We start from the raw sequence: 268,752 nt of genomic DNA, 5'->3' as shown, positions 1-268,752 counted from the left end.
CCTATGCTGTCTAATTCAGGAATAATTCAGGTTGCAGTTGAAAACTGGAAAGACCAACCAGCGACAATCGTATTCTCTCTGGTTGTAAACAATAGAATCGCGTCGGAGGTAGTGCGCATTTTTTCATATAATGATGAGCTATCATGCGCACTGCTTCCGACGTCGTGGATTAGCACTGAACAAGAGAAAAAACGATTGTCGCTGGTTGAATTTTCCAGTTTTCGACTGTAACGATAATACATCAAATCCTCAAAAACCGCTTTGAGTTGGTTGCTTGCAGAAAGTATAAGGCAATTGTAGCAGCACGGAATAAAATTGTGTATTGAAATGGTGTAGGGATAGAAAAAGGATTTCATGATAATGAAATACAGGCTAGATCTAAGAGTAGTACACATTATTATTCTGATGAACCATTTGTAAATTGTTTAAAAAATGAACTTCACAGACAACCTTGGAGCAAACTAAACAGCACCCCGAGAAAATCCGAAAAAATTTCTTTTTTTGGGATCTGAAAAAATCATCGAACTAGAAAAAGGTACATCGAGATGCATGGAAATCGTAACTCTCCACCTAACCATCAAAAACTAGTTCAGGCAGATTCCCGATGTGGTCAACTGCATCCGGGTGCTTTTCTTCTTTATTCCACGCGAAAAGATCAAGGCACGTGCAATCAACCATCACGGATTTGAACCAAATTTGGAGGAATTATTCATCTAGGACCAATATATAAACCAAATGACTATATTGTGTTTAATCTCGAAAATGATCCGAGCGCATTATTTACTACTGTACAATAGTTCTCTTCAAATAGTTAATTTCACGAACAATGTAGAAGCGACCGAAAATTAAAGTCGCAAGGATAGAATATGCTTCGTAATGCCCGTTTCAAATATACTAGAATATAAAAATCGGAAATAAACTTCGAGCGTAAAAATAGAATATGCATAGTAAAACCCGTTTCAAATATATTAGAATTTTAAAATCGGAAATAAACTTCAAGCGTAAAAATCAGACGGAGATTCTTCAGCATAAGAATCGCTTAAAAATGTTCACCCGCAAAACTCGGTAAGAATGAGCCTCCAGTATAAAAACCGGTTAAAAATAGATGAATCGTTAGCTGGAACATCCGTATTTCGTGATGTTCAAGATTAAAAGTCGGCTAACAAAAACTATTTTGTAAGAATCGGACATATTTTCTTCCGGTTTTAATACTGAAAGTTTTTTCATCCGACGCTTGGAGAGGAAAGTCCCAGTCCGATTTTTAATGCTTGAAGTTTATATCCGATTTTTATATTCTAATATATTTGAAGCGGGTTTTATGAAGCATGTTTTGTCCTTGTGACTTTTATTTTTGGTTGCTCAATTCTACAAAAGTTTCTAGCTTGCTATGCTTCAATATTTTTCTTATAAAATAAGATATAATCAATTTTACGAATTATACACACATGAACAAACACTAACATAAACGGTTTTCTGGGGTAGCCTGGTTTCTAACGGGCTGCGGCAACTTAATCGCCATCTATTTTTTTTTATTTTGATATTGAAAATGTCTTACTGCACTATCTGTGGCAGGGTGTCATTCTAAAATCTAAACTCAAACGATGTCACGTTTTTGCGTCACTATGTGAACTTGTCACTTGTGAACGCTAACAACTTTGTTATTTATAAACGGATTTCCGTCTTTTTAGTACCGAACAATTCGGAATTAACTGAAATTATGTTTTATTGCTATATTGTTTTTTTTTATTTCAATAGCACACTATTGAAAAACAAGCAAAAATGAATAGATCTCGGAAAACGTGAAAACTCCCACACATCAGTCAATCTATCCCGGGCAGAGCCGACAATAAGGAGCACCTAAGCAACTCAATCAGCTACGAGAGGCTATATATAGAGATACCGCGTGTTCGTTTGTATCAGTCCTTGCTCGATTTTCGCACGAGTAGGACATGGACAATAATGGCCGGACGATGCGATAAGTTCGAGTCGTGTGTACATGATGATTTGCAAAGTGCGTGGGTAGGGTGGCCTTGGTTTTGAACACTGCATGGTACGACGTGTTTGTATGCCGCTTGTGAGTTTGCGTTGTGAATGGGACAAAGGGGACAAATTAATTTATTTTTATGATTGTGTGCGTGTTCGGTTAATGAGACGCCAAATGCTTCTGGTTATTGGTATGTAGGTTATAGTAGGTAGGGTTATGAGCCTATTGGCACACACGTTTTTTATTTCGGATATACCTGATGTGTTTTGGCGCTAAGGCGTCTAGTATGTTTATGTATGTTTAAAGCACGTTCTGAAAAAGCGGGAATAATTAAACATAAAAGCTTGGGATTTAGAATTCTTGGAAACTGGCTCATTTATCTTTATATGATAAATATTGATCAAAACACTAAATATTTCTTAATTTCAGAATTCTGCGAATGTACATATCGAACGGAAGCGCGAAAGCACTTCGTACGCATGCTATAGCAAATCACGCGCAACTTGGAAAAAACGATAACTCCAGTGACGATGGTGGTGAACAAGAGGACTGAAAAGAAAACCCAGCACTGCTATTGGTGCACAATTATACCACTTGTAATAAGTAGCGGGTTCTGTAGGTGTTGATATTTTTAACAAGTAATTACTCCCGCCGATGCATTTACTCAGAAGAAAGTGTGTCTGAACCAGTGCCAAAGTTTGGTTGCTTGTCGGAAGTGTATTTATGCCTAGGTATTTATTGTTTCATTTATTGATTTAATCGTGATTGTGAAATACTATCTATTATTTGAAAATAAATGGAAATATTCGTAGAAACAATCATGATGAAACGCCTCCTGCATTTTCATCCAAAGACCAATCACTAGCTTTTGGTGGTGTGTGTTGTCTTGACTGTACGTCAATACAGTTGGACACGGACAAACTTCTTATTGTATAGGGGAGAGTGGGGATACATGAACCACTTTTTTTATTCAGTTCGTTTATTTAATGGGCACAAATGCGTTAGCTTGGCGGCGCCAAATTCTTTTTTTTACATTTTGAATATCGCAAAACTAAAAGGTTACAATGCACAAATATTTTTTAATATTGAGAGGAACATTTTTTACAACTACTTTAAACTAAAAATACGATTCGATATACAAAATTGAACAATATTATTTTTTACAAAAAATACATTTTACAGATATCTTAAGACTACGAATGTGGATTAATATAAAAGAAGGAGAACAAACTTTTATAAGAAATTTCACAGCTATTTTAAAACTAAGAATACATTAGATTACAAGATGGGAAACGAAAAAAAAAATGAAAAGGTTCAAGGCTATTTTAAAACTAGGAATATAATACAAATTGGTTTTTGTAACAGCAGCAGGAGTTGTATCAGGAACAGGGGGAGTAGGCGAGCACGATGACGGGGAAAAAACTTGAAACTTTCAGGCAAAGAGAAGAACAGTGCCATGAGTTAAAGCCTCAGGCTGGAAGATGATAGATGCCTAGGATCGGGTTGACGGCGGAGAATCCTTCAAGAGTGATCAGACCATTGACCTGCTCTCGCTTTGACTTCATTTTTGCAGGCGTGGTAAAGGTGACGGCGGTCACATAGTGGCACTCTGGTGCTCCAAAAGAAAGGACAGAAAACTTCTAGAAACGAGAAATAAAGGATATGAGCTAGATTAGGATATTTGTCGATTTAATAAAAAGGTAGATGAGAGACATATAGGGAAAATCGCTAATTGCCAGGATATCACGAACTGGAACATCGGGTGGTCTACCTCGGGCCCGGAGGGAATCCTTTAACTGCGATCTGGCGCCACAATACCCAGCGCACGCCCAGACAACGTGATCGATGTCGTTATATCCTTCATTACAAGCGCACCGACTCTCTGTGAGCCCAATACGCCGCAAATGCGCATCCAATGTGTAGTGGTTGGATATAAGCCGGGACATTACACGTATGAAATCCCGATCCACATCCGAACTCCACCATCGAAAACGGAGTTTCGTTCGCGGTATCGTGAGGAGATGCGGCGCGGTAAGTTTTCTGTGCCGGGACAGATCTTCTTGGTGAAAGCGAATATCCAGCGGCTTGAATATTCCACGTTCTCGTTTGTACTGTTTCGGTTACGCATACGTCGAGCCGTACCCAAAGAGTGCTCATCGCTGTTTCTCTCGTTAGCTCGTCGACAAACCAGCGCTAATAACTGAGTTTTTTGGCTTTCATTGGACTCTTCATTCGCTTTTCTAACGACGCGTACTGTTGATAGCTACCGGGTAACCCGTCTTCGCAGAAGGCCTTATATGCAGTGGAATTCTTCGCGTACAGCTCTGAGCACTCTTTATCCCACCACAGGGTAGGATACCGTCCATGGGTATTCGCGCTGGGTACTGGTTTAGTCTGAGCTTGATTCGCACTGTCGAGAATCAAGCCAGCCAAAAACCTGTACTCTTCCTCCGGAGGAAGCTCTTGAGTGGATTCGATTTTAACGGATATCGCAGTCGCGTAACTCTTCCAATCAATGTTCCGTGTGAGGTCATACGAGACACTGATTGTTTCCGATGGTCTTGAACCGTTAGCAATTGAAATTACGATAAGCAAATGATCGCTACCGTGGGGATCAGGGATCACCTTCCACATGCAATCTAACTGTAGCGATGTCGAGCATAGCGATAAATCCAACGCGCTCGCGCATGCTGGTGGTGTAAGAATCCGCGTCATTTCTTCCGTGTTTAAGATGGTCATGTTGAAATTGTCGCAAAGATCTTGGATTAATGTTGATCTATTATCATCGTGAAGACAACCCCATACCGTACCGTGCGAGTTAAAGTCTCGTAGAACTATCCGCGGTGCCGGTAAGAATTCCGTGATATTACAAAGCGCTCGATGCCCTACCGAGGCTCTAGGAGGAATGTAGATGGAAGCAATGCAAAGGTCTTTGCCTTTGATTAGAACTTGGCAACCGGCCCAACCGCTAGCAATTGCTGCAGTTGATGACCCGCGGTACAAACAGGCGAACAGGCGAACCTTAACAAGAAGGATGTAGTTGCGAAGAAAGGACCCGGCGAATGTCACCCGAAGCGAGCCTGATAGAGAGTAGGTAGTCTTACCTCCCTCGGTGTTTGCGGTATACAATTGTTTGCATTCCAGCAGAGCCGTAGCAACCTAAGGGGCAAGAGGGGGCTTTGCCCCCCCCATACGTTATGCGCCGAGCGAAATTATAGATTAATCAAATAAAAGCAAGAGGACTATTTGTATATTGTATACTGTGTTAATTAGTATCGACCCGAAATTTCATCGCCGCAAATGGCCGCGCTTCATGAAACACCGCGCCTAGACGATCTGTCATAATATAGCAAATTGCACAATGAAGGGCCGAATGAGAACACAGTGAGTGTTTTAAAACGTCGTTTTCGTGCTCAAAATTAATAGCGTCTAAACCCTTTAATTTTAGAAGTATAGATTGCTCGGAGAAGTTGTTGCCCTTATGATTGCGCATCTCCAGAAGTATATCGTTTAGTTAATTAACCTAAAAGTAATATAATGGAACGTTATTTCGGAGCTTAAGCCAGATGTCGGTGTGGCGAATCCCGGGGAGCTGCCGGAATCCGATATACTGATATGATTCGCCTCGAATCGTGTTCCAAATCATCTCACCTTCGTCGATCTCGCAGTCTCCAGTCCTGACCAATCGCCCTGATAGTAGCGGAGCAGATCGGCATTTCTCTAGGCCAAACGCTATGCTGATGTCGCCACTAATTCTTTCGGCTAGTTTGATGACTACACACAGTCGTTCTGTCGAGTCAGCATAGATCTTGATGTCGTCCACGTAGAAAGTATGGGACGTCTCTTCCGGTGAGCTTTCTCTATACCTTATCTGATAGTCATTGAGGTGTCCTACTGTGCGGGATAAAAGAATCGTCTTGGAAGGTACTCCTCAAGCAGCAGTTTTGTCGTTCCTCTCTCCATCACCTGCCGTAGGAACCTTAGACTACAGGATCAGCTTTATACATCTTTAATACCTTGATGAGAAGCGAGTGCGATATGGAGTTGTATGTCTTCTTGTAATCGGTATACTAATGTTCCGTTGGTTACACACTACTTCTCCAACAACATCGCAGACCTCTTCTCCATTCTCGATTGGCTAAATTTTCTGGACCCCGAAGATGTTGATACGGCAGTTCAAACATTTTCCAACGTTTTGGGTTATGTTATTGACAGGCACGTCCCGAAATTCATCATCAACAAATTGGCCATCCTTGGCAAACGAGCACGATGCGACGGCTGAAGTCCATTAAGAGAGCTGCTCTGCGGAGGTTGACCAAGTATCGCACAATTCCACTTAGAAACTATTACGTCAGTCTCAATCATGCTTATAAACGAGCTAGCCAGGATTGTTTCTTTCGATATCAGCAAAACATTCAGTGTATTCTCAAGTTGCACCCAAAACGTTTCTGGAAATATATGAGTGAGCAGCGCAAAGAATCCGGACTGCCGTCGTCTATGACTTTCAACGGCCGCACAGCTATCACATCCCAAGATATGTGCAGAATTTTTTTCGGAGAAATTCGCGAATGTGTTCACATGTGAGGCCTTAACAGTTGATCAAATTGAACTCGCTGTTAGTCAAGTTCCGGTTGTGAGCCAAACTCTAAGCGCTATTGATGTCAATGAAACGATGATTACCAGAGCTTGTTCTCGGTTAAAATCGTCTTTCAATCCGGGACCCGATGGTTTCCCTTCAGTACTTTAAAAAGGCACATCGACGTTTTAGCACTTCCCCTTCTTCGCATCTTTAGAGCATCTATTGCCATTAGGCAATCCATGAGGCATTTCTGATCAGATGATTATTTCTTCTGACGTAACTCGGGTGGGTGCGATGTCTGACAAAATCGCCGATTTGATCCAACATCAAACGAATCGGGCTAACGAAGTATGGTCGTCGGACGGGTTTTTCTGTTCGCTTGAGCAAACTTGTTGACAAAACCACTCGCTGAATTGTCAATCAACGTCGTGGTGGATTGCCTAATTGGCATCTTTCCATCCTGCTGGAAGTCCGTGAACATGTTCCCAGTCCATAAAAAGGGTAATAAGCGAGACGTCAATAATTACCGGGGAATTACTTCATTGAGTGCTGTCTCGAAGTTGTTCGAGAGTTGATGATTATGGAACCTCTTCAGGCTCACTGCAAGCAGTACCTAAGTGACGATCAACATGGTTTCATGTCTGGCCGTTCGACAACGACTAACCTGCTTTGCCTAACATCATACATAACAGAGAGTATAGAACGTCGCACTCAAACCGATGTTATCTATACAGACCTATCTGCCGCTTTTGACAAAGTGAACTATGAAATAACAATCGCTAAAATGGAGAGATTTGGAATTAACGGTAGTCTGTTGCAGTTGTTTCGATCCTACATTTCAGGTCGAGAAATAGTGGTTGTCATTGGAGATTGTCAGGCACCCACATTTATTTCTACGTCAGGAGTACCCCAGGGAAGTTACTTGGGACCGCTGATGTTTCTGCTTTACTTCAACGACGTTCATCTAGTTCTGAAGATTACACGCCTGTCCTTCGCAGACGATCTCAAGATGTTTCTTCTAATCAGCTCTACTGAAAATTGCAGATTACTCCATCCACAGTATGAAACCTTCGCTGACTGGTGTAACACGAACTGTATGTGTGTAAATCCAAAAAAGTTCTAGGTGACATCGTTCTCACGAAAAAAAGACCCGGTTTGTTTTAACTACTGCCTACCTGATACTGAAATTGAACGCGTTAGTCAGGTGAAGGATCTAGGAGTGTCTAGGAGACTCGCAACTTGCGTTTAAACAGCACGTCTCCTATACAGTTAGCAAAGCATATCGAATGCTGGGATGCATCTTCAGGATAGCAAAAAATTTTACTGACATGTATTGGTTCAAAGCGCTGTACTGCTCTTTGTCGTGGTCAATCCTGAAGTACTGCTGCGAAGTTTGGATCCCAAACTATAACAACGGTATTGAGAGAATTGAGTCCGTGCAACGACGCTTTTTACGTTTGCGCTTCGTAGTTTGCCGTAGAGAGATCCCGTCCGTCTGCCAAGTTACGAAAGCCGGAGCCAGTTGATTAGTTTGGAACCCCTGCTTGTTCGATGGAATACAGCAAGGGCTTTGTTTGATGCTGATACTTTGTGAGGTCATCTGGATTGCTCAGCCACCTTGGAACAAATTAACATAAATGTTGCACCTCGAACAACGCGTAACAACCTCATGCTCCGATTGCCATTTCGACGCACTAATTATGCACGGGGCCATTACGGGCATACAAAGGATCGTCAACCGAGTCGCATAAGCTTTCGACTTTAATTTGTCTCGCCCAACGCCAATGATTTTACCTAGCCTTCAACGGACCCGTTAATTTCGGCTGATTCCTTCATTGTTGATTTCTTCACTGTATTGTTATTATTTTTATCAAAGTTTGTAACGATTTGACTGTTAGCAATAAGTTTAGCATTAAGACATCATTGTGGCTTTGAATTGCCTGTTGGTATATATATATATGATAAATACAAATACAAATACAAACAATGATTGCATGGAGGATAACTTGATCTTTTCAGTCTTGTGTATTTTTTTACATCCCTTCTGCTCCTCTGGTACTTCTGGTGCTATTCTTCTCATAGTGGGCTGTATGTAGTGATGAAGGTGCTCATGATCTTGTGCAGACTTGTTAGACAGGTAATTGGTATGTCCTTGGGGATGAGAATTGTGGCACCACGGGTGATGAAATCCGGCGATAAACGGGGTTCGCGTAACGCCCAATTTCTAAGATACTGTGTACCCTCGCATACATCATTGGTTTCGACAGAGACAGCTGAAATCTCGTCGATTTCTTCGCCTGGTCATTTCTCTACGCGCCTAAGCCACTGTTGTCCTTCGCGATATTGTACGAGGACCTCCCAAATACTGATTCAAAGCTATAACATCGCTGATATCAGGTAGACTTTCGCTGAAATTGGGCTTCTTGTGGCTGATTTGGTCATAGAAGTGTAACGCCTTAGCCGATTCGATAAAACAGTCCATTACTGAATTAGTGTGTTGTGTTTTTTCCTCAGCTGGCGAGCTCCCAGCATGCGAAGCTCAGTATGTGAAATGATAGCGGCAGAGTTGTTCGAGATCCGACTCTCCAATCTTCGCTACCTTGTAGGTAGTTACTTTTCCCGGTAATATTGAGACGGGTTGCCTCTAGATGTAAGTCGGTATCGTAAACATCTTACGGTTGCCAATGTAGTAAGTTCTGCACAAATTCCAGGTGAATTGGGAGCACGTTACCATTCATGACCTGAAGTTCACAGGTCAACTTAAAAGAATACTTCAGCTTCGGGATCCTGGGGCGTGACATTGGATCCGTGTCGCGACATTGCGCAATTACTTCATCCACATTAAACACCAAATCGTGTTGAGTACTGTGGTTCTAAATATTAAAAATATTTTTTCTTCCAGTCCCTTGCTTTAAATATACGTTAAGTTTAATAAAAAAATTTGCCCCCTCACGCAAAACAGGATTGCTACGGCTCCAGTGAGGGGTCCTTAAAGCTGCCAACCCCGTGCTCCAACAGTTCTTCACATTTCAGGCCCGGTTCGGACACCACCCCATCGATTTCTACGGCCATAGCAGGCACGTACGCCTTAAATTCCCGCTTAAAGCGCTCACAGCAAGCAATGTAAACAAAAGAAACGCGCTATCAAAATTATATGCATTTTTGTTAAAGATGTCAAATGGCTCAAGTATCCCCACGGGTGGGGATTAGAGTGGGACACGGTTATATGAAAAAAAAAATTTGCTTCGAGTAACTTTTTGTGTCGCATTTAGCTCCCAGAAGAACTCTGCAAATTTTAAGCTCGATCGGTGAAACTATATTTTTGCACACGCGGTTTGAAGTTTATATAGGATTTCGTATGGGGAAATTATCTTTTGCAAAATAATTCTTTTAATAGTCGCCCGTTGCCTGCTAAAAATATACAGATACCTGATTTTTATAGGAAATTTTTCAAGGAAACAATGTCTAGAAGACTGCGGAACGATCTGATTTTATGTACAAAAGAAGCCTCCATTTATCCCTCAAAACTCTAGTGAAGTAGCCAATTTTTTTTCTCAAGCGTTAAATCGTTTTGTGGTCTTCGAGACTTTGTTTCTTTGTTAAATTTTCCATAAAAGCAACAAAACGATTTATTTTTAGTAAGCAATGGGCGACTCCTGGAGGAATTATTCTGTGAAAGTTAATTTTTCCATACAAAATCCCATGTAAACTTGAAACAACGGGCGTAAAATATAGTTTCACTGATCGAGCTAAGAATTTGCACAGTTGTTCTAGGACCCAAATGGAACCTCAAAAGTTGCTCGGAGTAGGAATCTAATTTTTGTCCCACCCTAGTGGGGATACTTGAACCACTCCATGGAGAACCATTATCCAAACCATCACAAAAACACGTCGAACCATACGAAAAAAGTTCGTTCATTCTGCCTTTTGCGCAAAAAAATAATTTCATTTGTATGTTTGTAGTATATAATCCATATAATAAATTATTTGTTTTTGTTTTTAATATTTTTGTGTCCTTTCCTTTCTCCCTATCGTGTTTTTTGTTGATCAATTTCATTTATGGCGAGTCAGTAGTGATACTACTTCTTCCTCACCCTTCCCTAATTTCTAGATTTACGTGGTTTAGCCTTTGGGAATCTGCGCAAGTTTCATGTAATTGACCTGGTAGAAACCTACACTTTCAGCCTGGCGATGGAACATTGTAGGTATATTCAGTGAGATCTCAGACTGATTTGATTCGTAGCCTTTAAAAGGAGTTTATACACTGCTCAACCCGAATCTTATTTTTAAACAATGAAAAAGATAAGCAGTAAATTCTGTCTCTTGATGTCCAAAATCAGCTTCCAACTACGTTTCTGGTCTTTTTTAAGTTTATAACGTAACGACTTAAAGTAGGGAACGAGATATTGTGTATTTTACTCTATTTTCTCAAGATTGTAAATCAGCACAGACTTCATAGTTACACTCATAGTCAAGCCTGTTTGCGTTTGGCGTGTATAGTTGCACATTATTTTGACAACCCTTTACAGAAATTTACAAAAATACGAACCTAAAAGTGGTTCATGTATCCCCGCAAAAAGTGGTTCATGTATCTCCACTCCACATGCCATAAGCAAATTTGAATTACAGTAATATTTCGATTATATCACGGTCGTTCTGTATTTTTAAATTACATTTAAGCATTAACCCATGTATTTCTATAAACAAAAAGTCATAAAAGTTAAAGTTAGTCAAAAAGAATTAATCATAGTAGGGTAATGAGCCTATTTTTGCCATGTTTCTATTACCACACCACCTATTTGAAGCCATTGGTTAGAGCAGCGTCTGCCATCTTTGTTCAACGCATTGGGTCAAATGGTATGGCATCAGCGGATAATTTTTCTCCACACAACTTCACTTTACGTATCCCGTACCTTTTTTTAAAATTGTTGAACTACCCAAAACTAAACTTGAAGGAACCTGGCACGTTGAAGTTTTTGGCAAATATCTTGACTATTAAAAAAATTTATTCGAAGAGACTACGATTCAGTTCTCGTTGTTTCAATATCCATAGAAATAATCCTATCTCCAATTGTTGATATTGTCCTTCCAAAAGAAAAGTATTCACATCAATTCAAGAGAAAATGCATATCTCGGCATACCTACCATATCTTGCGTATTTTATTTATCTCATTATTTTGTTAGATTTTCCTGCGGATAACTACCAAGCGAATAAAAAAGAAGTCGATTTTTTTATCCGGTACACCAGGCGCCCGCTTTAAGACACGGCAAATGAGTTACAAAGATTGTAAAACAAAAATTGGAAACGATCGAAAGATATTACGACAATCCTAGTGATTACAACAACGGTTTTGGTAAAACATGATTTCGAGATTATTCACGTTTAAAGTTTTACGACCTCCCCCCCCCCTCCCGGCCCACGTAAAGGAATAAGATGAACAGTGCTATAACTTTGCTTTCACTGCTTAGACCTCTACAAAAATTTTAGATACTTTCTTAAGAATTTATACTTTAAGATAAAAGAATAAAAAGTTCGACTTTTTGACCGACTTCATCATATATAAACCCTTAACGAAATAGTCCGAAACCCACTAATAGGCTCATTACCCTACATGTAAATAAGCAAATTAATAGTAAACAAATATTAAAAGTGCCAGGACACAACATGTGGCTTAACTGGATCCAAATTTAGTGTTCCTTTTCTGTTTTTCAAAAGCTATAATCGAGACAAACCCGTGATATAATCGAGGGTGATATAAACGAGTATTGATATAAACGCATAGTGATATAATCGAAACATTACTGTAATATAAAGCTGGCAGGAAATATTTACCGTTGAAAATTTCTTGATATAAATAACATATTTTGCACCTACTTACAATAACGAAAAGCTTTATGATGTTTAGTCTCACAGAAGGGACACCACAAACTTTCTTCAAAAACCTGTTTTAATCCACCTAACGGTGCAATTGTGCCTTTCTCATTTCTTCAAACTGTGACCATTACCATTACCATTTCTTCAAATTATGACCATGACCGATTATGTTAAATATAATTGTGGAAATGTCTATTACATTCTTAACCCTAGAACGTTGCACTTGCGTTTTCCACCCTAGAATGTTGCACTGGGGTATAGATGTATCCCACGCGTTTGATCGCATTTTTCACATGTAAAAATGCAAACAAAAGAAATGTATAATACACCACTTTCTTCGTTTTTAAATTTCGAAAACAGCTGTGTAAGTGAAAGTAAGGAATTTATTGAATCAATGATACATAAATTGGTTTGAAAAAATCGCTTACTATAATTTTGCGAATTTCGAACCGATTTGAAAAAAAACAAATGATTCTAAATGTTCAAAGAATGATCTTGAGACGGTAAAAAATGGAATTTCGATATTTTTGAAAAAGTGCAATTATTTTGAAGAGTGAAAGTTTAAAAATCGTGTTTTTGAAAATACCACGAAATGGGGTGGAAATTGAAATGAAAAAAATATTTCTGACCAGTAATACATTGGTAACACGCAACATTACTGTTACTGCAGTTACTGTGCGCAAATTATACTTGCATACCATTGCTTTGAAAAACTATGAAATATAAACAATAAAACAATAAAAATCAGCAAAAATGAGAACAATTTTTTGATCCGCTTCAAAATGAAATCAAATAAATGATTAAAAACGATCACATAATTCTAGTTGTTATTTACGCAATAAAACAACCAGTATTTAAACTGGTATTGTCACGAATCACATTTCCACTGACAGCACGAAATCTGACGGCAACCGTACACTGGGGTACAAATGTACCCCATGCCAACTTTGACACCTGCTTCCACAAAGGCTATAAGCAAACCACCTTTTTCTACTCTTACTAGGAACTCTAAATTGAATTATGGTGAGGGTCCCAGGTCGGTAAATGCCGAATTCTCGTTTTCACACGGCTCCAAAGTACCCCAGTGCAACGTTCTAGGGTTAATACACTTTGCACCTACACACGGACCTGATGTCCTCCTTACTTCCCTAGCTACGCTCCTGTAAAATCCATAAATCCTATGTCAGTCGAAAGAAAATTAGGTTGACGATTTTCAGAGTGGTTGCATAACCTTTCTATATGAGAAAAGCAAAGGTAAAAATTTGCCAAAATACAAAAAAGTCAATCTTGGTCGACTTTTTTTTCGACATTTCATCAAATTTCGACGTTTCATGCATTTTAAAGACATTTGGCATCAAAAATATAAATTCGATTTTTAAATTTTCTTATTCAGTTCCTACTTCTGTGAACTCAGGAACCGTCGTAGATGCATATCAAAAAATATGAATTTTATCGTTGACGTAATTGCAAGCATGATACATTTTAACAAACCGTAATTTACGAAATGACGAAATATAACCGTGCTCCGTTTAATTTCACATGAAACATATACATTACATGCGTAATGACATAAAATTACACTTACCGCCATTCAGAACAAACGCTATATGTGGAGTAAAATTACGTGATTTACGAAATACAACGTCATGTAAAATTAAAATCAAACTTAAAAGTAAGTCATTTTTGATGCTCGTATATGCCGGGGTCAGGATTCGTAAATTTACACGATTTTTTCTAGGTGTTTGGCTAATGTCAAAGCGACTTTGGGGTGTTATTAGTGATTTAGATTGTTATAGTGGTATCAGTTTATATGTGTGGTCGCACTCTTATAATTGTGACTTCAAGAAGCATCACTCCTAAGACCCAACGAAATCGTAAGCTTTTTTTGTCGTTTTATCAGTGAGAGAATCGAAGCCCCGAAAACATTCGATCATTTGTATTTCAAATTACAAGTTAATTGATACTAGAGAACAGTAACTAGCCGGGCCTCTGAGATCCCTTGTCTTTTTGTGGGTTAAAGCCGTAATTCCGGAAACAGATTGAAATCGACATAAAATTCAATAGCAGCCAAAAAATTTTCGACATACCACAATATCTAGTCGTTTCATGCATTTTGGAGATATTTGGCATCGAAAGTACGATGCTTCGATTTCTGAAACTTCATGTAGCTCCCTTAAGAAAAAAAATTGTTCCGGCTTATGTGGGAATTTCATATGTGACCGGAGGGTTCGGTGTATATTTCCGAAACCATATAAACGAACCGTACGAAATTTTCATTTGGGTCTAAGTTGTGAAGATCGTCCCAACCATCCCCGATAAACTGATGTGAGTTTGTTAATTTTTATAGGTGGCGATTTTTCCGGGGCACTTCCGGAACTGTCTATGATGGTCAATGCGGTCGACGAGACTTTGGTTGGCCGTCAGTGACCTAGAACGGCTAATGCAAGTTGTTTGACACAAAGATATATTCATTTTAGCGAAATTTTTACCTTTTTGCCTTCATCGAGGTATCATTTTGAGTCGGAATTTTCTATGTGACCGCATGCCACAACCCGCAATACCGGAACCGTAAGTCGGATCAGAATTAAATTTTATAGCAGTTTACGGGGTAGTAAAAGCTTTCATTTACGTTTGGTTTAATCGGTCTAGCCATCTCCGAAAAACCGATGTTGTGGTCACATTTTTTAAATAAATCTCACCTTTATACATTAATCGCAGTATCCGTTGAAATCGGGATTTTCTGTGTGATCGTACTCATCATCCTGTAATTCAGAAACTAGAAGTCCAATCCATACAAAACGTTGGCAACGTTGTACCTTTCATTTAAGACTAAGTGTGATAATCGGTTCAGAAAATTCCGAGAAACCGATGTGGACAAATTCTAACAAGATTTTCTATGTAACCGTACTCCTCAACTCGTAACTCCGGAACCGGAAATCAGAATTCTGGGGCACTTCCGGAGCCGTCTATGGTAATCAATATAGTCAATGAGACTTCGGTTGGCCGTCAGTGACCTACAACTGCAAATGCAAATTATTTGACATACATTTTAGTGACATTTTTACCTTTTGGCATTCATCGTGGCATCGGTTTGAATTGGAATTTTCTATGTGACCCCACGTCACAACCCGTAACTTCGGAACCGGAATTTTGATTGGGATGAAATTTGGCATCCATTTACGAGTATGCAACACCTTTCATTTCAGACTAAGTTTAGTCAAAAATGTCAAGCCAGCCCCGATAAAACGATGTCACTGTTGTTCTGAATTTAGTTGTTTCCGCCGGGGCTTCCAGAACCGATGATTGGGGACAATGTGACCAAAGAGACTTTGAATGGCTGTTAGTGACCAAGTACTACAGATCCAACCAGATGTTGTCATATTTTGGAAAAATTTTCACCTTTTACATTCATCGCAGCAATCTGTTAAAACCGGGATTTGCTGCATGATCGTACTCCTCATCCTGTAATTCAGGAACCGGAAGTCGGATCCATTTAAAATTCAATTGCAGCCGATGGGAACGTTGTATCTTTCATTTGAAACTAAGTTTGTGCAAATCGGTCCAGCCATCTCTGAGGAAAATGAGTGACATTTTTGATACATACGCACATACACACACATACAGACTTTCCGATCTCGACGCACTGAGTCGAATGGTATAGCGGACTCGGCCCTCCGGGCCTCTGTTAAAAAGTCTATGTTCGGAGCGATTGCATAACCTTTCTTAAAAATTTGCCAAAATCCAAAAAAGCCAATTTTCGTCAAATTTTTTTTTTCGAATTTGCTTCAAATATCGGTGTTTCATGCATAGACTGGCAAATCCAAGTAATTTTGCACCTATTTTAAATTAAAAAGTTTTGCATTTTGATTTGATATCAGTGGTACCAGTTTATATGGGAAATTGCTGTAATATATCCGAAATATTTTGACGCTATTATTTTTACGACATATTTTGGACTAGTTATTTTATACTTCTAAGTAAAACTTCACAAACTAACCATTTCAAATACATAAAATGCAAGATCCAAATAGAGACAAAATTATTAGATCATTTAAATTTGTACTCTTAAATCCAATTTAAAAGCGCATCATTTCTCCCGATTTCTGTTGGAAATCGTGGAATTATGAATCGTTTTCGATATCAATTTTTCAACTGTGAATTTTGACTAATTTAAAGGAATTAGAGATGAACTAATTATGCTGGGACTTAAACACAACCTACAGAATATATTTATCTTCATCAAACTAAACGAATTTGGAGGTTACAAATGTATGAAAGCGTCCAAAATAAGGAGGGGTCCAAATTAGGAAGATTATTCTATCATTCGTTCATCATCATCGTATTTCTATCTTCTTTGATTGCTGTGTAAATTCAATGTGAATTTTTCTGCAGTCAATTTTATTGGACTCTTTCTCAAAAAGTATGCTACATAACTTTTTTTCGCGTACTTCCATTCAAATTTACTATAATTTTCTTTATGAACGTGTCCACTGGAAAACAGACAGAGAAAGAATGACCGGAACGGTGAGAATGAAGAAACGGTAAAAATGCACCTTTATTGGAAACACTGAGAAAAGATATGTCCTCAAGCAGGAATCGAACCTGCGATCTCCCAGTCTCTAGTTGGGCGCGTTAGCCTCCAATACTGCAGCGGTGATCACAAAAACTGTTGGGAACATGTGGTGGCATCATCACAGTTCCTCGATGGCGGAGTGGTTATATATATATATATATATATATATATATATATATATATATATATATATATATATATATATATATATATATATATATATATATATATATATATATATATATATATATATATATATATATATATATATATATATATATATATAATTTTCTACCAAATTAAGTCCTAATATTTTTCAGTTAAGGCTATTTTGTAGGGTTTTTGAAGCTTTTTTTTGCCAAATACCACATAGTTTGACTCCCGTTCACTGCAATTGAAGTTTTTGCCATTGGCTTATAGGGAAAATATTAGAGGAAAATACATTAAATGCTAGAACTTTCGAACTAGCCTTAGGAAAATTACACTTCATACATTTTTAAAGGGAGCAATCTTAGTTTTTGAATGAGAATACATCTGTTTCTTGAAGAATGCGGAAGTTAGCTACAAATCATAAATTTTTTGCAGTTTTTCTAATGTTCAATAATTCTGTACCGGTTGAGACCGGACACCTGATTAGATGTAATGTATAGAGCAATTTTTTCGTCAAATATGGCGTCGTTCTTATTGATGAAATACAATATGTTTTTATTTCACTGTATTGAAATATTTGCACTACTATATACTGGTATTTCGACTTTAAATTTTTTGGTGAAATTCCTTTAAGAATGAAAGGTGGTTTTACTACGTAAATGCGAAAATCATCCATTTCATTTTCATATGTCAAAAACCTGTTTTAATCCACCTAGAGGTGCAATTGTGCCTTTCTCATTTCTCCAAACTATGATTTAATAGCTAGTTCGTACAATATAACATTATGTAAATGTCTTTCATTCTTATTACACTTGGTAAGTATATATAAGAGCACCTTTTTGCATTCATCGCGGTATCGGTTTGAATCGGAGTTTTCTATGTGATCGCACTCCACAACCCGTAACTCCGGAGCCGGAAGTCGGATGGAGATGGAATTTAATATCAGTTTCCGGGGACGCAACACCTTTCATTTGAGACTAAGTTGATCAAATCGGTATAAACATTTTCGAGAAATCAATATAACCGTTATTCTGAGTTTGGATGCTTCCGGATCCGTCGATGGTGGTCAGTGTGGCCAAAGAGACTTTGAATGACTGTTGGTGACCTATATCTACAAATTCAACAGTTGTGTTTACATTTTACATGGAAAAAAACACCTTTTTACATTCATCGCAGAATTCGTTAGAATCGGGATTTGCTGCGTGATCGTACATATCACCCTGTAATTCAGGAACCAGAACTCGGATCCACAGAAAATTCAACAGCAGTTGATGGACCTTTCATTTAAAATCAAGTTTGTCAAAATCAATTCAGAAAATTCCGAGAAACCGATGTGGACAAATCAACAAATTTTGTTTTGTAACCATACTCTTCAACTCGTAATCCGGAACAAGATGTCGGTTGAAAATGAAATTCAATAGCAACCTATGGGAATATTATACCTTTCATTTGAATCTTAGTTTGTAAAAATCGGTTCAGCCATCTCCGAGAAACCGATGTGGACATTTTGTTAATAAATCCGCACATACACACACATACATACATGCGTACATACAAACACACATACATACATACATACATACATACATACATACATACATACATACATACATACATACATACATACATACATACATACATACATACATACATACACACATACATACATACACACATACATACATACACACATACATACATACACACATACATACACACAGATATTTTTCGATCTCGGCGAAATGAGTCGAATGTTATATGAGACTCGGCCCTACGGGCCTCGGTTAGAAAATCGGTTTTTTGGAGCAATTGCATAACCTTTCTATATGAGAAAGGCAAAAGAATAATATTCAATTAGCTTAATCAGCATGAGTCCAATGTTATCTTCATGTGATTATATTTTGAAATGTTGGTGGACTGGGTTTGAAAGTGGATGGAATGGGGGGTTAGTAGAGTGGGAATGGAGGATGCGTCAGAAATCCTTCATCTTATTTCGGTATACGGGGTGGATGAAGGAAATGCGGGCGTGAGGGTGGTCCAAGGGGATGAAGGAGGGAGGTGTAAGGGCAAGGCGGGGGGAGGGGCGGCGACACAATACTCAATTGCATATTTTGCCTTCCATTTGAGACTTGGTTTGAGAAAATCGGTTCAGTCATCACCGAAGAACCGATGTGACTTTAATTGTGGAATATGCCCGGAATTCCGGACTTCCGGAATCGTCGATAATGGACAATATATTCAAAGAATGTTTAATTGGCAATCAGTGATCTAGATCTGCAATTAGAAGTAATTTGGTGACCATTTCAATAGTTTTTAGAATCTGAGGTATTACGATTGTACTGATTTATATGGGAAATTCCAGTGTATCCTTACTAACACCCCTGTAACTCCGGAAGCAAGAGTCAGAACCGAATGAAATTCAGCAGCAGTCAACGGTATTACTGTATCATTCATTTGAAATCAAGTTTGTAAAAAGCGATAGAGAATTCGTTGGGGAATGGGTGTGATATTAGCTTAGGAACTTGGCGGTTTCCCCGGGGGCGTCATGAACCGTCATAGGTGGCCAATGTGGTCAAAGCTGCTTTGGTTCATCATTAGTGATCCAGACCCGCAAACTAGAGTAATGTTGCATCAATTTTAATATGTTTTACATCATTTGCACTTCATGGTGGTACCAGTTTATATGGGAATTTGCTGTGTGACCGCACTCTTCAACCCGTAACTCCGGAACCGGAAGTCGGATCAACTAAAAATTCAATAGCAGCTTATGGGAGCGTTATATCTTTCAGATGAAACTAAGCTTGCGGAAATCGGCTCAGCCATCTCTGAGAAAATTGTGTGAGTTTAAATGACACACACACACATACACACACAGACATTTGCCGATCTCGACGAATTGAATCGAATGGTGTATGACACTCGGCCCTCCGGGCCTCTGTTAAAAAGTCGACTTTTACAGTGATTGCATAGCCTTTCTTTATATGAGAAAGGCAAAACATTGAAAATATGAAAATTTAAAAAAAAAATGCAACTTCATTTCTTATTACATTTTTATTCCACTTTTTTCAATTAATTGAAGGGTTGCTAAAATAAAAGTTTTCCTATTACTGCAGTAGAACGTTTTTGAATGTATTATGTTTGCCTTAAAATGAACGGAATTTTATTAATAGAAAATGCAAAAGTTGATTTTTTCGTAAACATTACATTCTTAGGAGTCTCTGAAAGTTAAATTTCGTGTGAATAAGAATAACATTTTATTATATATTGTTACACAAATGAACAATTTTTCAACACTATTTTTAAAAATATAAAAGTTTTACCGCATTTACCACATTACCGCGCGGTGCGGTGCGGTAAATAAAGTGCGGTTGCGGTAAGCGGTGCGGTTTTATTATTTTTTTGCGGTTGCGGTGCGGACAATCCATTTACCGCCCACATCCGCACCGCGACGAACCCAACCCCTGGGTAGGAACTATGATACACAACGCCGTCTTCAGTCAATTGTAATTGTTTATTGAAGGCTTTAACCGGGTGGTTATTCGGTCTACAGTGAAATATTTTAAGGGTTTCAGCGTAAAAATATTAACGCTATTTTTGCGATTTTTTTTTTTTTTGAAGTTTGGGTGAAGCGAATTGATCGAAACACTCGGTGACTAAGCTTTTTGTGGAACGTCTCTGAAAAGAAACACGATTCGCAGTGTTAACTGCAAATTAAATACTTCTTAACCGAGTTATTTCAAACTTGGAATACACATTCTATGTAAAAAATACCTAACCCATACGTTCAGATTTTGGGATATGTTTTCAATTAAGAATGTTTTCTACTCATAAAATAGCGGATTTTTTCTTGTTTATTTGACACGGCTCAATGCGTTAGCATAACTGAGCCGTGGGTCTTTTGAGATTTTTACAACGTGCAAAAATTGAAATTAACTTTCAACTATCCATAGGGTCTTGTTGACGCAGATTGCTGCTGCGTGTTGAGATCCTCTTCCTTGGTGGTGTAAAATGAGGTGCCTTGTCTGCCGCACCTTGAGGGTCATTCGGTCCGTCTTCTCTCATGTTTTCGTTCACGTCCATATCGTCATCGATACTGCATTCATGATGCTCACGGTCGGATATTCTTATTTGTTTCTTGTACTACTGGGTCGCTGTTGTAAATCCTTCTTCATCGGTCTTTGATTCTTTATTGGTGGTGTTGGTTGATGGTTTGGAGACATTTGATGTAATTGTTGTTATCTTCTGGAGCGTGGCGTCGAATTTCTTCTTTGTGGTGGTGGATCGGGCTTTCAGATTTGACTGGTGGGACCTATCTTGTGAATGGAAGAATGAATAGCGGATATTTTCCGGAACAGCTGACTCTCCATACCCAAATTTCAAGATAAGGCCATTCTCAACGGTACACACAAACAAATACCCAACGAAACAGCTATCATCCTCAGCCTGGGCCCGAAATTTGCATTACCGTATCAACACGTCCAACAAATACCACTGTTCCACCTTATTGCCGATATTGAAGCAGTCCTCCAGACAAATCCCAACGAACTTATCCAGAATAATAACCGATGTACGATCGTCAATAACATGCAAAACCATATTCACCGTCTACAACAGTCCACGAGCAACAATCCACTGGATCGTTTTTGCAATTCAGCTACCAAAATAACACGCAAATTTTTTAAAGAGAATCCAGACATAGCAGTTCTATAATCATACAAAGGTAACAAAACAGTACTAATGATCACTGCGGACTACCAAACCAGAATGTTCTCACTACTCAACGATACTCACACATATCTCAAGATAGACCGTGACCCAACCCTAAAATTCCAAAAACAGAACAACAGTTTAATTCAAAGGCTCAAACAACTAAAACTCGTTGACCCCAAAACTGCAAGTCAACTAACAACGTACAAAGCATCTTGTCCAAGAATTTATAGCCAACCCAAAGCACACAAGCCAGGATTACCTCTCCGACCAGTCGTACTACCTCTCAAAGTTCATTGAACAAATTCTCAAAAGCTCCATATCAACAACATACAACATAAAGGACTCGTTTACATTCTGCGAATACATAAATACAATAACTCTTCTACCGGATTATGTATACATAAGTACAATAACTCTTCTACCGGATTATGTGTTCGACGTTGTATCACTATTTACATGTATACATAAATCATTGATAACACACAATATCATATACAACTGGAACAATATCAAACAACACACGAATATCAACCTTGACATCCTATTGGCAATTGTAGAATTCTGCATAGATTCCAGTTACTTCAAATTCGACGACAAATACTACCGACAAATCTTTGGAACAGCTATGGGAAACCCTCTATCACCCGTTCTAGCCGACCTCGTTCTAGAAGGACTATTAGACACTACCATTACAAAACTAAGTTTCAAACCACCAATTCTCAAAAAATATGTAGACGATTTCATAATGGCTATACCTCTCAACAAACTCAAACAAGTGCACGATATCTTCAATAACTATGACAAACATATACAGTTCACCTATGAATTGGAAGAAAATCGCAGATTACCATATCTCGATATGGTATTAGCACGCACGGAAAACCAAGAGATACGCACTGAGTGGTATTCCAAACCCATAGCAAGTGGACGTTTTCTTAACTTCCACTCATACCATTCATACCAGCAAAAAATCAACGTGGCAGAAAACTTTAGGGACCATTCATAAATTACGTAACGCTTTTAGGGGGGGGAGGGGGTACGACAAGTTGTGACAAGTTGTGACATAGGGGGGAGGGGGTGTTAACTAGATCGTTACGTAACATGTTTTCATCGAAGAAAAAAAAATTTTTTCTTGGAATTTGCTACGTAACAGGGGAGGGGGGGATGGAAAAATTTGTGACAATTTGTTACATAGGGGGAGGGGGGGGTCAATTTTGGGCAATTTTTGCGTTACGTAATTTATGAATGGTCCCTTATCAGCAGAGTGGAAAAACTATCTACCAATCTCAACAGACCGGAGCAAATCCAAATCATGGACAAATATCTAAAACAAAACGGCTACCCAAAGTCGCTGCGAAACAGATTGATTCACAATAACAAAACACGCGTAATACCAACTAGAGCTTCCATTTCCCACCGGTTTCCAGCTTCCCGGGACTCGGGAAATAAATAATATATTTTCCGGGATCCCGGGAATACAGAAGAAAAATAAAAAGGTGAATGATTTTCTTGAAAACAAAAGAATAAATCGAAAAGTTTTCAAACCCGTTTAATTGCATGTATATCTGTCCTAAAGACAGTTGTCAGAAAATAGCGATTGGTGGCCTACACATCATTCAATCATTCGATAACTCGTCAATAAGTTTACGCAACATCAACTTCTTTTGATGATTTTTCTTGGCTATACTACCCATGATCGCATAGTTGTCCCGTTTTCTATGGGATTTCCTATCTTTATGGGACTGTTATGCGATCATGGGCAGTATATGTATAACCTAAATTTTGGTAATTACGATTACAATTGGGACTAAACGTAGCTGCTGTAGATTCTGTCCAAAATTGGATTTCGTTGTTCTGATACGATGGAATGTAATCAATTTAATGCAAAGCATCTTATTTAGTAATTTGGAAAGAAAAAATCGAGCTGCTTCAGTTATTTCCGATGAGAGCCTCTCTTTGTTTACTTTCTCTTTCGATTATTACGGCGTCATCTTAAAACTTTTCAATATTGTTTCAGGATATATCGGAAAACTCTGATTTCGACTAGCTTATTCTGCTAAGAGTTGAGTAACAAACGTATAAACTGCCGAGTTATTAGCGAAAGAGAAAGTAAACAAAGAGAAACTGTCATTTGCACTTAGGACCATTTGATATGTTTGGCTAGATAATGGACGAACTGTACATGTACGAAGCCCACCATCGATTTCTTGTTACGGAGAGTATATGGATTGTTTGATCTTATCCCTTCAAAAATCCTTTCTGCATCTTTGAAAGCGACATTCAAAGAGTGATGTTGGACAGATACATTGTTATGTATTTCTTTTCATACATTCAAAAATTTACAGATATTACACCTACGGTATAACAAATTAGACGAAATATGCATTCGATGAACCGACCAAATATTTCTGCAGACGTTCTAGAAACATTCCTTATTTCAAATAGCGTTTGCGTTACGCATGATATCACTAAAAACCATCCCAAATTTGGTAACATACACTCATCGATTTTTTAAGAAAGTACCGCGCGTCACTAACGCTACAATCTCCATCCACTACTCCCAATGTTTGCCGGTAAAAATATTTCCTACAGAATTCCTTTCGCAGTACCTTAGCCTTTTGGAATAAATTAAAAATCTTTTTTAATGGGAAAACACAATATCCCGGGAATCGGGAATCCCGGAAAATCCAAAAATCGCGGCATTCCCGGGAAATCATTTCCCGGTATGGAAGCTCTAATACCAACCAAGAGATACGCACTGAGTGGTATTCCAAACCCATAGCAAGTGGACGTTTACTTAACTTCCACTCATACCATTCATACCAGCAAAAAATCAACGTGGCAAAAAACTTTATCAGCAGAGTGGAAAAACTATCTACCAATCTCAACAGAACGGAGCAAATCCAAATCATGGACAAATATCTAAAACAAAACGACTACCCAAAGTCGTTGCGAAACAGATTGATTCACAATAACAAAACACGCGTAATACCTACCACACAACTTTCCAATCCTGATGAAAACCTGAAACATACTTACCGGTCACTTCCAAACATACCGTCATTGACGCATAAAATAGCAAAAACCCTGAAAAGGGACTACCCGGATGTCTCACTAGCTTTTCGCAACATCAAAACAGTAGCAATATTGGAAATGTGTCATATCATCAACAAGCAACAAACTGTAAACAAACGCACAGATACCGACGGGCTTAGTTGTATATATGCAGGAATTCTACAAAAACTACATAATAGAAACTATAAAACTGACAACACTTACACTACCAATACTATCATACGCACGATTATAGCAAACACTCACCAACCGTCAAGTTCAGTACAGTTACCAGATCGAATATAGCGCTTTTTCCCTCGTTCTCTACCCGCGAAACAGAATCGTTTCAAACGCAGAAAAATTTCAAAAAATACAGTAGGTGCATGAATATGCGAACAATAGCAGTGAGTAGATATACTTTAGCAAATTAAACACAGAATTTTTTTTTTCAATTCTTGACCAAAATAGCCATTTGATGACGCGTATACATTAGGACAGTTCATGTTTTACCACAACATTACACTTTACAAGAAAACACAAAGTTTTTGTAAGTCAAAAAAACAATTTGAAAAAATTTATTTATGTACTTCAGTAACTAGCAAGAGCTATACATTTTTAGAATCCTTGATAAAGGTGGAATGAATCCATTGAAACGTTAGAAGTAAAAGCAATATTGTTGTTTTCGCTAATTTATGACTGATTAGCCGAAAAACTCCTCATAATAGAAGCACAGACTAACAGACATAACACTATGAGGGAATTCCCTCAAAAAACATCGATCCGACAATTTTCCCAGAACACTAGCTCCACCTTTTATTCACAGTCCCAAATACTCATTTACTGGTGCGTTACCCCTCAGGTTTGGGAACAATTTTTCACTAGTTCATATGCTTGTTCATATGTCAGTGGTGCCATAATTTCAAATGTGGCCACAGTCCCAACTATAAACATATTTAAAATGACCGTTAAAGCGGGCGAAGCTTTGTTTTTGAGTGTTATGTCTGTTGGTCTGTGATAGAAGCTCGACAGTCAAGAAGACATTCATAATGATACACACGGCACCAAGACGAAGCGTCGATTTCTACGATAGCATTGGGAACACTTATGGTACTGAGGTACAAACGCTATTTAAAACCCTAGTTAATGCGACGTGCAAATTGGGAAGTACACAGAGTCGAAAAAGTTTTCTTATACGTTGTCGAAAACGAGGCATTTTCCCGTCGCATATTAGCAATACGTTCCGATGTATCTTTCAGTTACTGGAGTCAAACAGTCCCTATCTGAATGAGCTTAACAGATGTGTCAACAAATTCAAGAAAACGTTACTAAACATTGAAATCAAACAAACATACTTCACACTCCGTTCCATAGAACATGAAAATCAATCTACGAAACACCAAATAACAGCTGCCGTTCCGGAAAATATCCGCAATTCATTCTTCCAATCACAAGATAGGTTCCACCAGTCAAATCTGAAAGCCCGATCTACCACCACTAAGAAAAAATTCGACGCCATGCTCCAAAAGATAACTGCTGACACTCCCATACCCAAATTTCAAGGTAAGGCCATTCTCAACGGTACACACAAACAAATACCCAACGAAACAGCTATCATCCTCAGCCTGGGCCCGAAATTTGCATTACCGTATCAACACGTCCAAGAAATACCACTGTTCCACCTTATTGCCGATATTGAAGCAGTCCTCCAGACAAATCCCAACGAACGTGTCCAGAATAATAACCTATGTACGATCGTCAATAACATGCAAAACCATATTCACCATCTACAACATTCCACGAGCAACAATCCACTAGAGCGTTCTTGCAATTCAGCTACCAAAATAACACGCAAATTTTTGAAAGAGAATCCAGACATAGCAGTTCTACAATCAGACAAAGGTAACAAAACAGTACTACTAATGACCACTGCGGACTACCAAACCAGAATGTTCTCACTACTCAACGATACTCACACATATCTCAAGATAGACCGTGATCCAACCCTAAAATTCCAAAAACAGAACAACAGTTTAATTCAAAGGCTCAAACAACTAAAACTCGTTGACCGCAAAACTGCAAGTCAACTAACAACGTACAAAGCATCTTGTCCAAGAATTTATGGCCAACCCAAAGCACACAAGCCAGGATTACCTCTCCGACCAGTCGTTCCCGATATGACCGCCCCGTCGTACTACCTCTCAAAGTTCATTGGACAAATTCTCAAAAGCTCCATATGAACAACATATAACATAAAGGACTCGTTCACATTCTGCGAATACATAAATACAATAACTCTTCCACCGGATTATGTTTTAGTGTCTTTCGACGTTGTATCTCAAAAACTCAACGTAGGGGTTAGGTATTTTTCGCATAGAATGTGCATGCAAAGTTTGAAATAAATCGGATTTGTAGTTTTTGAATGATGCAGGTTAACTACACCGCAAATCGTGTTTTCCCAGAGTCATTCTACAAAAAGCTCCGTCACCGAGTCGCATGTCAATATTTTTGCATGGAAATATTACAGAATGTGATTGAAACGATGCAGTATAATGTTCAAAAGTTTCGATAAATTCGCTTCACCCAAATTTCTAAAAAATCGCATACAAAACAAGTTTTTTACGCTGAAACCCTTGCCCCCTCTTAATATTAAAGCTAATTGTACCTTTTTCTTCAATAAAAAATTCAAGTAACTATTGGAAATATTCACCCCCTTGTGGCGGAACGCCCAATATATTGAAATCTAAATGAAATGTCGAGTAAAAATATAATCTAATGAAATACTTACGTAAAAAGTGGATATGCTGAAAAAAATCTTGGGATGGAATATTTCGGCAACAATGAAAAATTTACTGGAAATTTATACTAAAAATGTTGTATGGATGTTCGTGATCGATACATAGGTATGTGAGTTTAAGTCAAATAAATTCTAAGCTATTTTTGAGTTTAAGATCTAAATAATCGTTTGTGCTCGTTTGTAAATGCGTAAAATTTATTCGATAGACCGAAACTACTCTAGAAAATGCTTATTACACTGCCAGTATACGCCGCTTTCCCAAGTTTTTGTTTAAGTTTTTTGAAAAACTGCGTGGCTTCCTTGTCGTTCTGTCGGTATTCAAGCACTGGGATGCAGTCAGATTCTTGAAATAGAATAAGTAAACATAGAAGAATTTATACTAAAATCTCTAAAGTTTGAATGAAATGAAGGAATTCCAAGAAGATCCGTCCGAAAATCATTGAAATCGTGACCGACAACCTTTGATTCCGATGAAACTTCACGCGTTTCACCGGCATGGATGACTAAACGATTTCCACAGTCAATGAGATCATTTTGACTCAAGAGCAATTTTTTTAAAGGGCGTAGAAGTTTTTGTATGCAGAATTTTCCAAAACAAATTGTCATTTACTGCACATGATCGCCAACCAGTCTCATAAAGATAGGAAATCCCACAGAAAACGAGACAAATATACGATCATTGGTAGTTTACCGTATTTTATATAGCAAAACTGAATGAGAAAGGGGGATGAAAATTTCTGCACAGAAAAATATACACTGAAAAAAACATTGTGACGTATTTCACCAACTGTCACAATTCTCTTTGAAGGCGAATTCCAGACAACCCGTTACTGGCCCAGGGTTGTTAATACGATACATTTTTCACGATAATTTATCGGCGTTACTCGTTAACGATAATGTATCGTCATCGGAAACTCCGTTAACGATAATGTATCGTCACCTTCATCGTCATCGTCGATAATTGTATCGTCGTATTCATCGTCGTCGTCGGTTCATCGGTTATCGCGATACGTTTTGCGTTACTTTGCCGTTTATTGGAGTTGAAGTTGATGCGGTTAACATTCAATTGTTTAGAAGTAAATAGTTATTGAAGGACATGTTGTTGGCAGTTGAAAATCAATAGTTTTGGACATTTTCTATGCACAGTGGGGTCCGACGATGCGTCAAAATGAAATTTCAACTTTTCGGGAAAGTCTATTATATTGAAGGGAAAGTTGTTGGTAATTGAAAATCAATAATTTTGAACATTTTCAATACGCAGAAGGGTGCGACGATGTGTCAAAATGGATTTTTTTCAACTTTTCGAGTAAGTTGGTGCACAGAAGAGTCCCAGTCTTTCCAAGCGGCAAAAAAGTGATCAAAATTGTTTTGACCATGAAGAAAACAAATTTTGAGCTATTGTGTAAAGGGCCGTCCACAAATGACGTAGCTTTTTTCGGCGATTTTTGAACCCTCCCTCCCCCCTCGTAGCATTTGGTCACAAAATTCTAACCTCCCCCTCGTAAATAACGTAGCATTTACCTACCCCCTCCCCCTCGTCCCATGCAACGCGCCCGGGTGATGAAAAAAATTACATATGTTTTTCAGTTATTTTAAATACATGTCCTTTCAAAATATTTGACGACTTTTATCAACATTTTCATTATAACAGCAAATTGCGTGCAAAATAAGCCCATTTCATGACAAATATAGTGTTGATAGTTTTGTTTTGAATTTTATATGTTAAGGGGAGCATGAAGACAAGTTCTCTCAGTTCACAATCGTGCAGCTGCCAATGATTCTAAGAACCATACGTTGATCTAAATTACTAAATTTTGTTTGGTTGAATCCGAAGTGAAAATTTAATTCAGCTTCGAAACTAAGTCTACTAGTTAGCAACATTAGCTAACTAATGTAGCAAGTTAAATCCGTATACAAAATCTTTTCGTATTTTTGCGTACTTTTAATTTCGCGAATCGAAAAAGTTACCTCATGAATAACCACATCAAAAGTAACTTGTTTGAATTTAAACTCATTTCTCTTGGGAATGGAGGATCATTAAATTGTTTTCTCTAAACAATGGGTTTTAAACTTAATGCTACGTCGCGCAACTTCTGACCCTACCCTCCCCCTCGTCACACTTCGTCACAAATTTGGTATACCCTCCCTACCCCCCAAAATACTACGTCATTTATGCATGGTCCATAATTAGTCATTTTTAGCACGCAAAAATTTATATTGACAAACTACTAAACCACTATTATTAGGCCATTCACAAATTACATTACACATTTAAGTGGTGTGATGATTAACAGATTTTATTATAATTTTAATTTAAACTGAAAGATTTTGGATTTTAAAAAGGACAATATACATATTTCTAATGTTTGATTTCCTTTTCTAGTTGGGAAGCTTTTAGCCCCCTCCTCCGTTTCTTCTCTCCACTACGTAACAAGATACTTCATGCTTCCTTCTTTTACCCTTAAATATATAGTGTAATTTACACGGCATCATAATAGAGTTTTAGTCGTTTTTTGAATACAAACCCATTTTTATCAGCCCCTTGGTGAATTTTAGGCTGATAAAACGATAACATTGACAAAATCAGCACATTTTTTTCTGGTTTTGAAGAGACGAAGTCGAAACGCAAACATATTTTTGCCTTTCTCAATAGAAAGGTATTGCAATTGCTCTGAAAACCGATTTTTTAACGGAGGCCCGGAGGGCCGAGTGACATATACCATTCGATTCAGTTCGTCGAGTTCGGCAAATGTCTGTGTGTGTATGTATGTGTGTGTGTATGTATGTGTGTGTGTGTGTATGTGCGTCTGTGTGTGTGTACGCGAACACAATCTCACTCACTTTTCTCAGAGATGGATGAACCGATTTTTACAAACTTAGTCCCAAATGAATGGTGCAACGTTCCCATAGGCTGCTATTGAATTTCTAATGTATCCGACTTCCGGTTCCGGAATTACAGGGTGATGAGTACGATCACGCAGAAAATGTCGATTTTAAGAAATTCTGCAATGAATGTATAATGGTGAAAATTTTTCCAAAATGTGACCACAACTGCTTCAATTTGTAGTACTAGGTCATTAACAGCCATTCAAAGTCTCTTTGGTTACATTGGCCACCATCATCGGTTCCGGAAGCCCCGGCGGAAGTATCCAAATTCAGACTAACAGTCACATCGGTTTCTCGGAGATGGCTAGACCGAATCACCCAAACTTAGTCTCAAATGAAAGATGTTGCGTCCCCGTAAATGGCTATTGAATTTTATCCCCAACCGACTTCCGGTTCCGGAGTTACTGGTTGTGGCGTGCGATCACATAGCAAATTGTGATTCAAACCGATACTCCGATGGAAGCAAAAAAGGTAAAAATTTCGCTAAAATGTCTCTCAAATAACTTAACTTTGCAGTTCTAGGTCACCGACGGCCAAACAAACTTTCGTTGACTACATTGACCACCATAGACGGTTCCGGAAGTGCCTGGGAAAAGCGGCCATCTTTCAAAATTGACGAACTCACATCAGTTTCCCTGAAATGGTTGGGCCGATTTTCACAAACTTAGTCCCAAATGATAGCTATAGTCTATAAAATTTCGTACGGATCGCTTATATGGGTCCGGAAATATAGACTAAATCGTCCGGTCACATATGAAATTCCCATATAAGCCGGAACTCAAATTTTTTTTCCAAAGGGGGGACCCCATGAAATTTCAGAAATCGAATTCGTATTTTTGATGCCAAACATCTTTAAAATGCATGAAACGTCGAGATTTTATGTTATTTCGAAAATTTTTTTTTATAAAAATCGACTTTTTGAGACTTTGCCGATTTCGCACCTTTTTTCAGTTCAATATTACCGTGGCTGTTTTTTCTTTTTCAAAATTTTAGAACTCGAATAATGATTTATTTTCCTGTATATAGTTGTCATGTGATGTATAATATTAAAATGTAATATATGCATTTAAAAGTTTTTAATGAATATAAACAACGCACACATTCTCGTGATTCATGATTGAGAAAGGCACAATTGCACCGCTAGGTGGATTAAACAGGTTTTTTTCATTCTTTTTAATAAACCGCAGCGGTTAAAATATTCTTCTTTAGTCCCTCGACAAAGCCTCATAACCCGTTCTGATTATTTAGTAAAAATTTCCCTTAAGGAGGTCTTACAGTACAGAATTTTTATTTTTGTATATTTTGCATCTCTTAGATAAGAAAAATATGCTAAAGAAGGAGTTTACTCGAATTTGACTTGAACGTAGAGGCTAGAGCCCACCAAACAGTTTTGATAGTATTTGTTTTACAGTTTCGTATTGGTATAGCTTCGTCTACGGAAATTTGCTGCTTCCATGCAAAAATATTGCTTTTTGGACACTAAAACATTCGATAACTTCTAAGTTGTAAGAGATACAAATAAACTTTCATTACAAAATTTCTGTAATTTCTTATGCAGAACAAAATCTTGGAAAATTTTGAAATTCTACAAAAATTCCAGAAAAAGTATTTTGAAGAAAGCAATTTTCAGGGGTATATAAAAGAAATATCTACATGTGTCTTTTAAAATCGACTGATAGGCACATAGTCTCTTCAGCGAAGGTTATACTAAAGGTATTCTCAACAGCTTTGCCAAATTAAGATTTTTTTTTCATAAATGACCAAACAAAAACTTGCTTTTCAGCTTTAGAGGGATTAATCATCCAACTAATACTTTTTAAATGCAAAAAATATAACTAACTTTGCTGAAAACACTATAGCTAAAAATGTTCTTTCGTGGTTCAAAGAATTTCTTTCACCTTTTTGCCACTTTGGAAACACTGTGCACTGGTAAATCCTCCTGTGAAGTGAAAATGTCCAAAATCATCGATTTTCAACTGCCAACAACCTGCCCTTCAATATAAAAAGTTCACGAAAAGTTGAAAAAATTTCTATTTTGACGCACCGATGGTACATTGAAAATGCCCAAAACTATTGATTTTCACTTACCAATAGCTTCTTCAATATAATAAATTTTCCCCAAAAGTTGAACAAAATCCATTTTGACACATCATCGGACCCCATCTGTTCATAGAAAATGTCCAAAACTATTGATTTTCAACTGCCAACAACATGTCCTTCAATAGTTATTTATTTCTAAACAATTGAAAGTTGACCGCATGAACTTCAACTCCAATAAACGGGAAAGTAACGCACAATATATCGCGATAACCACTGATGAATTATCGACGATGACGATACATTATCGTTGACGGATTTTCCGATGACGTTGACGGGTGGTTAACGTTATCGACGATGATGATTAATTATCGATTAACAACCCTGTACTGGCCGAACACCGTTCACAGCACTAAATGCAAAAGAATTTTTTTATCTTTTGTTTACTATCAGCATCTGTGGTTGGCGAGTGACCGTCTGTTCGGAATTTTCATTCAAAGTAAATTTTAACAGTTGGCTTTTACGCCGTAATCATATATTTGTCGAGAATTTACGTCGAAAATTAAAAGTATAAAAACACCCATTTTTTATTTTTTTATATCTTTTGTCAATGACAATCCTAAAAGAAAAGAAACATTCAAAATGTAATTGCGGATTGGAGAAACTATTAGTAAAAAAGTTTTTCTAGCAAAAATTTAAAACATGTTTTGAAATTTCATGCAAATTGACAGACTAAGCTGTAACTTTATTATGAAAATTTTATTTCAAATCTAAATGAATTTAACCTTCCGGAAGTCGCGCTAGTGCACTGAGTGCACACTGCTCTGAAAATCTAGCGAAATCGTCTTAGGGTACCAGCGACTGCTCGTTCAGTGGGCCATAAGCGCGACTTCAGGACAGTTAATGAACATCTCCCGAAACGCGACAGTTTTTGAGATATTTGAAATTGGAATCCTTAACAGATATGTTGGTTCTCGCGGAGTCGAAAACAACTGCAAAGTTTTGTTCAGTCGGAAGTGGTTCATATTTTATGGCCGGCCGCTTTCTCATGGAATTCCTCAAGGGTGACTTACCTATATTTTCCGGCAATGTGAGGAATAGCTGTTGCACGTCTACACGTTGAACATCGTGATTAGAGCTGACAAGTGGAACGTTATCCAGCCTGAGAAAACATTCGCCAACATGTCGTTGGCTAAGACCTAGCAGCTCTGATACCTTTACGTTGAACACAATCAGGACGTCCGGAATTTCGAACTGCTCATCGGTTAGCTTGCTGTAAAAATATGATAATTAAAAAGAGCATTTAGTGATACTATTGGTGTAGAATATATTGAACGAAAGGCTTTGCTCAAATCAAAAATTTCATTTATGCTATTATATGGATCTGTAAATAAGAGCACCATAGATTATTTCTATTGTCTCTTCTGTCGTCATCTAATCCTAGACGTTTGAAATATTGCAGTGGGTGGTTTTGCCTTTCTCATATAGAAAGGTTATGCAATCGCTCAGAAAATCGTGAACCCAATCCTGGCTCGGAGGGCCGGGTGGCATATCTCATTCGACTCAGTTCGTCGAGATCAGCAAATGTCTGTATGTGTGTATGTATTTTCTAATCTCACTCACTTTTCTCAGAAATGGCTGGATCGAATTGATCAAAGTTAGTTTCGAGTGAACGGTATAACGCTTCTATAAGCTGCTAGAGATTTTTAGTTGATCCGACTTCCGGTTCCGGAATTACGTGTTGAAGAGTACGGCCACACAACAATTTTCCATATAAAATGGTACCACCATGATGTCCAAATGATGTAATACATAATCAAATGGTTTCAACATTTGAGGATTTGAGGGCCTAGATAACTAATGATCAATCAAAGTAGCTTTGACCACTGACTTTTGTTTCTGGAGTTACAGTTATTGCGGCCACATAGCAATGTCTCATATAAACCGGTAAAATCGTAATGCCTCAAAGGTTAAAAATCTATTAAAATGACCATCAACTTACTTAGATTCTCAGGCCTAAGCAAATTGAATATTACATTTTTGTTCGTTTCAAGAAGGGTTTACGAGCCCTTATTCATCTCATTAGTCAGGATGTCACTATTTCGTTGATAACTCGGCTTAGAGTGACTGGATTGCGCTTAAATAGGTATCATCATCTTTGCTTCGTTCTTAACAAGCACAACTGGTAAAAATTTTGCCTGGAAAATGTCAAATGCTCTTGTTTGGGCAAAGTGAAAAGTTGAGTTCAACGTACCCTTATTCATCCTACCATTTGAGCTAATGCGTTGAATAGAGATGACATGCACTGCTCTAACTAATGTGTTCAAATAAGTGGGATGAATAGATGAGCTAAGATGAAGTAGGGCGCATTAACCCTATGTCAGCGTCGACATGTTACTCATCAGGTTCGTGACAGTCGTTCACTTATCTATACTGACCAAGTGTAATAAGAATGTATGTAGACATTTCCTTAATGTTATATTGAACGTATCCAACTATGATATCATAGTGTGGATAAATGATGCACAATTGCACTACTAGGTGGATTAAAACATATTTTTTAATATAACATTACAGTGGCTGCTTGGAAAAAAAAAAGATGGGTGGGTAATGTCTGCGACATAACCGGAGAGATGTAGAATACATAAGGAACACGTTCTTTAAATATTTTGATACTCATTGGAATTTTCGGACAAAAGGTGATTTGGGCGAGGAATATTTCAAATTATTCTTTACAAAAATGATGGTGGTCCTGAAAAGGACCGGTTTTGTTGGCGTTGTTGGCCTTGGTGAGGGAGATGGCTAACGATGAAATTAATTGTTAGCATGAGGAACTCGCGTAGTACTGGCCAATGGAAGAACTGATAATAATTGATTCCTGAAAATCAATTTTTCTTTATTCATGTAAATTATACATACTTACAAATCTAACAGAAGATTCCTGATCATATTTCTGAATCATTAGTGCGAACATTGTGTAATTTGGTTAAGTACAATGAAAGTTACAAACTTTCCAAACTCGACCTTCTGTTCCTTCAGAAATATTGAAATGGGGTGTCTATATTAAACCGTTAGTCGTGGTCACAATAAAAAAAGATGGGTGGGTAATGTCTGTCACATAACCGGAGCGTCGTGATTTCAATTCGAGACGTTAATTTAAATCTAATAATATTCAACAGAATCACGTTTGAATGGGAAATTTTCAAATAATTCTCTATGGTAATAATGGTGGTTCTGAAAAGAACCTTTGGTATCGGCGTTGGTGTTGATGGTGATGCGCTGGATCGTTGGATATTTTTGGCATGATAGTTACGTGCCTGGCGAACTGTTTTGTAGCCTCGAACAAAACGACAAGACTGGCTTCTTCGGGTACCATTACGGCTGAACTTTATAAGCTTAGCTCGACTTTGAAATCTTGCACAATCTCACGAATCAGACACTAGTAGGGCCATTTTGTTTGCTACTAGCACGGAGCTGCACAAAAAAACCATTTAATGCAGTTAGTTCACGGGGGCTGCCAAAAAGCTTGAATAGAAGCATGCGACTTCAACGTTTCTCTTAAACACATGCAACGACACATTCGTTTTGGTAATACTGATAATAACAGTAGAAAGGAATGGAAAAGCAGTGCACGAAACGAGCGAGAGGATAATTTAAATTTTTGTTCCGTGTGCAAGCTACTTCTTTCCACACAACGTATTATGTTGCTTGTTGAAAATTTGCTACACACCTTAAAATGAAAGTTTCAGTTTAACTCTCACTAGAACACAATTGATTGGTCCTGAAAAGAACCGTTGCTTTTATTGTAATTTACGCCCACTCCCACAAACCGACCAAGTAGGCATCACTGGCTTCATTACGGCTGAGTTTTGTAAGCGTAGCTCGACTTTGAAGTAATACACAACCTTACGAACCAGACGCTGGAATGTTAGCCAGCGGATTAGTTGCTCCGTTGCCCTTTAGTTGGGGCGAAATACTAGCACGGCGACAGTTCCTGATCGGTAGTTGATTGCGATGGGCCACCAGTAGCTGGGGCACTTTTGCGGACCGTCATCATCGCCAACTGCTTTCCTCCGGTGGACTGGCTGCTTGCTAGTGCTTGAACGAATACGAATGATGAGAAAAACCGACCGACCAATATTCATATATGAAAACACGAGAAAGCACTACTATCGCTCTCTCGCTCGTTTTCGTGCCATTCCTGTGCCTTTCCTGTGCCTTTCCTTTCCGTTCGGCTACCAATACTAGCATAACCAAAACGAATATTCTGTCTTTCCATCGCCTTCAATTTAGTGGCCAGTGCTAGCAAACTTGCATGTTCAGTTTTTCAATAACAACATTTTCAATATTTTCAAAGAATGTTGCAGATTTGAAAAGAAGGAAGGAGAAGATTTTCACAAATTTAAATTCTTTTGTCTTATTTGTTAGCGCTGATAAAGGCTATTTAGTTTGCTACTAGCAAGGAGCTGCACAAACAAATCGATTTATGCAGTTAATCAACGGAGGCTGCCAAAAAGTTCGAAAAAAGCATGCGACTAGTGTACTTTGCATATTCTATATTTTATCAATACTAGAGAGGATCAATAAAATAATTCAAATTGTTATAGCGACATGCAATTGTGGCAACACTGGCCATGAGATGGTGGGAGAACACGCACATTCGTTTTTGTTATGATTGTAGTAGCAGCAGAAAGGAATGGTAAAGCAGTGCACGAAAACGAGCGAGAGAGGATAATTTAAATTCTCTTTCTTTCTTTCCACACATCGTATTTCTTATATAGCTTTCTGAAAATTATTTGTTATACACCATAAAATGTAAATTTCAGTTTAACTCTTATTAGAACACAATTAATTGGTCCTGTAAAGAACCGTTTATTGTTTTATTGCGGGAGCATAATTCAGACGCACTCCCCGCGGACACGGTGAACCACTTTAGCTCTTATTAGAACACAGATTAGTTTCTCTGTTGCCCTTTAGTTGGGGCGAAATTCTTGCAGGGCGACAGTTCCTGATCGGGTTGCGATGAGTCACCAGTAGCTGGGGCACTTTTTCCGACCGTCGTCATCGCCAACTTCTTTCCTTCGGTGGACTGGCTGCTTGCTAGTGCTTGAACGAATACGAATGATGAGAAAAACCGACCGACCAATATTCATATATGAACACACGAGAAAGCGCTACTATCGCTCTCGCTCGTTTTCGTGCCATTCCTGTGCCTTTCCTTTCCGTTCGGCTACCAATACTAGCATAACCAAAACGAATATTCTGTCTTTCCATCGCCTTCAATCTAGTGCTAGCAAACTTGCATGTTCAGTTTTTCAATAACAACATTCAAACAATATTTTCAAAGAATGCTGCAGATTTGAAAAGAAGGAAATGATTTTCACAAATTTAAATTCTTTCGTGTTATTTGTTAGCGCTGATAAAGGCTATTTAGTTTGCTACTAGCAAGGAGCTGCACAAACAAATCGATTTATGCAGTTAATCAACGGAGGCTGCCAAAAAGTTCGAATAAAAGCATGCGACTAGTGTACTTTGCACGTTCTATATTTTATCAATACTAGAGAGGATCAATAAAATAATTCAAATTGTAATAGCGACATGCAATTGTGGCAACACTGGCCAAGAGATGGTGGGGGAACACGCACATTCGTTTTAGTTATGATGGTAGTAGCAGCAGAAAGGAAAGGAAAAGCAGTGCACGAAAACGAGCAAGAGAGGATAATTTAAATTCTCTTTCTTTCTTTCCACACATCGTATTTTTTATATAGCTTTCTGAAAATTATTTGTTATACACCATAAAATGTAAATTTCAGTTTAACTCTTATTACAACACAATTAATTGGTCCTGTAAAGAACCGTTTATTGTTTTATTGCGGGAGCATAATTCAGACGCACTCCCCGCGGACACGGTGAGCCACAAAGCACTATTTTGCATCCTCGAACAAACCGACCAAGTAGGCATCGTTGGCTTCTCGGGGCATCATTACGACTGAGCTTTGTAAGCGTGGCTCGATTTTGCAGTCCTGCACAATCTCACGACCCAGACGCTGGAACGATAGCCTACTCTGTTGCCCTTTAGTTGGGGCGAAATTCTTGCAGGTCGACAGTTCCTGATCGGGTTGCGATGAGTCACCAGTAGCTGGGGCACTTTTTCCGCCGTCGTCATTGCCAACTGCTTTCCTTCGGTGGACTGGCTGCTTGCTAGTGCTTGAACGAATACGAATGATGAGAAAAACCGACCGACAGATATTTATATAATCGCGCTAATATGCACTACTATCGCTTTCTCGCTCGTTCTCGTGCCGTGCATGAGCCTTTCCTTTCCGTCCGGCTTCTAATGGCCTAACCAAAGGAATATGCCGTCTTTCCCCCACCAACTGCTCTCGTCAAGCAACCCAATGCGAATAACCATAGGAACAAACATGTAGTGGACCTATATATAAATTTTTCATTATTTTATTGTTCGGTTGGTCCACCATTTTGACGGCTCTGTGCGGGATGGGCTGAAAATTTTCACTTTTCCGAGTCGTTTTCGAAAGATTTTTCAAAACACAATTTTTTGTTATTAGTGCATGTTATACATACTTCAAATTTTAATACAGCATAGAGGAACATATTTGCAACAAATTGGCCTAAAAATCAAATCATTCTGTTAAGTATGATAAAAGTTATTAACGTTCAAAATCTGACGCGGCGCCGCAGCCGATATTTTGAAACGGGACCCCTATATTGAAAGCTTAAATGTATTCTACATTAAAAAAATGTAAACAATTTTTGGTGCTTAGACCATTTAGGCATAAAGTATACTTCCTACACATGGTGTGAACATTACTTTTCTTCTCCCACCAGCTGATCAAGACTACCAAACTATATCTCAAACCGTCGTTTACGGTTTCTGATGGTTCAAGTTTTTGATTTGGCCCTTTTTCTTTTACGAAATTGCAGAACTCGCATATTGATTTCTTTACTTTATATACAAGTCATATAAAGTATAATAAGAATTAAATGTAATATATACATTTGAAAGTTTACAATGAATATAAACAACGATGAAATCCTAGTGTTCATGATTGAGAAAGGCACAATTGCATCGCTTTATCTTTAGGTGGATTAAAATAGGTTTTTTTTAAATTTATGTCCACTGGGGGAACCAATGTGCAATATGTGAGGAAATATTAAGCCAAGCCTTGTTATGTCAGCTTCTTATGTGATCATTTAGCATTGAACCGATACCTTTACTGATCGTCTTTATTCACGAATCCCGAGCAAATACTCATGGGTTCAAACACCACATAGCCCCTTGAAAAGACCTTAAACATGGTCCGTGCCGAAATTCACAACCATCAAGACACCATAAAATGGTCTCAATAACCCATTAATACACCAACATATGGTATTTTATATGGGATCTACCAGACCATGGTGATGGTGTTTTCATAGGTTGAACCCATTTCAAACACCCATGTCAAACCCCATGAGCATGGGGGTGTTATGGGCTTTTCGTTTGCTCGGGATGACTTTGTCCTATCGAAAGAAAGCCCTGCTAGACCAGTTTGTGTCAGTGGAATGTTATACTTCTGGTTTATTCACTTGTCTATGTCAAATTGAAACAGCGTTGAAAAAATTTTTCGTACATATAATGAATCGTACGTAGTTCTATTGAAAAACATTATTTTTTATTACGAGTTTTTCGTGAAAATCACGAAACGACTTTCGTCGGCTTATTACGAAACAGCTTCGTTCGGTAAACGAATTGTTCGCTGCTATATACGAATATCTTTATAATATTTACGAGCACCATTCGTCGAACCGTCAACGTCAACAGAGCTTGAATATGGAGTCATTGTTGCTATACGTCATATAATTGGTGTTGATCACGACGGTCTCAGTCTGACTATTTAGTAGCCGTATCCGTGTCCGCCGGTTTCAGGAAGATTTTCTAAACCTCTTCCGCTTCTAGTTGATTCAGAATCTGGAGCAGTACGGATTCAGTTGAGCTCGATGGTTTTGTACGAAAAATTTTGAGTTTTTCTCTGCCGGATCAATGTCAAAAGAATATGCTTTTAAATACGAAAACTTCTTTTAGATGAACGAAATGAATTCGTGCGACCAACGGGATTGTTCGTAATATACATAGACGTTTATTAAAATAAACAAAACATTTCGTTTCATTCACGAAAATTAATGTCGTTTTCAACGACAACATTCGTGCAATGTACACTAAATAAGTAAAATTCACGAAAACTTTCGTTCATCAAGCGACCATTTCTTCATATCACAATAAAATCGATTTTGCCAGATCTGTTTTTTAAACTAAAAACGCTTTTAATCCACCTAACAGTGTGATGAGACATTTCTTATAACTCTTATCACTCTCTTCGGATATTATATCGTTTGAGAACATTTAGAACTTGATGCTTCGCGATGTTTTTGATAACACATACTACATGGGATAGTGGCAGGACTCAGAGAATCGCTCAAATCAGCATAGGACAACATCAGTGCCTGAAATCTGAAACCAAATCAATGGGAAAGCGAAAAAATGGCCCAAAAAATAAACATACAAACGAATTATTGCTAATGCTCTGTTAATAAAATATCTAAATTCCTCAATCAATGCATTGTGGTGGGAAAACTGAATTTTCCTTATTGTACTGAGCCAAAAAATCGATTTTTTTTTAATCGATCTGAAGTTTATACTTTACTCAAATTTCCAACGCGACGGAGAACTAAGAAATCAACGCTCTTTCTTGAAAAAAAGCGATACTAGCAGTGACACCATTCAAACAGTGAATATTTCCAGACTTGGTTTTATTTCCTATTTAAGAACTATTGTGTTTTTTACATCCTAGATTGCATGATTCAGTGATCGAAACCCAAAACTTTATGAAGTATTTGAAATTATTAAAATAAATGTTTATTTTTGTTTGCTATTGAAATTGACAAAATGATAGTATCGCCCCTTTGGCGATTGTTTACTTTTTTGGTCCCACCTATCAGCATTGAAGTATCGCCCTTACGTTTTTTTACAATACCAATTTTACAATTGGTGGGGGTTTGGTGAAAATCGATCTTACTGTCCAAACGGCAAAATTCCGAAACCGTAATTTTTGAAGTTTTAAAATTATGCAGAATTAATTTTTCGGAAAATAGTAACAGAGTTCGTGTCTTTACCGAATTTGTTGAGACTTTATTGTAGTCATGAATATTAACCTGAGAAAATTCATCATAAATACTTCTTGGACGATATACCGTCAAAATTCTTTTATCAAATGATTCGCTGTTTAACGTTTGTAAAACTCATCGAAGATACTAAACCTCCGAAATTGGCGGTTTCAAAATGATGTTATCTTGACCTTAAATTACTGTTTTTGAACATTCGACCTATACATATAATTGGTCATACAACAAAAATCAAATGCTCATCAAAATCGATCAGGACCTGCTAGAGTTGAATGAAAATCGTCATTTCTCTCTACATTCGGAAAGTGTTATCCTCGTTATTAATCATATTACGTTTGCGTCTCAACTCGACGCATTCCCAAAATAAAAACCTGTTTTAATCCACCAAGTGGTGCAATTGTGCTTTTCTCATTTGTCCAGACTACGATTCCATGGCTGGTTATGTTCAATACAATGGTGGAAATGAATATTACATGTTCAGTACGATTTGCACATACATACAACGGATCGACAGCCACGATCTTGAGATACTATGTGATACTGAAACATCGCTTGAAACCAGCGGCGGATCATGGAGAAAGATCCGGGAGGTCCGGGTCCTGCCGAAAATTTTCAACTTGTTAAGAAATTTTACACTAGTTTTAATTTTAAAGTAGCAACCCCTCACTGCATACTCCCTCCGGGCCGGTATGATTGACGATTTTTAGAGTGATTGTATAACCTTTCTATATGAGAAAGGCAAAAATGTACCAAAGTCCAAAAAATCAATTTTTGTCAAACATTATTTTTTTCGAGTTTACATCAAATCTCAATGTTTCATGCATTTTAAAGTCATTTGGCATCAAAAATACAAATTTGATTTTGAAAATTTTTCATTTCAGTTTATGTGGGAATTTGCTGTGTGATTGCACTCTTCAACTCGTAACTCCGGAACCGGAAGTCCAATCAATAAAAAAATCAATTGCAGTCGATGAGAAGGTTGTACCTTTCATTTCAGACTAACTTTGTGCAAATTGGTCCAGCCATCTCTGATTAACAGAGGTCACATTTTTTCCACATACATACACACACATACATACACACACAGACATTTTCCGATCTCGACGAACTGAGTCGATTGGCATATGACACTCGGCGCTCACGGTCGGGATTAGATTGGCGAATTTTAGAGTGAATGAGAAAGGCAAAAACATTTTTAGCAAATGTTGAAAGTTATGCATTTTTTCTATGTTTCATAGACATTAAATCAATTTTAACTTCGCTTCCTAATAAATAAAGACCCTTATTACAGTACATCTCTACAAAAGTGATTTATGATTGATTACAGAACTCTGGAATTTTCTATTGGAATGTTTTCAGGCAGGAATTTGATATTGATGCTATTAGACAACTGTGAAATCAAGACCAATAGATCAGTTACATATCAGCCCCCCATTCCGACAATTTATCAATTTATTAATCTATGTTGTCAATTTCGGCAGATAATTTAAAAAAAAACTGCAAAAAGCGCCATTTTACACATTCAAACATTCATATCTTGGAAACTAAATATCAGCATCAAAAACAAATTAATAGCGTTCTTACTATTTTATAGTTCTTTCATTTAAAATTGGTTTGGATACGATCGGTTCAGCCATTGCTGAGAAACACGAATGAGAGTTTGCCCGTTACATACACACACACAGACACACACAGACATTGTCCCAAATCGTCGAGCTGAGTCGATTGGTATAAAAATCTTGAAAGTTTGAGCGAATTCTATCCTTTTTTTATAAGAAATAAGAAGACAATAAATACGAAAACTTTTCTAAGATGAACAAAATGAATTCGTGCGACCAACGAAGTCGTTCGTAATATACACAAACATTTATTGAAATAAACGAATGATTTCATTTCATTCACGAAAAATAATGTCGTTATCAACGACAACATTCGTGCCATGTACACTAGATAAGTAAAAGTTACTAAAACTTTTGTTCATCAAGCGTCCATTTCATCACACCACAATCTTTCTAGTACTCAATAATGATGAGCAGGTTGAAATAGAATCGAATTTGCCAGATCGATCTTTTTAATTAATAAAAAATCGGTGCTGTCAAACATTGATCCTAAAACATCGAATGCGACAAACGAAATCGTTTGTAATATACATAAACGTTTATTAAAATACACGAAACATTTCGTTAAGTTCACGAAAAATAATGTCGTTATCAACGATTACATTCGTGCAATCTAAACTAGATAAGTAAAATTTACGAAAACTTTCGTTCATCAAGCGGCCATTTCTTCGTACCACAATAAAATCGATTTGGCTAAATCGATTTTTTTAAATAAAAAAAATCTATGTTGTCAAACATCGATCCCAAATCGACTGAAAACAATAAGAGGATAATAAATACGAACACTTTTCTAAGATAAACGAAATGAATTCGTGCGACCAACGAAATCGTTCGTAATATACACACACGTTTATTAAAATAAACAAAACATTTCGTTTCATTCACGAAAAATAATGTCGTTATAAACAATAACTTTCCTGCAGTATACATAAAACGTGTAAAATTTACGAAAGATTTCGTTCACCAAGCGGCCATTCTTGTTCATGAAATGAACGAAACCTACTATTTAGAATGCACAAAAATACTTCGTTGCAGAAAACGACGAATGAATTCGTGTATTGTATGATCGATTTCATTATATTTACGAATTTATATTATCAGTGTAGAAGAGAACTTAAACCTTTTATAAAGTTAGTGATGATAAATCATTAAATTAGCCAGAATAAGTACCATTTCCATCTCTATTTTCGCCAAGAGCGCCAGAAGTCCACGGTACGGCCCTGTCTAGGACTCTATGTTCGCAGATCCAGTGTCCAGCATAAGTGGTTGATGAAAGTGTTCGATTTTACTACGGCAATAATGTGAGAAAGGGCCTAAAGTACTGAAGATCGAGCAGACTCGCGATAGGTTTTAATGGCTATGCGTAATTTTAACTTTTGCAAATTTTCAGTAAAACAGCTCGACCAGTATTGAACGCCCGACACGAATGGAGATCGATGCGTAGGCAAAACCGGGGTGACATTTCGCATCGCGAAACGAAAGGTTTATTGTATGCAAGCTTCTATGAAAACTCGATTCGAAATGGTTCCATAATGTCGCCCCCGATTACGGTGACGTTCTGCCACTGTTCATCTCGAAATGAAAGGCTTTTTATATAAACGCATGTATGAAAAAGTCATTTCATCTTGATTTCTTAATGTGTTCCTAGCACTGCATGCTGGTCTGAAATGGAAAGAAAAGATCCGTTCAGTGTCTGTCCACTGATGCGTTGCGTTGCGTTGTGACGATGATTTTGGCGGATTGCACACTGACTTCATCATGTTTGACTGCTGATTATCTAATAAGAGTTGCTTAGGAAATAGTAAATAGGAATTCATACCAATCCGACCCATATTAAAACCTCAACAGCATGATAGCCATCATTGCCGGCCGCCCCCATCTCCATCGTTCACGGGGAAGGATAAAGGATAAGGTAGACAGGAAGTGTTGATGCTCCACCTACTTAACGGAAGGACGACGATTCATCAGACTCAGGTGTCGACATAGGTGTCGCGGAGTTGGTAGTTTGGAAGGGTATCAGGTCTAGGATTCGCTCCAAGCAAGCGATGCGACCTGTAAAGCATATTTTATTAGGTAGTTGTTTAGTTAGTCTTCGAGTGCACGATCACTCGAAAAAGAGAAGATCTTGTTAAGTTTTTGGTTTTTTTAAACTCTGGGCAGCTGGCTACCGAGAGTATACTATGTTCCCTAAACAAAAGCAATTTGAACTCCACACACGTGGGAGTATTGCCTAGAAAAACTAATCTTATCTGCGTAATGGGCCGGATCACTATTCATTGCAACAGTATTTGGACAGAATTCACTACTTCTTCTCAACGATATATTTATTGGCTTGAAAACTACCGTGTAATAACACATTATACAGGCAAAAATAGCGCGAGATGTTATAAATCAAGGAAAGTATTTCTTATTTTCCATATCGGATTGTTTGTGGAATACAAGTATACGAGCGATAATAACGAACACTGAAGGGAAATATAAAGGACTGTTAACCTGATGCACGGGCTTGTTAGCAATAACTGAGCTTGAAATTAGGTTCATAAAAACAGACGCGGCGAATTTTCAATACGTATTGACCCGTGATCATAGATACTAGTCAGATTAGTCGTATTGGGGCTAATTTCCGATCAACTACTCATTTTTACGGCAATGTTTTCTCGGCTAGATCTGTTCGCACCCTCTCATTCTGCTACTATCGGCAGAAGGCTGATAGCACCCAGTCGTCGCCGGTCTAAGGACCAAATGTCATCAATAGACTTAGACTCGCGTGGAGGCATGAGATAGGAAACTTGTGAGAATTTTGTTATCCAACCGTTTGACGACCCGTTCAGCGTCTGTCCACTGATGGTTGAGAAAGCTTGAACGGATGGTAGTGGATCTGATTTTAATCCTTTATCATGAGCACAAAATATGTGTAGAGAATTATCGGCGTTTTGAGAAAAGTATTTATAATACAATGTGCAGTTAATAAAATATAGAATATAATTGTTGAAGAGCCCTTGAATATATGATCAAACTCACTTAAATATTTTTTTATAAAGTTAAATCTACTTACAGCACAAACTTCTCGTTATATGTTGGCGAATGGTTTTTAGATTTTGTACGTGTTTTTGGCATTTGCAGACTTGGAAATTTGTATCCGGGTACAAGATTGATCTTCACATATGAATCACAGGTACCCTTAAAGTCTAGAGGAAGTTTAATATTCTCAGCTGAGATTACTTGTATTTCGAGAGCGTTATTTCGAATGCAGCACCGTACAGTGAATATTCCACGCTCTGGTTCATCGAGTCGGTTCTGTGCATCCATACAGGCTAGATAGTACTGATGAATTAAATCGCGGGTACTGCTACTATATAAATGCAATTGTTTCTCAATGCTGAAAAGCTTTTCCGCCAGTATTTCATTATTTTGCAAATCTTGAAGACCTGGTAGAAACGCTTGTGCGATTATTCCATAGCAGCCTTTAAGGTTCACGAACGACAAAATAGGTGATTTTTTCTGAAATATATAAGAAGCAGTTATTAAAATACTGATATTCCAATAAGTGACTTACTTCAATCGTATGTTTTATAAGATGATTGAATTCTGTTGTCAGTGTATTCCAAAGCTCGTTTTCTACTAACTTCAAGTCGTCATGACTTAAACCATCTCTCATCAAACATGACGTTTGATTAGCAAAACTTTCGATATTGTCTTTAATCTGGTTCCATTTGGTCAGAGAATCAATCATGCTGATTTTTATTACCGACAAACAGTGATCGACCATTAGTTTTAAAATCTTCGTCTTCCAACTACTCAAAACCTTCATTGGGACCATTTGCTCTTGAGATTCTTCGGTTCCTTTGTGTATGTAGCCTAGATCAACGGGTAGCGTTCCTAGCACTTCAAGAAGTATCGAAATGTTAGAGTTCACTAATGCACATTTTTCAATCAGTTCAACTGTGGTCGCCATGTCGAGACCGCCTTTGTCTTCTGGTTGCTTAAGTTTAGTCGATATCCTATCGGCATAGTAAACACAGCAGCTACAGATATCCTACAAATGAGAATCAATTAAAATCATGAGTTATTTCTAGAATGTTAGTACATTAAATAAATTATGAGTCTACTACTTGTGGTAAATGTCATATTAAATTTTTGTTCGCTTCCAATCAGCTTTTATTCAGCAGTATGCCGCAAGCAAGCTTTAACCCTGTAGTTCCCAACACCGCCTCTAGGCGGTCTCTATAAAAATCCTTATAAAACTACTAGAACATAATTGTATATTGTCATCCGCACTAGCATTTCTTCCCAATGCTCACACCTTTCATACACACACATTTTTTGAATTTTCGTAGCTTTCTGTCAAAGGCAATTGAAGTTCAAAGTTGAAAACTCGAGGAAAATGTAAAAAAAACTATTTTGTGCTTAGTGGTAATCTCCATTAAACAAATTTGAACTATTTTTGGAAATGTCAACAACTAAAAAAAATATTTTTGAGTAGCCTGTTACTATCATTTCACTATAGATGTGAATTGGTTTAGTGAAATAATTCGGAAGTTTAGCTTTTTTGGTAAAATACTTTGCCCGCCTAAAGACGGTGTTGGGCACCTGAGCGAAAAGAATTTTCAGTTTTTAGTAATTACTTATTGTACCGAAACTAGCATTATGTGCAATTTTAACCGAAAAAAGTTTGTTTTAAAAACATTGGGTGATTGCTGCTGGATGGAGTCTGGGGCTAACTGGCGATTTTTTTTCTCCTTTTGTATTAGACATATGGCGCTGTCTCTAGTCCTACACTTCAAGTACTCTGTAATACATTTTCCAGTGTGTTTATGTTGCATTACATTCTGTTTCGTACACGTTGTAAGCGATATTGAGTTTTCGAGCGTATTAGAGTGAAGAGCCTATTTCAGTCGTATTAAGCAGGGTGTCTCGCCATTTTATTAATTACTTGGAATACAATTGATGCAATGCGTATGAATTGGCACCAATATCTTTTCTTTCTTCTAATGAACCATTATGATAACAAAAACACCTTGCCATTTGAACCAATGCCTTGAATAAAGATGGCTAATGCCACTCTAACCAACGTATTTACATGGTTAGGGCGAAAATAGGCTCATTAACCTAGATGAAGTTTTTAAATTTCAGAATTTTTGTTATTTAAAGCGAGTTCAAAGCTATTCCACGAATGACTAGATTTTTCAATAGCTTTCCCTAGCCGCAACCACAAACAAAATTTGTTTCTTTTTGTTTGTTTACTACGGAATTTTACCTGTTGAATTTCGAAAAATCGCTTTTGAATACGAAGTGTGCGCCGAATTTAAAATGTCGGAACATTGAGGCTGAAAAATAAGAACAAGTATTTTGCAGTTTATTAAAAAGGTATCTCAAGCGATCTATACTTTATCATCAAAAGTGGGCAGAACGCATCATTGTGCGTATAGTCTTAAGTTGGCGAGATTTCCGCATCACATATTTAAAATTCTGTGATGCAGCCAACAGTCTGCTCTTTTATGCAACGCATTCTCTTTTTCTTCTTAAATTCAAAAGATAAAACATAATAAGTGAAACTATCGTCAGCAGACTCTGAAATCCCCTAGTATAAATTAGAAGTGATTAATTAAACAACCAAAGCACTAGAGAAATGCTCCTTACAGTTTAGGTAAGCAACCATCTGTATTCGCTTATGTTGAATTAACTAGGGTGGGTGCTCCTATAGTTGAGGTGTACCAATAGTTACAGTACTGGGTTATATGCATAACTAAGGTACCAACCATCAACAAATATTTTTTATCGATTCATCGCACTAAAATTATGCGACAATAAAACTGTTATCCTTGAAAATAACTATTGAAGAAAAATGATTTTCTTAGAATTTTGGGCTCCCTTGCACCTATAGTTGATATAGTGTACCTATAGTTGCATGTCCCATAAGAAAGCGATGGGATTTGCAACAATAGGAACGAAATTAGCGATTGCACCACTATTGGTACATGTGTTCCAATAGTGGTAAAAGCGGTTTTGAATACATAAATTGGTTATTAAACCATCTTTATATTTTTCCTATGAAGTAGGGACTGAAAGCTTTCGTTTAATGTATTAACATTGCCCATAGGTCTATTCATCGATTTTTTTTATCAAAAGTTTTCCTTAAGTATGCGACTATTAATACATCCACCCTAGTAGATTTTTTTTTTGTTTTTTGTTCGCCCAGGTGCCCAAGACCGCCTCTAGGCGGCCTACTTATTTTATGGCTTTAATGAAAAATCCATTACTTACAAGAACTATCAACATTATTTTCGTTCTTCTCATCACGAACCCCACCTACAAAAGTTTTTTCAAACCAAAAAAAAAGTGAAACAGGCATAGACGTGCGCAGCTTTTTCCATTAAAGGGGGGTTCAGTTAAAAATTGAATTGAAATTGATTTTACTACAATTATTTTATTTTGTTATTGAAATATACGTTGTTTCTTTTATTTCCTGAATCTATATGAAACTAACATTAAATCGACCAACATCACCGGCCTTTTATCTTGCTATTCGAGCTTGACGTTATTAAGCAAAACGCTCCTGGTATTGTTGTTGATTCCCTTGGCTTTGATTTTACCCGCTGTGATTTCGAGAGGCTCAACACATTGTTTGCCGAAGTTCATTGGGAGGAATTTCTTGTTGGTTGCAGTGTTAATGAAGCTGTGACAAATATGTATGACAAAATGTATGCAATATTTCGTGATGTTGTTCCTGTGAAGCGACCTCGTCGTCCGCGTGGTAAAAAGCAGCCTTGGTGGAATAACGAGCTACAGAATCTACGGAACCGTCTTCGCAAGGTTAGGAAACGATACTTTCGCTGGAGAGATGATCGGCACAAAGCTGAGCTGCATGCCATTGAGAGCGAATATAACTCTTTGCTTGCGCATTGCTTTCGTTGCTATATTCATCGCACGGAGGAGAACCTGAAGGAGGACCCAAATTCATTTTGGTCATTTGTAAGAAGCCGTAAGCAGTCGTCCGGAATCCCACAACGTGTTAGTTACAACGCAATTACAGCCGAGTCCCCGATTGAATCGGCAAATCTATTCTCATCCTTTTTTCAAAGTGTGCAAAGTAATAACCGACCACCTTTGTCTGAAGCATATTTGAATAGTCTGCCGTTGTTCGATTTGAATATGTCGCTATTCAATTTCTCGCCGCGTGATGTGGAGCTGAAGTTGCAGTCTATTGATGGTTCTAAGGGTGCTGGTCCGGATGGCTTACCACCTATCTTCTTCAAGAGCTGTGCTGTAACGTTGGCTGTTCCTGCGAGTATAATTTTCAACAGGTCATTGTCCGAAGGAATTTTCCCGAGTGTCTGGAAGACAGCATCTATTACACCGATCCACAAGGCAGGTAGCATCCACGATGTTGAAAATTATCGAGCCATTTCAATTTTGAGCTGCTTACCGAAAATTTTTGAAAGCCTCGTTCATGATTTGCTGTACCCGAAGGTTCACCACATCATTTCCGGGTGGCTGCATGGATTTGTGAAAAAACGTTCGACGAGTACTAATCTTATGGCGTACGTTTCGTCACTTAGTAGCGCGCTTGGAAAACGTCAGCAGGTTGATGCCGTTTACGTTGATTTTGCAAAAGCGTTCGATAGGGTGCCTCATTTGTTAATCGTGGCCAAATTTGAGCGCATGGGACTTTCTGAGTGGTTGACACGGTGGATAATGTCATACCTCACCGAGCGTAGTGCATTTGTGCGCATAGATGAAACGAGATCATCTCCGTTTGTGATATAGTCGGGTGTGCCTCAGGGTAGTCATTTGGGCCCGCTACTGTTTATTTTATTCGTAAACGATTTGTGCTCCGCTATACAGTCTCCTAAGTATATGTTTGCTGATGATCTGAAATTTTTCCGTGTGATTGCGTCGGCAGTCGATTGCTGTGCTATTCAAGCTGATATTGATATGCTGCTAAATTGGTGTACTCATAACGGGATGGAAGTAAATGTGCAAAAGTGCAATGTGATATCGTTCTGTCGAAACAGGCACGTCCTGACATTTGATTATAGAATGGCAGAAAGCAGTATCAACCGAGTTAATACGATAAAGGACCTAGGCATTCTCATCGATAACAAACTAAATTTCGCCCAGCACATTGCAATGACTACAGCCAAGGCCTATACCGTGCTGGGGTTCATTAAACGAAACACGCAGCAATTCAGCGATATTTATTGCCTAAAAACGCTATTTTGTGCACTCGTGCGTAGCATCCTGGAGTACGGCGTGCTTGTGTGGGCACCCTATCATGCTGTTCAAATTAATCGCATCGAACGAATTCAGCGTCACTTTGTTCGTTACGCTCTGCGGTTACTACCTTGGACTGATCCTATTCGTCTACCGCCCTATGAACATCGATGCAATCTTCTACGTTTACCAACTCTTGCTAGTCGGAGGATAATGCTGCAACGGCTCTTCGTGTTCGATCTTCTGGAAAACAATATAGATAGCCCGGAGTTGCTGAGCCAGCTCCGATTCAACGTACCACCTAGTCCCACTAGACGAACTGATTTCTTTCGGTTACCGATGTATCGTACTCTTTTTTCACAAAACAATCCGTTCACTGTATGCTGTCGTAATTTTAATGATGTAGCTGACAAGTATGATTTTAACATTACTAAGACTACCTTTAAACATAGAATTATTATTAATTAAGGAACTGTCTGTACGAGAAAATCGAAGACCAGTAATAAATAAATAAATAAATAAATAAATAAACATTTTCAACGTCCTTGAAAAAAATTCTTGTAGTCTTTAACGCTAAATAATTCTCACGTTTTTTGCATTATGAATTTTTAGGGTTTATAAAATTGACCATTTTTCAATCCCAGATAACATGTGAACCGTTGATGCATGGAAACAAATAATTAAAGTTATGTTTTCGTATGAGCTGACTGGAATTTTTTTTTAACATTTTTTATCATTTGACTTATGTATACTGCAATAAGCCAATTTGAAATCGCTACTCTTTTAATTGGAAGTATGATTTGGTATAGAAGGTTAATAGAAGAACATGATGCGTATTTATTGTAGTTTAAAGATGAGTCAAAATTTCTCAAGTGGCCACCCAAATTAGGTAATATCGCAATTTCAATAGAACATCCATTTGCATTTGCAGAGTCGCCCCAAAGCAAGTTGTTCACGCCATCAATCCGTTGTTCGACATACGTAAGCGCTGACGTTCGGCGTGGAATAACTTTGTTATAAATGGCGGGCCATTTTTTTATCAGTCATGTTGTTAGGCACTAAAAGTAGTATATGTGGTATTTTTTCGTGCAAAAATTTGCACTCCTTTTGCATTTCATTTTTTATAAACAATTGTTTATAAAATATACAAAATATCAATTTTTCGAATCGGAAAAAAGCATGAATAATCTGTGTCTTACGACAATTTCATAGCTGGTTAGTTCGTTAAAATCGGTCAATTAGGTCGCCCGTAGTAATTTTTTAAAAATGAATGGGCTAAAAACTTCAAATGGCAATATTACGGTCAAAACATTTTTTTTCGCAAAACCCATTTGGATTTGGTTTTGCAATGCCAAATACTACCAAAAAATTGGATCTTCCATTGAAATTGAGATATCACCTAATTTGGGTGACCAACTTGAGAAATTTTGACTCCTATATATTTAAAGATTGTATAGATTTGGATTAGAAGGAAGTCCTATATAGTTCGTTTGTATGAAATTCCGGGCAGTTTAGAGCTAATGCGCATTCTTACTGTAGTGGCAAGAGCTTGAAAAATTGACATCCCTGCGTGAACTTGAAAGGAAACGAAATTCAATTCATGCCCGTTGCGAATAATGAAATTTTTGGTTCGTCATTCTTTCTCCCGATGCAGCGCATTCAGGTTCGGACATGTTCGGTTTCAGGAGCAAACTGAATTTCGTTTCTATGATAGCTCTGAGAAGGATTATTGAGCGAAAGTGCACCAGATATATATTACGCAGTTCATTTGTGCTCGAAAATGTAGAAGATGGCAACTTCTGCCTTCAAACCGTCCACAAAATAACAAATGGATGCTTTGGTTGGTTAAGGAATTTGTATTTCCACTGCACTCAAGCATTCGATTCTCCATGAAATTTCAGTCAGTTGGAAAGTTAATAAATGAGGGAGACGGTGAATCTGAATGTTGGTTTCGGTAATACACTTTTTCGGGTAAATGTGTCTGGCCGAAACGCCATCGTGAGCACAGGACCGTTGATATGCTTTCTCCACTGCACCCTGCCTCAGAAAATGAACCAACGTTTGCACTCTACCTCTCGAACATCGATGCCCGTGTTACTGAGAATGAATTATCAACAATGGTTTCAAATGCTTTTGGTCTCGAAGAAACCGATAATATTGATGTAGCGAAGCTGGTTCCGAAATGGAAAGACTGTAATACCTTGGAGTATGTATCATTCAAAGTTAAAATGGACAATAAGGGGATGCCAAAAGCTTTGCCGACAACAACGTGGCCTCCAGGAATTATTCTCAGAAAATTTGTAACAATGCGCCCAACGACTTGAAAACCAGGCAGTTGAATAAAATTGAATTCAATATAGTTGATGATACTATTGGCTTGTAAGGTGTTAATATTTATATGTTGTTTTTGTAATGAAGTGTACATTTGATTCCAATTCATGTTATTATTATGTACTTATGCTGTTGTTGGAGTCAGGACATGCCGTAGACTCAGGTGATTTTATTTTCTGACTCGTGTGGTAGCAGACAAAGGGTTAAGTCGCCGGTAAACTCTAAGCTTGCTCATATGACCCTTTCCACGCTTTTCTAAAACTTTCTTCCTTCAACCCCTTACTCTCCCTTGAGTACTATGGCTCTTAATATTGAAAAATATAGGAGACGGTGGGGAGTTGTGAACATAGTTTTGTTTTTGGGGCATAACTACCATAAACATCGGTCGATTTTCGAAATTTTATCTGATATTTGTAAAGGACACCTTTATACACCCACAGGCTGAAGCAATTTGAAATAATCGTTATCTTCTTTGAGATATGGCAGAATGCGTGAAATGCGTGTAAACAGCACTTTTTTGTTTGGTGGGAGTTGTGAACCATCTCAAAAGTAAAAGAAATGAGATATTTTTGTGGTTTATTTTTATTTTTATTTAGATGAGATGAAAAAGTTATCTGAATCGCAATGACAACAGGTGACAACATGATTCGTGCCAAGCAACCTGAATTCGCGGTTGCGGCACAGGGAGATTAAAATTGTTGTAGAATCCTGTTCTTCGCATAAAATTGAACCTTTTTGTATCATAATATGTCGTCGCTGTTGTGCTATCTTATGACAAACGCCATTTTGGGGTAAACTGAGTTAGATATGCCACATTGCTTGTCTGAAAAATCTCTACAAAGTGGCGTTTTCAGAATTTTGAAATTCTATTTGGTTGCTTAGATATAGCGAGAAACATGATGAGAAATTGTAAGACTCATTTCCTTTAAAATGCATCTCACCGATTGTTTATAGACCAAATGAACCCAAAGATATGAATAAAAGTAAAAAATTGATGATTTTTTTCTATGGAAAAATTTCCATGCACGATTATGACACGTCATACAAATTTTGTCATCAACACACGCCTATGACATGTGTGAGTGCAACTTTTGTTTATATTCATAGTAAAAACTCGCAACATAGTCAACCGATCTTTGTAATATTTGAGAGATTAGTACAGAATAGATAGAAGCATCAATTGTCTTTTTTGGATTGTTTATACCATTTATAAGTTTCAAGATATTCAATTTCAAACTTTAAAAATCGTTTTTCTCGAAATGTGCTAAATGGCGCTTGTCATAAGATAGCACAACAGCGACGATGTATGAATCATCCCTGATTTTCGAATTATAATACTGTTCTTATTCAAAAAACTAATCCACTGAAATGTGCGATTCACAACTTTCCACTAGCAGTGGTTCACAACTCCCAATTTTACATATCTTCGAAAAATACGTATCTCCATCTACACACTCAAGGTTCATCCAAATTTTTTTTGTCAATGAAAGCGAATTTTCCAAGGAATGTTTTGCACTAATTTACTTTGAAATCAGCTACATAACGGGACTCCACATACCACAAATACAAATGATTAAAAAACATTTTTGTTTGGTATATTTATTCGCTAGTTACCTGAACACGAAGAGCATGAGTTAACTAAATACTTGCTATTGAGAAAGTGACGTCATGACAGTAGAAACATTTAAAAGTAGTTACCACATTTTTATCATTTACTAGCTAATACCCATCGCGCATTGCAGCGATCTTCAATAAAAAAGGAGAAAACACAATTTGTTCCGAAGCGCCATCTGACGGGCAGATAATCCTTATTCAATGGCACACAAATACGCTCCATAACAAATGCCTATTGTGCATAAATTTTAACGGCAATCGGTTAAGTCGTTTGGGAGTCCATAAATCATTTACATACAAACATTGACTTTTATATATATATATATATATATATATATATATATATATATATATATATATATATATATATATATATATATATATATATATATATATATATATATATATATATATATATATATATATATATATATATATATATATATATATATATATATATATATAATCAATAAACAAATAAATAAATATATAGATTAGACTGGTTCAATTTTGGACTCCACCAGGCTCTACTAATTCTTTTTATGGCCCTTAGTAATTGTGCAAATTTTGGTACCGATCGTTTGTGTCTACGGACCCTCCAAAACTATATGGAAATTAAAAGGGAAAATCGGTTAAAATTGGAAACAAATTCTTAAAAAAGTCACCTCATCAACCAATTCATGAGAACACTAGATATTTCTAAAGGTGTTCTTCTACTGAACACATTCGTGGAACATTGTGTGTGAAAATTCGCTGAGAAAAGTTATTAACTAAAGAAGTAGCATGACTTTAAAACAAGTCGATTTTATTAGTGGTAGTTTCATCAGACTTTTATTGCATTTATTGAATTTATTCAGATCCTGATCATACGCCTTTCAGACCCACAATTTTGGCCGTAATGCTTCGATTTACAGTCCAGTTCGATTGCTTGATAGACCTATACTTGAAGAAAACTTCTCACATCTATGCCCGAATGTCTTGGATTAGCTTTGAAAGCCTTCATGAAGTCCTGACGCACCGGTACCACTTCGACGACACGATAGCACTTTCTGGACCGCAGACAAACATTACATGAAATCTGTTTGTACTGCACACCTTTTCCATCGATTGACAATTTATGAAAACATTAACTTTTTGAAAAAATTTTGCACGAGGTCTCAAGAGAAAACCATTGTAAACAAATTGCAGTCAAAATCTTCCAGAACCGAGCACAAAGAACCCTGTACCAGATATGAAGAAGCATAACGATTTTTCATTCGCAGAGCTTCAAGTACTTCTAATTTGTACTTTCTTGTAAATGTTAAAAATTATGCTGGGAAGATTTTGTTAAAAATCAGAGTGGATCTCAACAACGAGCTATTTCAATTTTAGCGTCTGCTATAAAGTTACCTTGCATTAGTTGTTATGAGACCAATAAAATTTTTCTTGAAGATCCGAAACTTAAGAATGTTTCAATGAAAAGTTTTGCAAAAACAAACAAAAAACAAAAAATAAATAAAATCGATAAAAAAGTATTATGAACTGGTGGAAAAAATCCATAAAAAATTCAATGTGAGATATATAAAAAACAAAAAATTTCTGAATTTGTGTAATCAGATCAAACTAGTTACGAAATATATTATTTCTCTTTCTATCTCGCCAGGATTTGGTAATGGATTATGCCCCACTGATGACGTTATTATAGGGCATTAAAAATCTGGATGACTTTGCTATCGGTCGATGCATTTCTATTATTTGTGATATATTTATTCCACTGTTAGCTTTAGGTTTAAAAAATAATATTTATTTTTCCTTGAAATTTTTAAAATTTAAGTTTATGATATTTAATTTTTCAGGACAATATGTGAATTGTTTACCAAAAAATTACTTTTTCAGTTCATAAAAAACTATCCGTAGTATTGGGTGAATCTCTAATGGCTTTAAAAGAAAAATGAAGACAGACGATAACTTCTAAACAACATCTGAGCAACTCCAAAAACTAAGTAAAAAAAATAAAAAATCGTCTTTTTGTAGAAAAAAAAATTATTACCACTTTTCGAGGTTTGTGAGTGGCCCAAAATACATTTAGAAAACATAGTTAGGAAATAAATCAATTTTTTTTTCGTAAACCAGTGCTATTTATAGCGACCGAACAATGCTGGTATTTGATGCAAACCATGACCGAAAGCATTAGAGATTTTCTGGAAGCCACTTTTTAGTCACACTGCACACATATATTCTCCTCGATTGTATACCTCCATCGAGAGCAACGCTTTCCCCAAAAGACGACGACACCTTACAGATTGTCTACTGATCACTACAGCGAGACTCTCTCCTGCGCGCTACTAAAGCCTTCCGACGTAAACGTGCGTGTATAATTCGTACAGCTCGTTCTTCTTGTTTCAGGGCCATATTCCATTTTCTTTTCTTTATCATAGTATTTAGTAGTAAAGCTTTAGTAGTAGTTTGGCAGAACTTATATTAAGTCATCTTTGACTAATATGTGACCGACATCAATTCCAGAGTCTTTCATGAAACCAAGAAGCATGTGATTATGGTTTCGTTTCTTCGTACACTGTATCGAATCGCATTTTCGAGAGCATCTCCATGCTTCAATTTATCTTTTAATCTGATTACTAGCTCACAAGTAGTATTGTCATAAGCCAATGGTCCGTTCTTTTTCTTCTTGTAGCTCGCTGTGTCAATAGGTGTTGTTTGCTAAAAGGAACACAGAAGAGTAGCTTATAAGCGATATTATCTCGATTATCACAGTCCAGTCTGTAGATAAGCCATATGAGACCATCCAACCATTCCGAATGAAGTATTTTTTCCATCGACACGATCACGTGGTGGATCACTTCGTCCCGTTTTTCAACTATATTGAATATCGTTTTGCGCTGCCTATAACATGCTAGTCTATAATTCTCAAGCCTTATGCGCCCTTGTCATGATCGTCTTTATCAGCGCCTTTCAGCTCACTACACTGTTCCAACATATAACCAGTGTGAGCAATAAGCTCCTAGCCTGATTTTTCTTATCTGTTGGTCATTGCCACCCAAATAACCCAATAGTTATGGTTGCAGATATCATCATGATGCATTGCTTTTTCAGTGGGTCACGCTCAAATAAAAATATAAAAAGTTAACTTGAACACTATAACGTTATTTTAATATGTATCCCAAAAACCTATTTCCATTTTTTTCATTCGTACAATGAAAGAGTTCTTGCACAGTTTTTTTCCCTAAACGACATTAAATTAGCTAGAGATTACTTAGTAGGGAAAGTTATAAAAAAATTAGTGCCATAGTACTCAAGTGAGAGCAAGGATTTAAAATATACAGATCGGAAAACTAAGCTTGTTCCTAATGATAGGGTCAACAGGCTTAAAATCTTCCGGACTAATCTTTTATCTTTTTTGGTAGAAGTCGAGCTTGGGCAGAGTTACTACGAAATGCTAAAATCTACCAACATGTCTAACTGGCAACAGCGGAGTCGTTGCCATAAGAACCAACATATTTCCTATCTGTATATTACAAATCCTTGTAGAACTTGAATTTTTATAATATTTGCTACATTGCAATCTCTAGCTAATGTAATGTCGTTAAAAGGAAAAAAACAGATAGAAGTAGAATAAGTTGTTATTCAAACAAATAACATCTATATAATTCCAAAAGTTCTTCTAATATTATGGTACTGGTAAGTTTTAGAAGAAAGTTGAAAGTTTCTCTTGTTGTCGCAGTCCATGTAATAGTTAATCCAAAACAAACTTTTGTTTTGCTGATTTCTCTTAATTTGTTATAATTTCATCCTAGAAAACATTTGAAATTGATTCTACTGAGGGTAAAGATGATGATACGTATTTTTCATGAAATTCAACTCGGCAGCGGAATAATGAGCGAAAAATGTTTGCTTGCAAAAATATCTTTAGCCCTTTTTGCAGAATTATTGGGAAGTCAGGGTTTTTCGACTCGATCCATTCGTTGAGCCATTTTTCGATACTTTCGCAAGAAGTGAACTTTTCTCCAATCAGGGCTTATTGCATCGATCGAAAAAGATGGTAATCTGATGGCGCTATGTCTGGGGAATACGGCGGGTGGGGCAAGATTTCCCAATTCACCCCTTCCAAATGTTTTTTGACAGATTTTGCAACGTGTGGCCTAGCGTTATCATGCAGCAAAATTAGTTTATCATGTCGAGCAGTCCAATCCGGTCGTTTTTCTTTCAAAGCACGATTTAATCGTATTAGCTGCAGTCTGTAACGATCGCCAGTGATTGTTTCGGGATGGTTTAAGGAGTTCGTAATAAATTACACCACTCTGATCCCACCAGATGCACAACAAAACCTTGGAAGCATGAATATTTTTTTTTTTGGTGTTAATGGACCCGGTTCACCTGGCAGCCCCCAACATTTTCGTCGCTTCGGGTTATCGTAATAGATCCATTTTTCATCGCCAGTGATAATGCGATGCAGAAAACCTTTTCTTTTCTGGCGCTCAAGGAGCATCTCGCACATCACCAAACGTCTCTCGATATCCCTCTCCTTCAATTGATGTGGTACCCAATTGCCTATTTTTTGCACAAATCCCATTGCGTGCAAACGTTTACCGACGGTCGATCTGTCAACATTCAACTCATTGGATATCTCATCCAGAGTCCGACATGAATCTTCATCAAGTATCTGTTGTAGTTGTGCATCTTCAAACTTTTTCGGTGCTCCTTCGCGTTCTTTGTCACTGACGTCATAATCGCCGCTTTGAAATCGTCGATACCACTCTTTACAGCTTGTATTAGATGGAGCATGATCACCGTAAATATTCCTTAATATGCGGTACGTTTCAGCTGCACTTTTCTTTGAAATGTAATAATGCAGCAAAACTTCCCGCAAATGCTGCTTTTTCGGAACGAACGTTGACATTTTTAACGCCAGATTAAAAAAGATGTTCACACTCGAAGCGAATATCAACTAGTGCAATCGAGACCTTACACATACAATTAGAAATGGTAAGTATAGTAGTTGAGCTAACACAGCTGTAGTATCAATAATGACCTATCTTTCAAGAGGGCGGAAACTTATTCCCATACCCAATAATATTGCTTTCAGAAAAAGCCCTATTTCCGATAGATTTGATTTTTTTCCGTATGCAGAGTCGGATAAAGCAAGAAGACCAAGTTGGTCAGTATCTATGCTTACTTTCGTTGAATATTAAATTATTTGAATGAGAAACAATTCATCCATTAAGAGCCATTCATAAATTACGAAGCGCTTTTAGGAGGGGGGGGGGTACGACAAATTGTGACATATTTTTACATATGGGGGAGAGGGAGTAAGGTAGAACGTTACGTAACATGTTTTTGCAGAAGAAAAAGATATTTTTATCAAGGAATTTGTTACTTAATAGGAGAGGAGGTATTGAGAACTTGGTGACAATTTGTTACAATTGTGAGAGGGGGTAGTCAAGTTTGGGCAACTTTTACGATACGTAATTTATGAATGGTCCCTTATTGCATTTTAAAAAAACCTGTTTTAATTCACCTAGTGATCTCGCTCAAATCTAATATTTTTTACAATTTTTTTAAATACCTGTCTTTATGCATTTAAAATCTTTTCGTTTATTTGCGAGATTGCAATTCCGTGAATCTAACACTTACCACATGAAAAATCGCGTGAAAACTAACATGTGGGAATTTACATTTATTTCTTGAAATTGTTTTCTCAAATTAATGGGGTTTGAAGCCATAAAAAATATATGCTACGTCGCATAACTTCTGACTCTACTCACACTCGAACGTCACACTTCGTCCCTTATTTGATATACTTCCCCCTACCCTCCAAAATGCTAAGTCATTTATGCATGGCTCCTAATGAAATTTTCGATATTTCTCGTAAGTTTAGTGTACTTACAATATTAGTTAAACTACAAAAATTTAGAAATAGCCAAACTCTGCTCAGATTACAAATATGGTGCTATTGCAATGTCGCGTTGCTTTGATGACATCCTTGTTAAAATGGCGATTCAATTTGCAATACAATACTATTCATTCCACTATGTTGGTAACATTCATTGACATCAGTACTAAAGTCCGCCTCTAGATCACATGATCATAACGCGAAGGTTAGTGGTACAAAAATCGCACCAGAACCAAATTAGGTTGCAAAATGTTGATTGGAACAACATGCTTGGGAATAACATGATGAGCCACATTGTACAATCTGTTCTGATCCCTGCATGCTGATCAGTACCGACGCCGGCCACGTCCGAGTGCAGATCTTCTGGGAAAGGAAGGAATGTTAGTCCGATACATCTTGCTACTTGAGACCGAGGAATCCTCTGCATCTCCACATGTATCACGGGAAGGGGAGAGTTGTTAGTAAGTGTGCCAATAGCGTTATCATGTAATAATTGCTCTGGGCAGCCGGCTGCCGAGAATTTGGGAAATTTATCATTTGTTGTATTAATACGATTAGCAAAATAAGCAACTTGAACTCCGGATAGCCGGCTATAAGAAGCACTGCTTATATTTTTTAATAATATTCAATCACGCGACGAACTTTTCTCGTGGTTTCTATCGTGTCGGTGCTGATTTTACCCGGCGATCGTATGAATAAAATGAGGAATCTTACACAGAAGGTTTATCAGACTCTACCATAGGTGTCGCGGAGTTGGTGGTTTGGAAGGAAATAGGGTCTAGGATTCGCTCCAAGCAAGCGATGCGACCTGTAAAGCTTTGTAAGTTTTAGTTCAGTTAGTTTTCGAGAACACGATCGCTCGAAAAATAAGATCTTGTTTAGTTTTTTGTTCTTTTAAAATCTGGGTAGCCGGCTACCGAGATTATCCTATGTTTTCTAAACAAAAGCAATTTCAACTCCACACAGCCGATCGTGGGAGTATTGCCCAGAAAAACTAATCTTATCTGCTTAATGGGCCGGATCACTATTTATTGCGACATTATTTTGACTAACTTCGCTATTCCTTCTCTACGATATATTTTTTGGGTTGCAAACTACCGAGTGATAGCACGTTATACAGACAAAGAGTTATGATAGCTCTAGATGTTATAAATCAACGAAAGTGTATCCTATTTCTAATATCGGATTTTTTGTGAAATACCCGTATACGAACGATTATATCGAACATTGAAGGGAAATACAGAGGATCGTTAACCTGATGGACGGGCTTGTTACCAATAACGGAACTTGAAATTAGATTCATTAAAACAGATTGATCCGCGATCATCGATACTAGTCAAATTAAAGTCTTATTGGAGCTGATGTCCGACCAACTTTTATGGTATTGCTTTCTCGGCTAGATCGGTTCGCACACTCTCATTCTGCTACTATCGGCAGAAGGCTGATATCTCCCAGTCGTCGCCGGTCTAAGGACCAAATGTCATCAATAGACTTAGACTCGCGTGGAGGCATGAGATAGAATTCATAGCTAACCAATGAAAATGACAGCAAAACACTTATTCTTCGTGCTAACATAACTGAAGGTAATTGCCAACTGGTCCCCGATCCCTCTCGCGAATTGTCAATTCTCAAACCTTATACATGATTGAAGTCATCATTCCACTCAAATATGGTCATGTGTTTTCCCTAAGCACATTGAATGCTCTGTGGATCAGTTCCCCCGTTGGTAAAACAAACCCTAAACAAACATAGAAATTAGTTTACCGACCGGCAGATACGTGTTCTCTTACAGCGCCATCACATCAACGGACACCCAAAATTCACATGCTATAAAATATCTGCAATCCCGAATATAAAAGATTCAAAACCTCTACTCATTTGCAATAAAATAAAAAAGTGATATAACCGTTGAAAATACAAGGCGGCTCATTTTCAAAGATAGCACCGCCGATGAATCACTGAATAAAAATAGGTGACAAGGTACGCGGTCGAAATTAGCTGAACACCAAGAGGGTGAATGTTTTGACGTTTCTTTGAAAAATGAGTGAAGCCAACATAAACTGGCTTCCTGGCTCGGATAGTTGCCAAAAATGACAGCGAACGCGCTTTAAGCAACGTTCACATTGCCAGGAGCCAATATTGTTAACACGACCTGAAACTTGTCGAATGCAAACAAACTTCATTTTGATGTGCGTAACTGGAACTCAGGTGATAAAAGCGTTCGGATTTTATGGAGAATAAGCAATGCAAGAAAAATCGTGCTTTTTCATATATTGTTACTTATTTTGATTCCCACTTTCAAACAGTGTTGTACAGTTCATGTGAATAGACCTTAAACATTTGAAACGCAGCTAGCGCTACTGGCATTTGGTGGCAGCTTCAGGCAACAAACAGTTTTCACGGGGCTGCTGAATACCGACCGGCTGGTTTGCCACCTATTTTTCGGGCGAAGAATTTTGGGGCGACACCTGGTAGTCGCTAGACGTTGGTGAAACGCCAAGTATTTGAATTTTTCTTATTGCCATATTTTTTCACTTTTCGGATCGAATTTTTTCTCTGAAAAGCCATTTTTCACTATTTTTTAGGGTTCGTCGCGGTGCGGATGAGGGCGGTAAATGGATAGTCCGCACCGCAACCGCAAAAAAAATAATAAAACCGCACCGCTTACCGTAACCGCATTGCATTTACCGCACCGCACCGCGCGGTAATGCGGTAAATGCGGTAAAAATCATGCATTTTAAAAATTTTGTTGAAAAATTAATCATTTGTTTAGGCATATTTAGTAAAATGTTATTCTTATTTACACGAAAATTATCTTTGACGGACTCCTCAGAATGTAACATTTATGAAAATATTCAACTTTGCAAGTTTTATTAAGGGACCACTTCAATGGAAAATGTATACCGTCATTGAAAGTATTCTAGGAGCACTGTTGATTACTTTGATAGGTTTTGAAAAAATGCGTATTGTGATAAATTGAGCGTTACATTTGAAAAGGTCCTTCAATAGTTAATAACATGCGAATATATTATGTCGATTTTGCATGAAGCTGAACTCAGTTTCAAGCCTAGCATTTTTTTTTCTCAATTGAACCTAAACCGGACTGGGGTCTAATCTTGTAATGGGTAAATTTGGGACTAATGAAATCAACCCATAATCGCTGTTTCAATTTTTGTTCAACCGCGCCAGGATGAGATAATGCAAATCAAGTCTGTTTGGCAAAAATGTTCACGGAGGAAAAATAGGCGGGTGCCTACAAGCCACCAGCGACGACTATAAAAGCGACTGGCAAACAGACAACCGATGTCAGTTTTACCCAGCCAATTATACCGGCCGCATCACATCAAGCAGCAGAGCAGCTGAGCGGACAACGAATCAGGCAGTACACGGCGACCGACGGACGGGAAGATCATCTCACACAACACTCGCATCGATCAGGTCGCATTCTTGCGCATCTTCCACTTTGCGATTTTCATCGCACGCAAGATTATTTAGTAAAGAATTTAGAATTTTCCTAAAAGCACTGAGTTTCGGCACCCAGCTCTGAAATGTATAGTGATGCCGCCGCAAATCTCCAATAATACGAATTGTTTGATAACACCAGAAGAGAAACCAGTAGTGTGCGATAGTACCCGTAAAACCGACGTAAGGATGAATATTAAGTGAAATTGTTATCAGGCCAGTAATACCATTATTATGTCACTAGCGTTACACTGCGGTCGGTTTTTAGGAGGAGTTTTGTCCTCTCGAATAGATTTTGGTGGTAAGGACCGTCGAACTGCAGAATTTAGATGTTGCATGCTGGACAGTGAAACGTGGTGTTGTGCTAGCAAAACATGGCCGTGTGAACAGAACTGTTAAACAATTTTGATTTGCTTTCGGTATAATATAGAGTTTAAATATGATATTGATTGTTGTTGTGATACAGCGAACTTTGGTTGATTGACTAGTTACTTTCGGGGTTGGACCAACGACGGGCCGACAGCCGGCCGGGCAAAATTAAAATCGGAATTTGACATTCTGGTAACAGATTGGCGCTAAAGTGAAATTTCGCAAAACGGAAATCAACTTCGGTTCGCTGATTACTTGTTAAATTTATTTTGTGCTCCCACCGGGTCCCAGACCGTTACAATCTGAATTACAGCAATCACCGCTGGTATTACGTGAATCTATTGTTTCTTCGAAAACGACTGTTAGAAGGAACGAACTAGGTTTTCAAGTAAAAATTATATTAGTAAATCAATTAATTCAATTCCAGTCAGTTGCAATTTAATAGATTTTTTTTGCCCACTGCTCTCTCTTGTTCTTGAATTTGCGGGATCAGATCAGTAGCGGGAGCCTTTTTACAGGATGGTTATACGTTATTCCGATCAATTTATCGTTCTACGAACGATGGAGATGTTCTTCAAGCAGTTGTCGTAATTCCTGATGCATACGATGTCTTCATGTTTTGTGTTCTATCTGCTACCCACAGTAAACGGTTCGCAACATATTCCACTCGAAACACTGTCCGGCGCTTTTGTCCTTCTAGGGCACTAGCATATCGCTAGCCAATGTCATTTCTCTGTGATTCGATAGTTCACATGGCAGTTGGTCGATACTTACCGCACAGGCTATTGACTTGACTAGCACAATGATTAAAATGTCAGTTCAATATCTATATACCAGCATACTGTTTAGACATAGGAATAGGAATGTCATTATTCAGACCATTACATTGATTTGATTCAAAATCTTGTCTTAGTAGGGTTACTAGCTACAAAAACAATTTCTCAACTATTTAGAACATAACTAACAAGACCTTGCATTGATTACTCATCTTCTAACTCTTGATCAAACTCTGCAGTATTCCGTTGCCAAAATTGAGCCAAAACGTGCCTGGCCTGTGGGCACAAAAATATAGAGGTGGTATTTCAAGATAGTAATCATACGTCTGAGTTCAAACCAAAAAGGATTCATAAATTCAGTAGATCCGTTTCACTTGTCTTCTGATGGTTCTATACGCCAGGAATCGAGCAAAACCTGTCGATGAAGAAAGTTTCGTTTTGCGTCGAACCTTGGATAAATGGCTCTACGTTGATCTTATCAACGCCTAAGTTCACAAATTACAATGATTTTTTCCATACAACTTAGTTTTTTTTTCCTTTTTTATTTCGACTATGTTAGTCAAATTTTTCTTTTTTACGTTTTAACGACATTCAATTAGCTAGAGATTACTGGGTAGGGAAAGTTATGAAACTTAGAGCCATAGTACTCAAGTGAGAGCAAGGATGTGAAGTAAACAGATCGGAAAGCTAGAAGTGGCAGGGTCATTAGAACAGGCTTAATATCATGCGGGCTTAATTTTTGCCTTCTGATAATGAGGGTCGAGCTTAGGCAGAATAACTACGAATCACCCGAGTTCACTATCATGTGTCCTGATAAAGGTAGACGTATCTATCTTTACCGTGACAACCGGCTGTCACGGTAAAGATAGATACGTCTACCTTTATCAGGACACATGATAGTGAACTCGGGTGATTCGTAGTTATTCTGCCTAAGCTCGACCCTCATTATCAGAAGGCAAAAATTGAGCCCGCATGATATTAAGCCTGTTCTAATGACCCTGCCACTTCTAGCTTTCCGATCTGTTTACTTCACATCCTTGCTCTCACTTGAGTACTATGGCTCTAAGTTTCATAACTTTCCCTACCCAGTAATCTCTAGCTAATTGAATGTCGTTAAAACCTAAAAAAAAACATACAACTTAGGCAAAGGAGCGTAGTCGTACACCATGCTCAGGCACATAGTCCGTAAGTTGGACGGAAAAAATGGTTTGTGTACCTGTATCCCTGTCTGCAAACATACAAGAGTTCTTCAGCCTAAGGTAACCGAAACATATCGTTCAGCAATGAAAAGTCAGTGATGAAGGTTGACAACACAAATAATCGTAATATACGTTCACAAAAAAATTTCAAAACATTTTTCGTAAATAGTTGAAAGTAATTATGTGTACCGAAAAAATATATTCAATTTATTCGCTAATCAAAATATCAGCCAATCTTTCATAGTTGTAGTCTACCTCATTTGTTTCGATTGATTATGCCTTTTAAAAGTCACCTGTTATTTATCGTACAACGTGATAGATGTTGAGATGTACAGTTGCATTATATTCTACCATTACTATTTATGTAAACTACAAAACATTGTGCTTAGTAGAATGTGCGAAAAATTAAACACATCGATTCCCTAAAATGTATATGAACCCTTTTCAACTTGCTGCCTAGATATAGAAATTGACATCAATGCAAGTGAAGTCATTTGTATCAACATGCGAAACTATGGCTAGCTGGCCATGAGATATAACTTTATGCAACAAACTTTCACACTGTGACAATCGATCGATTATGAATGGTCAATTATGCTAGCAGGTGTTCATAGTCTTATTTGCAAAAAATGAGATAAACGTTCACCTGTATTAGTTTTTCCGAAATAAAACTTACTCTCAAAGACTTATTTCAAATTTCCATTTTACTATAACGTAATACATGTGTTACGAAAGATTATATATCCAATTTTGACCACAATCAAACCGTTTTCACGTAGTGCTCAAAAACTTTGTGATATGCTGTAGTGTTGCCGATAGACATGTAAACAAACATGTTTTTACAAAAGACTTTCGGACAGGAAATTATGGTTCCAGCTCTGTTTTTAACGAAACCATAAATTAGGAAAGCTTCGTATACTTATCATGAAGGGATCAAGGTATGTTGAGTGTGTTCTATTATTTAGTAACGGAGATAACTGACCCAGAATACTGCATTGTCAGAGAGACCCATACTGCGGTGATCTGCACTGATATTCGGATTTTTGGGACAGGAAATCTTCGTAACGGATGAATATTTTGAATCGATGAATGTTTCAAAATGTTTCTTGTACTTCATTTTAGGTATCAAAGTAAAATGAACGCAATTCAAATTGCCGAAATCGAGGAAAACGTGAAAGAATACAGATGCGGTATTATCACAAATCTCATTGGAGTGGTCCGTTAAGAGGGGTAATTGTTTTGGCGTGAAAAAAAAACACTGTTTCTCGATTTTTTTTAAACTTTGCGTGAAGCGAACTGATCAAAACTTTTGTACATTATAGTGTATCATTTCAATAACATGCTGTAATTTTTCCATGCAAAAATATCGACAAACGACTCGATGACGAAGCTTTTTGTAGAACGTTTGTGGAAAAAACATGATTTGCGGTGTTACCTGCCATTCAAAAACTGTTTAACCGATTTCTTTCAAACTTTGTATACAGATTCTATGTAAAAATACTTAACCCCTACGTTAAAGCTTCTAGATAAATTTTCAACTAAAGCAAAAACTGTCCAAACTATGCAAAATTTGGCATCTGGGCTAACTTTGACACTTGTCACAATGTGAAGAAAGACCTTGAGGGAGACTTTGGGAAACACAAAAAAAATCGCAATGCTATACACTAACTTCGAAAGCTTTACTTTTAAAAAGTTACAAAATACTCCCAACTGAAAAATATTATTTGTTAATTTGGTAGAAAATATTCCCAGTTGGACGGAAAATGGACGCACGCGAAAAAAAAATTCCTCCAAATTCGTTTGGTTTGATGATGATAATTGCATTCTTTGGATTGTTTTTAAGTCGTAGTGTCATTAGTTAATCTCTAAGTTCTCCAAATTAATCAAAATTCACAGTTGAGAAAATGTCATCGAAAACGATTCATAATTCCACGATTGCCAAGAGGAATCAGGAGAAATGATGCATTTTGTAATGGATTTGACAGTAAAATTCAATTGTTTTTCAATGATTGGATTTTGCGTTTTATGTATATGAAAAGGTTTGTTTGTAAATGTTTTCTTTGAAGTATAAAATAAATAGTTTTCAAAATATGTCGTAAAAATAATGGTGCCAAATTATATTGGACACAGCTTATAGATTTTATTTCTTAGTAACAGTATGTTTTATCATATTTGAATGACCAAAATGTAAAAAATCAAGTAGCGATAGGTCGAATACAGATTATATTCGGATTTCTTTTCAAATCATTCTCAAGTCTATGGAAATTAGAGCAATTAAATGTTTATCATGTTTCTCTATTGTAGGGTAAATAAATAAAACTCGAACGTTCTGAGAGAGATGTTCCTAATAATGACATTGCTAAGCATTCGTTCAGAAAATAAATCTAGTTTCGTCCTTCTCAAATGGTAAAAGTCATAGTTTTAATTCACTTTTTAATGCAGACTGCAGACTTTATCAATTATTTTTTGAAGTGCGGTTGCGGTAATACCGCGCGGTAAAAGCTCATTTTCCGCACCGCATCCGCGGGAAAAAGTGTCTCCCCGCACCGCATTTTTTGCGGTGCGGTTGCTCTCTGTTCTTGCATCGGGAATCGACGGCCCGTAATGCGAGTAAAAGATATTTTTTCATTTGCCGGAATTCGATTTTCACAAACTGTCACCACTCGCGTCTGTCGAAAATATGCCGAAAAATGCTTTTATAAGCCACTTCACTTTGTATAGTCGTTAAATTGCACCGTTATTCACACTTTCGATAACCGGGAGGCAGTAAACTGTGCCGAAAATCCATAATAATTATATTGGGATATAATTACTAAACTACTAAATCGCAGTGAACAGACATCCAGGCTCGAACAAACAAGTCACAAATACTTATTTTGTGATTTGAACCAATGCCCGCTAGATCACTACGGTCACAATCCGCATTAGCGGAAATCAGCTCAAATCACAAAACAAGTATTTGCAACTTGTCCACTCGAACCTGGATATCTGTTCTCTGTGATTTAGTTGTAACATCCGCACTCGTGGACTTATTGTATTGTAACTTTTCTTGCAAAGAAATTCGAGAATATTTTAGAGAATGCTCCTATCAATTGCGTATAAGTTGTATGCAACGAGTTAGAGCCAAGTGAATTTTCACTATTTCAAAAATTGTTATGCAGTCACTCCGGACATATCACAGATTATCCACCCATGTTTGTTCGCCTGTTTCGTTTTGCCGATTTTGTTCATCTAGTGTGCAAATAAATTCAGTGCATTTCTGCAATTAATTCAAAATGCAAAAGATTAAGAATCGATATCAATAATTACAAAACCATGAGAAAGTATTTAGATTTCGACTGGCAGTAGTAACATAGTGACCTACAGACTTACCCCGATGCTTTTTTTCAAAAACCGATTCAGTTCATCTGAATCTGGCCAGTCCAACTGTTGCCAGAATGTTTTCAACTGCCGAACAATGTTTAAAAATTCTCCAGTAGACGATGACTGTTTTGGTTCTATACCTATCTCCGGGACCAATAAATCGATTTCAATTGCTTGACTTAATCTGGCCAAAGCTTTGAGCGCAAACACTTCACACCAGTGGGAGATTCCTCCGCTGAACCATTTGTGGAAGATCACAATTTCAGAATGGTGAGCTCTGTTTAATAGCTTATCTGTTTCCTTGAGAAATAATTTCATCACAATGTATAATTCAAATACGGTGGTGCTCATATCCAAAGCATCCATTTCACCAACCCGATTGTACTGATCAAGTCTAATAGTAAGTTTTTTGAAGCCTTTGCATATTTTTTCCACCATAGGTTTCAAATGGACTACAATGCTTGCTTCATGCTGTTTACACAGTTCGCGCGTGTATTCGATGTCCATGATGCTGAAAGATGTATGTTAATCAAGAAATGTCGTGAAATCAGTTCAAAATATTAGCGTTACCTTTTAAATTCATTGTTGTAGTACGTCGTAGCTCGCATAATGTCGTTTTGTAACAGCTGAATAAGTTGAATGGCATTTCGGAGCTTCTCCTCGTCCGAAAAGGTAGACTTTGTTGAATTGAGAACTGTTTGATCGAACCAATTTTTTGCTCCTTTCTGTACCGCTAATAACGTAATGTCGTGTATTGTAATATTGGGGTTTTGCTGAATTCGGTACTTGAATTGCCTGTTAGTAGAGAAAACATGAATTGCATGCATATCAATGATTATGTAGTACTTACTCGTAATCACCCGGAGAAAACAGATCAATATCACACGTACTCCTGATACTATCCACCATGGAAAGAATCTTTAGTACGGAAGCTACAGTCTTAACGATGTCCTTATCTCCAGCGATACGTTTCCGTAGCTTCATTATCACAGCAAAACATGAGGGCAGGATTTTCTTCGTGCCCAACCAAAATGTCCGCAGACTTGATTCCTTAACACTACCATTCTTTATAAACACACAAATCTTGCTTAGTGCGTTTTCGAAAAGACTGAACGCTATCGGATAGGTGGTATGAACTGAGGTATACGCATTCCAATAAATTAGCCCCTTTTGAATTTCGCATAAATCAGCACAAAGAGCGTGCTGTTTGAGTATGACCTCTCCTGCAGTTGTGAACTTACCCGACCACCAATAGCGTGCCACACTAGAGCTTCTTAGTTCGTACTCGAGAAACATTCGAGTGAGTATTTCGTGTTCCTCGGCGGCCTTCTCCTTATTCTGTGCAGAGCTGAAGTGAAATTTCAACTTAATTGTTCCTTGGGGTTCGGTTCGCCTCTTTTTGTTCAAAGTATACCACATCACTAATCCGGACGAACTGATGGACTGCAAAAGGTGTTGCTGATGTGAAGCGAGATATTTTTTTTGTTTTTCGATTAAACGACTTACCTCGATCGGAATGCTCGTTCTTCCAATCAATTTCTGATATGAGGATCTAGGCATAACACAACTAAGGGCATACTTCCGGCAAACTCGAACAGTTTTCGTTAATTTTGTTATGTTACACTCGTGGTGGAATACTTCTAGTATCAGATTTTCTTTACTATTTTCATTCGTTGGCCTGCAATAGTAAAATGTTTGATGAAAGATGTTCCAATGCGAATAAGCGGTTTTACTCAATACTGACATTGTAAAACACTCTTTCCAAATTGGATTGCAGGTTATCTCCAGAATGGAACTCTTCACCTTGCCCGAAATACTATTTTCAAGGTACATAACTACGAATGGATTAGGGGCCCCTTGCTCATTGGATAGTTCTGGCAGTTTTGCCTCGATAACCTCAACTCGTAGATATACTTCCGACAATGGTTTAAACCGAGCACGCTTTAGAATTTCATCGTGTGTCTTTTCGTTCATTTTGAACACATCCTGGGCATAGGTGAAAAGTGTCTTTTCCGAAACGTCCTGAGTTTTGAAGTTACCATTAATAATTTCCAATAGAACTTTTTCATATAGGCCTTCGATCTGAAAATAAATCGAAACATTTTGAATTAAAACACATTTTATGGTATTATACTAAACTGATCAATTCTTACGAAAAAATCCGCGACTACGCGAACCGGTTGCATAAGCGTAATGAACGATTACGTTTAGTCGCTGAATGGTGTACGGATTTTTTTCGTCAAGGTATATGAATATGAATATGATGGAGAACTGGAGGTAAGACGGACATGTTAAGGATTTACTCAAATATAACATAGAAAAAGCATGTTTTTGTCAACACGTAATACTCTTTTGTTGTTCCATATGTTGGTTTTTATGTTTGATATGGAGAACAAAAACAAAAACAACAAACAATCGGAGATGCCAAACCCCTTTGCTAGAGGTGGTTTGGCGAGGTCTTCCCCCCGTGGGGAGAGTAGTGGAGCGATGAGTGCTGCATCTGAAAGCACCAGTTACCCCCCCCCGACAGAGAAACCCAGACAGTGGCCTCCAAGAGGGAGGGAAAAGAGAAGGTCGATACGGGTACTCAGACAGTGGCCTTCACCTTCTATGGAGCAGCCACGTCGCTCGAAGCGGCGGCCGAGTTACCCTCGAAGGGAAAAGACAAGGGCAAGTGCATTCACAAGACGGCGTCGAACGCGAAGCGCCCTAGGAAGTCGCCAGGCGAGGGTGCAAAAACCGACACCACACGGCGTGCAACCGTTAAGGTCAAACGCCGTCTGGCCGAGGTAAGCGAGGGCGAGAGTGACCTCGCTGAGCAGAGCGTTGGTACCAGCAACCCGGCGCGACCGGGGCAGGGGGGCCCAAACCCCTGGACGATACCGCGGCCCGCGAAGAAGGCCAAATACAGAGGCGAGGCCTTGTGGTTAAAAACCGACAAGGACAAATACGCCGATGTCCTAAAGTCGATGAAGGCGGCCGAAAGCCTTTCGGCCCTTGGGCAAGATGTGCGTACCGTGAGACGCACCAACACGGGAGAAATGCTTCTGGTGCTGAAGCGAGGCGCACAATCTAGTGCGGTATACAAGGCCTTGGCCCAAGAGGTCCTTGGTGAAGGCGCCTAAGTCAGGTCGCTAGGGGCGGAAATGACTCTCCAGTGCAAGCATCTGGACGAGTTCACGACCGCAGGAGATGTCGTTGCAGCCGTTAAGGAACAATGCGACGTCACAATCAAGCCGTCCTCTGTGCGTTTTAGAGATGGACCTTCTGGCACCCAGGTAGCCTACCTCAGGCTACTGAAGGCGGATGCCAAAAAGGTAACCGAGAAAGGGAAGCTGAAGATCGGCTGATCGGTATGCCCTATTAGTATACCCCAGCCGCCTTCAGTGGATAGGTGCTATCGGTGCCTTGAGTCCGGCCACAAAGCCTACGAGTGCAAGGGCATAGATAGGAGCAAACTATGTCGTCGCTGCGGCGAGGAGGGACATAAAGAGCGGGGTTGCACTAAGGCACACAAGTGCCTTATCTGCGCCGCTAAGAAGCAAGCCCATAAACATGCTATGGGCGGACCTTCGTATCCCTTCGGTGAGTTAAATAAGAAGAAGCCGTGAACGTCACACAGCTAAATCTTAACCATTGTGCAGCAGCCCAACAGCTGCTGTGGCAGTCGCTCTTGGAGTCGAGGACAGATGTCGCCCTCCTATCAGACCCGTACCGCATCCCTGCCGGCAACGGCAATTGGGTATCGGACTGGTCTGGAATGGTGGCAATCTGTACAACGGGACGGTTCCCGGTTCAAGAGGTAATACACTCCTCCGCCGAGGGTGTGGCGATTGCCAAGATCAATGGTGTGTTCTATTGCAGCTGCTACGCCCCACCAAGGTGGCCAATAGAACAGTTCAACCAGATGATCGACAGGCTCTCGTCGGACCTAGTGGGCCGGAAACCGGTAGTCATAGCGGGAGACTTTAACGCTTGGGCAGTGGAGTGGGGCAGCCGCTGTACAAATAGCAGGGGTCAAGCGCTAATGGAGACGCTTGCGAAACTCGATACTGTGCTAGCTCATAATGGCTCCGCTAGTACATTCCGTAGAAACGGAGTGGAGGCGTGAATTGACGTAACATTTGCCAGCCCGAGTTTGGCTCCAGGCATGGAATGGAGGGTAGACGAAGGCTACACCCAAAGCGATCATTTAGCAATCCGCTCAACTATGGTGTGCAGCATCCGAGGGCGGGAGATCCCTGTCAGGTACGCGGGTAGAAGTCTAATCACTTCGACAGCGAAGCTTTCACCGCGGCCCTGGGACTGGAGGCCAACACCGACAGTCTAAGCGGGGATGCGCTGGTAGCTGTTCTATCACGCGCGTGCGACGCCACTATGCCGAGAAAAACACTGCCAAGAAACGGCAGATACCCGGTATACTGGTGGAGTGCCGAGATTGCAGCTCTACGGTCAGCCTGCCTCAGAGCTAGACGTAGGATGCAAAGAGCTCGCACCGAGGATGCAAGAGAGAACCGCCATGAAGTGTTTCGAGCTGCGAAATTGGCCCTTGACAAGAACATTAAAAGCAGGGGCGGCGAAACACTTTATGCCCGAGTGGGTACAAAGCATAGGGTGAGGGGTCCATTTGTAAGGATTGTTTTCCTTTTCGCAATGCACACGCTTACATCACATTCACATTAAATCACGTTCGTTTATACAAATGGTACATCGATGTTTTCAAATGTGTGTAGTGCGAGATACATGCGTTGCGCATCTAAATTTTTTGAAATGGTTCAAAATTTCGAGTGGGTAATTACCCACTCGGTTATTTTCGAGTGGGTAGTACTACCCATACTACCCACGCTTTCCGCCGGCCCTGATTAAAAGCAGCAAGAGAGCGTGTTTCGACAACCTGTGCGAGAGTACCAACGCGAATCCGTGGGGTGACGCCTGCAGGATTGTGATGGCCAAGACCAAAGGGGGCTCCTCACCCCCAGAACGGTCTCCGGACCGGTTGGCAACGATTATCGAAGTACTCTTCCCGTCTCGAGCCACAAGCCCCTGGCCACCTGCACTACGAGACAGTGCGGGCACGGCCGAAATGGTGGCTCCAGTGACGAATGAAGAACTACTCGCAGTGGCTAATTCCCTAGCAATGAACAAAGCTCCAGGGCCGGATGGAGTTCCAAACAACGCTCTCAAGGCAGCGATCATAGCGAACCCGAACGTGTTCAGGCTAGCTATGCAGAGATGCCTTGACGAGTGCCGTTTCCCCGATAGATGGAAAAGGCAGAAATTGGTGCTGTTGCCGAAGCCCGGGAAGCCGCCAGGTGACCCATCGGCGTACAGACCAATCTGTCTGATCGACACGACTGGCAAACTGCTTGAGAGGATTATCCTCAACAGGCTAACCCCGTACGCGGAAGGTACGGACGGTCTGTCAAGCAACCAGTTTGGCTTTCGGAAAGGTAAGTCCACAGTGGACGCTCTCAACTCAGTGATAAATACTGCCGAGATAGCGATCCAACGAAAAAGGCGAGGTATTGGATACTGTGCGTTAGTGACACTTGACGGGAAGAACGCATTCAACAGCGCAAGCTGGGATGCCATCGCGCTCTCGTTACACCGGCTTAGCCTACCGGTGGGTCTGTACCGGATCCTGGAAAGTTACTTCCAAAACCGCGTACTGCTATACGAGACCGATGCCGGTCAGAAAAGGGTTCCGATTACCGCCGGAGTCCCGCAGGGCTCGATCCTAGGCCCGGTGCTATGGAACCTCATGTATGACGGGGTTCTGAGACTGAAGTTCCCTCCTGGGGCCAAGATCGACGTAACCTTGGAGGTCTACGGGGAGTCAATTCCTGAGGTAGAACTAACCGCAGAACACGCGATTAGCACGGTGGAGGAATGGATGAGCGCGAGAGGCCTGGAGCTCGCTCATCGTAAGACGGAGGTAGTTATCGTCAACAACCGCAAGTCGGCACAACATGCAGTTATCCATGTGGGAGAAGTCGCGATCACTTCACAGCGAAGTATGAAGTCTCTCGGAGTCATTATAGACGACAAGCTGACCTTCGGCAGCCATGTCGACTATACATGCAAGAGAGCGTCGACTGCTGTTGCGGCTCTATCGAGAATGATGTCCAACAGCTCAAAGTAGACGTAGGTTACTGGCAGATGTTGCCGTATCTATCCTCAGGTACGGCGGCCCGTCATGGTCAAGAGCACTGAGGGTAACCAGTTACCTACAGAAACTGGAGAGCACCTACCGCGTGATGTGCCTCAGAGTGATATCTGCCTACAGCACGGTATCACTCGATGCATCCTGCGTGATAGCGAGCATGATGTCAGTCGGGCTGGTCATTCGGGAAGATGAGGAGTGCTTCGAGCTACGTGGAAATAGGGGAGCCCGCGAGCGCACCAGGGTGACCTCGGTCGCCAGATGGCAGCGTGAGTGGGACAACTCCTCGAAAGGTAGGTGGACCCACCGGCTGATACCTAGCATATCGAGCTGGGTGGGAAGACCCCATGGGGAAGTTCACTTCCACCTGACACAATTCCTGTCAGGCCATGGCTGTTTCCGACAGTACCTCCACAGGTTCGGGCACGCGGAGGTCCCAGTCTGCCCGGACTGCCCAGGTGTAGACGAAACTGCCGAACACATACTGTTCGTATGTCATCGGTTCGACGTCGAAAGAAGAGCAATGCTTGACGTCTGTGGCTGGGACACAACCCCTGATACTCTTATTCAGCGAATGTGTCAATCGGTGGAGAAGTGGAACGCAGTCTCGGCTGCTACCATCCAGATTACCAGTAGGCTACAGGTAATCTGGCGAACCGAGCAACAGACGACGGGCACGGCTAACTAGTGATTGGTTAGATGGAGCGAAAAAGGCCAAGCGCAGAAAGGGAGTGAATGGTCTGTTCATGCTGAGGCAGGTTTGGCGCAGCGACTGGCAACCGCGTAAGGGGTAAACCCAGCCACCCCGAAGCAAGACAGAAGAGTGAGTGTATAGGCGTATAAGTGGACTGCCTCATGCCAAGACGGGAGGGTCGTAGCGTAGTATGTTGGGACTTAGCTATCGATACCTCATGGCGTGGCAGAGGAGTGAAAGGGTGAGTATCCAAGTCAGTCTCACACGGCATGTTAAGGGTGAGCACAAAAGTCAGCCTCACATAGTACGGTAGAGGCTAGCACAAAAGTCAGCCTAGCAAGGAATGAAAAAGGTGAGCACACAAGTCAGCCTCGCATGGTATGTCAGAAGTGGGGCCTAAGAAAAATGTCCCACATGGGATGCCAGGGGAGTGACAGAGGTACATTAGAGTGGCACGATCGAGAGTGAATCAGGTGATAGGGTGAGCACCCAAGTCAGCCTCACATGGTATGGGTGGGGCGAGCACAAAAGTAAGCCTAGCAAGGAATGAGTAAAGTGAGCACACAAGTCAGCCTCGCAAGGAACGAAAAAGGTGAGCACAAAAGTCAGCCTCATGTGGGAGTGTTTGAGAGTGAATCAAAGTGCGATTGAGAGAGCACCCAAGTAAGCCTCATACAGGACGCATGAACGCGTGAGTGAGAGTGAATGAGTATATTTAGTACAGCCATCCCCCCAGAAGTAATACCGAGAGGTAGTTCCTGGGAGGAATGATGGCGGAGCCCAATGGAGTTTAGTCGGTATTAGTGGCAGCGTCACCATTCGAGCCCGACACGCCCCCAGTGCACCCCGTGTGGTAGATTGGACCCTACCAATAGCACGTGTACTGGGCTAGGACGTAAAGGTCTTCTCCATTGTAAAAAAAAATATGTTGGTTTTCGGGATTATGTTACAAAAATCAATAAGTATTTTTTTGCCTTTCTCATAAAGAAACGTTATGCAATCACTCTAAAAATCGTCAATCTAATCCCGGCCCGGATGGCCGAGTGCCATATGTCATTTGGCTCAGTTCGTCGAGATCGGATGTGTGTATATATGTATTTTCTTTTTTTTTACTTGGTGGTAAAGCCGACCCAGCACACGTTCAGTAGTTAGACTATACTACCGATTTCATCCATCGTGTGCCAGAATGAGGGACTCTGAACAGAGAAGATAACTCTGAACCCTACTCCTAGAAACTCCACCAAGGAGTCCGACATTTGCCTGATCCCCCGGATTCCATTTGAAATGACTACTTCGGGGGAAGACGTGCTAATGCACTTCACATGATTCCAGGTCTAGCTGGTCGCGCTAGATTTCGCTGGTCTCATAACCGCCTTATCAGTCCTGCACGGCATGATATTCTACATGCTCTCCTCTCTACGTTGGCCAGTTGGATGCCGTGGTTAGGTGCCGAGGTCAGTCCTGCGATTCTGGGGGGAGGATGACTTCCGGTTCTCAGGTGGCCCGATGATCTATCGTCGACGATGCGTACGCTCAGTCTGGTCCCCATGGTCGAGCCGGCGATTCCAGTTGGAGTGTAAGTTCCGGTTCATCGGTGCCTCGACGACCCGAGGCCGTGTGCTGCTACGTTGCTGGTCGTTGCTCCTCTCGCCAGCTTCATTGCAACGCTGACATGATCTGAACAACTGTTCTGTTCACCGCGTCCCATTTTTCTTTGTCCGCACTCATTCTTTCGACAATATTGGCCATGTTAATGTCCTCACCGACAATGGTTCTCATTTCGTTTCGCTCATGCTCGAATCGCGGGCATTCCAGGACCACGTGTACAGGCGATTCGTCTGCTTCTCCGCATGCGATACAGAACGGCAAACTCGCGTGGCCGAACCTGCTTAGATACTTTTTGAAACAGCCATGACCAGACAAGAACTGCGTCATGTGGAAGTTCACCTCACCGTGCTCTCTGTTCTCCCACACCGACAGGCATGAAATTAGTCGATGGGTCCATCTACCGTTTACAGCGTTATCCCACTGATGCTGCCTCTTGATTAAGGTGTCAGCTCGGGCTCGTTTACGGACTTCTCTCATGCCTCGATTCCTATAACACTCGCTATTTTCTTCGAGTTTATGGGAAATGTTCCAGCTATCACGTAGACTGCCTCTGACGAGATAGTTCGGTACGCGCTAGACACCCGCATGACCAGATGTTTGACGACTGGGTACGGAACATTCACTGATATTTACGGCTTTCTCAGTCTATTGTATTTAAGCAACGATATATTTATAGATTGCCCGACGTTTCGGCCGTTTTTAATGGCCTTTTTCAAGGGAAAACTGGAAATTTTTTATTTGTTTAATAGTGAGTAAAAGGCAAGCAGAAAGGTACAAAAAGGGGGACATTGTGAACTTACTCTAATTTACGCATTTTTGTCAAATTCGTTGATTTCCCTTGAAAAAGGTCATCAAAAACGGCCGAAACGTCGGGCAATCTATAAATATATCGTTTGCTTAAGTACAATAGACTGAGAAAGCCGTAAATATCAGTGAACACCCGCATGACCATCAGCCTTAACGTGCTGTTCAGCCGAGATGCGTTCCTCTTCGTGTGCAGTGCCGTCATCCAAGCAGGTCCTGCGTAGAGCTTCCATCCCGGGAATTTATTTCCCAGGAATCCCGGGATTTTTGGATTTCCCGGGATTCCCGATTCCCGGGAAATTGTGTTTTCTCATTCCCGGGATTCGGGAATCCCGGGAAAAGATTTTTAATTTATTTCATAAGACTTAGATTCTCCAAATGAAATTCTGTAGGAAATATCTTTACCGGCAAACATTTGGAGTGAGTAGTGAATGCAGATTGTGCTTTTCCAACTGATTTTCAGATCAATGGACTTTTTTTTAGGCTCATTGATATTGATTTTGATTCAAATATCTTGAATCTTGAATTGCGTTACTTTCTTAAAAAATCGATGTATGTTTGTTTCAAAACTTGGAATGGTTGTAGTACCATGCTTAACGTAAACGCTATTTAAAATAAGGAATGTTTCTAGAACGTCTGTAGACATATTTGGTTGGTTCATCGAATGCATATTTCGTCTTATTTGTTATACCGTAACTGTAATATCTGTAAATTTTTCGATGTATGAAAGGAAATACATAACGTTGTACCTGTCCAATATCATGCGCATCCAAACTCTTTGAATGCTTTCAAGGATGCAGGCAGGATTTTTGAAGGGATACAATCAAGCAATCCTGATACCTAGCCGTAACAAGAAATCGATAATAGGCTTCATCCATCGCCGCACAGTTCGTCCATTATTTGCTTGATTTTGATTCACACTTAATTCGAAATGATGCTGATCCTACTGTGACGGAAATGGATTCCATGTATAAACTTTCCTCTTTTGATCGGAAGTAACTGCACACTACCCTTAAGCAGCTCAATCTTTTAATTCAAAATTACCAAAGAAGGTGCTTTGCATTAAATTGATCACATTCCATCGTATCAGAACAACGAATTCCAATTTTGGACAGTAACTCCAGCATTTAGTTTATCGTCCCCCATTTTATCGTATATCGTCCCAATCGTAATTATCAAAATTTAGGCTATACATATAGCCAAGTAAAAGTTGATGTTGCGTAAACTTATTGACGAGGTATCAAATGATTGAATGATGTGTAGACCACCAAATCGGCATCTTCTGACAACTGCTTTAGGGCAGATACACATGCAATCAAACGGGGTTGAAATTTTTTTCAATTTATTCGTTTGTTTTGAACAGAAACATTCACCTTTTTATTTTTCTTCTGTATTCCCGGGATCCCGGGATTTCCCGGGAAATTTATTATTTATTTCCCGAATCCCGGGAAGCTGAAAACCGTCGGGAAATGGAAGCTCTAGTCCTGCGTATCGGAGCACCGATGTGGAGACACTCGCCAGTAGTCACTTTTTACTGGTGCTGATCGCCGAGTTGTTGGGCATGATCCGAGATCACTTTTACGGCTCTCCCGCATGCGTGGTCGATGTGGCTATTGAAGCTTAGCCGGCCGTCTAACATCACTCCCAGTTGTCTAACTTTCCGCTTTGAATTGATGATACACTCTCCGATCGAAATTCTTGCCCGCTGCATTGCTTTTCGGTTGCTTATCAAAACCATCTCGGTTTTGTGGTGAGCTAACGTCAGCTTCTTCTCGCGCATCCAGTCTTCCACAACATGTATCGCCTCCGCTGCGAGTACTTTTACTTCCTCTAGTATTTAGCATTCCGAAGAGTTGAGCCGAGTATGGAACCCTGTGGAACGCGCGCTGTTACGGTAACACTTCTTTTTCCGGCGTCAGTTTCGTAGATCAATTGCCGGTTCTGGAAGTAGCTCCTCAGAATCCTACAGAGGTAGTCAGGAACTTTCAGTCTGTGCAGTGAATCGGCGATTGCGGCCCAACTAGCGCTGTTGAAAGCGTTTTTTACATCCAGTGTAACCACTCCGCAGTATCGGTTATCTCTTCTCTTTTGCTTCTGCGCAGCCTCCATAGTTTCGTATGGCATCCACGGTGGATCTACCTTTCCGAAAACCGTCTATTAGTCCATTCTCTCCCTCTGTGTATATTGTAAGCCTGTTAAGGAGTACTCTTTCAAGCACCTTGCCGACTGTATCCAACAGGCATATCGACCAGTATGCTGAAGGATTTCCAGGGGGCTTGCTTGGCTTCGGCAATAGAACTAGCTTTTGTCGCTTCCAGATATCGGGGATGTCACCATCGTCGATGCACTTTTGCAATGCGGTCCTAAACATAGCCGGGTTCGATAAGATTGCTGTTTTCAGAGCCACGTTGGGGATACCGTCTGGGCCCGGGGCCTTCTTGGTTCTCAAGGCTTCTGCCACCACCATCACCTCCCCGTTGGTTACCCGAGCTTCTTCTTCGTAGTCATACTGCGTGCCGCATGGTGTGGGCGGCCAGGCCGTCAGTCCATGCTGTGGAAATAGCTATTCTACGATGACTTTCATCCTCTCCGGGCACCTATGCGGTGGTACTGCCGGTCCTTTTATCTTCGCCATGGCAACTCTATTTGAGTTGGCGTTGCAGTAAAGCTCTTCTAAGCAGGCTTTCTTACTGAAATTGATTTCCTTGTTAAGTGCGGCTCTTGCCGCTTTGTACGCTGGCCTTAGAGCATCTCTTTCCGCGACGTTTTGGGCTCTCTGCAACACGCTCCGGGCTCGGTGGCAGCTTGCACCTAGGTCGGCAATCGCCGAATTCCACCAGAAAGCTGGGCTGCGACTGTACCTTGGTTTACCTTCTCTTGGCATGGTTTCATCGCACGCTCTTGCTAATGCCGTTATCACTTCGTCTGCACTGAAGTCGATGTGATTGTACTCACGCCTCGATGCCTCCCTTGTCGAACTTCGTTGTTTTCCACCTCCGCTCGTTTGATTGGATCATGCGCACTTCCGGGAGCCTATTGCTTCCGATAGTGTACCGGATCGATTGGTGGTCGCTGTGGGTGTACCCCTCACATACTCTCCAATTTAAACATCCAACCAACCCGGGGCTGGAGAAGGTAACGTCCATTAACTGAATGTCGTCCGCCACGGCGGTAGGTGCTGGTTGTATCATTGTTTGCAACTTCTACGTTTAGCTTTGCAAAGACCTCGAGTATACTACTCCCGCCGCTTGGTAAAGCGGCTGCCCCATTTTCTGCCCAAGCGTTGAAATCGCCGGCTTTAACGGCAGGATCGATAAACTCTTCTGTCAGCTTATCGAGCATGTCTGTGAACACGGTAACCCGAGCAAAAGTAAAGTCTATAATACCCCCATACTCATAGGGTTGGACATGAATGTTTGAAATGGGTTCTACCCACGAAAACACCATCGTCATGGTCCGGTAGATCCCATAGAAAAACCTATTTCAATCCACGTAGCGGTGCAATTGTGCCTTTCTCAATCATGAACACTAGAATTTTTTTAGTTGATTATATTTATTAAAAGCTTTCAAATGTATACATTACAATTTTATTATACATGACTTTACAACTATATGCAAGAAAAGAAATCATTATTCGAGTTCTAAAATTTTGCAAAAGAAAAACCAGCCACGGTAATATTGAATTGAAAAAAGGAGCGAACCGGTTAAGTCCCGAATAGTCGATTTTTATAAAAAAAAATTTTCGAGATAACATAAAATCTCGACGTTTCATGCATTTTAAAGATGTTTGGCATCAAAAATACGAATTCGATTTCTGAAATTTCATGGGGTCTCCCCTTTGAAAAAAATTTTGAGATCATTTTGGGAATTTCATATGTGACCGGATGGTCTAGTCTTTATTTCCGGAACCATATAAGCGATCCGTAGAAAATTTTACAGACATCTGTGGGGATATTATAGCTATCATTTGGGACTAAGTTTGTAAAAATCAGCCTAACCATTTCCGGGAAACTGATGTGAGTTCGTCAATTTTGAAAGATGGCGGTTTTTCCCGGGCACTCTCGGAATCGTCTATGGTGGTCAATGTAGTCCACAAAAGTTTGGTTGGCCGTCGGTGACCTAGAACTGCAAATTTAAGATCTTTGAGAGACATTTTAGCTAAATTTACCTTTTTTGCTTTCATCGGAGCATCGGTTTGAATCGCAATTTACCATGAGATCGCACACCACAACCCGGGATGAAATTTAATAGTCATTTACGGGGGCGCAACACCATTCATTTGAGACTAAGTTTGGTTGAATCGGTCTAGCCATCTCCGAGAAACCGATGTGACTGTTATTCTGAATTTACACGCACGCAGTTGCCATGGCGAAGATAAAAGGACCGGCAGTACCACCGCATAGGTGCCCGGAGAGGATGAGAGTCATCGTAGAATAGCTATTTCCACAGCATGGACTGACTTCCGCCGGAGCTTCCGGAGCCGATGATGGTGGCCAATGTGACCAAAGAGATTTTGAATGGATGTTAGTGACCTAATACTACAAATCGAAGCAGATGTGGTCATATTTTGGAAATATTTTCACCTTTATACATTCATTGCAGTATTTATTAAAATCGACATTTTCTACGTGATCGTGCTCACCACCCTGTAATTTCGGAACCGGAAGTCGGATCCATTAAAATTCAATAGCAGTCTATGGGAACGTTGCACCTTTCATTTGAGACTAAGTTTTTCAAAATCGGTTCAGCCATCTCTGAGAAAAATGAGTGACATTTTTGATCACATACACTCACACAGACGCACATACACACACATACATACATACACACATACATACACACGCACAGACATTTGCCGAACTCGACGAACTGAATCGAATGGTATATGTCACTCGACCCTCCGGGCCTCCGTTAAAAAGTCGGTTCTTCAGAGCAATTGCAATACCTTTCTATTGAGAAATGCAAAACCATATATTGGTATCTTTATGGGTTATTGAGACCATTTAATGGTGTTTTAATGGTTGTGAAAGTGGGCACGGACCATGTTCATGGTCTTTCCAAGGGGCTGTGTGGTGTTTGAACCCATGAGTATTTGCTCAGGAAGGCTCCGAAATGATAGCTATATCGCATTTAGGCTCCGCTACAGATTGCAGCAGCAAGTGTTTTGCTGTGTCGCAGTGATTGAGGTTGTTTTGCGTTACCTCCACTGTGACTTCGTTGCAGCCGCCTGTTTGAAGGCCGGACATCGTGGGCCTCGTGTAACGTGGTTGTTCCCTTCTTCGGTTGCACAGATCAGACATATCGAAGCCTGCCGGCAGTCTTTTGCCATGTGGCCTTCTTCCCCGCAACTTCTGCATAATTTGCTCCTGTCAGGTCCACTGCAGTTTCTCGCCAGGTGGCCGAACTTTTGACACTTAGAGCACACTTCCAGTCGCTGAGAGACACTCAATGGACATACTGTCCAGCCAACTTTGATCTTCCCCATTTTAAGTGCCTTGTTCGCTGCTTCGACTGGAAGCCTAACTGAAGCCGCTTGCGTGGCAAAAAGTCCCTTCCTCACCACTTCACCCATAGCTTTCTCGGTGAGCTCCTTATAAGTAGAGTGACTCCGGATCCTTTTTCAGTTCCAGAATCATCTCTCCGGTGCGGGTGCGCCTTATTTTCTTGACATGTGATCCAACCTCCTTGAGTGCCGGGTTTTTCCTCATTGCGCGCAGTACCTGCTCGTATGAGTCATCGTTAGTTTTGACTATGAGTGCTTCCCCTTTGTTTCGTCCCTTGAGAGGCTTTCGCTTTTCGGACTCACCCTTATTGTTCGCCCTCCGTTTTGTGCTGCCGACGACTTCCGATTTGGTGTTTTTATCCACGTTGGTGGCTGCTTCGTTCGCTGCCCGTACCACTACGCCGGGAGCCTCCTTGTGTTTCTTGGAACCTCCTGGTCTTGCATCACCTGGAGAAGCTCTTGGCCTCTTCGCTGTAAAGAAAGACGTGCCCTGGAGTTTATCTCTCGCCTCGTGAGATTCCCCCATTTTCGGTGGTGCCACTGTTTGCCTTATTTCCAAGGACTTCTTGGCCATCAACAGCTCCTTTCCGGTTACTTCCGCTTTCTGCTCCAAGGTTCTCCATTCCTTGACGGCCAATCCGAGGTAACCTTGTATCATAAGGACCAGTGTCTTGATGTCCTTGTGCACGTTACTCTTTTTGTCAACAAAGTTGTGCAGATCGTCCAACAGTTTTTTAGCTACTGCAATACTCGGCAAGCTTGGTATTTTCAACCAGGCGCTCCTCACCTCTTACTTTTGCTGGTTCTGTTGAAGCTGCGGCTGCTGTTTCTCCTGGTCGTGCTGTTGTTGCACTGGATGGCTTTGCCGAGGTGGTGACGTCATTAAACCGCTTTTTGCGAAGGGATTCGCCGCGTCTACTTCATATTACCCTTCATTGACCCTAAACCCCAAGAAATGTACGGTCATTATGTTCTCGAAGAAAAAAACGCCAATTTAATTCGATTACTGTCTAGCTGAATCCACGTTTGACAGAGCGAATTGTGTAAAAGATCTCGGAGTTTTTCTCGATGAACAACTGACGTTTAAACAGCATATCAGCTATATTGCCGCAAAGGCATCACGCTGTTTGGGTTTCATAATGAGAATATCAAAGCACTTTTCAGATATTTACTGCTTGAAATCTCTCTACTGCTCACTCGTTCGATCAACTCTGGAATATTGTTCAGTTGTGTGGAACCCTCATTATCTTAACGGTGTCCATCGAATTGAGACAGTACAGCGCAGATTTGTTCGGTTTGCCCTTCGTCGATTGCCTTGGAGCAACCCTCACCAGCTGCCAAGTTACGAAAGCCGGGGTTTGCTTATTGGACTCGATACATTGCAAGTGCGGCGGGATCTATTCCGTGCTATGACGATTTCCAGCTGCCAAGTTACGAAAGCCGGGGTTTGCTTATTGGACTCGATACATTGCAAGTGCGGCGGGATCTATTCCGTGCTATGACGATTTCGGATATTTTGCAAGATCGAATTGACTGCCCCGAGCTTCTCAGTGCGATAAATATGAACGTTCGCCCTCGCGCCCTTCGCAATAATTTATTCCTCCGATTATCTCTTCGCCGGACTAACTATTGAGTTAGCAAATTAAATATTAGTATCAGAATATATTGGCTTAAATGGCACGTTCCTCGTACATAGTCGGGTATTTGTGCCTTGCCGTGTGTTTTCATCATTTCCTGAGCGGAAGGAAAGGACAAGGAGGTGTGGGGAAGTAGAATTGGAAAGGTGGGAAAAATAACAGCACAAAAACAAAAATAAACAACAAGTTAAACTCACAAGTAGTTCAATTTGCCTGCGAATAAGCCTAAAGCTCTTTACCACATTGGATAAGAAACTTTAGTATGTCTCTGGGTTTCAGTCGTCCAAACATGGTTTCGTCTATATAAGGGCGGCCGAAGACTCGAAATCGCAATTGCGCTACCGCTGGACAGTTTCATATCAGATGATATGAGGTTCCGTAGTCGTATTCACAAAGATCACATGAAAAAGACTCAGCGCGCTGAATAGTTGCCATGTGATAGTTGAGTTTGCAGTGGCCGGTTAAGGCCCTGGTCAGCATGCCGCAGTGGAGCTTCGAAAAAAGTAGGAGATTTTTCGAAATCACTGAGCACGGTTGTTCTAGAAACGCCTTTGTTTGGCGACACGTGTGTAGATCTCTCCAATAATTGCGGTGCTCGGACAAAGCCCAGCACCGTATTTTTTCCCTTATCCAACTTGTCGAAATTGGCAGGACCAACGAAGTCAATCGCTGAACCTGCTCTGGCCAATTCGTCAGACCATTCATTTCCAGTAATACCGCAATGTCCGGGCACCCAGACAAGTTAGATAGTGTTGACAATGCTTAGTTCTTCGATTTGGGTTCGGCACGCGATCACTAGCTAGGACCGGGATTTGTCTGAGCTAAGGGCCTTGATTGCAGCCTGACTATCGGAGCAGAAGTTTATGACTCTGCCGGACAAACTCAATTGAAGGGCCGATTGTATCTCGTAAACTATATTTAAGGACGTTGCCATAGAAAACGCCTTATAACTAGATAACCTTTAGTCCTACAAGCTCAAGTTCTTCAACAAAATTCTTCACCATGAGCATTTCTAAAACTTTGTCGAAGACACCAACTTTCTACCTTGTTATTATAAAAATTTATTTTTTTTAGTTCGATCATAGTAAGCCATGCCTAATTTCAATTGTTACCAGAATGTGGGGAATATTCATACAAACAATTCTTCCAAAGTGACCCTGTGAATATATTCGATGGCTTGGCCTCTAGTGAATTATGTTCACGTTTTTGGCGATTCCGACCACTGTGTGCTCCAATCTCATTTCACGACAGTAGACACCAGCACCAGCATGTCCCTCCATCAGAGAACCGTCAGTGTAACAGACCACTTGCGTTTGTTGTTGTCTTTCCATATAGCCAGACAACCACTCCTCTCGAGAGGGAATCTTCACATGGAATGTCCTGTAAGGAAAACCACATGTGAGTGTAATATCGCTGTGAGCTAGAATATCTTCACCCCATGTAACCATTTGTGACCACAATCGTGTATGACTGGTAGCAAGATCAACATGGTTACTGTTCCAAAGCCCAGTAACCTGCAGTATGTATGCACATGATAGTGCTTCTTGTTTGAGGTGTATGTGTAATGGTTTGATATTTAGAAGTGCCTCAAGAGCAGCAGTCGGAGTCGTGGTGAAAGCACCAGTCAACGCCATGAGCGCCATTATTTGCAGATGGTTTAGCTTTTAGCCACACAAGGCATCCGTATAACAGTATTGGACGCATAATTGTGGTTTAAATCCAATAGATGCATTTAGGTTTGAGAACTCAGGTCTTTCCAAAAGTTCGTCTGCACTGCCCGAAGGCCATGCACGCTTTCTTGACTCTGAACTCAATGTGAGCAGACCAATTCAGTTTGGAATCCAATATGACTCCAACGTGTTTGACTTGATCTGCACACAGTAGCTCAGAATCAAAGAACTGCAAGGGACGAACCGCGGTTGTTATTCGCTTCTTCGTGAAAAGAACCACTGAAGTTTTGCTTGGGTTAACTGATAGTTTAACTTGTCGACACCACTGTTCGACAGCTCTTAATGCATTATGTCAAAGATTGTTCTGATGCAAAATCTAGTAATTAGTATTTGGTAATCGTCAGCAAACCCATAGGTTGGAAATCCAAGCTCATTGAGTTTGTTCAACAAGTCGTCAGCTACCAAGTTCCATAACAAAGGTGACAGAACGCCGCCCTGAGGACAACCGCGAATACTCAACTTCCGTATCTCAGCCTGTCGCAGTGACGAGCAAAGTATGCGATTACTAAGCATTGCGTTGATCCAACCCGAGATACATGCAGGTATCCCATGACCGCGCGTCGCTTCCAGAATAGACTGGAAGGACACATTGTCAAAAGCACCCTCAATATCTAGGACTACACCCAAGCTAGATTGCTTGAGCGAGAGGGCTTTCTCAATGTTGTAAACAACATCGTGAAAAAATATAGCATAGAACATCGTGAAGCAGTGTGATCGTGGATTTCCAAAACTGATATGCATGTTGCATTTTGTGCAGTGGATATTCAACTAAACTAACGTTCCTGATGTGATGATCGATTATCCGTTCCAAAGCTTTCAGAAGAAAAGAACTTAAGACACATTCCAGCGTTAGGGGACAACGTTTGCACGCGTTATGCAACTGTTAACAGCTCATCGTTTGAAAAATCCTACGATGTACGCTCAAAACACTTAAATGAATACTTTAAAAGTCCTAACACAACGTTAATGTTATGGGTTCGATGTTTATCAGGTTGTCATTTTGATTCTGAGAGGTAAAAATGTTGCGTTAGGGGACAACCGAGCAAAATATTAATTTTCCAACCTACACTTGTATTTATCAAAAAACCTGCTCTATCTCAAACTTTAGAGCATCCATTTGATCTAGGAATTTGATCATCGATTGTCACAGAACAATACTGTATACTTAAATTTTCGTACTTTCATGAATTTTTTTTCACGACCGTTGCAAACGCTGCGTTAGGGGATAACACCAAGATAAACACAAACGGTCGCTTATGAGGGTTGTCCCCTAACGCGACCGAAGTGTTTGTTGAAACTCAAACAATGCGAAGTATATTACCTCTAGACATGTGAATAACTCAAAACAAAGATTTGAAATCAGTCTCTACGCATCGCTCGATCGAGATAGAAGTGTTTTGTTTTCGGTCTGTTGGAAAAGAACAGTGCAGTAATCCGCGTTCAAGGTTATTTTGCCATTCTCTGCCTCTTCGAGGTTTGGACTTTTATTTTCTTTTGTGCGTGTGTTAACCGTTAGGCCACATTCCTCAACCTTTTGTTCGTAAAGCGAGGATTGAACAATAACCAGCTATTTAAGCTGGACTGGTGCGTCGTGGGAAACGAGTATACAGATAAGTGAAATCTACCTTTTTGATACATTTACGGCTTTTTCCCGTCTGCGCGGGTGCTGACCCCGTGCGTTGACGGTGTCGATGGCTTCCTCCCCGGATGGCCAAATGGAGATCGAGTCGACTCCTAAGGCTCTCCCCCGACCCAAACAATATCCAGAGCTCTCGACCGGTCTCTTTGTGGTCTTCTTTCGGCCCAAAACAAAATCGTTGAATCTATTACAGATTTCAAAAGACCTAACGGAACGGTTCTCGGCTGTGACCGAAATAACAAAGGTCTGCTCAGACAGGCTGAGGGTCGTGCTGACTAACTCAAAGCAGGCAAACGATATTGCTTGCTGCGAGCACTTTACGAAGGACTATCACGTGTATATTCCAGCTGTAAAAGTACAGTCTGAAGGCGTTGTCACCGATGACAGTTTGACATGCGAGGATCTGCTGCAGTACGGGGTCGGCCGTTTTAGAGACCGCATACTTCAGCCAGTGAAAATACTCGAGTGCAAGCGTTTGCACTCAGTAGTAGTTGTGGGGGATGGTTCAAAAACGTACCCCCAATCAAACTCTTATCGGTTGACCTTCGCTGGTACCGCTTTGCCAAATTACGTCCTCTTGCACAAGGTTCGTCTGCCTGTGCGTCTGATTGTGCCGCGGGTCATGAATTGCACAAAGTAAACAATTGGGTCACACAGCCACCCATTGTAGCAATAAGGCCCGCTGTGGAAAATGCGGGGAGAATCATCTAGATGATTCGTGCAGTAAGAATGCTGAGAAGTGTCCTTACTGTGCAGAGAATCTGCATGATATCTCGGCATGTCCCGCGTACAAACTACGCGGGGATAAACTAAAACGTTCCCTTGCAGGACGATCCTAACGTTCTTTCGCAGAAATGCTAAAGAAAGCTACACCACCAACCTCAACAAACATCTATGCTCACTTGCCTCCTAACGAGGGCGAGGCTGATGACCCACAAGAGGGAACATCTACTAGGGCGCCTAGAATTTATAGGAAGAGGAGGAACATTTCCTCTCCTAAAGTTCGTTGTAAAGGCCAGAAGGTATTCCTTGATGGGACTCCGAAAGTCACATCTATTGGAAGTGTTGCAACCAAACCGAAGCAATTAGCTCCTGGTCTCGGAGGATTAAACTCAGAGAAGGAGTTCCCAGCACTTCCTGGAACATCAAAAATCCCAAGTGTTCCTCTGTTTCAGTTCGAGAATAATCGCGGCACTGGAATTATCAAACTCTCGGACATTGTGGACTGGATAATAAAAACTTTCAATATAACTGATCCTATTAAAAGTCTTATGTTAGCTTTTCTCCCTACAGTAAGAACATTTTTGAAGCATTTGACTGCTAAATGGCCCCTCCTTTCAGCGATTGTATCCTTCGATGGCTAACTCATCGAACGAGGTCACGGATTTGATCACTGTTCTACAGTGGAATTGCAGAAGTATCATCCCGAAAATCGATTCCTTCAAAATTTTAATAAATAATTTGAGTTGCGATGCATTTGCATTATGTGAAACTTGGTTAACTTCCGACATAGATCTCAACTTCCACGACTGTAATATTATTCGCCTGGATCGAGACACCCCCTATGGAGGAGTGCTTTTGGGGATCAAAAAGCGCTATTCCTTCTACAGAATTAACCTTCCCTCGATAACAGGTATTGAAGTTGTCGCTTGTCAAGTAACAACCAAAGGCAAAGATCTTTGCATAGCTTCCATATATAACACCCAACACCGCGATTGGGCATCGCCGGCTACATGACATCATAGAATCCCTGCCTGCACCGCGACTAGTTTTAGGCGACTTTAACTCTCACGGTACGGAATGGGGTTGCCTTTATGATGATAACCGTTCCTCTTTAATTCACAATATATGCGACAACTTCAACATGACAATTCTAAACACGGGTGAAATGACACGGATTCCTCCCCCACCAGCGCGCCCAAGCGTATTAGATTTATCCCTTTGCTCGACCTCGCTAAAGTTAGAATGCGCGTGGAAGGTAATCCCTGATCCCCACGGTAGCGACCATCTGCCGATCGTAGTCTCAATCAATAATGGCTCAAGGCCATTGGAAACAATCAATATTTCGTATGACCTCACACGAAATGTCGATTGGAAGAGCTATGCTGCCGCGATATCCAACAACATCGAATCTACTCAAGAACTTCCTCCGGAGGAAGAGTACAGCTTTTTGGCTGGCTAGATTCTCGACAGTGCGAATCAAGCTCAGACTAAGCCAGTACCCGGCGCGAACATACAAAAACGTTCTCCCAATCCCTGGTGGGATAAAGAGTGCTCAGACGTGTACGCAGAGAAGGCCGCCGCGTTTAAGACCTTCCGGAACGACGGGTTACCCGCTAGTTTTCGACAGTACGCGACGTTAGAAACGCGAATGAAGAGTTTGATGAAAGCCAAAAAACGCGGTTATTGGCGCCGGTTCGTCGACGGATTAACGAGAGAAACATCGATGAGCACTCTTTGGGGAACAGCCCGACGTATGCGAAATCGAAACAGTACTAATGAGAGCGTGGAATATTCAAACCGTTGGATATTCGATTTCGCCAAGAAGGTTTGTCCGGATTCCGCCCCGGCACAGAAGATCTACCGCGCCGCGTCCCGTCACGATAACGCGAACGAAACACCTTTTTCGATGGTGGAGTTCTCACTTGCTCTCTTGTCGTGTAACAATAAAGCTCCAGGGCCAGACAGAATCAAATTCAACTTGTTGAAGAATCTGCCTGACTCTGCCAGGAGACGCTTGTTGAACTTATTTAATAAGTTTCTTGAGGCTAACATTGTCCCACACGATTGGAGGCAAGTGAAGGTCATCGCCATCCAAAAACCAGGAAAACCAGCCTCCGACCACAATTCGTATCGACCGATCGCAATGCTATCTTGTATCCGGAAGTTGTTCGAGAAAATGATCCTATCCCGCCTCGACAATTGGGTCGAAGCAAATGGCTTACTGTCAGATACACAATTTGGCTTTCGCAAAGGCAAAGGGACGAACGATTGTCTTGCGGTGCTCTCAACCGAAATTCAAATGGCCTATGCTAGTAAAGAGCAGATGGCATCAGTGTTCCTAGATATAAAGGGGGCTTTTGATTCAGTTTCTATCAACATTCTTTTAGAGAAGCTGCACCAGCATGGTCTTTCAGCGACTTTAAACAACTTTTTACTAAACTTGTTGTCGGAAAAGCACATGCATTTTTCGCATGGTGATTTATCGACATCACGATTTAGCTACATAGGCCTTCCCCAGGGCTCATGTCTAAGCCCCCTGTTATACAATTTCTACGTCAACGACATTGATGAATGTTTTGACAATTCCTGCACGTTAAGACAACTTGCAGACGATGGCGTGGTGTCTGTTACGGGACCCAAAGCTGTCGATCTACAAGGACCATTACAGAATACCCTGGACAATTTGTCTGCATGGGCTATTAAGCTGGGTATCGAATTCTCCACGGAGAAAACTGAGCTAGTTGTATTTTCTAGGAAGCGTGAACCAGCACAACTACAACTTCTATTAATGGGTCAAACTATAGCTCAGGTCTTCACAGTAAAATATCTAGGGGTCTGGTTCAACTCGAAAGGTACTTGGGGATGCCATATTCGGTATCTGAAACAGAAATGCCAACAAAGGATCAACTTTCTTCGTACAATAACCGGAACGTGGTGGGGTGCCCACCCAGGAGACCTAATTAGGTTGTATCAAACAACGATACTGTCGGTACTGGAATACGGATGCTTCTGCTTTCGATCCGCCGCGAACATACATTTCATCAAACTCGAAAGAATTCAGTATCGTTGTTTGCGTATCGCCTTAGGGTGCATGCAGTCGATCCATACGATGAGTCTCGAAGTCCTGTCGGGCGTTCTCCCGCTGAAAAATTGATTTTGGGAACTCTCATATCGATTGCTCATTCGATGCGATATCTTGAACCCGTTGGTGATTGAAAATTTCGAAAGGCTTGTTGAGCTCAATTCTCAGACCCGTTTTATGTCCCTGTACTTTGACTACATGGCGCAAAATAATAATCCTTCTTCTTACAATCCCAACCGTGTGCATTTCTACTGTTTTCTTCGACACATCCATGAAAGATGAGATTATTGAAATTCCGGACCACATACGCCCACAAGTGGTTCCAAATATTTTTTATAATAAATTCCGAGAAGTCGACTGTTCTAAGATGTTTTATACTGACGGATCAAACCTCGAAGGGTCCACTGGCTTCGGTATTTTCAATCAAAAGTTCACCGCCTCCTACAAACTCAGTGACCCTGCTTCAGTTTACGTGGCAGAACTAGCTGCTGTTCAGTATACCCTTGGAGTCATTGACACATTACCCGCAGACCATTACTTCATCATCTCGGATAGTCTGAGTTCTTTTGACGCTATTCGCTCGATGAAACATGGAAAGCATTCCTCGTATTTTTTGGGGAAAATACGGGAACTACTGAGTGCTTTATCTGACAAATCTTTCCAGTTTACCTTGGTGTGGGTCCCTTCTCATTGCTCCATTCCGGGCAATGAGAAGGCGGACTCCTTAGCTAAGGTGGGTGCCATTGAAGGTGAAGTTTTTGAAAGACCAATTTGCTTCCACGAATTTTTCAGTATTACTCATCAGAGAACCCTCGAAAGTTGGCAAACCTCGTGGAGCAATGGGGAGCTAGGAAGGTGGCTACATTCGATAGTCCCTAAGGTATCGACGAAACCTTGGTTCAAGGGGATGGATGTGGGTCGTGACTTCATTCGTGTGATGTCCCGACTCATGGCGAACCATTACACGCTGGATGCACATCTCCGACGTATTGGGCTCGTGGAGAGTGGTATCAGCGCTTGTGGCGACGGTTATCACGACATAGAGCACATAGTCTGGGCGTGCACCGAGTACAGTTCCGCCAGGTCTCGGCTTATGGACACCCTCCGGGCCCAAGGAAGACCACCCAACGTCCCGGTTCGAGATGTGTTGGCAAGCCGCGATGTCCTCTATATGTCCCTTATATACAACTTCATAAAAACCATCAATATCCAACTTTAACTGCCCCTTTTTCCTTATCATTCTCAGAAACGCTCTCTTCCACCTTTACCATACACCCACGATGGTTTGATGCGACTCCAAGGCGACACAAAACATTCCTGTCGAATGAGCCAACAAACACGGGACCTAAAGCACGAACATCACACGCACAACTCGAAATGTAGCCGATCAACATCTGAGCCGCACTACGAAATCGTCTGGAGAAACCCCTGCCATCTTGAGAACGACCACCCGGCGTCCCAGTACATGATTCTTCCTGATGAAGGCCACCCTGATTCTGTAATCCATCCGTTGATCTCCCGAAGTCTGAAACTGAAATAATGTTCTCCCCCTGCCATGTTTGTCCACCCTACTTCCCCTGACTCTTATACACAGAAGAAACACCCCTTCCCCCCACCCCCCCCCCCCCCCCAAAATATCTTCATGAAGCATTTAGCTCTTCTTGCCTTTTCTAGTTTCAACTATTATATTATATGATCTCGTTGAAAATGCCCAACTCTTCTACCACATAAAAAACTCTAATTAATGTCTCCGAATCTTTACAAAATTTAATCACGCCCTCTAATTATTTCTACTTTTAAGATAGTCGTAAAAATTTTCCCCCTTAGTTAAACATTATTTGCTCCAATAATCTCATTGCTAAAAATGTCAAACCATATTGCCATAAAAACTAAATGACCCCCTAATCTTACGAAAATTATATTACCCCCTTGTGTATATGTATAGCTATTAGAGCTTCCATTTTCCGACGGTTTTCAGCTTCCCGGGATTCGGGAAATAAATAATAGATTTCCCGGGAAATCCCGGGATCCCGGGAATACAGAAGAAAAATAAAAAGGTGAATGATTTTCTTGAAAACAAAAGAATAAATCGAAAAAATTTCAAATCCGTTTGATTGCATGTATATCTGTCCTAAAGGCAGTTGTTAGAAAATGGCGATTTGGTGGCCTACACATCATTCAATCATTCGATAACTCGTCAATAAGTTTACGCAACATCAACTCCTTTTGATGATTTTTCTTGGCTATAGGCATAACCTTAATTTTGGTAATTACGATTACAATTGGGACTAAACGCAGCTGCTGGAGTTACTGTCCAAAATTGGAATTCGTTGTTCTGATACGATGGAATGTAATCAATTTAATGCAAAGCACCTTCTTTAATAATCTTGAATGAAAAGATCGAGCTGCTTCAGGGTAGTGGGCAGTCATTTCCGATTAAACGAGAAAATGTGATATATGGAATCCATTTCCATCACAGTAAGATCAGCATCATTTCGAATTAATTGTGAATCAAAATCAAGTAGATAATGGACGAACTGTACAGCGATGGACGAATCCCACTATCGATTTCTTGTTACGGGTGAGTATCTGGATTGTTTGATCTTATCCCTTCAAAAATCCTTTCTGCATCCTTGAAAGCGACATTCAAAGAGTGTGGATGCGCATGATGTTGGACAGATACAGTGTTATGTATTGCTTTCCATACATTCAAAAATTTACAGATATTACACCTACGGTATAACAAATTAGACGAAAGATGCATTCGATGAACTGACCAAATATTTCTGCAGACGTTCTAGAAACATTCCTTATTTTAAAAAGCGTTTGCGTTAAGCATGATATCACTTAAAACCATCCCAAGTTTTGTAACATACACTCATCGATTTTTTAAGAAAGTACCGCGCGTCACTAACGCTACAATCTGCATTCACTACTCACTCCAAATGTTTGCCGGTAAAAATATTTCCTACAGAATTTCTTTCGCAGAACCTATGCCTTTTGGAATAAATTAAAAATCTTTTTTCCCGGGATTCCCGAATGGGAAAACACAATTTCCCGGGAATCGGGAATCCCGGGAAATCCAAAAATCCCGGGATTCCCGGGAAATAATTTCCCGGGATGGAAGCTCTAATAGCTATTAATGCGCCTTAGTTTAATTTCAAAAATCAATATGTAATCCCCTAGTTTTAAGTAATTTAAAATGTAAATCAAAACAAAATTGGCACCTTTAAGCTAACGCAAACCTGCCTTATCAAATAAACGAATTGAAAAAAAAAGATTTGAAATGCCAAACTAGATATATTTCTAGTTTCACCTTCATGTGTATTGGACAAATGATATTTGGAAATCAAATTAATATGGATTGAGAACAGGCTACACCGCATACCACAGTGTGGCCCGGCATAGAAGAGATTGCAGACCACAATTGCCACTTTCTGATGATTCGAAAAAAGTGATTTCAAGTAGTTTTGGTAAGTGGAATACATTATTGATATAGGAAAATATATTAAATAAAATTAACTGATAATTAGGGTGACTCAACAAATTTTTATTTTGTTGACCAAATAAGTTTTTTCAAGCAATTTTAATGCGCTGACTTTGTTTTTTGATATTATAAAATCTTGAAAATAAAATTGACTGTTGATTAGGGCAGATCAAAAAACGTCATTAAGGTGGTTCAATATTTATTTTCTTATTGCGTTAAAAATAAACAAATGAGATACTGAAGCAACTCAGCAAAGGTAAGACTGTCAAACGATTATACCAGTCAAGCAGTTATGATATTTACATATTGTATATAATGTCGCGAAAAACCAGTAATACGGTTGAAGCAAAGATTTCGAAATAAAATATCGACCTTCCAGTTCAACCTCTGGCGTTTGTTCAACCGTTTCTATGTATACAATAGATCTTCAAGAAGGCACTTAATAGTTATGATTGCGGAAATTAATCAAAATGCATCCGTTTTACGCGATTTTTGGAAAAGAAGGGAAAGACGTAGCTTGTTGAAAATTTAGGTATATTACAGTATGAAAAAATTATTAAAAATCTGCCCACAATTGCGGTCTTATGGGTCAGCTGGCCGGCTCGTCACTGAATTATCTAAATGATAGAAAACTGTAGAATTTCGTGAAATTGTATCTTTTATTTGCGAATTCTGAGAAATGCGTATCCTCGATAAAATTTTAACTTACACGTGCTATAAAAACATTAAAAAGCTGTGTTAAACTACGATGTTTGGTTCATGTAGAAGAAAATCAATTCCGAAAAGACAAACCGTGGTTTGTTCCAAGTGGTCAATAATTATAAACTGTGAAGTCCCGTTCCAATTTTTTAAAAAAATTTCCACGGTGATTTAGTTGGAACCGTAAATCTCGTTGGAAAAATTCGATCAAAAATGTCCATTTTCACTTAAAAGATGCAAATTTTCAAAAATTTCACAAAGCTTTGGTTTTAAACTGTGAAGTCCCGTTCCATTTTTTTTTCAAAAATTCCTTCACGGTGATTTAGTTGGAACCCCACATCCCTGCCATCTTTTTATTTGTGGTGCTACTAAGCCCAGTTCGATGGTAATTTTTTTTTCAATCGTAGGGCATTACTGTAAAATTGTCGATTTTCGAATCATTTTTTCAAAAATTTCCAAGTCCTTGGATCTAAAAAAATTTTATAATTTGATTTCAGTGGTTTTCGTTTGTTCAAAACACAAGATGCTGATGTTTCATGCTATTTTAGACATATTTCAACAAATTTTTTTTTTCGGTTTTCAACATTTCATGTACTCCCCTTTGGATTTTTCTTATATTATGAAAACAATATTCAAACGCCGCACCCCCTTAATGATGACCGATTGAGCTAAAAACTTGCATAGATTACTTTTTCGATGTAATAAGCATTTTATGTTAGACTTTATGCGAAAATTTAAGATGATCATTTTCATTGATATTTTGCCTCTTGAACACCCCTAGTTCTCCATACAAACTTTGGTTTTAAACTGTGAATCCCAGTTCCAATTTTTTTCAAAAATTTCTTCACCAGGGGTTTCGTGGGACCCAAAACATTCGCCATTTTTTTGGTTCTGCTCCCCGATCGTGTGTTGAACAGTGTTATCCCGTCAATTTGAAAGAATATTTAAGGAGGACAAGTGAGTGTTATTCTCTATGACCAAATTCTTCCATGTGCTCTCATACTTGTTTGGCATATTGCGTTCCATTCCATATCTTTGAACCCTGTTCTGAAATTGCTGATTTATTCTTAGATAGTTTATCCATTGATAGATGTAATAAATGCTCGATTATTTTGCGATACTACAGTCGGGATGTCCTACTAAGCGATGAACTGGGGGCGTGAAAAATGAATTCGCGTTGTAGGATACCCATAGCTTATGGGATTTCGACTAATTGGGGCTGTGGCCGATTTTTTCGATCGTGTCAACATGTAGCGCCATACTTTCTTTAACAAAGTTGTTGTACTCACTTGGACCTACAACTTAGTGTATTTTTTTTTTTATTCAAATCGTTTATTTGATAAGGCACGTTGCGTTAGCTTAAAGGTGCCAATTTTGTTTTGTTTTACATTTTAAATTGCTTAAAACTAGGGGATTACATATTGATTTTTTTTAAAATGAAACTAATGCGATTTTATAGCTATCTTATATATCTACACAAGGGGATAATATTGTTTTCGTAAGATTAGGGGGGTCATTTAGTTTTTGTGGCAATATGGTTTGACATTTTTATCAGTGAGATTATTGGAGCAAATAATGTTTAATTAAGGGGGACAATTTTTTACGACTAACTTAAAACTAGGCATAACTAGAGGGCATGATTGAATTTTGTAAAGATTCGTAATTATAGTTATTTTTGTGGGTAGTAGAGTTGGGCAATTTCAACGAGATTATATAATATAATAGTTAAAACTAGAAGAGACAAGAAGAGCTAAATGCTTCGTGATGATATTGGGGGGGGGGGGGGGGTAGGGGTGTTACTTCTGGGTATAAGAGTCAGGGGAGGGAGGGTAGACAAAGATGGCAGGGAGAGAAAATTATTTCAGTTTCAGGCATCGTGAGATCAACGGATGGATTACAAACTCGGGTGGCCTTCATCAGGGGAATCATGTACTGGGACGCCGGGTGGTCCTCCTCAAGATGGCAGGGGTTTTTCCAGACGATTTCGTAGTACGGCTCAGATGTGGATCGGCTACATTTCGAGTTAAGCGTGTTATGTTCGTGCCGTAGGTCCCGTGTTTGTTGGCTCATTCGATACAGATGGTTTGATACAGGTGGAAGAGCGTTCTGAGAATGATAAGGAGATAACAAGGGGCAGTTAGACTTGTATATTGATGGTTTTCACAAAGGTGTATATAAGGGACATATAGAGAACGTCGCGGCTTGCCAGCACATCTCGAACCGGTACGTTGGTTGGTCTTCCTCGGGCCCGCAGGGTATCCATTAGCCGAGACCTAGCGGAACTGTACTCGGTGCACGCCCAGACAATGTGCTCGATGTCGTGATAGCCGTCGCCACAAGCGCAGATACCACTATCCACGAGCCCAATACGCCGGAGATGTGCATCCAGCGTGTAATGGTTTGCCATGAGTCGGGACATCACACGAATGAAGTCACGACCCACATCCATCCCCTTGAACCAAGGTTTCGTCGATACCTTAGGGATTATCGAATGTAGCCACCTTCCCAGCTCTCCACTGCTCCACGAAGTTTGCCAACTTTCGAGGGTTCTCTGATGAGTAATACTGAAAAATTCGCTGAAGCAAATTGGTCTTTCGTAAACGTCTCCTTCTAAGGCACCCACCTTAGCTAAGGAGTCTGCCTTCTCATTGCCCGGAATGGAGCAATGAGAAGGGACCCATACCAAGGTAATCTGGAAAGAGTTGTCAGATAAAGCACTCAGTAGCTCCCGTATTTTCCCCAAAAAATACGAGGAGTGCTTGCCTTGTTTCATCGAGCGAATAGCGTCAATGGAACTGAGGCTATCCGAAACGATGAAGTAATGGTCTGCGGGTAATGTTTCAATGACTCCAAGGGTATACTGAATGGCAGCTAGTTCTGCGGCGTAAACTGAAGCAGGGTCACTAAGTTTGTAGGAGGCGGTGAACTTTTGATTGAAAATACCGAAGCCAGTGGATCCTTCGAGGTTTGATCCGTCAGTATAAAACATCTTAGAACAGTCGACTTCTCGGAATTTATTATAAAAAATGTTTGGAACCACTTGTGGGCGTATGTGGTCCGGAATTCCACTAATCTCGTCTTTCATGGATGTGTCGAAGAAAACAGTAGATTCAGAAGTATTTATGAAATGCACACGGTTGGGATTGTAAGAAGAAGGGTTAATATTCTGCGCCATGTAGTCAAAGTACAGGGACATGAAACGGGTCTGAGAATTGAGCTCAACAAGCCTTTCGAAATTTTCAATCACGACCGGGTTCAAGATATCGCATCGAATGAGCAATCGATATGAGAGTTCCCAAAATCGATTTTTCAACGGGAGAACGCCCGACAGCACTTCGAGACTCATCGTATGGGTCGACTGCATGCACCCTAAGGCGATACGCAAACAACGATACTGAATTCTTTCGAGTTTGATGAAATGTATGTTCGCGGCGGATCGAAAGCAGAAGCATCCGTATTCCAGTACCGACAGTATCGTTGTTTGATACAACCTAATTAGGTCTCCTGGGTGGGCACCCCACCATGTTCCGGTTATTGTACGAAGAAAGTTGATCCTTTGCTGGCATTTTTGTTTCAGATACCGAATATGGCATCCCCAAGTACCTTTCGAGTCGAACCAGACCCCTAGATATTTTACTGTGAAGACCTGAGCGATAGTTTGACCCATTAATAGAAGCTGTAGTTGTGCTGGTTCACGCTTCCTTGAAAATACAACTAGCTCAGTTTTCTCCGTGGAGAACTCGATACCCAGCTTAATAGCCCAAGCAGACAAATTGTCCAGGGTATTCTGTAATGGTCCTTGTAGATCGACAGCTTTGGGTCCCGTAACAGACACCATGCCATCGTCTGCAAGTTGCCTTAACGTGCAGGAATTGTCAAGACATTCATCAATGTCGTTGACATAGAAATTGTATAAAAGGGGGCTTAGACATGAGCCCTGGGGAAGGCCCATGTAGCTAAATCGTAATGTCGATAAGTCACCATGCGAAAAATGCATGTGCTTTTCCGACAACAAGTTTAGTAAAAAGTTGTTTAAAGTCGCTGAAAGACCATGCTGGTGCAGCTTCTCTGAAAGAATGTTGATCGAAACTGAATCAAAAGCCCCCTTAATATCTAGGAACACTGATGCCATCTGCTCTTTGCTAGCATAGGCCATTTGAATTTCAGTTGAGAGCAACGCAAGACAATCGTTCGTCCCTTTGCCTTTGCGAAAGCCAAATTGTGTATCTGACAGTAAGCCATTTGCTTCGACCCAATTGTCGAGGCGGGATAGGATCATTTTCTCGAACAACTTCCGGATACAGGATAGCATTGCGATCGGACGGTACGAATTGTGGTCGGAGGCTGGTTTTCCTGGTTTTTGGATGGCGATGACCTTCACTTGTCTCCAATCGAGTGGGACAATGTTAGCCTCGAGAAACTTATTAAATAAGTTCAACAAGCGTCTCTTGGCAGAGTCAGGCAGATTCTTCAACAAGTTGAATTTGATTCTGTCTGGCCCCGGAGCTTTATTGTTACACGACAAGAGAGCAAGTGAGAACTCCACCATCGAAAAAGGTGTTTCGTTCGCGCTATCGTGAGGAGACGCGGCGCGGTAAATCTTCTGTGCCGGGGCGGAATCCGGACAAACCTTCTTGGCGAAATCGAATATCCAACGGTTTGAATATTCCACGCTCTCATTAGTACTGTTTCGATTTCGCATACGTCGGGCTGTTCCCCAAAGAGTGCTCATCGATGTTTCTCTCGTTAATCCGTCGACGAACCGGCGCCAATAACCGCGTTTTTTGGCTTTCATCAAACTCTTCATTCGCTTGTCTAACGTCGCGTACTGTCGAAAACTGGCGGGTAACCCGTCGTTCCGGAAGGTCTTAAACGCGGCGGCCTTCTCTGCGTACACGTCTGAGCACTCTTTATCCCACCAGGGATTGGGAGAACGTTTTTGTATGTTCGCGCCGGGTACTGGCCTAGTCTGAGCTTGATTCGCGCTGTCGAGAATCAAGCCAGCCAAAAAGCTGTACTCTTCCTCCGGAGGAAGTTCTTGGGTAGATTCGATGTTGTCGGATATCGCGGCAGCATAGCTCTTCCAATCGATATTTCGTGTGAGGTCATACGAAATATTGATTGATTTCAATGGCCTTGAACCGTTATTGATTGAGACTATAATCGGCAGATGGTCGCTGCCGTGGGGATCAGGAATTACCTTCCACGTGCAATTTAACCGCAGCGATGTTGAGCAAAGGGACAAGTCTAAGGCGCTCGGGCGCGCTGGAGGAGCAGGAATCCGTGTCATTTCACCCGTGTTTAAAATTGTCAAATTGAAGTTATCGCAAAGATCCTGAATTAAGGAAGACCGGTTATCATCATAGAGGCAACCCCATGCTGTACCGTGAGAGTTAAAGTCTCCTAAAACTAGTCGCGGTGCTGGCAGGGATTCTAAGATGTCTTGTAGCCGTCGGTGCCCAACCGCGGTGTTGGGGGGAATATATATGGAAGCTATGCAAAGGCTTTTGCCTTTGGTTGTTACTTGACAAGCGACAACTTCAATACCTGTTATCGAGGGAAGGTTAATTCTGTAGAAGGAATAGCACTTTTTGATCCCCAAAAGCACTCCTCCATAGGGGGTGTCTCGATCCAGGCGAATAATATTAAAGTCGTGGAAGTTGAGTTCTATGTCGGAAGTTAACCAAGTTTCACATAATGCAAATGCATCGCAACTCAAATTATTTATTAAAATTTTGAAGGAATCGATTTTCGGGATGATACTTCTGCAATTCCACTGTAGAACAGTGATCAAATCCGTGACCTCGTTCGATGAGTTAGCCATCGAAGGATACAATCGCTGAGAGGAGGGGCCATTTAGCAGTCAACTGCTTCAAAAATGTTCTCACTGTAGGGAGAAAAGCTAACATAAGACTTTTAATAGGATCAGTAATATTGAAAGTTTTTATTATCCAGTCCACTATGTCCGAGAGTTTTATAATTCCAGTGCTGTGATTACTCTCGAACTGAAACAAAGGAACACTTGGGATTTTTGATGTTCCTGGAAGTGCTGGGAACTCCTTCTCTGAGCTTAATCCTCCGAGACCAGGAGCTAATTGCTTCGGTTTGGTTGCAACACTTCCAATAGATGTGACTTTCGGAGCCCCCTCAAGGGACACCTTCTGGCCTTTACAAGGAACTTTACGAGAGGAAGTGTTCCTCCTCTTCCTATAAATTCTAGGCACCCTAGTAGATGTTCCCTCTTGTGGGTTACCAGCCTCGCCCTCGTCAGGAGGCAAGTGAGTATAGATGTTTGCTGAGGATGGTGGCGTAGCATTCTTTAACATTTCTGCGAAAGAATGTTTGGATCGTCCCGCAAGGGAACGTTTCAGTTTATCCCCGCGTAGTTTGTACGCGGGACATGCCGAGATATCATGCAGACTCTCCGCACAGTAAGGACACTTTTCGGCTTGCCTACTGCACGAATCATCTAGATGATTCTCCCCGCATTTTCCACAGCGGGCCTTATTGCTACAATGGGTGGCTGTGTGACCCAGTTGTTTACACTTTGTGCAATTCATGACCCGCGGCACAAACAGACGCACAGGCAGACGAACCTTGTGCAAGAGGACGAAATTTGGCAAAGCGGTACCAGCGAAGGTCACCCGATAAGAGTTTGATTGGGGGTACGTTTTTGAACCATCCCCCGCAACTACTACTGAGTGCAAACGTTTGCACTCAAGTATTTTAACTGGCTGAAGTAAGCGGTCTCTGAATCGGCCAACCCCGTACTTCAGCAGATCCTCGCACGTCAAACTCTCATCGGTTACGACGCCTTCGGATTGTACTCTTACAGCCGGAATATACACGTTATAATCCCGCGTAAAGTGCTCACAGCAAGCAATATCGTTAGCCTGCTTTGAGTTGGCTAGCAACACCCTTATCTTGTCCGAGCGGACCTTTGAAATTTCGGTCACAGCCGAGAACCGTTCCGTCAGGTCTCTAGAAATCTGAAGAAGATTCAGTGATTTAGTCTTGGGCCGAAAGAAGACCACAAATGGACCAGTTGAGAGTTCTGGATAGCATTTGGGCCGGGGGGGAGCCTTAGAAGTTGAACCCGATTCAACTTCCATTTGACCATCCGGAGAGGGAACCATAGAAAACGTCAACGCACGGGGTCAGCACCCGCGCAGACGGAAGAAAGCAATAAATGTGTTACAAAAGACAAAAACCACTTAGCTTTAAACTGGTGTCCAACGACGAACCGATCCAGCTTATACAGCTGGCTATTGTTTAATCCTCACACGCGAACAAAAGACTGAGGACCGAACCGAACTGGCAAAATAACCTTGAATGCGGATTAAAACTATTCTTTATCGCCTCACACAGCACTACGGACTAGAAAAAACAACCTCTGTCTCGATGGAGAGCTCGAAAACGAATGACAACTTAGTGTAATTGAGTATCCAATTAGTTGAGAACTGTGCCGCCAGGGGTGCTATGAAGAAAGAGTAAATAATCGAAATTCTCGTCGTATATTCGACTATCATCAAATGGATTCAATGTCAAATATATCAAGACCATGATTATTTTGAAAGTGTGTGACTTTGGGAAATTTATGAAAGAAGTCCAGAGCTTCTGGATGGTAGAAAGTATAACTCGCAATTACCCCACCAGGCGGCGCTAGTGCTAATGCAAATATTCAACACATGTTAAAATAATTCTATATCGTAATATTTAACACATGTTAAAATAATCAAAATCGTGATTAGATAGAGTAGTGCTGTCTTCAGCAAAGTTGCTCGAGAGGTCGAGGACTACCCAACGGTAACAGATTAGTTTGGAATACTCTCACTATGCGGCGTTAGTGAGCGTAGAAGCTTTCAACATATGGTAGATTATAAATATCTCAAAAGTCTAGTAGCTTGGAAAAATAATGTATTCGGCAAAATTCTCGAGGAGGTCAAAGGCTACTAGATTGTGGATAGATTAAATTGGAATGGACCCGCCAGGCGGCGCTAGTGAGCATTTTCTTTCAAAGCATGTATCTCGAGATCACGATCATTTGGAAGGGTGGTGTCTTTGGCAGTATTCATAGGCAAGTCGAGCTCTGTCCTACGGCGAACAAATTAGTTCAGAACTCGCCCACTAGATGACGCTAATAAGAATGAAACTTTCTTAACATTATAGATATATTTCTTAAGTCTGATAATTTAGGAAAACGCTGTTTTTGGTAAAGTTCTCCAGGGGGACAAGTGCTGTTTGACAATGTATAGAAAAATTTCGATTTTACCCGCTAGGTGACACTAATGAGCACGCATTTTTCCTTTCAATTTCTGCATCTCAATATAAAGACAGTTTAAAGGGTGGTATCTTCAACAAAGTTTCTCGAGAGGTCGAAGACTAGCCAACGGTAACAGATTAGTTGAGAATACTCTCACTATGCTGCGCTAGTCAGCGTTCATGCTTTCAGCATGTGGTAGATTGTGATATATCTCCAATGTCTAATGATTGCGCTTTCGGCAAAGTTCTTGATGAGCTCAAGGACTACTCGATCATGGATAGATTAAATTGGAATGGACCCGCAAAGTTACGATAGTGAGCAAGTATATATTATATTTTGTATCTCGAGATCATGATAGGTTTGGTTTTGGTAATATTGGTGATGTTTTTGGTAATATTCATCGGTAGGTCGAGTTCTGCCTTACGGTGAACAGATTAGTTTAGAACTCACCCATTAGGCGGCGCTAAGGAAGATAAAACTTTCATAATATTCTAGATCTTTTTTAAAGTCTGGTAATTACTAGGTTTCGCGAGTAAGCACGTGTTCTGGGTGACACTAGTAAGCACGCATTTTTTTTCAATTTCATCATTTCTATATTAAGGCAGTTTAGAAAGGTGGTGTCTTCAACAAAATTGTTTGATAGGTCAAGGACTACCCAATGGTGACCGATTAGTTAGTCTCACTATGCGGTGTAAGTGGGCGTGGAAGCTTTCAGCATATACGGTAGATTATGAATTATCTCAGAAGTCTAATAAATTAGCAAGATAGTGCTTTCGGAATAGTTTTTGAGGAAGAAGAAGGGCTACTCGATTATGAATAGATTATTTACTGCTGTGATTCTTGTTAATTTTATTTAAATTTTTGAAGTAGTCTCAAAACGGATAAGAGGATAAATTCATCAATCAATTTTTTGGCGCATTATGAGAGTATTCAAAACCAATCTGCCATCATCAGACAGCTCTAGAATTACCGATGAATTTCACTGAAGAAAGCCTTCTTCTAAACTATCATGATTTTGGGGTGCTAAAATTCGTAAACTTTTTTTTCTCTCTAATGCCACTTAGTAACTGAAATCCACGTTAATCTGATAACACCATTTTTATGAATTATCAAACTTTTGACTTAAGCTACTACGTAGTAGAAGTTGTATTCTCCCTAGCAATGAGTGAGTTCTGAACTAATCTGATCACAGTAAGATAAAACTCAACCTGTCGATGAATTTTGCCAAAGATACCACTCATCCAAATTATCCTGATTCTGAGAAATAAAATTTGAAAAAAATCTTGCTCACTAGCGCTGCCTGGCGGGTCCAGTCCAATTCAGTCTGTCTATAATCGAGCAGCCCTTGATTTTCTCACGAACTTTGACGAAAACGTCATCTTTCTAAGTTACACTTTTGAGATGTATCATAATTTACCAGTCCTAAAAGTTTCTACGCTCACTAGTGCCTCATAGTGAGAGTATTCTAAAATAATCGTAGGGTAGTTCTCGACCTCGTGCTCACTAGTGTCACCTAGCGGGTTAATCCAAAATATTTTTTACATTGTCAAACAGGACTTGTCCCACTGAAGAACTTTACTTTTCCTAAATTATCAGGCATTAGAAATATATCTATAATGTTGAGAAAGTTGCATTCTCATTAGCGATGCATAATGGGCAAGTTCAGAACTAATTTATTCGCCTTAAGACAGAGCTCGACCAGTCGATGAATATTACCAAAGACTCCACCCTTCCAAATGATCATGATCTCGAGATACAGGATATGAAAAATAATGCTCACTAGCGCCAACTGGCGGGTCCATTCAACTTTAATCAATTCATAAACGAGTAGCCTTTGACCTCCTCGAGAACTTTGCCGAAAACACCATCTTTCTAAGTTATTAGACTTTTGAGATATATCATTATCTACCTCATGCAGAAAACATCTACGCTCACTAGCACCGCATAGTGAGAGTATTGTCAACTAATCTGTTACCATTGGGTAGTCTTCGACCTCTCGAGAAACTTTGTTGAAGATACCAGTCTGTCTTTATATTGAGATGCAGAAATTGAAAGGAAAAATTCGTGCTCACTAGCGTCAACTAGTGGGTAAAATCGAAATTTTTCTATACATTGTCAAACAGCACTTGTCCCCCTGGAGAACTTTACCAAAAACAGCGTTTTCCTAAATTATCAGACTTTAGAAATATATCTATAATGTTAAGAAAATTTCATTCTTATTAGCGCCATCTAGTGGGCGAGTTCTGAATTAATTTGTTCGCCGTAGGACAGAGCTCACTTGCCTATGGATACTGCCAAAGACACCACCCTTCCAAATGATCATGATCTCGAGATACATGCTATGAAAGAAAATGCTCACTAGCGCCGCCTGGCGGGTCCATTCCAGTTTAGTCTATCCATAATCTAGTAGTCTTTGGCCTCCTGGAGAACTTTGCCGAAAACACAATTATTCCAAGTTATTAGACTTTTGAGATATATCATTATCTACCATATGTTGAAAGCTTCTACGCTCACTAGCGCCGCATGGTGAGAGTATTCCAAACTAATCTGTTACTGTTGGGTAGCCCTCGACCTCTCGAGAAACTTTGCTGAACACAGTACTACTCTATCTAATCACGATGTTGATATATAGAATTATTTTAACATGTGTTGAATATTGGCATTAGCACTAGCGCCGCCTGGTGGGGTAATTGCGAGTTATACTTTCTACCATCCAGAAGCTCTGGACTTCTTTTATAAATTCTCCGAAGACACCACCTTTCAAAATAATCAGGGTCTTGATATATTTGACATTGAATTCATTTGATGATAGTCGAATTTACGACGAGAATTTAGATTCATTTACTCTTTCTTCATAGCACCCCTGGCGGCATAGTTCTCAACTAATTGGATACCCAATTACACTAAGTTGTAGGCCCAAGTGAGTACAACAACTTTGCCAAAGAACGTATGGCGCTACATGTTGCCACGAACGAAATAATCGGCCACAGCCCTAATTAGTCAAAATCCCATAAGCTATAGGTATCCTACAACACGGGTACCGTGCAGTAGGGATCCGCGCAGTAGGAAGCCGCGTTGTAGGAATCCGCGTAGTAGGAGACCCGACTGTATAAGGTAGGCCTTCTCCTTAATGGCATAACCCCTCCCCCACCCCTCTCTCTCTCTCTCTCTCTCTCTCTCTCTCTCTCTCTCTCTCTCTCTCTCTCTCTTTTTCTCTCTCTTTTCACCCCTTAGGCCACTCATACCACTGCATGGCTGCGCTATTTCTGTAATAGGTAGCTTATATCTTTTATGTCTATATCCTGTTCTGTAGGCTCCCAGGTAGTACACCACAGTATCCGGCAGTGAATAATATCAGGAACTTTTATCATGGTTTTCGTCTACAACTAACGCACTTTCAGAACAGCAGAGTGTAGAATGTTCCGAAGCGCTGTGGTTGTGTGGGACAAAGGTTACATAAGTTATACATCCTTGGATGGGTGAAAAATTGATGAAACGTATTGTGAAGTGAGTTAAATGAAATTCCTTGTATTATATTTAGTTTTTTATATCCATATTTTTTTTGTTTCCGTCACAATCTGCAAGCAAGCTATGTCTATTATGTCTCACACAATTCATTACTTATTTTTTACTCATAATACATTATATTCATTTCTTCACAATCAATCTATATTTATTAAATATACTAGCATCCACATAGTCACTATGATACTGAATATTCATTATATCACAGAGAACAGACATTCATACTCAAACAAAGCTTATAATACTTGGGTAAAAATTCAGCACATCCCAACTAGAGGTATAAATATGTTGGCCATCTGAAGCCTATATATATAGGTTAGCTGTCATTCCTTAAAATTCAGTGTCGTACCTGTATTCCAATTAACTTTTAATGGACCGTTAATTAACAACGTAACGCTCGAGATAAACGTGTGTTCCCTGTGATAACATTCTTACTAAATTAGTTATTTGCAATATATTTATTGAATTTGTCAATAGATTTTATCACCCTCATTCATTATATTATATTATATTATATTATATTATATTATATTATATTATATTATATTGTATTATATTATATTATATTATATTATATTATATTATATTATATTATATTATATTATATTATATTATATTATATTATATTATATTATATTATATTATATTATATTATATTATATTATATTATATTATATTATATTATATTATATTATATTATATTATATTATATTATATTATATTATATTATATTATATTATATTATATTATATTATATTATATTATATTATATTATATTATATTATATTATATTATATTACTAGCTGTAACCCGGTGCGCTTCGCTACACCCATCAGGACTAAACGAAATATTTTAAAAATACTAAAAATACCAAATATTTTTGCTCGCGGATAAACAATGTTCTTAGTTTGACCACCTGGAGCACAATTAAATTAATTGCTCTGTTTTCCTACACACAATCGTTTGAAATCCCTTGATATCATTCGAATTCGACGTACATCTGCTCCTTTATATTTTTTAGCTACAATGGTTGCTTAAATGAAATTTTTCAACCAAAGCACAGTTGTGGTGGGTCGATGTTGCGCAGTAACTAATATAATAGGCACACAAAGTTTCAATTGCAACACATGCGGTGCACAGTGTTGCAAAACGACGTTTTCACGATCAAAATTTAATAACTCCTGATCCATTGGTTTTGGAGAATGGATTTTTTCGAAGAATTTTCTGGATATAAATAGATGCATGTTTTGATATAATAAATTGAGTGATTAATCCCCTAAAAGTGAGATAGAAAATTTATTTCCCCAAATAATTTAGCTAGAAGCTCACTGTCTTCAGTAAAGTTCTAGAAAATATTATTGTGAAAAATCTTTACTGAAGATACTAAAGCTCTATATAGTAACAGTAGCGAGATATGTAGGTTTGCTTGGGATAGACCCCTTCAAAACAGTTTTCGAATATAACTTTTTACGATTACTTTTTATTATTAAAAGTGTCTTCTACAAAGTTGTTAAAAGCGATAAAATACACATTTTTATAATAACGATGAATCTGTAGCTTTCGAAACAACAAAGTTATTGTCAATTTTCGAATATTTTTTATCAATTTACACCTTAAGCAACTTCCTTAATCGCAAAAATTCGTAGAAAGAACTTTTTTTTTTTCGATTAAATATAATAAGGTTTTTACCTTCGTCTGACGGAGACTGCTGGGTTGGTAACGTATAAAACCACTACTCCGGAAAGCATGGTGGATCGACTTAATTAAACAATTCAATACGATAATCCATAGATTTATATGCGTAACGGAATTACCATCGATTTTATTTTGGATGGAGTAGTGTTTGAAATTGAAGTCAATTTACGCAATTGATTAATTCCTCAACAGATTGTATTATGTTACAAAATCATGTGAAAATGTGGTGCAAGTTATTGTTGCATCGACTAACATTTTCCCAACCCATATATCTAACTTTTTTGGCGAATTAACCTGCGAAGGTGACTATAAGAATCATTCAATAAAAGTATGCACATATAGTGAAAAGTTCTGTTTTCGAAACATATTTCCAATGATACGAAGACATAACGGAGTGTTGGTGGACGTGGGTAAAGTTAATTCATAAAAAATGGTGCACATAAAAAAATATTTTTGCGATACAGAGAGTGTTAGTATATTCATTCTCTTTTCATATATTTACTGCACAATTGAACAGTATTTCTTCAAATATCATAGCAGAATACTAAAAATTGAGCCAGTGACAGAAAATCTCTGGAGGTATCTCGTTTAAAACTTGCGTTGTGGTGTAAATCATAAATCAAGATATATTGAACCAATCGTTTTCAAGGTTTGTATAGTTCTTCTACATATCTCCAGGTATTGATCGAAGCTTTTATTTTTTTCCTAATATTTGAATTTTTTATAGCATTCTGCAGCTAAAAATGCAATTTTCGCTTAAAAAAAATCATGAAACTTATTTTTGTGAACAAAGTTATGATCTTTAATGATGTTATGATATGAAGGAGAACTGTGCAAAATTTCAAACAATTTGGTTCAGTAGATTTAAAGTTATTCTGTACATCGCATTTATTCGTGGTGTCTCCTGAAGATTTTCAATATTTTGCGGTGAATATTAAGGAAAATATTGCTTAAATGTTGCATTATTGTCTGAATAGACTAACACTCTCGGTATCGCCATTTTTTTAAGCACGATATTTTTTCAACAATAATCCTAGCCCCTTAAGCAAGAACTGATTTCATCAGTAGGTGTCGACTAACGGATAAAATTTGACGAAGATCGCGGACCACGATACCAAATATTCGATTAGTTTCCTTTTATGGGTCATCGTGAATTCGTTCTATATAACAGTGTTGCATTCTTTCAGCATTTTGCTTACATCCGAATTTTGATTGATATTGTAAGTAACGTTTTCCGCAAGCGCAGGATTTAGTGGCTGTTTTAGGGCAGAGCTGTTCGTCCATAATCCAGCAATGTTGATTTAACTTCAGATGAAGCGATCGCAGGTGCAATTTTCAATTTAATTTTCGACAAATTCATGCAATTCATCAGTATTATATTGTCATTCGCGTAATAGATATCTATCAAATAAATTCTTGCCATTTCATTTATGTGCTGGTAAACATACATGCAACAAAATTTTAGATTTTTGAAGTAATTGATAGATATTGCATCAGAAACCCTCCCTCTCCTTCAGATTCCGAAACCAACAATCATGTCCACCGTTTTTGTGCCAAATCATATAGAATATATAAGCTAAAAAAGTTCTTCAGTACCCCCCCCCCCCCTCTCCCTTTCCTCGGATTAGGAACTTCTCACCCTTCCCATTGTTCACAAAAACCACCCCATGACCATCTCCTTAGTGGAAGGAATACTTATGTCAAAATTGAATTCATCGCTAATAATCACATTGAATGAATAGATAAGAATTACTTCAGAACCCTCCCCCCCTTTCTTGGTCCACTCCCATCATCCATCGGCTCAGTGGGAGAAATATATATGTCAAATACTAATAAATATGGAGATATAAATAATTCTTTGCCTAAAAAATAACCCCCCCCCCTAAAGCTAAGTGTACCCCCCCAAAAAAAAACATACCATGAACATCTTCTTGGGGGAAAGAATACGTATGCCAAATTTCATCAAGATCGGACTTGTAGTTTAGAAGTAGTTAGCAGACATACATACAAACATACATTGATTTTTATATATATAGATAGATATTATATTATATTATATTATATTATATTATATTATATTATATTATATTATATTATATTATATTATATTATATTATATTATATTATATTATATTATATTATATTATATTATATTATATTATATTATATTATATTATATTATATTATATTATATTATATTATATTATATTATATTATGCAAATGATTTATGGGGTGGGGAGGGTGCATCAGGGCATCATTGAAGTTGCAACTGGACAATGAAGTGGAAGCCAATCGCAGTCAAGGAGGAAAAGTGTTCGTCGTTCGCGACAGATAAATTTCTCTCCAACAGTTGTAAACAATTTGACGCGCTCTTCTTCAAACAAACCATCCCGTGGAAAGCATGACATGTATCGCAAAATTCGTTATTCAATCTGTTGGATCATATTGTTGGAAGGAGACACTTTGATTCCCGCGGATACTGAGTAGGTGCGATTGCCTACGGGTCTGCCACCCCCCTTTTGGCCCTTTATACAGCGGTATGCTGAATTCAGAATGGTAACGAAATTTGAGCGTACTGTTAAGTGGAGCCGCATGCAGAGCAAGACTCAAGCTAGGATGGTGGCTACCCACATACATACATACATACATATCCTGTTCTGTAGGCTCCCAAAGTATCTCTGCAGAAGGATTTATCGTAATGTAACGGAAAGCGTTAGCGGACAACACTTCAGTGCACCCCTGTGAAAGAACGATTTCAAAGTTTGTTATATACAAATAGTACATTTTTAGAAAGGTATTGATGAGTCCTAATAGCTTCTGAAAATATTTCATAGATATCGTGCATTGTTTTCGTAAAAAATTGAAAAACATGATTTTTGCGTTAGGGGACAATGCAAAAATGGTCAATTTTTGCCCCCCTTTTAACCGACAATCCATTCACTCAAAAAGCTGCGTCCAAAGATGAAATCTTTGTACAATATGTATACAATAAAATGGCATTTAAGATTACTCCAAGTTAATTTTATTACGAACATACCGGTGTGGTACGGGAAATTCTATTCAATTATTAAAAACGAGTCTTAAATGTATTACTGGTTTTTATTGACGAGCGTCATAAAATTCTTTTAAAAAATTTCTATATATCTATGATTTGGGAGCCTTAAACCTATACCAACATATTTCAGAACTACTTTTACTTATATTAGCAGATTTATTTTCATGAGGTAAGCGATACTAGTGCGTGGAATGTGTCTTAAGCTGATAGGCCTAAAACTCTTGGCTTCTTCATAGCTTGAGCGCCCCCCCCCCCCCTTTGGGAATAAATCTAGCAGTTATTTCTCGCCATGCTTTGGGGATATAACCTGTAGCAAGACTGGAAAGCAAAATCTTTTTCAAGACATGTGTAAGAATATCAAATCCCTTTTGCAGTAGCACGGGAAGTATTCCATCTTTTCCGGGTGATTTGTATGGAGCAAAGCTGTCAACTGCCCACTTGACCGATTCAGTGGAAACCAATGTGCGTGCTAACGCCCACGAGTCCGAATCACCAGAAAGAGAAGAATGAGATCTGTGAACATTATTCAACTCCGGATCGATACAACCTGGAAAGTGTGTGTCGAAGTGACAATTAAGAACATCTTTTTCGTCCGTCACATAAACACCATCTCTGGTTTTTAACCGTTGTGTTTCCGATGCGGTACCCGGGTACCTTTTTAGGTTTCAATTAATGAAATTCTCATGTTTTATCCATAGCTGGAAATTGAAACTTTGTGACATCTTAGAACTTCACTTACTTAAGCTTTTCGGTTAATAATATTGTTGATATAGTAAGAGGGGGAGTGAGGAGGGGTTCCTGAATTTTTTTACTACGTAACAGGCCGACGTGGGTACCCGGGTACCCACAAAACTGAAATGCCAATAACTAAAGTAATTTTTAACCGATTTTTATACTTTTAAGTGTTTTGGATTCAGGAACTCATTCACTTTTAGACTTGGTGAAAATTAATATGGTTACTTGATTCGCTTCCCGGGAATCCGGATTTCCGGAAGCTTGTTCCGGTGTTGGGATACTGTTTGTGAATTTCAATGAAATACTAGCAATATGGGTATCAAAATTCTTGGAATTGCATCAGTAGGCTGTATCTCGCGTTTTGGAATCATTTGGTGATTTGACCCCGGTACGGACATTCCGGAGCAAGTTCCCGTGGGACCATGAGTGGCCGTTCCATTTCAATTCCACTTTTCAAATTCCCATAGGGTCCCTTAACAATAAATAACAGACTTCCGAGACAATTCGAAGAGTTTTGATACTCATATTGCTAGGACATTATTAAAATTTACAAATCATACCCTAGTACTGGAACACTACTCCGAAAAATCCGAATTACCAAGAACCAGATCGCTCATCCGGTTCTATTTTACAGAATCAAAAAGTGGACGAGTTTCTGAATCCAAAACATCTAAAAGTGTCCAAATCGGTTAAAGCAAACCATAGTTATGAGCATTTCAATTTGTGGGTACCCGGGTACCCTCGTTGGCCTGTTAAAGGTGTTTTTTGTTGGACACACTGTTAAGGAGTTCATCTGAAAATCATTCGATTTGGAAAGAATTTTATTTAACCTGCTAGCCTCGTTCAGACTAGAGACATTAGTGCGTAGGTTTTGCCAGCCAGCCTGTTCTGCAGATTTAAGACATTTCTTATATGCACTACGAACTGACCTGAAAGCCCTGGAGTCATCACGCTGACGCCGGTTCCAAGCTCTTCTCATAACTTTCTTCATTCTTTCAAGTTCACCTCCACCAAGGGGTTCCCCTAGTCGATTTAACAGTACGAAGTGGACAAGCTTCTTTGTAGGATGCTAATATGAATGAGTTTGTCGTATCCACGACGTCATCTAAGTCGTCTAGTTGGCTAATTGTTGGAAAATATTCATGAAATTTAGTCGCCAAGTTTGCCAAAAAGAGGTCCCAGTTTGTAGATTTAGGATTACGATATATTACCACATTGAAGGTGACATCAAAATGATCGGAAAATATATATTTATGATCGGCTAGAGACGGTTCAGTTTCATTTGGAACCGGCCATCAGAGCAAAGTGTTATGTCTAACACCTCCTCCCTCCCAGACCTCGCAAAAGTTGGTCGGTTTCCACATTCAGAATATGGAGATTTGTACTACTTATGTACTCCATCTGTTCAGAGCCTCTCAGATTGATGTCTGATTTGCCCCAAATGATGTGATGAGCATTCGCATTACTGCCGATAATGAGCGGAAGCCAATTTCTGCTACAATATGATACAATGCTTTTGAAATCATCAGAAGGAGATGACTCGTTATATATATATATATATATATATATATATATATATATATATATATATATATATATATATATATATATATATATATATATATATATATATATATATATATATATATATATATATATATATATATATATATATATATATATATATATATATATATATATATATATATATTTATATATAACACAGATATCGCGAGTAGAGCTTCCATTTCCCGACGGTTTTCAGCTTCCCGGGATTCGGGAAATAAATAATAGATTTCCCGGGAAATCCCGGGATCCCGGGAATACAGAAGAAAAATAAAAAGGTGAATGATTTTCTTGAAAACAAAAGAATAAATCGAAAAAATTTCAAATCCGTTTGATTGCATGTATATCTGTCCTAAAGGCAGTTGTCAGAAAATGGCGATTTGGTGGCCTACACATCATTCAATCATTCGATAACTCGTCAATAAGTTTACGCAACATCAACTCCTTTTGATGATTTTTCTTGGCTATAGGCATAACCTAAATTTTGGTAATTACGATTACAATTGGGACTAAACGCAGCTGCTGGAGTTACTGTCCAAAATTGGAATTCGTTGTTCTGATACGATGGAATGTAATCAATTTAATACAAAGCACCTTCTTTAATAATCTTGAATAAAAAGATCGAGCTGCTTCAGGGTAGTGGGCAGTCATTTCCGATTAAACGAGAAAATGTGATATATGGAATCCATTTCCATCACAGTAAGATCAGCATCATTTCGAATTAATTGTGAATCAAAATCAAGTAGATAATGGACGAACTGTACAGCGATGGACGAATCCCACTATCGATTTCTTGTTACGGGTGAGTATCTGGATTGTTTGATCTTATCCCTTCAAAAATCCTTTCTGCATTCTTGAAAGCGACATTCAAAGAGTGTGGATGCGCATGATGTTGGACAGATACAGCGTTATGTATTGCTTTTCATACATTCAAAAATTTACAGATATTACACCTACGGTATAACAAATTAGACGAAAGATGCATTCGATGAACTGACCAAATATTTCTGCAGACGTTCTAGAAACATTCCTTATTTTAAAAAGCGTTTGCGTTATGCATGATATCACTTAAAACCATCCCAAGTTTTGTAACATACACTCATCGATTTTTTAAGAAAGTACCGCGCGTCACTAACGCTACAATCTGCATTCACTACTCACTCCAAATGTTTGCCGGTAAAAATATTTTCTTTCGCAGAACCTATGCCTTTTGGAATAAATTAAAAATCTTTTTTCCCGGGATTCCCGAATGGGAAAACACAATTTCCCGGGAATCGGGAATCCCGGGAAATCAAAAAATCCCGGGATGGAAGCTCTAATCGCGAGTTGTGAGCTCCGAGATGAGACACGCGTCAATAGCCTTATTTGCAAGAATGCAAGCACGAGGCATTTCACGCGGGTTAGTCATGTCTGTCTTATTGTAATCAATGAAGGCAGTGTTTAGTAACTTTCCAAAATAGAAGTTTCCTTTATGGAAATAAGGTTCATGAACCAATGCTTTTTAAGCTTTACCTTCCTGCATGAGTCGAGATAAATTCATAGTTGCTGTACGTTTATGCTGGAGATTGATTTGTGCTATTCTAACCATTGTTGATTAGAGAACTGTACATTTCATTCCGACATAAATTGCACAACAACTAGAGGACACCAAGCGAGTTGGAATGTTAACGCCTATAGCGAGCCATATCAGGTTTAAATAGGACACGATCATTTGATTCCCACGATTTGCGAAGAAAATAATGGTCCACTGTGTCAGAGATTCGCATAACACAGTAAGGGCAAAACCCACAATGCTCCGTGCGCGACTGGCATATTTTAGACCCTCCAGTCATCAAGTCCTCGGCACGGAACTACATCTTGACTTAGGGTCTCCTACTTTCAGGTTCATCTGTACATATCGAAGTTTGATAATCGAAACTCAACAAAATTTCACCGAACTACCATCAGCCGAGAGTCTCAGCAAACCCCCACCCAAAAAAATTTGGCAAAATTAAGCGGATCATCGGTGAAAAAACAAACTTCGGTGCGTAGAGTGAACGTTCCGCTGCGTAATGCAGCATATGGGAAGTTCGCCCAACTCTTCCCAGGCTCCGTTCGCCATTGAGAATATTTTAAACCCCCTCAACAATTCTACCCATAGCACGGGTCGCATGATACTCCCTGTTCCTGTTCTTCCTGTTTGGTGGATTTTTACCACTGGAACAGGAAGTCCGTAGGGTAATTCTTAGCCGGTTGAAATAACCACTACCGACATTACACGGCTTATTTAGGCTGTTCGGAGAAAGAAGCTGACATTGAAGGACAGCTTCCATAGATGGCCGAACAGCCAAAATCTCCTGCTTTTGCTGCTTCTGTTGAAGCTGAGGCTGCTAATGCTGTTGGGGCTGCTCCTGGTGTTGAAGCTGCGGTTTCTCCTGGTCGTGCTGTTGTTGCACTGGATGGCTTTGCCAAGGTGGTAACGTCGTTAAACCGCTTTTTGCGAAGGGATTCGCCGCGTCTACTTCATATGAGTAAGTTTCTTGCTCCATTTTGTTGGGTCCCAACTCCGGGTCGCTATCTCCACTCGTTTCATATAGTCGCCTCTCGTAATCCCATGATTATCTATACTATCAAAATTTTAGTGGCAGGGGGGTCAAGCAAGGGTTGACACTATCCTTCATGGGTAGTAGTATTCAGAGCCAGATCGGGAGTGCTCCAACCGAACCCAGTACCACCAACTCAATGGTGACGAGTTTTGAACGTACCCGAAGACCTGCCAGGACTTTGTTAGGACGGAGGCAGCCATGCTGTTAGCCCACCCGCCATTTCAAGTCGGTATCACCCTTCCTTACTCAGGGAGTAGAACAGCACGTCTGTCAGCCCAAAGTCGCCTTCCAATTCGTGATCCGCGTCCTGTCCGTTGTCGTTCGCCATGGCCAGTATGCCATAATCAGGATGTTACTGGCGTCGATCCTGACGTGCCGGTTGGCACTCCGGTTGGGCTAGAGTGCTTTTATTGCTGAGATCTTAGATTATTGGGATCTTACGATCTTAGCAGAAGCCGCACAGACTCGCTTCGTCGGAGCTGCTTTCGGAGTTATAGCTTTTTTAGAGGTTTAGCAGAGCCCAATCCAAACCCCACCATATCCTAGCAAAACTCCCCAACTCGCAGTAATTCTTGGAGGGGGGGTTCCTTAAGCCCCTAGACTCCTGTCCTTTCTGTCCCTGCTGCCCCCGTGTGAATATATGTGTAATACATCTAATCATCCATCTCTAGCTCATTAAAATTAACTACCTCGGCTCGGTACACGCCTTAGCGAAACCGTCCATATGGTTCGCATGTGTCGTGAACGCCGAGAAGCACCCAGCAAAAGCAAAATATATTCAATTGTTTATTGATAGAACCTTTCGCTTTACAAGCGTTTTTTTCCTCCGTTCAGTGCTATCTATAGGCACACACCCACTCCCGAGTAGCGACCAATTCTAGGAAGCCTTTCTGTCTCTCTCCAATTGGCTTTGTGCAAAATAATCAAAATAAAAACATGTCGCGCAACATGCCAGCGCATATAAAATAAGCCTTGAGAATAAATAAAAAGCAGTCTTATCTTGTACTCAGACAGTGATTTACATTACTTCGAAAATCCAGTGGTTTTCCGGTGTCCCCCCACCAACGGTAAGGCCCGGAAAACCCCAACGCAAGCACTCGGTACAGTGCAAAGAAAAGGTAGCATAAAGCTACCAAATATGTATATGTATATATATATATATATATATATATATATATATATATATATATATATATATATATATATATATATATATATATATATATATATATATATATATATATATATATATATATATATATATATATATATATATATATATATATATATATATATATATATATATATATATATATATATATATATATATATATATATATATATATATATATATATATATATATATATATATATATATATATATATGTGTATGTTTTTTTTTACAATGGAGAAGACCTTTACGTCCTACCCCAGTACACGTGCTATTGGTAGGTGTCCAAGCAACCGCAAGGGGTGTACTGGGGGCGTGTCGGGCTCGAATGGTGACGCTGCCATTAATACCGACTAAACTTCATTGGACTCCGCCAGGAACTACCTCTCGGTATTACTTCTGGGGGGATGGCTGTACTTAATGTACTCATTCACTCTCACTCACCCGTTCATACGTCCTGTATGAGGCTTACTTGGGTGCTCTCTCTATTGCACCTTGATTCACTCTCAAACACTCCACATGAGGCTGACTTTTGTGCTCACCTTTTGGTTCCTTGCGAGGCTGACTTGTGTGCTCACCTTACTCATTCCTTTCTAGGCTTACTTTTGTGCTCGCCTCACCCATACCATGTGAGGCTGACTTGGGTGCTCACCCTATCACCTGGTTCACTCTCAAACGTGCCACTTTATTATACCACTCCCCCTGGCATCCCATGTGGGACATTTTTCTTAGGCCCCACTTCTGACATACCATGCGAGGCTGACTTGTGTGCTCACCGTTTTCATTCTTTGCTAGGCTTACTTTTATGCTAGCCTCTACCATACCATGTGAGGCTGACTTTTGTGCTCACTCTTAACATACCGTGTGAGACTGACTTGGATGCTCACCCTTTCACTCCTCTGCAACGCCATGAGGCATCGATAGCTAAGTCCCAACATACTACGCTACGACCCTCCCGTCTTGGCATGAGGCAGTCCACTTATACGCCTATACACTCACTCTTCTGTCTTGCTTCGGGATGGCTGGGTTTACCCCTTACGCGGTTGTCAGTCGCTGCGCCAAACCTGCCTCGGCATGAACAGACCATTCACTCCCTTTTTTGCGCTTGGCCTTTTTCGCTCCAGCTAACCAATCACTAGTTAGCCGTGCCCGTCGTCTGTTGCTCGGTTCGCCAGATTACCTGTAGCCTACAGGCAATGGATGGTAGCAGCCGAGACTGCGTTCCACTTCTCCACCGCTTGACACATCCGCTGAATAAGGGTATCAGGGGTTGCGTCCCAGCCACAGACGTCAAGCATTGCTCTTCTTTCGACGTCGAACCGATGACATACGAACAGTATGTGTTCGGCTGGTTCGTCTACATCTGGGCAGTCCGGGCAGACTGGGACCTCCGCGTGCCCGAACCTGTGGAGGTACTGTCGGAAACAGCCATGGCCTGACAGGAATTGTGTCAGGTGGAAGTGAACTTCCCCATGGGGTCTTCCCACCCAGCTCGATATGCTAGGTATCAGCCAGTGGGTCCACCTACCTTTCGAGGAGTTGTCCCACTCACGCTGCCATCTGGCGACCGAGGTCACCCTGGTGCGCTCGCGGGCTCCCCTATTTCCACGTAGCTCGAAACACTCCTCATCTTTCCGAATGACCAGCCCGACTGACATCATGCTCGCTATCACGCAGGATGCATCGTGTGATACCGTGCGGTAGGCAGATATCACTCTGAGGCACATCACTCGGTAGGTGCTCTCCAGGTTCTGTAGGTAACTGGTTACCCTTAGTGCTCTTGACCATGACGGGCCACCGTACCTGAGGATAGATACGGCAACGCCTGCCAGTAACCTACGTCTACTGGCACACACCTTTGAGCTGTTGGACATCATCCTCGATAGAGCCGCAACAGCAGTCGACGCTCTCTTGCATGTATAGTCGACGTGGCTGCCGAAGGTCAGCTTGTCGTCTATAATGACTCCGAGAGACTTCAGACTTCGCTGTGAAGTGATCGCGACTTCTCCCACATGGATAACAGCATGTTGTGCCGACTTGCGGTTGTTGACGATAACTACCTCCGTCTTATGATGAGCGAGCTCCAGGCCTCTCGCGCTCATCCATTCCTACACCGTGTTGATCGCGTGTTCTGCGGTTAGTTCCATAGCACCGGGCCTAGGATCGAGCCCTGCGGGACTCCGGCGGTAATCGGAACCCTTTTCTGACCGGCATCGGTCTCGTATAGCAGTACGCGGTTCTGGAAGTAACTTTCCAGGATTTGGTACAGACCCACCGGTAGGCTAAGCCGGTGTAACGAGAGCGCGATGGCATTCCAGCTTGCGCTGTTGAATGCGTTCTTCACGTCAAGTGTTACTAACGCACAGTTTCGAATGCCTCGCCTTTTTCGTTGGATCGCTATCTCGGCAGTATTTATCACTGAGTTGAGAGTGTCCACTGTGGACTTACCCTTCCGAAAGCCAAACTGGTCGCTTGACAGGCCGTCCGTACCTTCTACGTACGGGGTTAGCCTGTTGAGGACAATCCTCTCAAGCAGTTTGCCAGTCGTGTCGATCAGACAGATTGGTCTGTACGCCGATGGGTCGCCTGGCGGCTTCCCGGGCTTCGGCAACAGCACCAATTTCTGCCTTTTCCATCTATCGGGGAAACGGCACTCGTCAAGGCACCTCTGCAAAGCTAGCCTGAACATGTTCGGGTTCGCTATGATCGCTGCCTTGAGAGCGCTGTTTGGAGCTCCATCTGGCCCTGGAGCTTTGTTCATTGCTAGGGAATTAGCCACTGCGAGTAGTTCTTCATTCGTCACCGGTGCCATCGTTTAGGCCGTGCCCGCACTGTCTCGTAGTGCAGGTGGCCAGGGGCTTGTGGCTCGAGACGAGAAGAGTACTTCGATAATCGTCGCCAACCGGTCCGGGGACCGTTCTGGGGATAAAGAGCCCCCTTTGGTCTTGGCCATTACGATCCTGTGGGCGTCACCCCACGGATTCGCGTTGGCACTCTCACACAGATTGTCGAAACACACTCTCTTGCTGCTTTTAATGGCCTTGTTAAGGGCCAATTTCGCAGCTCGAAACACTTCACGGCGGTTCTCTCTTGCATCCTCGGTGCGAGCTCTTTGCATCCTACGTCTAGCTCTTAGGCAGGCTGATCGTAGAGCTGCAATCTCGGCACTCCACCAGTATACCGGGCATCTGTCGTTTCTTGGCAGGGTTTTTCTCGGCATAGTGGCGTCGCACGCGCGTGATAGAACAGCTACCAGCGCATCCCCGCTTAGACTGTCGGTGTTGGCCTCCAGTCCCAGGGCCGCGGTGAAAGCTTCGCTGTCGAATTGATTGGGCTTCCACCCGCGTACCTGACAGGGATCTCCCGCCCTCGGATGCTGCACACCATAGTTGAGCGGATTGCCAAATGATCGCTATGGGTGTAGCCTTCGTCTACCCTCCATTCCATGCCTGGAGCCAGACTCGGGCTGGCAAATGTTACGTCAATCCACGCCTCCACCCCGTTTCTACGGAATGTACTAGCGGAGCCATTATTAGCTAGCACAGTATCGAGTTTCGCAAGCGCCTCCATTAGCTCTTGGCCCCTGCTATTTGTGCAGCGGCTGCCCCACTCCACTGCCCAAGCGTTAAAGTCTGCCGCTATGACTACCGGTTTCCGGCCCACTAGGTCTGATGAGAGCCTGTCGATCATCTGGTTGAACTGTTCTATGGGCCACCTTGGTGGCCCATAGAACAGTTCCCGACTCCTCGACTCCGAGACCGACTGCCATAGCAGCTGTTGGGCTGCTGCACAATGGTTAAGATTTAGTTGTGTGACGTTCACGGCTTCTTCTTATTTGCCTCACCGAAGGGACACGAAGGTCCGCCCATAGCATGTTTATGGGCTTGCTTCTTAGCGGTGCAGCTAAGGCACTTGTGCGCCTTAGTGCAACCCCGGTCCTTATGCCCCTCCTCACCGCAGCGACGACATAGTTTGCTCCTGTCTATGCCCTTGCACTCGTAGGATTTGTGGCCGGACTCAAGGCACCGATAGCACCTATCCTATCACCTATATGTATGTATGTATGTATGTATGTATGTATGTATGTATGTATGTATGTATTTATGTATGTATGTATGTATGTATGTATGTATGTATGTATGTATGTATGTATGTATGTATGTATGTATGTATGTATGTATGTATGTATGTATGTATGTATGTATGTATGTATGTATGTATGTATGTATGTATGTATGTATGTATGTATGTATGTATGTATGTATGTATGTATGTATGTATGTATGTATGTATGTATGTATGTATGTATGTATGTATGTATATATGTATGTATGTATGTATGTATGTATGTATGTATGTATGCATGTATGTATGTATGTATGTATGTATGTATGTATGTATGTATGTATGTATGTATGTATGTATGTATGTATGTATGTATGTATGTATGTATGTATGTATGTATGTATGTATGTATGTATGTATGTATGTATGTATGTATGTATGTATGTATGTATGTATGTATGTATGTATGTATGTATGTATGTATGTATGTATGTATGTATGTATGTATGTATGTATGTATGTATGTATGTATGTATGTATGTATGTATGTTTGTGTGTATGTGAGATGGCTGGACTGATTTGCACAAACTCTCAAATGAAAGGTACAACCTTCCCATCGGCTGCTATTGATTTTTTTTTATTGATTGGACTTCCGGTTCCGGAATTACGGGTTGAAGAGTGCGACTACACAGCAAATTTCCATATAAACTGAAATAAAAAATTCACAAAGCGGGGAGTAAGAGAAAATTTCAAAATCGAATTTGTATTTTTGATGCCAAATGACTTTAAAACGTTGAAATTTGATGCAATCTCGAAAAAAAATGAAATTGACTATTTTGGACTTTGGCACATTTTTGCCTTTCTCGTATAGAAAGGTTATGGAATCACTCTAAAAATCGTCAACCTTATCCCGGCCAAAAATATTTTTGACTTATATGGCTTTGGTAGGAGTATGCAGTGAGGGGTTGCTACTTTAAAATTAAAACTAGTTTAAAATTTCTTAACAAGTTGAAAATTTTCGGCAGGGTCCGGACCCCCCGGATCTTCCTCCTTGATGCGTCGCTGGTTTCAAGCGATGTTTCAGTGTCGACACATAGTATCTTAAGATCGTGGCTGTCGATCCATTGTATGTATGTGCAAATCGAACTGAATATGTAATAGACACATTCTTTCGTGGCGTTACAACGATTTGACGATTCTTCGTTCCATTAATATGTTATAACTTTATCAAATGAACGCCTACATCAAAACCTGTTTTAATCCACCTAGCGGTGCAATTGTGCCTTTCTCAGTCATGAACACGAGAATTTTTTAGTTGCTTATATTTATTAAAAGCTTTCAAATATATACATTACAATTTTATTATGACTTGACAACTATATACAAGAAAAGAAATCATTATTCGAGTTCTATAATTTTGCAAAAGAAAAACCAGCCACGGTAATATTAAATTGAAAAAAGGAGCGAAATCGGTTAAGTCCCGTAAACTTTGATCATCGGGGTGACTTTGATCACTCGAAACTTTTTTCGTAGATTACTTATTGAGCTAGAATAGTTTACTTAATCATTCCCATTTGAAATGAGTTTTACTCTATACTTATAAAGTAGTGATTTTTGAGTATATTGTTCGATTTTTTAATAAAAAATGTACAAAAATGTAAAATTTTACTTTAACTTATTTTGGCGTAGCATCGTAAAGTGTCAATTTTCTATACAACTAATAAATCATAGATTTTAGCCAGAATAGTAAATTCCAAGCAAGGTTTCATTTTTTTAGAGTCGAATGTGCCAAATTTATTTTTATTAAAAAAAATTGTTTTTGTGAAATTAGTTCGCAATTATTTCAAATTTTTTCAAGCTTAAAATCGCAATATTATAATATTCAGTGCTGCAACATGTTAAAATGGATGAAACTCTTTTTTAATTGAGAAACCGCTAAAAAAAAAACAGATTTGGCGGTTGAATAAATTTTCAGATACTTTTACTTAAATTAAACTCGAATTATACGAATTTTGTTCACTAGAATTTTGCAGTATATTGGAATACATTGTATAACACCAATTAACATCTATTTAGCAATGAGTATGTCTTCAGAATTAGTTTAAATAAACATTTAAATGAAAAACATTTACATCAAGAATTTAATGTGGGTGAATATACAGATTATCAAAGTCACCCCGGAATACGAAAACGGACTTAAAATTATAATGATTTTTTAAAAAATAGTTGTATGTGGACAATTTCAGGTAGAACCATCCAATTTTGTTCTTCATGCATCAGTACATGATTTAAAAATATTACACTTGAAAATAATGTGTTGCGCCGAAAAATATATAATGATTACTTCGAAAAGTGATCAAAGTCACCTCGGTTTACGGTCCCAAAAAGTCGATTTTTATAAAAAAAATTTTTCGAGATAACATAAAATCTCGACGTTTCATGCATTTTAAAAATGTTTGGCCTCAAAAATACGAATTCTATTTCTGAAATTTTATGGGGTCCCCCCATTGAAAAAATTTTTGAAATCCGGCTTACATGGAAATTTCATATGTGACCGGACGGTTTAGTCTATATTTCCGGAGCCATATAAGCGATCCATAGAAAATTTATAGACATCTGTGGGGATATTATAGCTATTATTTGGGAATAAGTTTGTGAAAATCAGCCCAGCCATTTCCGAGAAACTGATGTGAGTTCGTCAATTTTGAAAGATGGCGGTTTTTCTCGGGCACTTCCGGAATCGTCTATGGTGGTTAATGTAGTCAACGAAAGTTTGGTTGGCCGTCGGTGATCTAGAACAGCAAATTTAAGTTGTTTGAGAGACATTTTAGCTAAATTTTTACCTTTTTTGCTTTCATCGGAGCATGGGTTTGAATCACAATTTGCTATGGGATCGCACGCCACAACCCGTAACTCCAGAACCGGAAGTCGGATCGGGATGAAATTTAATAGCCATTTACGGAGGCGCAATACCTTTCATTTAAGACTAAGTTTGGTTGAATCGGTCTAGCCATCTCCGAGAAACCGATGTGACTGTTATTCTGAATTTAGATACTTCCGCCGGGGCTTCCGGAACCGATGATGGTGGCCAATGCGACCAAAGAGACTTTGAATGGATGTTAGTGACCTAGTACTACAAATCGAAGCAGTTGTGGTCATATTTTGGAAAAATTTTCACCTTTATACATTCATTGCAGAATTTATTAAAATCGACATTTTCTGCGTGATCGTGCTCACCACCCCGTAATTCCGGAACCGGATCCATTAGAAATTCAATAGCAGCAGCAGGAACGTTGCACCTTTCATTTGAGACTAAGTTTGTCAAAATCGGTTCAGCCATCTCTGAGAAAAATGAGTAACATACACATACACACACATACATACATACACACATACATACACACGCACAGACATTTGCCGAACTCGACGAACTGAATCGAATGGTATATGTCACTCGCCCCTCCGGGCCTCCGTTGAAAAGTCGGTTTTTCAGAGCAATTGCAACACTTTTCTATTGAGAAAGGCAAAAATTATTACAGATTCGGAAAGTAGACAAAATTTCACTAAAGATTCAATTAACATAAACTGAATATACTGGAAGAGGAAATGTAACGTTACGTTACAACGCGTCACAAATTAGAACTTTCAACGTATTTCTATAAAAGTCAAAATATCTGCTCTATAAGATTTTTTATCAAGAACAGATCTTCTATGATGTATTACTAAGTAGCATACGAATAACTACACCGGGCAAAATTTACGTTGAATTTCCATAAAAACGACTTATGACTTTCAGACATAAGGATTTTAAATGGATTTCATAAGTTTGTCTTATGATTTGGAGGGGAAACTTTCCAAATCCATCTCTTACTATTTTCATAAGACAGTCTTATGAAATTTATGATAATGTCCGAATGAACGCCATAGGTGTCCATTTATGAAAATTTCTGACATTTCTAAGTAGAAAACATGGTAGAAAAAGTTATTTTCATAAAACAGTCTTATGAAATTCATCACAATGTTCGAATGAATGCCATAAGTTTTTTATTTATGTCTACTATTGTGCGTTTATATAAAAACAATATTCTAACATGACTGATATTTCTCGAGCGTTTTCGATAGAGTGAAAAAATCAACTGTCAAAATAAACCTTGAGAAGAAATTCGGGACAAATGAACCCCCAGGTATAGATCTCATTAGAAGATTGAGGAGAAAACTCTCTTACTAAATATTTAAATTTATACATAATGAGCATCGCTTCGTCGCTATTTTCCGGAAAACTGGATTTAGACAATAAGGTTCATAACTGAATGATTATGTTTACTACTTCTAAACTGATTTTGATAATTATACGCGTCGCGATAAATACGCGCTAGGCACTAATTATATGCACAGTTTATTTCAAAGTTCATATCAATGATAATCGGATTTCTTCAACAAAAGTCATAACCATGTAAATTGATTTAATCCACTCAGTAATTTATTGAATAAATTGGGCAAATATTTGAAATTTGGTTTCAATTTCTTTAAAAACCTCGGTTATTTTGCTACAAAACGCAACTAAAAGGCACTGGCTTAAAACTATTAGCTCCTGGTTGGACTTCTATGCCACTACTGAATTCATAAGATGCAATTATGAACTTTTCACAAAAGTGACATTTATGAAAAATTAAATATAATTTTATAAAATCAATAACAGATCTCGTACGGGTTTCATAAGAAAAACTTATGAAATTCTTTAACGCATATATTGGAGCAGAGTCATAAGACTGTCTTATGAAATACATAATTTGAACTTCCATGGAGTGCATGAATAAAGATAAATGTCTTCATAAGCCTGCCTATGACATTCGAAAACGTTTGATGGCATCGTCAGAAGGCTGGTTCATATGCCGATACTTATGAAATTCTCAGGTGCTTTTTCCTCGGTGTAGGTGTCATTAAATTTATTTTTTATTGTTTTGTTTCTTATTAAGCATCTTTTAACTTTCGTGACGTTACAACGCTCCTTTTTCAGAAAAGCGATATCTCATTGCGTTGTAACGTCACGAAAATCTTCAACTTTTCTATAACTCTGTAAGTTATACTGGTGTTATTGTTTTGAGTAAAATTTTAAATATTTATCACATTTTGCCGTTTTAATGATAATTTACTCGAATAACTATATGGGGTTGTCGAAAAATCACGCCACAGTTTATTTTTTTTTATTGTAGCAGAAATAATTGATAAAACCAAGATTTTTTTTCATATGTGCTGTGGATAGATTTGAGCCATTTGACACATTTATTTATTTGACAGGGCTCAATATGGTGATTTAACGGAGCCAGAATAGCAGCTTTTATCACATATTTCACAATCGAAAATAAACTGGCAGTTTAGCTTTGTTTAATTTGATAAGGAATCAGTTGCCCGATCCGAGTTTATAGTATGATATTTGTATTGTTGGGCTTAAGCAAGTGGATTTATTTGACAAAGCGAGCACAATTTAAGCGCCAGACAATCGACAGTGCTAAGTGTACTGAAATATTGTATATATCTCGACAAACATATGATTGCGGCTTAAAAGCCAACTGTCGAATTTCTCTTTGAAAGCAAATTCCGGACAAACCGTTACTGGCTAAACACAGTTCATAGCAGTTAATGAAAGAGAAAACTTTTCTCTTTTGTTTACTACCCATATCTGTGATTGGCGAGTAACGGTTTGTCCGGAATTTCCTTTCAAAGAGAATTTTGACAGTTGTCTTTTAAGCCGTAATCATATGTTTGTCGAGATATTACAGTTTAGGGAAAAGGAACACGTCACATCGTCGTGGCGTTACGAAAGGAAATGTGTTACATCCAATCGTCAATTCGACGGGTTTTTAAATGTCTGCAAACACCAATAAACACTTCCTCATCTATCTTTTTTGTGCTCATTTGAAATGTGTTAAAGCCTTTTTATCCGACTCTAAGCAATTGAGACGATTTAGTGCGGTCACTCAGATAGGTCTCTGTACACCCAATTATGTTTTTACAACTTCAGGTAAATTCGAATAGATACCCCTCTATATTGAATTTAATACCTCAGGCATTTCAATAACGTAGCTGCTTTGACGATGTATTTGAGCTTGTAACGGAAGAATTGGTTAGTTATTAACTGGCGGCACGTGCGACTACAACGGAAGATGCGGACAACCTTATAACGGGCGTCTCGTCGATGATGGCGAAGTGTGGAATGTTTGATTGCTGGGAGGAAAGAAATTTTCAGGGAACGCATTATTATTCATGGCTAAATACTAACCCGAGAACAAAGTTCGGGAATTCCCTCACAACCTTCCATCGCATATCCTGGACTATGTTGCTGTTAGCGTGATTGCATCGGAGCGTACCATATGATCAGCGTTTAGGAGAGTACAGTGCAGGTGGACTTTTAAAGAAATATAATGTGAAGTTGTTCAATCGTTTATTAAAAATACCTCCTCCAGTGTTGTAGATCGAATCTGATATAAAATTTAGTTTATTTTCTGAATTTACAATTAGGTTTGATGAAGGAATTCATTTGAAAAAGTTATAACAGGTTTAGAGAATGAAGGTTGGTCAAATCGTTGTAACGTCACGAAAGAATGTGTCGATGGTATATAACCCCTTAAGCACTTAAGGATATACATTCTGAATTTATGAATATCTCGCTAGTATAATTTCCTGTTTACGAAACAACTTGAAAGCGTTTCAATAAACGATACGAAGTACAATTTGACACTATATCTGATAAATCATTCAAGCATCTGATAAAAGTTAAATTACGTGAAGTTACAACGCAAAGTATATCCTGTTCTAACTTTAGTTCCACAATCCAATAAAAGAAATTGTAGGCTTTTAAGAAAAGTATTTTTGAATACAAAGAGAATGCGGAATATAAATTTGAACAAAATTTCAGTTTTTTAATAAAATTAAAAAATAGGCATTTTTCGTGACGTTACAAAGCAGAAACAACCAAAACTTCTATTAGTTCAAAAAGTATTAGTGGTCAAATCAAGAAAAAAATCTTTCTAGTTTTATTGTTCTACAATCAATAACGAACAAATTTCTTTAAACAGATAAAAATTTCAATAATAGTTTCATGAAATAGAACTTTTATTAGAGGTCAATAATTCAGGAGTCATTTTCCGTGAAATTTAACTTATTTTTCTATATATTTTCCAACTATTTGTCGAAATGTCAATAGTTGGATTACATAACTTTTCAATGGTTTAAACACTACCGAATCGAAGAAAAATATTGTGGTACCAGAATAAGACAAAACAAAAACCTCTTTCTGGTGTACAAGCCCGCGGAATGTGTCAATATTCATTTCCACTATTGCATTGAACATAACCAGCCATGGAATCGTAGTTTGGACAGATAAGAAAGGCACAATTGCACCATTAGGTGGATTAAAACAGATTTTTTAAAGGAATAGAAAACAAAGAAATATCTGCACTTTTTTCATACTGCTTGTGAAATGGATATATGGTGGAGGTAAGACGGCCATGTTGGAGATATTATGATCACAGCACAATTTATTATTTCTAACGGATGTTTTTGATCAAATTATGGTTTTTTTAGGGGTTTTATTTTCAAAAAGTCGATTTTTCTATTACTTTATCTGAAAGTACAACACCTTGAGAATATTTTTGACTTTTTCCTCGATAAAGTTTCAAATCAGAGGCTTAAACATTACATCCGAACGAAGATGCACTACTAATTATCAATGTTTACTGGAATTGTACGCGTTTAACAGTAGAGTAAGGTGGGGTAAAAGTGCGCGTGGGGCAACAGTGCGCATAGGACTTTTAGAAGCACACAAGCGCTAGAACCCGGCAACTCTGTATGGATTTAGTGTACCATTAAGTCAACTAATCGCACATATAAGCATGAAAGGTTTGAATATAGTGGCTTGAAATTAAGGGGGAAGGACCATTTTTCGCTGCTTTGATGTAATTTTTTGAATTTTGGGAATCATAAATTGGCTGTTTGAATAAATCAGGATCTATAAAACTACAGTATCCTAAAAATCTTCAACATATGGTTTGTTGCGAGATATATTTGATTTGATGAAAAAAAATCAGTTATTTTTGTATCAATTTAATAAGTTAATAAACTGACGGAGGGGTAAAAGTGCGCAATAAAAAGACGCGAATGAAGCTTTTTATATAAAAATAGAACTTCTTTAAACAATGGAAGACATTGTTTAAAGAAGGGACCAGCATCTTCAATAACTGCGAGCTCACCGGTCAAATTACGACTGATATGAGCGGTTTAGGAACAAAAGCACCAGTATAACTGGTTCCAAGGGAAAATATAGAGTACCGAAAGCTCAGAGTAATTAAAAGGAAACAAAAAACCGATTTAATCCACCTATCAGTGAGATGAGACATTTCTTACACGTATCACTGTTGTATTATTCATTAGCTTGCCGATCACACGATAAATTTACGAACAACTAGATGTGAGATGTGCACGAATAACGCTTCGAATAAACTGAATAAATTAAAGAAAAATAATAAAACAAAACAAAATTTAAAATAACAAAGTTATTCATAAAATGGACAGAATGGTTAACATAAATCAAATTAATAAAATAAATAAATCAAATTAGCTCAAATTAAAATTAGACGATATTAAAACGTAATGAAATTAAGAGAGTAAATTAAATTGTTTCAGGATAACAAGCTATCATACAATAACATAAAGGACTGGCTAAACCGAATTGATAAAATTAAGAAACTGAATAAAATATGTGAACTGGGAAAAACTAACCATTAATAAAATGATTGAAATAAATAATATGAATAAAACCATAAAAAATTGGAATAATAAAATAAATAATATGAATAATATGGATTAAATTAACTCTCATACATAATTTTCTAGCACATATAGGGTTCCAAAACCGTTTTTCTTAAAATTGTTAGAGTAAAGAAAGACGAAAAACCTGTTTTGATCAAGATAGATGCTTCTCTAGCAGTGTTAGAAGCTGCTGAATTTTTACATACCAATCCTTAATACACATCTCCTGCAAAGTTTTCAATAGTTCCTTTGGGTAGAAAAGGTAGCCGAAAGCAGTCCAAATTAATAAGATTTATCAGTTTTCAAAAATAGTTGAAGAAAACGAAGATATATCAAAATATAATTTTTCACTGATAACTGAAAATGTCTCTGGCAGCACTGCTCCAGTGAAATCCAATCAGAGCAATTGCAATAACTTCAGTTATAGGGATCTTTCTTGTAACTATTAGCGCTTAAATAAACGGTGATTGTCACAATTATTAGTTTTACTTTTTTGTGAAGAAATCTTGTCCAACCCCAAGTTATACTGCCCATGAACGCATATTTGTCCCGTTTTCTATGGGATTTCCTATCTTTATGGGACTGATTTGCAAGCATGGGCAGTATAGCTATTTGAAAATGTTGTTGTTCATAAATAACAGGATAAACAGAGAGTTAATAAAATCAATAAAATGAATGGAATGAATAAAATAAACAAAATGAAGAATTTTTATCACAATAAAAATGTTTTCTGTCTATACTTTTTATCATTTTTCCATTTTGTTTGTTTTTAAGCAGTTAACTTATTAAAATGAAAAAATCAGCGATATTAAAAAGTAATAGAATTAATAGAAGAAATTATATTGTGTCTAATTAATGCTCTAGATGAAATGAATAAAGTGAATGACTGAACAAAATTAGTCAGATTATTAAAATGAATAAAAGTGTGAACCGGAAAAATATCAGAAAAAAATATTAGAAAAAAGTGAATAAAACTAAATTAAATGAATAATTCGAATAAGATACATAAGATAATAAATTGATCGGAATGCATACAAAGAATTAAATGAATACAATAGATAAAATTAGGTCACATAAACAAAATAAATAAAAACAATGCTAAATGAAAAAAATCTTTGCAATGAAATGATCATATATTTATTATTAGTCAAATATTTAAAATGCAAAAAATAAACCAAACGAATATAATACATTAAAGGAATGAGCTGGAAAAAATGAGAATATATAATAATATTTTAAGAAAGTTATTGAAATGAAGTAAATGAATAAAACGAATTTCACGAATTCCAAAACCATTGTTTTAGAATATTCTGAATTGTTTGTGAAAATCCCATTGCAAAGAGCACGTTTTCGTTCTTCTTTTCTTGACGGAATTTTTAGGATTATCTGGTGTTTCTACTTTATTGCTGGTCCTTAATTAGTCATCAGAAAATCTAGAAATCAGGCATTTGTTTTGGAATTAAAAGATATCTTTTTGGTTACAGACATCTGAAAAATGATTTTGTATAGAATGGAATTTTCAGGTCCAGTATTTTAACGCGTAATTAGAAATAGTAAACTGAGAAAAGGCCACCTGTAAATAGTATTCATTCGCATTGAAATATCTAGAAAAGAGTGTCAAGTGTCCAGGCTATGTTGGCAATTATATTATTGTCGATGGCATAAAAGTCGTACATGCAGTCGATTACAATGCAGTCTTTTTCCACCCATCCTTATTACTTGCGAATTGTTTCGTTCTGAACTCTCGTTCTGGAGATATGGGTAAATGAGTCCTATACAAAGCAATACCATTGCAAAGAAATCGTTCAAACTACCAGAATAATTATTTAAATTCATCGAAAAGCCAATTAGTATTGAAAGTGCCCCTGGACTGCTTTGAGACACGAACATTCTTAAAATTACATGTCGTATTTTTTCGCAAAAAATATGCTTTTAGTAACATTGATCATGAAAAATGTATATTGGGGTTTTCAGTTCAACTCAGTGTCAGTTGTGAGGAATGGTAAGTTATGGTTAGAGCTGTGACATTATTTTTGTTTATAGTGCGAAATTTTGATTCCTTACATCTTTATTTTCAATAATGCAACTGATAAATTTTCACTACAATTTTGTTATTCAAAAATACAGTTGCTCTTGGTGATGCTAAGAGTATAATATGAATATGAATTTTATTAGAAATCTATTTTCTCACTACTAGGAGGATTACTTGATGTATTCATATACCATCCAACGTTTATCTCACGAGTGAACGCATTGCTCAATCCAGCGGGTAAATACATCAACTCTGGACAATGAGGGTTGATGTAGCGTAGTTGGTAAATCGATTGCCTTGTACGCAGCGCACCTGGGTTCGTGTCCCGACACCGCACATAGGGTTAGAAATTTCTCATAAAAAAATTTTCTAACCCGAAGAGGCGAATGACCTTAAGGTTAAAACCTCTATAATCGAAATAAAAAAACTCTGGGCAAATTTGCACTTTGAAGTGAATTTACACATTATTTTGTCTTTGAAATGAACTTGCTTATTAATTTTTGAGAAATAGGTAATTGATTATTAAGTAAATTCACAAAATGTTTTCGGAATCAAAATCCTTGAATCACTCAGATGTGTTTGCATACCCGGATATTCAAAATCGGTTTAGTTTTGACCCTAAAAAACCAGTAAAGCAATACTCTGTATGGAACGGTCTCATTTTTCATTAGTGGAAATTGGTAAGCGAAGAATGAAAATACAAAATGTTTAATATCTCCGCCGCTCCTGAACGGATTTTGACAATCTATAGCTTGTTAGAAAGGTATTTTCATAAGCTTTTTGCTTTTGTTTACTTCACGCGATATAGTTGCCTTGTTCGAATGTTATTCGCTTCAAACCAGCCCAGTTTTGACAAAATTACTCATATTTCAGAAAGTAAATAACATATCGAAAAACAAAAATAATAGTGTCAAATGGGAGCGATAGGCCTTTCATTTGAAACTAGTTTCATTAAGATCGGTTCAGCCATTGCTGAGATAATTACATGACATTTTGTACATACATACATACACACATACACACACACACATACAGACATTTTCTCAATTTGTCGAGCTGAGTCGATTGGTATATGAAACTCGGCCCTCCGGGCCTCGGAAAAAGTTTTCAAAGTTTGAGCGAATCCTATACATTTCTTTTGTAAGAAATGTAAAACTATGAATATGTAAATAAAGATGTATTTCCAATATAAATAGCATATTCGCAAGAGTTCTTGTAGTGATCCACCCAACTATAACAAATAATGATGTTACGAGGGACGACAGCTTGATCATGAACGACATTGTCTAAAAGATGAAACATCCAAATTTTTTCAACATGATGGAAAACCTGAACAACATCAACCGAGACAGAGGGAGGAGTACTTTTTAGTTATGAAGGAAGAGTAAGAGGGGATGGATATCCTAAAATTGATTAGTTGAATTTATGGGCGGTAATAAATCGACTATTTAATGAGAGGGTACACATATAATACATTTGAATTTTATATGTTACATGCCTAAAATAACCATATGTCCGTCTTACCCACAGTTCTCCTATAAAAAACAAAAACTTTTTTTTCTAGTTATTTCAACATAAGCGAATACAGATGATTGCTTATTAGACAGGTTCAATTTTTGACTTTTAGCTCCACCAAGCTCTGCTGATTCCTTTTGTGGCCCTTAGTAATTGTGCAAATTTTGGTACCGATCGGTTGTGTCTACGGACCCTCCAAAAATTTCAAAGTTTATATAGAAGTTTGTATGGAAGATCGGTTAACATTGAAAATGAATTCATAAAAAATCACCTTAGGTTTGGCGATGGTTTCACTTATGTTTCATCTTTTTAATTTAGGAAGATCGTGTAAAAGAGAATACGTTGCATAAAAGAGCAGACTGTTGGCTGCGTCCCATAATTTTAAATAAGTGACGCGGAAATCTCGACAAATTATGACTATACGCACAATGATGTCATCTGACCACTTTTGGTGATATAGTATGGATTGCGTGAGATGTCTTTTCAATAAATCTGCAAATCAGTTGATACGTGTTATTAGTTTTCAGCCACAATGTTCCGGCATTTTAAATTCGGCGCACACTTAGTATTCGAAAGCGAATTTTCACAATTCTACAGGTAAAATTGCGAAGCAAACAAGTAAAAAAATAAATTTTGTTTTTGGTTACGCATATTACATATACGGCCACGGAAAGTTCGTTTCGCGCACTATCGAAAAATCTCGTAATTCCTGGAATAGCTTTATACACGCCCTAAATAATAAAAATGAAATTTAAAGACTTCACCTGGGATAATGAGCCTATTTTCGCCCTAACCATGTGAAGCCGTTTGCTCAACACATTGGTTCAAATGGCAAGGCAATAGGGATCTTTAGGGGTGTGCGGGTTAAGGCATATTCTGATGCAGATTAGTACCGTGAGTTAATATCTCAGTCCTTTTTCAATTTTTTGGCCCGAAACTATTGAAAAAAACATTTTTTAGTTTGTTTCCTTTTAGGACAATAACACATCCAAACCCATACGACTTGCACGACCCTATAGGTTGCCTTATCAGATCTACCATAGTTTGCAGATGAAACTTGGGATGGCAGGTTGCTAGCGGATTGACAAAGTACCAGATCATGCTGTGTGGGGTGCTGTCCCGGTTAACAATGAGGCGAACGAGATATTTGCAGATACGTCATTTAGTAGGACAACTGTCAGTTTGCTGGTTGAGTTTAATTTGGTTTTTTTTAATTTAAAAATCATAAAAGAATAATTAAGGTTTAAGAATGATATGAGTGTACTCGTAAGGACACCCGCTACCAATACATATGAAAAACTGGCACAATTTTTCCAAATTAAAGATCCCTACTGTTGTTATTATATTGGTTCATACGGACATAAGAAGAAAGCAAAGATATTGATGGCCAATTCATACATATTGCATCAATTGTAGTTCGAGTAATTAATGAAATGGTGAGGCACCCTTTCTAATGCGACTAAAATAGTCTCTTTAATACTCTCGAAAATTCAATATCGCTTAAAACGTCGGTAGTTGTGTCTAATACCAAAGGAGAAAAACTAACCCTAGACTCCTCTTAATATTATTAAATGATAAGGACATCCATATATCCATATATATCCATCCATCCATATTCTAACAGCAGCATTCACCCAAAGCTTTGAAAACACTTATTACTTTTCAGCTAAAAGTAATCATTAAAGACTGAATATTTTTTCGCTCAGGTGCCCAACACCACCCTTAGGCGGGCAAAGTATTTTACCAAAAAAGCTAAACTTCCGATTAAATCCACTAAACCAATTCACATCTGTAGTAAAATGCTAGTAACAGGCTACTCAAAAATATATTTTTAGTCATAGATTTTACCAAAAATTGTTAAAATTTGTTTAATGAAGATTACCACTAAACACAAAATAATTTTTTGCACGTTTTTCTCGAATTTTCAACTTTGAGCTTCAATTGCCTTTGACAGAAAGCTATTCAAACAATGTGTTTGTATGAAAGGTGTGAGCGTTTGGAAGAAATGCTAATGCGGGTGACAGTATACAATCATGTTTTAGTAGTTTTATTTAGATTTTTATATTTTTTTTTTGGTGGGAATTAGAGTGTTAACTACAAAAGCATATTATATCTTAATAATAATTAAACGAATCATGTAAGCAATAGGGATGAAAAATCACCACTTGTGGCTGAACACAAAATATATTGAATTACAGGGTGCACCAGCTGGATGTATCCTTTTTCAACATTGACCAGCTCCGCCATTTTTCAGCCGATTTTCACAAGTAAACAAGTTTTTTAGGATATTTTATGCCATTATTTTTATTATTTAGAATACAACGTCGATTAAATGACCACCTCCATTTGATAGCAGCTCTTTTGCGGGCATTTTGCATGACATTGGACAGAATTTGGGGTTAATCGCAGCAATTTCAGCTAGTATATTAGCTTTGAGTTCGTCAAGGTTTGCTAGAATAAACTTTACTTTTCAAGTAACCCCTCAGAAAAAACCTGTTTTAATCCACCTAGCGGTGCAATTGTGCCTCAATCATGAACACGTGAATGTTTGCGTTGTTTATATTCATTAAAAGCTTTCAAATACATATATTACATTTTATTATTATACATGACATGACAAATATACAAGAAAAGAAATCATTATTCGAATTCTGAAATTTTGTAAAAGAAAAAACAGCCACGGTAATATTGAACTGAAAAAAGGTGCAAAATCGGCAACGTCCCAAAAAGTCGATTTTTATAAAAAAAAATTTCGTGATAACATAAAATCTCGACGTTTCATGCATTTTAAAGATGTTTGGCATCAAAAATACGAATTCGATTTCTGAAATTTCATGGGAAAAATTTGAAAAAAAAAATTGAGTTCCGGCTTATATGGGAATTTCATATGTTACCGGACGGTTCGGTCTATATTTCCGGAACCATATAAACGATCCGTGCGAAATTTTATAAACATTTGTGGGGATAATATAGCTATCATTTGGGACTAAGTTTGTGACAATCGGCCCAACCATTTCCGAGAAACTGATATGAGTTTGCTAGTTTTGAAAGATGGCCGCTTTTCCCGGGCACTTCCGGAACCGTCTATGGTGGTCAATGTAGTCAACGAAAGTTTATTTGGCCGTCGGTGACCTAGAACAGCAAATTTAAGTTGTTTGAGAGACATTTTAGCGAAATTTTTACCTTTTTTGCTTTCATCGGAGTATCGGTTTGAATCACAATTTGCTATGTGATCGCACGCCACAACCCGTAACTCCGGAACCGGTTGGGGATAAAATTTAATAGCCATTTACGGGAACGCAACATCTTTCATTTGAGACTAAGTTTGGTTGAATCGGTCTAGCAATCTCCGAGAAACCGATGTGACTGTTATTCTGAATTTGGATACTTCCGCCGGGGCTTCCGGAGCCGATGATGGTGGCCAATGTGACCAAAAAGACTTTGAATGGCTGTTAACCCATTATTGCCCAACCTACTATATATAGTAGGTGCTAAGAATAACTCCTATTACTCAATTAATAACGCAGAACAGGCATTATCAACGAGTTAATATTGTTCATATACTCTTGCAGAATATGTTTAGAGAAGTTAGAGTTGTTAAATCGATGTTTATGTTTTGTTTTTAATCAATTTTCCCTTAAGGGGTTACACATTTTTGTTAGGATGAAATCGAATTTTTGCAAATTAGATATTCTGAAATTACATACGCTGAGGAAAATTTTCTCAAAGTTTCATTAAGATCGGAATACTACAACTAGAGTTACAGCTATTCATAGACCGCTACCCATTGACCACTCGTAGGCGGTGCGTAGTGTTTGATACGCTCGACCGTTGACTCGCTGCACCGGCAGTAAAACTCGATTATCTCGGAGTTGTATTTTGTTGAAAAGTTCACCCGCGGCGATCACGATATCTCAGGAACCGATTAACCGATCAATCTTAAATTTTCACTGGTTGTTCCTTATCATTTCAGCTGCTTTGAGTGCAAAAATAATTTTACTGGAATGACCACATCATTTTTCTTCGATCGGAAAACACAATTTGTGATGCGCGTGAAAAATAAGTTGGGCAATAATGGGTTAATGACCTAGTACTACAAATCGAAGCAGTTGTGGTCACATTTTGGAAATTTTTTCACCATTATACATTCATTGCAGAATTTATTAAAATCGACATTTTCTGCGTGATCGTACTCATCACCCTGTAATTCCAGAACCGGAAGTCGGATCAATTAGAAATTCAATAGCAGCCTATGGGAACGTTGCACCTTTCATTTGGGACTAAGTTTGTGAAAATCGGTTCAGCCATCTCTGCGAAAAGTGAGTGAGATTGTGTTCGCGTACACACACAGACACACATACACATACATACATACACACACATACACACCCCAGGTGTACACGAAACTGCCGAACACATACTGTTCGTATGTCATCGGTTCGACGTCGAAAGAAGAGCAATGCTTGACGTCTGTGGCTGGGACACAACCCCTGATACCCTTATTCAGCGGATGTGTCAATCGGTGGAGAAGTGGAACGGAGTCTCGGCTGCTACCATCCAGATTGCCTGTAGGCTACAGGTAATCTGGCGAACCGGGCAACAGATGACGGGCACGGCTAACTAGTGATTAGTTAGATGGAGCGAAAAAGGCCAAGCGCAAAAAAGGGAGTGAATGGTCTGTTCATGCCGAGGCAGGTTTGGCGCAGCGACTGGCAACCGCGTAAGGGGTAAACCCAGCCATCCCGAAGCAAGACAGAAGAGTGAGTGTATAGGCGTATAAGTGGACTGCCTCATGCCAAGACGGGAGGGTCGTAGCGTAGTATGTTGGGACTTAGCTATCGATGCCTCATGGCGTGGCAGAGGAGTGAAAGGGTGAGCATCCAAGTCAGTCTCACACGGTATGTTAAGGGTGAGCACAAAAGTCAGCCTCACATGGTATGGTAGAGGCTAGCATAAAAGTAAGCCTAGCAAGGAATGAAAAAGGTGAGCACACAAGTCAGCCTCGCATGGTATGTCAGAAGTGGGGCCTAAGAAAAATGTCCCACATGGGATGCCAGGGGGAGTGACAGAGGTATAATAAAGTGGCACGATTGAGAGTGAACCAGGTGATAGGGTGAGCACCCAAGTCAGCCTCACATGGTATGGGTGAGGCGAGCACAAAAGTAAGCCTAGCAAGGAATGAGTAAGGTGAGCACACAAGTCAGCCTCGCAAGGAACGAAAAAGGTGAGCACAAAAGTCAGCCTCATGTGGAGTGTTTGAGAGTGAATCAAGGTGCAATAGAGAGAGCACCCAAGTAAGCCTCATACAGGACGTATGAACGGGTGAGTGAGAGTGAATGAGTACATTAAGTACAGCCATCCCCCCAGAAGTAATACCGAGAGGTAGTTCCTGGGGGGGACGATGGCGGAGTCCAATGGAGTTTAGTCGGTATTAATGGCAGCGTCACCATTCGAGCCCGACACGCCCCCAGTACACCCCTTGCGGTTGCTTGGACACCTACCAATAGCACGTGTACTGGGCTAGGACGTAAAGGTCTTCTCCATTGTAAAAAAACATACATATACACACACAGACATGTGTGAACGAGCAAGAGACACCGGAACACGTGGTCTTCGAATGCCCCAGATTCGAAGAAGTCCGAAGGAGTATGCCTGATATAACAGTGGATAATATCGCCGAAGAGATGTGCCGCGACGAGCATTGTTACGAGTATACTCTCCGAGCTGCAAAGAAAGTGGCGAAGGGACCAACAAAGTAACGACATTGGTTAGAACGCCGCAGTGGAACCACAAATAGGGGCGGGGAGCTTAATGGCTCACAGAAACGTACATCGGTATCGGGAGCGGTCTGCCGCCGGGGAATTCACGATAGGGCTGATTCGGCGCCGTGGACTACCCGACAGAATCGTGATGAAAAGGGGAGCTAATTGGCTCACGAAACAAACACCGGTAACGAAAGAAATTCCGTTGTCGGGGAACTCTCAATCGGAGTAGGATAAGCGGTAAAGCTGGAAGATTTTAGTAGAGCTAAATAGCTCAAGAAAGTGGGTATCGGTGTCGGAGGAAATTCCTTCATCGGGGAACTATAGGTCGGAGTAGGATGAGTTCACCGTTGAGCACTATCCAAGCGGATCGTGATAAGGCCGGGAGCTGATTGACTCACGGAAACATAAGCTGAATGGTTCGGGGAATCAGCACCTAAATGGCTCACCACAGGGACGAGGAATAAACGGCGACGTAATGGAAGGAGACAAGAAGCAGGTGACGAACCGAGAGTTAAATCAAAGCTCATAGGTCGTGCCACTCCATGAACCAAGCGAGGCTCCGAGATAGAGCAGCAGAAAGAGGTGCGACGAAAGCGCAAGGAACCCCCCCCCCCCCACGAAGTAATACGATGACGTAGTTCCGTGGGGAAGAAGGACGTAAAAAGTAAGGAATGTTTTTAGTGGTTAGGCACGAACGTGAGTCGTGAGTCCCACACAGTGCCAATACACTACAGGCCAGGCTTTTGACGCTTTTTTAACCTTACTATAAAAAACACACAGACATTTGCCTAACTCGACGAACTGAATCGAATGGTATATGTCAATCAAGCCTCCGTTAAAAGTCGGTTTTCAGAGCAATTGCAATACCTTTCTATTGAGAAAGGCAAAAATGTCTGGTACCGTTAAAGCCGAAGAACGAGGAGGCCATTCCAAATCACCATTTTTGAGACAAAGCGCCCTGGGAATTTGCTCTGCAAGAAATTGATTGTAGCGGCTGCGTTGTGGCCCCATCTTGTTAAAAATAAAAGTTTATCATACCTTTTTTCTGCATTTGTGGACAGAAAAAGAGCGCCAAAATCCAACGTTAGCGCGCGCCGTCGTTGGTCTCTTCCTCTTTGAAAAAATAATGATGACCGATGTTTTTTTTTGGAGCACACTCCGGCCCAAATAGTTACTTTCTGGTCGTGCAGTGGTGTTTGATGTATAACGTGTGGGTTATGTGTCCCCCAAATTCGACAATTTTGTTTATTTACTCCGCCGGAAAGGGTGAAGTGAGCTTCGTCCGTCATTAATTTTTTTTACGATACGCACAGTTTTCACTATTGAACGATCGTTTTCAATGTAAAGCGCTATGATTTCAGTACGTTCTTTTGGTTTAAATCGACTCGTAGCTAAAATGGCAATAATGACGTTTCAGAATTGTAGGGGAGAGTGGGTACACTTGATCCCACTTTTGTTCTTTTTTTCACATAACTTTTCAATGAAAAAAAATTTAAATTGAAAAACTCGCCATTTTGTAGTCAATTTGAATTGTAAGAGCTATGAATAATATGTAAACCCGAACACTATGCCCAGTCAGTAATATAAACAATTTTGAAAATCATGTCAAAGCGAGGTTTTTGTAAAAACGTGTGGTAACTTGATTCCCTGCCTACTAGGGCTAAAGAAACGAAGCACACTATGACTATGTCTATACATGAATGTTCAGCTAATCACCTGTCCTGACAAATTAATTAAATGGACTATCTTTTTAGATGCACGGCAAACTTTAATCACAGTAGAAATTCAAGACAAGCATGTGCGTAAATCAGTGCTGTTTAACTGGCTTTTCCAACCTTCAGTAACTTATAACATAATTTGTTCACGGAAAAAAAACATTTTAGATCAATTAGTAGTGCCAGGTACTTTATGAAAATGATGTTTTTCTATTTCTACACATTTCGAAAGTGTTTAAGAGAGCTAATGATAGGGATCAAGTGTACCCAGTGTTACAGGGATCAACGATACCTATTGTATGAGGGGAACAAAATTTATTTTTTTTGTATGTGTTGTGAAACTTTCTATTCGAAAAACGTTTTTTTTTCTAGACAAAAGTCCTTAGAAAGTAATCGTACTTGAAAATATCCTAATATAATTAGTTCGTATTGTGGTAAATTTTGATGTATAGATTATGAGATATGGCCAGGGAATCAAATATCCCCAAGGATCAAATGTCCTCACTCTCCCCTATTTATCTGTCAAAATCGACTGGAAAATAGCAGAGTTGTTCAATGTTGAAATAGGGTACATCTAGATGGAGAGCCGGTAGAAATGTAATGTAAAAAATATATTTAAATGCAATATTAAATATTAAAAATGCGCAACAACATTGTAACTAAAATTCTTTTGGAAAGATGTGATAATCAAATTATTAGATAAGAGGTGATAGATAATGTAAAATACACCGGGCAATATTAAGAAACCACTGTATTTCTGTTCTTATTGTTTGCCTGGTTACTTTATGTTTTTCACAATGATACGATGTGCAATCTGTATATTGTTCATCTAATTTACGCTATTTTGTGTACATTATGTATTTTTGAGATTTACATATCTCTGCTCAAACTTTTCCTTCATCACTTCACCGTCTATACCCGATCAGAATGAAATAACAAGATTATTACAGAACACAATTTTTATAACATATTGTGCTATAAATTAGGTTTCGTTAGTAGCACAGAGAACAGACATATAAGCTAGAACAAACTTTCCAAAAAATCTGTATAAACATTTAAATGAAAATACATTGAAAATCACCATCGCATACAGGTTCGCATGCGTGAGTCACCATTGTATCCAAGTTTGCATACAAGTCCCGTATAGCGATTGCTGGCCGATCGAAGCGCCGACCAGTGGCAAGTTGCTACTTGCTGTTGTCATTTCAAAGAGACTGTTTATTTTCTTACACAAGTTGAAAACTTTACTTGTGTGTCAGTTCTCAGTGTTAGTAGTTAAAATAACAGAAATTTATAACAAGTAGCAATGCGAGAAACAGTTTTGAAATATTTCTGTTATGTGTTTCTGATCGGGTAGCGATACCACCGACAAACCGACATGACAACTAGAACGATTTTGGTGAACATTTTTGGCAAATTATTTAAACTAAATTACGTCGAAACAGTAGCTCCATATACAGATACACATCATTACGTAACGTGTCTCTCGTAAAAGAACATTAATGTCCGCTAGTAAAAGTCTGGACAAGATGAGTTTGAGAAATTCAAACGAACAGAAGTTTTTCATATTCAGATGATATTATCGTTTTAAGAAAAAATATAGTGGTGTTGGCTAACATTTTTCAAATACATTGATTTATATACCATTTAATTTTCGTCGTTAGAGAATGGAACGACTTACTATCCGATTGCAAAGATTTTTCGTCGAAAATACAGGGTATGTCATTTACTCTGAATTTAGCATATGCCCGGATATTTTGTAAAATATCGTTCTATCTTCACAAAATATTAGACAATTGTCAATTGTGCAACAAAACATATATTTCGAAGTTTATTACGCGCTTCAACAATTTCAAGTTTAGTCCAACATTTTGAGCCACATTTCTTGAAGCTATGATTGTCAATTTTCTCTTGACCAGACTTTCACTAGAATTTAAAACACATGACAGTTTTGTCGACGCAAAATTCTGTAGCTCGTACTGTCAAATGCAAATGTTCGTTTGACTACGAGTTACCGATTTTTGCGTCAACTCTCTACTAATCTCACGCCAAATTTAAAAATAAAATGATAGAGTCTGTGGTATTATAGAGTCCCGTACAGAGGAGTGCGCAACACTGCCTAAAATGATGCCGTTTTCTTTGTTCCTGACACCCACAGTTTTTGCTGTAACTTTGAGTGACTTCAACCGAGTTACACAGTGGAGTGAATTGAAAACCTACTGTTTCGTGGTTTATAGCACTTTATTCATAATACTACTCCATGTAATTTATTTTACATTATTACAAAAAGTATAATAAACTGAGTACAATGTCTTGTTTAGGCGATTGAAATATTTCGCCATGATATCATCACTAATACTTTTCTTGCACGTTCTCCGAAAGAAGAATGTTTGTTTACTTTGCACGATAGGCAGCCATCTGACTGCTCGATAGGTAGATTTGGCATCACTCTGTGCGGGCCTTTATAACATAAACAACGCCTTAGTAAAATGTGATATCAAATGGTCGGTGGCGAAACTTTTACCATAACTTCAAACATTTTCAAATTTGAAGTGGATTGAACATAGTTATTGAGCTCTACAAGGTAACGGTACGAATAAACTCATGATGAATGAAGTTCATGTTTGACAATTCTCGATGGTTTGTTTACTTTGTCAGTTGCGTTAGTAAAGTGCAACGGATACTCTGCTCATCTGTTACATTCGAACTCACGAAACATCCATGTAAACAAACCACTGAGAATGAAATTTAATTCATCCGGCTGATTTTGTGGGGTCATGTCGCACAGTGGACAATGGAAAAAAAAACGACGGAAAAAATATATTTAAATCAATAACTTTGAAACACCTCATCGGAACATCATCACTTGTACCATTATTGAAAGAAAAAAAATTAAAGGGTTGTGTACAGGACACGACCACGGTGACATTAAAAGTGTAGCTTTTTTCAAGAGCGTGCAAATGAATTTTATCTATCACACATATCGACTCACGTTCTTGTTCACTCGCCTGTTTTCATATGTTACAATTTGCTATATACCCTCCCCATCAAAACATAATTTATTGAAGGTCTTTTAACGGTAATCTATTAATTAATCAAGTATCTCACTAGGTGATTGGCATTATTTGGCTCCATCTAGTAAAAATAGGCTGACCTGTCCAGAAAATATATTCAAAAGAAAAGTTCCATATTGAGAGCTGTGATGAGGAAGCCCACGCCCGCCAACGGAAATATACAGATTCTCCATGAAATATGAAATTTCATTTTCCATTTAAATTTTCAATAATGTACTAATGAACTTAAGTAAACAATCTTAAGTTTAAGTATTTCTTGATCGATTAGTGGTGGAAAAAATGAAATTATTTGATAAATTACATTGTTATGTAACGTTCGCACTACCAGTTAAAACGGGTTTTTATGCTATCTTGGTGACATTTTTCTTGTTGCTAATTATTAAAACGTGTTATAACTCTGTAGTGTAAACATTGTATTATTAAACCAATTCTGCAGCGTTTTATGTTATATAGGTGTTTTATGTGGTAATAGGACTGACATAATTATATCTTCAGTACAGCGGTTTGTTTCATAATTTAAAACAGATTTATTTTAAAATTTAAATTAGTATACTCAACCGTTCTATTTGTTGTATACCTTAAAACGCAATTAGAACTGTGTTTTAAATACATAGGGTAGGACAGATATTCTGACTGGATAAACTGGGAAAACAATTTTAAGTCCAGTAACGCTTAAGACATGGCTTGAATTTGAATCGAAAAAGAACACCCGCTTAAACTGCTGCTGGGACGGTAAGTTCTGTTTTAAAATTTTCCGTTGTGTGCAGTACGAAACAAAAGTGTTTGAAATTAGAAAACAAAAAGTTCTGCTGGGAATGTGATTGTTTCCGATGCAATTACACTCAGATTTTTCACGCAGGGGATATAGGCCGTGTAAATTAAAACCGCGTAAATTAAAAAAAACACGTTAATGAAAACTGCATAGATTTCAAAACCCGCGTAAAAAACCTGAGTGTACTCTCCTATATAAAATACTACGCTGCTGAACAATGCAATAACTACAGAAGCACGTTGTCCGATGCCTTACTGATAAAAAACATATAACCGAAATATGAAACATGAAAACCAATAGGCTCTTTACCCTACGCAGCTACAAAGCGCCGTAAACATGGATTAACAAGTTACAACGCACACGCATGCATAAAAATAAATATATTTTTTTCAAACGCAACACTCTTAAGCAGCACACACCGTATTGAATTAAATCCAAACCACCCCACCCACCCACTTTGCAAATCATTCTGTGACACCGTGCTGGTACCCGAAAAATCCGCACACGGCCACCGCTGCCGAAAATGCATAGCATCTACCGCTTATTGTAGCGCCCAGACGCTGCAACCATGATCTTACCGTTCGACATAAGAACAAAAACTGATTCAAACGGGTACGCGTCACCTCTATTTATAAACTAACCGTATATGGTTTAGTCACTTAGGTGCGAGTGTGTGCAAATGCCAACGTTACCGAAAATCGATAACGCTTATTGCATCGCCTGGAGACGATGTTGCTCCTGTGGGATAAGAGCAACAACTGATTTAAACGGACATGCGTCGCTTCTATTTATGACTTTTCGTGTTTCATTGAGCAACTAAGCTGCCCTCTCTTGACGGCTGTGTCTGAGAAATCTGCCTCACGAATGGTAATTTTCCCGTTTTTTGTGAACTTTTTAATTTTACCAATTTCCAAAAGTCTACTTTTATTGGGGAGATATTAAATTATTACCAATATTTAAGTTAGGTGTTTCTGAATCGATTGGTGTATGAATGATTAAAATTCATCTAATAATATCGGAGTTATAAGCGTGCAAACCTTACATAGTTTCGTTACATGGGAGATAGTTTAGATTTTAGAATGACACCCAGCCCCAGATAGTGGAGTAAGACATTTTTAATGTCAAAATCTAAGAATTCAAATGGCTTCATTCTTAAATTGAGCAAAATACGGGAAGTTTGGGTTTTGGGGTATTTAAAGCCCAAAATCACATACTTTTTAATAAAAAAATTATATCTGATCCACGCTGGAAATCATACATGACTTGTAGCTACTGATTATTACGTAAAAAAACCTCAGGAAGTTAATGAAAGTATTTCCATCTTGGGCAGAATACGGAAGTTGGGGATTTGGAGATCTTTTAAATCAGATAACTTACTGTAATTATAAATTCCTGAATCACTATTACTTACTAACGAAGTCGTATGTAATATATCTTCTTAATTGAAAACAAAAACTCAGAAATTAAATTAGGTGGTTTGATTTTAAATATAACACAGGAAATTAGGGTTTTGTGACACTTGAACCCAAAAATCACATATTTTTATAAAACAGTGTACATCTCTGATTCACGCCGGAAATCATGAATTGTACCGATTATTATGTAAACAAACCTCAGGAAGCTAATAAAAGCATTTTCATCTTGGCAGAATACGGGAAGTTGGGGTCTTGGAACATTTTGTCGTTCGTATTACAGTATTTCAACTATTCTTGGTATTATCTCGACTATTCTTCAATAAATGTACATGCAATGCAATATTTTCAATGCTGAGACCCTCAGAAACTGATCTGAAAGTAGTTTTATTATTGGTGAAACACATGAAGTTTGGGACTTGGGACCTTTTAAGTCAGAAATCTTATTGAATTAATCAATTCCTGCACCGCTATTATTTACTAACGAAGTCGTATGTAAAATATCATCTATAATGGAAAAAACTAAGTAAATTAACTGAGGTGGGGAAGTTAGGGTTTTGTGACACTTGAACCCCAAAATCACCTATTTTTATAAAACAGTTTATATCTCTGATTCGCGTTGGAAATCATACATGAATTGTACCGATTATTATGTAAACAAACCTCAGGAAGCTAATAAAATATTTTCATCTTGGGCAAAATACGGAAAGTTGGGATTTTGGGACATTTTGTAGTTCGTATTACAGTATTTCAACTATTCTTGATATTATCTTGACTATTCATCAATAAATGTGCATGCAATGCAATATTTTCAATGCTAAAACACGCAGAAACTGATCTAAAAGTAGTTTTATTATTGGTGAAACACATGAAGTTTGGGATTTAGGACCTTTTAAGTCAGAAGTCTTATTGTATTAATCAATTCCTGCATCGCTATTATTTATTAACGAAGCCGTATGTGAAATATCATCTATAGTGAAACAAAACTATGTGAATTAACTGAGGTGGTTTGATTTAAAATATAAAACGGGAAGTTTGGGTTTTGTGACACTTGAACCCCAAAATCACCTTTTTTTATAAAACAGTTTACATCTCTTATTCACGCTGGAAATCATACATGAGTTATACTGACTATTACGTGAAAAACCTCAGGCATCTACTGAAAGTATTTTCATCTTGGGCAGAATACGGAAAGTTGGGATTTTGGGACATTTTGGTCCTGATATTACAGTATTTGAACTATTCCTGGTATTATCACTACTATGCTTCAATAAACGTATATGCAATGCAATATTTTTAATGTTGAAACAATCAAAAAGTGATCCAAAAATATTATTTCATTATTGGTGAAACACGGAAAGCTTGGGATTTGGGACCTTTTGATTCAAACATCTTATTGCATTAATAAATACCTGAATCGCTATTATTTACTAACGAAGTCGTATATAAAATATCATCTATGATTAAAAAATCAGTAAATTAACTGAGGTAGTTTGATTTTTAATATAAAACGGGAAGTTAGACACTTGAGATTGAGCAGACCACAATATCAGGGCGAATAACACTGTTCTGGACTGGACATCCGCAATGATTTCGCGATTAACATTATTATTATTATTGTATATACCTAATATTGATGCAAAGAAACAGAGCCATCTATGAGTTGTCGTATATTTCGCATCCAGTGTGCCATGCATTTGTGCTCGTGGTGAAAACAGTAGATTTCATCAAAATTATACGCAATAAGGATGCTGGAAATTTTTATATAGAAGCTTTTCGAAGCAAAACAAAATTATTACAATTCTTAAACAAAAAGGAACTGTTGAACCAGAATTAGAATTGTGTGTGGACAAGTGGATTATACAGTTCGATTGTCGATGGTCGAAAGAATACAGCCGAAATCGTTTTGTTTTAAGGAACCTTGATTGGCTCAACGTCGAATTTAGGGTAAGTTTTTTGTTGACTCTACATAGTCATGATCAAAAATATGTCAGTTTAGTTGAAATGTATAAGCAATTTATGCAGTTTTCAAAACCATTCTAAGATCGCACGTCAAGTCTCACCATGCCAACCGATCTGGGCAATACATTCAGGCGACTAGAAGCAGACACTCTTCTAAAAAACTTTCAACATGTTCTCAGCAAAATCGTGGACGAGAATTTAAAAGTCTCTCTGAACTCATTAAAGACAAGAAAAGCTTAACAAAACAAAAGAATATCCATTGGAGTTACTTCTTCGTTCGGCGGAAGAATCTGCTTGTAGAATGGGTTGTTCAGATCTGGCGAAGGTCCTCAAGCAACTAAGGGTTGATGGTGAAGTTAAGGCATTGCTTGCCTTAAAGACAAGCGTTTGTGATTCAAATTCATCCGGTACATCAGAAGAGTCATCATTAATGCTGAAGACGAGGTTTAGGATTGAGTAAAGCAAAATATGTAGGAATAGCGAAATTTGCAAAAAAAAGAACTGGGCATTACTTCTTCAGCCTTGGTCAAAAATGACCGCATTCAGAGACAAGATTCTTCCTCCGTTTAGTCCTCCGAACTGGAACAAAGGCTATTTTTTTCAGTCACTTTACGCGTGACGTTAGTAGGATCATTGAGCTCGAATAAGTGATGCAAACAGTCACATCACTGGAAAGTAGCAACATTCGTTGCATCTTGTTCATCACGACAGGACCAGATTCGGCGATAGGTTTCTCCCACTATAATCTGTAACTTTCTATCTTCCTTCGAGAGGTAACTATGGAAAGGACAGCAAAAGAGTTTTCAGGGAGATGGTTACTTTAAACCAGTGACTTAGGCGCCACTCTTTCTGGAGAGCCCACTAGTCAGTTCGTGTCCGGGCGAAGACTCTTAAATTAGGGCGGGTAAAACGTATCCTAATTCTCACCCAAACTTCACTTCACTCCCAACCACCCAAAAGCTTCGAAATCGGGAACAGGTTCGAGTCTTGAATCAGCGAGCCAACTGCTCGAAAAAAGCGAGGCAAAGCATCTATTCAATGGAGACGTACCGTCGCTCAAGCAATACAACGCACAATTTAACGAGGTCGTCCCCCGATTTTGCTCTACACCGAACTAGTTCTCTAAAACGTTTCCCAAATAATAATAATACCGAAAAATCGAATTTGCATAGAAATTTTTTTCCACACCGTATGTCAGATCTTCATAAAAATCAATCAGCAGTACTGTGTGTGTGTGTGTTAACCATCCCATCTCCCACTAGCTGGTAGTGATTTACAGAAAAAACATGTCTGCATGTATTTAAACATTCATGCAAATAACTTGGTTCACGGATTTAGGAAGGTGTTAGCTCAATTGACTTTCCGATGACCTATTTCGTGTACAGTGCCAGACATGTTCCGAGGTCATCGTTCCATCAACTAGCCCCGCCTTACTGTAATGTTTGTATCAATTGGATTGTAACATTACAGTAAGACTTTCGATTCCATTTAAGCAGGAAATCGACGCGTATCTAGTATATTGGTTCAATTTGTATATATAACATAACATATGTGTACTAGAAAACTTACTATTCTTGCAGTTTTCTACCTTCATTCCCATCTCCATCCTATGTCTCCTTTGACTCTCATCCACATTTTTTGAATTCCTGCTTATTTAAGAAAGAAAAGGGGAAATACCAAAAAAGAACCGATAGACTCCGTGTTTTCCTCAGCGCTTTCGTTTCTCTTAGTCTGGTGTCACTGCCTGTTGGATTTGTGTAAGTTGTTCCATTGGAGATCTTCATGGGGCTGTAATTGGAGGAAGATCCGACTTCTATCCAGAAGTATCAGTTTTTCACATTAATAGATTATATGTGTGCACCACAAAAAAATCCCGTGTATAATGCAACCATTTTTCGAATATTTATATGTACATATACACACATATACACATACACACACCAAAAAATAATGAAATTCAAACGACATGTAAATCAATACGAATAAAAACATACAAAGCTTGAATCAAAAATTTGATTGACAATTAAATTGAATTCGATGCACTAAATGGGAGCATCAAAAAGCATATGATTTTACACTTTCGTTCGTATAAAATTACATGTCATTTATTTTACAACAATACTGGATTTAAAATACATTAAAGTGCATTGGCATCCCGTTCAATGCAACTGTAATCTTCAATCAACATGTAAAACTATAATGAAATTCGTTGAAGAAAGCACGACAATTTATGTGTATTTGTGGTGGAATGCAATTTTACATTTATACTCATGCTGCAAATATGTGCATAAAAACAAATTCAAAATTCCATTTTTTCCTATATACATGCATAGATACACACATGTATACACAAATACTTACATATATATATATATATATATATATATATATATATATATATATATATATATATATATATATATATATATATATATATATATATATATATATATATATATATATATATATATATATATATATATATATATATATATATATATATATATATATATATATATATATATATATATATATATATATATATATATATATATATATATATATATATATATATATATATATATATATATATATATATATATATATATATATATATATATATATATATATATATATATATATATAATTATATTAGAAATCTTTTATCTCACTACTAGGTGAATTACTTGTTGATCTGTGTATTGATATACCATCCAACATTTACCTCATGATTGAACGCAATGCCTAATCCAAGGAATAAATACTAGAACTCACTGTTTCTTTATCAACACATTATTTTGTCTTTGAAGTGAACTTATATATTGATTTTTGAGAAATAGTTCAATTATTATAAAGATAATTCACAAAATCTTCTCAACATCGAATTCCTTGAATCACGTAGATGTGTTTTCATACCCCGATATTCAAAATCGGTTTAGTTTTGCCCCTAAAACACCAGTAAAGCAATGCTCTGTATGAAACAATCTTATTTTTAATTAGTAGAAATTGGTAAGCGAGGACTAAAAATACAAAATGTCTAATATCTTCACCGCTCGTGCACAGATTTAGACAACCTATAGCTTGATAGAAAGGTATTTTTACAAGCTTTCTATTTTTGTGCAGGCTGTGGGACAATATTGTATTGTTCGAAAGTTATTTGCAAAAAACCTGCTGTATTTTGACAAAATCGCCCATATCTCAGAAAGTAAACAACATATCGAAAATAATAGTGTCAAATGGCAACGTTAGGCCTTTCATTTGAAACTAATTTCATTAAGATCGGTTCAGCCATTGCTGAGATAATTACATGACATTTTGTACATACATACATACACACATACACACACACACATACAGACATTGTCTCAATTTGTTGAGCTGAGTCGATTGGTATATGAGACTCGGCCCTCCGGGCCTCGGAAAAAGTTGTCAAAGTTTGAGCGAATCCTATACATTTCTTTTGTAAGAAATGTAAAAAATAATTTGCTGTCAACCCACTTTTGATATATTTGTAATAATCTTACATAGTTCAAACCAAATTTGGTAAGCATGTTGAAAAGATCAACAAAGTTCTTCAAATGCTCTTTAAAATGAAACAAGTTATGCTCAAATCGGATCAAAATTGAAAGAGCAACATGTTTTTGAAGTAAAGATAGATACTGTTATTTTGAAAAAGGATTTCATTGGAATTATCTGACACAGCGATGTTTAAATTGCCATTAAAAATCTAATTCTCATTCGGTTGTCACAAAATTTGGAGTATATATAACTCAATACATAAGAAAAAAAATCTGAGTATTCAAATGGCTTCATTCTTAAATTCGGCAAAATACGGAAAGTTTGGGTTTTGGGGTATTTAAACCCTAAAATCACATATTTTTTAATAAAAAACCTTATATCTCTGATCCACGTTGAAAATCGTACATGACTTGTACCGATTATTATGTAAACAAACCTCAGGAAACTAATGAAAGTATTTTCATCTTGGCAGAATACGGGAAGTTGTGGTTTTGGCACATTTTGTCGTTCGTATTACAGTATTTCAACTATTCTTGGTATTATCTCGATTATTCTTTAATAAATCTACATGCAATGCAATATTTTCAACGCTGAAATACTCAGAAACTGATCGAAAAGTTTCATTATTGGTGAAATACAGGAAGTTTGGGATTTGGGAAGTTTTATTGTATTAATCAATTCCTGCATCGCTACACCCAAAACGCGAACCGCATGAATTACATGCGAATAAGCATGATTCTAATGAGAATTTTGCATTATAACTGGTATAATGCATATAAAGCGACATTGGTCCGGGACAAAAATGCATTAAGGCGATTACACCACAGAAACTTACACAAACCCACAGTTGAGAATGTATTAGTGAATTTAACGATATCGGAGCATTAGTATTAAAATGACTCCGCACTAATACACATGTAAAGGACATCTCCACTCGGATACATGTGTGCTCTGAAAATATTAATACACGCTCAAGGACCAGTTTCCATTTCGCCTTTCTACTGATTACATGCTGCATATTGGAGAGAACAGTTTATAGCGTCATCAAATTGGTGTGGTGTGGGTGATGATTTTGTTTTGATAATATGTTGAGCTTTCGGCGTTCTCTAAACCCTAAATTTACCAGCGATATGCGAGTTCTAGCCACTAGATAGGTTCATAAATAATGATTAATGATTATTTAAGCGCACTATACGCAGGAGAAAGTTACCTATATGGGAACATTGGGTTAACAAGTTAATTCAACATTTGTCGGATAGAAGCCGTCCGCCAATCATTTCTGGCATTCCTCATATCAACAGTGCTTTCAGGTAATATCATATCAGTATTTTGCAGTAAAAGTATCTAAATTTAAAGTATCATAAACTATAAGGGCAGTGATGACATGGTTTTGCACTTTTGAGTAGCAGTGGCACTGGCAGTTAATTTCAGTTTATATTATTTCCCTAACATGCGAATCTAGCGCACATCATCGCCCTGGGCAACGATCATCGCAAATCAATCTGAGCACAAATCATTTTCTTCCACTCTTCTCTGAAGCACAGAATGAGAGAGCGATGATTTTACTGCAAAAACCATTCGCTATGGGAAAATAACAACGCGTATATCACACACTCTCGTGAACGTAAACTGTTCCCGCGTTTAGTGTGGTTGGAATTTAGTTGTTCGCAGACAAAAAAGCGTAACTGTGTATGAAGACAGAAGTTCTTACAAACACCACAGAGATATTCATGTATAGAATACACCACCTTTTTGGCAGACTCAGCAAGCAAAACCAACTAATACTTTTACATGCGGGCAGATAATATGGTAGCGTGTATTCTCAATCAATTTATTTCATCATGAATCAAGTTGTGTTGGTATAATGCAGTAGCTATGCTTGGTCTACAATGCGAAGAAAGCATGATTCTAATTCGGAATATGCACGAAAGGATGTAATGCCTTTTTTGCATTGGGAAATTGTTTTGGGTGTATTATTTACTAACGAAGTCGTATGTAAAATATCATCTATAATGGAAAAACTAAGTAAATTAACTGAGGTGGTTTGATTTAAAATATAAAACGGGAAGTTAGGTTTTTGTCACACTTGAACCCCAAAATCACTTATTTTTTATAAAACAGTTTACATCTCTTATTCACGATGGAAATCATACATGAAATGTAACTATTATTACGTAAAAAGCCTTAGCAAACGAATGAAAGTATTTCCATGTTGGCCCAAAACGAGAAGTGGAGATTTTGGGACAATTTGCTGTTGATATCACATTATTTTTACTATTACCTCGACCATTTAATGTGGGAACACTCAAGAGCTGAACTAAAAATAGTTTAACAAATTTACAAATCTCATTGCTTTGCGCAATACTTCAATCTCTATATGTGAAATATTGTCCTCAATGGAAAGAAATTACAGCTGGACCAGATGGGAGAATGGTACCATCTTTCTTCTACTCACAATTGAATTATGTAAAACTTCTTCTATATAATGAGAAAGTAGTACATGTTATCGGATAGTTTAATTTTAAAGACAATATGGGAAGCTAGCTTTTTGAGAAGTTTTGCCTCGTCAGTCACTTAATTTTTAAAACATAAATAACACGCTCTTTATCTTATATATGTTGTATTATTTCTTACTTTGAAAATCTCAGGAATTTAATGAAATTCGGGAAAATACGGAATGTCTACGGGCTTAGAAATATTTCACAGTCATTTGTTTATTAATTTGTTCGTGTAAATATCTTTGCTATTTGTCAAAGATTATAAATACAGTGTAATATACTTACCGTGGTTTATATAGGGGGGTTGAAGTGGGCATTTTCAGACAGTTTTTGCGAGCATTCACATTTTTTACAACATGCGGAAGTCTTTTTTCTATTTGTTGTAATTATGTTGCTTACGAATAATAGTAACAGTCGCTATCGTCCTCAGTTTCATTCTCATGATCAGTGTTGTCCGGAATTTCCTTATGCCGATCAAGGAAGTATTCCTGCATCTGCTTTTCAAACATGTTATCTTCGGTTCTTTGTTTTGTTCTTATATTCTCTGATGCTAAAGTAGACATTTTGGGTCTGACCACGCAAGAGCACATCTCATCATGTCTGTTAAATTGGCTTCAGCAGACGTTTTCCTACTTAAATGAGGTCGAGAATATTTATACCGCTTATGGAAATTTTCTCTCATCAATGTGGTTTATTGTAAAAGGCTGCCAAATCATAAATAGTTGAAATTTAATTTAATATTATGTCAATTTCTACCTACAAGTTTATCCGCGAACTCTGCAAGGTGTTTGTATTTATGGAGGCAAGGTGGCAGACGCTTTATGAAAGGATATGCCTTCAATATGAGTTTTTCAAGCTGTCCATTTAGGTCAGCAACTTTCCCAGAATTAAATTTTCTTGAACTGAGAGCTAAAGAACTCATGATCCTTAGATTTTCTATAAGTGCAAGTAATCGGCGGGCCATGTTTCCATTATTGGAACTACCAGATCCTCCAATTTTCGCCAGATTCACCTGAATTTTGTAGTGATCCTCAAGGCTGTTGGCAATCCTCCTAACCTCTGCTTTAACCTCAGGATGTGAAAGTGCAGGGTACCCTTTCACGGCTTTCTTCGCGGACTGCCTTATAAGCCACTTTACTGCGTTTAATTTGAGTGGAAGAAAGATGGTCCGATTCTCCCATCTGGTCCAGCTACACAGAGAGGACATGCATGTGTGTCCCGATTACCAACTATGGCATTCGTTGCTTTGCTATCAATCAGGGTGTATAGTGCTGACAGACGGATTTCTAATTTTTTTTATCAGCAACAGATATAACTGCTGCGATTTCATTTATGCCATCGACATCTTCGTAAAACTTTTCAAATATTTCTTTCGTCTGCTAATCCATCTCTTTCGTCCATCCTACAACACATGTCCGACTGAGGGTTACATTTCGCCAAATCTCAACACCGTCTGTGGTCTGAAGCACCAATGACATCGAATATCTCACATCAATCAGGAATCAGAATATATTGGCTTAAATGGCACGTTCCCCGTATGTAGTCGGGATTTGTGCCAAAGAAATTCTCTAATCGGTTTTTCAAATAGTGCTTAGAGTTTTGATGCGCGTTCGTGACTTGGATTGTGACAGTTTTGAACTAGAATTGGTCTGAATTAAGGTAAGCTTTATTATTCCAAAATTTTGTGAGTGCAACTTAGACTAAGAATACACGTTGAACAGGTCCGTTAACCCATTCAACGTGGGTGTTTGGTCTGGGGACCAGTGACAAACGGGCGTAGCTAGAAGGCAAGCAGCTGGTTCTCCGCCAAATTTTATCCGGGAACGCAACCATCCCGTTGATATTCGACCGGGAAAACATGAATACCGCCCACCGGCCATCGCTACATCGGCCGAGTTGTGCGGCCTTCCAGTCCTTCCCGCCCTCCGTGGTCTATGCGGTCACAGTCACCGCTAGAATCGTTCCAGATCGTCATCCTTCAAACCGTCACATCCGTCGTTGGAACACCGTCGTTGCTGGCCAGCGATACCAATCTTCATAAAAATCAATCAGCGTATGTAGAATATTGTTACAGTACTGCTGATTGATTTTTATGAGATGGAGGCTGGCAGCACGGCGGCGCGATAGCTGGCTGGTTTTTTGTATTCGTTAATTGAATCGTTTTTTCGAGTGTTAACGTGGTTTTCGAACGCGAAGTGGTTTTTATTGTGTGGGAGGGAGACCCCTGCGAATGCTGAAACTGGAGTTTGATTGAAATACTCCAGTGGGGGGCATAAAACCATTAATTTCCGAAATGTCGAAAGTGTACAGTGACAAAATAGTATCGTCAGCAAATTTGTGTGGGGGGCGCCTATTAAAAAATTTTGGTTTGTGTTCCTAAATCCGAAATATATAGGCGTACATGAGGCTGTGTGTTTACTCCCGATGTCTCTCGGCCTTATCAACGGCGATAATTGGCTCCATTAAGTACCAGCAAAACGATAAGTACACGTTTATTTCTCATATTAACATACATCTCATATCAACAATAGCGGCACCGTATCAGTGCGAGTTACTTCAACAGAAGGAGATCGCCCCTCGGCTCAATCGATGTGAGTGCTTGGAGTAATGTGTGTATCGTGTTTTTTTTTATATACGTGGCGCATGCGAGTGTGTGTGACACCAGCGACAGTGTGCAGCGCCCATTTTCGAGTCATCCAATCCTTCCGTGTCGTGTGGTGGCACACACACACCCAGCCCTTTCGTGTCCCAACTTGTTGACTGGTACGTTCTCTTTTACTTTCTCTTCCGCTGGCTGTTCGGCAGTGTGTGCATTTGCCTTCGACTCTGCATGGTGTGAACCATTTGCGAATGTTTGATTGAATGCTTGATGATTGAGCCGAGGTGGCTAAAGGGGGAGGGGAGCATGGATGGACTCTTGTTGATTGTGTGTTTGGCGATAATCGGCACACTTGCCGTTGGATTTTACTGTTAAGGCCTATTTACACCCTCGGTGAAAATGAACGTGAACTCGATGCGCACCAAATTGTTTTTTCCAATATCTCGCATATCAGTGCATAGAAATTGATGAAACTGGAACTAAACGATAGTACATTAATATACTTAGCGAATCCATGCACAATTATTCGATATAATTGAATCAATGCAATAATATTCATATTCCCCGATCATTTTAAATATTCCACGGTGAAATATGTTGGCAGTGGAGTGCACACGCGACGATGGGCGGAATTGATGCGGAGTGGTGAATATAAATGCAATCGCTGTTCACGGTGAACGTTCGCCTTCGAATAACAGATTGCATTCTGACAAACTGTAAACTGCCAGGTGAGCGTGAAATCGTTGTTCGCTGATGAAACTGTTCACGACGTCTTCCACCGTGAACAATGGAAGGTATTCAACACTTGTTCACGTTCATTTTCACGGAGAGTCTAAATAATGCTTTAGACTCAATCGACGTGTGGTGTTTGAAAACGATGTGCTATATCGTTCAATCGTGCATGTAGAACCAACGACAATGTCCCACAAACACTGGTGTGGGTCGAATGTGTGCTCGGACGGGCTTGAGGAGCGAGTCTCTTTCACTCTCCCGTTGCAGGTTCGCTCGTATATGTGTGCGTTTCGAATCATTCGGCATGGAAGAGGTGCCAGGTACTTTTTTCAAATGTCTGCAATAATAATTTTAAAAGTCTGGGAAGAACAAAAATGTAAGGAAAGCTAGTGTAATCAAAAGCCTTTTCATTCAAAAATCTGTAAATATCTGCAACCAAACTAAAAAATCTGCAAATATCTGCAACCAAACTAAAAAATCTGCAAATATCTGCGTCATCGAAGAAATCTACAGCTCTCGACAAACATATGATTACGGCCTAAAAGCCAGCTGTCAAAATCCACTTTGAATGGAAATTCCAGCCAAACCGTTACTAGTCGAACACAGTTCATAACAGTTTATGAAAGAGAAAACTTTTCTCTTTCATTTACTACCAACATCTGTGATTGGCGTGTAACGGTTTGTACGGAATTTCCATTCAAAGTGGATTTTGACAGTTGGCTTTTAGGCCGTAATCATATGTTTGTCGAGAGCTTAAATTAAAAGTCGGCTGGATGTTGTTGGCTCGAATCAAAACTTGTCGAAAGTAAACAAAGTTCATTTCATATCGTCAACCTGGCGCCCAGGTGGTGAAATCAACGGGGTGCTGGAGCGTTGCCAAAAAAAAATTATTTCCAGATTAAATTTTACTAAACTTCCCAGTTTAACTCAGCCGAAATGCTGGCTGGATCTAATTCGTATTCCGGCTCCTGTGACACAACCGATTCAAGTTAGAATGTTTAAGGGGTACCATTTCGATGCGGCTTAGCCGCATAACCGAGGCCCGGGCGAGGTGGCCACCGACCCGCCGTCGGAAGCAAGCGAACCTGTGATCCACTCGTTTGCCCGGCTTATTCAAACATAGGGGCTATCCCTAGTTTAAGTCCGACTGAGCGGTAGCGAAGTCGGACAGCACGCGCAAAAGCGATGTGGCGTAGCCACATTGGGTGCTGGACACAAAATAAAATTGGCAACGCTAGCAAAATGTAAACACAAATGAACACTCCGGATGAACCTATCGTCAATTGACATTTCGACGAGTTTTGATTCGAGCCAATAATATGGGCCCTTAAAAGTCTGCGAATTTGCAGACTTATCTGCAAATCTGGCATCTCTGCATGGAATGCTGATTGCTGACTGGAGTCTGACAAACATTGTCTGTGCGCGTGACAGAACGAAGGGAGGCATATGAAGGTTTTTTTTTTCTTTTTCTTTTCGTTGATCATTTATCAACACACTCGCAGTTGGCTATATTTTGCGGTACTCAATTGTCGGTAGATTTCGTGTATGAGGTGGTAGATGATAGGTTACATAGCGGTGCTTTTTGGACCCTTGCTTGGCCGAGGTGACACTTGCTGCTCGATAGGATTTGTATAGAGTACTTGACAATCTGTAACTGTATTAGTGTGTTCAACGGTTGTTTTCCTCCACCTGTCATAGATGGAGGAAAACAAATCGAAAGTAACTTTTCGGTCGGATTATTTTCATGTTGGCATATAACCAACCGGAATTGTACGTCCCCCGAATAAGTTTTATGGCGAAATAGAGCATTTCAACATCATTATAAATACTTTACGAAAGCTATTTCTAACGTTTAAATTGGCTGACAGTTTTATATATGACAGCTGGAGGAAAACAAACCTCCAATTAGTGTGTGTGAAATGATTTTCATAGAACTCTATTGTTTATACCCTACCATTTCGGTACGGTACCGTGTCTCCTTAGTTAACCGGATCGTCATGTGCAACTCGCCCAGGTTAAAATGCAGCTTCAGTGCACCTTTCGGCTCGTTCACAGTCCTGATATCATCCTGATCTCTACACATAATCACTGTCTACGGGCTTAAAGCTTTAACTTCTGCCCTTTCACCCAGTGATGTGGTAATAGTTTCTTGTATAGTTGAGCTGTTAATCTTGGGGTCCTCCTTCAACTCGAGTATATGTGTGTAATTGTGTGTATGTATGTATACGTGTATTACAATGCGTATATATATATATATATATATATATATATATATATATATATATATATATATATATATATATATATATATATATATATATATATATATATATATATATATATATATATATATATATATATATATATATATATATATATATATATATATATATATATATATATATATATACGTATTGTAATACACGTATACATACATACACACAATTACACACATATACTCGTGTTGAAGGCGGACCCCAAGATTAACAGCTCAACTATACAAGAGACTATTACCACATCACTGGGTGAAAGGGCAGAAGTTAAAGCTTTAAGCCCGTAGACAGTGATTATGTGTAGAGATCAGGATGATATCAGGACTGTGAACGAGCCGAAAGGTGCACTGAAGCTGCATTTTAACCAGGGCGAGTTGCACATGACGATCCGGTTAACTAAGGAGACACGGTACCGTACCGAAATGGTAGGGTATAAACAATAGAGTTCTATGAAAATCATTTCACACACACTAATTGGAGGTTTGTTTTCCTTCAGCTGTCATATATAAAACTGTCAGCCAATTTAAACGTTAGAAATAGCTTTCGTAAAGTATTTATAATGATGTTGAAATGCTCTATTTCGCCATAAAACTTATTCGGGGGACGTACAATTCCGGTTGGTTATATGCCAACATGAAAATAATCCGACCGAAAAGTTACTTTCGATTTGTTTTCCTCCATCTATGACAGGTGGAGGAAAACAACCGTTGAACACACTAATACAGTTACAGATTGTCAAGTACTCTATACAAATCCTATCGAGCAGCAAGTGTCACCTCGGCCAAGCAAGGGTCCAAAAAGCACCGCTATGTAACCTATCATCTACCACCTCATACACGAAATCTACCGACAATTGAGTACCGCAAAATATAGCCAACTGCGAGTGTGTTGATAAATGATCAACGAAAAGAAAAAGAAAAAAAAAACCTTCATATGCCTCCCTTCGTTCTGTCAGGCGCACAGACAATGTTTGTCAGACTCCAGTCAGCAATCAGCATTCCATGCAGAGAAGCCAGATTTGCAGATATGTCTGCAAATTCGCAGACTTTTAATTTAAGCTGCAGATTTCTTCGATGACGCAGATATTTGCAGATTTTTTAGTTTGGTTGCAGATATTTACAGATTTTTGAATGAAAAGGCTTTTGATTACACTAGCTTTCCTGACATTTTTGTTCTTCCCAGACTTTTAAAATTATTATTGCAGACATTTGAAAAAAGTACCTGGCACCTCTTCCATGCCGAATGATTCGAAACGCACACATATACGAGCGAACCTGCAACGGGAGAGTGAAAGAGACTCGCTCCCCAAGCCCGTCCGAGCACACATTCGACCCACACCAGTGTTTGTGGGACATTGTCGTTGGTTCTACTTGCACGATTGAACGATATAACACATCGTTTTCAAACACCACACGTCGATTGAGTCTAAAGCATTATTTAGACTCTCCGTGAAAATGAACGTGAACAAGTGTTGAATACCTTCCATTGTTCACGGTGGAAGACGTCGTGAACAGTTTCATCAGCGAACAACGATTTCACGCTCACCTGGCAGTTTACAGTTTGTCAGAATGCAATCTGTTATTCGAAGGTGAACGTTCACCGTGAACAGCGATGACATTTATATTCACCACTCCGCATCAATTCCGCCCATCGTCGCGTGTGCACTCCACTGCCAACATATTTCACCGTGGAATATTTAAAATGATCGGGGAATATGAATATTATTGCATTGATTCAATTATATCGAATAATTGTGCATGGATTCGCTAAGTATATTAATGTACTATCGTTTAGTTCCAGTTTCATCAATTTCTATGCACTAATATGCGAGATATTGGAAAAAACAATTTGGTGCGCATCGAGTTCACGTTCATTTTCACCGAGGGTGTAAATAGGCCTTAACAGTAAAATCCAACGGCAAGTGTGCCGATTATCGCCAAACACACAATCAACAAGAGTCCATCCATGCTCCCCTCCCCCTTTAGCCACCTCGGCTCAATCATCAAGCATTCAATCAAACATTCGCAAATGGTTCACACCATGCAGAGTCGAAGGCAAATGCACACACTGCCGAACAGCCAGCGGAAGAGAAAGTAAAAGAGAACGTACCAGTCAACAAGTTGGGACACGAAAGGGCTGGGTGTGTGTGTGCCACCACACGACACGGAAGGATTGGATGACTCGAAAATGGGCGCTGCACACTGTCGCTGGTGTCACACACACTCGCATGCGCCACGTATATAAAAAAAAACAACACGATACACACATTACTCCAAGCACTCACATCGATTGAGCCGAGGGGCGATCTCCTTCTGTTGAAGTAACTCGCACTGATACGGTGCCGCTATTGTTGATATGAGATGTATGTTAATATGAGAAATAAACGTGTACTTATCGTTTTGCTGGTACTTAATGGAGCCAATTATCGCCGTTGATAAGGCCGAGAGACATCGGGAGTACACACACAGCCTCATGTACGCCTATATATTTCGGATTTAGGAACACAAACCAAAATTTTTTAATAGGCGCCCCCCACACAAATTTGCTGACGATACTATTTTGTCACTGTACACTTTCGACATTTCGGAAATTAATGGTTTTATGCCCCCCACTGGAGTATTTCAATCAAACTCCAGTTTCAGCATTCGCAGGGGTCTCCCTCCCACACAATAAAAACCACTTCGCGTTCGAAAACCACGTTAACACTCGAAAAAACGATTCAATTAACGAATACAAAAAACAAGCCAGCTATCGCGCCGCCGTGCTGCCAGCCTCCATCTCATAAAAATCAATCAGCAGTACTGTAACAATATTCTACATACGCTGATTGATTTTTATGAAGATTGGTATCGCTGGCCAGCAACGACGGTGTTCCAACGACGGATGTGACGGTTTGAAGGATGACGATCTGGAACGATTCTAGCGGTGACTGTGACCGCATAGACCACGGAGGGCGGGAAGGACTGGAAGGCCGCACAACTCGGCCGATGTAGCGATGGCCGGTGGGCGGTATTCATGTTTTCCCGGTCGAATATCAACGGGATGGTTGCGTTCCCGGATAAAATTTGGCGGAGAACCAGCTGCTTGCCTTCTAGCTACGCCCGTTTGTCACTGGTCCCCAGACCAAACACCCACGTTGAATGGGTTAACGGACCTGTTCAACGTGTATTCTTAGTCTAAGTTGCACTCACAAAATTTTGGAATAATAAAGCTTACCTTAATTCAGACCAATTCTAGTTCAAAACTGTCACAATCCAAGTCACGAACGCGCATCAAAACTCTAAGCACTATTTGAAAAACCGATTAGAGAATTTCTTTGGCACAAATCCCCGACTACATACGGGGAACGTGCCATTTAAGCCAATATATTCTGATTCCTGATTGATGTGAGATATTCGATGTCATTGCTGCTTCAGACCACAGACGGTGTTGAGATTTGGCGAAATGTAACCCTCAGTCGGACATGTGTTGTAGGATGGACGAAAGAGATGGATTAGCAGACGAAAGAAATATTTGAAAAGTTTTACGAAGATGTCGATGGCATAAATGAAATCGCAGCAGTTATATCTGTTGCTGATAAAAAAAAATTAGAAATCCGTCTGTCAGCACTATACACCCTGATTGATAGCAAAGCAACGAATGCCATAGTTGGTAATCGGGACACACATGCATGTCCTCTCTGTGTAGCTGGACCAGATGGGAGAATCGGTAGTCCGCGAAGAAAGCCGTGAAAGGGTACCCTGCACTTTCACATCCTGAGGTTAAAGCAGAGGTTAGGAGGATTGCCAACAGCCTTGAGGATCACTACAAAATTCAGGTGAATCTGGCGAAAATTGGAGGATCTGGTAGTTCCAATAATGGAAACATGGCCCGCCGATTACTTGCACTTATAGAAAATCTAAGGATCATGAGTTCTTTAGCTCTCAGTTCAAGAAAATTTAATTCTGGGAAAGTTGCTGACCTAAATGGACAGCTTGAAAAACTCATATTGAAGGCATATCCTTTCATAAAGCGTCTGCCACCTTGCCTCCATAAATACAAACACCTTGCAGAGTTCGCGGATAAACTTGTAGGTAGAAATTGACATAATATTAAATTAAATTTCAACTATTTATGATTTGGCAGCCTTTTACAATAAACCACATTGATGAGAGAAAATTTCCATAAGCGGTATAAATATTCTCGACCTCATTTAAGTAGGAAAACGTCTGCTGAAGCCAATTTAACAGACATGATGAGATGTGCTCTTGCGTGGTCAGACCCAAAATGTCTACTTTAGCATCAGAGAATATAAGAACAAAACAAAGAACCGAAGATAACATGTTTGAAAAGCAGATGCAGGAATACTTCCTTGATCGGCATAAGGAAATTCCGGACAACACTGATCATGAGAATGAAACTGAGGACGATAGCGACTGTTACTATTATTCGTAAGCAACATAATTACAACAAATAGAAAAAAGACTTCCGCATGTTGTAAAAAATGTGAATGCTCGCAAAAACTGTCTGAAAATGCCCACTTCACACATTATGCCCAACACAACACAACCCCCCTATATAAACCACGATAAGTATATTACACTGTATTTATAATCTTTGACAAATAGCAGAGATATTTACACGAACAAATTAATAAACAAATTACTGTGAAATATTTCTAAGCCCGTAGACATTCCGTATTTTTCCGAATTTCATTAAATTCCTGAGATTTTCAAAGTAAGAAATAATACAACATATATAAGATAAAGAGCGTGTTATTTATGTTTTAAAAATTAAGTGACTGACGAGGCAAAACTTCTCAAAAAGCTAGCTTCCCATATTGTCTTTAAAATTAAACTATCCGATAACATGTACTACTTTCTCATTATATAGAAGAAGTTTTACATAATTCAATTGTGAGTAGAAGAAAGATGGTACCATTCTCCCATCTGGTCCAGCTGTAATTTCTTTCCATTGAGGACAATATTTCACATATAGAGATTGAAGTATTGCGCAAAGCAATGAGATTTGTAAATTTGTTAAACTATTTTTAGTTCAGCTCTTGAGTGTTCCCACATTAAATGGTCGAGGTAATAGTAAAAATAATATGCTATCAACAGCAAATTGTCCCAAAATCTCCACTTCTCGTTTTGGGCCAACATGGAAATACTTTCATTCGTTTGCTAAGGTTTTTTACGTAATAATAGTTACATTTCATGTATGATTTCCATCGTGAATAAGAGATGTAAACTGTTTTATAAAAAATAAGTGATTTTGGGGTTCAAGTGTGACAAAAACCTAACTTCCCGTTTTATATTTTAAATCAAACCACCTCAGTTAATTTACTTAGTTTTTCCATTATAGATGATATTTTACATACGACTTCGTTAGTAAATAATAGCGATGCAGGAATTGATTAATACAATAAAACTTCCCAAATCCCAAACTTCCTGTATTTCACCAATAATGGAACTTTTCGATCAGTTTCTGAGTATTTCAGCGTTGAAAATATTGCATTGCATGTAGATTTATTAAAGAATAATCGAGATAATACCAAGAATAGTTGAAATACTGTAATACGAACGACAAAATGTCCCAAAACCACAACTTCCCGTATTCTGCCAAGATGAAAATACTTTCATTAGTTTCCTGAGGTTTGTTTACATAATAATCGGTACAAGTCATGTACGATTTTCAACGTGGATCAGAGATATAAGGTTTTTTATTAAAAAATATGTGATTTTAGGGTTTAAATACCCCAAAACCCAAACTTTCCGTATTTTGCCGAATTTAAGAATGAAGCCATTTGAATACTCAGATTTTTTTTCTTCCAAGTATGGAACAAATGATGATGTTCCGATGAGGTGTTTCAAAGTAATTAATTTAAATTTATTTTTACTTTCGTTTTGTCCCATTGTGCAGTGGCCGGAGACCGGACAAAACCTATGTTTCAAATATTGATATTTTTATTTTTTGTTGGTTTCTTATGTATTGAATTATATATACTCCAAATTTTGTGACAACCGAATGAGAATTAGATTTTTAATGGCAATTTAAACATCGCTGTGTCAGATAATTCCAATGAAATCCTTTTTCAAAATAACAGTATCTATCTTTACTTCAAAAACATGTTGCTCTTTCAATTTTGATCCGATTTGAGCATAACTTGTTTCATTTTAAAGAGCATTTGAAGAACTTTGTTGATCTTTTCAACATGCTTACCAAATTTGGTTTGAACTATGTAAGATTATTACAAATATATCAAAAGTGGGTTGACAGCAAATTATTTTTTACATTTCTTACAAAAGAAATGTATAGGATTCGCTCAAACTTTGACAACTTTTTCCGAGGCCCGGAGGGCCGAGTCTCATATACCAATCGACTCAGCTCAACAAATTGAGACAATGTCTGTATGTGTGTGTGTGTATGTGTGTATGTATGTATGTACAAAATGTCATGTAATTATCTCAGCAATGGCTGAACCGATCTTAATGAAATTAGTTTCAAATGAAAGGCCTAACGTTGCCATTTGACACTATTATTTTCGATATGTTGTTTACTTTCTGAGATATGGGCGATTTTGTCAAAACACAGTAAGTTTTTTGCAAATAACTTTCGAACAATACAATATTGTCCCACAAGCTGCACAAAAATAGAAAGCTTGTAAAAATACCTTTCTATCAAGCTATAGATTGTCTAAATCCGTGCACGAGCGGTGAAGATATTAGACATTTTGTATTTTTAGTCCTCGCTTACCAATTTCTACTAATTAAAAATAAGATTGTTTCATACAGAGCATTGCTTTACTGGTGTTTTAGGGGCAAAACTAAACCGATTTTGAATATCGGGGTATGAAAACACATCTACGTGATTCAAGGAATTCGATGTTGAGAAGATTTTGTGAATTATCTTTATAATAAATGAACTGTTTCTCAAAAATCAATATATAAGTTCACTTCAAAGACAAAATAATGTGTTGATAAAGAAACAGTGAGTTCTAGTATTTATTCCTTGGATTAGGCATTGCGTTCAATCATGAGGTAAATGTTGGATGGTATATCAATACACAGATCAACAAGTAATTCACCTAGTAGTGAGATAAAAGATTTCTAATATAATTATACTTGTGGCGTCACCGAAAGCAACTGTATGTTTGAAGCCCAAAAATCTAGCGAAAATTTAGCTCTTTTGCAAGATTTAGGTTATACTGGTTATGGCGCAAAAATTACTACTTACATTATTTATGATAAGAATGTAAGAATCAATATATCATAATAATATACCTATAAAAATAATGTCACTGCATTAACCATCATTTGTCATTCCTCACACGCCCCCCCCCTCTTCCATCTCTCTCTCTCTCTCTCTCTCTCTCTCTCTCTCTCTCTCTCTTTCTCTCTCTCTTTCTCTCTCTGTCTCTCTTCTATCGCATCTATCTAGCTATTTCTGTATGCATTTCTAAGTTGTGTGATAAGATCTTCTGCCAATCTGAAATATTTATTAATTGTAATTGCGAAGGTTTGAGAAAACAAAACTATTTTTTGTCTGCTGCTACATCAACTCAACTTTAATTCAATTGTATTCAAAGCCTGTATCTACACTATAATTAAGGAAATTCATGGCTATATCAGAAAAATATTGGGCTTAACTGGGTAATATGAAAGTTTGACGAAATATATGCTCAAAGACTGAAAGCTGAAGCCAGCAGGATTGGACTTGCCATCAACGTTTCGAAGACAAAATACATGAAAGGAAGAGGTTCTAGAGACGACAATGTGAACCTCCCACCCGAGTTCGGATTGACGGTCGACGAATTCATGTATTTGGGTTCACTGGCAACCGACGACAATGATAACAGCAGAGAAATTCAGAGACGGATCTTAGTGGGAAATCGTGCCTACTTTGGACTCTAGAGGACACTCCGGTCGAACAAAATTCGCCGCCGCACGAAGTTGATTATCTTCAAGACGCTGATTAGATCGGTGGTCCTCTACGGCCAGGAGACCTGGACTATGCTCGTGGAGGACCAACGCGCCCTTGGAGTTTTCGAACGAAAGGTGTTGCGTACCATCTATGGTGGCGTGCAGTTGGAAGACGGAACGTTGCGCAGGCGAATGAACCATGAGTTGTATCAGCTGCACATTCGTTGTATTGGTACGAACTTTCATGAAAAATAACGGATCAAAGACCAAAAATATCCACAAATTAGATCCAGGAAAAGAAGTCTCCCAAAGTACCCACTCTCGATGGGGGATGCAACTACAATGTGTCTTCTAACTTATCGTCGTCCATATTTGGATATACTGAGTAGTTTGAACCATTTCTTTTTCACAATATTGGTCTGTATAGGACTCATTTATCCATATTTCCTGCACGAGAATTCCGAACGAAACAATACAAACACGGCTTTTATGCAATCGACATAGCCTAGACATTTCACACTATTTACTTCAAATAAAAACTTTGAAATCTATACCTGTCTCATTCACGAATCACATTCTACCTCTGTCGTTCTCTGTTCAAGGGGCTTGAAAGCACATGTGACCTTGTCTCACTTTACTATATTCAATTGCGCGTTAAAATACTGGACCAGTAAATTATGTTCTGCACATAAATCTTTTTTCGGGAATATGTGACCAAAAAGTAAACTTCGAATTCGTCAAGTAAAGAAGCATGAAAACAAAAAGAATAAAACCAAAAAAAGATGGAAGCCCTAGAAAGTCCATTGCATATTTATTAGCCTTTTCTCAGAAGATGGGATTTTCAAAAACATTTCAAAACTTTCTGATGCAATGGTTTTCAAATTCGTACAATCCGGTTTATTCATTTTCTTTATTCAAAAATGTTTTTGGCTTCAAATATATGGCCATTTCATTTTAATTAATTATTTCATTCCTCATTTATTCGTTTTGTTCATCTGCGTTCATTTTACTTATTTTATTCGTTTCATTCTTTGGAATCACTCTGATCAGTTTATTCTTTTTGTGCATTTTACTCATATCATTCATTGTTTTCATTGTATGCATTTTATTATTTTTTTCCAGTTTATTCATTTTGTTCAGTCTCTCCATTTTAATAATTTGACTACTTTTGCAGTTTGAATCATTTCATCCAAATAATTAATTTGATTCAATTTATATCTTTATCTTAATTTATAACACTGTTGTTCAATTTTTCATTTTAATCAATGCATTTAATTCTGCTCATTTTCTTCTTTTTATTCATTTTATCACTTCAGCTCATTTTGTTTATTTGATTCGTTTGTTTTATTTATGCATTTCATTTATTTTTTACTTTATTCATTTTGTTCATCCATTCTTTTTATTCATTTGATCAATTTCATTAATTTGATTCATTGTATTCACTGGATGAATTAAATCAATTTGATTCATTTAATTCATTTGATTCATTTAATTAATTTGATTCATGTGATTAATGTGATCCATGTGATTCATGTGATTCATGTGATTCATATGATTCATTTGATTTGTTTGATTCATTTGATTGATTTGATTCATTTGATTCATTTGATTGATTTGATTCATTTGATTCAATTGATTCATTTGATTTATTTGATTGATTTGATTTGATTTGTTTCATTTGATTCATTTGATTTATCTGATTCATTTTATTCATATCTTTAATTTTATGCATTTCATGTTCAGTCATTCGTTTTATTTCAATCTATAAGATTAATAGAATAAATTGACTCATACTAACAAATTGAATGAAATAAAACGAATGACTGAACATGAAATGCATAAAATTAAAGATATGAATAAAATGAATCAGATATTTCTAAATATAATCTTAATTTTTATGTAATAACCTAATCTAATTTGATTCGTGTATATTATAATTTTGATTTCCATTAATTTTTCTACTCATTTTATGAATTTAAAAACCTATTGTTTCATTTTTTGCTTTACTTTTTTATTTCGGTCGTTTTGTTGATTTCTATAATTTATTCAGTTTATTCGAGATTTTATTCGTGCAAGACTAGAAACTGTTTTCATCCCACCTCTAGTTGGGTGCCTACTTCTCGTGAGTTCTGCAAACTAATCCAATAGTGAAATGTGTAAGAAATGTCTCATCTCACTGCTAGGTGGATTAAATCGGTTTTTACAAATGTATTCTGTACAATTAGGTGAAACAGTTCGGATCGGTCATTTATTATACATTTTATGGGAAATCTACTCTCTCTTCTTTTCATTTCAAGGTCTCGTTTTCCCCTTTTTGCCCGGAGGGATTAAAAATCGACATTTTTAAATATTTGCTGACATGGAGGAGCATAGGGATTAGTACAAAATGAAAACTGAATAAAACGTAAATAAACACAATTTGTAGATATTGAAAGTAGTTTTATCCAATTATTATGTTGTTGTTGTTTTAGTTATATCTAATCAGTAAAAAAATATTTATCATAAAAATGGTATTATGCTAATAAGAAAGGTTCGATACCACTGTATGGGAAAATTTATCTCATCTTTTATAACTTTTGATATTAAAAATGAGCTCAGCACCCCAAAATCACTTTAACATGTAATTTCCAGCCAGATTGAGCAACATTTTTGGTTTTGTCCGACTTTTGTTCGAAGACTCGCCACTGTGTGTCGGTTGGTGTAAAACCTAATTAAGTGTAATGTAATGCGATGCTGGAGGCACTAAATTAAAAGGAAATGGTCAGATTTGAAATGGAACAGACTGTAAAAATTTGAAAACAATAAAAAATTAACATCTTGTTTGAGATATAGCAGATTGCGTGAAATGCGTGGAATTGGAATTTTTTAGTTTGGTGGGTAGTTGTGAACCATCGCAAAAAGTAGGAGAAATGGAATATTGTTGTGGTTTATTTTCATTAGGACTTAAAAGGGGAAGATAAATTTTAAGATGTTTCTAAACTATGATGAGTTAGAATATTATCTGATTCGCAATGAATAGGTGAGAATATGGTTCGCGCCAAACCGCCTGAATTCGCGGTTGAGGCACATAGCGATTAAAATTATGGTAAAATGCTGTTCTTTGCATAAAATTGCTAATTAGAAAGTGACATCATGACAGTAGAAACATTTAACAGTAGTTACCACATTTTTAGATTTAGTTCACAACTCCCACCGCCTCCTATTGATTAATGAACGTATAAGTTTTATACGGCAGCGTAGGGGGAAAATGAGTGAACATATCTATGTTGATTTGTTTCTTATTTCTAGTGACGTGACATACTGAGCATGCAGGCTGGCAATGAGAAATCATCAATGAAAAAACCATCGCTTTCACCCATCACAATGAACGAAAAGCAAAATAAGTGGCGGCCATTCCACACACATGTCCACGATTGGCACTCCATTAGAAAGAGTTTATTTTTAATCTCGGGAAGACCGCCAACTAATGAGCGATTTGTTGAACAAATGAGGCTGTAAACATTTTTACACCACTTTCGTACGGCTGTAATGGGATAGAATCTAATCAGCGCGCGATGCGTATTGTTTCAATTGACTTGATGCCGCTAGTTTTGCGCCGAACAAAGAAGCTCTTTAAACCACATCATCTACATTACTGAAACTTACTGCGTCAGAATCTAATATAGCTGCTTCAGTGGGTAAGACTGTGGGAATATCTTGCTTCGAATCAGCAGTAGCACCAGATGATGAATTAATCATCGGCTTCGATTTTTCCGTCACGAGCAGCTCTTGGGTCTCGGCAGATTCATCTAAAGGGGTGACTTCTCGCTTGGTTTGCAGTAAAAATTGGCTAGACTGTTTTTTAAGTAGTGTGCCGAATTTCTCGAAAAAGACCTCCTTGTCCAAGGTCCTGTAAGTGGAAACAAAATTTATTACATTATTCGTTTGGAAATATATACTAAATCAAAAAGCATTCATCTATAACTATATTGAAACGTTATTTATGAGGTTCGAGTTTCTAGCTAAACTTGAGATTTTCCTAGTTCGAACTAAATTGAGATTTTCCGTTTGGTAGGAAAGATGCATGAATTGTGCAATTGAGCCAGGCATACGGCGTTTGAAATTATTTATTGCTCATAAATTTGTTGTGCGAAATAGTGCCTTGTAAGAGACGCGTGTCGAGAACGGATTCAATGCATGCAGAACAATATTATAATATTCACACACAAACTCACATCCGCTGGAGATTTCTTGTGCGTGCTTTGTTAGGGGACTTTTAGCTATCGTCTCAATATGCTAATCTATGAGTAAACAATGCTTTCGGTTTCATCTTTTAGTTATACTGTAATGAGTGTAGTGTTTGAATCATACATGGTCTGCGTGAAACCAAACTGAGCTGAGCGCCATAAATTTGTTCTGTTATTTTTCAGGCCAAAATTTACTTTCCGATAACTTACCATTAATATAAAAAGTTGAGGGACACTAACTTGCGAATTATGAACCTAAAAATGTATTGTTACATTTTTTTAATAACAATAAAAATATTTTTAATTTGTTTTAAATTCAAAAAATAGTTATTTAAAAGGGGCCAATAGTATTTACTACTGAAAAAACGCTTTTAATCTACCTGACAGTGTGATGAGACATTTCTTATAACTCTTATCACTCTTCGGATATTATATCGTTTGAGAACATTTAGAACTTGATGCTTCGCGATGTTTTTGATAACACATACTACATGGGATAGTGGCAGGATTCAGAGAATCGCTCAAATCAGCATAGGACAACATCAGTGCTAGAAATCTCAAACCAAATCAATGGGAAAGCGAAAAAATGGCCCATAAAATAGACATTCAAACGAATTATTGCTAATGCTCTGTTAATAAAATATCTAAATTCCTCAATCAATGCATTGTGGTGGGAAAACTGAATTTTCCTAAAGGGGTTATGTATATTGTACTGAGCCAAAAAATCGATTTTTTTTAATCGATCTGAAGTTTATACTCAAATTTCCAACGCGACTGAGAAATAAGAAATCAACGCTTTTTCTTAAAAAAGCGATACTAGCAGTGACACCATTCAAAGAAAATAAACAGTGAATATTTCCAGACTTGGTTTTATTTCCTATTTAAAAACTGTTGTGTTTTTTACATCCTATGTTGCATGATTCAGTGATCGAAACCCAAAACTTTATAAAGTAGTTGAAATTATTAAAATAAATGTTTTTTTTTGTTTGCTATTGAAATTGACAAAATGATAGTATATATAGTATATAGCCCCTTTGGCGATTGTTTACTTTTTCGGTCCCACCTATCAGCATTGAAGTATCGCTCTTACGTTTTTTTACAATACCAATTTTACAATTGGTGGAGGTTTGGTGAAAATCGATCTTACTGTCAAAACGGCATAATTCCGAAATCGTAATTTTTGAAGTTTTAAAATTATGCAGAATTATTTTTTCAGAAACTAGTAACAGAGTTCGTGTCTTTAGCGAATTTGTTGAGACTTTATTGTAGTCATGAATATTAACCTGAGAAAATTCACCATAAATACTTCTTGGACGATATACCGTCAAAATTATTTTATCAAATGATGCGCTGTTTAACGTTTGTAAAACTCATCGAAGATACTAAACCTCCGAAATTGGCGGTTTCAAAATGATGTTATCTTGACCTTAAATTACTGTTTTTGAACATTTGACCTATACATAATAAATTCTCATCAAAATCGATCAGGACCTGCTAGAGTCGAATGGAAATCGTCATTTTTCAGAAATTTCTCTCTACATTCGGATAGTGTGAGTTTTTTGATAGATAGTGATAGTTTTAATTTTAAAGTAGCAACCCCTCACTGCATACTCCCTCCGGGCCGGTATGATTGACGATTTTTAGAGTGATTGCATAACCTTTCTATATGAGAAAGGCAAAAATGTACCAAAGTCCAAAAAAATCATTTCGAGTTTACATCAAAAATTTTTCGAGTTTACATCAAATCTCAATGTTTCATGCATTATAATGTCATTTGACATCAAAAATACAAATTTGATTTTGAAATTTTTTCATTTCAGTTTATATGGGAATTTGCTGTGTGATTGCACTCTTCAACTCGTAACTCCAGAACCGGAAGTCCAATCAATAAAAAAATTCAATTGCAGCCGATGGGAAGGTTGTACCTTGCATTTGAAACTAACTTTGTGCAAATCGATCCAACCATCTCTGATTAACAGAGCTCACATTTTTTTCCACATACACACATACATACACACACAGACATTTTCCGATCTCGACGAACTGAGTCGATTGGTATATGACACTCGGCCGTCCCGTTCGGGATTAGATTGACGAATTTTAGAGTGAATGAGAAAGGCAAAAACATTTTTAGCAAATGTTGAAAGTTATGCATTTTTTTGGTGAACAGTTCTATGTTTCATAGGCATTAAATCAATTTTAACTTCGCTTCCTATTAAATAAAGACCCTTATTACAGTACATTTCTACAAAAACGAGCTCAATTTGAAAATAAATCTGAGGATTATGATTGATTACAGAACTCTGGAATTTTCTATTGGAATGTTTTCAGGCAGGAATTTGATATTGATGCTATTAGACAACTGTGAAATCAAGACCAATAGATCAGTTACATATCAGGACCCCATTCCGACAATTTATCAAAAGTCCTTATGGCGTTTACAACAGGTTATCAATCTACGGATCAGATAATTGTTATTGTAATAAACAAATGCAGCGTTAAACCCCAAAACCTTCTTTTGGCTACGCCGTTGCATGGAGTTATTTATTTCGCTTTTCATTTTCCGATATGTTTCAGATTGATCGGATGGTCATAAGTTAGAAAAATTACAGTCAAAAGGTTCGCACAAATGAACATTTTTGCACTGATAAGTTATCAAGTTCCTTCCAGACAACTTGGAAGTGTTCGGTGATTATTTCTAGCGGTTGTAGATAGAAAAATGAAATACAAAATTCAATTTATCGAAATAATGTTTGGCTTATTTTAATGGATTATTACTATATTGAACAATAAATAGGCGACAAAGACTTATCAACAAACAACAAACCATAACTTTTAAAGTATTCAAAATAGATATTTGAAGTCTTCAGTAAAGTTATTCGCAAAAGTAAGAGCAAATACAAATATGTTAATACGGAATGCTCTGATGATTTTTCGAGGACTCGTTTTACGCTACCCTGTACCTGGAAAGGTACAGTGTCAAAGTGACAGTGTACTTTGATGAATTATCATTGGAACTGGCAACGCAGAACGCCAAGCTGTTTATTATTGTATCCTAGTGATATTTTGTCATTCGTTTTTTTTATTTGCGTGAATAAGAAGTTTTTCATTCGTCGCGCGGTTATTCGTTTGCATTTTCGACGTGAAATGTACAAAGGCATCGAGGTTGAGCTGACGTTGGGTTGCCTATCAGCGCTGGCCAGTTCTGCCCTGTGGCTGCTGGTAGCAACCTTCTTCAATCTGCCGAACGCGGAACGCATAGCATCGTAGGTTCGACTATCGGTTTCAGCCGTGGAATGCAGTGACTCAATTGGAGCACACGCGGAACGATCGTCGGATCGTGGTTCATTTCACCCGTGCTAAGTGTTATGATGAACGTGATGTTCTGGTTAATTCGGAGATTCATTTTGAACGCCAGGAATCCGCTCTAGGCTGGGCTGTTATCATTGCCGCTGTTTTACGGAGCCACACTGGCAGTTAACATATTTAGTATTGTGCACGATGGACCGAAGCTTCTCAACATGGATAACATCCCAACTTGAATGGCGGTAGTTATTAGTGTTTCCGAAGGACTGTGGTTGCCGTACTCGTACAGCTTTTCGTCGTTCCTTGGCAGAAGAACAAGATTCTGACTCAGGACAAAATCACACGCACTGAGTTCACTGTCGGTGATTCTGATTGTGATTCGTCGAGCAGACACAATCAAATGGAGAAGGAAAATGAGGAAGTGTCAGCCCTGTTTTCGTTCCTGCAAATACTTACTGCGGTATTCGGAAGTTTAGCTCACGGTGGTGACGATGTGCGTAACGCGACAGGACCACTCATTGGTCTCTTTATGATCCATCGGGAAGGCTCAGTATTGCAATCGATATCTCACTAGGCTACGTTTACGTTTTTTATAACTACCGATTGAAATATTATAACTTTTCGGCTCGATCTTTAGATTAATGCAGGTATTTGCGGGGGTGAATACCAGATAGTACATATACGCAGATAAATCGACATATGTTGATTAGTTACCAGCGATAGTGCAACCGCGGTCGAATGATGCATAACAACATAGCGAAACTTGAGCACCGATACTTGGTGAAGAGTCAGAACAGCATCCCGGGCAATTCAGATTGATGCATACAAATAGAAATACTTGACAGATTATCTAAATCTCAGAAAAAGTGATATTTCCAACACAAACAGTCAGAAGCCAAATATTACAGATTAAAGGCATCTGAATCAATATGGATAGACCATTCAATTTCCGGCACAAAAATCTTTATTTCTGAATAAAAACTATACCCAAATAGTTTGATTATTTTCTTCCGCGGCACAGTTTGTGATTTCCAGTTGAATAAAATGTCATCAAACTCGTCGTCGTTTTTACAATAAGTCTGTCCGCTTGTATGTTCGTAATTTTGCTCTAACCGCCGCCGATACAATATGCAACATTCAATGGGATTGAACGTAAATTGTTGGAGAGGGTTACTGCTTCAACATACAATCCTTGTTAATCATACCAGTACTTTCGGAAAATATCTTTGAATCGCCAGATATAACTGATGTCCTCGAAGTTCCTTCTTCTGGTGTGCAAAAACATGCTTTTTCCGCTCATAACCAGAACGAACTCTATCGGTCGATGGTTTCAATACAACACGCATTAGATGAAAGACTTTTTTCTACGATGTCAGGCGGTATATAGTTCGGTCAGTGAACGGTGACGTTCCGTTGACGGAAGCTGATGTATCGTCTGAATCGCGCTTAAGGCAGACTAGGGCAACGAAAAAGTGTAGATAAACTTATTTACTACAATTCCAATACGGTATCCAGGAACACGCGTCTATACGTTACCAAAGATCATATTGTCTACGGAAATCTTTCGTAAAGAGTGTCAATACCAAATATCATACCAGTTATATGGAAAGACAATAGCATAGGGGGATATGATATCTATAATCAGTAGGGTAGTCAAAATAGACTCGAAATATTGTGACAACTCAAAAATTTACCGAACGACATTAAATAGTAGTACTTATATATGGTAGATGATATTTCGGGGACGGGCATAGCGTAGTTGATAATTCGATTGTCTTGTACGTAGCTCACCTGGGTTTGATTCCCAACCCCGCATATAGGGTTAGAGATTTTTCCAAAAAGAGATTTCTCTAACCCGTAAAGAGGCGAATGACCTTAAGGTTAAAACCTCTATAATCAAAAACAAGAGAAAAAATCATTCTCTATGTTCCGATATTCATTTGGGCTCTAGTAAGTACAACATCTGCAATTACACTGACAGGCTTATGTGATAATAAAATACAAAAATACAAATACAAAATTACTGCTCAACGCACTAACTCAAATGATAGGATTCATTGTTTCAGATAAAAAGATTAGTCTGCGGCTTCCGCTTGGCTTTCGATGGTGAGATTAATTGAAACGTCGCTTAATTCCGAGAGCGGAACAGGAACAGCATTGCTAGAATTAAATCAAACTGTACACCGGTGAAGAAAATCATCATACAATCAAATTTAACTTGCAACATTTTCCAGAGGAAGGAAACGACGTCGAGTGAGGGATCGACTATGTCAGCCTATTGAGAAAAATTTGGGTTACTTTCCACAAAGGAAATCAGTTAAATTGAGAACTTGTCCGTAGGCACATTCCGAGATGCAAGTATTTACGTTTAACCCTCCAGAAGTGGCGCTTATGGCCCACTGAATGAACAGCCGCTGGTGCTCTAAGACGATCTCGCTAGATTTTCAGAGCAGCGTGCGCTCAGTGCACTAGCGCGACTGCCGAATGGTTAATTGTGGGTTTCGGGAAGAACGATCTCGGAGTGCGGCTGATCGCCAGAGGGTAGCAAAGATCTGTCGATCATTTAGTTCAATCAGTATTAGTACTTTTAGATGGATGGTTTTGTTAAGAGTTTGATATGGTCGAAGTAGAAATCTGGAAAATATAACTTGTTTCAATAGGTTATTTTTAATTATAAAAGTGTAAACATACAATTCAAAGAACACTGAGATTAAGTTACTAAATCGATTGAATATTGATCTCCTGTAGTTCTTGTTCCAGTTCGGTAATTCATTTCCAAACCTGGGGCCATATTCTCAGTCACATCACCTAGTGACTAGAAGCAAATTTCTTTTTAGTTACTGAATGACGTGACTGTGAGAATAGAGCCCCTGCAGTTGTGTCAGGCCATTAGAGCTAGCTGCCACAGGTTTATCTGTCAGCTCCCGTACGATCGCACCGAACTCATTTTCTTTTTGAAAATTTCATAGACCGAAATCATCTTCAGCCTTTTTGAAAAAGAACTCCTGATATTCAGTGGTAGAAAAATCCTCCGAAACATGCATGTCTCCCTTCAAAGAATGTACCTAGAACAAAAGTTATTACGTTGTTAGGACAAATGACCTCTATGGATCGATGATCACCTTCCTGACCGACTGCGGAGCAAACTGCACTATCCAACCAATCATCACGATTACGTTATTACTATAATGAGGCACATTAGGAGTTTTCAGCACCGATCTGCTAATCGTATGGGGATATTCTAGCTCATTCATCGTTTTTATTGCATCTTCCAAAAAATGGTACTCAGGCTGTCGAGTGCCTCCATTCTGCCGAAAACAGATGGACAATGATAACGAGAAACTGTTTTGTTGACATCGCTTTCAGATTTCTGTGCTCGATAAAATCCTGCAGGAGAGATAGTCACAGATACGCTCACAATGAGCTGTAAACCAGTCACGGTTTTCCACCGGTGGTTTGTCTCTCTCGACGGTTGGTAGCATTTTCGCAACTTTTTAGCGGAGTTCTACTAGCCGGAGTGTAATTTAGACTTCTTGTGGACAGTCCCGTCTTGCCGGTGGTTGCCGGAGTTATTTGGGCTGAATTAAGAAGAGCCGATAGGCGATCGATGGAATTTGAACGAGTATATTCATTCAACCCGTGAGGAGCTAAGCCAGCCTTTGAAAGTTTTCGGACGGGTTGTGCAATGCGGCTCAGACTAAAACACACAATGACAGTCATATAGAGCATTACTGTTGAGAATGAAGCAATAATTACCGTTTTCGAATCCACATTCCGATTATCTAAAACACTTTGGAAGTTGCACTACTGGCCACGCGCGAATGCTGATTGCGATTTAGCCCCGGGGTAGAACCGCGGATAGAAAAAAATTCCACAAAGCAAAAACTACTACTTGTCAAAAATGAAATTATATCTTAGAACGGCATGCTTCGATCATAGATCTATCCAAACGCGTTGCCATTTTTATTTATTCTTTTGTTTTTGCCACTTGTCAACCAGATATGAATCATTGGGTTATTTAAATCTAGTTTTCGGTGAACCAAAAAAAATTAATGCTTTTGTATGGGACCTTGGCGTATTTAATTTGTATTTGGTAAGAGCTACAAATTTGCTGAAGACATCATTTCGATATAATCACTTCCACGAAAATTTGTGAAAACAGCTCACTCATAGGGAGATTAATCAGCAAATACATAATACCAAAAGAAAGGGCATATTGCCTCCATTAAATTCTCCAAAGATACTGTTGACCTAAAATAAGCCGTTTTGGCGTTAATAATAGATTACATGTTTTTGGTCATATTTCTGGCAATGGGAAATGATAAAAATCTTTCGTCCGCATTTAATTATAAATATCTCTTTTGATAATAGTCTGATTTCAACAATCTATAGCTTGTTCGAAATCTCTTTTGATAATAGTCTGATTTCAACAATCTATAGCTTGTTCGAAAGGTATTGGTTAAAGCTGTCTAAAAACATATAAATTGTTTATCTACATTGTCAATTTCGGCAGATAATTCAAAAAAACTTCAAAAAACGCCGTTTTTACGCATTCAAACATTCATATCTTGGAAACTAAACATCAGAATCAAAAACAAATTAATAGCGTTCTTACTGTTTTTTAGTTCTTTCATTTAAAATTGGTTTGGATAAGATCGGTTCAGCCATTGCTGAGAAACACGAATGAGAATTTGTCCGTTACATACACACACACACACACAGACATTGTCCCAAATCGTCGAGCTGAGTCGATTGGTACATAAGACTCGGCCCTCCGGGCCTCGGAAAAAGTCTTGAAAGTTTGAGCGAATTCTATACATTTCTTTTATAAGAAATGTAAAAATAAATTTATTATCGTCGAACCAAACACAAATATGTTAATACGGAATGCTCTGACGATTTTTCGAGGACACATTTTATAACCCAGGTACACCGATAATAGTACACTGTCAGAGTAACAGCGTACTACGATGAAATATTGGTGGAACTGGCAGCGCAGGTATGAACGCTTCCATAGTTACCATGTTTGTTATTAAAGAAATCAGCAAAAGCATAAAATGAAAAAAGAGCTTTATTACAAATTTTATTTAGACTAGTTTTTCGAAGGCATCCGAAACAGAAATGATGCTAAATAATACAGAATATTTTTCTGTACATCAAAACAGAAATTGTCGCTGCATGCAGATTTATTAAAGAAACTTGATCGAATGAGCCCCTATGCCTGAGACAACTATGAACTGAGGAATTCTTGAAACCTTGGCACTTAATCGGATCACTATTTTACCGGATGTTTCCTATCAAGACAGCCTCAAGCTTACCGGAACAACAGGCAGATTTAGATTTATTTATGTTACTACTTTCAATGAAATTCTTTTTGCAGTTATTGATTTGTTGTTTGCCGGTTTTGATGATCTTTGTGATATCGTTTGCAACTCATAAGATTAGTCTGCTGTTTATATACTGTTAGTAACAGTAGACGTTGGTTACGGAAGGCAATCCTGCGGCGAAGACGTTTTTTCGTGGTACTGCTCGTGAGGAGTTCCGGATGACGTAGTGATTGTTGCATCATGTAACTATTATGAAAGGAACAGGGCCGGTGTAACACTTTTAGACCGAATGGATAGTAAAATAAACATACTTTTTTTGACATTAAAAATGTCTTACTCCACTATCTGGGGCTAGGTGTCATTCTAAAATCTAAACTGTCTCCCATGTAACGAAACTATGTAAGGTTTGCACGCTTATAACTCCGATATTACTGGATGGATTTTAATCATTCATACACCAACCAATTCAGAAACACCTAACTTAAATATTGGTAATAATTTAATATCTCCCCAATAAAAGTAGACTTTTAAAAATTGGTAAAATTAAAAAGTTCACGAAAAACGGGAAAATTACCATTCGTGAGGCAGATTTCTCAGACACAGCCGTCATTAGAGGGTAGGTTAGTGGCTCAATCACACACGAAAAGTCATAAATAGAAGCAACGCATGTCCGTTTAAATCAGTTGTTGCTCTTATCCCATACGAGCAACATCTTCTCCGGGCGATGCAATAAGCGCTATCGATTTTCGGCAACGTTGGCATTTGCACACACTCGCACCTAAATGACTAAACCATATACGGTTAGTTTATAAATAGAGGTGACGCGTACCCGTTTGAATCAGTTTTTGTTCTTATGTCGAAGGGATAAGATCATGGCTGCAGCGTCTGGGCACTACAATAAGCGGTAGACGCTATGCATTTTCGGCAGCGGTGGCCGTGTGCGGATTTTTCGGGTACCAGCACAGAATGATTTGCAAAGTGGGTGGGTGGGGTGGTTTGGATTTAATTCAATACGGTGTGTGCTGCTTAAGGTTCAAGTTACCGTTTTTAAGCATGTGTTAGAATTGAACGCTTGGTAGTGTGCGTAGGAAAATTTGTGTTCAGCTTTGCCACCGGATTATCCATATAAACCTTTTTAAAACTCTAAAAGAAGAATATCAGTCGATTTATTAGATCATCAGGATTCAATTCATGCAAAATTCCTGCTGGAAAAACCATTGGCTTAGCTGGATGGTGCTTTTGAAAAAGGGGCTGTGGTTTTTTCATTGCGCAGTTGTGTTGCGTACCCCCGCTCGGTGTGGTAGTGTGAAAAAAAATCACAGCCACTTTTTCAAAAGCACCATCCAGCTAAGCCAATGGTTTTTCCAGCAGGAATTTTGCATGAATTGAATCCTGATGATCTAATAAATCGACTGATATTCTTCTTTTAGAGTTTTGAAAAGGTTTAAATGGATAATCTGGTGGCAAAGCTGAACACAATTTTTCTTACGCATACTACCAAGCCTTGAGGTAACTTGAGCCTTAAGAGTGTTGCGTTTGAAAAAAATATATTTATTTTTATGCATGCGTGTGCGTTGTAACTTGTAAATCCATGTTTACGGCACTTTGTAGCTGCGTAGGGTAAAGAGCCTATTGGTTTTCATATTTCGGTTATGTTTTTTTCAGTAAGGCATCTGACAACGTGCTTCTGTAGTTATTGCACTGTTCAGCAGCGTAGTATTTTATATAGGAGAGTACACTCAGGTTTTTTTTACGCGGATTATGAAATTTACGCGGTTTTCATTTATGCGTTTTTTTTAAATTTACGCGGTTTTCATTTACACGGCCTGTATCCCCTGCGTGAAAAAACCTGAGTGTAATTGCATCGGAAACAATCATATTCCCAGCAGAACTTTTTGTTTTCTAATTTCAAACACTTTTGTTTCGTACTGCACACAACGGAAAATTTTAAAACAGAACTTACCGTCCCAGCAGCAGTTTAAGCGGGTGTTCTTTTTCGATTCAAATTCAAGCGATGTCTTAAGCGTTACTGGTCTTAAAATTGTTTTCCCAGTTTATCCAGTCAGAGTATCTGTCCTACCCTATGTATTTAAAACACAGTTCTAATTGCGTTTTAAAGTATACAACAAATAGAACGGTTGGCTATACTAATTTAAATTTTAAAATAAATCTGCTTTAAATTATGAAACAAACCGCTGTACTGAAGATATAATTATGTCAGTCCTATTACCACATAAAACACCTATATAATAGAAAAAAGGCAGAATTGGTTTAATAATACAATGTTTACACTACAGAGTTATAACACGTTTTAATAATTAGCAACAAGAAAAATGTCACCAAGATAGCATAAAAACCCGTTTTAACTGGTAGTGCGAACGTTGCATAACAATGCAATTTATCAAATAATTTCAATTTTTCCACCACTGATCGATCAAGAAATACTTACACTTAAGATTGTTTACTTAAGTCCATTAGTACATTATTGAAAATTTAAATGGAAAATGAAATTTCATATTTCATGGAGAATCTGTGTATTTCCGTTGGCGAGCGTGGGCTTCCTCATCACAGTTCGTCGCTGTTGTGCTATCTTATGACAAGCGCCATTTAGCATATTCCGAGAAAAACGATTTTTAAAGTTTGAGATTGAATAGCTTGAAACTTATAAATGGTATAAACAATTCAAAGAATACAATTGAAGCTTCTTTCTATTCTGTATTAATCTCTCAAATATTACGAAGATCGGTTGACTATGTTGTGAGTTTTTACTATAAATGTAAACAAAAGTCGCACTCACACGTGTCATAGGTGTGCATTGATGGCAAAATTTGTATGACGTGTCATAATCGCGCATGGAAAATTTTTCATGGAAAAAAATCACCAATTATGAACTTTTATTCATATCTTTGGCTTCATTTGGTCTATAAACAATCTGTTAGATGCATCTTGAAGGAAATGAGTCAGGGAATCTAGAAAAAATAGTTATTTTTGGTTACAGTGTTGCCAAACATGCTATATTTCCAATTTAAAACTTAAACTGCTTTTTTCACACAATGCGTGTATTTTTATTTTGAAAATTATTATACCATTCTGTATCTCGGATAGTTTTAAACATAAAAACATCTTATACATCAAGATATCTTGAGCCAATCCCCATACACAGTTAATTGAAGTAAAAAATTAAAAATTTCTCAGCACGTTTCTCGCTATATCTCAGTAAGCAAGCAGAATGTCAAAATTCTGAAAACGCCACTTTGTAGAGATTTTTTAGCCAAGTGATGTGGCATATCTAACTCAGTTTACCCCAAAATGGCGTTTGTCATAAGATAGTACAACAGCGACGTGTTCTCAATATGGAACTTTTCTTTTGAATATATTTTCTGGACAGACCAGCCTATTTTTTCTAGATGGATCAGCCAAATAATGCCAATCACCTAGTGAGATAGTTGATTGATTAATAGATTACCGTTAAAACCTTCAATAAATTATGTTTTAATGGGGAGGGTATATAGCAAATTGAAACATATGAAAACAGGCGAGTGAGCAAGAACGTGAGTCGATATGTGTGATAGATAAAATTCATTTGCACGCTCTTGAAAAAAAAGCTACATTTTTAATGTCACCGTGGTCGTGTCCTGTACACAACCCTTTAATTTTTATTTCGATTATAGAGGTTTTAACCTTAAGGTCATTCGCCTCTTCGGGTTAGAAAAATCTCTTATGAAAAATTTCTAACCCTATGTGCGGGGTCGGGACTCGAACCCAGGTGCGCTGCGTACAAGGCAATCGATTTACCAATACGCTACGCCCACCCCTAAAATAAACATACTATTTTGGCAGGGATCTAATACTAATGATTTCCCACATTTTCGCAATACACACGATTGTAAATATTACAATCACAGAAGATTGATAGCGATTAGTTTATTCAAATAAAATCATTGCACATGGCGCACATTGCATGCGCTAGACAAATACGCGGCAGATTTGAAAGATTTGAGCTTAATTCCAAAATTTCGAGTGGGCAGTGCTCCGCAAACTTCCCTATGAAGGTTCTGAGTTTCGGTAAAAGTCTGTTTCAGATTCCCACAAAACTTGCGCTGCTTGATCGAGCATAATATTTTCACAACTCATAAAAACTACGTTCACATTGTAAGCGATGCTGCACTAAATGTTTACTCAGCGATTTGCACTGTTGCGTTTGAAAGCGGAAGATGCAACCATTTCCCCTACTTTTGGGCTCTCCAATACCTCGACATGTCGCAAGTTCCGTTAGTTTTGGTCCACTTTCTGAATGGTGGATGTTCGATGCCCAAATTTATCTACTCTACTGGGTGCAGTTCACCCGAGGTATGTCTGCAATCAAAGTCTCCTGTAATGCAATAAGCAAAATTTTTCTATTGGACCATAGATTACGAGGAAAACTGCCACGGCTCTTAAGGATTTACTGGCCATTGGTGGTAAATTAGTTAGTAGATTGATTACAATCAGAGTGTGTCGCTCCTGTCATCCGCTATGGAGATATATAGACTTTGACAGTAGCCAACATATGATGGGCCTAGCCCCTTCTAGGCCCATGTGCAATAGCATTGGGTTATTCTGATTTTAACAAAATGACTGCCTAGCAGGGGCCTGATTGTATGGTCGCGTATGAAAAACGATGATGGTTTTGCTCGATATCATACCAGGCAATTGTTATTCTATTGTTGATTGCACCATATTAAAAATAGCTTTAAACCTGAATTAGCTTGATAATATGGTTGGCATACGGTACACATTTATACGGATTGGTAGTGGCTAATTTTTGTTTTTTTAATCGGGAAATTAAACATAGGAGAATAAGCCTTTAAATGCAATGCAAAGCTACAGAAGCAGTTGCAGTAGATTTTGCCGGATAATCAGCCATCTCCCTATATGTCGGCTCCAGTTAAGTTCTGGAGCGCATTCCGAACTCCGAACAACTGCAGTCGAAACTTATACATTGGGATCTCTCAAATTTTTGTCTCTTCTTCGTCCGTCTCCAGATCTCTCAAATTTTTGTCGAACCGTTTGTGTTTGTTGCTCAAGTGGTACCCGACGTTCTGCTGATGCTTGAAGGTTTGGCTGCAGATTTTACACGAGTACATCTTTTCCTTCACTTCGGCCTTAGAAGCCTTGCATTTGTGCACAAAGGTATACTTTTTACCACGATTGCGACAATTGAAGTTTCCCGGTGGCAGCCGGAAACTTTTCGCCGACAATTGTACGCGGGCAGCACGCCGGCACGTCCTCGGTATACCGTTATATGTTTGTGTTGGATTCGTAGGTGCACCGTCAAATTGTAGGATTGAGTGAACCCTCGGTCGCAGTATTCGCACAATTATGGAGTTTCCCGGGTATGCACCCTGGTGTGAATCTTAAGCGTTACCGATTGAGTGAATATTTTCGGACAGTGGGGACAAGCATAAAGGGCGTTCACCTGTTTACAAATAACAAAAATCATCATTCATTTTTTTAAGATCCAATTCTGTGTGCGTGTTACCACAATCACCTGTGTGAGTCCGCACGTGTAGAATGAGTTTTTGGATTTTCGCCAATTTTTTTCCACGAAATTCACATTTGAAGAACTTTTCTCCTATAACAGTGATCGCTCATCGTCCGCTTCCTCAGGTACTAACTAAGATTCATTTCATTCTGTTTTTCCCTGGGACAGGATCCGTACTAGTAACGATGTCTCCGGTGCAAATGCTACGGCATAATAGCGGCTTCCGTGGTAAGCATCCTTCAAATGATTCCATTCGAAGCACTACAATCACTTTCCTCCTGAAGTGAAGATGAAAATTTTTAAATTTTTGTCGTTCCGTGACAAATTAAAAGTCTTACCGGAAAACAAATGAATAAACGTTACTTTACCTCGTTTGACTAAGCCTGGCAATCCCGGATACCGGCGGTTTGCATCGCATGGAAAAAAATTACGGAAAAAAACAAACAAATGTCAAAGAACCCGATCTAAGCACAGCATGCTTTGATCGCATCGTGTTGCCATTTCATATTATTTTTCCGTATTTGTTACTTGTCAAGCCAAATTCATGCATAGGGTTCTATAAATCTAGTTTTCAGTGTGTCAAAAAATGATGACCCTTTTGTATGGGACCTTGGCGTATTTAATTTGTATTTGGTCGAACCATTAACTTTATTTATTCTCAATCTAAAGAGTTTTAGATAAAACGATAATGTGTGTAAATCGGTCAAACGTTTTATTAAAAAATCAAATCATGTTTTTATTGCAAGCTCAACTAATATGGATTAAATAAACTAAGTTTCGCTTGATGAATTACCCAATATTTATTGTATTAAGCGGAGCTCTGGCGTGGTGGGAGGGTTTATGTCCTCAGGGAGGGTTTATGTCCTCATTTTGATGATGGCAAGTTGCCGAATCAGGGCAAACAGTACGAAATAATTGTGTTGCTTGAGGAAAGGGGCCGTTCATAAACCACGTAGACTCATAGGGGTGACGGAGGGGGGGGTCTGGCAAAAGTTTACGTTTGTCTACGAGGGGGAGGGGGGGGGGTCTTTGAAAAAGTCTACGCAGACTTTTATTTTTTGTTATTCTCGTATTACTAATTATAAATGAGATTTAAATATCGGTCTATTCAGCTAGGTGTTTTTAGGCAGACACTTCAAAGCTACACCCTTAGAAAAAATGAAAATTACATTTGACGTAAACAACATAGCAACGTATTTTTCTGTCTGATAATAAGATTTTACATGTGCTGATGAAATCAAATATTATGACTTATTTGATTTAAAACTCAGACTACATGAACTAGTTAAAGCCGAACAACTCACATCTTTACATGTAATTAAATGTAAATTTATGTGAATTGGGACGCTCCTTTAATGTGCATCTGGCAAGTTACAAGATTTTTTTTGCTGTGCAGTACACTATTGAGGTAACTACTCGTTAAGCGACCACTTAACCCAGATGCCACGATTTTTTTGGACAACCTCACACGTTGTTGTTTTTTGCGTCTATTTTGATGTAGTTTTGATTTAGGAATAATACAAAATGACAGATCCAAAGACGTGTGAAATCATCTGAGACACCACTAGTTAGCAGACATGCATGGACCATTAAATGCACTAACCATAAAAAGTTAGAAAATGGTCAAAGTTAAGCATTACAACCACCATTGTAACAACAAAACACCCGATTTTTAACAATAAGTGGATTAATTTTTTTATTTTTTATTTATTGATTTCGGTAGCTAAAGCAATAGTGTAGTTAAACTTCTACAACAAAGTGTTTACTCCACTTAATCAGTTTCTCTTGCAATCATTTACACTGATTTCAAAATCTTTAAACACCCGTTAAATTTTACCTCTTGACCCTACGCAACTCCGTGCAAACCGGTTGTACTATATTTATCTTCGAAAATATTCGGAGTTAAACTTTGATACTTTGCGATAATACTCTCAGGTGATATGGCTATTAATTACATAAGAAAAATAAATATTTTTGGGAAGATTTTAGCTTCGTTCCCTTAATTAAATAAGGCAATTTAAACTATCTTATTATCTTGGAAATATTGAAATTTGTGTGCATGTTTGGTTTATTATTTTAGTCTAGATGACAGTACACATCGACAGTATTATTTTGTAATTGTTTCTTATAGTTTCATAATTTTGAATGCACCAGTAAGACTCAAAAAATGTTTGGCAATTCTGCATTGTTGGTGTTGGTCGCACTTCGGCCAAAATTTGAACTAGTTATAGCAATATATCTTTTTACATATACTTGAGTGACTAACCTTAAAAAGAAGTATTCCGCTACACAAACGTTGGAAAGCACCTTGAATTGGTATTAATTTTTTTTTTTAATTTCGTTTATTTGACACGGCTCATAGCGGTAGCTTAACGGAGCCGTGGATCTCTTATGTGTTTACAATATGTAAAAAATAAAAATAAAAACAAATATTATTGTTTGTCCGTTGGATCTCGTGCGCGCAACTTTTTATTGCGAGCGGAGACCTTCTTTCGCGGTTCGCCTACTGCGTCATGGGGACCGTTTAATTCTCCCCTGTCCTCCACATCAAGGTCATCATCGTTAAAATTGCCTTGGTGCTCGCGACCAGATGCTCTTTCCTGCTTCTTGCACTTACGGGTGACCAATGTAAATCCGTCGTCATTCTTATTATCTTCATCACCGATGTTATTTACAGTTGTTTCAGGGGTGCTGGATGCTGCTTTGGCAGTTGTCAATATGGACTGAACAGCTGCCACGAATTTGGCAACCGTTTGTGGTTCAAATATTGGTATTGAAAGTTCTTTTTTGGGTTGGTTTTCCGTGGATTCGTTGGCAATCGGTAGCGATACATTCTCCTCTGTATCTTCCGCGCAAGGTTGTCTCTTGGTATTAATTGATTTGATCAATCATAGACAAAAAACAATGTGAAAAACCTTTCTTTAATATTTAAAAAGCTTGAAATAAATCTGAAGGCTAATTTTTAATTGAACATTATAATGTGCTTCTTGCTAATTTCCCGCGAATAAAAAAAAATAAAAGTCTACGTAGACTTTTGGCGTGAGGGGGGGGGGGGGTAGCAAAAGTCTACTAAGGTCTACTACGGGGGAAGGGGGGTTAAAAATTCACAAATTTCGGTCTACGTGGTTTATGAACGGTCCCAAAGGTAGCGTACGTTTTTTCCAGGGACTCCTGCACAAAAATTTCAGATTTTCGCGATGCGCGAGCAGAATGTTACTCTGTTGCTCCTCTTGCTTCGATGCCATTTTCACAATTAAAGAGCAAATGTGAAAATCAAACAGTACGCACCATTCTAAATACTTACAATTTTAAAATTGGGGGTGGGTAGTTTTATTCTACCATGAAAAAATTGGGTAAAATTTAAGTTAACTAATTTTTTATGTAGATGTTAATTTTTACCTATACGAATCTGGTCCGGACCCCCCGAAAAATTCTAGCTTCCCGAGAAGTTTAAAAAAGTTTCTTTTTAAATTCGTTTTAAATTCCAAATCATTCCAAACCAGCTTCGACCACTAAAACTGATTTTAATTAAATGAGGGTATTACATATTACATATTGCACAATGAACATTTGAAAATTAAAATTTCGGACCCCATCCGGTTTCTGCTCCTGTTCAGAGCGGACGTGCATCTAGATAGCGCCTGCATCTTTTGAAATTCTGGGATGCATTTGCAATGTTTGGTAAGAGCTTACGAGAAGGGTTTGAAAAGACCCTGACAAATCAGGGTTTCAAAACAAAGTTTGCACTATCGCCAGATGGCGAACAAGGAATATATTTTTTCAGGATTTTACGAGCAGTAGTTTTGTATGCCTCTTAAAGTTAACGTGTTTGAACACCTCGTCAACTACGGGGCATTTTCAATAAGTCTCGATTATAAGGCTTTCTTCATTTGTAAGATTCAAAGACAGCAGCGATAAGGAACGAACTTGATCCCGTGTACGGTGAAGCCTCGGCGTTATTTCCCACCATAAAATGTAGGGTTTCTGAATTCAATCGCGGTTGGTTGTTTTGTTCAAATCCATTTTGTTTATAGAGTAAGATTCTGTTTTTGGCACGTTCCGTTTTTGGCATGCTCCCTTTTCGGCACACTCCGATTTTGGCAACAAATGGGTTCCGTCTTTGGCAACATTTTTATTGTACATAGTTAGTCTTTAAAAAATGTGATATTTTTTGTATCAGTTGATATCACATTTGATTTTATTTCCAAACATGGGAGTCATATTAACCGTCAAAGGCGCAAATCCTTTTTTTCAAGTTTTGTGAAAATTGTCTCATAGTTTCAATTCAATACTGTTATGATTTTGAGACGTTTTTCGCAATGTTGTTTTAAAACAGCGTTATGCATCTAAGGATTAACTGTATTTTACACTACATGTGTTGTATTGAATGATTACAATAAGTGTAGAAATGTATTATTTATGTATAATATAACTGGAAACAGGGTACCTAGTGTCTGACGGTATCAATTTTTATAGTAAGACCTAGAGTCAGTGCACTTTAAGAGTCTAGTGTAGAGGAATGCACTACACTGCATAGTAAGACTAGTTCGGAAGAAAATTTTCAATAGAACCTTAGTAACATTACGAGCCTCTTTCTCTTTCGATTACACTAGTTTACAAGAAAAAGTATTTTTTAGACTAATATTGGGTCGCTGAACACGAAAACAATATTCATTTTTTTGTTCAAAGAAGCGATTTTGTGATTTTTTCAAAAAACTCGTTTTTGAGAACTTTTTGTAGTTTTTAGTCAATATTTCGTATCAAAATCATTCAATTCATTTATTCATTACGCAGGTTGAAAGGTGCCGAGATGCCCTTTCCAAAAACATATAATAAGTGTCGATCACATGTAAAATTTTTAGTGCTGCAAGCGACCAAAGGTTAAAAAAAAGTGCATTTTTGACCATTTTTTGAAGTTACTCATTTTTAAATGATTTTTTTACCAAAAAATATTTTTTTTTTCGGACCTTTTAGAATCTAAGATGACAGATAATATGTTTATGTTAATTTTAAGCCTAATATCCCTAACATCGGATGGAAAATGTTGATGCTATGGCACATTGATCGAAATGGAAATTTTATGATTTTAGCGGACCCAGCCCTGGTGCGGCGGTTTAGAGGGTGTAGCACTTGTCTCATAAGCCACTCGTCAAATATTCGAGTCCCTATCGGGAAGGAGTCTCAGTGGAATCGTAGCACTATAGTCGATCAGAATGAAGTAACAAGATTATAACAGAACATAATTTCTGTAACATATTTTGTTATAAATTTGGTCTCGTTAGTAGTTAATATTTTGTTATAAATTTGGTCTCGTTAGTAGTTAAAATAACAGAAATTTATAACAAGTAACAATGCGAGATATAGTTTTGAAATATTTCTGTTACGTGTTACTGATCGGGATAGCCACGTAATATTCTGTGAACTGAGAATCTGCTGTGAAGCCTGTTCAAGCAGAAGGCGAAAATTCTTTTAATTCGTAAAATATGTACTCACTACAGACAAAACAAAACTTTTCAAACGATATTTCCACATTTTAAAAAAAGCACTTAGTTGTACAATGAAATATCCAAAACCATTAAAATGCCGCAGGATGGATGGATGCAAGCTCAAGAAGACAAACAATAACTATCAAGTATAGAAGATTATTTCAGTCGAAAGTATGATTGTGCGAAAAATAAAAAGTTACAATTTTCACTCAGTGCTTCATATCATCTACATTTTTCATCCGACTTTTGTGACCATTGGATTAAAATTTATGCAAAAAGATTATTTATCTCATTAGATTCTAAAAACATTTTCTTCTGTCCTTAATTTATTATAAAAAAATACTAGAAATATGCATTTTTTTAAAAAAAGGTCGAACATTAGACTTTTTTTACTTTTTTACTTTATTAGACTTTTTAGACTTTACCTTACTTTTTACTTTACTTTTTTGGTCGATTGTAATCATAATAAATGTACATTTCTCGACAACCATACGATTACGGCTCAAAAGCCAACTATCAAAATTCTCTTTGAAAGGAAATTCCGGACAAACCGTTAATGCAGTTAATGCAAGAGAAATTTTTTTTCTTTTGTTTACTATAAATATCTGTGATTGGCGGGTAACAGTTTGTCTGAAATTTCCTTTCAAAGGAGAATTTCGACAGTTGGCTTTTAAGCCGTAATCATATGTTTGTCGAGATTTGATCTACGCATATTATACATTTTCGGAAAGGGCACATCAATACCTTTCGAACTGTTTCGATCGGATCCTATTTGAACAAGATATTGACAAATAACTAAAATAGTGCCCAAAAACACCTTTTTCAAAGAAATCTTGAAAATGCTTCTTTGAAGAAAAAATGGACTTGGTTTACGTATTCAGTGATCCAAAATTAACTGAGGAAACACCTTTCTTCTTAGGTTATCGCGATTACCTTAAAATTGTTAAAATCTGTCACATTAGATTCTGAAAATATGAAAAACTGTTTTTCTGTAATGAAAAAGAGAGCAAAAACAAAAAAGCGGAAGCAAAAGAAAAACGTTTTTTTAAACTCGAACTTCTTTGAAAGAGAAATAGAGTATCATTTTCGGATTCAGCGACCCAAAATTAATCTAGAAAACACTTTTTCTTGTAACTTCATTTTTCATGTAAACTAGTGTAATCTTATTTAAGACCAAAAGAGATATGTGAAAAACAGAGCAATTTTCACTCGGTGCTTAATAACATCACCAGTTTTTGTCGGATTTTTGTGATCTTAGGCTTAAAATTCACGTGAGAAGTGTGTCTGTCACATAAGATTTTAAAATATTTTTTTGCTGATTTATTTTTTTATGAAAAATCAACTAAAAAATAGTAATTTTACCAAACACTACTTTTTTTGACTTTGGTTGCTCTCAACCACAAATTTTTGATAATTTATCCTAACATGTTATACATTTTTGGAATGAGCACATCAATACCTTTCGAATGGTGAGTCATTTGTGTTAATCGGAAGATTTGTTCCTGAGATATTGACCAAAAACTGCAAAAAGTGCCCAAAAACACCTTTTTCGAAAAATCACAAAAACAGTTCTTTGAAAAAGAAAATGGATATGATTTTCGTGCTCAGTGACCCAAAATTGACATAGAAAACACCTTTTTTCTTAACTTCATGCAATTATCTCAAAATTTGTAAACTAGTGTTATTATTGGTACATATCGAAAGCTGACCATTCAAATGAATGGAATTAGAGTGGTCCTTGCGGTTAGGGTGTTCAAAGTATCGACGGTTTGGATGTGTGAAATTTAATTTTAATTATATTATCTTTTGATGTGTTAATTTCTCGCAAATGCATTGTTCAAGTGATTTTTTGAACTTTCATTGGAGCACATTTTACCGTAGCACTGATGATTCAATCATTTTTGTTTGGGCAGTTACAGGTGATTTTTACAACAAAAATGGTTTTCTTCGCACCTAAATATCTTAAAGCATTGCATCGACTTTCATTTCATCAATTCCATTTGAAAGATCTGCGAGTTTTGAAAAATTAATAAATTTATTTATTTTTTGAAAGAGCTGTGTTTTATAATCAAAATTGTTAATTAATTTTCAGAAAGATGAAATAGCTGCCCCAGGAGCGAAATCAACACTACTTTGCAGTGAACTGTTTGAGTTTCGACGTCCAGTGGGCTGAAGAACAGCGATTCGAATTAAATAATATTTTACACCTCCGTAATGAGGGGCATTGCACTCGAGAAGTGCGCGAAGATTGTGAGAATTCTACTGGAAAAGACTGAAAAACACGAATAAAATTGAATTTGTTTATTTGTTTCTTTCATCTAATTCCATTTCACATATGATTAAAAATCTTTGAAACATTTTTGAAGTCGTAAATTGAAAATCCAAACTTTAAAAATAAGTTTTCATTTTTGGCACGGTTCCGGTTTGGGCAACTGAAAAAAAAATTGTTGCCAAAACGGAACCCTACTGTAATAATATTTTTTGAAACCGATTGGGTCAAGGACTAGATAATTGAATATCCTTTTCGAATTTTTAATTTCCGATGGATGTACGAGTGCCAATTCTTGGTTCAGGTCGGACTTGATTATTCCGGGATTTCGAAAAAAATCTCACCCCGGATAGTCGAGTCACCCTGATTATCGAGTCAAACTTTTTTTTGTGTTATGAATTTTCGCTTCATTCACAAAGAAATTGAAAATAAAATAGTAAGGGTAAATTTTTATATTATGGTAAATGTAAATGTTACCTGCATGTATAATTTGTTTTATAGCTATTTGTGCAAGAATTCAACGACATAGTGTGTCTTTTGCAATACAGATCAAACTCGATTACCCGGGGCTTCGACTTTCCGGGGTAAATAATTCGATTACTCGAATACTAGAAAAAGTTAAAGTAAGTAACCTGGGGGTCGTTTGTTTCTTGGCTCCGGTTTAATTTACGTGGTGGTGCCATATATCACAGCTCAAGTTTTTTAATCCTCATTCATGTTAGAAGAGGGCACTTTGCACCTCCACGAAGAGAACTTTGTCCTTATTCTTGTAGCATCATTTAGTTGACCATTGTCGTACCACATTGTCAGGCGATCACTACGCATGTAATCTACGCAAACCCTCCCACTCAGGTTTGTCACCAGCGAAGGGCTATCAAATGTTACGTAGATGACGGGTTCCCTGCCACCTCAGCGAGAAGTACTGCTGGCGCTCTCTTTACATAGCTTAACATCCATCTTTGCTTGAACTACCCAAGAATTGAAATCGCCTCCAGTGACTTCCAGGTCTCTTATCAGAATCTTTTTAAGCATTGCTTGACCAACTTTTTTCTACCGCATGTAGAGTTCCAAAACTATTTTCCCTTTAGAACTGTTGGTGTCATGAAACACTAAAAACCTGATTTAATAATGATAGGTGCTCTTTCGCAGTGCTAGAAGCTGCTCAATATTTACCTTCCGATCTAGTCCGATTGCATGAAAAAGGTAGTTGAAGGCAGTCTAAATTGGAAAGTTCAATCAGTTTTCAACAATATTGCCAGGCTAGGAAAATATTCCAAAATATCATTTTCACCATTAATAGAAACTATCCCTGGCAGCACTGCTGCAGCGGAACTCAATCTGATTAATTTTTTTTTTATTCATTTCGTTTATTTGATAGGCACAAATGCGTTAGCTTGGCGGTGCCAAATTCTTTTGTTTTTACATTTTGGATATTTTAAAACTAGGAGGTTACAATGGTGAATTTTTTTTTTTAAAGGAAAATTTTACAGCTATCTTAAGACTAGTAATAAGATTCTATATACAAGAGAGGGAGCAAAAGATTTTTTTTATGAAAAATTTTAAAACAAGGAATTCAATAGTAATAGTTTTTTAGGAAATATTTACAGTTATCTTAAAACTAACAATATAGTTTGGTACACAAAAGTGGGAACAAATGTTTATGAGAAAATTCACCGGTGTTTTAAAACTAGGGATACAATTCTATTTACAAGATGAGGGACAATAGTTTTAACAAAGAGGTAAAATTACAACTATATTAAAACTAGGAATACAGAATACAAATTAGAACTTTTATAGCGGAGACTTATGCTTGGTCAAGATATTCAGAGGGGGCTGTAGAAGCAGTTGTATCAAGGACAGGGGAGAGAAAGCGTAGATGGTGACCGGGAGAGAAGAGCAAAACTTGCAACTTTCGGGCAAACGGGAGATCAGCGAGCCAAATTAGCGCCTCAGTCTAGTAGGTCGGATTGGCGGATGGTATTCTTCGGACCCGCGGGGAATCCTTCAAAAGTCATCAGACCTCGAGTCGCTCTCGCTTCAGTTTCCGTAGTGGTAAGTGCGACGGCGGTTACATAGTTGCAGTCTGGAGCTGATCGGTCCCAAAAGGCAGGAGAAAACTTCTAAAACGAGAAATAAAAAGAAAGGGGCTAAATTGGGATATTTATCGTTTTTATGAAAGTATAAATAAGGGACATATAGGGGAAATCACGATTTGCCAGCATATCTCGGACTGGGACATTGGGTGGTCTACCTCGGGCCCGAAGGGAATCCTTTAACTGAGACCTGGCGTCCAAATACCCGGCGCATACCCAGACAACGTGCTCGATGTCGTGATAGCCCTCGTCACAAGCGCACAGACTACTCTCCGCAAGCCCAATACGCCGCAAATGCGCATCCAAGGTGTAGTGGTTGGACATAAGTCGGGACATTACACGAATAAAATCCCGACCCACATCCATCCCCCTGAACCAAGGCTTCGTTGATACCTTTGGGATAATGGAATGTAGCCATCGTCCAAGTTCACCATTGCTCCACGAGGTTTGCCAACTGCTGAGTGTCCTCTGACGACAAATACTAAAAAATTCGTTGAAGCAGATTGGTCTTTCATATATGTCACCATTTAATGCGCCCACCTTTGCTAATGAGTCGGCCTTTTCATTGCCCGGAATAGAGCAATGAGAGGGGACCCAAACAAAGGTAATTTGATAAGATTTTTCAGATAACGTACACAAGGACTCCCGTATCTTCCCCAGGAAATATGGGAATTGCTTTTTGGGCTTCATCGCACGAAGAGCCTCGATGGAGCTGAGGCTGTCCGAAATGATGAAGTAGTGATCTGTGGGCAGAGTGTCGATGATCCCATGGGTGTACTGAATTGCAGCTAACTCTGCGACGTAAACTGAAGCGGGATCATTGAGCTTGAATGAAGCGGTGATAGTATTGTTGAAGATACCGAAGCCAGTGGACCCATCGAGATTTGATCCGTCAGTGTAGAACATTTTGTCACAGTCGACTTCTCGGAATTTATTATAAAATATATTGGGGATCACTTGCGGGCGTATATGGTCCGGGATTCCACGAATCTCTTCCTTCATGGATGTGTCGAAGAACACAGTAGAATCAGAAGTATCTAGGAAACGAACACGGTTGGGAGTATATGAAGAAGGGTTAATGCTCTGTGCCATGTAGTCGAAGTACAAGGCCATAAATCGGGTTTGAGAATTAAGCTCGACGAGCCTCTCGAAGTTTTCAATCACCAACGGGTTCAGAATGTCGCATCGGATGAGCAATCGATATGAGAGTTCCCAAAATCGATTTTTTAGCGGAAGAACGCCCGCCAGCACTTCGAGACTCATCGTATGGGTCGAGTGCATGCAACCCAAGGCAATGCGCAAGCAACGATACTGGATTCTCTCCAGTTTGATGAAGTGTATGTTCGCAGCGGAGCGGAAACTGAAACACCCGAACTCCATCACCGACAATATCGTTGTTTGGTATAACCTGATCAGGTCTCCTGGGTGGGCACCCCACCATGTTCCAGTTATTGTTCGGAGAAAATTGATCCTTTGTTGGCATTTCTGTTTCAGATACCTAATGTGACATCCCCAGGTACCTTTAGAGTCGAACCATACCCCGAGATATTTAAATGTGAAAACCTGATTGATCGTTACACCCATTAATAGAAGCTGGTGTTGCGCCGGCTCACGCTTCCTAGAAAAAACAACCAACTCAGTTTTCTCCGTGGAGAACTCAATACCCAGCTGAAGAGCCCAAGCAGACAAATTGTCCAAGGTATTTTGTAATGGTCCTTGCAAGTCGGTAGCTTTGGGCCCTGTGACAGAGACCACGCCGTCGTCTGCAAGTTGCCTTAGCGTGCATGAATTGGCAAGACAATCGTCAATGTCATTCACATAGAAATTGTAGAGCAGGGGACTTAGACATGAGCCCTGGGGAAGACCCATGTAGCTAAATCGCAATGTTGTTAAATCGCCATGCGAAAAGTGCATGTGCTTTTCAGACAACAGGTTTAGCAAAAAGTTATTTAAAATTGGCGAAAGACCATGCTGGTGCAGCTTCTCTGACAGAATGTTGATAGAAACTGAGTCAAAAGCCCCCTTAATATCCAAGAAGACTGATGCCATCTGCTCTTTGTTAGCATAGGCCATTTGGATTTCTGTAGAAAGCAACGCAAGGCAATCGTTCGTCCCTTTGCCTTTGCGGAAGCCAAATTGTGTATCTGACAGTAAGCCATTTGCTTCAACCCAATTGTCGAGGCGATACAAGATCATTTTCTCGAACAACTTCCGAATACAGGACAGCATTGCAATCGGCCGATACGAGTTGTGGTCGGAGGCTGGTTTTTCTGGTTTTTGGATGGCGATGACCTTCACTTGCCTCCAGTCATGAGGGACAATGTTACCCTCAAGAAACTTGTTAAATAAATTCAACAAGCGCCTTTTTGCAGTGTCAGGCAGATTCTTCAGCAAGTTGAATTTGATTCTGTCTAACCCTGGGGCGTTATTGTTGCATGATAAGAGAGCAAGTGAGAACTCCACCATCGAAAACGGTGTTTCGTTCGCGGTATCGTGAGGAGACGCGGCGCGGCACGTTTTCTGTACCGGGACAGAGTCCGGACAGATCTTCTTGGCGAAAGCGAATATCCAACGGTTTGAATATTCCACATTCTCGTTGGTACTACTACGGTTACGCATACGTCGAGCCGTACCCCAAAGAGTGCTCATTTCTCTCGTTAACCCGTCGACGAACCGGCGCCAATAACTGCGTTTTTTGGCTTTCATTAGACTCTTCATTCGCCTTTCTAACGACGCGTACTGTAGATAGCTAGCGGGTAACCCGTCTTCCCGGAAGGCCTTATATGCAGTGGACTTTTCCGCGTACAGCTCTGAGCACTCTTTATCCCACCACAGGGTGGGAGACCGTCCATGGGTATTCGCGCTGGGTACTGGTTTAGTCTGAGCTTGATTCGCACTGTCGAGAATCAAGCCAGCCAAAAACCTGTACTCTTCCTCCGGAGGAAGTTCTTGAGTGTATTCGATTTTAACGGATATCGCGGTCGCGTAACTCTTCCAATCAATGTTCCGTGTGAGGTCATACGAGACATTGATTGTTTCCGATGGTCTTGAACCGTTAGCAATTGAAATCACGATAGGCAAATGATCGCTACCGTGGGGATCAGGGATCACTTTCCACCTGCAATCTAACTGTAGCGATGTCGAGCATAGTGATAAATCCAACGCGCTTGCGCGTGCTGGTGGTGTAGTAATCCGCGTCATTTCTCCCGTGTTTAAGATGGTCATGTTGAAATTGTCGCAAAGATCTTGGATTAATGTTGATCTATTATCATCATGAAGACAGCCCCATACCGTACCGTGCGAGTTAAAGTCTCCCAGAACTAGCCGCGGTGCCGGTAAGGATTCCGTGATATTACAAAGCGTTCGGTGCCCTACCGAGGCTCTAGGAGGAATGTAGATGGAAGCAATGCAAAGGTCTTTACCTTTGATTAGAACTTGACAAGCGACAATTTCAATGCCTGGTGTCGAAGGTAGGTTAATTCGGTTGAAAGAATAGCACTTTTTGATCCCCAAAAGTACTCCTCCATAAGGGTTTTCTCGATCCAGACGGATTATATTAAAGTCGTGGAAGTTGAGATTTATATCGGAAGTTAACCAAGTTTCACATAATGCGAAAACATCACATTTTAAACTGTTTAGTAAGAATTTGAAGGAATCGATTTTCGGGAGGATACTTCTGCAATTCCACTGTAGGACAGTGATCGCTGCAAGGAGGGGCCATTTAGCAGTCAACTGTTTCAAAAATGTTTGCACCATAGGGAGAAAATGTATCAGAATGCTTTTAAGAGGATCAGTAACATTGAAAGCTGTGAAAATTAAGTCCACTATGTCAGAAAATTTCATTAGTCCGCTACTGGACTGAGTATTTGTTTGAAAAAAGGGAACACTTGGGGTTTTTGGTGTCCCTGGAAGTGGTGGATACTCCTTGTTAGAATTAAAATTTCCAAGTCCTGGAGCAAATTGCTTCGGCTTTAGTGCATCACTTCCGTTGGATTTATTGATTGTAGTTGGCGCACTCTGAGTGGACGACACCTTGGCACCCTTACGAGGCAATCTAGGGGAAGCTTGATTTTTCCTCTTCCTGGACTCCCCTGGGTTAACCAAAGATGTTCCCTCTTGTGGGTCGTCAGATTCTTGCTCAACGCCAGCCAAAAGAGCAAAGGAATTTTCGGAAGGGACAGATGGCGAAGCATTCTTAAAAATTTCTGCATAAGAGCGCTTCGAGCGTTCCTTAAGGGAGCGCTTAATTTTATCCCCGCGCTGTTTGTACGCGGGGCATGATTTAAGATCATGCGGAAGGCCCCCGCAGTAAATACACTTCTCAGTTTCTCCACTGCAAGCGTCATCCTCATGTTCTCCCTCGCATTTGCCGCACCTTTTCTTATTGCCACAATAGGTGGCTGTGTGGCCCAGCTGCTTGCAATTGCTGCAGTTCATTACCCGCGGTACAAACAGGCGAACCGGTAGACGAACCTTATCCAGGAGGACATAGTTGGGGAGGGAAGACCCGGAAAAAGTCACCCGAATCGAGTCTGACAATGAATAAGTTGTCTTATTATTCTCAGTTTTTGCTGAATACAATTGCTTGCATTCCAGAATCTTCACATGTTCAAGTGAGGGGTCCTTAAAGCAACCAACTCCATACTTCAACACGTCTTCGCACTTCAAACCCGGTTCGGCAACGACCCCGTCGATCTCCACTGCCAAACAAGGTATATACACCTTAAATTGCTTTGTAAAGCGCTCGCTGCGAGCAATCTGGTTTGCCTGGTCGAGGTCATTCACTAATATGCGTATCTTATTAGCTCTAACACGTGTTATCTGAGCTACGGCCGGGTAGTTAGCAGTCAGCTCCCGTGAGATCTCTAAAATATTAAGCGATTTCGTAATGGGCCGGAAATAGACCACCCAGGGCCCAGTTGAACTGGGTGGGTATGTTTTAATACGAGGAGGACTGGGGGAATCAGGGGAGGGAGTAATTTCGGGTTTATCCGGTATATCCATGGGAATATCATTCCCATCCAATGTTACTTCGCCCTCGGCCATTTAGGCACGAGGATAGCACGTGGTGTAAACGAGAGATGAAACTTATATTCAGGGGAAAGGGATCTAAGAAGTAGCGACAGATCGGGGGAAAGGGAAATGAGAAAAAAAAAGATACTTAGCTTATATAGCGGCTTTGTACATTTTTCATTTAACTTCTTTTATTCACTGTTTTCATTTTATGCATTGTCCATTCATTTTTTTTTTGCTTGTTCATTGTTTCCAGTTTATACACTTTATTCGGTTTCTTCATTTCAATAATGTAACAATTTTTTCCAGCCTTTCATTTTATGCATTACATCTAAATTATTAATTTTACACAATTTATTTTATTTTATTAATTTTACAAGTTTTTTTTAACACTGTTTTATTCAGTTTATTAATTTTATTCAATTTGTTCATTTTATTCAATTTATTCATTCTGTTCATTTTATTAATTTTATTAATTCTTTTCAGTCAGTTGTTAGATTCATTTCCTCTAGTTTGGATTTATTTAATTTATTTTCTTAATTTTATAACTTTTTATAGCGTAATTCTTCATTTATTGAGCTGAGCTAATTTGATTTATATATGTTATTAATTTGCGAGTAAACTTAAAGCTCTTTACCACATTGGATAAGAAACATTAATATGTCTCTTAGTTTCGGTTGCCCAAACATTGTATGTCTATGTAAGGACGGCCGAAAACTCGAAATCGCAATTGTGCTACTGCTGGACAGTTGTTTATCAGATGATATGAGGTCAGGAGCGGATCCAGAAAAAAATTTCGGAGGGGGTCCAAAATTTCGACTTTAAAATGTTAATTTTACAATACGTAATATGTAATACCCTCATTTAATTAAAATCAGTTTTGGTAATCAAATCTGGTTTGCAAAGATTTTGAACTTAGAATGAATTTAAAAAAGAAACTTTTTTAAAAATTCACAAAATGTTAAAAATTTTCGGGGGGGGGGTCCGGACCCCCAAGACCCTCCCCCTGGATCCGCCACTGTATGAGGTTCTGTAGTCGGATTCACGAAGATCACATGAAAAAGACTCAGCACGCTGAATAGTTGCTATGTGATAATTGAGTTTGCAGTGGCCGGTTTACGCCATCATCAGCATAGCGCAGTGGAGCTTCAATAAATGTAAATTTTTCGAAATCACTGAGCACGGTTGTTCTAGAAACGCCTTTGTTTGGCGACTCCTTTGTAGATTTCTCCAATAATTGAGGTGCTCGGAAGAAGCCCAGGTATTTTTCTCTTATCCATTGTCTTCTGACGAAATTGGCAGGGCGGGCTCAGGACCAACGAAGTCAATCGCTGAATTTGCCCTGGCCAATTCGTCAGCCCATTCATTTTCAATAACCGGAATCTCCGGGCACCCAGTTAAGGTAGATAGTGTTGACAATGCTTAGTTCTTCGATTTGGGTATATATATATATATATATATATATATATATATATATATATATATATATATATATATATATATATATATATATATATATATATATATATATATATATATATATATATATATATATATATATATATATATATATATATATATATATATATATATATATATATATATATATATATATATATATATATATATATATATATATATATATATATATATACTTATATAGAGGGGAATGTGTTCGGTTGTCGGCACACTTTTGTTTTTAGCTCACAACATTACTCCAATTGAATAATATATGGGAATAAGCATACCAATGGAAAGCTAGAGGCCTTAGCTAACAACTTATGAATTGAATTTAATTTATTTTATCAACTTGAAAAAAATATAGCCAAATTAGTAAAATGATAATTTTTTACCATTTTGAAAAATGTGGTCGGTTGCTGGCACCCTTGGAAAATTTATTAAAAATCGAAAATTATGAATGATAATCATCAAGATTCAAAGGGAAAAAGAAATTTATTCATTTCAATAACCATCGAAGGCATTATGAACATCATTCTTCATCAGAATCACAATATGTGTATGTGAAAAATTAGTGCGAATATTACTCATTGCTAATGCACTGACGGATCACATTCATTGCAACTGATTTCGTTTTTTGCCTTTCTCATATAAAGAAAGGCTATGCAATCACTGTAAAAATCGACTTTTTAACCGAGACCCGGAGGGCCGAGTGTCATACACCATTCGATTCAGTTCGTCGAGATCGGCAAATGTCTGTGTGTGTGTGTGTGTGTGTATGTATGTATGTATGTGTGTGTATGTGTGTGTGTCACTTAAACTCACACAATTTTCTCAGAGATGGTTGAACCGATTTTCGCAAACTTAGTTTCATATGAAAGGTATAACGCTCCCATAAGCTGCTATTGAATTTTTAGTTGATCCGACTTCCGGTTCCGGAGTTGCGGGTTGAAGAGAGCGGTCACACAGCAAATTCCCATATAAACTGGTACCACCATGATGTTCAAATGATGTAAAACATATTAAAATTGATGTAACATTACTCTAGTTTGCGGGTCTGGATCACTAATGATCAATCAAAGCAGCTTTGACCACATTGGCCACCTATGACAGTTCATGACGCCCCCGGGGAACCCGCCAAGTTCCTAAGCTAATATCACACCCATTCCACAACGAATTCTCTACCGATTTTTACCAACTTGATTTCAAATGAAAGATACAGTAATGCCATTGACTGCTGCTGAATTTCATTCGGTTCTGACTCTTGCTTCCGGAGTTACAGGGGTGTTAGTAAGGATACACTGGAATTTCCCATATAAATCGGTACAATCGTAATACCTCAGAGGCTAAAAACTATTGAAATGGTCACCAAATTACTTCTAATCGCAGATCTAGATCACTGATTGCCAATCAAACATTCTTTGAATATATTGTCCACTATCGACGATTCCGGAAGTTCGGAATTCCGGGCATATTCCACAAATAAAGTCACATCGGTTCTTCGGTGATGACTGAACCGATTTTCTCAAACCAAGTCTCAAATGGAAGGCAAAATATGCAGCTGAGTATTGCATCGCCGCCCCTCAGCCCCCCCCCCCCCGCCTTGCCCTTACATCTCCCTCCTTCATCACTACCGTCCCCTTGGACCACCCTCACGCCCGCATTTCCTTCATCCACCCCGTATACCAAAATAAGATGAAGGATTTCTGACGCACCCTCCACTCCCGCTCTACTAACCCCCCATTCCCTCCACTTTTAAACCCATTCCACCAACATAAAGATAACAGAACTAACAAGATAACATTGAACTCATGCTGATTAAGCTAATTAAATACTATTCTTTTGCCTTTCTCATATAGAAAGGTTACGCAATTGCTCCAAAAACCGACTTTCTAACCGAGGCCCGGAGGGCCGAGTCTCATATAACATTCGACTCAGTTCGCCGAGATCGCAAAATATCTGTGTGTATGTGTATATGTGTGTATGTGTGTATGTGTGTATGTGTGTATGTGTGTATGTGTGTATGTATGTATGTATGTATGTATGTATGTATGTATGTATGTATGTATGTATGTATGTATGTATGTATGTATGTATGTATGTATGTATGTATGTATGTATGTATGTATGTATGTATGTATGTATGTATGTATGTATGTATGTATGTATGTATGTATGTATGTATGTATGTATGTATGTATGTATGTATGTATGTATGTATGTATGTATGTATGTATGTATGTATGTATGTATGTATGTATGTATGTATGTATGTATGTATGTATGTATGTATGTATGTATGTATGTATGTATGTATGTATGTATGTATGTATGTATGTATGTATGTATGTATGTATGTATGTATGTATGTATGTATGTATGTATGTATGTATGCATGTATGTATGTTTGTGTATGTGCGGATTTGTTAACAAAATGTCCACATCGGTTTCTCGGAGATGGCTGAACCGATTTTTTCAAACTAAGATTCAAATGAAAGGTATACTATTCCCATAGGTTGCTATTGAATTTGATTTTCAACCGACATCTTGTTCCGGATTACAAGTTGAAGAGTATGGTTACAAAACAAAATTTGTTGATTTGTCCACATCGGTTTCTCGGAATTTTCTGAACCGATTTTGACAAACTTGATTTTAAATGGAAGGTCCATCAGCTGCTGTTGAATTTTGTGTGGATCCGAGATCTGGTTCCTGAATTACAGGGTGATACGTACGATCACGCAGCAAATCTCGATTCTAACGAATTCTGCGATGAATGAAAAAAGGTGAAATTTTTGCCTTTCTCAATAGAAAGGTATTACAATTGCTCTGAAAACCGACTTTTTAACGGAGACCCGGAGGGCCGAGTGACATATACCATTCGATTCAGTTCGACGAGTTCGGCAAATGTCTGTGTGTGTATGTATGTGTGTAGGTATGTATGTGTGTGTATGTGCGTATGTGTGTGTATGTGACCAAAAATGTCACTCATTTTTCTCAGAGATGTCTGAACCGATTTTGACAAACTTAGTCTCAAATGAAAGGTACAACGTTCTTATAGGCTGCTATTGAATTTCTAATGGATCCGACTTCCGGTTCCGGAATTACAGGGTGATGAGTACGAACAGGCAGAAAATGTCGATTTTAATAAATTCTGCAATGAATGTATAAAGGTGAAAATTTTTCCAAAATATGATCACAACTGCTTCGATTTGTAGTACTAGGTCACTAACATCCATTCAAAGTCTATTTGGCCACATTGGCCACCATCATCGGTTCCGGAAGCCCCGGCGGAAGTATCTAAATTCAGAATAACAGTCATATCGGTTTCTCGGAGATGGCTAGACCGATTCGACTAAACTTGGCCTCAAATGAAAAGTATTGCGTCCCCGTAAATGGCTATTTAATTTCATCCCGATCCGACTTCCGGTTCCGGAGTTACAAGTTGTGGCGTGCGATCACATAGCAAATTGTGATTCAAACCGATACTCTGATGAAAGCAAAAACGGTAATTCGTTTTCGAGCTCTCCATCAAGACAGAGGTTGTTTTTTTTCTAGTCCGTAGTGCTGTGTGAGGCGATAAAGAATAGTGTTAATCCGCATTCAAGGTTATTTTGCCAGTTCGGTCCGGTCCTCAGTCTTTTGTTCGCGTGTGAGGATTAAGCAATAGCCAGCTGTATAAGCTGGATCGGTTCGTCGTTGGACATCAGTTTAAAGCTAAGTGGTTTTTGTCTTTTGTAACGCATTTATTGCTTTCTTCCGTCTGAGCGGGCGCTGACCCCGTGCGTTGACGTTTTCAATGGTTCCCTCTCCGAATGGTCAAATGGAAGTTGAATCGGGTTCAACTTGTAAGCAGCGTTGCCATTATTTATTTTGGAAAATCCGCAAATTTGCTATCACTGAATGACGTAAAAATCCGCAAAAATCCGCAAGCAATAAAAGCCATATTTTTCCACCATTAAGGGCTTTTCAAGCTTTTTTACAATCTATTGTATTATCGTTATGTATGGATAACTTTTATTTTTCAATTTTCAAATGTTTGACTGAAAACTTTTTCCACACTCGCCGCTGAATTTGGGAGAAAATCCACTTTCTCAATGAACTAAAGGAGCTGCGGAAATTCGACCAGACGCATATTTAGTTCTGCGCACCAGCAATTTTCAAAAAGGAACATTTAAAAAAATCATGAATTGGAAATATAAAAATTGAAAATTAAATGATCGAAAAATCACAATTAAAACCGAAATAATTCCAAAAATAAAAAAAACAATGAAGATTAAAAAATAAAAGCATCGAAAAATTAAAAAACCCTGAACTGAAAAATGACCAAAAATCACAAAAATTTAAGGATGCGTCAATCAAATTCAAAGGGGCGGGCATAGCGTAGATAATAAATCGTTTGCCTCGTTCCCAGCCTAGTTCGCAGCTCACTTGGATTCAATTATCAATCTCGCACATAGAGTTAGAGAGTTTTCTAAAGAGATTTTTCTATCCTGAGAAAGGAGGCAAATGACCCCAAGGCTAAAACGTCTATAATCGAAATAAAAACAATCTAACTCAGGAACTCACGAACTTAAAAATCAAAATGCTTCAAAATTTCAAGTTATTTGATTTAAAATTTTAGAAATTAAATTTTTTTTAAATCTAAAAACTATGAAATTAAAAATAAGTTATTTAAAACTTCTAAAAGAAAATCTTTTCAAAATTCAAAAGTTTAAAAGTTTAAAGGAATTAAAAATTGAAAATTGAAAGATATAAAAATTAAAAAAAATATATTAAAATCTGAGGATTCAAAAATTTAAAAAGTTAAAAATTTGGAATCCAGAAATTTAAAAAATTGAAGATTTAAAAATCTAATAAACAATTAAGATATTAATTTTTTTTGTAGGTTCAATTGGAAATTTAAAAATTTACAGGCCTAAACATTTAATTTGAAATTTTTGATTTTAAAAATTGAAATGCATAAAAATTTAAAAATATAATTGTTAAAAAAATTACATTCAATGGTAAATATATTTAAGAATTCAAGAAGCTAAGCATTTAAAAATGTTAATTGAAAATTTTGTGATATAAAAATTATATCAAAATTTGGGAATTAAAAAGTTTAAAAACATAAGGTTTAAAGGATTAAACATTAAAAACTTTAAAATTCAAATATTTTAAAGTTCCATTTCTTCTCAAAATTTAAAAATCGGAAATATAAAAATTTGAGAATCCAAGAATTTTGAAATTTAATAAATTGAAAGTCAATAAGAAAAATATTCATAAATTCAAAACAAAAAAATTAAATATTCATAAATATGATTTTAAAGCATTATACTTTCAAAATTATAGACTTTGAAATCTGTAAAGTTTTAAAACTTTAGTGTTTTTGAATTTTAATGCTTAAAAATTTAAAGTAATACTTAGCGAATAGTTGAAACAACGAGTACAGCGGAAACGAAGAAACAATCTCAGTTTATAGTATTTTTTGTCGAACTTCAAGACTTGAATTGTCGTCGATTAAAAAAAAGTTACATCGCACACTAACTTAAACCTATTTTTAATTTGAACGATTCTTTACTAATATTAAAATCAAACAAATGACAGACACTGTTGAAGAGTTTACAGCAAACATCCAAAGGATTGTACTGCGTGCAATGTGTGGAGCGTAGGAAAAAATCAATTCTTCGGAAAGATCTTCCAGGAACGTTGAGGTCAAGTTTTGCTAGAAGCGCAGGAGAGTCTACGTTGTCTGTCAGAAGGTCGAAAATGAAATGTCGTTTTTGAAAGATCCTTCTGTTTCGTAACGTAGGGAGATTGATGAGGGTACAGCGATCTTCATATGGAGGAAGCTGGAAACGATTTTGCCAGGGTAACCGACGAAGTGCAAACCTGTTCTTCTGTACCCGTTTGATACGATTAATATGTATGGTGTGATAAGGAGCCCAAACAGTAACGCCATATTCTGGAATACTGCGTACCAGTGTAATGCATAGTGTTGCGTTTGATGAGTCCAACTCGTGAAAAAGTGATTGTGCTGCATTTTTGAATATTCACACTCATTTCGTTTCTGTCACTCCAGTCAATGATCCTATCGACGTCCATTTGCAATGCACAACAGTCTACCATAGTTGTTATGACACGGTAAATTTTCAGATCATCAGCATACATGACTTTAGAAGACGATAATTCACTGCAGAGGTCGTTCACAAAGAGTACAAATAGAAGAGGTCCGAGATGACTCCCTTGAGGAACGCCCGATGAAATGTGGAAAGGATCCGAGAGTATAGATCCAAGTTGCACCGAGGTTCGTAAGGTACGAGAAGATCCAATTAGTCAGCCAGTCCGGCAGTCTAGTCTGCCTTAGCTTTTCCACAGCAAGCTGATGAGAAACACGGTCGAAAATAATCAACGCTTAATGTATTTTTATTGAGTTCTCAATGGTTGCTGAAACTATTTCGCTGAGGTTCAGCAACCAAAATTTACTTTGCCGTTTCGAAGTCAATTGTTTACTCGTTCTGAAATTTCCTAGCTGAGTTAAGTGAGTAGGGGAATATGGAAGACTTGACCAAGCGCAGAATTCAATTATTGGCTATGACGAAGTCTATTAGGTTCCAAAAAATTTTCAAAAAATTTTCTATGCTTTGTAATTTTTAAAAGGTAATTTTAAAAGTTTGGAATAAAAAATCCTTTTCTTATAGAAAATATTCCGTAATTAATAAATTTAAGTTAAATTATATATTTTTTTTCAAATTTTGTATAGATATATCCACTTGACTAATAATTACATTCAAAGTACTTATATCACATCTTATTCCTTATAGTGAAACGATTTTACATTAATCGGAACATTGGAATTATTATTACTAAAATTTTCAAGACATCGAACGTAAGAACCAATGTTGGGGAGACTTGACCAAGTGACAATAATCTGAAGAAGGATACCAAATTTCTGATATTTACTACGCTGTGGTATTTACTGTTAATATTAATCACGTCACACAAAAATCCCTCCTAAAATACCAGTCTATATAATTTAGTATTAGTAGTCCAAGTTAGCAGTAATATGGATAATTTCGTAACGTGTGAACATACAATGTAAGCAGTACAGATAATCCTTAAAATGAAATACATTTAAAAATCGAAATTTATGAAACGCAACCCTTTTATATTTTTTACTGTTACCTGAGGATCTGGACAATATGGAAAAAAGGATTACAGTATGTTTTATGTCTATATTTTTTGTCCTGGTTTTTCAATTTTTGCTTGGTCAAGTTTCCGCAGGCCTTGGTAAAGTCTCCCTGCAGTTGACCAGAGAAAACGTTCACCGAAAAACTTTTATATCTTTTGCAAAAATAATTTAAAAATTCTGTAAAAAAATCATGAGCACGCACATTACCTTTCTACATTATATCTCAATGAGTTTTGAAGCATTGAAAAGTTTTTAGAGAGTTATGCAGCTTTAGCTGAAAACCTGGTCAAGTCTCCCCATGTTCTCCTATATGTCAAAGTCGGTTACATCCCTGTACGCCAATGATTGCATAATTTAATTTATTAAAAAAAATATAATGTTCTTATTGTGATTAAACATACAATTTAAAATTGAAAAATTAAGGCCAACCATTCATGAAAAATCCGCAAAAAATCCGCAAATGCAGAAAATCCGCAGAAAAATCCGCCACTCTATTTCAAATTGCGGAAAATCCGCAAGATTGCGGAAAAATCCGCAACTATGGCAACGCTGCTTGTAAGGCTCCCCCCCCGGCCCAAATGCTATCCAGAACTCTCAACTTGTCCATTTGTGGTCTTCTTTCGGCCCAAGACTAAATCACTGAATCTTCTTTAGATTTCTAGAGACCTGACGGAACGGTTCTCGGCTGTGACCGAAATTTCAAAGGTCCGCTCGGACAAGATAAGGGTGTTGCTAGCCAACTCAAAGCAGGCAAACGATATTGCTTGCTGTGAGCACTTTATGCGGGATTATAACGTGTATATTCCAGCTGTAAAAGTACAATCCGAAGGCGTCGTAACCGATGAGAGTTTGACGTGCGAAAATACTTGAGTGCAAACGTTTGTACTCAGTATTAGTTGCGGGGGATGGTTCAAAAACGTACCCCCAATCAAACTCTTATCTGGTGACCTTCGCTGGTACCGCTTTGCCAAATTTCGTCCTCTTGCACAAGGTTCATCTGCCTGTGCGTCTGTTTGTGCCGCGGGTCATGAATTTCACAAAGTGCAAACAACTGGGTCACACAGCCACCCATTGTAGCAATAAGGCCCGCTGTGGAAAATGCGGGGAGAATCATCTAGATGATTCGTGTAGTAAGCAAGCCGAAAAGTGTCCTTACTGTGCGGAGAGTCTGCATGATATCTCGGCATGTCCCGCGTACAAACTACGCGGGGATAAACTGAAACGTTCCCTTGCGGGACGATCCAAACATTCTTTCGCAGAAATGTTAAAGAATGCTACGCCACCATCCTCAGCAAACATCTATATTCACTTGCCTCCTGACGAGGGCGAGGCTGGTAACCCACAAGAGGGAACATCCACTAGGGTGCCTAGAATTTATAGGAAGAGGAGGAACATTTCCTCTCGTAAAGTTCCTTGTAAAGGCCAGAAGGTGTCCCTTGACGGGACTCCGAAAGTGACATCTATTGGAAGTGTTGCAACCAAACCGAAGCAATTAGCTCCTGGTCTCGGAGGATTAAGCTCAGAGAAGGAGTTCCCAGCACTTCCAGGAACATCAAAAATCCCAAGTGTTCCTTTGTTTCAGTTCGAGAGTAATCACAGCACTGGAATTATAAAACTCTCGGTCATAGTGGACTGGATAAAAAAACTTTCAATATTACTGATCCTATTGAAAGTCTTATGTTAGCTTTTCTCCCTAGGGATCATCCATAAAGGACATAGCATTATATGGGGGAGGGGGGAGTTTTGTATTTTGTGATGATGTGTGACGACGGGGGGGTAGGGGGTCATGTCATGCTACGTAGCTTTTTTAAAGGGGAGTAGAACAGAATTTTTAAAAAAATTTACGGGAACAAGGGGGGGGGGGCAGAGTTACCGTCAAGCTACGTAATTACCAGGGGGGTATTTAGAGTTTTGTGACGAAATGCTACGAGGGGGGAGGGGGGTGTTAAAAATCACTCAAAAAATGCTACGTCATTTATGGATCATCCCCTACAGTAAGAACATTTTTGAAGCAGTTGACTGCTAAATGGCCCCTCCTCTCAGCGATTGTATCCTTCGATGGCTAACTCATCGAACGAGGTCACGGATTTGATCACTGTTCTACAGTGGAATTGCAGAAGTATCATCCCGAAAATCGATTCCTTCAAAATTTTAATAAATAATTTGAGTTGCGATGCATTTGCATTATGTGAAACTTGGTTAACTTCCGACATAGATCTCAACTTCCACGACTTTAATATTATTCGCCTGGATCGAGACACCCCTATGGAGGAGTGCTTTTGGGGATCAAAAAGTGCTATTCCTTCTACAGAATTAACCTTCCTTCGGTAACAGGTATTGAAGTTGTCGCTTGTCAAGTAACAACCAAAGGCAAAAGCCTTTGCATAGCTTCCATATATAACACCCAACACCGCGGTTGGGCACCGACGGCTACAAGACATCTTAGAATCCCTGCCAGCACCGCGACTAGTTTTAGGAGACTTTAACTCTCACGGTACAGCATGGGGTTGCCTCTATGATGATAACCGGTCTTCCTTAATTCAGGATCTTTGCGATAACTTCAATTTGACAATTTTAAACACGGGTGAAATGACACGGATTCCTGCTCCTCCAGCGCGCCCGAGCGTCTTAGACTTGTCCCATTGCTCAACATCGCTGCGGTTAAATTGCACGTGGAAGGTAATTCCTGATCCCCACGGCAGCGACCATCTACCGATTGTAGTCTCAATCAATAACGGTTCAAGGCTATTGAAATCAATCAATATTTCGTATGACCTCACACGAAATATCGATTGGAAGAGCTATGCTGCCGCGATATCCGACAACATCGAATCTACCCAAGAACTTCCTCCGGAGGAAGAGTACAGCTTTTTGGCTGGCTGGATTCTCGACAGCGCGAATCAAGCTCAGACTAAGCCAGTACCCGGCGCGAACATACAAAAACGCTCTCCTAATCCGTGGTGGGACAAAGAGTGCTCAGACGTGTACGCGGAGAAGGCCACCGCGTATAAGACCTTCCGGGACGACGGGTTACCCGCTAGCTATCGACAATATGCGACGTTAGAAACGCGAATGAAGAGTTTGATGAAAGCCAAGAAACGTAGTTACTGGCGCCGGTTCGTTGACGGACTAACGAGAGAAACATCGATTAGCACTCTTCGGGGCACGGCCCGGCGTTTGAGAAACCGAAACAGTACTAACGAGAGTGCAGAATATTCAAACCGTTGGATATTCGATTTCGCCAAGAAGGTTTGTCCGGATTCCGCCCCGGCACAGAAGATTTACCGCGCCGCGTCTCCTCACGATAGCGCGAACGAAACACCTTTTTGGTGGAGTTCTCACTTGCTCTCTTGTCGTGTAACAATAAAGCTCCGGGGCCAGACAGAATCAAATTCAACTTGTTGAAGAATCTGCCTGACTCTGCCAAGAGACGCTTGTTGAACTTATTTAACAAGTTTCTCGAGGCTAACATTGTCCCACTCGATTGGAGACAAGTGAAGGTCATCGCCATCCAAAAACCAGCCTCCGACCACAATTCGTACCGTCCGATCGCAATGCTATCCTGTATCCGGAAGTTGTTCGAGAAAATGATCCTATCCCGCCTCGACAATTGGGTCGAAGCAAATGGCTTACTGTCAGATACACAATTTGGCTTTCGCAAAGGCAAAGGGACGAACGATTGTCTTGCGTTGCTCTCAACTGAAATTCAAATGGCCTATGCTAGCAAAGAGCAGATGGCATTAGTGTTCCTAGAAATTAAGGGAGCTTTTGATTCAGTTTTAATCAACATTCTTTCAGAGAAGCTGCACCAGCATGGTCCTTCAGCGACTTTAAATAACTTTTTACTAAACTTGTTGTCGGAGAAGCATATGCATTTTTCGCATGGTGACTTATCGACATCAAGATTTAGCTACATGGGCCTTCCCCAGGGCTCATGTCTAAGCCCCCTGTTATACAATTTCTACGTCAACGACATTGATGAATGTCTTGACAATTCCTGCACGCTAAGGCAACTTGCAGACGATGGCGTGGTGTCTGTTACGGGACCCAAAGCTGTCGATCTACAAGGACCATTACAGAATACCTTGGACAATTTGTCTGCTTGGGCTATTAAGCTGGGTATCGAATTCTCCATGGAGAAAACTGAGCTAGTTGTATTTTCAAGGAAGCGTGAGCCAGCACAACTACAGCTTTTATTAATGGGTCAAACTATCGCTCAGGTCTTCGCAGTAAAATATCTAGGAGTCTGGTTCGACTCGAAAGGTACTTGGGGATGCCATATTCGGTATCTGAAACAGAAATGCCAGCAAAGGATCAACTTTCTTCGTACAATAACCGGAACAAGGTGGGGTGCCCACCCAGGAGACCTAATTAGGTTGTATCAAACAACGATACTGTCGGTAATGGAATACGGATGCTTCTGCTTTCGCTCCGCCGCGAACATACATTTCATCAAACTCGAAAGAATTCAGTATCGTTGTTTGCGTATCGCCTTAGGGTGCATGCAGTCGACCCATACGATGAGTCTTGAAGTGCTGTCGGGCGTTCTCCCGTTGAAAAATCGATTTTGGGAACTCTCATATCGATTGCTCATTCGATGCGATATCTTGAACCCGGTCGTGATTGAAAATTTCGGAAGGCTTGTTGAGCTCAATTCTTAGACCCGTTTCATGTCCCTGTACTTTGACTACATGGCGCAGAATATTAACCCTTCTTCTTACAATCCCAACCGTGTGCATTTCATAAATACTTCTGAATCTACTGTTTTCTTCGACACATCCATGAAAGACGAGATTAGTGGAATTCCGGACCACATACGCCCACAAGTGGTTCCAAACATTTTTTTATAACAAATTCCGAGAAGTCGACTGTTCTAAGATGTTTTATACTGACGGATCAAACCTCGAAGGGTCCACTGGCTTCGGTATTTTCAATCAAAAGTTCACCATCTCCTACAAACTCAGTGACCCTGCTTCAGTTTACGCCGCAGAACTAGCTGCCATTCAGTATACCCTTGGAGTCATTGAAACATTACCCGCAGGCCATTACTTCATCGTTGCGGATAGCCTCAGTTCCATTGACGCTATTCGCTCGATGAAACATGGAAAGCACTCCTCGTATTTTTTGGGGAAAATACGGGAGCTACTGAGTGCTTTATCTGACAACTCTATCCAGATTACCTTGGTATGGGTCCCTTCTCATTGCTCCATTCCGAGCAATGAGAAGGCAGACTCCTTAGCTAAGGTGGGTGCCTTAGAAGGAGACGTTTACGAAAGACCAATTTGCTTCAGCGGATTTTTCAGTATTACTCATCAGAGAACCCTCAAAAGTTGGCAAACTTCGTGGAGCAGTGGGGACCCCTTGGTTCAAGGGGATGGATGTGGGTCGTGACTTCATTCGTGTGATGTCCCGACTCATGGCAAACCATTACACGCTGGATGCACATCTCCGCCGTATTGGGCTCGTGGATAGTGGTATCTGCGCTTGTGGCGACGGCTATCACGACATCGAGCACATTGTCTGGGCGTGCACCGAGTACAGTTCCGCCAGGTCTCGGCTAATGGATACCCTCCGGGCCCGAGGAAGACCAACCAACGTCCCGGTTCGAGATGTGCTGGCAAGCCGCGATATCCTCTATATGTCGCTTATATACACCTTTGTGAAAATCATCAATATACAAGTCTAACTGCCCCTTCTTTTCCTTATCATTCTCAGAACCCTCTTCCACCTGTATCAAAGCATCTGTATCGAATGAGCCAACAAACACGGGACCTAAAGCACGAACATAACACGCTTAACTCGAAATCCACATCTGAGCCGATCCACATCTGAGCCGTACTACGAAAACGTCTGGAAAAACCCCTGCCATCTTGAGGAGGACCACCCGGCGTCCCAGTACATGATTCCCCTGATGAAGGCCACCCGAGTTTGTAATCTCACGATGCCTGAAACTGAAATAATTTTCTCTCCTTGCCATCTTTGTCTACCCTCCCTCCCCTGACTCTTATACCCAGAAGTAACACCCCTACCTCCCCAATATCATCACGAAGCATTTAGCTCTTCTTGTCTCTTCTAGTTTTAACTATTATATTATATAATCTCGTTGAAAATGCCCAACTCTACTACCCACAAAAATAACTATAATTACGAATCTTTACAAAATTCAATCATGCCCTCTAGTTATTCCTACTTTTAAGATAGTCGTAAAAAATTGTCCCCCTTAGTAAAACATTATTTGCTCCAATAATCTCACTGATAACAATGTCAAACCATATTGCCACAAAAATTAAATGACCCCCCTAATCTTACGAAAATAATATTATCACCTTGTGTAGATATATAAGATAGCTATAAAATCGCATTAGTTTCATTTAAAAAAATCAATATGTAAACCCCTAGTTTTAAGCAATTTAAAATGTAAAACAAAACAAAATTGGCACCTTTAAGCTAACGCAACGTGCCTTATCAAATAAACGATTTGAATTAAAAAAAAAAGCAAACAAGGTAAAAATTTCGCTAAAATGTCTCTCAAACAATTTAAATTTGCTGTTCTAGGTCACCGACGGCCAACTAAACTTTCGTTCACTACATTGACCACCATAGACGGTTCCGGATGTGCCCGGGAAAAGCGGCCATCTTTCAAAATTCACGAAATCACATCAGTTTCCCGGAAATGGTTGGGCCGATTTTCACAAACTTAGTCCCAAATGATAGCTATAATATCCCCACAGATGTTTATAAAATTTCGTACGGATCGCTTATATGGGGCCGGAAATATAGACTAAATCGTCCGGTCACATATGAAGTTCCCATATAAGCCGGAACTCAATTTTTTTTTTCAAAGGGGGGACCCCATGAAATTTCAGAAATCGAATTCGTATTTTTGAAGCCAAACATCTTTAAAAAAGCATGAAACGTCGAGATTTTATGCTATCTCGAAAAAAAATTTTTTTTATGAAGATCGACTTTTAGGGACTGCCGATTTCGCACCTTTTTGCAATTTAATATTAATGTAGCTGTTTTTTCTTTTACAAAATTTTAGAACTCGAATAGTGATTTTTTTTCTTGTATATTTGTCATGTCATGTATAATAATAAAATGTAATATATTCATTTGAAAGCTTTTAATGAATATAAACAACGCAAACATTCACGTGTTCATGATTGAGAAAGGTGGATTAAAACAGGTTTTTCAATTTAATATTAATATGGCTGTTTTTTCTTTTACAAAGTTTTAGAACTCGAATAATGATTTCTATTCTTGTATATAGTTGTCATGTCGTGTATAATAAAAATGTAATATATACATTTGGAAGCTTATAATGAATATAAACAACGCAAAAATTCTCGTGTTCATGTTTGAGAAAGGCACAATTGCACCGCTAGGTGGATTAAAACAGGTTTTTACCAAAGCTTCAGATCAGATAGAAGTCTGCCAAAGGTGAAGGGGGAATGTTTATGAATGTTTTATTAATTTATGCATAGTAGGCGTGTTTACATTTCAACTTACGTATCGATGGACAGGATCGTTTCAAATTGAAAATCTTGCTGTGTTCAAGGTCTGTTAGAGTAAGTTCACTATTAGAGTTAGGTTAGGTTTAAGTTCATCTTTTAGCTTTATGCTTTAAGTTAAATACTCACTGCAAGTAGTATCTAGGATTTTATCTAGAGTTTAGTCCACGAATTCCTTTGGACTGTGATTTCTATTCAGTTTACCTATCTTTTAGGATAAGGCTGGTTCCTAGGTTTAAGTTTAAATTAAGTAGATATAATTAGCACTAAGTTTACCTAGATTATAAGTTTAAACCATAGATATACTCACTAGCACTGTAGAAATAGATTAATTATCTAGTATTAAGTAATTAACCGCGTAGCCGATAAACTCAAACGAGAGAAAAATATAATATAGAGTGTGCAGGCCGAGCTGGTGACGACTATAGGTTCAATTTCGCTGTGTCACCTAGTTGACATTTAACTTCATCCAACAGGGCAGTAGAGCTCTCGCTAGTGGGGGCGCGATGTGCTTGACGCGTCGCTGTAACAGGGTGTTTCGTCGTCACATTCCCCCACCCGTGAACCTTGGTGATCGTCTGACGGGTCCGTTTGATCATTACCAGGTTTACTACTCTTCGTGACGTCCAAAACAGCCAACTGAATCGCTGATCTCCGCATAACGCCTGCTGTAGTTTCTACTATTGCTTGACGAACTTTTCCGTCTCTCCCTTGGATAACCTGAACGACGCGTCCACGAATCCACTGGTTCTTCGCCGCTCCGCCTACTGCCAATACCAAGTCGCCAACCTGAAGATCTTTTGTGTTTTCGAACCACTTGCACCTTCGAGTAATTACCGGGAGATATTCCTTGATCCATCTCTTCCAAAATTCGTTGGTAATGAACTGTGCTAGCTTCCAGCTGCTCCTAAGTGTCGCGGCACTACCACTCACGAACTCGGATGGTATATTTTTGTTACCAGTAGAGCTTCCCAGTATAAAATGGTTAGGTGTGAGCGCTTCTTGGTCTGCCGATTCTAGCGGGATATATGTGAGTGGACGACAGTTCACCATTGCTTCGGCTTCGTAGATAATTGTCTCTAAAGTTTCATCGTCTGGCTTACGGGGCGCATCCGAGATCGATCCTATCGCTGTTTTGACCGATCGAACGAGGCGCTCCCAAGCTCCTCCCATATGTGGTGTAGCGGGTGGAATGAACTTCCAACGGGTTTGTGCACTAGTGAATGTTGAAGCTAACGCATTATTCCGTGCCGTGATTTCGTTTTGTAGCTCTCTGCTGGCTCCTTGGAAGCACGTAGCATTATCGGTATGGAACTCCGCCGGTGGTCCCCGACGAGCAACGAAGCGCCTGACTGCCATGATACACGACTCTGTGGATAAGCTATGAACCACCTCCATGTGGACTGCCCTTACTGTTAGGCAGGTGAACAGAGCGATCCACCGTTTTACCTGGCTTCTCCCGACCCGCACGAATACCGGACCGAAGTAGTCCAATCCGACGAAAGTGAATGGTCTTACAAATGGCGTAACGCGGCATGGGGGAAGTGGAGCCATGGCTGGCACTTTCGGTAGTGCTTTCGTTATCCGGCATTGAGCACAGTTCTTAATTACCATTTGTATGAGAACTCGTAGTCTGGGTATTTCGAACCGTTGGCGCATCTCATTGACAACAGTTTCGCGATTGGCATGGCGGAAGCGGCGATGATACCAGTCTGTAATAAGGAACGTAATTAGGTGTTGCTTGGGGAGAATTGTTGGGTACTTAGCTTCAAACGGTGCAAACGCGGCAGCACCGCTGCGACTGCGCATTCTGAGGATCCCTCGTCTATCAAGAAATGGCCAAGCTTTATAGATAGTGGTATTTTTTGGCACAATCGCGTGTTCAGTTTCGGGATCACCTTGGGTTCGCTTTAGCAAAGCGATTTCCTTAGGATATGTCTCCATTTGCGCTAATTTCCATAACGCCTCTTCCGCAGCAGCAAGTTCGTCGCATTGGAGGATACCCAACTGCATCTGCAAACCGTGTGTTTTGTGTTTCAAATTGCTTATGAACCGGAGCACAAATGCCATTGACCGTTGAAGTCGTACCCATTGGCTGTAACGAGCGACATCTATCAACGGTGGTGGGTTGCTATGGAGGTGAACATGACGTAATTCCTCTTCTGTCGTCGAGACTTGCTTTGTTTTAGGCCACATTCCTTCCGGCTCGTGTAGGAAACATTGGCCTCTAAACCAGGCTCCGTCTGTTGGAAGGTTTGGGCCGCTTTTCCACTTGGTTGCTTCATCGGCGGCATTCAGTTTAGAAGGCAGCCATCTCCACTCTTTCTGGTCAGTTGACGACAGTATTTCACTGACTCGGAAGGCAACGAACTTGTTATATCTGCGGTGGTCGGACGTGATCCATGCCAGAACGGTTGTTGAATCGGTCCACAAGTATCTTTGATGGATTTCAAAGGTGTGATAGTTCTGAATGGATTCCAGATAGCGAACCCCAAGAACCGCCGCTTTCAATTCAAATTTAGGAATTGTAAGCATCTTCAGGGGGGGCAACTTTAGATTTGGCACCGATCAACGATACTTCAATTCCCGTCTCAGAGGCCAAGCGAAAGTAGGCCACGCAGGAATACGCTGCCTCACTAGCGGCGACAAATACGTGAATCTGAAGGTTGTTCTTGTATGGAGAACGAAAGTAGCAGCGGGGAATGCGAATTGTGTTTAGCTGCGGAAAGAGATCCGTCCACTGTTTCCAGCGCTGATAAAGGTCGATGTTAATCCGATCATCCCATTCGGATCCGGATGCCCATATGTCTTGCATCAGTATTTTCCCGTGCACAAGAAAGAAGCATATAAAACCCAACGGGTCGAACAAGCTCATTAGTACTTTTAGTACTTCACGTTTGGTGGGAATATAATTCTCGGCTAGGATTGGTTGAAGGTCATTACGAAGCGCAAACGAGTAAGTGAATACGTCGTCCTTTGGTATCCTGCGCATCCCGAGAACTGATTCTGCATTCTCTCCTTTGTCCAGCAGCAAGCATTTTGAATCTTTGGCTGGGATTTCGCCAATACCCTTTAGGACGTCTATTGAATTGGACAGAAAGTTCCGCAACTCAAATCCGCCTTTTAGGTGCACTGCTTTAACGTCGTTGACTACTTCTATTGCTTCCTGTATGGATGGGAAACTATCCAGGTAATCGTCAACGTAGTGTTTCTTCTGTATAGCAGTCGAGGCACGAGGATACTGTTCGGCAAACTCCTCTGCGTTGATGTTTTTTACGTATTGGGCGGACGCGGGAGAGCACGTCGACCCAAATGTAGCTACGTCCATTACGTAGATCTCTGGCCGATCGGTGGGATTTTCGCGCCAGAGGAACCGCTGTGACTGACAATCCTGTTCTCGTATTTTTATCTGGTGGAACATCTCCTTGATGTCTCCACAAACGGCTATCGGATACTGGCGAAACTGACTTGGAACAGTGAGCAGGGGCGTCAACAAGTCCGGTCCTTTGAGGAGCTGTGAATTAAACGACACGCCATCGGTCTTTGCTGCAGCATCCCAGATTAGCCTGATTTTACTTGGCTTTTTGGGATTAATAACTACTCCCAGCGGTAAGTACCACACCCTCTTGGAATCCGCAGTCGACAACTCGAACTTGTTTGCCTTATGAGCGTATTTTTTTTTTCGTATTCCGCTATCAGCTTACTAACACGCTGTTTCAACAGGGGTTCCTTTTGCAGCTTCCGCTCTAATGACTGCAGACGGCGCATGGCCATCGGATAGTTATTCGGAAAGTTCAGGTCGTCAGTTTTCCACAAAAGTCCGGTCTCAAATCCGGATGCAGTTCGCCGTGTAGTTTCTTTTAACAGCCGTCTGGCACGTTGATCCTCCTCCGATTCTAGGATTTTACCAGGGCAGAGTACTCCCATGTTTTCTAAAGTGAAATAGTCTCGCAGTAGCTCGTTGAGCACAAAGTCAGAATCTGCAGCTTCGGCGGTATGAAAGTTGACAAACGCATTTGTTTTGCTTGGTACACATTCATATATACCCCATCCGAGCCTACACTTTGCTGCAATGGGTTCTCCAGGCTGACCTTGTCGTAATTTAAGCGGAACACCCAAATGTAGGTTATCTAAACCGATGAGAAGTTTTGGTTGGACAAGTTCATAATCTTTCACCGGCAGTCCCCGAAGGTGAGGAAACATCTGCGATAGTTCGTGATACTTCAATGTTTGGGAAGGGAGAACGAGACTACTGACGGTGCGAGCATTAAGTAACTTGTATCTAGTGGCGCAGGAATCACCTGAAATGTTTAACTGAATTTTTTGCGATAGCGATTCTTCACGTGTAACATTGCCTGTCCACCGCAATGTCAGTGGTTCTGGTATTCCAGCTAAACCTAGTTCTTCTGCGACCGCTTTCTCCAACAGTGTCAACGACGATCCTTCATCTATGAAGGCAAAGATCGGTCTGGATCGTTTTCCTCCGTACAGGACTACGGGTATTATGCGAAAAAAGGAAACATATCTGTCATAGAGGTAGGGAAGGTGGCGGAAACGTTAACTGAATGAGCAGTAGAGCACATCTGGTGGAGAAGGGAGTTATGCTTAAGACGACATCCCTCTATATCGCAACCTTGCCATGATTTGCAGGGCCATTTTCCGTGATTGTTGAGGCAGGTTCGACATAGACTTTTCTGTTGAACCAATTTCCAACGTTCCTCTACAGTCATCGCTTTGAACGTATTGCATTCAGCTACCCGATGACCCTCGCGATCACACACTGCGCATTGCCGACCAGTCTTGCGATTCATAGGAGACGAATTGGCGATGGGAGGAAGTGCCAAGTCAGATAAGTGAGTCTGGATATGGGCTCTCGTTCTCTGCCTCTCGTCTGCACCGGTGTATGGCAAATCAAACGTTACTTCACTAGCAGCCGTGACTAATCTAGACATAAAGCTGCCGAAAGTTCGCAAAGTAGGTGTAGCATCGCGGTTCTTGTACATGGCCCACTCCAATCTCAACGTACCCGGTAATTTCTCTGCCAGTTCTTGCTTCAATACTGGGTTTGAAAGGTGATTTTCTTGTTATGCAGCCACAAGATGGTCCACGAGATTTTGAACGGCTAACCCAAACTCCATTATAGTTTCCAATCAATCGTATCTCGGGGTTGGAACATTTTTTATTTTCCCTATTAGCGATCGAATAAGAAGTTCAGGCCTGCCGTAGAGCGTTCGAAGCGTCTGGATCACATGTGTAACTCCTGAGGGCAGCAATAAGCGACTTCGTACTGATTCTAAAGCGCGACCCTTTAGGCTCCGTTGTAGACGTATTAGGTTTTCTGCATCAGAAAAGCCGCAGGTAGCAGTCGATTGTTCGAAGCTGCTAATGAATATGGGCCAGTATTCAGAGTTACCGCTGAAGGGAGGGAGTTCCTTCCCCAAAACATGTCGAGCAGCTATTTGTTGCGTACCCAACATCGCAGGATGTCTTCCCGGTCTCGCCTGCGGCGATAATTGTGCTTGAGGGAATACCACCTGTTGAGCCCCATCAAGGGAAACGTCGTCGTAGTTTGAGGTCGGAGACGGAGGAATCGGGCGATCTCTGATGTGATCCTGTCCAGTCGCCCCGTCGGACGGAGGAATCGGGTGATCTCTGATATGATCCTGTCCAGTCGCCCCGTCCTTTACGCTTCCTGATGGGTCACTGGGAATCTCACATGATTTAGAATCGATTTTCCTACTGTCTCCTCATTCATTCACAGTTGATCGTCCACCTTGTCTTCCTAGCCACGCGGATACCTTTTCCTTCGACCCAATTAATGATCCGGCTGTCGATCCGCCCTTGCTACTCGCTTCTGCTGCAATTTGCTGGAGGAGCTTCCGTTTTTGTTTTAGCGACTCCTGACGAATCAGTTGCTGCTTCGCTTGAAAAGTTTTGTCTTCCTCTAGTTTCAACTCTCGTAGTCGACGTTCCTCCTCCATTAGCATTTTCTTTTCGGCAATCTGGCGCTGCTTTTCTGCCATCTCCCAATTCCTGAGAGCTTCGTACTCCCTAGCTGCTTGTTCCTTTATAAATTGCTCCTCCTCTAGGATCTTCATATTTGCCTCTAAAAGAGCTGCACGAGTACTAGACGATGTGCTTCCTGGAGGTGGCGCAATCGTTTTTTTACTCCGTTTAGATCCCACGCTTTTGGCTGACGTCTTCGAACTTTTACCGTCAGGTTTAGGTGGTTTAGGAATCTGTAGTGATTCCTGTCGTAGCGGTTCCCCCACCATGCACTCCTGGCACAAATAGGCGCGAGCTTTTATTGTTTCGTCCACTCCGGCACAAGTGAAATGCTCCCACATGTTGCAATTGTCGCATGCGATCATATTAGCATCTGCCGAATCGGGCCGGTTACATCGCCGGCAATGGAAACCGCTGAGGTTGTGAAGTCCTTCCATCTTCCGACCCACGTACAAAATTCTTGAAGAATGTGAGGTTAGGCTTCTCCAAGTCTCGATAGCAAGAACACGGGGATATGTGTTTCGATGCTTCAAGCTAAAAACATGTTTTATTAATTTATGCATAGTAGGCGTGTTTACATTTCAACTTACAATTTTGGTGAAAACCCCGTATCGATGGACAGGATCGTTTCAAATTGAAAATCTTGCTGTGTTCAAGGTCTGTTGGAGTAAGTTCACTATTAGAGTTAGGTTAGGTTTAAGTTCATCTTTTAGCTTTATGCTTTAAGTTAAATACTCACTGCAAGTAGTATCTAGGATTTTATCTAGAGTTTAGTCCACGAATTCCTTTGGACTGTGATTTCTATTCAGTTTACCTATCTTTTAGGATTAGGCTGGTTCCTAGGTTTCAGTTTAAATTAAGTAGATATAATTAGCACTAAGTTTACCTAGATTATAAGTTTAAACCATAGATATACTCACTAGCACTGTAGAAATAGATTAATTATCTAGTATTAAGTAATTAACCGCGTAGCCGATAAACTCAAACGAGAGAAAAATATAATATAGAGTGTGCAGGCCGAGCTGGTGACGACTATAGGTTCAATTTCGCTGTGTCACCTAGTTGACATTTAACTTCATCCAACAGGGCAGTAGAGCTCTCGCTAGTGGGGGCGCGATGTGCTTGACGCGTCGCTGTAACAGGGTGTTTCGTCGTCACAGGGGCTATAGGGTAACCCCGCTCCTTCCCCCCAAATTGTCTGGTCGTGACAATCTGGTGTATACAGTACTACCTAGCATACGGGTGAATGACTTATTAGGTTAAAACCCGGTTAATAAAATCAATCAATCAATCAGTACTACCTAGCGGTAAAAACACGACCGGGTGGGCTTTCTTCATGAAAAAGTAAAACGCTAAACCGGAAGTCGCCTTCCTGGTTTTCAGAATGGTGCCAAAGATCGATCTCTGGTATCTATTCGTAAATCCCGTTCCAAAATACCCATATTGATTAGGTTATTGAGAGCAACCGACCTTGTTTGGGCGCCGACAACCGATTTTTGCAAAGTTTTTGAAAACTGATCAAACAAAATTTTGTGGTGAACATTTCGGTGCCATTCAATGTTGAATCACAAAATAGAATAAATTCACATCGTAAATATTCAATGCGCATACTTTTTCGATCGATTTACTTTTTTCTATAACACTAAGTAAATCATCGAAGAAAACTTTTAAGTAAAGTTTCACTTGTTTAAAAACTATATTGGTTGTAGAACAAAACATTCAAGTATGTTTGCTTCAGCAATCGGCACAAAAATATCGTGCTAATATAACACACAAATAATATTTATCAGAATGACCATGTCCGGTTTCTGTCAAAAGTTACATAGGGGTGCCGACAACATATATATATATATATATATATGTATATATATATATATATATATATATATATATATATATATATATATATATATATATATATATATATATATATATATATATATATATATATATATATATATATATATATATATATATATATATATATATATATATATATATATATATATATATATATATATATATATATATATATATATGGGGCATTCCACGCAAAATTTGCCACAAAATGTTTTTTGCCCAGATCAACTTTTCAATTTTTTTCTCGGTTTAGTAGTCAAAAATATTTGACACGTATTTTTTTTGTTTTAACATAGTAAGCGAAACTTTCAGGATTTATTGTGTTGAATTTCACCATTTTAAAAAAAACCTACTTTTTTCAATCGCTGGTACTGTCAAAAGTAAAGAAGGTACCAAAAAGTGACCAAAACATGAAATGTGCGCTTTTTGCACAGCTTTCGAATGAAGTATATTAATACTTACTCGACGAATCGGTTTGTTGATATTGAAAAGTTTAAAAGAAATTGATTTTTTCAAATTTGGATATGATTTTTTTCTTTTATAAAATAGTAAAATCATTTTTCTTGATTCCATAAAAATTTGGGAGTGGGCAATTGAATATTTACGGAGATATGAATGTTTCAACCGCGCCTTGCGCGCGAAAAACGTACCGCCACGCACTCTGCTCGTACTCAGGTTTGACTGTATGAGATTTTACACACTACCGTGTTGTGTAAAACACACTTGCAATTAACTTCATTTTTTATTAGAAATAAATAAAAGTAAATAATAATAATTATTCAACGGATTGACTTGATTTTTTTATGAGGATGCATAATATGTGTAGCCAGTCGCTGAACCACGGAAAACTGAATAAAAAAATTTCTCTCATTATTTTTAAGAAAAGTGAGTCAATTTTACATAAAAATATCAGATTTTTCGGATTTTATAAGGCTATTCCATATTCCAAAATTCAAACCATTTTATAATTTTTTTTTGTTCATCGAGTAACTTATAGTCCAAATTTTAAAAATCTTATTGAATTTCCTGTTTCAGTCAGTTTTATCAAGAGTTGTGGCGCGGCGCTCCTCGACGTGGAAATGGTTGGAGTCTACTCTTGGAACGCTCGTGTGGTTCTGTGTGACTGCAATTTTTTCTCGTACATAATAAATGTATAAATAAACCTTAACATTACACAAGAGGTCCATTGTTGCCTTACCGTCAAAATCGTAAACCAAAATTACTTTCGGTTTAAGCACTTTACACCAGACGCCCCCTAAAGGAAAACATACACAGCTAATGCGTTATGTTTGTTTCAGATTATTATTGTTTTATACACAATTTTGTAGTTGATTTTATAATAAAAAACGATTGGGAATATTGTTGTTTGGTCGTTGTATGAGATAATTTTTGAAATGATTAAAATGTGATATTTGTATTCTGGCGATATATGATTGCTGAAGAGAGATTCTTCCAGTTCTGCAAAAATGTTGAACGAAAGCTTTTTTAAGTTTCTGGCGCTTTTTAAATCTTGTTTTCAGTTTAATTACCTATCGTTTCTGCGTCGTACTCTTAACTCCATTCTTTGTGAAAACCTTGAGAGTTTGCATTTATTTTTCTGATGGTGTTCGTCAACATTTTAAAAATGTCGAACGTTGTACTAATTTTTTTTCATCACAAATCTGACTGCATTCACCCCAACACATTGGCATTTTCGCGCAACAGCCCATGGAAAAGGTGCTTGCAACGAAGCCATTATTTGTCGAGCCAGTTTACAAATGATGAATGATGATCAAATGTCGACCGCAACTGAATCGTACGATATGGCAAGGAAAGCTTCTTTGTTACGCAATGTATCAAGTTCAAATCTCAGAATAACATAGGAAACGTGCCAATCGAACCAATTTATTCTGATGCAAGAGCAGAGAAAAATCCACAGAATTGTTTCGAAAAATGCCAAACCATATCGGGAACACAATCATTTCACTATGTTGAGACGAATGTGGACTTCAAATTAAAACTGAAGATCTTTTTTTCCGGTGAGACCTTTGAATGATTAAGACAATATAAATCTGAAATTAAACATACATCTAAATGCAATAAATAGTAAAGTTAATCGCAATTAAGTGTGTTTTACACAACGCGCTGGTGTGTAAAACTTCATACACCCAAGTCTGAGTAAGAGCGAAGCGCGTGGCGGTACGTTTTTCGCGCGCAAGGCGCGATTGAAAAATTCATTTCTCCGTAAGTATTTAATTGCCCACTCCCAAATTTTTATGGCATCAAGAAAAATGATTTTGCTATTTAATACAATAAAAAAAAAGAAAAAAAATCATGTCCAAGTTTGACAAAAATCGATTTGCTTTAGACTTTTCAATATTTTCCATGAAACCGATTCGTCGAGTAAGTATTAATATACTTACTATAGAAAAAGGCGCACATTTCATGTTTTGAGCACTTTTGGTACCTTCTTTACTTTTGACAGTACGAGCGATTGAAAAAAGTAGGTTTTTTTCAATTGATGAAATTGAACACAAAAAATCTCGAAAGTCTCGCCTACTATGTTGAAATAAAAAAAATACGTGTCGAATATTTTTGACTACTAAACCGAGAAAAAAATTGATCTGGGCAAAAAAAATTTGTGGCAAATTTTGCGTGGAATGCCATATATCAATGCCTATTTTTGTGCTCTACAGTGATGTAATTTCTTAAGGGGAAGCTATCATTTCAAATTTAGATATTCTTTTCATTGCATTTTTTGAATGGTATAAGTGTCTACACACTTTTTTGGGAATTTTTTAGAACTTTGCGTGAAGCGAATGGATCAAAACTTTTGCACATAACAATTTATTTTTTCAATAACATTCTGTAATTTATCTGTGCAAAAATATCGACAAGCGACTCGGTGACCAATTTTTTTGCATAACGTCTCTGAAAAAAATACGATTAGCGTTGTTAACTGCCATTAAAAGACTACTAAACCGATTTCTTTCAAACTTTCAAACATTCTATTTAAAAAATACCCAACTCTTACGTTGAGCTTTCGATACGATTTTTTCAATTTAGGGTTTTTTACTCATAAGAAAGCGTAATTTTTCTTGAACAATAGGAATTTTTAATTCAGATCAGTAAAAAACCACTTAATTGAAAAATTATCTCAAAAACTCAACGTAGGGGTTAGGGTTTTTACATAGAATATGTAGGCAAAATTTAAAATAAATCAGTTAAGTAGTTTTTAAATGACAGTTAACACCGCAAATTTTTTTTCAGAATCGTGGAAGCTGTTATTGTTAGCGTGTTATTGAAATAATACACATGTTTGATACACGATGATACATGATATATGATAATACACATTGAAATGTACAAAAGTTTTGATTAATGCGCTTCACGCAAACTTCTGAAAAAAATCGTTAAAAAATTGTTTTTTTTTACGCTGAAACACTTACCCTCCTCCCCTTAAACGGGTACGCATAAAAAATGTTTCAACCATTATTCGAAACGGAACGCCCTCGGCTCTTTTCATAGTATTATGCACGTTCCCATGATTGCTTCGCGTTGCACTGTAGATGTGTACAGGTCTCAAGAACGTATTTCACGGCTCACAGTGGCTGGAGGCTGGCCAAAACTTCAAAAATTTATTTTTGAAATATCGATATTTTATGTTTTTCCCCATGTATTGAATGATGTATATTCAAAATTTTATGATCATCGGATAAGAACACGATTTTTAACATTAGTTTAAACGTAGAAAAGTCTGGATTTTTTAATGATTTTCATTTCGAAACCACCATTGCTCTCTTCACTTCAAATGCATGTTGCTCTTTTCATTTTGGTGCAATTTTAGCACAACTAGTTTCATTGTGTAGAGGAACGAAAGAACTTGGTTAGTGAATAAAATAAATTTGGTAAATTTGCTTGGAACTATGATTTTTTAATTTAAATATGTTTGAGGTGTTCAGATCAAAAATACTTTTTTCACCAATTTATTCTGTGCAAATTTCGGAATCATTTCGGAACGGTCACATAGTATACATTCTATGGGAAATAACCTCTACTTTTCGAATATCATGGTCTCGTTCTGCGCCTAGGTGCGCAAAAAGGTTAAAGGAGATTTTGACGCTTTGTTGCTGATATGGAGGCGCATGGTGTTTTGTGTAAAATAGTTAGACAATCTACAGTAAACCAACACGTTATACAATGGATTTAAAGTAGTGTTCTTCATTTTTTTGATATTGCTGACATTGGTGAACAGTAACGGAAAATCTATCATGAAAACGGGATCATAGTTATAAGAAAGGTTCAATGTCACTGTATGGAAAAATGCATTTAATATTTTACGACTTTTGACATCAAAAATGAGCTCAGCACCTCAAAATTAGCTTAAATTGTGATTTTCAGCCAAATTAAGTAACATTTGAAGTTTTGTCCGACTTTTGTTTGAAGACACGCCACTGTGCGGCTTGATCTGTAGGGGCATAGCAGACTAATCGTGAGTTATCAAACAACCATAGAAAACGGCGAAAAACGAAAAATTTTATTCAAAACTATTTGTCACATTTTATTTTGCCATATTGAAAACGACATTCTAATTTTGGAACATAAGTAACTCAAATTCGTATTTATAAAACACAAAACCTTTTTTTCTCGATTATGGCTGAAATATCACTTATTTTTAGTGCGTTTTGAATGGCGAAAAACTGACTTCAGATTCGTAATCAGCGAAGTTGGAACCCCATAATTCCAAGTAAATGTTACAAAATATTGACATGCTACCACGAGTAATTCATCGAAAATATTCTCAAAACTTTAAACGCGTTTATTTCAAAGCTGCCTAATCTCATTTGGAAACTTTTCAATTTAAAGACTTCATTTTTTTTCACTTCTCGAAAGAAAACCTTTTTCATTGGAGGAATGACTTATAAAATCTACAAATTTTTGGTGGAAAAAGGGTTAAAAAATTGATCTCAAAGTTTCAGATCGCACCATTACGCCGAATTTGTAGTTTTTAACCCCCCCTCCAATGACTTTAGTTTACTTCAGAGCCTTATTATTAGTTTTGTGTTTCAGATCGATCCTTAGCAGCCTAATCTTCGACAGATTGCGCCATTTTGTTTTTTTTCGTCTTGAAAAAAATTGTAGATGAAGACGAAAATATAAGTTTTTTGAATCGTAAAACTGTTTCCCTCTATGTTTTTTTTTTTAATGGCCCACAAAAAAAAACAAATTTTGCTTGGTTGAGAACCTCCCCTTAATGTGATACAACAATCCGTTTTTAAGTATAGAGCTCTGGAAAACTAATTGAAGTTTCATTATTGCATTATGATATACATATAAAAACAATGGCATGGGTATATTAGTATTCGAGAGTGTTGCGTCTTGTTGTCGGTACTATTAACCAACTACGCACATCAGTGCGTGCTTATAAATCATAAATTATAACTTATAATATTCAAGGATACAGTTTTTGAACCGAAACACTCCCTTAATTCAAATTTAAAAAGACTCCCTTAATACAAATTTAAAAAGCAAAAATATCTTACTTACTAAAATAAAATTTCAGAAAATACTGGCTAATGGCATTATTCTGGAATGATGTTATTTGAATATCTCATTTATGATATACAGTGTTCATAAAGTAGGAAGTGTCTACACTCTTTTAACTGTTTACAGTCTATGTATGAGAACTATAAACCAGTTAGTCAACAATCTGTTGGAAGAAGACTATTTTCTCATTGCGCATGAGTCGCAAGAAGGTAAGCATTCTTTTTTTTTTTCTGTGAACCGGCGCAATTTATACGGCGCTGTTAATTAGTCCGAACCGGTTTGAGTTTATTCGACCTTTAGCTAGATGTATATGTGAAGCAGTATCAATATAACTACTGACCGATTACGGAAATCCCAGCGTCGTCAACCCTGGTCTATAGTTTCTCTTTTTAAATATATCCCGCTAGCTCGCGAATCACGTCATAGACCTACCTGTCGCCAGCTTTTGGCTTTGACCTGCTCCACCTGGCTTGCAATGCTTCCATCTTATTGTCCAAGTAGTTGCTGAAGCTGGCATTGGACATCCTTAAGCGCATCATCGCATTCCAGCACAGTTTGGAAATGTCAATCTAATTATTGGATGTTGTTCAAATAGGTTGGGTTTATGTAATCGTTTTATCACTTTTTCTTGCGAAATTCACTCACTGTTCGACTCACACTTTCACGTCACGTAATCATTAAAAAAAATCGGTTTTTTCGATTATCACGCTTTTACACTTGCACTGTCTAAATGAAAAGGCTATTTTTGTACCGAAGCAAAACTCTTAATCAAGTTGCACAGATGCACTTCGTCGGAACTTTACAGTTTCTGTTCCTCCTTAGGGGAATCATACGAAGTTTTCTTCTTAATAACACCTCTTACTCTTATTCTCAAATCGTATTGGATTTATTCGCAAACTTCATAGTTTTCCAATGTTTAGTTTAATTTCGACGATCATTGCAAGAAAGTTAAACGAGTTTCAGTCAAGCAACTCGGAGCGCACTCGGGCGCAGCTTGCCATAACGACTATTTAACGCGTTCTGAACACAATTCACGTCCGCTTCAGCCGGGAGTCCTCTCCCACGCTGCGCGATTCAAGAGCGACACACTGATTGTAACAACTAGTTGGCCGAGTGCGGCCAACGCCAGTCTGTCTCTCATTGACTGTTGTGCTTTCCCGCGAATCGCTTTGATGCGCATCGCTTCATTCGTTTGAGAGTAGAGAAAAATCGATTAAGGGGGTGTATATAATATGGGAATGCCCAAGCACTATTAAGTTTGTCATGTAAGGAATTTCTGTTTGGATCAAACTGTACTGGCAGTTTCTATTTGGTCAGATCATTGATCCATTGTAGCAGTCTACAGAAAATATCATAGAAAATCAAACTAGCGCTATCACATCAATGTCCTAGGTGTCCAAATATTGCAATACAAGAGGTTGAAAGGAATTAGTGAAAGGGACACAAGATCGACTAAGACAAATGGTCGAAAGGAGGAAGGATCAAAAGGCCCTAGACACAATTTAACCGTTATGTATCCGACGCGGTACCCGGGTACCTTTTTAGGTTACAATTAATGAAATTCCTGTTTTATCCTTAGCTGGAAATTGAAATTTTGTGACATCTTAGAACTTCACTAAGTCAAGCTTTTGGGTTAATAATATTGTTGATATAGTAAGGGGGGGGGGGGGGGGGGTAAATAGGAGGGGCTCCTGAATTTTTTTACTACGTAACAGGCCGACGTGGGTACCAGGGTACCCACAAAACTGAAATGCCAATAACTAATGTCATTTCCAACCGATTTTGATGATTTTGAGTGTTTTGGATTCAGGAACTCATCCGCTTTTGGACTTGGTAAAAATGAATCAAGTTACTTTATTCGGTTTCCGGGAATCCGGATTTCTGGAAGCAGGTTCCAGTACTGGGATACTATTTGTGAACTTCAATGGAATACTAGCAATATGGGTATCAAAATTCTTGGAATTGCATCAGTAGGCTGTATCTCGTGGTTTTGGAACCATTTGGTGATTTGACCCCGGAACGGACATTCCGGAGCAGGTTCCCGTGGGGCCGTGAGTGGCCATTTAATTCCAATTCCCTTTTTAAAATTGCCATCGGGTCCCGTAACAATAAATAACTGACTTCTGTAAGTTAGGGTTCGCTTACCTATGAGCATGCAGACTCACCTTTGACTCTCTCGAGGGCTGCCTAAACTAGCTCTTTAGAGAGGTTAACTACCATTGGACGTGGACCGCTATTCTCTCCGAGCACGCAATCACGCTCGGGCACTCACGGTACTCTTCTTCGGTGAATTCCGGGGTGGCTTGGGGGACGGGTTTACTATTCGCACCACGGCCACAGTGGTGTTTTTGACGGCCACACCACGATTTTCCGACACTCGCGAGGTCATCAACGGACGGTGGGTTCGCTTAAGGTGGCACTATTTCACACGCGCGCGCACACAAAGTTAAATCGGAGCTCGGGATGGTGGAATTACGAGGGAACACTTTTTTTCTTGATCCGTGTCCGATATTGAACGATTCCCCGGTCACTATATGCCGATTTCACCGTGAGCTTGATCGCAGGGATGGCGTTAGATGGCTTTTCTTCACTAAGAGGAGCTCGATTTGATACGTGGCTTCGATTTTCTGGACTCACTTGACGATAATTTACCAGTACGTGTTGCTTGATCAAAAGGTGAAGCCAAAGAGAGCGAATCTATCCCGCAAGCTGATCTCGAGCCCCCAATATGATCAACTGCAATCATTGTTGGCGTTTTGTGTTTTCCGGCTTTGGTAACCGAAGATCGCACTCGTGAGGTTTGGTGACGGTTGGATTTTTAATGGACGGTTAATTTAATTACAATTCTAGACCTAACTCCTATCAAACAAACTCAAATACAAATTTATATTTTTTTATTTATTAATTTTAATTATGGGACAGGGTAACATGTTACATTTCCCCCGAGGTACAATAAAAAAAAAGAAATTTTAATTACTTTTTTTTTAACAATCAATACAAAATTTTAATGAATGATTACAATCAAACAAATTATTGAACAAATAACGAAAATAGAAAAAAAAAAACAAAACAAGTAACAAAATTAATGTAATCTTACTAATTCCTTTGACAAATCAGCCAAATTATTTAGCAGGGGATTCAAATCGGGTACGCGCAATTGGGTGACCCTCGTGATCGGCAGGCCATCACGGCGAGTCTAGATTAGGTTTCATACGGGGAGATTTGAATTCCCAACAATTCTGACACAACCTGTATCAGAGAGGCACTGGTTAACTAGTTATCTTCGTCCCATCTAAACGTCTCGGGTAAGTCTGCGATTTCTCACGTTTGGCTTGAAGTAGAGGGATGAGTTTCGTTGGATGGACCACTAAGTATAATAAACTACCACTTTTACATTCGGGCAGCTCGCCATCAAGATTGGAGTTAGCAATTCCGCATGCAGAATTTGGATCGATAGAGTCTTCTAACTGTTCTGTCTTCCTGTTAAAGACACACGTAGATTATCCCTGTTGACCACTAACTTATAGCTTAAAACTTATGATTGATTCGGCCGGCCTAAAATATCGTACGCAACTGGCACTGTGCTCCTGACCGTTATCTTCGACCCAGTAAACGGTGAAGTATGGTTGAGCTTCTAGGTGCAAACTTTTTGCTCTGATCTTCCTATGCTTGTCTTTTCCACCCAACTCCCACTGACATACGCTCTAGACTACATTGGACAGAATGACGATCACTCACGTTATACAATTTGGCTCTCTCAGTGCACATGAGAAATTTATTTGGAGTGACCCTGCTGAAATGCTAATTTTCTCCCTTCCTTTCTCTGTTAACGAACCAATCCGCGTGGTCTCATATATATATACTTAGAGCTATGTGATCAGGCTACGAGACATGTGTTTACGGTTTGAGATGTTCGGCTGGCCAGGTACCCAAATTTTTACCGTCGCAATCTTCAAGCTCATAGGAACTTGACCCATGCTTAGCGACTACGCGACAAGGTAGGTACATTGGTGCCAGCTTCGCATTATAATATTCCCCCGCGTTTGATTTTTCGATAAATTTGTTGTCCAACTTTGAACTCTTCAGGTCTGGATCGCTTGCGAAGGTTATATCGACGGGAGCTAGTTTCATATGCTTTCAATAGGTTCTTCTTAACAATGTCGTATATTTTATTATCACTTATTGGTTTGTGTGAATCTGCACGTTGTTCCGGTAAGTAATCTTCTTTCTTTCGCCTTCGTAGGTGGTCTTCGCCGGAAGTAGCGATTTCGTAGTGTCGCGTGACGAAGAATGGCGATAATCCGGTAGCCGAGTGTACCGTGTTGTTAAATACGTGCTCGATATCCACTATGTAGGTATCCCAACAACGTTGATCCTTCTGACAGTAGGTCCTTATCGCCGCGTTGATAGAGCGGTTTAAGCGTTCCACTGGATTTCCTTGGCTGTGGTGCCTGGAAGTGGTCCAATGTTTCACGTCAAACCGATTTAACAAGGCCTTAAATTCCTTCGAAAGGAACGTCGTAGCGTTGTCGGTTAAAACTATTTCTGGTATAGCATTTCGAAGAAACCAACCTTCGCAAAGAGTCTTGCAAAGGCTACCTGATTCGATCCGTCGCATAGGGTGTATCTGACACCACTTGCTGAACAAGTCTTGAATAACCAAAATATACATGAATCCTGCCCGACTTTTGGGTAACGGACCCACATAGTCCATAGCAATTATTTGCCAGGGGTGATCGGCTAGTTTTTGCTTCCCCATCATCGGTATCGTTGGAACTACTGCTGGTTTGCTCTCTTTGCAAACTGTGCACTTCTGGATGAACTTTCGAGTTTCAGACGCCATATGGGGCCAATAATAACGCAACTGCAATCGGGATAGAGTCTTCTCGACGCCCAGATGAAAGCATCCTTCATGCTCTTCCTCAATTATCCTCCTGCGGTTTTCCGGCGGTGGTGCCATTTTCCATTCGAACCGAACGTCGTATGGTTCCTCGTCGACCGGAACGTATTTCCATAACTGACCGTCCTCCAACCTGAAGTCCGAGAAGCGCTCAGGTTCTTCCTGAATCTGTTGGAGCAATTTCTCGTATGAAGCGAGGCAGGGTCTGACTGCAGTGATTGCACAGATGCTTCTTGAAAGCGCATCAGGTACAATACTGTCCGTACCTCTCCGATGAACGATCGTCATATCCAAATGTTGGAGGCCCAGGCTCCAACGACTGAGTCTAGATGAGGGCCGCCACTTGTTGTTGCGAATATATTGTAGCGCAGATGCATCGGTTACAACGGTAAAGTGACTACCCTCTATATACCCCCTGAATTTTTCTATCGACAATAGCACAGCAAGAGCCTCTTTCTCAGTGGCCGAATAATTTTGCTGGGCCGAGTTTAATTTCTGCGAAAAGAAGCTGATGACCTTTTCCGACCCATCTTGTAATTGGGTGAGAACACCTGCTCGCATCGGTTTGCAGAACAAACTCCTGTTCAAAATAAGGGTTTGACAAAATCGGTGCAGTTATCAATCGTTCCTTAATTTCCTTAAAGGCGGCGTCAGCTTCCTTGGTCCATCGAACCACTTTCGGTTTACCGGTTAGCAGGTCAGAAACAGGCGCAGTGATTGCGCTAAAGTCGGAAATAAAGCGACGATAATAATTTATCATCCCAAGGAAACGACGAACCTGTCGGACAGTTTTAGGAGCTTCGAAATCTAAAATACCCTGGACTTTTGATGGATCGGGTCTCAGACCGTCACAAGATAATAAGTATCCGAGAAACGGGACTTGAGATCTACAGAATTGCGACTTAGTAATATTAATCGAAAGATTGGCATCTCTCAATCTCTTGGCGACTTCCTCCAAAAGTCGAATATGTTCCCCAAAGCTATCACTGGCAACAATTATGTCATCCAGGTACACGAACACATTAGGTTCTAACGCTCCTCCCCCCAAAATCTTGTCCATGAGCCGAGACAATGTGGCCGGGCTATTGGTAAGACCAAAGGGAAGGCGCGTATACTGAAACATGCCTCGCCCTTGGATGCAAAAGGCTGCCAGTGGCTTGGAGTTTGAACATAACGGTATCTGGAGAAATGCATCTTTGAGATCGATGGTGCTAAGGTAACGAGTTTTCCCCAGACGTCCCAGTATTCTCCCAACATGGGCAAGTGGATACGCATCCCGTTTCGTTCGCGCGTTCAGTTTGCGCGCATCGAGACACAACCGAATCGATCCATTCGGCTTTTTAATCGGGACCGCATTGAGCGCCCAGTCTGACATTGACTCTTCAATTATTCCGAAAGAGAGTAGCCGATCTATCTTTTCGTTCAGCGCTTTGTGGATGGAAGTTGAATAGGGGAAGGGGTTCACTCGGATGTCTTTGAATTCGGCTTTAAGTTCTATAGAGTGTTGGGTCAGCGAGGTAACCTCGAGCTGATCGGACATAGCTGGCTTATAAAGTTTTTTTATTCTGTCAATTTCATTTTGCTGTTCGGAGCTAAGCTCGACGAAACAGGACGAAGTATATTCGGGGGATTCCTCTGCATTTATTTGAAGAATGCGAGTTTCATTCATGGAAATGTGAATTTTGAATACTTCAAAAAAATCCATACCGGCAACACATTCGACTGGAAGATCGTCTACAATAGTCGTTTCCAGAACCTTTGTTTTGTCGTTAAAACAAAACGGCAGATAAACGCTACCCATAACCTGAAGTTGGTCTCCTGAAGCACCAGTAAGACATAGGTTGGATGGATGAACTCTAGTATTCGGGTTTCTTCAAATACGGGAGGTTTGGGTAGAAATCAAAGTCTTTTGACTTCCACTGTCTAGCAGAGTTTTGATTGAGTTATTATAAATGGTAGGTTGAATATAAGGACGATTATCGGGAATGACAGATAATACATACTTTTCCGATGATTCCTGTCCTTCGTAATAGTCGCAGTCGGATATAGGCCCATACCCTAATGTGAAAAGTGTGGTTGTTATTTGGTCGTGGGAATCAATTTCGCTGTCGTCTGACCCAGATTCGACAACTACTTGGATGGGCCGGCCTCCCGCCGGCGTTGTTCGTTTTTAGAACAAAAAGGGCATTTATGAGTAGGAAAACCCGTTAACCCACATGCTTGACAATGAACCTTATAGGGTTGCGTACATTTCTCGGTTGTGTGCTGCTGACTGCGACAATTGAAACATACGAACTTATCGTTCAATGGTACATGAGTGCGGATTTGCGCTTCTATTCCTTCTCCTTCGTTTTGAATGGGCCCGGTTGGGGACTTGGAATCTCCCGCTTATTGTTTTCTTGCTTCGGTTGATCGGTCTGCTTGGAGTTATCCTGTTTGTTCTTCTCCTCTCGATTGAACGGTCGCTTGCTGTTTTTATTTGCAAAATATTCTTCTTTGTTTTGGTGCTGTTGGCGGTTTTGATTTTCGCGGTTGTTGGGCCCTCTATTTCCATGGAAGGGGTTCGGTCCTCTCCCTCCACGTTGGTTTGGGTTTCCTCCGTTCGATGAATGGTCGGATGATCCTACCGTGTGAGCTTGAGCCTGGCTATAAGGTTTGGAGAACAGATATGTATTGGCAGCGTCAATTTCTTGTCCCGCCCGTTGCAGCGCGTGAAGATCATGTATTTCCCATCTAATAAGTGCACGCTTGTATTCCGGTTTAAGATTCCTGCGCACTGTTTGAGCTATTTCTTGTTCCGATACCGGCTTGGTCAGGCTTTTCAATTTCTTCTCTACATCGAGGAAAAATTCTAGAAAACTTTCGTTTTTATGCTGTCTACGTTGATATATTTCGAGCAGCACGAAATGATCCAAATCGGGGTGCCGGAAAGTGGTTTTCAGACTCTCAATTAGCTGTGAATAAGTAGTAAACAGATGCTTGTTGCTGGTAAACCACATTTTGGCTTTACCAGTTAGCAAATTACCAAATGATCTTAACAGTTCTGGTTCGGAAATTTGTTCCTCTGTAGTCCAATCATTAACTTCCCATAAGAAGTCATTTAATCCTATTTCACGATCTTCGCCAGCGTACTTCATGGGCCATTTTACCACTGGAATGGTCTTCACACGATTTGGGAGGGAATTGAAGTGGTAATCTCGAAAAGGATTTAAGCTAGGTATTGTTACTGGCGAAATTTCTACGAAAGTCCATACCGAGTATATCTGCTGTGGGTGGTTCCACCCTTGAATAACTAACTCTCGAATATGGTGGATTAGGGGTACGGTTTTCATATGGGTTCTGTGAAAAAGGTGTAGGGGACTGTGATTGAATATTAAGGTTGACATTTTGTGTAGAAGGGATTTCATATGGGTTCGGGTAAATAGAAGAAGACTCTGAGTGAAACGGGTTTAGGGGGATTTGATAATGCGGATTGGAATAATGTATGAATTCATTTGGGTCTGACCACTGCGAAGATACAGGATGAAGGTTGGGAAGGTCATGCGACAATGGAATATTCGTGGCATCTGTTCGGTACGATGTATATACTGGTGGATCGTTGATAGTATCGTACCTAATGTAACCTGTGGATCGAACAACGTTCGTCACATCACTAAGCGACGCCATATGCGGTCGCCCTGTATAAACACCACTTGTTAAATTCGCTGGCTCATTTTCTCGTAATGTATCAAAACGCACTTGTCGTGGACTTGATGGACACGAGATGACACTTGATAACGGGGAGTCGACCATATGGGTGGTAATGGTCCCCACGTCGCATACGAAACCGTTGTTGCACTTGTCACTACTGTTGAATGCGAAGCTGACACCAACGTCTGCCCGATGGCTAAATTACTTATGCCTATTATTGATTCTACATCTTGATTAAACTGTATGTTGGAACAGGTATTACTCTGATTTGTAATGAAGTTCGGAATATTACTTAAGGGCTGAGGTAGAACTGCAGACACCTCATTCACTAACGATGGTTCTGTTAAAGCACTAGAAATGGTAGGCACCTCAGATACATATGAAATTAAATCAGCTGCATTATTATTATTTTGCGCTTGTGCGGCGAGACTTGTCGCTCCTTCCATACTGGGAAAAGAAGGTGTAGCAGGAGGTGGAGGAATTCTCTCTCCAGCTTCTAAATATTCTAAATAGGTTTGAATAACTTTAGAAAAAATCCAATTTGCATCATTTGCCCACTCTCGTGTTCCAAAAGTTTTCCTGAATAATTTTAGTCGATTGTATAAATGCCGTAATCCTGTCTTGGACCTATCTTTTGCTAAATCATCCGACCCCACCTCATTCCAAACTCTTTCCAATCTACTGCGACAGATGAGAATTTCTGTCCTCGGGTCTCTTTTGTACACGTAAACTCGCCTTAAACCCTCTATTTCTTCCCGAAGCGATTTTTTTAATTTTCGGCGATTTACACTCATACCACGATCTTTATCTTTCAGCTGGTTTCTAATTTCCAACTCGAAAAAAAGCTCTTCTTCTGTAAGAAAAGTTAATGACATTTGCTCTAGATACGCTTTGTCTAAATTCGCCATAGCCTTGCAATCTCAAACTATATAACAGAATGTACAAAATCGTCCTCGCGTGTCGCCCTAATCTGCACAATTAACAAGCTGAAAGTGTGGATCGAATGATCAAAATATGACTCGACCGAACGATGAAGGACAAAAGAACACGGAATCGATACAATTTCTGTGTGTGTTATATGAAGCAACATGCGGTCAAATTTCACTCTATGGCTATTTACTATACTCGATTCTATCGATCAAGGGCACCGCATGAAAAATTGTCACAACCAATATCAAATGGAGCAGTTAGGAATAAAAAAGTGTTTGAACTGAGAGTTGATTTTTTTCTCGATCTAATTTTTATTCGTCAAACATCTTTCAAAACTTCCCCCACGTGCAATGATAAAAAATTAGCTCTCGATAAAATCGCTAGCCAATTACTTTCGCTGGATCGCCAGAATGTAAGTTAGGGTTCGCTTACCTATGAGCATGCAGACTCACCTTTGACTCTCTCGAAGGCTGCCTAAACTAGCTCTTTAGAGAGGTTAACTGCCATTGGACGTGGACCGCTATTCTCTCCGAGCACGCAATCACGCTCGGGCACTCACGGTACTCTTCTTCGGTGAATTCCGGGGTGGCTTGGGGGACGGGTTCACTATTCGCACCACGGCCACAGTGGTGTTTTTGACGGCCACACCACGATTTTCCGACACTCGCGAGGTCATCAACGGACGGTGGGTTCGGTTAAGGTGGCACTATTTCACACGCGCGCGCACACAAAGTTAAATCCGAGCTCGGGATGGTGGAATTACGAGGGAACACTTTTTTTCTTGATCCGTGTCCGATACTGAACGATTCCCCGGTCACTATATGTCGATTTCACCGTGAGCTTGATCGCAGGGATGGCGTTAGATGGCTTTTTTCACTAAGAGGAACTCGATTTGATACGTGGCTTCGATTTTCTGGACTCACTTGACGATAATTTACCAGTACGTGTTGCTTGATCAAAAGGTGAAGCCAAAGAGAGCGAATCTATCCCGCAAGCTGATCTCGAGCCCCCAATATGATCAACTGCCATCATTGTTGGCGTTTTGTGTTTTCCGGCTTTGGTAACCGAAGATCGCACTCGTGAGGTTTGGTGACGGTTGGATTTTTAATGGACGGTTAATTTAATTACAATTCTAGACCTAACTCCTATCAAACAAATTCAAATACAAATTTATATTTTTTTATTTATTAATTTTAATTATGGGACAGGGTTACATGTTACACTTCCGAGACAATTTGAAGAGTTTTGATACTCACATTGCTAGAATATTATTAAAAGTTACAAATCATACCCTAGTACAGGAGCATTACCCCGGAAAATCCGGATTACCAAGCACCAGATCCATTCATCCGGTTCAATTTTACAAATCAAAAAGTGGACGAGTTCCTGAATCTAGAAAATCTAAAAGTGTCCAAATCTGATAAAGGAAGCCATAGTTATGAGCATTTCAGTTTGTGGGTACCCGGGTACCCACGTTGGCCTGTTAAAGGTATTTTTTTTTTGTTGGACACATAACAGTTAACTATTATCCAGCATTATTTCGCAAGTAGCATCATGTCCATCAAAGTGTTTTTGGAACGTATTTTAGCCTTTGACATAAAAAAGTGGTGCAATCGCTCCCACCTTTTTTAAATTGAAATGGAAAACATGCACAATAATACTTTTTTTATTTTTGACATTTAACCATGGTTGTGGCATATACATTTTTCGCTCAAATGTCGAGCTTCGTTTCTTTAATAAAACTAAACATTGCTTTGTCTCTGTTATCGCCGTTTGCTAAGATTCCCGTAGCTAATTTTTATTTATTTATTTATTTATTTATTCGATCTTCGGCAGATACCGTACAGATTAAGTGTAAATGACTTTTTTTATTCGATTCGTTTATTTGATTAGGCACATTTGCCTTAGCTTAAAGGTGCCAATTTTATTTTGTTTTACATATTAAATTACTCAAAAGTAGGGGATTACATATTGATTTTTTTTTAAATGAAACTATGGATAAAATCTCCATCCAGCTATCCTTTACAAGGGGGTAATATAACTAACTAGGAATAACTAGAGGGCGAGATTGTATTTTGAAAAGATTCGTGGGGATTAATTAGAGTTATTTTTATGTGGTAGTAGATAGGGGGGATAGGAGGTTATACTTCTGGGTGTAAAAGTCAGAGGAGGGTGGGCGAGGATGACAACGGGGGAAAAATATTAACTTTCAGTTGCAGGCATCGGGACATCAACGGCATAGATTACAGACTCGAGTGGCCTTCATCAGGAAGAATTATGTACTGGAACGCTGGGTGATCCTCCTCGAGTCGGCAGGGGTTCCTCCAGATGAATTCGTAGTACGGCTCAGATTGTAACAAACGACTAGCTCAATCGGGTTTTATTTCACCCAGGGTCGGCTTTCACACTGCTCAAGGGAGGACTCACAACCTTGACTTACCTGATAGCACTTCTGACGAAAGAAACAGATCGACATTTAAGACAGACATAAGGCTCAGTGAAAAAGTTATACAAAACAAGAGAAATACATTTTAACTTATATATATTTAATAGTCTTACATGACGAACACCGGTGCTGCCATCCGAAACTGTTGGGGCCCTTGTTGCTTCGTGATGCTGAGGGTGAGAGGCTGGAGAGAGTACTGGAACATTCTGTTGCTACTTGATGTGGATAGAGCGCGGAATGACGAGGTCCGCTAGAAGTGATTAACGGTTGCTCTATCCACGGTGCTCGCAGACGCCGGGGGAACTCATCGGTATAGGTGCCAGTCCCGAACCTCATAAACGTCCGTTCCCGCACTCAGCGAAAGCGTGTGGCACGGCGATATCGTATGTCTCACCGGTCACCAGCACCGCCTTTGACGACTAGGTGTTCTCTTCGTTGCTGACACGGACCGGCCAGATTAACTTCGGTCGTCAGCAGAAGTATCAATCGTTGGATCCTTATCAGCGATCGGACGTGCAGATGTGACGTAACACACGTGGTGGTGCAGGACAGTCCTGATAACCTCCTTCGAACCGCGCTGTCTGCAAAGCTGGCTCTGGCTTCGAAGGAACGGAGACTTACTTCCCACACACAAATTTTCACCACAGTCCTTAACGTCCTTGTCAAGATTTTCCACCGGTATCTCACGATTCTTACTTTAACTCCCGGTACCGACTGTCTACGTCCGTCTCTTAACGCAGGCTTCCAACGACTCCTCGATTCCATCACTTCTCCTCTCCTTCTTTCCTCTCCTTCTCCCCACTACTTCTCTCTCTCGCTCTCCCTCCGCCGAATTCGGAAACAGTGGTTCTGCGGTGCAATTAATTTCGCCCGTTCGGCTATGTTTACCTTATTTTCGCCGGTTGGAGATGTTAGTAGTTATGTTTTCAGGGGTGGATGAGTTTATAGCGTTTCTTAAATCCTAGATATTTAATTAATACTTTTATGTTAGTATACAAAAATTTCCTAAATCTAGTAACAAATATGATGAGCCCTAATGATGAAAAATTACTATACAAAAATTAATGAAAGATAACAACATTATAAATTATTTAATTAAACTAACAAAATATGACTGCTATAAATGTGGATCTGAGACATTGTTTAGGTGTCAACGGTAACAATTATCCCTCCGCCAGGGAAAAAATTGCGAAAGAACCCTGTAGGGGTTACTCGACAATTTTTCATAACTAAACTATGAATAATGAAGGATCCTGTCCAACCGAACAATTCAAGTGGGGTAATAGTTTGGATCGTCTCTACTTATAATCTTCCGTTGGAAACGCACACCATAATTGACAAGCTATCCCTTTGCTCCCCGCCCGTAAGCCATATCTGTCTTCTCCTTTGTTAAGAGTATGAGAAACATAAGTTTTCTTCTCATTTACTCTAACTATTCACTACACCTTAATCTAACTTAAACTTTTCTTTATTTATTATTATAACCTACACGCATACACTCTATCTCAACCAATCGGGTACCCTACGCTTCCATTCAAACACTATTTGCTCGCATACTCATTCATACTATTCTATGGAACTATCTTTATCTAATTTAGTTTTACCACCAGGAAATCCTTTCTTCTCTGGGAGGTTTAGTGAGGCAAGTGTCTGCCTCAGCTATAGTATTTGTTTACATCAACCAGCTGGATTTATTATGTTAACTACTTAATGTCTTTTCACCTGAAAGAATTAAGTATCTCGTAATAATCTGCGAATTAGGGAGTAAAATAACCTTCACTATTGGGATTTCCTTTTTTAGGAAATTCAATTTAAACTGTCATTTGGAACCACCCTAATTCAGGCGATTGTGCGAATAAGAGATGTGAGTCAAAATACTCGTTATCCATTTTTATTCGAACACACAACAGGCTATCGGGCGAAAAGGAAACGTCAAATTGATTCTGTTGTGTGCAATCGAAAGTCGCAAAAAAAATATGGGCCAACGGAGATTTCTCGTGGACACCGCGGATTGCCAGAAGCCGTCACGCTTTCGAAAAATACCCGGCAGAGTTTCGAGGCTCACACTACGATCAGAAGGACGCCTGCATATCGCACAGATAAGTATTTTTCCTACACATAGTCGTTGCAACGAGCAACTCTAACCTACTTTTTGTTTTCTTTTTTTTCTTTTTAGGTTTTCTATGATAAACAGAGTTTACCAAACCAATTATCTATCAGGAATAGCAACATTTTGCGAATCGGTCAGCAAGGAGCCAATAAAATGCGCTGGTGTAATCTTCCTAATTCCGAAATTCTGTAGTGGGATTCACGATAGGATTGGACGATATACAGAAACGAGAATCCAGATTATCCTGGTTTAAGATGAGCGGCTGGCCAAATTCCCAAAGATTTGCCATCCAAATCTGTTAGCTCGTATGACGAGGAACCTTTCTTTGCTTTTACGTGCGCTGGCAGATATTGTGGACCATATTTTGCGTTATAGTTTTCTATCGCACTGGACAGTTTCATGTTTCGTCTATAAACTAACTGCCCGACGTCGAACGATTTGCTGTAGGTTCTATGACGAAGGTTGTATCGCTTTTGCCCTTCTTTGTGCGCTACTTCCAGCTTTTGCGCGTATTTGGCCAAATAGCTTTTTCTGTTGAGCGACTCGTCCGTCGGGTGTCAGATCCTGATGTGAATAGGGTCGGTGATCTGATCCTGCCCAGAACATTTCGTACCCATGAGTAGTGAAATAGGGCGTAAGAGTTGTAGCAGTATGAATTGACGAATTCAAAATCGTCTCGATTTCTGAAAGCCTTGTGTCCCAAAGTTTCTGATCGCCTTTGATATAGGACCTTATCGCTGCATTGACTGTTCTATTTACGCGCTCGACAGGATTTGCCTGCGAGTGGTATCTAGAATTCAGCCAATGCCGCACCTCAAACCTTTCCAGAAGATTTTTGAACTCTCTGGATAAGAAACAAGAGGCGTTGTCTGTTATTACAACTTCCGGAATTGAATTTCGGAAGAACCACTGGTCTCGGAGATTCATACAAAGGGACACACTGTCGATTTTTCTGAACGGGATTAACATGATCCATTTACTGAACAAATCGACGATGGAAAGAATGTATTGATTTAGCTTCTTACTTCGAGGCAATGGCCCAATGAAGTCTAGAGCTATTATTTGCCAGGGGTGTGTGGTAAGTCTCTGATCTCCCAATGGAGGTGCCATTGCTATGTTTGGGGCTTTAGTCTCCTTACAGGTGGTGCATTTATTTATATGCTCACGAACTTCAATTGTCATACGAGGCCAGTAGTAACGCTGTCGTATTCGAGCTAAAGTTTTGTCCACTCCCAGATGCATAGCTTCATCATGACACCAGTACATTATAGCTCGACGTTCCTCTGGACCCGGAACCAGTTTCCAGTCATAGCGATCATCATGAAGTTGATCTGGGCTGGAAACATACTTATAAAGTTGTCCATCTCGAACCTTAAAATCAACATAATCGTCAGGGTTCTGTTGTACTTTTTCGATCAGGTCGTCATACCATGAGGAGGTTTGTTCGATTGTCAAGCCAGCTACACTCCTTGATAATGCGTCTGGCACAATATTATCTTTTCCTCTTCGGTGCAAAATGGTCATGTGATGTTGTTGAAGGGACAAGCACCACCGACTGCACCGTGAGGCAGTTTTCCATTTAGTGGTCATAATGTGGGTTAACGCCGAAGAATCGGTCACCAAAGTAAAGTGTGACCCTTCAACATATCCCCTGAAGGCCTCAATAGCCAAAAGGGCAGCCAACGCCTCTTTCTCACAGGCGTGATAATTGCGTTGGGGAGTAGTCAACTTATGTGAAAAGTATGCAATGACTTTCTCCTGTCCATCTACTACTTGTGTCAGTACACCAGCAACTGCGACGTCACTGGCATCTGTCTGAATGACAATTTCCCTCGAAAAGTCTGGGCACACCAGAATAGGGGCTGAAATTAACTTTTCCTTTATCATATTGAAGGCCTTTTCCGCATCATCATTCCAGGACAAAGTTTTGGCTTTGGTTTTAAGCAAGTCCGTCAGATGAGAGGTGGTCCCACTAAAGTCCTCAATGAAACGGCGATAGTAATTGGCCATCCCTAGGAACCGACGCAATTTTGTAACGGTGATCGGTCTTTCGTATTCGACGATCGCTCGCACTTTGTCGGGGTTCGCACGAAGGCCATCTGTTGAAAGTAGGTACCCTAGAAATGGCAGCTCGCTAACACCGAATCTCGACTTCTCAATGTTGATGGACAGGTTGGCCTCCGCAAGGCGCTTTGCAACTTCTCGTAGCAACCGAATGTGATCCTCGAACGTCTCCGATACGATGACGATATCGTCAAGATATACAAAGACGTTCGGTTCCAATTCACCATGTCCCAATACGCGGTCCATCAAACGGGATAGCGTTGCTGGACTATTCACCAGTCCAAACGGTAACCTGGTGAATTGGAACATTCCTTTGCCCTGGACACTGAATGCTGTATATCGCCGGGAACCTTTTTCCAGAGGAATCTGCAAGAAGGCCTCGGATAGGTCTATGGTGCTTAGGTATCTAGCTTTGGGAAGTTGGCCTAGTATGCGGCCAGGATGGGGCAAGGGGTAGGCATCGCGGACAGTCCGCTCGTTGATTTTACGGGCGTCTAAACAGAGACGAATTTTTCCTGTGGGTTTGATGACTGGCACCACATTTGACGACCAGTCCGAGTGAGCTCGTTCGATTATTTCCACTCTAAGCATCCTGTCTAACTCTTCTCCTACTTTCTGTCGCACCTTCGGAGATAGAGTATATGGATACTGGCGTGCTGGAGGTTTACCTTTCCATGCCTCCGTAATTTTGATTCGATGCTCTGTCAACGGGGTTATTGACAAATTGAGCGGATCAGCTACTTTGAACAGGCATTTAACTGCTTTTAATTGCGTTTTTTCTCCTTCCGTCAACACGCTCTCTTCGCGTGATACACGGGGTAACTCTTCTTCGTACGTTAGTGCGCAGTTTAACACGGTAGGCCAAATTTGGTATTTGTCCCAAAAGTCCATTCCTAGGATACAATCCACGGAAAGTTCTTTGACTACCAATGTGGGTATGATTTTAATCTTCCCCTGGAAATTGAAGGGGATGTATAATTGCCCGAGGATTTCGAGTTCAGTTCCACTGGCTGTACGAACCGAAATCGGTTGAGACGGTGGTTTCATTTGTTTGTTATTAAACTTAAGAAAAACTTTCTCGTTGATCAGGGTAAGTTGACTGCCAGAGTCTAACAGTCCCTTTGAGCGGATCCCATAAATTTTTATGTCGGCGTAAGGCCGGTTGTCCTTTAGTTTGGACAAAGAGATCGTTAGAGCCTGGGGAGAATCAACTGCATACAAATCTTCTGAGACCGGTTCCCAGAAGTCGGAAGAAAGACTTCCCGCAGAGTCCTTATTTACGCAGAGGGGGCTGACGGTCGGCGAATTTCGATCGTCTGCAGTCCGTTTTTTCGACAATACGGACAATTTTGGGTTTCAAATCCCTTAAACCCACACACAAGGCACATAAAACCTTTAAAATTCCTACACTGTTCTACAGTGTGGTTAGTTTGTCGGCAATAAAGGCATTCATAACTTCTTGGTGGACGATGGGATTCGATCCGGGTTTCTAAAGTTCTGGTTGGTTTTGAAGGACCTTCCTTAGGGTCACTGGACATGCCAGGCCTAGACTTAATTTGTGTTTGCTCAGTGGGCGCCTTGGAATCCTGTTGGCGGAATTCCTTTTTATTGAAATTTCCATCTTTCTGTTTGTTAGAACCATTTCCTTGGTTCGAGGGTTTGTATGGTGGCTTGTTGTCGTTACAATTTCTATTATCGGCTCGGCTGTGTTTATTTTCCGATATGGCATTTGTGCTCTTTTCGGAACCAAAAAGCTTGGAATATAGGGAGAAATTGGAAGCGTCAATGACATGACCTGCTTCTAATAATTCCGGTAAATTTGCTATAAGCTTCCAGAGAAGGGCTTTTTTATAGTCCATTCTCATGTTCCTCTTTAGAACATCCAGCTTTTCTGCGTCACTCATGGTTGAGATCATGGAACGGAACATGCTCTCCATGTCATAGTAGAAGTCCTGAAAAGTTTCGTTACGCTGTTGCCTACGCTGATAGATCCTGGTGCGTACGAGGGAATCTAACTCTGGGTGTACAAATGTCTTACGAAGTTCATAAACAAGATGTCCCCAGTTTCCCAACCGCCCTGCAGACCGCATCGACATGTACCAGTTGAGGGCTGGTCCTGTGAAAAGATGTAGTGCAGAATCGAACAGTTCAGCCTCTGAGGTGTGTTCAGATAAAGCTAACTGTGAAATAAGGACCAGAAATTCATTCAATTTAAGGCCCTGGTCAGTACCAGCGTATTTATCGATTTTCCATTTCGATACTGGCAAGGATTTATGGTTGAAATTACCTCTCTGGCTGGGTTCAAACAGCATATCAGATGGAACCGTTGCTTGATACTGCTCGTGGTCCGAAAAGCGCGGTATTTCGCGCGGAGGGTGAATTCCTGCCAAGCTAGGTGTAGGACGTAGGTTGTTAAGGTAGTCATTAGGTGTTTGATAACTTGACCAGTTCGAGACTTGTGCTAGGTACCTTGTGTTGAGAGTTCTCTCGTACCAAGGTCCTGGGTAAGGGAGCGTCCCTGGAACTGTCGTTCCAGAGGTGTAAATTGGTGCATTGATTACGGGAGTTGGGTGACGCAGGGTTGTAACCTGGGTGAAGAGATTTTGAGGATTAGAGCTCACGGTAGTGGTTATACGAGGGTAATTATTTGCTGTGGTAAGGGACGTTGCGGCACCAATTATCGGTGTCGACAAGAGAATCGACGGTGCTGATGCAACCGCTGTCGAACCTTTCGGAATCGTACCAGTGTTGGTAGATTGTGGCAAAACAGGGTTACTCAACAACTCTTTATCATATGGTGTGTATGGAGTACGAGGATTCCCGAGCTGATTGGTTTGAATATGGGTCTCTTTAAATCTTCGTAGTAGGTAGATTTCGTGTTCCAGTGAGATGACGGCATCTCTTATGTTTTTAGAATCAACCCTGTCGGAGCTAAGTAATCCTAATCTGCTTAGTGAACCAAGGATATCTAAGTCATCTTGAGAAACGTTGTTTTGCTGAGTATCTGGTATCTGCTGGGGAACCAAAGCTGTCGTTACTTCTGGTAATGGGGTTTCTGTGGTCGGTGGAGGTACCGTTGGAGTTAAATTGAACAAATCTCCCAACCCTCCCATATCAGGCCCTTGGAATTGTCGTTTTCCGTAGAAATGTCTATTCAAATATAGCAAAATCTTATCCTGAGTTCTATCTAAATCACGTATTGCGTCTTCTTCTACATAATTTTTCAGTAACAATATTCGATTTCCTAGATGCAGTAAGGATGACTGACATCTAGGCGGCAAATCTTTAGGACACTGCTTTATGGTGTCTTCAATATCCAACAATTTGGTCTCACATACTCTCATCTCTTCACTAAGATCACGTTTCAGAATTTTCATATTTTGAGTATCTTCTTCTTTTTCTTGCTTCAGTCTTTCCCTCAACGATCGACGTTTCCTAGACATCGTATCATTCTGAAGGATAGGTACCTCCCTGATCTCAAGTTCGAAGTCTAATTCGTCTTCGTTCAGATGGTCTACCCTAATGTCATAGAAGTGTTTACTTAAATCACACTCACGCAACTCAAAGGTCAGAGATGGAAGCTCTGCCATTTTGACACCAACGCCCTGGTTATGTTCTACAAACGTTTCTTGATATTTTTGGCTAGAGTGAACTGGCTTTCGTACGGACTATTGATTTCAGTTTGGTGTCTATGGGTGCGTTTCAAACGGTAACAATATCGAACACTTCCTACAAATGTTGATCACACAAACTTTGCTTTACCACAGAACATTGAACGGTTTGAAAGGAAACATCACAAAGTTCACGATACACTTTAGGCGCTATCGTGAGTCTCCCGGAGCAGGTGGAAAAAATGTTCTCAGACACAGAGTCTGAGAATATTTTTTTTTTAACGTGGATCGCCAAATGTAACATACGACTAGCTCAATCGGGTTTTATTTCACCCAGGGTCGGCTTTCACACTGCTCAAGGGAGGACTCACAACCTTGACTTACCTGATAGCACTTCTGACGAAAGAAACAGATCGACATTTAAGACAGACATAAGGCTCAGTGAAAAAGTTATACAAAACAAGAGAAATACATTTTAACTTATATATATTTAATAGTCTTACATGACGAACACCGGTGCTGCCATCCGAAACTGTTGGGGCCCTTGTTGCTTCGTGATGCTGAGGGTGAGAGGCTGGAGAGAGTACTGGAACATTCTGTTGCTACTTGATGTGGATAGAGCGCGGAATGACGAGGTCCGCTAGAAGTGATTAACGGTTGCTCTATCCACGGTGCTCGCAGACGCCGGGGGAACTCATCGGTATAGGTGCCAGTCCCGAACCTCATAAACGTCCGTTCCCGCACTTAGCGAAAGCGTGTGGCACGGCGATATCGTATGTCTCACCGGTCACCAGCACCGCCTTTGACGACTAGGTGTTCTCTTCGTTGCTGACACGGACCGGCCAGATTAACTTCGGTCGTCAGCAGAAGTATCAATCGTTGGATCCTTATCAGCGATCGGACGTGCAGATGTGACGTAACACACGTGGTGGTGCAGGACAGTCCTGATAACCTCCTTCGAACCGCGCTGTCTGCAAAGCTGGCTCTGGCTTCGAAGGAACGGTGACTTACTTCCCACACACAAATTTTCACCACAGTCCTTAACGTCCTTGTCAAGATTTTCCACCGGTATCTCACGATTCTTACTTTAACTCCCGGTACCGACTGTCTACGTCCGTCTCTTAACGCAGGCTTCCAACGACTCCTCGATTCCATCACTTCTCCTCTCCTTCTTTCCTCTCCTTCTCCCCACTACTTCTCTCTCTCGCTCTCCCTCCGCCGAATTCAGAAACAGTGGTTCTGCGGTGCAATTAATTTCGCCCGTTCGGCTATGTTTACCTTATTTTCGCCGGTTGGAGATGTTAGTAGTTATGTTTTCAGGGGTGGATGAGTTTATAGCGTTTCTTAAATCCTAGATATTTAATTAATACTTTTATGTTAGTATACAAAAATTTCCTAAAACTAGTAACAAATATGATGAGCCTTAATGATGAAAAATTACTATACAAAAATTAATGAAAGATAACAACATTATAAATTATTTAATTAAACTAACAAAATATGACTGCTATAAATGTGGATCTGAGACATTGTTTAGGTGTCAACGGTAACAAGATGTGGATCAGAAAGACTTCCAGTTGCGCGTGTGATGTTTGCGATGTAGGACCCGTGTTTGTTGGCTCATTCGACAGATATGTTTGGTGTCGCCTTGGAGTCGCATCCAAGGATGCAAAATGCCTACCTTTTCTGCGGCTGTAATTTTTCTGCCTACATTCTCATTTCTCTTTCGACGGTGCTGTCCTTCGCTACTGCAGGACGCCCAGCGCTGTACGGCAGTCTGTAAGCAAAGCAGTAACATGACAAAGAAATACTGCCCCCAGTACAGCCAGCAGACGCGAGCAGTACAGCTTCTTTTTCCTTATTTTACACTTTTTAATATTTTTAATCTATTCAATATTTTCAATCACAAACGTCGAAAATAAATGCGGTTCGTTTACGCCACAACCGGCATTAACGCTTTCGTGTGCGGGCCTCTCCCTTTGACTACGCAGAGAAAAGTGTACAAAGCGAGAGAACAAACTTTACTACGCCACACTCTCACCGAGCAGTCGGAGTACAGCAACAAAACAAAAATGTATTCTACTGCTCTACGGAAAAATGTACTCGGTTTGGCTACCGTTCTGGCAAGAGCTGTAGTGATGCGTCGCTGTAGCGGGCTGTACGGCTAGTGCAAATGTAAATATACCGAAAAAATGTAGTTTACTAGTACCTTTGGCATCCCTGGTCGCATCAAACCTTCGTAGGTGTATGGTACAGGCGCAAGAGAGCATTTCTGAGAATAACAACAAAAAGAAAAAAAGGCTGTTAAATCTGTATATTGATGGTTTTTAGGGAAGTGTATACGAGGGACATATATAGGAGATCGCGGCTTGCCATAACATCTCGAACCGGGACGTTGGATGGTGTTCCTCAGGTCAGAAGGGTGTCCATTAGCGGAGACCTGGCGGAACTGTACTCGGTGCACGCCCAGTGCTCGATGTCGTGATAGCCGGCGCCACAAGCGCAGATACCACTATCCAAGAGCCCAATACGCCGGAGATGTGCATCCAGCGTGTAATGGTTTACCATAAGTCGGGACATCACACAAATGAAGTCACGACCCACATCCATCCCCTTGAACCAAGGTTTCGTCGACACCTTAGGGACTATCGAATATAGCCACCTTCCTAGTTGACCATTGCTCCACGAAGTTTGCCAACTTTTGAGGGTTCTCTGATGAGTAATATCGAAAAATTCGTTGAAGCAAATTGGTCTTTCATAAACGTCACCTTCTATGGCACTCAACTTAGCTAACTCCGCCTTCTCATTGCCCGGAATGGAGCAGTGAGAAGGGACCCACACCAAGGTAAACTGGAAAGATTTGGCTGATAAAGCACTCAGCAGCTCCCGTATTTTTCATAAAAATACGAGTGGACACTTCGAGGTTTGATCCGTCAGAGCATTCGACTTCTCGGAATTTATTACAAAAAATGTTTGGAGCCACTTGGTGGCGTATATGGTCCGGAATTCCACAAATCTCATCTTTCATGGATGTGTCGAAGAAAACAGTAGATTCAGAAGTATTTATGAAATGCACACGGTTGGGAGTGTAAAAAGAAGGATTAATATTCTGCGCCATGAAGTCAAAGTATAGGGACACGAAACAGGTCTGATAATTGAACTTGACAAGCCTTTCAAAATTTTCAATCACCTCCGGGTTCAAGATAACGCATCGAACGAGCAATCGATAGTAGAGTTCCCAAAATCGATTTTTCGGCGGGAGAACGCATGACAGGACTTCGAGAGTCATCGTATAGGATACTGAATTCTTTCGAGTTTAACGAAATGTATGTTCGCAGCGGAGCGAAAGAAGAAGCATCCGTATTCCATTACCGACAGTATCGTTGTTTGATACAACCTAATTAGGTCTCCGGTTATTGTACGAAGAAAGATTCTGTTTCAGATACCAGACCCCTAAATATTTTACTGTGAAGACCTGAGCGATAGTTTGACACATTAATAGAAGCTGTAGTTGTGCTGGTTCACGCTTCCTAGAAACAAACTAGCTGGGTTTTCTCCGTGGAGAATTCGATACCCAGTTTAATAGCCCTAGCAGACGAATTGTCCAAGGTATTTTGTAATGGTTCTTGAGGATCGACAGCTTGGGGCCCGTTACAGAAACCACACCATCGTCTGTCAGTTGTCTTAGAGTGCAGGAATTGGCAAAACATTCATCAGTGTCATGTATTCTGTTTGTTGATTTTTCTCAGTGAAATTAAAAACGATACCAGTTTTCTTCGTCGTTACGTAACGTTTCGGCCTACTATGCTTCAGCCATCGTCGGACGCCTACAAACATTTTTATTCACATTAAATTACAATAATTCACAAATGATTACAAAGCTTTCACAACACATTACAAATTAACATTCAAACTCACATGAATTCACTCCAAACATACTCCATTCATACACATCTTCTGCCGACTGACGAACGATTGTGTTATGTTTCTTGAAAATTTTCGCCAATTTTTCGCTGAGGCCCGGGACATACGGAACTGACGCGTACGTCACTTCCGTTGTTTTGTCTTTTCTTTTTTTTTTGGAAAAGACAAAACAACGGAAGTGACGTACGCGTCAGTTCCGTATGGCCCGGGCCTCAGCGAAAAATTGGCGAAAATTTTCAAGGAACATAACACAAGACTTGCGTTTAAGCCGAGAGATAAAATTAAAAATCGAATTTTTACCAAGCTGAAGGACCCGATTCCACCAGGAAAACAGAAGAACGTAGTGTACTCGATTCCCTGTGGTACAGATGATGGTAAGGTATACATTGGACAAACGGGGAGGAAACTGGAAACGAGAGTAGCGGAACACAAAAATGACGCAAAGAAGAATGATGCCAGAACGGGACTGTCACAACACACACTACAAGACGGACACATCTTCGACATCGCTAATACGCAGATACTTGAGCGAATAGAAAACCAGGAGAGCAGAACGACGGCCGAAATGTTTCATATCAAAATGCTGGGGGAAGACAAAACCGTAAACCTCCAGAGAGAATGTGGAACGTTCTGTACAACGTACGACAGGCTGGTAACCAAGCTTCGACAGTGTGTGAATAGCGAGGAAAGCAGACAGCCGAACAGGACAAATCGTTCGTCAGTCGGCAGAAGATGTGTATGAATGGAGTGTGTTTGGAGTGAATTCATGTGAGTTTGAATGTTAATTTGTAATGTGTTGTGAAAGCTTTGTAATCATTTGTGAATTATTGTAATTTAATGTGAATATTTTTTCGAAATAAATGTTTGTAGGCGTCCGACGATGGCTGAAGCATAGTAGGCCGAAACGTTACGTAACGACGAAGAAAACTGGTATCGTTTTTAATTTCACCGAGAAAAATCAACAAACAGAATACATAACAATTTCGCGGTGACAAATAAACCCTAAATTCATCAGTGTCGTTGACATAGAAATTGTATAACAGAAGGCTCAGACATGAGCCCTGGGGAAGGCCCATATAACTAAATCGTGAAGTCGATAAGTCATCATGCGAAAAATGCATGTGCTTTTCTGACAAGAAGTTTCGTAAAAAGTTGTTTAAAGTCGCTGAAAGACCATGCTAGTGCAACTTCTCTGAAAGAATGTTAATAGAAACTGAATCAAAAGCCACCTTCATCCGTCTCCCAACCTTTGAACGGAACGGATCGTTATACTTCACAGTGGTGTTCGGTGTGTATGTTTCAGTGAGTGAAGGTCATCCTTTGTTAGTTCGTTAGCTGCCGTTCAGCCGGTGCCGGTAGTAAATCCAGTACATTGTTTTCGCTGGAGCGGAACAATCGACGTTGTTTGCAGATAAGTTTTGTTTGATTTTTTTTTTCTCGATTGCTTTCTTTCCTTTTCCCTTCTTTTACTCTACCTTGTAATCAAATAATAAGACACATCCCCGTTTATACAACGCTCTGCCCTCGTGCTTAAATGGCCGAGGGCGAAATACCATCTGATGTTATCATGGAAATCCCTGATCCCCCTAACACTCGCATTGCTCCCCGTATAAAGCAGTACCCACAAGGTTCCTCTGGGCCATAGGTAGCATATTTTCGGACCGGAGAGAAACCGGTTAATATATTAAAACTTTCTCGAGATCTGACTGCTAACTACCCGGCCGTAACTCAGATAACACGTGTTCGGGCAAACAAGATACGTGTTCTAGTGAATGATCTCGACCAGGCAAACGCGATTGCTTGCTGTGAGCGCTTTACGCGGGAATTTAAGGCGTACGTGCCTGTTATGGCCGTAGAAATCGATGGGGTAGTGTCCGAACCGGGCCTGAAATGCGAAAAACTGTTAGAGCACGGGGTTGGCTTCTTTAAGGACCCCTCACTTCAACAGATTAAGATCTTGGAATGCAAACAATTGTATACCGCAAACACCGAGGGAGGTAAGACTACTTCGTCTCCATCAGGCTCGCTTCGGGTGACATTCACCGGGTCCTCTCTTCCCAACTACATCCTTCTTGACAAGGTTCGCCTACCTGTTCGTCTGTTTGTACCGCGGGTCATGAGCTGCAGCAATTGCAAGCAGTTGGGCCACACAGCCACACATTGTGGAAATAAGAAACGATGCGGCAAATGCGAAGAAGAGCATGAGGATGATTCTTGCGACAAAGAAACTGAGAAGTGTATTTGCTGCGGTGGCCCCTCGCATGCTCCTAAATCATGCCCTGCGTACAAGCAGCACGGGGATAAAATTAAGCGCTCCCTTAAGGAACGTGGATATTCAAACCGCTGGATATTCGCTTTCGCCAAGAAGATCTGTCCGGACTCTATCACGGTACAGAAAACGTACTTGCCGCGTCTTCTCACAATTCCGCGAACGAAACACCGTTTTCGATGGTGGAGTTCTCACTTGCTCTCTTATCATGCAACAATAACGCCCCAGGGTTAGACAGAATCAAATTCAACTTGCTGAAGAATCTGCCTGACACTGCAAAAACGCGCTTGCTGAACTTATTTAATAAGTTTCTTGAGGGTAACATTGTCCCTCATGACTGGAGGCAAGTGAAAGTCTTCGCCATTCAAAAACCAGAAAAACCAGCCTCCGACCACAACTCGTATCGACCGATTGTGATGCTGTCCTGTATTAGGTTCGTTCGTTGTTCGAGAAAATGATCTTGTTTCGCCTCGAAAATTGGGTTGAAGCATATGGCTTACTGCCAGATACATAATTTGGCTTCCGCAAAGGCAAAGGGACGAACGATTGCCTTGCGTTGCTTTCTACAGAAATCCAAATGGCCTATGCTAACAAAGAGCAGATGACATCAGTCTTCTTGGATATTTTAGGGGGCTTTTGATTTTGATTTTCATTCAATATTCTGTCAGAGAAGCTGCACCAGCATGGTCTTTCACCAATTTTAAATAACTTGCTAAACCTGTTGTCTGAAAAGCACATGCACTTTTCGCATGGAGATTTAACAACATCGCGATTTAGCTACATGGGTCTTCCCTAGGGTTCATGTCTAAGTCCCCTGCTCTACAATTTTGACGTGAATGACATTGACGATTGTGTTGCCAATTCATGCACGCTAAGGCAACTTGCAGACGACGGGGTGGTCTCTGTTACAGGGTCCAAAGCTGCCGACTTGCAAGGACCATTACAATACAAGATACCTTGGACAATTTGTCTGCATGGGCTCTTCAGCTGGGTATCGAGTTCTCTACGGAGAAAACTGAGTTGGTTGTTTTTTCTAGGAAGCGTGAGCCGGCGCAACTCCAGCTTCTATTAATGGGTGTAACGATCAATCAGGTCTTCACATTTAAATATCTCGGGGTCTGGTTCGACTCTAAAAGTACCTGGGGATGTCACATTAGGTATCTGAAACAGAAATGCCAACAAAGGATCAATTTTCTCCGGACAATAACTGGAACATGGTGGGGTGCCCACCCAGGAGACCTGATCAGGTTATACCAAACAACGATATTGTCGGTGATGGAGTACGGGTGTATCTGTTTCCGCTCCGCTGCGAAAATACACTTCATCAAACTGGAGAGAGTCCAGTATCGTTGCTTGCGCATTGCCTTGGGTTGCATGCACTCGACCCATGCGATGAGTCTCGAAGTTCTGGCGGGCGTTCTTCCGCTAATCAATCGATTTTGGGAACTCTCATATCGATTGCTCATCCGATGCGAAATTCTGAACCCGTTGGTGATTGAAAACTTCGGGAGGCTCGTCGAGCTTAATTCTCAAACCCGATTTATGTCCTTGTACTTCGACTACATGGCACAGAGCATTAATCCTGCTTCATATACTCCCAACCGTGTTCGTTTCCTAGATACTTCTGATTTTACTGTATTCTTCGACATATCCATGAAGGAAGAGATTTGTGGAGTCCCGGACCATATACGCCCGCAAGTCATCCCCAATATATTTTATAATAAATTCCGAGAAATCGGCTGTGACAAAATGTTTTACACTGACGGATCCAATCTCGATGGGTCCACTGGCTTCGGTATCTTCAACAGTACTATCACCGCTTCATTCAAGCTCAATGATCCCGATTCAGTTTACGTCGCAGAGTTAGCTGCAATTCAGTACACCCTTGGGATCATCGACACTCTGCCCACAGATCACTACTTCATCATTTCGGACAGCCTCAGCTCTATCGAGGCTCTTCGTGCGGTGAAGCCTAAAAAGCAATTCCCGTATTTTCTGGGGAAGATACGGGAGTCCTTGTGTACGTTATCTGAAAAATCTTATCAGATTACCTTTGTTTGGGTCCTCTCTCATTGCTCTATCCCGAGCAATGTAAAGGCCGACTGATTAGCAAAGGTGGGCGCATTAAATGGTGACATATACGAAAGACCAATCTGCTTCAACGAATTTTTTAGTATTTGTCGTCAGAGGACACTCAACAGCTGGCAAACCTCGTGGAGCAATGGTAAACTTGGACGATGGCTACATTCGATTATCCCAAAGGTATCAACGAAGCCTTGGTTCAGGGGGATGGATGTGGGTCGGGATTTTATTCGTGTAATGTCCCGACTTATGTCCAACCACTACACCTTGGATGCGCATTTCCGGCGTATTGGGCTTGTGGAGAGTAGTCTGTGCGCTTGTGACGAGGGCTATCACGACATCGAGCACGTTGTCTGGGTATGCGCCGGATATTTGGACGTCAGGTCTCAGTTAAAGGATTCCCTTCGGGCCCGAGGTAGACCACCCAATGTCCCAGTCCGAGATATGCTGGCAAATCGTGATTTCCCCTATATGTCCCTTATTTATACTTTCATAAAAACGATAAATATACCAATTTAGCCCCTCTCTTTTTATTTCTCGTTTTTAGAAGTTTTCTCCTGCCGTGTGGAACCGATCAGCTCCAGACTGCCACTATGTAACCGCCGTCGCCTTTACCACTACGGAAACTGAACCGAGAGCGACTCGAGGTCTGATGATTTTTGGAAGGATTCCCCGCGGGTCCGAAGAATATCATCCGCCAATCCGACCTACTAGACTGAGGCGCTAATTGGTTTCGCTGATCTCCCGTTTGTCCGAAAGTTGCAAGTTTTGCTCTTCTCTACCGGTCACCATCTACGCCTTCTCTCCCCTGTCCTTGATACAACTGCTTCTACACCGATTTTGGAAATAATCCCCCTCTGAATATCTTGACCAAGCATAAGTCTCCGATAAAAAATCAAATTTGTGTTCCGTATTCCTAGTTTTAAGATATTTGTAATTTTACCTCTTTTTTAAAACTATTGTCCCCCATCTTGTAAATAGAATTGTATCCCTAGTTTTAAAACACCGGTGAAATTTTTCATAAATATTTGTTCCCCTTTTGTGTACCAAACTATATTGTTAGTGTTAAGATAACTGTAAATATTTCCTAAAAAACTATTACTATTGAATTCCTTGTTTTAAAATTTTTCATAAAAAAAATTTGTTGCCCCCTCTCTTGTATATAGAATCTTGTTTCTAGTCTTACGATAGCTGTAAAATTTTTCTCTTTTATAAAAAAAACCTGTTTTAATCCACCTAGCGGTGCAATTGTGCCTTTCTCATTTCTCTAAACTATGGCACGGAGGCTTTTTATGTTCAACATAATTGTGGAAATGTCCATTACTGGACATTTCCACAATTATGTTGCTGGATGGGGTGGTGGTCTGAGGGGTGATTTAAGAAGATTTTTAAGGGAGGAGAGTGAACAGTAGAGGGGGGGGTGTAACCCCTCTCCTTAAACCATCAACTACGCCCCTGTTAAAATCCAGAAACCTTATGCGAGTCAAAAAAATATGCCGGGATTAGGTTTACGTTTTTCAGAGTATTGCATAACCTTTCTATATGAGAAAGGTAAAAATATTTCAACATTGTAACCTCCTAGTTTTAAAATATCCAAAATGTAAAAACAAGAGAATTTGGCACCGCCAAGCTAACGCATTTGTGCCTATCAAATAAACGAAATGAATAACAAAAAAAAATACATTTATAGTTGGAATATTCACGTTATAATCACGCGAAAAGTTCTCACAGCAAGCATCGTTTATCTACTTTGAGTTGGCTAGCAACGCCCTTATCTTATCCGACCAGACTTCTGAAAAATTTCGGTCACAGCCGTGAACCATTCTGTCAGGTCTTTAGAAATCTGAAGAAGATTCAGCGATTTAGTCTTGGGCCGAAAAAAGACCACAAATGAACCAATTGAGAGGTCTGTGTAGCATTTGGGCCGGGGGGGGGGAGGGGTGGGGGTTGGCCTTGGGAGTTGACCCCTATTCAAGCTCCATTCGACCATCCGGAGAGGTAACCATCGAAAACGTCACGCACGGGGTCAGCGCCCGCGCAATCGGAAGAAAGCAATAAATGTAATAATAATGGTGTCTAACGACGAATCGATCCTGCTTATACAGCTGGCTATTGTTTAATCCTCACTGAGACTGAGACTGAGGACCGAACTGAACTGGCAAGATAACCTTGAACGCGGATTGGCACTGTTCTTTGTCGCTATACACTGCACGGACTGGAAACAAAGCACTTATGTCTCGACAGAGAGCTTGAAAACGTGACTTATTGTCAAAGTGTTAAAAGTTTATAATCGCTGACTTATAACTAGATTTAGCAATATGATAGTCAAAGAGCTCGGAAGCTTCGTTAGATTTGCAGACTACCGGATTATTCTGGCCATATGCTGTACGATGCCTAGGAATCCATAAAAGCGGTCGGGTTCTTATAACCCGAGGAGGAACAAACAAATTAATCATTGAAAGAATATCGGGACAGTCAATACTGCTCGATCCTTACTGTACTGTTGCCAATTCCCTTAGAATATGCTTTACTGTTGTTGGAATTCCGCAGTAGCAAGGCACAAATCCCCGACTGCATACGGGGAACGTGACATTTAAGCCAATATATTCCGATTCCTGAAGGCTTGTGCGCGACAAAATCTGGACACCTAAAACACATAGATTTCCTGAAATATTTAATTATTATGTGCGGTCCAAACGCAAATCAGGGATATCTAATTGAAATACTTCTAAAAAACCTGAATAATCCATCTAGCGGTTCAATTGTGCCTTTCTCAATGATGAACACGAGAATTTTTTAGTTGCTTATATTTATTAAAAGCTTTCAAATGTATACATTACAATTTTATTATACATGACTTGACAACTATATAAAAGAAAAGAAATCATTATTCGAGTTCTAAAATTATTCAAGAGTGGTCCCAAGTCCCAAACAATCGATTCTTATAAAAAAAATTTCGAGATAATATAAAATCTCGACTTTCATGCATTTTAAAGATGTTTGGCATCAAAAATACGAATTCGATTTCTGAAATTTCATGGGGTCCCGCTTTGAAAAAAAATGTTGAGTTCCGGCTTATATGGGAATTTCATATGTGACCAGACGGTATAGTCTATATTTCCGGACCCATATAAGCGATCCGTACGAAATTTTATAGACATCTGTGGGGATATTATAGCTATCATTTGGGACTAAGTTTGTGAAAATTGGCCCAACCATTTCCGGGAAACTGATGTGAGTTCGTGAATTTTGAAAGATGGCCGCTTTTCCCGGGCACTTCCGAAACCATCTATGGTGGTCAATGTAGTCAACAAAAGTTTGGTTGTCCGTCGGTAATCTAGAACAGCAAATTTAAGTTGTTTGAGAGACATTTTAGCGAAATTTTTACCTTTTTTGCTTTCATCGGAGTATCGGTTTGAATCGCAACCACAACCTGTAACTCCGAAACCGGAAGTCGGATCGGGGTGAAATTAAATAGCCATTTATGGGGGCGCAATACCTTTCATTTGAGACTAAGTTTGGTTGAATCGATCTAGCCATCTCCGAGAAACCGATGTGACTGTCATTCTGAATTTGGATACTTCCGCCGGGGCTTCCAGAACCGATGATGGTGGCCAATAAGACTTTGAATGGATGTTAGTGACCTAAATTTTCACCTTTATACATTCATTGCAGAATTTATTAAAATCGACATTTTCTGTGTGATCGTGCTCACCACCCTGTAATTCCGGAACCGGAAGTCGGATCCATCAGAAATTTAATAGCAGACTATGGGAACGTTGTATCTTTCATTTGAGACTAAGTTTGTCAAAATCGGTTCAGCCATCTCTGAGAAAAATGAGTGACATTTTTGGTCACATAGACACACAGACGCACATACCCACACATACATACACACACATACATACACACGCACAGACATTTGCCGAAATCGTCGAACTGAATTGAATGATATATGTCACTCGGCCCTCCGGGCCTCCGTTAAAAAGTCGGTTTTCAGAGTAATTGAGAAAGGCAAAAAGAAGAGTGGGTAATGCTAGGGACGATTCATAAATTACGTAACCCTTTTAGGGGAGAGGGGGTACGACAAGTTGTGACATGTTGTGACATAGACGGGAGGGGGAGTAAGCTAGATAGTTATGTAACATGTTTTCACCGAAGAAAAAAAAATTTCAATGAATTTGTTACGTAATATAGGAGGGAGGAGACATTTGTGGCAATTTGTTACATGGGGGGGAGAAGGGAGTCAATTTTGGGTCATTTTTGCGTTACGTAATTTATGAATGGTCCCTTAGAGACATAACCGGAGGGAAGTAGAATACACTTAAATCTATTAATTCGAAAGAAGCAATTGTTACTATCTTCGGAAATGTTGTATTAACCTCTAGTGCCCATTTTTTTGCCTGAAAAAACTTATGTAGATGGTCTTCGTGATGAGAAAAAAAGAAACAAAGAAAGAAAGGTGGGTGGGTAATGTCAGAGACATAACCGGAGTGAAGTAGAATACACTTTAGGCTGTTAATGCGAATGCTACAATTTTGACTATATTCTGATAGGTTACATTAAAACGAGCCATTTCGTTTTTTCTAATGAAAATACCGAAATATCGGTACACGTACATCGAAACCTAAAATATTCCAACATATTTATCCTCATATGGTAACCCTGAAAAGAGCATTAAATGAGAGTGAATCAATTCATTTGGCAACAGTAGAGAATCGTATATACTTGTACCGTTATTTCGCTATTTCCATTAGAAATACCAAAATAACTTATTTTTATAAAACCTTTCAGAAATTAGTAGAAATTGCAGCATTCGTATTAACAACTTAAAATGTATGCTACTTCATTTCGGTAATGTCGTTGACATTACCTATCCATCTTTCTAATCTACAACAGAACAATTGTTTTGAAAACCCAATAATTGCATAACCTAAGACGATTTAAAGCTATAGTTTTGTGAAATCTTAACAGAAAATAAAATTACGTGTTAGTCCAACGAGCTTTCTGTCCCGTTGTTGTTGTGAATCATAAAAATTGTGAACATTTTTCAAAGCGTTATGATTGCGATTACAGGGGGAAATGTTTGTTGAATGATATATATTAAATTCTCACAATTAATGTTCTATAGCTAAACTATGATCATATTTCCTTAGGAGGCGCGTTTTACCCCATGTTTTCATAAATAATAATATGCTCGAACCTTAACCAAGCAGGTATCTTAGAGTGGAGTTTTCACAATAATGGAGCTTTTCATTTGTGTAGCCGCGATATTCGCAAACAAAATAAGTAAAAAAAAGCACATTGCGTCATTTAGCCGCATACAAAATAAGCTGGGCTTAATGTGGATACAATTAATCTGTTTTACGGACCGTTATTTAACTGAGTTTATAACATGATGATACGTAAAACTTTTTCTCAGTTTGCTCCGAGGACCAAGTATTTTAAATTTCCCCTGATAGTGCAAAAATGCTCTCGTGAATAAACTTTCCGAAGTAACTCGTATCAAATCATGAACAGAACATCATATCAGTATCCAATAAGCCAACACCATCTCCTTTACACAACGAAACAACCAGTACGCATTACGGCTTGCCGGAGGAAACAAACACACAGATAAATTCACCACGGTGCACACTGGAACGCGCGCCGTGGTGAATTTATCTGTACAAGCACATGACGCCACATATAACCACCCCATCGCCAATCCATTTATTCAGCTCTGAAAAACAAAATAACCCACTGAGACGTCCAAAAAATTGTTTCAAAATCGTTCAACACGGGTCCAACGATGGACCTTTGTTGAACGGTGATTTGGACGTTGTCCAAATTGGCCCAACGAACGTCCTTTATTGGACAATTTTGAAAACAACCGTTCTTAGAGGGAAGTGTTGTGTGCAAGACACGAACACGATGACATTAAAAATGCAGCCAGTTTTATGAGCAAGCAATATTATCCGTGGCCAAATTAAAACCCGTTAATGCCATCGACTGTTTCAGAACTACACACAGGCATGCTATTTTTACTAGAGATAATTGTTGAAATTTTAAAATAAAATCGATAACCTATAGTGTGATAAATTCAAGTTTTAAAAAAGTTTTATTCAAATCCATTAAATGGGAACATAAATTAATGATACTCACAAACAAAACCTTACATCTATCTTAAATCAAATTATTCGTAAACAAAGAAAGTATAACATATGTATCTTTATATCTTCGGTGGTTTAATTAACATTATCTCTGAAATGTTCTGTATTTGGGGTCCTAAAAAGAACGATTTT

At 39.2% G+C, this 268,752-nt stretch overlaps 2 protein-coding genes and 1 long non-coding RNA gene across 4 annotated transcripts; all 3 read right to left on the bottom strand.

The window, feature by feature from the left end:
* Window positions 1-27,781: 27,781 nt before the first annotated feature.
* On the bottom strand, window positions 27,782-235,486 carry LOC131677944 (protein unc-13 homolog 4B-like). Of its 2 annotated transcripts, XM_058958048.1 has the most exons (11): window positions 234,875-235,486; window positions 175,312-175,555; window positions 72,404-72,741; window positions 72,166-72,337; window positions 71,510-72,102; window positions 71,230-71,454; window positions 70,669-71,170; window positions 47,001-47,480; window positions 46,500-46,945; window positions 33,716-33,915; window positions 27,782-28,062 (listed from the first exon to the last, which is right to left on the bottom strand). In XM_058958048.1, the coding sequence occupies exons 1-11, from the start codon at window positions 234,979-234,981 to the stop codon at window positions 27,938-27,940; spliced, it is 3,432 nt and encodes a 1,143-aa protein (XP_058814031.1). In that variant the 5' UTR covers window positions 234,982-235,486; the 3' UTR covers window positions 27,782-27,937. The 2 variants fall into 2 exon arrangements, with proteins under 2 accessions (XP_058814031.1, XP_058814032.1); XM_058958049.1 differs by lacking the exon at window positions 175,312-175,555 and having other exon boundaries at window positions 234,875-235,485.
* LOC131677945 (uncharacterized) lies at window positions 186,776-190,532 on the bottom strand. Its single transcript, XR_009303497.1, has 3 exons — window positions 190,388-190,532; window positions 190,056-190,327; window positions 186,776-189,983 (listed from the first exon to the last, which is right to left on the bottom strand). It is a non-coding gene; the product is annotated as an uncharacterized LOC131677945 (long non-coding RNA).
* Window positions 235,487-238,466: 2,980 nt separating the features above from the next.
* On the bottom strand, window positions 238,467-241,143 carry LOC131696263 (uncharacterized protein K02A2.6-like). The gene is made up of 2 exons (XM_058984813.1): window positions 239,902-241,143; window positions 238,467-239,510 (listed from the first exon to the last, which is right to left on the bottom strand). Exons 1-2 carry the CDS (start codon window positions 241,141-241,143, stop codon window positions 238,467-238,469), a joined length of 2,286 nt encoding a protein of 761 aa, XP_058840796.1.
* Window positions 241,144-268,752: the final 27,609 nt, after the last annotated feature.

Source organism: Topomyia yanbarensis, chromosome 1, assembly GCF_030247195.1.
Source record: "Topomyia yanbarensis strain Yona2022 chromosome 1, ASM3024719v1, whole genome shotgun sequence".
Classification (NCBI taxonomy): Eukaryota; Metazoa; Arthropoda; class Insecta; order Diptera; family Culicidae; genus Topomyia; species Topomyia yanbarensis.
Note: the sequence above shows the minus strand (reverse complement) of the source record. Positions and strands in the feature narration are given on the sequence as shown.

Coding starts and splice junctions, on each gene's coding strand:
- LOC131677944 (XM_058958048.1), bottom strand. CDS start 234,981: ATGATGCGCTTAAGGATGTCCAATGCCAGCTTCAGCAACTACTTGGAC. Junction 71,455..71,509: donor TTTTCTCCGGGTGATTACGA/GTAAGTACTACA, acceptor CTCTACTAACAG/GCAATTCAAGTACCGAATTC. Junction 28,063..33,715: donor CACATTGCCGGAAAATATAG/GTAAGTCACCCT, acceptor TTCTATTTCAAG/AATCTGACTGCATCCCAGTG.
- LOC131696263 (XM_058984813.1), bottom strand. CDS start 241,143: ATGGGTAGCGTTTATCTGCCGTTTTGTTTTAACGACAAAACAAAGGTT. Junction 239,511..239,901: donor AGTTTGTTCTGCAAACCGAT/GCGAGCAGGTGT, acceptor TTGCTCCAACAG/ATTCAGGAAGAACCTGAGCG.